Below are 242,159 nucleotides of genomic sequence, written 5' to 3'. Positions count from 1 at the left end.
AAACTTATTGGAAAACTCCCTCTTGGTCCTGTAATCGATGTATAATGCGTTCATGGGATGCCGTTTGAATCATTGCTGCCATGCCATGTGGAGAAGTGTGGCTCACGGTGTAGAGCAGGCAGACCCGGAAGCTGAGGTCAGACCCGGGACCAGGGTTCAATTCCCGACGCGGCAGGGTCTTGAGCTCAAATGTCCACGGACTCGATAATTCTCGCTTCGGTGCCTGCTCTAATCATGGGTTCTCACTCTGCAACTCTGGGCATTAAGCTTGCTTAATCTCCACAACGGCCCCCCTGCGGAGGGATGCCTGGCTTTCACCTTGGGGATGCCCTGTAGGGGCTATCTCACAGGGAAAAGCCAGGACGGGTTCCCAAGGCAAGCGCCGGGAAACCTCCGGGTAGCTGTGCGCTCAATAAATGCAATAATAATAATAATCCATTCTTCCTGCGTGGGAGGACTCAGTGATTGACAATGTTTTAGGATACAAGTTTTAGCTGTAGAAAGTGCAGTGTGCAGAAGATGACATTGGGGACGTGTAATGCCGGAAGACTCTTAAGATCATTCAATATAATGATGGAAGGGGTGAGGGGAAGACTAAGGGAAGGGATTATTCCCTGCAGAGAGTCCCTATATAAATCCAAAACCACGGCATGGTAGGACATTCACAAAGTATATGAGGTAGGTCACAATTGACTCCAGAGCACCTCCTTCATTTAGAGTGTGACAATAATCCTGCTTTTTGTAATTTCAGAGTTCTCCAGTTACAATCGTGTAGTTTTAAAAAGGCAGAATTTCAAACGAGCTTCTTGAGTACCTTTGTCAAGGGCTTCTAAAATATCCGACCAGACATCTTCAATAGTAATGTGTAGGCACTCTCGCCATTTCTCTTGAAGAACTTTAAGAAGTGGTTGTAAATATAAGTGATGAGTTAAAACACCATATAGACCTGACATCACTCCTTTATGTTGTCCCCAAATAAAGAGACAATCTAATATCAGTGAGGAATTTAATGCCCACGGAGGAGAGCCTAGACATCGTCTTAGACAGTGCTGTAGCTGCAAATGTTGCGAGGTCTGGTGTAATGGGAGAGCAAACTCTTCACGAAGCGAATCAAAGGATTTTAGCTCTCCATTTGATATGACCTGATCAAGTGTCTGAATGCCTCTTGATATCCATCTGGATCATTGGAGCACTTGACCATTTATTTGAATACTCTCATGACCCCTAAATGGAGCTTTATAGTGTAAACAGTAAGCAACTCTTATAAGGTGGTTTGCTCGTTGCCATGCTTAATATGTGGCTTGCATCACCAGGAGCGGAGGGAAAGAACGTGGATTTGGAGTTCCATAAAAAAAATCAAGGCCGTCATTTCGATTAAGTAGATAATGTCCTGATTTGAGCCACTGTGGAGGATCAGTTGTATCTGGAAGTAAATAAGCTAATTGTCAGAGGTGCAAGGCTAAAGAGTAGTGTTCTAAAGATGGTAAACCCAAATCACCATAGGAGCGGCAAGCCGTTAATTTGGTAGCAGCTAAACGAGGGCGTGTAGACCTCCAAACAAAAGACCGAATACAGGCATCCACCCGACGTAGTGTAGATAAAGGAACTACAATTGGAAGCATTCCAAGTACATAAGTAAAGCGGGGTAAGGTGACCATCCTAATGGCCTGTACCCTTCCTCACATGGAGAAACCTAAGAGAGACCATTTAGCAAAATCAGTTTCCATTTGTGTTGTAAGGGGTGAGAGGTTGTCTGAGACCATACTTGACAAACCTCTATTGACCAGAATTCCCAGCAGAAGTAATATCCGTCAATTGATGCTTTTGTGGTACCAGAAGAGTTCACTTTGTAACCGAATGGACTTCACAGCCATCAATAATTTCAAGTAAAGCTGGTAAAGAATGAGTAATGTCTTTCAACTTGAGGAGAATGCCATCAGTATATATATATTTTTTTAACACACTTTATTAAGGCTGGTGAATCAATCCACAGTAACAGAATACGAAGAAATGACATGTACGTATAAGTATCAGGTAGTACAATCAGCATGTAAAGCGGTACAGGTAGGCGTTAATTAGGATTGAACAACAGTGCGTTGTGTATGATGCAGTACTAACATTTTCTGATAAGGCAACTCATATGAAAAGCAAATAAACAAATAATACGAAAGGTAGAAAGTAAGATAAAGGAGACTGAAATCATCAATGTTGAATTGCAAGACTAGCATAGAAATTCAGCTGATGCGATGACAAGCATTTCTGTTGACAACAACCACCAAATAGCAAAACAGATAATTCTCTTGTGGCCCATCAGGGGTATGAACGATGAGTAGGAGCCCATGTGTAACAATGATGACGGAAAAAGGACCAAGGAATGCACCGAACGGTGCACAAGACCCATGCAAGGACAGGTGGGTGTCACCGTGCCAGGAGCACCAACGTTCAAACAGCTATCCGAAAACCCGATCCCAGCATCCACGGGGAGGAGATTTGCCCCAGAAGAACCAGCACTGTTGCTGGAGTAGGAGTGGACGTCCCATGGTCTAGCCCACCCCAGTAGGTGTGTGAGGGTGCAGGGACTGAGAGGGCGCCTCCTGTGCTTTCCCTGCAATGTATTGGTGATATGGCCCCCAGATATCAGTAGGGCGTGAGGTGGCCGGAAGCTGCTCAGAGTACTCCACACTATTCGTATTACAATATGCTACACTCCTGAGCCATGCCGCGACCGTAGGAGCGCGTCGCGAGCACCATAGTAGGGCAACCTCTCTCTTGGCCAGCAGGAAACTAATGGACGCCAGCTTACGGATCTTGCGGGGGAAGTCGGAAACATAGCCCAGCAGCGCAATCTCAGGCAGGACAGACAGGGACAGACCCAGAACCTCGCTCAGAGTGTTGTGCACCTCAACCCAGTAGGTATGCAATTTAGGGCAGGTCCAAGAAAGATGTGCAAAGTCGGCCTGGGGGGCATTGCATTTGGGGCAGGAGTGGGATCTGGTAGGGTCAATCCTGTGTGCAAAGGCTGGGGTGTGGTACAGCCGTCTAAGGAATTTAAAGTGAATGAGTTTGTGTCTGCTGTTCATGGAAACCTCTCTTGTCATGGCGCAGCACGCTTCCCATTGATCGTCTGTGATCTGTGTACCCAAGTCCCGCTCCCAAGCGGCGCGAACCGCCTCGTCAGAAGCTGGGAGCGAGGACAAGCACAACTTGTATAGTTTGGATACTACGTGGGCACCCGAGGAGTGCTGTATGGTGGTGGTAAGTGCCGGAGTGCCGTCGGGCGGAATGGGGAACATGGGAAACGTAGCCCGCATCAGCGCCCGCACCCTCAGTAGCACGAATGTATCCATGAAAGAGCAATCAGTGAAGCGGGGGTCTTCTGTAGTAATAAATGCATGGCCGTTAGGGAACAGATCGCCAATCGTATGCAATTGAAATTTTGAAAGGGTCCGGCGGATCACCATTTCACCCGTGATGGGGAGCCAGTGGGAATTTGGGAGTGGGAGGGACGGAAAGTACAAGGTGTCTATGTGTAGCAATCGTTTTAGCCTTCCCCAAGCCCAAGTCGTGGTGGAGAGTGGGAGTATATCATGTGGCTCGCGGAGAAGACCCTTGGGAAGAAATTCGACAAGTGGTACTGGAAGCGCCGCGTCCGCTTCAGGCTTCAAGTGTGGGATCCTGGCATCGGGATGATACCAAGAATGGGCATAAGAGCACTGAGCAACCAAGTAGTAGAGGTAAAAGTCCGGTACCCCAAAGCCGCCTTTCTCGTAAGGTAGTGTCAGAGTGCGCCAGGCCAGTCGCGGGCGTTTCCCTCCCCAAACCAATCTCACCAAAGCCATGCGCAGTTGTGTAAAAAAAACCTTGGTGAGAGGGATCGGTATGTTGTTGAAAAGGTACAAAAAACGGGGAAGGACCACCATCTTTATGATTGCGATGCGGCCAGCCATCGACGTGGGGAGCCGAAGCCACCTATCGGTGCTATCCTCTAGAAACTCAAGAGCAGGGCCATAGTTCAAGCGAATAATGGACACGGTGTCTAGGTGAATATGAATCCCCAGGTATTTAACTGAGTCCTCACACCATTCCAACGGAAGAGAGTAAGGCCACCGTACAGTGGCAGGGGTGAGTGGGAACAGCAGCGACTTATGCCAATTGACCTTGAGGTCCGAATACTCGCCAAATCTAGTAATTTCTGATAATAAGGGTTCCAGATTGGTCTCTGGGGTGCGGACATATAAAACCATGTCATCCGCATATAGGGAGACCAGGAGGGGACCGGTGCGGAATTGGAGCCCCCTGTGTAGATGTTTCTCCTGAAAGTGATGCACCAGGGGGTCCATCGCCAAAATAAAAAGCAAAGGGGATAGGGGGCATCCTTGACGGGTACCTCTGGAAAGTGTGAACCTTTCAGTGATGGTGCCATTTAGGCGGATGCGGGCTGTGGGTGCTGTGTACAGTAACTCCACAGTCGCGACAAACATTGTGGGCATGCCCATCCTCTGCATCACTTCCAAAAAAAAGGCCCATTCCAGAGTATCAAAAGCTTTTTCGGTGTCCAAAAAAACTGCGGCAGCCGGGGTGGAGGGATCTATTCTGTGGAGAACAGAAAAAAGAGTGTGAAGGTTCAAGGACGTGGATCTCTGAGGGACGAAGCCAGATTGTACCGGTGAAATAATGGTGTTAACTAGCAGCGCGAGCCGCATTGCCAGAACCTTGGCCAGAATCTTATAGTCCAGGTTCAAAAGTGACAGTGGGCGATAGGAGCTGCAGACAGTGGGATCACGTCCAGGTTTGGGTAGCAAAACTATGACCGCCTCGCGCAGCGTAGGTGGAAGGATACCAGACTCCAGGGCCTCGGAGTATACCTCGACAAGTACAGGGACCAGCTCCTCTTTGTACTCCTGGTAAAAGTCGTCCGTAAAGCCATCCAGACCGGGCGCCGAAGACCCCCTCAGGGAGTCAATAGCCTCCGCAATCAATTCCGGGGTGATGGGATGGGCTAGGTAGTCCTGCATATATTTCTCCAAAAACACCATTGCTATTTCGTTGATATATGGACCGGGATCCCGACACTCGTCCGGAAGGGCGGACGAGTAGAGCTGTCGGTAGTAGGTCAAAAAAGTGCTGCAGATTTCAGGAGTGGAAAAGTGATGCGTTCCCTGCGAGTCCGCCAGCTCTGTGACATATGCGGTCTGCCGAGGTGGACGCAACATCTGGGCCAGGAGCTTCCCGGGCCTGTCACCCTCCCCGTATTGTCGCGCCGTATGATACTTGCCCAGGAATTTCAATTCTTTGTCTGCTGCGTCCCTGAACTCAAGCAGAAGCTCAAGGCGACGCGCCTCATGAATCGGGGAAGGGTCAGTAGTGAGAACGGATTCGATAGCCGACAAGTCTGTTTCTAGGCGGGACAGGGTAGCACAGATGTCGCGCAGTGCACCCACATGTTTGGTAATGCATACCCCCCTGATAGTGGCCTTGAACCCCTCCCACAAGGTGGCCCAGGTTGTCACAGAGCCAGTGTTTATCTCAAAATATTCCTCTATTGCCGACCGAATCTCTTCAGTGAAGACAGGGTCCGCTAGTGCCCTCCCAGGGAACCGCCACTGTCGTTCATAACCGCCCAGCCTGGGAATCGCAAGCGCCAGGACCACCGGGGAATGATCAGAGAGGGTGCGGGGGAGAGTGCGATGATCCGTGACCCAACCCATCAAGCCCGAAGAAAGGAGCCAGTAGTCCATTCTGGTGCTCCTGTTGTGATAGCTGGAGTGATGAGTAAAGGCAGGGGTGGCAGGGTGTCGAGTGGCCTCTATATCTAGGAGCGCGAATTGGTAGCATATAGCCGCCACCTCCGCGTGACCCAATGGCTTACGGTCAGGGGAGGGGGATGTACTATCTCTGTTGGGGTTCATCAGCAGGTTAAAATCGCCCCCTAGTGCCAACAGGTCTTTGTCGGAGTGCAATAACGACAGGTATAAATCCTCAAAGCAGGCGGGAGAATCGATGTTGGGACCGTAGACCCTCACAAATGTAACCTTATGACCAAACAGCAGACCATTGATTATAGCATATTGTTGGACAGGCCTCGTGGCATGCCCGACCCCTCCCCGCATGGCGGGTCGCGGACCCCTGCTACTCCTGTTCCCCGGACAAGAACAACCCCTGCAACCCGCCGGGTCAACCCACGACCCTTCCCCGACGGAACCTTGGCTCCTGAACACCACAGTCTTGGCTGGCCCAGGTCCCTTCCAGAACCCCTGTCTCCGGCCCAGCCGCCATTTTGGACACTACACGACCAGGCCTCGTGGCCTCGGGTCGACCTCGGCCTCGGGCCCAGCCAGGCCCCGACATCGAGGCACCACCATCCACCCAGGGGGTAGAGAGACCACTTGGCAGGTCAATGGGGGAAGGAGTGTCGATGGCTCCCCTCCGCCAGGTTTCGATCGCCCCCAGCCTCCCTGAGGTGCTGGCTCCACCCCCCTGCTGGGTGTCTGGACTCCCTCATCCCGGACCTCCCGACCTCCAAGTGCGAGGGTCCGGACATCAAAGGGCGCCAGACCTATAACTGGGGCAGCTCCAGAGCAGGAAGGCAGTTGTATCCTGGAGTCGAGAGACACCGAGACGAACTCATCCTTGGAGGCCTGCTGGCGCTGCCGCGGCTCCTCTTCGTGAACCATCTTGAAGGCCTGCTGGCGCTGCCGCGGCTCATCCTCGTCGTGAACCATCTTCAAGGCCTGCTGGCGCTGCCGCGGCCCATCCTCGTCGGGAACCATCTTCAAGGCCTGCTGGCGCTGCCGCGGCCCATCCTCTTCGTGAACCATCTTGAAGGCCTGCTGGCGCTGCCGCGGCCCCTCCTTGCGAACCCTCCAGCTAGAGGATTGTGACCTCCACCCCTGCTACTCCCGTACCGAACCGGTACTCAGACTGTCCCGCTACCCCTTTCCCCACAGAGACTAGAATTGACGGGATCCTCGAATCCTGGTCCCCACTGTATCGTCAAGTTAACCTGCTTCCGAATACCTATAAAAGTATACGTAACCTATCTTGGTGTGGTGTCCGTCTGTGGGGGGGAAGTTACTTGTCCGTACGATTACCGGAGAGGGCCCTCGCCAGGAGGCCTCTCCCCCTTTACTCGGCCGACCCTCCGGGTCCCCGTCTAACACATATCTACCCTCCCCATCGGTTTTACTGCTCTTTAAGACAAAAGGAATCCGTTTGTGTATCAGAATCGCCACCCCGCGTGCATATCTACTGTAACATGAAAACACTCTGTGTGCACCCCAGCCCCTTGCAAAGGAAGTTGTGTCCGATTGAACCATGTGAGTCTCCTGGAGGACCAGCACATCAACCTTGTGTCTTTCAGCATAATGCAGAACTTGTTTCCGCTTACGGGTGGTATTCAATCCCCGGACATTCCACGTCATTAACGTTAGACCAGAGGGACCAGTCTGTAAACCTATCCGGGCCATATCGTCAAATCGCTAACTGTGAGCAGGAGGTGGTCGTACAACAAGCTGATAACATGAGTCTCGCAATCAAACCACACAAAAAAAAGGAAAAAGCCACAAAAAATACAAACATTCCCACCCCCACCCACCACCCAGCCTCCCCTCACCCCCAGAGAGGCAGAACCCCACCAAGTCCTGAGCAACAACGCAGATAGGTAACAGCCAAGAATGCACAGTGTCAAAACATGTCTGCCGATGCACATGGAACAAAACCCAAAAAACAAAGCGAAACATGCAGGCCCGCGCCATGGGGGGAAGCAACGCAAACCCCGAGCGGGCAACCCAGTAGTGCGAAAAAAGAGAGATCAGCAAGAAAGGAAAAAAGACCGGTCTTGCCGGGTCTGCAATATAGAATGATGAGCAACCAAGTTCAGAGAGGTGTGAATCCTCAGCCCTGGCCAGCGTCCACAAACAAGTCAGCGCTGGCTTGTGTGTCAGGCTGTTGTGGAGAGGAAGGTCTGGACCCAGAGGCCGAGCCCGGACCCTTTTTGTAAGTATGGCAAAAGTCTTGGGCCTCGGCCGGAGTGTCAAATATACGAAATCTGCTGTGAATGTCCACTTTCAGACGGGCAGGGTATAGCATACTATACTTGAGGCCAAGATTGCGAAGGGCCGCCTTGACACTGGTGTATTTCCTCCGCGCTCCCTGCACCATCAAGGTGTAGTCCTGGAAAAAAGACAGCTTGTTCCCTTGCCACTGCACTTCTCCCATCTCTCGTGCAGCCCGTAGAGCGGCGTCACGGTCTCGAAAGTTCATGATTCTGGCAATGATGGGTCTGGGCAGTTGTCCGGAGCGCGGTTTGGGACCCAAGGATCGGTGCGCACGCTCCACCACGAAGCCAGCCGTGAATGTGTCCTTGCCGAACATCTCAATTAGTAGCTTTTCCACGAAGGTGTCAAACCGGCCAGTGGCAGTAGTCTCCGCCACGCCAAGGATTCTGATGTTGTTCCGGCGGCTACGTGCTTCTAAATCCTTGTTCTTGATGGCAACATCCTTGAGAATCTTTTCGACCCGTTCCAGCCGCTTCAAGGCCTTGGAGGATCCATCTTCCAAATCAGATATTCTCGACTCGGTTAAGTCGAGGCGACGGTCGTGGGCTTGCACCGTGGAGCCTATGTCGGATAGTTTCTTCTCCAAACTATCGAAGCGAGTGTCAAGGGCCTTGAAGCCCGCACGCATCTCTCCCATCATGGCGGCCATCATGGCCGTAGCATCGCCGGCGTCCTGTAGGGGCTGGGCCCCCGAGGCCGCCCCAGGAGGGGGTCGGCAGCAGGGAGTGGTGGTTTGTCGAAGTTAAGCGTCCTCTGGGCTGGGTCCCTTTTCCCCATCGTGGAGGGCGTGCAGCGGGGTCGCAGCCGCAGCGACAGTGGCGGAGAGCAGGGATCAATGGTAAGCAGCCACAAGAGCCCGTGCGTTGTGGAAGGAGCGGCTGGCAGGAGAGCGGGAGACCGATCAAAGGAGCCAGATCAGGGATACGTTAGCCGGGCTCTGTCAGCGCAATGGGGTGACGCTGAGGCCTCTCCAAGCGAAGGCCGTCGCCATCTCAATCGTGGCGTAGTATGGAGGGACCGCTTGGCAACTGTGTGGGGAAAGCGGAACACGGTCGCACGGCGGGGCAGCTGTGCTATACCGGAGAACGCTCTCAGGTCGCACAGCAGCCGCGGGTCCCGCTCCCTCCGCCCCCAGCCGGGTTCCGCAGCCTCCTCCACAGATCCGCACAGGCCCGAAATCCAGCCCCCGGCTCCCCACGTGCGACCGGGCCGCGGGCCTCAGTAGCCGTCGAGAAACCGGGCAAACCGGAAAAAAACGGGCATCGCGCGGCAGTGGAGGCGAGCACACGTTTCCGGGGGTGGGGAAAACAGAAGGGTGCGGGTTCGCGGCCGCCAACCGCCAAGTAGGCAGAAGGAAGATGGCGTCGAGGTCCGGAGGCCTCAGATTCCCTCCGCCGTGTCCTCCGTGTCCGACAGTCCCCGCGGGTCGGAGATGCTTCTACGGCAGCCTGCGGTCATCTGGAGGCCGATCCCGGCATCCGGTGAGAGCAAGGATGGCGGATTACATCTCTTCTCGCCAAGTTCGGGCGCCCGCTCGGAGGAGCTTTACAGCGGAGCGGCCATTACGCTCGCCGCCGTAGCCACGCCCCCCAATGCCATCAGTATATTAGTATTATTCAGAATCACCTCCTGCTATGGGTATACCTTGAATTTGTGGTGAATGTCTAATAAGTGAGGTGTGAGGTTCTATTGCTAGTAAGAATAAAAGGGGGAAAGAGGGCAACCTTGGCAGGTGCCCCTACGGATTGGAAAAGGGTCTGAGAAAAATCCACCACAATTGACCTGAGCAATCGGGTTGTCATATTAAAGACGAACATTAGAAATAAACTGATCGTCTAAGCCAAAGAGTTTCATGGTTGCAAAAAGATATCTCCAGTCAATACGGTCGAAAGCTTTTTCTCCATCCAGTGAGAGGGCAACAGTGTCTTCCATAAACTCATTTGCAACATTTCTCCATCTTAAATTAAAGACGGCACATCGTCCCAGGCATGTTACTGTGCCTTCGTATTTAGTGACACGTGGGATTGTTAAATACTCACTTGACATTGCGAGGTTAGAGTTCACCTCTCTGTTGCTCTCCAGCTAGGTTGAGTTGTACAAATGCCACTGCATAAACTACATTAATGTACCGGGTTCACAGGTAGGATGTTACCCATCAAGATTAGAGTAGTGAGATTCTGAGATCTTCCCTTGGGGGGAAATAAAAAGTGTTGAATGTTCTTTGGAAGAAATTTTGTAAGAGGTTGGATGTGCAAACACTGCACGACAGGAAGGGATAGTGGATACGTGTTCTTATTAAGGTGATTCCATAGATAAAAAGCAAATATATTGAATAATCTAAAAAGAAGGCTAAACAAACAATTATGCACACCAAAATTGCGCCTGAGCAGGTTGGCAGGAATGGCAATGCCCTTTCCTTTGCAGGACGGCTGAGGAGCACTCCCTGGGGCTCCGGGAGGATCTGTGGTGTAAATCAACCTGCAGTTGGAAAATAGCCTCAAAGATTATTCCATCTTCAAAAGCTAAGACAAGAGTCACAACCATCACCTGGTTCTTTTAATATTCTGCAGGAGAGACCAGACACAAAATACATCTTGGACTCTGGGCCTGCTGCATCTCTTCCCACAGCGCACAGGTCCATGCTTGTGTGACCTGTATCTGGTTGTGTTTAGGGCTATTCCAGGGAATATTAGACATAAGTAACAAGGGTTGATGTTGTATTGGAACATAATCTTCTCCATAAAGCAATGAAGGGGTTACCATTGCTTTATAAGCTGTAATGACGTGTTCAAACGAGGGTCCTCCAAAATCTGTTTTAAATGTCTTCAGCCAACCTACCATGGAAACAAGCGGGTTTTCAGAGCTTCGAGACGCATCTTCCTCTGTAATTTATTATTAAATATTCTCCTTCATATTTGTAGGACGAGTACTCTAATACAGATATACCTCCTAATTTCCAATTAAACTGCTTCCATTCCTTAAGAAACACCAGGGCAGTTGTTTTTTCGAAATTGTGAGTTTGTTCTCCTGGCAATATTTATCAAAACTCTCTAATTTCTGTTGCAAACCCACCTGTGATACACCTGTCACCTCAAATAAAGTGTTGAGGCCGTTACAGAATAAATCTGGTGCATTGGATTTAATAATTTTAGGAGAAATTTAAGGTGTTCCACTGGCACGCTAACTATATGAATTAAATAACCCCAAACTCTTTATTGCATCTCAAATGGTGTTAGTGGAACATCAGACTGAGGTCTAATCTTAGTCTAATCTTAGTCTAAAAAGAATCCTTTTTGCTTTTCTGACTGTCGACTTAATTTCTTCTCAGCTTATTCAACCAGCCTTCCAGATGAATTAACTTCACACGTGACATATCCCGACTCCCACTGCCACAGCCCTGCCACAGCCCTGCCACCACCTGGTGTCCCCCATTTTGCTAGGAGATTGTTGATTCCCTGGACACTGGTTTGCCTCCCTTGTGTTTCCTCTAGTAAAAATACCGGCAGTGATTCTGAAACTATGCTTCTGCAGGACAGTGAGACTGGGTGAGACAAGAGGACAAAGAGTACAAGAGGTGCCTGTCTCCCGGTCTTATAAATAGATATTTTTCCTCATGACTTTACAAAAACACATCCCACCGGAAGTGGATAAGAAGATGGAAGAACAAACACTGTGTCCACTCATCTCTTGAATTTTTAGGTCCCATAATTTGGGCAATGAAGCGCTCTTGGCATGTGTTAATGTGTGAAGAACAAGTTACTTACCTTCGGTAACGCTCTTTCTGATAGAGACTCTAAGCACAGATTCCTCACCTTTTGAATATTCCCCAGGCATCCGACTGGATTCGGAATCTTTTTAGTAGTACCTATGTGTACTGGTAGGTGGTGTCATGCTGCTCCGCACTGACGCCTTTTTGCTCTGGAAATGATATGGGGAGCCTATATTGGCACCACGCTGACATCGTTGTTTTCAAGTCTCTCTGTGGCCCAGACACAGAGCCCCAATAACAAATTGATTGTGGCCAGTGTGCCGTTTTGTTAGACCTGGGATCTTATTACTAGATGAAGTCCAGCTCATAGAACAGAGAGGAGGGGGAGTGTCGGTGAGGAATATGGGGTTAGATCAAGGCACTACCAGCAAGAATATTACCGAAGGTATGTAACTTGTCCTTCTGATACACACTTCTAACCACATGTTACTCACCTTTTGAATAGGTAACAAAGCAAGGCCTATTTAAAGGTGGGTCTGTGAATTGACTCAAACCAAAAAGCCTTGAGAGCAGTTGAAATGCCCCTCACGTTGAAATTTGCTGAATAGACACTAATGCTTCATGAACGTATGGAGAGACGCCCACAAAGCCGCCTGGCTGATGTCCAAGACAGGAACTACGGCAGCGGCTTTGGCTCTAGTTGAATGAGCTGGCAGCCACATCTGAGCATATCCATCCATCTCTGGGACGTCACAGTGAAGTATACAAAAAAGTTCTGTTTTTTTTTTTTTTAAACCTTTATTTCAATAAAAGCAGTACAGTTGCAGGCCTACAACCACAGGGGCCAGCCGTTGCTAAAACGAAACGGAGAAACCAATAGTGCATCGTTACACAGCTATTTAGCCGACAACCCGAGGGTCCGGCAGCGATTTCACATATTATTCTGAGCAGTTCTGTGGTGGTAAGCAGGATAAATTAAAGGTTTCACATTTTATTTATATATGACAATAAAAAATAACTAAAATAACTAGTGAAGCAGAATGAAACTAAATGGTGGGTGTCTGTCCCGGGGGGGGGAAAGGCTGTGTTGGAAAATGATATATGCTATGTAAAGAGATGAAGTCTTGGGAAGGGGGGGGCCGGGAGAGGGTGGTCAAAGCATCAGCAAAAGTATTACCAAACAAGGAACGTGTGGTTACAGGGACAGAGTTATTTCAGGGACGTCCGCCAGAGGAGGAGTACAAATCTCCCCGCGGTATAGGTTCCATTGGTTCCATATTCTCCCCCACTTCTTGGGTCTACCACGAGCGATGTACACAGTTTTTTCACTAAACATTCACCAGTTCATGTTTTCTTTCCAAGCTGAAATCAGAGGTGCTCTTTGGGATGCCCATAGTTGAGCTATGTCCCTTTTGGCTACCATATTGCCAAGGGTAGCCCATTGCATCTGTGCCACATTATAATCGTTAGGTTCCCATACATTCAGTAAACAGCGTCTGGCTTCCGGCAAGAGCGAAACTCCCGTAACTTCTTCCATGACGGCATGCACACGATTCCAAAAGACCACAACATCCGGGCACTCCCAAATGATATGAAGGAAGGTAGCAATCAAACCACATCCACGCTTGCACAACCCATCCACAGAATAACCCATACGCTGCAGCCGCGGACCCATGACATAGATACGGTGCAGGATTTTTAATTGCACCAGCCGAAGACGGGCCGGAATCGCGACCTCTTTAGGAGAAGATATCGCAGCCTGCCAATCTTCATCGTCCAACTCCAGTCCATCGCCGGTCCAAGCAACCCGAAGCCGCGAGAGCAAATCCGATCGATCGTTTATAAGTTTTTTGTATATTAGGGAGATAGTGCTATCCGGGACGTGTCCATCAAGCACTCTATCCTCGAGAGGGGAAGACTCCGGGATTGCAATCCCGGCAGGGAAAGCCGGACCAAGCGCATGGTGAATCTGCATGTAACGAAAATGCTCCTTATAACTAAGCGCGTATTCCGTTTTAAGCTCGTCAAAAGTCTTGACCCTATTCTTGACCCATAGATCCCCAATCCTGCTGATACCAATAAGGTCCCACTTCTCGAAGCCTTTCGTGGTCCAAAGACTGCTCAATCTCTCCGAAGCATAGAGCGGAGACGCTCTAGTCAATATGCCCGACCACCCCATAGCTGCATTTGCGCTGCGCCACACCCGTACCGCGACCCCGGTGGGCCCAGTCAGTGTCCTCCCAGACGATTTAGAATGTAGCACTCTATTATAGTTCCCTCCTGGCAGCTGCCATTTGTCCATTTCAAATGCAGGATTAGGAACGGGACCGTACATTGCATGGTTAATTGCACTTAATTGGGATGCCCAGTAGTAACGTTTAATGTCAGGCAACGCGATGCCCCCATCATACCATGGCAAAGTCAGCTTCGCTAGGGCAATGCGAGGACGCCCCCCTCATATCAACTTCCTCTGTAGGCTCTCAATCTCGTGAAAGTAACTGGCAGGCACTAGATCAAGCGTATTTTGGACAGCATACAGGAATCGGGGAAGGGACATCATCTTGAAAAGAGCAGCCCTCCCAACCGGGGACAGCGGTAGACCGCACCAAGCCGTCACGTCGGATTTGAGCCGGAGAAGCGGGGGAAGCAGGTTCCGTTCATACCGAGCCGTGGGGTCCAGTGATATGAAGATCCCCAAATACCTAAAACCAATTTGTGAAATCGGTATCGGGCAGACCCGTGGCAAGGGGTGTACTTCTCCGGTCAGTGAATAAATACAGGACTTACCCCAATTGATCACCAGACCGGAGTTCTTCCCGAACGAGCGGAGTACATCAAACAGTCCCCCAAGTGACTTCCGAGGGGAAGTGAGATATAGCAGGATGCCGTCTGCGTATAGCAATATGCGGTCTTCGAAGTCCGGGGACCACCTAATGCCTATAAGTGACGGCTCCCACCGCAGCCAAGCAGCAAGGGGTTCTGAGGCAAGCGCGAAGAGCAATGGAGATAGAGGGTGTTGGACCTAGGGAACCCCCAAGTCACATAGGGTAGCTTGGCACTAAGTGGGCAGGCCTAACTCCAAGGAACATGTGCTAAGCTTGTGTCACACCCTTCAGTAACAAAACATCCAATCACTCAAAAATAAGGACACTACACAAATTTGGAAAAATATGAGCTGTTTTATAAAAATACTTTGTTAGCTTTTCTCTCTCCTCTGTAGTTCAACAATTTAATACACTGTACATTTTGACCCGTCCTTCCCACACATATCCTGGAACATCAGTAGAACTCAGTTCAGTAGCCTTTTAGCCTTTCGTCTTTTTACAGAGAGTTTACCTAGGATGCACTGTCTTAACGCTCAGAATTAGCACCTCCTACAACAATGGATTGCCCACACAAGAAGAGGTTTTCTGGTTACATAAAAGAACAATTTCAATCATTAAAACTTAACCCACTCCAGTCTAATACTATGGGAATATCCAGGCCACAGGACCCTGGAATGTTACCTTGATAACCACTGTGTGACACCTTTCCCACAGTAGGTGAGTAACCCCAGGTTTTCAGTTGTCAGGTGCAATGCTACAATCAGCTCCTTTATAGCTTGTTCATGTATTAGTACAGGGTGAAGTCACAGATTTTCCTCCCCTTCCACCTCTGTAAGAGAATTCAACATCAGACCTCAACCCCCATCTTTATTAGCCACAGTAGCTCAATTCTCTTCTCCAGCACTGTGGTGTCTCCCTTCTACACTTATTCCTCTGTACTTCTAACCCTGATGACGTTCAAACACGATCTTCCTCCACTTTGTCAGGGCTAGACTTAAAGGTATCCCCGGAATCAGGGGGCGTGAGAGAGCTCCTTTAGTTATCCCCAGAATCAGGGGGCGTGAGTGAGCTCCTTCAGTTAATCCCGGAATCAGGGGGCGTGAGAGTACTCCTTTCTGGCCTCACGGCTGATCCCCCAGTCACTCAACAATCTCCCCCCTTTCCTCCACCTTACTTGGGGCTGATCTGAGCAAGGTGCGGGAACAGTCCTCCAGCTCTCCTCTCCCGGCGGCTCCTCCCACGGAAATCAGGTCCAGCGCACTCACGCCAGCACCGAGGGGAGGCTGGTCTGGGGCTGCCGGTGATCCAGTCACTCGCGCTGTCTTCGTCCCTCCCTCGTTGTTCGTGCCACTGCACAGGCGCGGGAGAGCAGCGTCTCGGCAAAGCGCCGCCTCACCTGCGCTGTCAAACGCTCACCGCTCCTGGGCCTGCGCGGAGTTCAGCGCTTCCCCGCTCATGCGCCCAGCCCGGCACCACCTCCACAGACACTTGCCTCCGCTCCAGAGGCTCCTCGGGCAGTGCAGGGCGCTTCAACTCGCTCCGGTCTTCTCCTCTGGGAAACCGGTAAGGCGGACTAGAGAGGGGGGGGTTTCCCAGTCAGCAGCTAGGATCTAGGAAAGCAGGGCCAGAGGGTCTCAAGGGTGCCAACTGTAGTTACCGAGCCGACTCCCTGAGATGACGAAGTCCACCAAGAGGGCTTGGTCAGGGGCTAGGGAGGAAACGTCCTCACGAAGAGGCTGTCTATCTCTCTGATAAACTAACTACTTCTTGCGCGTCCACCTCCCCACACCACTGCCTCACTCCTCAAGCTCACTGGACTACACAAAATGGCTACCTTGCCCCTGTCATTTTATAGACTGACCACACAGGGTCCAGTAGGGTCCAGAAGATTCTGGAAGGTCTCTATGTTACCCTATGGGGCTTCCTCAGAGGTTGGCAGTTATGGCAGTTAATTGCCACCATTTTAGGTTCCCTCTAGTTTTTATTCAGGAAGGACACCTAGGCCTCAAGAAAAAGGACCATGAGGGCAAAGAGCACCTAACCCCTAGGACAACACCGTAAAAATAATCCAGTAGACACAAAAAGTTAAAAAAGGTATGAGGGGCATAAAGGGGACAAAAATTAAATAATAAATAGGAGGGACTACCCAAAGGCAGGCAGGTCTAACAGAGGGCAACCCTGTTGCGTACCCCTCCCAAGAACAAAGGATCCCTAGACTCTGCCGTTAACCACCACCTGAGCCAACGGTTCCTCGTATAGGAGTTTAACCCAACCGATAAACCCAGGGCCAAAACCGAATTTCACGAGGGCCGCCCATAAATATGGCCATTCCACCGTATCAAAGGCCATCGTGGCATCCAAGGAGACCAAGATGGCCGGCTCGCACAGTGACTCCACTCTCGCCAAGACGCCGTGAAGACGACGCAGGTTGAGCGCGGTGTTGCGGTGGGGGATAAACCCGGACTGATCTGGGTGTATCAGGTCGCCGATCACCTTAATCATCCGATTTGCCAGAAGTTTTGCCAAGATCTTAGGTTCGCCATTCAAGAGAGATATAGGCCTATACGATGTACATAGGTCCCGGGGTTTCCCTTCTTTATGAATAACAACAATGGACGCCAGTCTCTGAACTCGGGGAAGGGATCCGACATCTCGCGATTCTAGAAACATCTGACGAAGGTGCGGCGCCATTTTGTCGGGACACAACTTATACTGTTCGATGGGGATGCCATTCGGGTCCGTTGCTTTCCCCGAACGGATGTGGATAGCGAGCGCTATTTCATCGTTGGAAAATTCTGCCTCCATAAGCTCTTTGTCCGAATCAGACAAGCTGGGCAATGCGATATCTCTAAGCAACAAGTGCGAGTCCTCCTCCGGTCTGTCTGAGACCGGCGCATACACCTTTTGGAAGTGGCGTGCGAAACCCTCCACTATATCAACAGGGTCCACAACCCGCTCACCATCCGCTCCCTCAATAACAGGCACAACACGATTCAGTCTTTCCCTTTTATCCAACCAGGCGATCAGTTTCCCCGCTTTATCTCCAACATCATACAGACGCCCCTGTTGCTCACGACTCATAGCCTTGGCCGCATCAGTCACCAGTGCTCTATAATCAAGCTGTTTCAGGGCTAAAACGTGCAACCCCTCCTGCGTGACACCAGATTGCAACTCTTCTTCCAAACCAGCAATTTCAGTCTCCAGTCTTACAACCTCCTCATTCTTACTTTTTTTTGCACTAGCAATCAATGACAGAGTTTGGCCACGGATTACCGTCTTGAAGGCTTCCCATAATGAGATGGAGGAGGACACCGACCCAACATTGTCAGCGAAGTAATGTCCATAGACTGAACCACACCAGCTCTAGTTTTGGGATTGCGGAGGTGCCAGGGATTAATCGGAGCCACTCGACCCTCCGCTCCCAGCTGGATATCAATAGAGAGCCAAAGTGGGGAGTGGTCCGAGATACCCCTGGCTAGGTGTCTAATTTCTCTCACTGAAACAGCCTGCACGGCCGGTACCAGGACATAATCAAGCCTAGAAAGGCTTTGTGTGCGCCCGAATGAAATGTGTATTGCGCCTGTCCGGGGTGCAGCAGCCTCCAACAGTCCACCAGACCCAGTGTTTCCAGGAAGTTACCCAGCCAAGATTGCGATTTAGCCAGATCCCTGGGGGGGCTACTGTCCTCCCTACCACAGACAACAGAATTAAAGTCTCCACCCACTACCAAAATACCCTCGGGGAGCCCCAACACCACTTTTCCCAGATCAGAAAACGTCGTAGTTTGTAACCCTGGCGGGGGACATAAAGAGAAAGTGTGGAGATCGTCTTCCCCTCCCACCTGCCCGTAATAGCTGCATATCGCCCCCTATCGTTGAGTATAGTATCATCTATTTCCATGGGGAGGGAGTTCCTGACTAGAACGCCAGCCCCCCTTGACCCAGTAGTGAATCCAGAGTGCGCTACCAGACGATAGCCTCGCCTATTCATTGCGTGGCATGTGTTCCCTATCAAATGCGTTTCCTTTAACAATACTACATCAGGGGAAAGACGTTTCAAATACTGCAATACTATCCCCCGTTTTATCCTGTCCCCCAGACCGTTAACATTCCAACTTAGCACCCTCAACCCCTTACCCCCATCCCAGTAATGAAAACGGATTCCCTCCCATGACGAGACAGACACCAAAGTCAAAATATGCAGTAGAACGTAGCCTCGAAACAAATGGATGCAAAACAAAGTTCCCCCCACCACCCCCAAAGAAATTCCCCGAACACCTCCCCCCACCCTGCACCCCTGCGTTAGACCAAAAAGCCACCCCAACTTGCAGTGTGCCTGTCACCCCAGTGTGAAACTAATCTACAAAAAGAGAAAGAACCCCCAGGAGGAGGAAGAGTCCCGGTTCCCCACCCCCTTTGGGTATTTACCAATATACATACAATACAAAAAGTCATCGAACCACTGCTGCAATGTCTATAGAGCACGCACGCCGGTCAGCACTCACTCCTCCTGCTCCGATGGGCCTCCGTCAGCGCCACCGGACTGTTCCGGGTGGTCTTGATGCGTTGGTAGAGTATCAGGCCAGTCACTGACGACCTCGGGTCGGTCAAAGAAGAGCGCACGTTCCTTATATTCAATGCGTAGCCGGGCAGGGAAGAGCATAGCATATTTCAAGCCCATGTCCCTAAGGCGCCGTTTCACCCCCATGAATCCCATCCGCTGTTTTTGTACAGTCTGCGTGAAATCCGGGTAGAACCCGATGGTCGCATTCTCGAATTTCGTGGGGCCATTGGCCCGCGACGCCTGCAGGATAGCGTCCCTGTCCCTAGAATTGAAAATCCTGGCTATGATGGGCCGTGGAGGGGCGTCCGGTTTATGCTTCCCGCCTGGGACTCTGTGAGCGCGCTTCACTGCAAAAAAGTTACTGAGGCCCTTGGGGGCCAGATGGTTCAATATTAGGTCCTCTACAAGGAGATCCGTTGTTGATTCAGTGGGCTTCTCCGGAACCCCGATGATACGCACATTGTTGCGCCTAGCCCGACTTTTGAAGTCATCAAGCCGACGGGAAAACAAGTCATTAGAAGACCGCAGATTACGAACTTCTGTCTGGAGATCGGACACGTCGGTCGTAAAACTGGTGGTCATAATGTCTAGAGACTTGACCCGCTCGTTGGTCTTTGCCAAATCAGTCCTGATCAGGTTGACGTCGATAGCCACTGTGTCAATCTTTGAAGCCAATGTTTCATACTGCTGGCCCATGGAGGTCTTCATGCTTGCAATGGCGCCCATGACGTCTCGCAATGTCAATTCTTCAGTCGCTGGGGAGCCATCTCCAGTCTCGTCCAGAGTTTTACCAACACCACTGGGGGACCCTTTTGGATTGGTGTAGCGGTCCATATTGTTGGATTGGGTGGCACCTCTCGGTGTGTAACCTTGGTGGTCCGCTTCTCGCTGTCTGACTTTCTCGCCATATTGAGCGACGCGCCCCGGAGTGGCCTTTGGGACCTGGTTTGAATGGCTCCCCACAAGGCTGAATTGCAGAGTCCAGAGACGAGGGGCAGAGGGCAAGCGTGCGACTGGTGGTAGACCATGGGCCAACAAAGTCAAATTGCCGCAGGTTAAGATAGACAAAGACCAAAAACGAAACCGAAAGTAATTCAGGGGCACTGGTCGACGTCCACTGGCCGTTGTTGTTCAATTGCCACCTGGGTATCTCGGGGACTCAAGTCCCGGGCTGCTCATCGGTGTAGGCCGCAAAGTTTCGAAGTGGAGTAAGTCCGGTTCCCGGCAGCCGATTTAATTTCTGAAAAGAGCTTCTGTGTCAGCAGGGTGATATTAACAAGGACCCGTCGTCTGTATCAGGATCTGTGACAGGATAGATGCGGGAGGCGGCAGGGGTCTCTGGAGCTCTGTGCTCACGCGACCATCTTGGATGCGCGCTAAGCTCCTCCCCATGTTTGGAATTCTTGAATTCATCTTAGCCACTGGTAAATACTCTGGGTCACATCCCAGTCCATCGTTATTTTGCTCCCCAATTTGGACCCAGCTATTTGCAAATTAGTAATGATGCTGCTTCTATGGGAACCGCCCGCCTAAACAGTATGGCCAGGGCCTCCTTGAACTGGAACACATGCAACCCAGCACCGGCTTCGCCCTAGTTCGGGCTTATCAGTCGGATATAGCTTAGTTCCAGTGGCACAGTGTGCACGGGACCCACGTTTGGGCATACTAACTCCTCCACTGAAGATAATAAACATCTACAACCAATGTTTCCTCTAATGTTTTTTTCTCTGCGCGGCAGTGTAAGAACTATGTGCACTGCGGACAAGTCTATGTGCACCGAGGAAATGATCATGCAAGTGAGCGCTGGGCTCAGTTATATAAATCTGAGCTGTCACCATTCCAAACTTTAATTTACATAAACGGCAAAAACAGGTGCATTTCACACATACAGCTACCTTTAATAGGGACCCCTCCTTCTCCCCCTAGCGCCTTGAGACCCTCACGGGTGAGTAGCCGGGCTTTAAAAGTCCCTGATTGATTGATTAACAGTTGTGCAATGTAGATACACTCAGATGTGACAAGAATTGTTTACTTTAGCGGCACCTACACACCAGGTTTGAAAAAGGACCGGACTCCGAAGGTTGTAGCATTATAGGATTTTACTGAAGTGAAAGTGGTGACCTGGTGAATTCCTTGAGGGGTTAGAACTAGTTAATGCAGTCTTTACGGCCTTGGAAGAGGGGGTTTGGGTGGTGGTATTAGCTCTTCGAGTATGAAATAGCAAAACATACCACAAAGCGATCCTAATGGCGAACATGTCATGAGGCACTGACAATGAGGGGGCGCTTATCTTACCTGGAAGAGCGTGAGCCTCCTTTCCATGGAGTTGTGGATCATCAGTGTGATCATGGCCAGGTAGGAGTCCAGGTCTTGGCATGACATCTGATTTTTTTCTTCCATTTAACTTTCTGCCTCTCGCTTTGCTCCCCACAAGACTTGTCTCCCTTTCACACCTTAGCCCCTCTCCCAGGTTCTCCTCCTTCAAGGAATCGAGGACCTCAACGGGTGCTCGGTGGGTTGATCTTGAGCTCCACATTATCTAGTTTCTTATTAAATGTGTCCACCAACACCATTGGTGTCCGCATACTCCTGAAAAACCCGCTAAACCACTCTCCTCAATGGCATTTCTATCTCCTGATCCACCAGGAATCTGGGACTGCAGGTGACAGTATATTTCTCATCACACTGGTGAGTCCCCCATAGGGTAAACATGTCTGATTGTTCAACAATTTGTTATTGCTTTGCATGGCCTTTCAAAGTAGAGTTTAAACAGGTAGTGGTATCAGACGGTGGGATCATCGAGTGCTTTTGCATGGAATCATTGAAGCTAAATTATTGGGTGTTCCTAATTCACAATAAGCATACAACACAGCCTCTATTCGTGACTTGATTGTAGGGTCGAAATCTGCAAGAAGACGGGTGGGGGTATAATGGGGAATGCAGTGCGTAGGTAGTTAAGAGAAGTGTGTCATTTTATACCCTCACATTACAATTGACAAGTTTGCGTTCTGCTCCAATGCCTGCCCTCTTATTGAGGTTGGTTGGGAAATATGAGAAGAAGGAAATCGGGATGCTAGCACCCAACTACACAAATACAGTGTTAATTCTGTCACTTTTTACTCATTAAGCTGTATCACATAAACATAATTTAGTGTTGTACTTGTTACTCACACACGCACGTGTTGCTACCTAATGGAAAGTAGAGGATGTAAGAAAATGTCATTAGTACAAACCGCCCTAGCCATTGTATTTCAGTTGTGACATGGTCGATGCAGCATTTTCTATGCTCTGATTCTTTTTTTATGCTCGGATTTCTGCCCCCAAGCAAGCTCGGGCTTTAGGTGGTTGTTTTTAATGGGCCACAATGGAGCGCTCTGGAGTTGAGGCTGATGGAAGTGTGAGATTCGCACAACACCTGTCAGTGGGTCCAAATGTTGTTCAGAACACTGTGCATCCATTGTTGGTCCCTCTGCAGAGCGCACTGAGCGAGGTTGTTAGACCGGTCAGCCCTAGGGTGGTCTATCCCTATTTTTTTCGCCCTTGCCTCATTTTTTCCACCCTCTTTTTTCGTTGGCCTTAGGTCTCCGAGCTCCTTCCAATTGCTAACCAATGCTAAGGTGCAGGTGCTCTCCACCTCCAACTTGGCTGCCACAGGCCCCTGCTACTGTAGCGTGGTCTTTTTAGTAGCACCCTAGTTGCCAGGAGCGGGCTGGAACCCTTAAACATAGTTGCAACACCAGCCTGCCTCGCCTGCCCATAGCTAGAGTAGGGAAGCTCCTGAAACCTTCCAGAATAGGGGAGGGGTCTGCTTTTGCCGCCATAGAGTGTGGTCACCTGACCTGGGCAAATATAAAGAAAGGAGGGAAAGTTTTTAGTCAGTTGGGGCATCACTGACCTGGGGGATCCTACGCAGGAGACTTAGGCAGTAGGGCCTAGTCAGCAACCTATACCACTGGGGGCGACAGGGTTTAGGCGCTGCCCACCAAGCTGTGTGAGGAACACTGAACTAGCCCACTGATCTGGCCTGACGGGAGGGGAACACAGGGACCACCTGCAGTGACCTGCTGAGGAATCCTGTCAGCAGCCTTTAACTCAATCCCCCCCCACCTTCCAGCAACTGTCTACTAAGGGCGCAAGAACCACCAAGCGCCGAGAAGCCCACTTTTCTATGCCCCCAGGACCACTGGGGATCAACCAGGTACCAGCGCTGTATCCACTCTGAGTTCCCCTTTTCAACCTGTGCCCCCTGTGTGGCCCTGACCTGTTTTAACGGGACTGAGCTACCTTTTAAGCGCTCCCTACTTAGTGCTAGCACCCTGATCTGCCACTGTCGTGTGGCCTGGCCTGCCTAATTGCCCCTCAAGCGTTCTCTTGTGTGCCACCAGAGAAGCGTGGCCTCCCCAGAACTGACAAGCGCTACATTTCGCCCCCCAGGCACTGGACTGCCAAAGACTACTGTGCTGCTGAATTGCCCCCCCCCGCGCCTGAAGCGCTGTCTGCCTCTGAAGCACTGTGGCGCCCGAGACTGCTGGAGCCCCCGTGAAGCGCTGTACCTGTGAAGCGCTGGTCGGGTGGCTCGCCGCTGCGGCCCGGGCGTCCTCGGGGCTTCCCTGTCAACGCCGCGGCCCGGCGCCCCCTCATAGGAGCCAGCGCCGACAACTTTGCCCCCTCGGTGGCCCTCGGAGCCAGGAGATGGCCGCCGCCTCGAGTCCACTGGGCGGCACTAGGCCCGACGAAGCCATCCAGCTGGTCTCATGTGACGGGGGTGTCAGAAGAGACTCCGCCCCCGCTGCGCTCCGATTGGCCGCTGACGCTGCGCCCCCGCAGGCCGCGCGGCCATAGGCGGCTGCGGGAGCGCCCTCGCTCCCCATTGGTCCCTGGGCGCTGCCAGGTCAAGGGGGGCCCGGGACCGGACAAAACATCGGCGCGGGGGCTCGGAGCAAGCCTGGGGCCCCTGCCTACCACCACCGGCCCAGAGAGAGGGCCCAAGTCACCAGAGGGCTCTCTGAGAAGAGCGAGAGCCCCCTCCATTCCTGGAGACCGCCGGAAGGGGCCGAGGAGGCCCGAAGCCCAAGGTTACCCCCGGGGAGGAGGGCGGAAGGCCGGAGAAGGCCTGAGTTCACCCCTCCCCTGGCGCAAACTGTTGTGGGGCCCGTTGGGCCTAATTGGCCGATTAAAGTATTGGAACAGGGCCAGGGCCCTGAGAGATGGCTTTGGGGGCCCGAGCCTAACAGAGAGTTAACCCCGCGTTGGGGGTTTAGTTGTTCTTACCTGCCCCTAGGCTGGACCGGAAAGGTGATACTGGTATTGGGCTGTGTTAGTGGCCCCAAGGAAATGTTTTATATGCATAAGCAAAGGTTCCTATGCCTAAAGAGAAGTGTTCTATGCCTAGGCCAAGTTTTACATGCATAATGAAATGTTATTTCTCACCTGATTAAATGCCTATCTTTGCCAGATGAAAGGTTTTACTCTTGCCTAAGGAAATGTTTACTGCTGAGTAATGAAGCCTTTATTCCCCTAATGCAATGGTTATTGAGACCTGATATGGTGATTATTGAATTGCTCCCTTTGCTCTCCTGATGAAATGCTTTCATGAGTTAGAGCTCCCGTGATTATTGATTTGCTATAAACGATTTACCACTCGTGATCTTCATCTTAGATAAAGCTTATTGATTTTAATCAACCTTGCTGGTGTGGTGCCAGTCATTGCGTGCATTTATTGTCTCAGTGGATGTGTGTGCTGTATGGTCACTTAACACCTAAGCTTTCGGGTGCCTACCTACTCGTGCCAAGCTACCCCTCCCCCCCGAGGAACTGGTGACCCCAGTTCCTACAGAGGGTACCATTGTAACTGTGATTATATGCAAGAGTGTGTGATGGAGTTCCAAAACACCTCAAACAGCGAAGAGGGTGAAAGTAAAGGAAAAGGCATTTCTTACAGGTAAGGGGGTGATTGCACCACACTTCAACAAACCCCAGTAGCAGTTAGACTTCTGTTTACCTCGCCCCTTTTAAAGACTGTTTCCCATCCCACTTAAAGCCATGGTGACAAGGATGATTTCTTCTTTCGCTGGCAGCACACTTGAGAGGCCATAAAATAGCTGACACTGTGGGCAATGGAAGGGGATGAAACACAAATGAACTACTGGCTGCAGCCCCCAGACTAACAACTTAACAGGGAGAGATGAGCCAAGTGCCTGCTCTGGCTCTAACGTCCCGTTCACAAGCCGAGCCCTGAAAATATTTGACATCTAAATCCTGCAACAAACATCTTGTTAGAATATGATAAGTTGTCTTCAAAATAGCGTATATTTTTAACGCACTGAAGCGTTTCAACTAAGCATATCAGTTTATTTCAAAAGTATTTATTAAAAGTGGGAATTTTTTTAACATGAACTGAGAAACATTCCTGCCTTGTGCCTGATGACAGTACCATAAATGAACAAAGAGGCATCTCATGCATGCGTCATGCATGTAGAATATATGACCTAGATTCTTATTATAAATGGAGCAACTTTAAAAGCTATTTAATCAAACGCAAGAGAGGTTTTTTGTGCAGTGTACATCCTGAACTCAAGTATTTGTAGGTGCGCTCTTATGTTTTTGAAATTTGTTTATTAAGGTGTTCTTATATGTGATAACGAACAAAAAGGATGCTTAGTAAAATAATGTATTTACCAAGGATCAAACAGTTTGGCCAAGAAGGGATATTCTAGTTTCACCTATTCAGCCTTCAGAATGGTATTTATTTACGCCCTTAAAGGTTAATGCTTTATGCTTACTTAAAGGATGTGAATAGATTTTGGTGACAGCCAGAATCCTCATTTCATTTGTGCAATTGTACGCAGCACAAACTTTGGGCAGTTTTATCCTGCGCATTACAACAGACTCCATATATTAAGTCTTCTCGCTGTCATTGCCAACAATATATCCATTCTTGAATCCTGGCATGACCCCCCACCCGGCACTATTAGAGCAAGCAGCATGTGCAACAGCTGACTGCTCCGAGTTTTGTCATCTGTGGCAAAACACGTGCAGACAAGAGGAAGACTGCCTTTCACACAGATTCTGCTCCTCCACCCAGCCTTGTAAACTTGCTGTCATTGCACTTCACGGTGAAGAAAGTGACCAATTTACCGCTCTGCTCACAAATGGTCACATCGTTTCACTAGATGCAGTGAAGTGCCCGCTTGGTGAGAGTTTGTGCGCTTTGTGAGAGTTTGCACTCTTTGTAAGTGTGCTCTCTTTGTTGAAAGTATGTGCACACTGTTTTGCGAGATTATGGGCGCTCTTTGTGATAGTATTTGCGTGCTTTGTGAGAGTAGGTGCGCTCTTTGTGAGAGTATGTGCGTGCTTTGTGAGAGTATGTGCGTGCTTTGTGAGAGTATGCGCGCGCTTTGTGAGAGCATATGCATGCTGAGGGAAGGCAGTGTGCGTGTGCATGTTACAGGGAACAGTGCCTACAACCCTTGATACTCATCAAAATGTAATATAAAGGAGTTACCTGTGATAGAATCTAGACTACTTTAGAGTTCGAGGTCCAACCGCTCAGCAGCATTAACCATCTAAAGCTGGATCTCTCGATGAGCTACACTTGGTTACAAGTAAATGAAAAAGTAAACCACTGGTGTCTAAAACTAGATCAAAAGAAGTGTCTGCCTAATATTGTGGGTTACTGCCCACAGCACTGTGCTGCTTCCACCCACAATACCAGGAACCCTCCTGGTTTACACATTCTATCATATCACGGAATATTATAAAGAATACCAGGAAGAGCCAGCATGGTGGGTTAGACGATTAATAAATATTGCAAGAGAATCCATTTCCCTGATGAAGTATCCTTGAACAGCGAAACGTGTTAGCTGCAGGCTGTACCGTGCAAACAAAAGCAACTAATGGTTCCCGCTACATTGGCGGTTCTGTTCACATAAAAATGAATGATGCGCACATTCAGCATGAGTCGTACTTTCTGCAGATGAAGGACAATACAGGTCCACGCAGCAGACAAACAATGTAATTCGCAAACAGATTATATGACCGAATTGTGTGAAGCATAAACACAGTTGTACAATCAATCTTCATGATAGCACATGATTTATTGAGACATTGAATTTGAAGGAAAGTGCGAACTAGAACTTTACTGTTGTACGAGACATAGACATAATCTTGATATTTTCCAGTTCGTTGGGTGGAGGACTGACCATTCCAGCGTGCTTAAAAATGATCTGAAATTCTGCTTATTATACTTTTTAGCATCTAGGTGTGCCCAAAAGAACCATTATATTGATTTCTTAGACATCCTCACATCTATGTCCCATATCTGAGGTATAGGAGAACCGGGAAACGCCTGTGTCTGTTGGTCAGGGAGACATGTAATGTCAGTTGAAGGTTCTGTGATGAAGAGACACTTATCCCATGAGCTGAACCAGTCAGGTTGACTCCATGTGTCCGGAGGAAGTGCAAACCTAAGCGGGGTACGAACCAGAATGATGTTGGGAATAAAGTGGTCAATATTATGAGTCTTCAAGTCACTAATAATCTGAGGTCTGTTAGAAATGAGTCACATGATACAGGAGTTCTAGACTCCCATTACACTGCTTTGTTTCCTACCAGAGTCACTGAGAGCAGGGCTGAATGTGTGATAGAATAAATGTTGCCTGAAGTTTTAGTCAGAAGACTGTGGCTGGCGCCACTGAATCTCGGGGTGCTGAATACTAAAGCCATGTAGTCTGGATTCTATTACAGGACCGGAGGCTTCGGATTATGCTTCTCTATTCTTTACTGCAAAATCACAGCAGCCAATATAAAAACACAATTAGTTTAAATGAACTACATTGCCCATGATGCTTTCTCATAAGCCACGCCTCCAAAGCCCATAATAACCATCTGCACAGTCTCACAATCCTCTTTCTTTGCTGCTCATAGCAAGAGTTAAGTGCACCTTACCCTTTCTATAATATATGCTTGGTTTTGTGGCGATTTCGATTGTTGAATAAGAATATATGCTTTGTTTGACTATATTTATGGTTGAATACTATCAGCTTATGCGCAAGTGAATTCTATGTTGATTGATTCCTTTCGGAGCGGGAGATTTCCCTGTGTAGACTTGTTAGGGTTCTCTGTTGTCATTTGCTTGCGCGCGACTCCGATCACAGTCGCATATAGGTGAGCGGTCACTGACCTTGCATTCGCCACTCTCCGATCTTCACTGTTGAGCCAAATTGTTTCCTCGGCGGTTTGTCCCCCATTGTGGCGCTTCTTGCACTGGTGTTTGGGCTTCCCTTGTCGCCCTCTTACGCCGCATACGCTAAGTGGCTCTCGGCCGACGTGCGTCTCACAAGCACGCGCATTTGGGCTCCCTTTGGGCTTCTTTTGGGCGCTCGTTGGGCTACGCACGCCGGTGCCGATTTTGTAACCATTTCTCGCACGCACTTCATCGGAGTAACCGCTTCTGCTACACGATCGCCTAATTGGCTGTAATAACCATTGCCATATTGGAGTGAGCACACGCTCCTTATATTGTATGTTGATATTTGGCTTAGGTCGCTGACCTGTTGATTACAGCTTTGCTGAGGGGGTTTACAACTCTACTGAGTATCTCTGTTTGTGTTCAAGTGTGTAAGTGGGCTGACCCACCGTACTCCTCCTAGTGAGTAATTATATACTATTGATCCCTAACTTGTGGGCCATGGAAGATTGGGTTAGATACCCTAATGAGGATGAGGAGAGTGTTTATGACGGGCAGACTGAGACTGTCATGGAGGATCACCGGGTTGAGGCTCTGGATGCTTCTGTCCAATCCTCGGTTAACAAAGCCAATTGAGAATACGGTTCCTCAGACCGTTCATTAAGCATTGGCGGCTGCGCCAAGACCCATTAAGAGGCAGCTGGAGAGCTTCGCGAAGCGCCATGGTTACAGCTTGGAGATGCCAAAAGTGAGACCTGAAGCTTCAGCTTCTGATCAAGGCACAGATGAAGGGCAGCAATGGCCACATGCGCAAGCCCTGTCTGCACTGCCTAACAGCGCGGCGGGAGAACACTCTTATGCAGGTGGCAAGGCAAAGAGCAAGCAAAGGGTGCACGTGGACACTGACACCGCCTTTACGGACACTTCTGAGGAGCAAGCTCCTCCGCAGAAAAGAGCAAAAACATCTACCCCGTCGGTAACTGAACATCCCAATACACCGTTCACGTTTGATCCCACTGACATTATGCATCCCCGGTCCTCGGACTGGACTCCACCTCCTGAAGTTTCGGACTACCTGCTTGAAAATCTCAGGAAAAGTTTCTCTAAGGAGGTGCCTAACCGACTTCGGTCGGAATGCCCTCGACCGGACGTACCCGACAAAGTCTCGGAGACTCCTGAAATTGATGTGAGCCTTCTGACCTTTTTGAAGAAATTCACAAGGGACCCGAAGAGGGGCATAGACCGCGCTTGGCGCGGATGCCAAGACAAGCTACTGGACGCCGTGGGTCCTTTGGCGAAAATACTGGTGATGGCCCTTGTGGCCAAGGACACTTCTAACCCGGTTGACCCAGACATCCTTGCGGGCTGGACCCAACGGGCAATATGCCTTCTGGGGAATGCCAATTGCGCACTTTCGGATGAAAGGCGCAAGTCGCTCCTAATGCCAATGGATAACAACCTCACTGAGCTCGCTAACGCTGAACCTGGGCCCTTAGCCAACGGAAATCTGTTTGGAGATCGGTTTGTGAAAGACGTGTCTAAATATGTCGGAACATTTACGCCGCTTGAAAAGGCGCAATCCGGAATCAAATGAGTGTTCCAGTAAGGTGTTTTTAACAGGGCCGGACAAGGCAAGGGCTGCTCGTCAGGCCGTAACTTCAACTAAGGTTCCCAAAGAGTTGACTTTGGTCGCAGCAGAGGGGATTGGGATTCGACACGTGGAGGCACTTTCTACCCCTCTCATCGCAGGTTCAATCAATGTCTATTCCAGAGCGGAGGCAATAGAGCAGGCTTCCAAGCTCAACATTCTTCAGGTGAGTGTAGCGGACCAATCTCTTCTACCTTTGGGGGGGGTCGCACACAGCATTTTCTTCAGAACTGGCAGAAACTGACTCAGGATGCATGGGTGTTACAGTCAATCATGGGTTTTCACTTAGAGTTCCACTCCCAACCGTTTTAACGCGAGTTTCTCGCACAACTCAATTTTTCCCTACAAGAATGCAGTTTTATAGACAAAGAAATCGCAGACTTGCTACAAAAACACACAATAGCTCCATGCAACAAGGGACCTTGCGGTTTTTGCAGCAACATTTGTCTAGTACAGAAAAAGGGAGGTGGAAACAGGCTTGTCCAGAACCTGAGGGATTTCAACCGGTTTCTTACTTTCAATCACTTCAAGATGGAAGGGATCCATCTATTAGCAGACCGGTTGCAGGAAGGGGATTGGCTAGTCAGGTTAGACCTCAAAGACGTTTCTCTCTCCATACCGGTCTTTCCTCCTCACCGGCGATTCCTACATTTCCTGTGGAACGATCAGTGGTACGAATATTTGGCCCTTCCTTTCGGGCTCTCATCAGCTCCCTGGAGTTTCACCAAGGTGATGAAGCCGGTTGTAGCACACCTACGGGAACGAGGTGTGCGACTAATCATTTATCTAGACGACATTTTGCTTATGGATAAGAATCCGGATATCCTATTACAACACCTTCAGCTCACGATTGCATTGCTGCAGAGCTTGGGATTTGTAATCAATCATCCCAAATCAGTTCTTTCCCCGATGCGGACGATAGACTTCCTCGGCTTCACAATAGACTCACTGGCAGAACAGTTATGTCTGCCCATGACAAAGTTGAAGGATCTCAAGAGAGAGATACTAGCATTACTCGGCAAACAGATGGTCTCGCTCAGAGCAATTGGCAGGTTAGTGGGAATATTGGCCTCCTCGATTCAGGCCATATTTCCAGGCCCTCTTCACTACAGGGCCCTACAACGGCTAAAGATACAACATCTCCAGAAGGGGATGTCCTACACGGGCTCCTTTCCGTTGACTCAGGAAGTGAGGACCGAGCTTCAGTGGTGGCTGGGCCACGTGGATGCGTGGAACAGCAGGGCGATATTTGGATCGCAGCCAGAGCTAGTTAGCGAGCCCGACGCCAGCCGCTGGGGCTGGGAAGTGCGTTGCGGAGACATCTCCACAGGCAGAAGATGGTCCCCTCAAGAGTTGTCACTACACATCAATTGCCTGGAACTCCTTGCGGGCTCATTCGCGATTCGGATGCTATCCCCAAAGCAGTCTTCTTGCTGCATCCTACTCCGCATGGACAATGTGTCGGTGGTGAGGTATATCAACAAGTTCGGAGGCACAAGGTTGCCTCTTCTTGTCGAGATAGCCAAGGATTTTTGGCATTATTGCCTCAATCACCAGATCTCAGTGATTGCGGAGTACATCCCGGGCCAGTCCAATCAAGTAGCGGACTGGAATTCCAGACATCTCAGGGATTACAGCGAATGGAAGTTGCTCCCCAAAGTATTTCAGTGGCTTCAGAGCATTTGGGGCCCATTTCAGATAGACTTGTTCGCCTCCAGGCTCACTTGTCAAATTCCTCAGTTCTTCAGCTAGAGGCCAGATCTGATGGCAATGACGACCGATGCGTTCCTTCAGGATTGGTCGGGCGCACTTCAGTACGCTTTTCCCCCATTCTTCTTGATCCCCAGTGTGATGACACAGGTAATGAAGCAAAGGGCAGAGACAGTCCTAGTGACACCGTGGTGGACGTCTCAACGTTGGTTCCCAATGTTACTACTATGGAGTTGCGACCTTCCCAGGATGCTCCCCACTTCGACATTGTTGCTCCTGGGCCCTCTCAAGGAGCATTTTATCAATACATAAGGTAGCTGTGGGTCTCAAACAAGAAGTAAACTGTTGACTAACTAAATGACTGACCTGCAAAAGAATATTCAGATGTAAACATACATAAAGACAGAGTATATATATGTGGAAAGAATGTGACACTGAAGGTCACACAGGTACTTTCTGAATGTGAAAGATACCCATAAGCTGTCGACCGGGAACGCCCTTGTCATCATCTGGGCTCCTTCACACCAGGAAGGAGATGTTACCAACCATTGTCAAAGAAATTTTTTATTTAAACTGTGTGTGTACCCAGTGAGTCAGAAAATGTAAGGACATATGGTGACAACCGTTATGCAGTGCGTGAGTATAAGTGCAAGAGAAGTGTGATTTAAAATTGGAGAGAAAGGAAAAAGTTTTAATCGGTAACTTTCTTCTTACAAATCAATAAAACCAGTGCGACATAGTAGTTTAAATAAATGTCTACTATGTTTTTTAGGTCAACATGTTTCTGCAGACTTACTGGACCCTAGCAGGTGTCCGCTGCTTTCTACAGGACCGATGCCGCTACTGCTCGTTCAGTGAATAAATTAAATATAATAAAGAAGACTATATCACCTGGAAGTCCTAGGTGTGATCATTCTCCTAGCTGTTAATCCCCAAGGCAGGAGAAGTCAAAATAATGCAGGGCAGGTACATAGAAGGACAAACAGAATACAGACAGACATATATTAGCATTTGGAAAGGAATGTCTCACTATTTTTACAGCCAAATGTGGGATATCAGGCTATCAGTTATTCCCCAGTGTCCGATTTATGTACACTTTTATCACATGGTGATCTCCATCTCATGCTTACCTATGTGGTAGGAGAGGAAAGCTCCACCTCACCCGGCTACGGCTACGGCAAGGAGCAACATCCAATGATTCTGGCGGGACGCCTCACGCTGATGGCTTGGAGGCTTTCCGGCAACAGTGGCACATGCCAGGAGTTTCAGACAAAGCTTCAGAATTCATCAAGCAGGTTTGGGCCCCCTCAACTCGGAAACGTTACTCCTCGGCCTGGAAAAACTGGGTGGATTGGTGACAGGAACGGCATTTGGATCCCGTGGAGGCAGAGTTTCCCCAAGTGTTAAATGTTCTCTTGAATAAAGCTTCGGAGGGCCTTGCTTATCGCTCGGTCAATAATTTCAGATCGGCCATTTTAGCGGGTCATGGCCTTGTTGACGGGAAACCGGTTGGCATGCATCCGGTGGTATGCCAACTTCTTAAAGGCAAACGAGTCGCCAACCTGCCTAAGCCCAAGTATACGGGGGTGTGGGATGTATCCTTAGTCATTTCCTTATTCAATCACTGGCCTGCTAACAATCTCCTGCCTAGGAAACAGTTATCAGCCAAGCTGGCTGTGTTGTTATGCCTTTCTGCGTGTAGGCGTTCCTCGGGTGTAAGAGCTCTCGACATTACAGGTAGTGTATTTACTCCAGAGGGAGTTTGTTTTACTTTTACTGGACGCACTAACCGCCTGATTCATCAACGGGCCGTTTTGCGAGCCCCTAATAGCGAATCATAGCGATTCGCTATTAAGGACTCACAAAACGGCATTCATGTAGGAATCGCATAATAAAATGCAATTCCTACTGATTCCTTATTTGCGATTAGCAAATTGCTAATCGCAAATAAGGAATAACTCGCCATTCATTCCTATGGGCCAAAAGGCCCATAGGAATGAATGGGGAGTATTCCTTATTTGAGATTAGCAATTAGCTAATCGCAAATAAGATTGCGATTTGAAGGGTGCCAGGGGTGTCCACAGGACACCCTGTAGCACCCCTCAAATGAAATGTGACACAGGTGTTGCACACACACATGTCCAAAGGACATGTGTGTGTGTAACATGCAACTCAGAAAAATGCATTTAAATGCATTTTTCTGAGTTTTCGCAATTTACCGCGAGGTTTGACCTCGCGGTAAATTGCGTCCAAAAATAGCGAATTCGCAATTTTATATTGGGTCATGAATATCATTTAAGGAATCTCAAATTGAGATTCCTTAAATGTGATCGCAATTTCAAAAATCGCAATTTTTTGCGATTTCTCAATTTGCGAGTACATGACCCAATGTTGAATTTCTAATGCAATTTTTGCGGGCGCAAACGGCCGAATTCTGCGATTCGCACCGTTTGCGCCCGCAAAAATGCTTCATGAATCTGGCTGTAAGAATCTTTCAGATCATATTGACTACAATGCGTTTCCTGACGATGCTAAACTATGTGTGGTGCAATGTTTAAAAGTTTATGAGGAATGTACAAGTTCACCGAGGCCTCAGGGTTGTTCCCAGCTATTAATTGCCTCACAGAAACCATTTAAAACAGTGGCTGCAGCCCCTATTGCCAGATGGCGTCGATATATCATGCAAGAAGCAGGTTTTGACCTCCAAAGATTTGGAGCACATTCTGTCAGGGGCGCTATGGCCTCCAAGGCATATATGTTGGGTTCTAACATTCAAGATCTCATGCGTTGTGCTGATTGGTCTTCAGAGTCAGCATTCAAAACATTTTATTACAAGCCGGTGGGAGTTATTACATCAGTGGTTTTTGGCAAGCGTTAAACTAGCATAATCTGAAGCCTCCGTCCTGTTATAGAATCAAAAATTTGCTAGCATTCGCGCCATTAAGGACACGGAGGCGAGGATTATCCCACCCGGCTTTATGAGATTGTACTAAAGCTTACCCGCCCATAAATAATGTTCCGACATGGTTTTTGTTCTACAGTGGTTACGGGTTTTCATTTCCCTTTGTTTCAGGATCAGATAAGAAGTCTGATTAGAAGATGGATGCTCAGATGGAGTTTATGTTCAAAGGCTTCCTGGTTTTCTTCCACGTTGGAGGATGTAATGGACCTGTTCACGTTATTCTTTGACTTTTTTTCCCTGAAAAGAAAAAGGATTATGGGACAGTGCAGACGGCTCTTATGGGCTGTGGAGGTGTGGCTTATGAGAAAGCATCATGGGCAATGTAATCATGAGCACACGAGCACTGTGCCTCATGACGAGCTGAGCTCATCATGAGCACGGGGGTGCTGTGTGCGCCCACCCCTCAGCACAGCGGGGGAATTACCCCTGCTGCGAAGGAGTTAATAAAATTGAAAATTCTTGGTGCGAATCCTAGCAAATTTTTGATTACACATCATGCCTCTTTCATTCGCCACCCTATTCTCCATGCCGTCTATTTCACTCTTACAGATTCTCTTTTATATTTGCTTTCTCCTTTTGTCAATCAGTCAATTAAGACAAATCTTTATTCGACCTAAGTGGGTCATAAAAGAAGTATAAATACAGAAACAAATTACCAATACATAAAACACACAAATAATATGATGTACACAAAAAAGAATGCAAAAAATTGACCAGACGTGGGTCCCTTGCTCACTTTGCCACTGGATCAGCCTGGCTGATGAGTGGTGTTACCCAGAAATCGGTCCCAGGATGCTTGTTTCAGGTTCAGGAAAGACATGGCTTGGCAGTTCGGGCTGGACTGTTCCCATGAAGCACAGGGTCAGACTGATTTGAATATGGCCATGTCTGAACTGGGGTGGTGAAGTAAGTTAAAGAACAATGATGGATTCATCCCAAGTCTGTGACTGGGGGTTAGTGTCTGAAAAGTTTTAGCGCTCAGTCCATCATCTCCTTGTATTCATTAAAAAGAATGACAGCACATCATAAAAACTCTTTAAAAATAGGATAAAACTAGACTTAATTAAAACAATTCATATGTCGTGTCACAGTTTTCCTCCATTAGTTATTGTAGGTGCAGGACAATGAGAGAAAAAGGTATCCTAATCTCCCATCTACTGTTTTTCTAGTTCGTATCGCAGATTAATAAAAATAACTCACTAAAACAATTCGGGAGAGCTACAAATTTGTAAGTGGAACCGACGATACCCTAACTTTTATAACATGGGCTTCAGAAAGGGCTTTCTTAGAGTACTCAGAAAAAGCAGCTTTCACCTTTAACGTATCCTCTTAATTCATGTTTCTGGGGTCTGTAAACAAAGGGCAACCCCAAGGTGTCCAGTGTTTCATGGATTTAACTCATCCTGGAGAAGGGTTCGTCTATTCCGTGGCTGAGACAATCCGAAATAATGTCCCTGCATGCGATGCCGCCGGATTACTCCCTACACTGACCCACAACAGTAGGGGAGCCGAGTGCACCTTATCTGCGATATAACCTTGGTTGAGCCTTGAGTGCATGATGCAAGTAGACGGCAGTAGGTGCAGTAGCCGCCGGAGGATTCACTTTTCCTCCATTTGAAGAGAGGAAGTATCATGAAAGCCTCATATCCCTGCCGTGTGAGTAGTAGTAGTTACACACTGGATGTTATACACTTTCAATACGGGGGAAGACGGTCCCTTTACTTCTAGTTGTAGTGAGGCTGCATACTGCACCTGCTGATCGGCTGAGTTTAGGGCAGGATCTATTAGGGTGAGAGTGCCAAGACCCCGTTGAACTGGACGTTGCACCCAAATAACTGAACTCGCTGGTGCTGATCCGTGGCTGTCCTTTCATTGTAAGTCCAGTTACCCTAGATTTGACAGGCCCACACGTCATGATGTACGATTTTCCATAGCTCATCGTTGAATGAAAGATGCATATTGATCCACCAACAGCCTCCGCGCGTTGGGAGTGCGGGTAGGCGATCCGCATCGTCAACATGAAGTAACGCTGGCAGCAGCGTGTCTGCGATCCCCGGGGTGTCTACTGGGTTGGAAATCAGTTGAGTAGATGGTCCATTAAAAAAAGGATAAAAAGTAGGGACACCAATATGCACTCTTGTAGCACCCCTTGCTTTAAAGAGAATTCAGGGGACATTGCGCCATTAACACTCAAACATACTTTAGCTGTTGGATCTGCGTGTAAGGAGTGGAAAGATTCACCAAGGGGCGGTCCACTGCAGTGTGGTCCTGTTCTCTGAATCAAAAGCACTGGACAGGTCCATGAAAGCCAGATAGGTTGGAAAGCGCCTAGCATGAATATATTTTCCTACTAACAACCGCAAATTCAAGTCACTGCTCTGCCAAACTCATACTTGGGCTAAACCTACATTGAAAAGGCGAAAGAACATTGTTGTCTCGGGCCCAGATAATGAAACGATCGTAGACCACTCTCCCAATGATTTTAATCATGCTGTCTGTAAGTGAGATCGGTCGGTAGGTTTTGGGAGGCGAACAATCGCACTTACTATATATGGCAACAATAGAGCACGAGGTCCAAAAATGGTTAATATTGAAAGTTAAGTTACTATTGAAAACATTAGTAATCAAGGGTCCCCATAAATCGGGCATACTCTTTATAAGGTTAATTGGGACTCCACTGGGGCGTGGTGCTTGCTCTCCCCCTTCCTCTGCTGTACAGCCAGTTCAACTTCCTGAAGGGAACTGAGAAATGTCCGGGTCATCCTCAGTATAATATATGGCCGTGAAATGAGAGGCTCAATCAGATCTTAGAATGTTGCACTGCAGGAGGGGGTTTACTGAAGTGTTCCTGGATTGAATTTTCTATATTAAGTTCCAAAATGACTTACTATCCTTCCCTGCTGCTGCAGTTTCTAATAATTCCCAATCCCTTTTGTGTAACTCCTCTTTCCTAGATTTGAGGGTAGATTTATATTCTCGACGTGCCGGCTGAACCTCGGGCCATACCCTCGGGGTGGCAATCAGCGCCTTCCTCAATCTCTGGTTGGCCACTGACAAAGCCCGTCAAACCATTGCGGCATCTCTTTGTCAGGGCGAGTGGGCTTAAGCAAGGACTCTGAGACATTGTGTTAAACTATTAAAATGAGGTACTATCGTGTCATCTCAACTTTCAGCTAAACAACTAAGAAACGGTCCCTGATGCAACTTTAGTAACAATGCCAAGGTTTCAATTGGATTTTTAAGACGCCTTAGGCCATCTGGGAATGGTTGAGTAATCGGGATCGCGTTGGGTTTGCATTGGTGTCGTCTCAGTGTCAGTTGAGCTAAGACACAGAGGCAATACGATCGCCCCACTCAGTCGATAATGCCTCCCCTTTGGAGAACCATGACAGAAAGTTAGTGCTCACAAACATGTAATGAATGGTTGAGGCTTGGCCAATCCCTCTAAAATGATGATACACCCCCTCCAAGTATCTCCAATCCTAAACAGTGCGCCACAAGATGTCTATACACCTCTACCCCCTGGCATCGTGGGTGGTTCCACACCCTTCCAAAGGCTCTCCCCGTGCCCGAAGGCCCCCCTTCAGCTTGGCATTGACGTCGCCACACAACAATAGGACTGCGACTCTTTGTTTCCTTTTAGAATTTGTATTTTGGACAAAACAATTGACAAATGAGTAAAATGGATACAAACAATGTTAGCAAAATCATTAATATAAAATGAACAATTTGTCAGACTTATCACAGATTTCTAAAGTTAAAAAGCTGGTGATTCAGATTTGACGAGTGTTACATCTACGTGAAGACTTGGGCTGACTCAGGTTAAGAGACCACCCATAGCCCTGCCTCTGGTGGAGGGAGTAGCTAAAGTGGAGTAACAGGCGTCCCCGAGGATCAACATTGTAGTAACGGGCCAAGTTTCCTGCAGAACTATCATATCATGCTTGGAAACAAACACCCACCAGTCAGGGTTATCGATTGTCCCTCTAGGACCTGCTACATTCCAGCAAGTATGGAGAAGGAACCACCTTAAGTTTGATCTAAATGGGCAATCTTAGCTTGAGACCCATTATCATTCTTATCCATTATTGAAGCTTGATTGGCTGCTTCAGAAGTCTTGGTTCGTATTAGTGGACCTTTCCTTCAACACATAACAGAACTGTTGGCCACCTTCTCCACTGTCTGTGGGGGTACCTCTCGTGGTACCTCTTGTGGCAATAGGCAGTGCCTCTGGGATGCCTGTGCCGAGCACCACGTTTGGATTTTCCGGGTTGTGCAGATGTGCACCCATGGCTCTGTGGTAAGGTAGGACTGGCAGATATTGATTTCTCTGAAAGGTTTAGAATTTGGTTTGGTGAATCATCTAAATCAGCTCCACGTGACGTAGGAAATATGTCTGTAGGGGAAAAGGGGAAATAATTCAGGCTTGGACCCCCGCTTCCGCAATATTAAGGGAAAGTCTCCTCTGTGTAAGAGCGATCTCTGCTGAGGTCATTCACCACACGCTTTCTCATATGATCGATGGAAGTGGTTTTTACTGGAGGATTAGAGACCGAACCACAGCTGCTGATCTTCTTGCCCATGACCACTCTAGTTAGTTAAACCAGGCAAGCTTTTGATGTACTCCCTTGAGTCTGTTGGTGTCAATGCCAGTTTCCCTCTAACAGCCAGGCATTTCTAGTTAAACAGAGAAGAACTAAAGGATAATAAAAAAAACTGTACCTCTTACCGGTGTGCTGAAACTTGTCACTCGACAGCACTCTTCGTTGCACCCACAAACTTCCAAAAGAGGAAATCCAATCCTCGAAAATAATGAGTTGCAGAGCAACAACGGCCTGAGGCATACTTTTGTCATTTTGTTCTGTCTTTCTTGTCCTCCTTTCATCCTGTGTGTTTTTTTTCTTTCTCTGGGTCAAGTCTGATGATGAAAATGGTTCCCGAAATGAGTGCCGATAGGTCCTATTTGCAAGCACCGCCTCAAATATAACTCTGACACACACGACATTATGGAACAATCTGAACTCTATTTCGTCCTCTTATGGAAGTCACTCTGCTGATATTTCCGTGGATGGTTTCTGATATTCTCCCTTCTTTGAGGTGACCCATTTGCTGAATTTTGGCCCCAGAATATCTGTACTGCCAAAGAAATCCTTAACCCGTAGACAGAGGATATAGAAGAAAACACAGGTGTGCAGCAAAAGTTGCTCCAATAGCTGTGTTGGATGGTCGCATTCTGCATCCAAATGTGGTCATTACAGATGTCTCCAAAGCCGGGTTATCTTTTTGGTGTTCATATGGTTATCTCCCTGACTTACTGTGGGGGACTATTTCTCTCCATGTCAGAGTCTCAAGGTTTAAACCACTTGATAGCCCAAGTCTTTTTTCCCAGAGATATCTCCACCAGATATGATGGCAGGTGCGCCTCTCTGGATTGGGCAATAGATCCACCATTAATGGCTGAACTCTGGCTGACCAAATCTTGAGCAGAAGGTACCTCTGGTGAAATTTTGCCCATCAAAGGAATACCTGATCAGGCGTCTATTGAAAGTTTGGTGGATTTGCAGATACCGTCTTGATTTAATGCAGGCCTCTGTAAGTGAAATAAGACTGCGTCTGACTGCTTTCAGAAGTTTCTATTTCATTTATAAACTAGTTGAAATGTTGAGACTAAAGGAATGTGGGTGAGAAGAAAATGGTCATAATCATGGCTCATTGGCATTTCTTAGCCGAAGCAATGATACGGGGAATGTGAGTTTAAGAAGCATCTGCCTCCAGAAAGGCTTGGTTCTCCTCTAACCATTCCAGCCGACATCAGATTGTTCACAAGTGAACTTCCAGGTCCCAAAAGATCCCTATCAACTGCGGAATCTCCCAATATTCCATACAGTCTTCTATCACCGTCAACCTCTTAAAGGAGCAGCGTGTTGCTCTACTAACAGCATCAAGATTTACCAATATGTCGATGATATGCAGCCTTGTTTGAAAGTCTCTGCTTCAGAAATTCAATGCCTCAAGCACCGCCTACACCACATACGGACATGGGTGTCCAGTGCCCGCCTAAACCTCAACCCAACCAAGACAAAATGCTTGATATTTTCCAAGAACAAGCAAGAAATAGCACAAAAAAAAGCTTCGAACCTCAACTTTCGCCAATTGCCAAGTCACCTGGTTTTACTTTGGACACAAATCTCACCCTCAAGGAATGCTTTTCGAAAAAAACAATGACGGTCTGGTACCAGCTCTCTCTTCTAAATAACGTGAATGTGTTTCCTCCAAAAAACGACTTCCGAACTGACGTTCAAGTCCTCGTACCCTTGTACCTGGATGGTTCTAACACTCTGCTTCATAATCTCCTGGACTCCAAACTGGACCTTCTTTAACCCCTTGGCCGCAGCAGTGATTCCGCCACGGCGCTAGGGAGAGGGGGGGGGGGAGAGAAGGGGGAGCCGCGCGGCGCCGCCATGCTCGTGACTGAACCACTCTGTCACGAGCCACAGACGCGCTGTGCTTGTGGCGGAGTGGTTCCGTCACGGCCCCGCCCGCTCATTAAAACTGCTGCGCAGGCGCGGAATTCCTGCAGCGTTGGCGGGGCGGCCACTGTAGGAAGGTGGATATCCGACTATGGTTACCCCCAACTTTTTGCCTGGTGTTTTGCTGGTTTTTCGACTTAGTTGACCTGGGGACCTGCTATTCAGGACCCCAGGCCCACGTATTATGCCACCCCTGGCTGGCCATCCAAATCTGACACAACTGGCTGCACGACAGCTGGGGCAAGGTGGTGTAAACACCCTTTGCTTTAGATATAGTATTCCTATATCTAACCCTAAAATGGACACATGTATTCCTATCAGTCACTCCTATGGCAGGCCTTATCAATCCTGAAGGCAGAGTGCTTGGAATTATGTGAGATGGTGCTCTGGCAAAAGCTGAGCCCATTTGCAGCTTGCGGAACCAAGTCCTAATAGCTGTTCCATGATAACGCGTACCATATACTCTTAAGTGCATTATAATTAGGGCTCCCGGTTTTATGGTATCTATTTTTTTGCCATTTCCGTCTGTATTTATCCATATTTATTTTTTGGGCATTTTTTCTGTATTTATCCACATTTATTTTTGCCACCAGCAAAAGACGACACTTCAGCTAGTATTTTTCCACATTTATTTAAATTGACAATTTTATTCGTTTTCTAGTACAATATAGTCTAGTTGCATTTGCATAGCCAATAGGTCTCGCCTTTGGGACCTTATAAGTATTTAGTTATGCAGCACAATATCCTTGGTGCAACAACATCACCTGTTGCATGGATAAACACTTATAAGGTCCCAAAGGCGAGACCTATTGGCTATGCCAATGCTTGTTAAGGTTTATGGTTCGATAATGGGGCCACTTTTATGTTGGTGCCAAGATAGGAAGGAAGTGCACCTGAAAGCAGCTGAAACATGAATAAATGGGACTGTTCCAGCGCTGGCGTCAGGCTATCGTGCTGTGCCAGGCCTCGCTATCACTTACTAATTGTAACCGCTCAGTTATTTCAATGTGAATAAGCTAAGCACATACTTGCCTCAACTAATGTGGACCAGCTCATTCTTGCCAACAGCATTTGTGCCGACAGACCTGATTCAGGGGGGAGAATCCAGATTTTTCATGCCAAAAATGGCCCTCCTGCAATAGTCCCCAATTCAATACAAGTCAATGGGGAAAATAAATACCCCCTATTTCTTTTTAAAACTCTCTCTTCCCAAATGTTGGTATGTATGCAATAGACCCAATTCAGATGGGAGACTCCCAATTTTTTAAGCCCGAAGCTTAGCTTAGCATAGCTTAGCTTATTTTAGCTGCCTCCTACCTTAAATTACCTATTTTCCCATGAAAGTCAGTTTGGGAAATAAATTCTAATAATTTTGTTTTAAAAATCTACTGCTTTGCAGCTACAAAATGTTGGCATGTATGCAACTCTGTCACAGCGCTTGAATCATTTGAGCGATGCACAGCTTTCTGAGTGTGGCACAGCCACACCACAGGGGCCTTTCCCCAGCCTCAGAGTTAGTCAGACCTCCCTGGCGGGGAGCACGGAGGTGGTGGTTAGCAGCAGGTCTGCTGGCTCCCCTACCACCACCAGGTTGGCTGGCACACGTGAGGTGCAGGAGGCTCTGAGCACAGTGACGCATGCTCAAATTTCAACTGTGTCCAAAGTATTTAATTTCACACCATCCAAAGTTGGGTTTGATCACAAGGCCATCAATCTGTAGTGGCACAAGAAAGTACTACCACTGACGGCCCTGGAATAAAAATATTGGCCTGCGCTACAACCCTCTGCCCTCAGCTTAAAAGTTCCCGTCATGTGCCTCAGGTGCCAGTGATGGCCTCCTCTTTTGACCTTGTGGCCTGCGCAGAAAGCCCAGCCACCTGCAGTTGCATACATGAATTCAACAGTCACAGTCAATATATTTCCTTTTTTAATGTAATGCAGTTAGTTATTCAGACATTGTAAGTTCAACATATTTGTCTTGAATATAAATTAGATGTATTCTTCAAAATGTGTTACATCCTATGACATGTTTAGGGTATGCCCCCCCCCCGCCCCCAGCAAAGAAGGGGGCCATACACTAAACACCAGTGTGCTTCCTGGCAGGGAGCCACCACCGCAGTCAGCTCCCAGAGGTAGCTATTTACACTTATTATACAATATTGGCCGGAGCGGATTAGGCGCGAGTACCGTGGAAACGCCGACTGGGGATATCGAATGGGACCCCTACAGGTAACTACCTGAATGTGACTACCTCGCCAGAGTCGATTAGGGATCTACAAATCCGAACAAAGTGACAGTGAACAACACGAACCTTCCATACATTTCAAGGTTATTATCCAGCAATAAACTGCACAGCCCACTGTCACTAATGATGAAGAAATGAAAAATAAGAAACAATAGAAAAAATTGAAAAATCTGCAGGAAGGCTTTCACAAGGAGCATTCCTTTTGGAAGATACAAGGCAACTACCTTTCTGAAATTGACATCTGGTGACTTCATTTACTCACCGACATCCAGACATAGGATACAGATATTTACGGTTATTTTTGATCCCGGCTCAGAAAATCTCCACACTCGTCAACTACCATCACTGCCCTGAAGAAGTTCCGCTTGAGGGAACGGCTGGCTTTTCAATTGGAAAATTAACCTCATAGCTGCTATTAAACATTCCTCCCCAGTGCTGCGCTGTCCATTGGAACTAGTGCTGAATGGACGTCCAATGGTCGTGCGCAGCACTGGGGAGGTAGTGCTGCCGTCGGCCAATGCACCGAGGCAGCACTTAAGGGGTTAAAGGAACCCTGAACACTTGCTTGCAATTTTGGACTCAGCGTTCTCTTATTTGGATTATTTCTTTTCGAACATAGACTCCTTCACCGACACATGGTGTAAATTTGACTGTCGAAGTGGTGCATTTCGGAACTTGTTGTAAACATTGTGTTTCCCAAAGTTGTTGGGATATACTCTCCGGACAGGGAGTATTCTGAATACTGCACACGATCTGAAAGACAACTTAAATGTATATATTGGAAATAGTTGGATTGGTGCTTATAGGGTGTTAAAAGTGGTCCACTGTCCATATAGTGTTTTTGAAAAGTAGCTATTTACACTTGTGGGGTCCCGCAGCATGAGCCAGCAAAGGAGGGGGTCATACTCTAAACCACAGTGTTCTTCTTGGAAGGAATTCGCCGCCACAGTCAGGGCCAGGATGCGCCTATTTACTCGAGATAACAAAGCTGAGAAGCCTCACCCGAGTACTTAACAGGTCTTTAAAAAGACCATTCACATGTTAGCAAGGCTTTAATGTTTAAACAGGAACATTTGCGGTGCTGTTTGTGAAAGAAAAGAAACACAGCCCTGAGATGCCTGGTCTGAAAGGAAACGGGATGGGTGCTGTGAAGCCGGAGGACAGCAATGTAAACAACAACACTCGTCAGGGCGCCTGACTCCTGTATAAAATGTAAACGTGGCAAATGGCTAATGATTAAATGATTGGAGAGGCTGCGTGGGAGTCATTTAGGCTTTAATTGACAGAGTGACATGAACTTTCACAATGCATCGAGCGCAGCGTGTTTCTACTCAGTGCCCTGCTCTCCAAAGCCCTCGTCTTATCTTATCGTGCCTTATCTTCCATTCCAAGTTCCCTGTCGGTAGGAAAATACCTGAGGGCAGCGTGCCAAAATTTGCTAGTATTTTTCCGTTTATAAATATAAATACAGACAAAGGAAATATAGATTTCCGTCTGTATTTATATGTATAAATCCGTAAAAACGGAAAACCGGGAGCCCTAATTATAATCCTCGCGGTTATTTGCCAACTTTGGTATCGCTTTATCAAAACATGTCGAGTAAGGTGTCATACGAATTGGAATACTAACCCCTCGCCAATTCTGGCGACGGGGTTAGCATTCCACCCTTCTAGAGGGACACAACATGTATGTAACTGTGAACCCCGGTTAAAGCTAACTCGAGCCTCAGCATCACAAAATGGATGCTGCCACCACAGACACAAGTCTGACCTCCTGCTGCTGGGAGTCCTTCCAGCGAGGAGAGCTTGGACAAAGGGTTTCCTGTCAGGGGCGGTGCTAGCACCATCCCAGACAGGGTTTGGTGTATCCCAGGTAGGCAGAGCTGAGAGGAAGGTGACTGCAAGTGGCACCCCGGTGCTCACTGTGCATATGCCGGCTTGAACCAGTTCCAGGGGCCCACCAGCCCCTGAGCTGGGGAAAGTCCGGACAAGGGAGAGGGGTGGGCAGGACCTAGTCGCGTGCCAGCCCCTTTTTTTAGAATAAAGGTAGGAGCGGACCCCCTTCCCAGATTAGATCATTCTGAATCTTGACTACTTTCCACGAAAGGACTCTTGACTATTTCTGAAGACTCTCCCTTGTGGCTAAGGAGTAGCCACCCTGCACCAGCGGGTACCATCTAAGCGCTTGCGGTTTGCTGCAAGTCCATCCTCCGGATCAAAACTACCCAGCTCGACGAGACCCGGATTCCCTGGCATCTCTGACCTCTACCTGCATCATCAGCCCAGCTGAGATTCGTGGGTGTGACGAGACCTGAGGGACCGGCCATCTTCAAAACCTGCACGACGCTTATCCAGCACGACCGCCGAGGGATCCTCGAGTGAGTGCTTTGGGGTTTGAGAAGCCCTAACCCTGAGCAGCTCCAGCACCGAAGTCCAGCCCCCCAGCATCCACGAGATCTGCGTGGGGCCCTTCTGCTCTTTGCTGCTCACCGCGTTGTCCGGTCACTTGCCTGCTGGCTAGTGGCCCTACTGACGACGAACCACGACGATTACACCGCTGGTCTGGTTGCTCCAGACTGGCCCTTGCTCCCTTCCAAGAGAGGAGCACCCCGGACCCTCCTGGTCCACTCCAGATGCCATCTTGACTCCACCGCGTGGGCTTGACTTTGCCAAGGTTTGTTGCCCCAATCCTGGGTCCAGCATCGCCGACAGCAGACACCTTCGTGGGACAGCTCGCACCTCCAGCCTGGTCGCCGACAACGCCTCCTGGTCCGAGGGACAGCAGAGTCCAGCGTCGCCCACTCAGCTGGTCGAGGTGACTTCATCCGGTGCCATCCTGGTGCCCACCTAATCACTGGCTAGTGATTAAGAACTGAGTCCCCTCTGCTTTCAGGTCGTCTCCATCACCGATCCAGGCTTGGATCCCATCGAACATTTTCACTGGTCGCCTGCCAGCAACTTCTTCTTTCAGGCTCCATAGACTGTAACGAGGATTCCCGACGTCTTTTGAACCCTATGCAGCCGCAGTCCCTGGGCTAGGTAACCTGAGCATTTCGGTGCTCCAACGTAGGTTCACTATCTAAGTGTCCAGATCCTTTTTCGTTTTCAGCCTATCTAGTCGTATTCGTCCGATAACAGTAACTTTACGAATACTAGCACCCATAGACTTTGTCCCGCATCCCGCGTGAGAGTGCACACTCTGCACCCGATCTCCCTAGGCCTCCTGCTCCTAACCTTAGGGTTCAGTAGTGTAGTCCTAGCGATCCTGAAGCCTCTGGGTCTTGTTACTTACCTGCTAGTATTTCGCATTCCACTTTTAGAGTATATGGTTTTTCGTGCCCCTCGGGCATTTGTGTAAATTGTGCGACTTAAAGTATTTTCTTAAGAGTTTTGTTGTGCGCTTAGCTCCCTGACTCAAAAGAGATCAGGGTAGACTTGTTATAAATAAATATCCTTTTATTTTCATAACAACTTGTGTGGTGTCCTTTCACTTGGTGTTCAAGGGGTATAAGTGATGGTAAAACAGCTGGCTTAACACGCCCTCTAGAGTTTAGCCTAAAGACTGCTCTTGTCCATGCTACTAGGATAGCTGGTCTATAAGGTTGACTTACAACCAATCATCAATAAGGGTCGTTTGGAATGATACACAGTGATCACTAGAATAGTGAGCACTATATATCAGGCCAACTTCTCACAGCCACGCCGTGACGGAACCACTCCGTCACCAGCACAGCGCGTCCGTGGCTCGTGACGGAGTGGTTCTGTCACAAGCACGGAAGGGGTTAAGGCATTCTATACACTGCAACATACCTCAACCAGGACCGGAAAAAGTATGATTCCATCACCGCCATCTTGATGTAATTCCAACTGCCCTCACCATCTTCAAAACTAGCTGTGGCATTTACAAAGCCATTGCAAGCAGCACCCCTGCTTATCTTGCAGGCAACCTCACCATCTTCAGGGGCTGTTATCGCACCTGCAGCCAGGACAACATGACACCGGGCTTGTGTCTACTCAACACAACCATAAAGAAAAGACACATGTCCCACTGCAGCTTTGGTTCATCAAGGGTGAAGCAGTAAGGGGAATCATTTCATCGAGATCAGAGACTTTTTTATACCGTTGATACAAATCAATGGGCAGTTACATTAATATTCAACTTTTTACTGATTGTTTTCCAGCTAGATACACTTTTTAACTTTTCCTAATACTTCACCATCAGGAGACTCCACAATTATGGTAGTGAACTCCCCATGAAGTGTAAGGAACATTTTAAAGCATATTAAACTTTATAGAAAATTATTAAACATATTATACAAATGTAAAATGTTATCTATTGATTTTTAATGCACAGCAAAAAAGACAACAAATATTACAGCACTATTAACTTTATTTGGAATCAAATCTTTAATTGAGTATTTCGCCATAACCCTGGGTCTCACGGACACTTACCTATACATTCTGAAAGCAAAGCGTCCTCACAAGGACCTAAGGTTTGTGGTAGAGGATCAGCCCTGGCAGTTTAAAGTTCTGCCCTTTAGTCTGAAGTCGGCCCAACGGTCTGCATGAAAGTGATGTCTTCAGGGCTGGTCCACCTTCATCTCCGCGGGATTCCTGTCTCCCCCTATCTGACGACAGCGTACGACATGCAGAAGACCTGGAACAGATCCAGTAGTTTTCGAAACAGACTAGAGCAATCATCTCTTGTGTTGCCCTCTTACTGAACATTCCCGAGTGTTTGTTGTCCCCTTCCAGGCATCTGGGCTTAATTGGTGCTTGCTTTAGAACTGATCTGGGGAGTAGTTTTCTTCCAGAAAAGAGGATCTTCCATCTGCAGCGAATGGTTCCCGATCGTCTATTCAGAGGTTAGGTTCTTTCAAGGCTACGGTTGGCAGCGCGGGGTCACGTGGCAGTGACTGTACACACAGTCAGTTGTGTCCTCTTCTATGGCATCTCAACAGTCTCTGATCCACTTTGACATATTCAATAGACAAGATGGTTACTCTCTCCCCCAAAGGTCAGACACAGCCTTTTCTTTCTATAGGAATGATGATGCTCAGAGATCCCCCAGAAGTGCTAACTACGGATACAAGAAGTCTGGGTCGGGGTACAATACCGTTGACCAAGACCCGTCAGAGCAACTGGTCATTTCTGGAGAGTCGCACACGATCGATCTGGAGGAAGCCAATGCCAATCTCCCAAGCCTTGAAATATTCAACATTTACTGGGGAAGGATGTGTTAGTCAAGATGGACAACACAGTGAAAATCTCCTGTATGTATCATAAGGGGAGCACTTGTTCCAAGTCTCTCAGCCAAATTACAGTCCAGTTAGGTACTTGGGTGGAACAAAACCTGTCAAACTTGTCAGCTGTCCACATCACTGGAACAGTTTTTGTGTTAGCCGACAACCTCAGCAGGAAGTTTTCATCTGCCCAGGAGCTAACGTTATCCAGAATGATATTTCAAAGGATATGCAAATACAAAGACCTTATCTGGATCTGTTTGCAACAAAGAATAATACTTTGCAAATTCTGCTCCAGGTTTCTGGAGGAGGGAGCCTGAGGAGTTGGAAACATTGGCATTGAAATGACCAGATTGCCTTCTCTAAACAGTTCCTCCCTTCCCGTTGATAAAGAGGGGTCTCTTCAAGTTACAGGAGGAGAAGGGAGATCTGATTCTTGTGGTTTCTTCTGCTCAAGTCCAAAGGCTCTTCTTGAACGTTGGGTACTTCTGAAGTTTCCTTCTCCATTCAGACCTTCATCTTTTCCCTTTGACTTCAATTTACTCTGTTGGATTAGACTATTACTAACAAAGGCTCTATCCCGTCATTGCGTTTAAACCGGTTTATATCGCTACTGGAATGTCGAGTATGGGGGAATATGGATGTCATAGAAGCAGATCAGATTCCACAGGAGTCAGTTATGTCTGCTAACACTTTAAGATTTGTTTCTCCTGTAAGTAAACTCCTGTTTCCTGGAGCATCAAATGTCTTGGAGATATTTTCACTGGGACGGGGGGCCACAGAGAACCTTCACAGCAGACCTCAGCCACGCTCTGTCCCCTAACTGAGAGGAGCTCCAGGCACATAAGGCCTGAGGATTTCATTCACATTTAGTGTTAGGGCAAAGAGTGATGTTTTGGAATTCAAGGCAGAGTTTGGTAAAAACTCAGTTCACAGTATGTGAGACCGCCCCCACCCCCCAGCCGCAGCCTGGTGTGCGCAGAATCAACAGTTTAGGGCGGCTCTGGACACTGTCTAACTTCTCCGCTTAGGCGCTTTCGGGATTGCCAGATGGCTTCTGGGTCTTCTCAACAAGCGCTAAGAGACCTGCAGTTGATTATGCGCTATACAAATTGTAGTTACCATAACATAACAGGGATTCCAAACCATTCCATGGGTTTCAGCAGCTGTTCAGCCACAGACAGGGAGCCGTGCTCAGGAAACATCTGCTGGCTCAAGCAGCTCCCCACACCTCCGTCCAGCCACGTGTAAAGAAGCGTCCAGTGCTGAGGAAGCGACACCACCAATGCAAGCTGCACCGGGGGATCGCGTGTAACTGCACCCCAAGAAGATCCCAAAGGAGAACCCCAAGGAGAACCCAAAGGACAGCCCCAAAAATGTGACGTGTCATTGGTGGTTTGGGGATTAAAGTAACCAATGGAGTGTGTACTAAACTGGACGAAGACTTTGGACCCAAGTCAATACATTAAAGGAACAAGCATTTGCAATGCAATAGGTCTTGCATTTATGCAGTTTGAGCTATTGGCATTGTAAATGGCAGTGCCCTTTATTTATGTTTTTGTTTTAAAAACATAAATAAAAGTTGTCATTTACAATGCCAATTACTTAAACCCGAGTAAATGCGAGACCCACTGCATTGCAAATGCTTGTTCAACCTCACCACCTTTCCAGTTTCTGTACAGTGTCCGCACCTTATCGTCATCTTTGTTTGTGTGATTCTTTAAAGACGGGCTTCCTGCTGGAAGGAGGTGGGAAAATAGCACAGCACACAAGAACGGACCTGTCCGTGGCAGGTACATGAAAACAATTTATAACACCATGTGTGCTTGCCAGGTTATGCGGTGTCTATGAAGGCAGGACTGAACTACCGCACTCCACACAGGACTCCTAACAGCCGAAGTGTGTCTGCGGGTGAGTCTGCCCCATGGATGGGGAAAGGGAGTTAATATGTAATGATCATTGGAGAGCAGTAGGGTTTAGTGAGGGGCCGGAGTTGGGCCTAGGACTTGAGTATGTCAAGCTACAAATGTGGCGTTAGCTGAAATCTACCGGGAGGAGACACAGGTGCAATAGATGGCTAAGGCGGAAATATCACAAGCACCAACCACTTCCTCATCCATCACACCACCAACAGTTGCGTAACTGCACCTTGGTGGCCATCACACACGACATGGAAAGACATCACAAAGGATCAAAACAAAAGACAATACCTTCCAACCACACACCTTACACTCTGCAGCGCACTACCCATGTAAGCAGACACTTCAGTGCTCCACACAGAGTAAGTAAGCGCTATATAGATGTTACAATCCAATATTAAAGCTAGCCTGGTGAAAACTTCTACCGGGCAGAATATGGCATTAAAAGATGCCATGGAAGGACCAGAGACAGGCACCTCTTAGCGACTAGTCAAAGTCTTGCATTAGATGGCGTTTAATGGACACACATGTGATGCAGTGCCTCCCAGTGGCTGTGGGCGGCAGTGACACTCCGTGGCAGGCACAGCAAAGCACTGAGTGTCTGCGCACTGAGAAATAACTTCTGCCTTTTGGTCGCAAGGTGTATTAAGGACAACGAGCCATATTAATGTAGGAAATGGCCGAAATGGGCTACACATATGGGTAATATAATATAATGTAACCCAACATATGTATTTTGGTAGCGGCAAGTGTTGCACCTCTGTTCTTGAATCTGTGAGGGGCTGCAGAGGCACAGATACAAGGTTACCACAGCAGCTAATTTCCGTTAGACGCAACTCATAGAAGTAATACTAGTACTGTCGGGGCAGAGGTGCAGCCTGGGTGTGAGGCCCTCGTTCACCGCAAGAGATCACTTACGGTATTATGGACTGCCCCAGTCCTGGCATTCATAGCGAACAAACACAGTAGCAGCACTGTCTCTTCTAACCAGTCCCACGCAGCACGGCAAAGACATGCTGGCGGTGTTCAGCGCAACCCAGCTCCACTGAAGCGGCTACGGAGCCTCCCCGACGTGCAGCCCTGCTGACGAGCTTACCAAAGCCATTGCAGTCAATGGCTGTGACCGCGCGCCTTAGGAGACACGCGCTGTGAAAGTGAAAGTGTGGGAGAGCACGAGAAGAGACGCGCGCGTTCACATCGATTGTCTCCTAAAGCGCACGCGTTCACAGCGCGTCTCCTAAAGCGCGCGGTCACAGCCATTGACTGCAATGGTTTGGTAAGCTCGTGCACCTCTCCTGTCTTCACTTCGCGAGCTACACGGCGACAATAAGTCTCGCTATGCGAGCAGCGCAAGCGCTGCATCGGTAGTGAGACCTAAGAAAGGAATGGTGTACACTAACTTGCTTTGCCACCTTCGCTCATCGCTTCTTTTGTACAACAAAGTGGCAATGGGGATCACTTTGATTATTGTCATGTTAAGGCACGTTTGCTTTTGTTGTTCTATTTTGTTGGGTAAGTGTTAGACGGGACCTGGAGGGTCGGCCGAGGACAAGAGGAGAGGTCTCCGGGGAGAGCCGTCTCCAGCGATCGTACAGACAAGTAACTTCCCCCCCCCACAGATGGACACCACACAAAGATAAGGTTTAACGTTCTTTATAAGCAATTCTGAAGTACGGTAGAATGGTACAAGGGGGTCTGGACTCAGGGGTCCCCTCGATTCTAGTCTCTTGGAGGGAAAAGGGGGGTAGCGGGACAGTCTTGTTACCAATCTGGCAGTTGCGATGAGATGATGGGTAGCTCGCAATCCTCGAGCTCGGTGTTGTAGGCAGACGGGCCGCGGCAGCGCCAGCAGGTCCCGATGAGATAGAAGGTAGCAACGGTCCGCGGCAGCGCCAGCAGGTCCCGACGAGGATGGTAGTTACAACGAGCCGCGGCAGCGCCAGCAGGTCCCGACGAGGATGAAGGTTGCAGAAGGCCGCGGCAGCGCCAGCGGGCAGGACGACAGTTCACAAGGCAGGGCTGCGGCAGCGCCAGCAGTCCGTCAAGGATGAGTTCTTCACGGTGTCTCTCGACTCCAGGATACAACTGCCTTCCTGCTCTGGAGCTGCCCCAGTTATAGGTCTGGCGCCCTTTGATGTCCGGACCCTCGCACTTGGAGGTCGGGGGGTCCGGGATGAGAGAGTCCAGACACCCAGCAGGTGGGTGGAGCCAGCGCCCGGGGAGGCTGGGGGCGATCGGCACCTGGCGGGGGAGAGCCATCGACACTCCTCTCTCCCATTGACCTGCCAAGTGGTCCGATCACCTCCTGGGTGGATGGTGGTGTCGGGATGTCGGGGCCTGGCCAGGCCCAGGGTTAGGGTCGAGCTGAGGCCACGCGGCCTCGTGGTGCAGTGTCCAAGATGGCGGCTGGGCCCGGGCAATGGTGCTGGTGGATGCCCAGGCCGGTGATATGATGATGTTCGGGGGCAGGTGTCCCGTGTGGGACGGGTTACGGGTGGCTTGCGAGGGTGGCTTCTGTAGAGTCGGTGTCCTGGCTCTGTGGTGCGGGGAGGAAGCGAGCCCCCTTCTGGGGCCTGTCCAACATGCGTCCCCCCCAGCTGAAGGCGGGGAGAGTCACCCATCCTCTTGGGGACTCTCTCCGTCGAGGCGGAAAAAGCGTGACAGGCCATCCGCATTGGCATGATCTTGACCAGGGCGATGCTCCACAGTGAAGTCCATCCCTTGCAGGGAAATGGACCATTGCAGTAGTTTGGGATTCTCCCCCCGCATCTGCATTAACCACTGCAGGGTGCGATGGTCTGTTTGTACCCGGAAGTGAGTACCGAAGAGGTAGGGCCGGAGTTTCTTGAGGGCCCACACCACTGCGAAGGCCTCCCGCTCGATGGTACTCCAGCGCTGTTCTCGGGCCAGTAGGCGCCGGCTGATGAAGGCCACTGGCTGATCGACCCCTTCGGAGTTGAGCTGCGAGAGGACAGCCCCAATGCCATGGTCCGAGGCATCGGTCTGGACTATAAACTCACGGCTGTAGTCGGGGCCTGGAGCACCGGGGCGGTGCACATGGCGGCCTTCAGTTTCTCGAAGGCCGCTTGACAGTCGGGGGTCCAGTTGACCGTTTTGGGATGCTGTTTGGATGTGAGTTCCGTGAGGGGCCCCACAATGCTGCCGTAGTCCTTCACAAACCTCCGGTAGTACCCGGTGAGCCCCAAGAAGGCTCATACCTCAGTTTGGGTGACGGGGGGCTGCCAGGACTGGATGGCAGCGATCTTGAGTTGGAGAGGGGCCACCAGACCGCTCCCCACTTGGTGTCCAAGGTAGGTCACTGACCCTTGGCCGATTTGGCATTTGCTGGCCTTGATGGTGAGGCCAGCTCGCTGAAGGGCCTGTAGGACCGCTCGGAGGTGGCAGAGGTGGTCTGACCAGTGGCGGCTGTATACTGCGATATCGTCCAGGTAGGCAGCGCTGAAGTCTTCGAGGCCTGCCAATACCTGGTTCACAAGTCTTTGAAAAGTGGCTGGAGCGTTTTTCATGCCGAAGGGCATCACAGTGAACTGGTAGTGCCCATCCGGGGTGGAGAAAGCGGATCGTTCTTGGGCCCTGGGGGTGAGGCCGATCTGCCAGTAGCCCGCTGTCAGGTCGAAGATGCTTAGGTAGCGGGCAGCCCCCATGCGGTCGATCAGTTCATCTGCTCGGGGGATAGGATGAGCGTCGGTTCGGGTGACAGCGTTCAGACCCCGATAGTCAACGCAGAACCGGAGCTCGGGGGTGGTGCCCGGGGCGGCCGCCTTGGGTACCAGTACGACCGGGCTGGCCCAGGGGCTGTCTGAGGGCTCGATGACCCCGAGTGCGAGCATTTTTGTGACCTCTTCTTGGATGCAGGCTCGCACCCGGTCCGGGACTCGATAGGCCCAGTGACGGATAGGGGGACTGTCCCCAGTATCCACATCGTGAAGGCACCAGGGGGTGACCCCGGGGGTGAGGGAAAATAGGTCCGCAAATTGCAACAGGAGGGTCCGACAGCATTGGCGCTGCTCCGGGGTCAGGGCATTGGAGAGTCCGACCCCGTCCATGGATCCATCTCTCTCCCGGGTCCTCAGCAGGTCAGGGAGGGGCTCGGAGTCTTCTTCCGCCCCACTGTCTGTGGCCATCAGGAGGCTGTGTTCCGAGCGCACAAAGTGTGGTTTGAGTCGGTTGGCGTGGAGGACCCGGAGGGGGTTTCGGGGGGACTCCATGTCGATGAGATAGGTGACAGGGCCCTTGCGTTCGACCACCTTGAAGGGTCCTGTCCATTTATCTTGCAAGGCACAAGGTTCGGTGGGGGACATCACCCACACCTGCTGTCCAGGTTCGAACTCAATGGAGGAGGCATGTTGATCGTACCATTTCTTCATGTCCTCCTGACTGGCCTCTAGGTTGGCTTTAGCGATCTCCCTGAATCGCCTGGTCTGGTTGCGGAGGGTCAGGAGGTACTTGTAGACATCCGGAGGGGTTTTCAGGGGGGCCATCTCCCATTCTTCTTTCACTAGGCTGAGGGGCCCTCGGACAGGGTGCCCGTACAGGAGCTCGAAAGGGCTGAAGCCGAGGGACTTCTGGGGGACTTCTCGGTAGGCGAAGAGGAGGCACGGTAGTAGCATGTCCCACTGGCGGCGTAGGGGCTCCTCCAGCCCCATAATCATTCCCTTGAGGGTGCGGTTGAACCGCTCGACCAGTCCGTTTCCTTGCGGGTGATAGGGGGTTGTGAAACGGTAGGTGACCCCGCACTGCTGCCAGAGGGATTTCATATACTTTGAAATAAAGTTCGTGCCCCGGTCACTGACGACCTCCCGGGGGAAGCCCACTCGCGAGAAGATCCCCATCAAGGCCCGGCCTACTACCGGTGCTGTCACTGTTCGAAGGGGGATGGCCTCGGGATAACGGGTGGCGTGGTCCACCAGTACCAGGATGAAGCGGTGCCCTTGTGCTGTTCGGGGGTCCAGGGGCCCACAATGTCTATTCCCACCCGTTCGAACCGGGTGGTGACAACGGGGAATGGCTGCAGGGGGGCCTTGAGTTTTCGGCCGCTCTTGCCGCTGGCCTGGCAGGTGGGGCAGGCCCGGCAGTGGTTGGAAACGTCATTTCGCATCTTGGGCCAGTAAAAGTGTGTCACCAGGCGGTTGTAGGTTTTATCTTGCCCCAGGTGCCCAGCCAGGGGGACATCGTGGGCCAAGTTTAAGAGGAAGTCTCTGAAACGGAGGGGTACCACCAGTACCCGACTGGCCCCCAATTCTGCAATTCTCTGCTCGCTGTACAATAGGTCGTTGTCCCAGTAGATCCAGTGCGCCCCGGCGGTGTCTCCCGCGCTCTGGGCGAGGGCTTGCTGTCGGAGTCCCTCGAGGGAGGGACAGGTCTTTTGCTCCTGCCGAAATTGTTCTTGGGTGGGCCCCCCCCTCTTGACGCCACTGAGTCAGGTCTGGAAGGTCCTGAGGCTGAGCGGGCTCTTCCGGGGCTTGTTCTGGGGGGTCAGGGCGGCCGGCGTCTTCCTCTGGAGCGATCGGGGGAGGAGGTGCTGGCCATTCGGGTCTGGGGATGGCACGGGCAGCCATGGACCGGGTGGTTACGCACGCCCAGTCGGGTAGGCCCAGCATCCCCAGGTGTTCTCTTCTTTCAACGGCCGCCCACGGGGAACTCTCGAGATCGTTCCCCAGGAGGCAGTCCACAGGGGCATCATCGCGGACAGTCACTTTCAGCATGCCGGACACTCCTCCCCATTCGAAGGGGACACAGGCCATCCGACATAGGCTCTCGGAATTGTCAGCTGATCGGACAGGGCAAAGGACGTTTGGCAGGATTTGTTCCGGGGTCACCAGGTGACAGCGGACGGCCGTCACACTGGCCCCTGTGTCACGCAGGGCTTCGGCCTTGCGTCCATTTATGTTCACCCACTGGCTGTATTTTCTGGTGTTTGCGGGTAGGGGGACCCGCGGGACCATGTCTCTTCCCCCTAGGCAAGCCAGGACCAAGGCTGCAGGTTCCCACTCGGGCTGCTCTTGCTCGTATTCTTCATGTTCTTCGGAAGCTTGTTCTTCTCCTAGGGCGGCGGCCACGACCTGGCGGGGCCCGGGAGTCTGGTTCTTGGGGCAGTTCGGGTCGTTGGCATAGTGTCCGACCCGCTGGCACCGATGGCACGTGACATTGGCTCGGAACCCTGAGCGCATCGGAGTGTTCCCCTGCCCAGCCGGGGGCGGGGTGTTGTGGACGGGAGCTGTTGGGGCGGCATCTTTACCCCGGCCCTGGCCTCCTCCTCCTCCTCGGGGACGATGGTGACCTTGGTTGTTTCGGTTCTGCTCGGTTGGCCCACTCCGGGCCACGCGGGTGCTCTCCCAGCGGTCAGCCTCAGCGGCGAGCTGCCGAGGGTCAGTCAGTTTACTGTCGAGGAGGTGCTGCCTGAGCTCGACGAAGCAGTTGTTGGAGAGGTGCTCCCATACAATGAGATTGAAGAGTTGCTCGTAGGTGGTGACTCGGCTACCCTTGATCCACCCTTCGAAGGCTCTGCTAAAATAGTTCACATATTCCACCCAAGTTGTACCCGGGATCCGGGTGCAATCGCGGAACCTCTGGCGGTACATCTCTGGTGTGAGTCCATATCTAGTGAGGAGGGCGGCCTTCATGTGGTCATAGGACGTCATTTGATGGTCCGGGAGCTGTAGCAGGGCATCGCGGCCTTCATTGACGAACCTCCCCCACAGACCGGCTCCCCAGTCACTTCGATCGATCCGGTGGGAGGTCATGGCGATCTCATAGGCCTTGAACCACTGTTGTATGTCGTCGTTCCGATAATATTCTCGGACGACGTCCTTGGGAATGTGGACTTTTTGTTCCGTAGCGCCCGGGGTGCGCGGTTGCTCGGGCACCCCTAGTTCTTGGTTTTGTTTTCGTCGTTCGATTTCAGCTAGCTTGCGCTCGTGTTCGTACGCCAGTCTCTTTTCTTCGAGTTCTCTTTGTCTTTGCTTTTCTTCCCGCTCTTCTCGGAGCCGTAAGTGTTCTAAGTTCAGTTTTTGCTCCGCTAGTTTTAGCTCTCCGTCCAACTTGAGCCGTGCCAACTCTAATTCGTGGAGTCTGGTTTTGTCTCTTTCTTGGATCTCTTCCTGTGAGAGACCCGCTCTCCGTTCTTCGGGAGAAGTGGTGTTGGTTTCTGAGGTTTCGACGTTTTGGTCCTGGGGTCTGACAGCCCCGGTTTCCGCCCAAGACTCTATGGCGTGCTTGAAGTCGTCTTTCGTGCTCAGACCGGTGGTAGCAATGCCTAGTTCTATGCAGAACTGTTTTAACTCTCGATGGTTGTACTCCTCCAATTTATCCATCTGGAATTTCTCTGTGGATCCGCTCTCTTTAGTCGACATTGTGGTTTAGTCGTGGGGTGAGTTACTCTCTGTACGGTACGCGTTGATTCGGATCGCGCCGCTGGCCACCAATGTTAGACGGGACCTGGAGGGTCGGCCGAGGACAAAAGGAGAGGTCTCCGGGGAGAGCCGTCTCCAGCGATCGTACAGACAAGTAACTTCCCCCCCACAGATGGACACCACACAAAGATACGTTTTAACGTTCTTTATAAGCAATTCTGAAGTACGGTAGAATGGTACAAGGAGGTCTGGACTCAGGGGTCCCCTCGATTCTAGTCTCTTGGAGGGAAAAGGGGGTAGCGGGACAGTCTTGTTACCAATCTGGCAGTTGCGATGAGATGATGGGTAGCTCGCAATCCTCGAGCTCGGTGTTGTAGGCAGACGGGCCGCGGCAGCGCCAGCAGGTCCCGATGAGATCGAAGGTAGCAACGGTCCGCGGCAGTGCCAGCAGGTCCCGACGAGGATGGTAGTTACAACGAGCCGCGGCAGCGCCAGCAGGTCCCGACGAGGACGAAGGTTGCAGAAGGCCGCGGCAGCGGGCAGGACGACAGTTCACAAGGCAGGGCTGCGGCAGCGCCAGCAGTCCGTCAAGGATGAGTTCTTCACGGTGTCTCTCGACTCCAGGATACAACTGCCTTCCTGCTCTGGAGCTGCCCCAGTTATAGGTCTGGCGCCCTTTGATGTCCGGACCCTCGCAATTGGAGGTCGGGGGGTCCGGGATGAGAGAGTCCAGACACCCAGCAGGGGGGTGGAGCCAGCGCCCGGGGAGGCTGGGGGCGATCGGCACCTGGCGGGAGAGAGCCATCGACACTCCTCTCTCCCATTGACCCGCCAAGTGGTCCGATCACCTCCTGGGTGGATGGTGGTGCCGGGATGTCGGGGCCTGGCCAGGCCCAGGGTTAGGGTCGAGCTGAGGCCACGCGGCCTCGTGGTGCAGTGTCCAAGATGGCGGCTGGGCCCGGGCAATGGTGCTGGTGGATGCCCAGGCCGGTGATATGACGATGTTCGGGGGCAGGTGTCCCGTGTGGAACGGGTTACGGGGGTCTTGCGAGGGTGGCTTCTGTAGAGTCGGTGTCCTGGCTCTGTCGTGCGGGGAGGAAGCGAACCCCCTTCTGGGGCCTGTCCAACAGTAAGAAATATATTGACTTACAAACTTTTATATATTATTACCAAAGAAGAAAGCATGATGGAGTCAATATTACCTTCCCCTGTTTTTCACAAAGTCCTTGGGAGCTGCCAATGAAGTGGGACTATGGAAGCAGGCATTTGAAACCTATGGTCGGGGGAAGGATTAGTTTCAGAAATAAAAGTGTTGATGCTTAAGCATCATTTTGGTGTAGAGGGTTGGAGAAGATTGAATCATTTACGAAACAAGAGGTGATATTTCAGATGCTGACATAGAATTAGAACAGGAGAATGAGGATGAAGATGAGAGGCAACAAGGGGGTTTGAAGAAGATTATGGTGAGAGGTGAAATACTGTTGTAGAGAGATGCAGATTAGACGGAACAGAAGCAAAGCAACAGTGTTGAGCAGTGCATGCGGAGTCTTGAACCCCTCCTTTAGCATCTACAGCTGGGGCGTGGGGGGTTATTTATGGGCCTCAATTATCTCGCAACTAGGGACATAAAGGCTCATTATTAATCCTGGAAGGAAAAAAGAAGGATGGTTTGATAGAAAAGAGAAAAAATGATGGACGAGTGAATGGATGAGTGGGTGAAAGGATAGGGGATGAAAGAATGGATGGATCAGTGGTTTCTTGGTTTCATCAGGTCTTTGGTTCCAAGTGGGAGTATTTAATTTTCTGGATGCTCCCTGGTTCCCACCAATGGCCGCTTCCTGTACATTCGAAGATTTACATTAGTATAAACTAGTGAAGCGCCCAACGTCAAATTACAAGAAAAGTTATTAGGAATAAGAGCGCCTACACTAGATAAAGCAATGCGCACTGCTGCAAGAACTGAGAGCATCTAAAATATCTCTAGGAATGTATTCCTTCTGAGCGGAGAAGCAGGGGTAATGTTAAAGAAAAGGGTGACCGTGATACAAACATAAAGTCTGGTTTAAATAGACACAAAAGAACGGGTAGTGTTTTTGGTTGGAGTGATGAAAACAGAAGATGACAGTATTCCAGCAGCGTTAGTTAGTTTGAACAGTCGCCCGCCATACAAGTCCAGTGTGCAGCAGTAACAGCATCAGACACTTGTGCGTGTATCGAAACCCAGAAGAGGATCAGCAGCACCAGTGACCGGTCAGAAGAGTCCGAAGCCTAGGTGGACTCGCTGCAGCTTGTGCTCCCGCCTTTGGTTGATGGAAACACCTGTCTGCAGGGCTTCCTACATTGTTACTGATGCCTCAGAAGCTGCCCTCTAAGCCCTACATGCAATCAAGCACCGGCTTCAACTGCAGCATTATTCGGAAATATGTCACCCAGTCACAGTCGTTTCATAAGGGATAGCATGACCTTGGTGGACTGGCTGGCTGGCTTTGAGCCCATGTCACCTGGCTTTCCAGGACTCCTTCATCCTTCGAATGAGTTCGCGTTCTAAAGTGTACCCTAGTGCTCCTCATTCTACGTGTCCCGGTGATGATCAATCGATAAGACGGGTTCAAATACCGTCAACCCTTAGGTTTCAGACCAGCTGAACATTTAGTTACAGCCCAACATTTGTTTATTTGCCCTCTTTTACAAACACACACTACATTCTGGTTATTGTATTTGTGGCTGTGTGATCATGTCAGAGCACCCTTTCTACAGCTACAGGTGCACTTTACACCAACTAATGTCCTTAATTAAAGATCATTCTGTACGCTGTGATTCGACTACACTCTACATTGACTTGAGGAGAACACTAATTGTAAAGGGCTATTTACTGTTCCTATATGATACGGAGGTGACTAGTTGAAATTCATCCTAATAATTCCACAGTGAGCCTTTCATGCTTGCTCTGTCCTGCTCTGCTAGAACAGATACGGATCCCTCAAGACTCAAATCTAACAAACTCTAAATGCATTGCATCCCGCATTTCTCACAGGACTCACAGACTTCAGATATTGTCGCTACTCCAGGCCCATATCTACAAATACATAAGATCCTACATTTCTCTCAGACTTCAGATCTTCTTGCTACGCCAGGTCCATGCCTATGAATGCCTCAGATCCAACATTTCTCACAGGACTCACAAACTTCGGATCTTCTTGCTACGCCAGGTCCATGCCTATGAATGCCTCAGATCCAACATTTCTCACAGGACTCACAAACTTCGGATCTTCTCGTTACTCCAGGCCCATGTCTATGAATGCATCAGATCCTACATTTCTCACAGGACTCACCGACTTCAGATCTTCTTGCTACTCCAGGCCCATGCTTATGAATGCCTTAGATCCTACATTTCTCACAGGACTCACAAACTTCAGATCTTCTCGCTACTCCAGGCCCATGCCCACAAATGCCTTAGATCCAACATTTCTCACAGGACTCACAAACTTCAGATCTTCTCGCTACTCCAGGCCCATGCCCACAAATGCCTTAGATCCAACATTTCTCACAGGACTCACAGACTTCAGATCTTCTCGCTACTCCAGGCCCATGCCTATGAATGCCTTAGATCCAAGATTTCTCACAGGACTCACAAACTTCAGATATTTCTCGCTACTCCAGGCCCATGTCCACGAATGCATCAGATCCTACATTTCTCACAGACGTCAGATCTTCTCGCTACTCCAGGCCCATGCCTACGAATGCCTTAGATCCAACATTTCTCACAGGACTCAAAGACTTCAGATCTTCTTGCTACTCCAGGCCCATGCCTATGAATGCCTTAGATCCAACATTTCTCACAGGACTCACAAACTTCAGATGTTCTCGCTACTCCAGGCCCATGTCCACGAATGCATCAGATCCAACATTTCTCACAGGACTCACAAACTTCAGATCTTCTCGCTACTCCAGGCCCAGACCTATGAATGCCTTAGATCCAACATTTCTCACAGGACTCACAAACTTCGGATCTTCTCGCTACGCCAGGTCCATGCCTATGAATGCCTCAGATCCTACATTTCTCACAGGACTCACAAACTTCGGATCTTCTCGCTACTCCAGGCCCATGTCTGTGAATGCCTCAGATCCAACATTTCTCACAGGACTCACAAACTTCGGATCTTCTCGCTACTCCAGGCCCATGTCACGAATGCATCAGATCCTACATTTCTCACAGGACTCACAGACTTCAGATCTTCTCGCTACTCCAGGCCCATGCCTATGAATGCCTTAGATACAACATTTCTCACAGGACTCACAAACTTCGGATCTTCTCGCTACTCCAGGCCCATGTCACGAATGCATCAGATCCTACATTTCTCACAGGACTCACAAACTTCAGATCTTCTCGTTACTCCAGGCCCATGTCTATGAATGCATCAGATCCTACATTTCTCACAGGACTCACAGACTTCAGATCTTCTCGCTACTCCAGGCCCATGCTTATGAATGCCTTAGATCCTACATTTCTCACAGGACTCACAAACTTCAGATCTTCTCGCTACTCCAGGCCCATGTCTATGAATGCATCAGATCCTACATTTCTCACAGACTTCAGATGTTCTCGCTACTCCAGGCCCATGCCTACGAATGCCTTAGATCCAACATTTCTCACAGGACTCACAAACTTCAGATCTTCTCGTTACTCCAGGCCCATGTCTATGAATGCATCAGATCCTACATTTCTCACAGACTTCAGATCTTCTCGCTACTCCAGGCCCATGCCTACGAATGCCTTAGATCCAACATTTCTCACAGGACTCACAGACTTCAGATCTTCTCGCTACTCCAGGCCCATGCCTATGAATGCCTTAGATCCAACATTTCTCACAGGACTCACAAACTTCAGATCTTCTCGCTACTCCAGGCCCATGTCCACGAATGCATCAGATCCAACATTTCTCACAGGACTCACAAACTTCAGACCTTCTCGTTACTCCAGGCCCATGTCTATGAATGCATCAGATCCTACATTTCTCACAGACTTCAGATCTTCTCGCTACTCCAGGCCCATGCCTATGAATGCCTTAGATCCAACATTTCTCACAGGACTCACAAACTTCAGATCTTCTCGTTACTCCAGGCCCATTCCTATGAATGCCTTAGATCCAACATTTCTCACAGGACTCACAAACTTCAGATGTTCTCGCTACTCCAGGCCCATGTCCACGAATGCATCAGATCCAACATTTCTCACAGGACTCACAAACCTCGGATCTTCTCGTTACTCCAGGCCCATGTCCACAAATGCATCAGATCCAACATTTCTCACAGGACTCACAAACTTCAGATCTTCTCGTTACTCCAGCCCCATGTCTATGAATGCATCAGATCCTACATTTCTCATAGACTTCAGATGTTCTCGCTACTCCAGGCCCATGTCCACGAATGCATCAGATGCAACATTTCTCACAGGACTCACAGACTTCGGATCTTCTCGCTACTCCAGGTCCATGTCCACGTGTGAAGACAGATCCTTCAAAAACAGCTCTGCTGCTCCTAATACAATCCTGGTTTCTTTGAAAAAAAAATCATTTTCAGATTGCATCTTCTGGTATTTCCTCCCTCATGGAGTTAACTGCTTCATCCATAGTTCAGTAAAATGTGCAGACATAATTGGTCTTTCATCCTTAGACTGCACATCTCAGTTTCACAATCTTCCAAGTATTTCTATGCTGTCACCATGCATGTTTTCTGTAATCTGCAGTATGTTTTTCCTACCGGTCTCTTTTCTTTTTCTTTAGTTGAATTGTTTTCCTTTCGTTTTCTTTAACAATGCAAACCATTTAATGACGAGAGTGAACCATGTTTCTTAGGGCATACTATAGGGTTTGTGCCGTCACACGTTTTTTTTGTTCAGTGACATCTCCAATCCTACAGAGTTTGTAGGATTAGTCTTTTTCGGTGGCTGCTGCATTGGGCCTATAAAAGGTGCCTGCAGAGTCTTGAGATAAGCAGGAGTGTTAGTTGGTTTAAGTCTCAGCGGTGCTGCAACCACCTTGGGTCAACTACTCTCCGTTGAGTTTCTGATGTTGCTTCACGGGTGACAGCTCCATCGTGCTGACCGCACACGTTCCATCCTCTTGTATGGCTTCTCATGGTTGTGCAGAGCTGAAATATCAATGAAGGTTTTCTCACACCCTGTGTTGCGATGGAGAAGCCCTCTGCACGGTAATGGTAGTTTACCCCGCCCCCGGGTGCCCAACTGTACTGTTGTCTGGATCCCTAACACTGATTTTTATTTTCGTACTGAAACACGAATCATGGATGTTGTGCTGTGACATAGGCCTGTCTCCCAGATTGCGGTCATGTTGGACCATGAGGGGCCCCAAAGCGCTACACTCATTGTGGTGGAAGGTTACGACCTTCACCAGGAGTTAACCAGCACGAGTGCTGTGATGGCAGTGTACTGTGCAGTGATGAGTAGCAGTGTAAGGTCTTTTTTAGGTCTCGCCTGAGCCAGTGCGCATGCGTTGCTCTGCGAGGCCTTAAGTAAGGGCTTTTAAATGCGGAACACACGCATGTGCTTTTTTTTTTTAGATCCCACTATTGGCCTATGCGTGTGTCTAAGGCGGGTGCATGTCCTACCTTCTTTTTCCCTTGGCCTAGGGTGCTCAGGAGCGAGCATTAGCGTTGTGCAGGGCACGGAAAGCCTGTGTGGTGCCATTGCAGTGATCTTGTATGCCAGTACATAAGAAGGGCTGAACCTTGTGCAAGGAATCTCCCTATTCTGCCCCACACTGGTGTTGTGTGAGGAGGGGGAAGGGGAACTCACTCACTTGGCTGATGACCCCCCCCCCCCCCCAAGACTCTTGCAGTCAGAGTTCTTCCTCTTGCCCTAGCATGAAAAAGTTGTATGGGTATAGAGGGGTACTGGCACTGGGGCGCTCCTGTTTGTGCACCTCCTGGTTGGTTAATAGCACTTGGGGATGCTGGTCTTGAAAGCTCCCCTACCCGTTGGTTTTCTGTTTTGTATAGTACCTCTAAAAAGGCCCCTCAAAACTTTTAGCTGTTTCACAATTTTTTTTATTGATTTGTTGCAGGGCCTTATCAACAGTTGGTCCAAATAGATGTCCTCCAGTGAATGGGACGTTCATGGCAGATGATTGTACCTCTGTTTGAATTTTAAAACTCTGAGCCAGGTGTGCCATCCCAGTGTGGTCCCCGTACACGTCTGCCTACTTGCAGTGTCTGCTACAGAGGGGGCTGACTTCAGGCATGTGTTTACTATCATCTTGCCCTGTTGTGTGACTGTGATATTGTTCTGGGAGATGCATCAGATTTCCAGTCTCGTCTCACTGTTGATGGCTATATCGGTTGAGAAGATCTATTATTTGCAATCCTTCACAGATTGCAGTCTCCCTTGACATTTTTCAGCCTACCATCTCCAGCCTCTGCTTCTCCATTTCCCGGGAGTGGTCCTGTGGATGTAGGGTTCATATCTCTCTTCCTGGCTGTCATGATAATTATAGAGTCAGCCGCTGCGTTGTCTCCGATAAACAGTGGATCCTGTTACGAGTGTATTTCTTCTCAGCTCAAGAGGTGACAACCTTCGAGGAAACAGGCTCTCGAAATGCATCTTTCTCTGATCCAAACATCGGTAGACCGATTCCTCTTCTGGTTTGGCCTGGGGTCTACAGAAGGACTCCGCCTACTCCTCCTCAAGCTGGACTATTTACATGTCTGCAGCACAGTATGTCAAGGAGTTGAAGTCTGCAGGGTCATCCTGCAGTGAAGACCTCGAAGAGTATAGACCTCTACTGAGGTCAACAAATGCACAGACATAGTTTTAAAACTTTGATCGTAATACCCTTAAAAACAGCTTTGAGCATTAATGATTTATAACATTTATCATAACAGACTTTAAAACAATTTTAAAAAGCTCTTTAAGAATTTATACGATTGATAACAGGCAAATTCATCAGGTGGTGATTTACAGGGCTTAATTAGACCTTGTGTATAAGATACACTGTATCTGAGACAAATGGGCCTTAAATACCGCCACCAGGCTTCTACCAAGGTTGGATTAGGGCAAACTGTCAATACATGAGATAGATCTTGTGTTCCTCCCTTACAGTCGTCACAGAGCCCTGTTGTGTTTTCAGAGTTATTCCACTTTGCAATGTATACTTTCAAAGGGAGGATTTCCAACCTCCGTAGAAGAATACTATGCCGTACCCTGTGATCTAGTGAAACGTAAGTGCATTTCTCAGGGGATTTATATTCTTTATTTTTTGCATATTGTGTATAGTGTTTTAATTGAATACAGTGTTCTACATCCAGGCCGAAGCTTATTCTTGGTGTTTGGATTTTAAAAAATAGCTTCAAATGTGCCGGTGTCCTAGTTTGTAAAAGTGATACTGTGCAACGAGATAGGTTGAGAGCTATATTGAGATTCTTGGTAAAAGTGTATTGCGAAGACTCATCTCTGAAAGTTTCCAATTTTAAAATTTACCTTAAAGAGCCAGACTCGGCGTCTAAAAGGTGATATGCCCATCTTAATATATTCGAGATAGCCCTAGCATATTTACTAGCTAAGAAAAGCTCGAGGCGAAGTGCTTGAACCGGAACAGATAATTTCCTTTTACCAGTTTGCGTAGAAAAATCCCTTCTCTCGTTTTTACAAATTGGCAGGTTTTGATATGTATATACTCTAGGGCACACGTTAAAATGGGAGGGATTTTCATACGCTAAACCTCTAGCAAAGGTTGGAAATGCCTGTTTCTGGAAAAAGAGTTTAGCCTCAGCAGTGCCCCTACATGGGCATCTGCCTTTCGCCCTACGTGATGTAAATGGAAAGAGTTCTGTAAACTTTGGAGGGGGGGGGGGGGGGGGGGGGAATAAATAAATAAACCTAGGTAGGTGTATTCTTTGACGGACACAAATGGCTTTCCTCCCAATGTAAAATGTAAATTGATACTTGTATGGCGCACTACTCACCCGCAAGGGTCTCAAGGCGCTTGTACGAATACCGTTTTGGAACCCATCCTGGCTTTCCCTGTGAGGCGTCCACTCATGGGCACCCCCAAAGGTGTAGGCCAGGCATCCTTAGCGTTGTGGGGGCCGTTGTGGAGATTAAGCAAGCTATTGCTAAGAGTTGCAGAGTGGGACTACATGATTGGAATAGGCCCCGAGGCGAGAATTATCAGGTCCGTGGAATTTTGAGCCCAAGACCCGCCGAGGTGGGGAATTGAACCCTGGTCCCAGGCTAGACCTCTGCATCAGGGTCTGCCGCTCTAATCATTGAGCCACACTTCTTGTCCAATTGAAAGGTCAGAGTATGAATCAACAGCCTCCTCTGGAAACTCAGCATGGAGGTCCTGACTGCTCTCATTGTCGAAAGGCATGTCTTTGACAATGCCGTTACCGGCATAGAGATACTTTGTTTTTCCTCAATCCCTCTGGGATCTTGTCAACATTAAGGGACACAGAACTGTTTCAACAACCCGTCTAAGTCTTTCTTCTTTTGTCACTGAGCCACCATTTTGGCCTAGAGTTAAAGTTTCTTGTGCTGGACCTCGAGCGCCCGTTAATCGAAGTAGAGGGATTGACTTCTAATTTCTCTTCAATGTTGGATTTTCCTTCTCTTTCCCTCAATTTCTCTCACTCAATGTTGAAGTTGTTAGTGAGCCTAACCCCGTTCCTAACAGTAACAAAAGCCAAAATCACAAACTAACATATGGCCAAGAGATTATGCTGGAGACCAACCTTAACATACTGAACAAAATAACTACCAGAATCTTCAAGCGAGTATGGCACCTGCCAAAATCTGCAACCCAAGCCCAGGTAAGGCTCAAGTTTTGGCTACTAGATCATTGAGGCGTCAAGGCTAGCGCACACATCAAGCTGTGTAATAGATAGCGCAACTCCAGAGAAAGTAGTCCGGAGGCTAGGCTGTGGCAAGAAATATCAGCAGGCCAAATCAGCCAAAAACACTAACTTCACCTGGAACACTCCCTGCAACTACTAGATGTTGAGCAATACTGGGGATGAAACCCATCCTAGCAGGCTTTAAAGCTCTCCATCAAAAGAAGTGTTACACTCTAGTCCTTTCACTCAGATAGGCCACAATTGTCCAAAAGAAAACACACTGGTCAGTTATCTCGAATTTAAATCAGGGGCAGAGGCGCCCTATCTATCAAGCATATCATGGAAGAAAAGGTCCATGGCACGGGGGAATGGGCGAAAGGCCTTTCTTAAGACACCTACCAGAATGGTGCCGCTCAAGTGACCGCACCGAGTGCAGGGGGTGCGGCTATCACTCTCTCTGATCTTTTGACAGGTACAAGTTCCAAGCTTCGTGACTATATTTTTGTGAAAAGTTGTAGTGACACAATGGGCAAAATCTAAAGGAGGTATTCTCAATCTCCCCAAAGCAGTAGGTACCTGAATACACATTATCTGACCACGTGCTTGATTCTTTCAATAAAAACCTTTGATGGAAACTCAGTCACCACGATATTTCCTCTGGTTTTCTTCGGTGTCTCAAAATCTCTTATCTCCTTTCCTCACAGTTTCTCTCAATGATTCGTTGGTGCATTTTCTGAATACTGGCGCTCCTCATTTTTGCTTCTAAACTCAACAACGGAAAAAGGAATCTGAACTTGGAGACCATGCATTGGGGTTTCCAGGGCATACATCTGATGTCACAAGGGGAGGGACGTACCAAATTGTCCTTGACGTCCAAGAAGGGAAAAAAAGGACATACAGAAGAATTCCAGATCCAACCACTAGATGACAGAACAAAGCACAGCATGTGAATCCAAAAATATTCACCCTGCAAAACTAGTATATCTTGTTCATTTTCCCAACCTTTTGGTCAGTGTGCATTCGTGATCTGCCAACACGCGGAGCTCCTTCCTCAAGAACATCTCATGATGTAACTTTCACCACGCTGCAGAACTAACTCCAACTCTTTCTCTGGCTACAAACGGACCATCGCTGTAAGAAAATAATTATTGATGGCCAACTCCCTGCCTATGTCACTGGCCCAGAACAGATCTGTTGCAACAGTACTCTCCATCAGCCTCATGGATTGTAAATCCAAAACAGGACTCCGATTGCATCCGTAACGCTTGAGCCACCGACATGCTTAAATGGTGCAGAGAGCTCACTTAATTATTTCAATTAACTCCAGGAAATACAAGCACACTCAGTTGTGATTTCCAAAGACTTTAATTCTTCAGCTCACCTGCTGTTGCACAGCAACCACAAGTAGCCGGAATAAATGCGTCTGATCAGACGAGGCAATTTGTACAATTGAGATTCAATCAGTCAAACAACAACAAAGTTGGTTAGATCTCTCTAACTAGCAGTACAAAAGGGATTGTTATGATTTATGAAGGTACTGGGTTCCTGGACGTCCTTGTGCACGGCTGTATGTCGAAAGTGCTAAAAATGCTAAAACATGGCCCAATGAGAAACAGGAAACATAATAATGAATTGAATTACACTAAAAGTGTTCATATATTATTAAACTGAAGATAAAGCCATGTTGTCATGATTCCACGTGGTCTGTCTTCTTAGTGATGCGTATCTCCATTTTACACCGCTAAAAAAGAAAAGAAATGATTTCTGCATGTTACATGGTAATAAATATTAACATTACACATCATTTCTCTTCGACAGATTTTCACAATAAAACATTTACCACGTCCATAATGGAAATTCTACTTCTTTTTAATTTCTCCCTCAATACACATGTGGCTTGCACAATAGATTGGGTTTTTTAATAACTCATTTCATAATTCATCCACCTGCAGGAAATAACTCTTCAAGTAAATGCAAATGAAGTGTATCTAATAAGATCCTGCTACCTGCCCTTCAGATTTCATCACATCTCTTCATGGAATACCTTCCTCCTCAGTAAATTCTCAGACAGGTTGTTACTCGAAGCAGGCCTGGTCTGTATCCAGGCGCTGCACAAGAAGCGCCACTTGACAGGCAATCATTCTCGCCTGCGGAAGGCGCATCTCAAGCATGTGGGCTCCATGTGGCTGGTCTACGGCACTCAGCCCGTCACTGGCAGAGGCTTTCCTTAACTAACAACTATGGTAGCCTGTGATTGGTCAGCAGCCATTGTGTACTGCAAAACACCATACTGTGTTTGGTAAGTGGCCTTCATATTAGGAGTATTTCGGTGGCTTTTCTACTGTGCAAAATAGATAATAACCTTCCTGTTTCCATGAGAGGGAATGGAATGTGCAGGCGTGGTGGCCCTGTGGAAGTGGGAAAGACAGACCTACAGACCTGCAATGTGGGCGTTATAGGCCGTATATTGAGCTGCTGCGCAACACGTATTGGGAAAAACAAAAAAGTAAAATGCTACTTACCAGTATGCATCTGATTTTTGCATGTAGAGCTGCAGAGTCTCACACTGTGCATTAGATCGCCACCTGGTGTTGGGCTCGGATGATTGCAGGTTGTTGTCGTCTTGGAAGAAGTCTTTGTAGTCACGAGATAGGTGACTCCTCCCTTGGACGATAGTGCGCATGGGCATCAGCTCCATCCTTAGATTGTTTTTCGCCATGATGGGAAATGATGGAGTTAGTAGAGAGAAAAAAGGATGTCCATGCGTGTGCATCGAAGTAAGATGGAACTGGAACAGATACAGGTCCCGGGGAGGCGATGGGCATGTGAGACTCTGCAGCTCTACATGCCAAGAACAGATGCATACTGATAAGTAGCATTTTCGGTTCGAGGCATATGAGCTGCAGATCTGACACTGTGCATCATTATACAGCAGTGTCTCCCCTAGCGGTAGTCACCTGTATCTGTTGCTTGGCCTACTGCAGCTTGCTGCTTGGCTTGCACATCAACACAACAGTGTTTAGTGAAGGTGTGTATTGTAGACCATGTTGCTGCCTTGCAGATGTCATCCAGGGGAATGTTCTCTAGGAAAGCCATAGATGCTCCTAGTTTGCGTGTGGCGTGCGCCCTTGGAGGAATTGTTAATGTACGTTATGCTTTTTGATAGCATATTTGTATGCATTTTACAATCCACCTTGCAATTCCAGCTTTAGAAATGGGGTTGCCTTTATGTGGTGGTGAGAAAGATACAAACAATTGTTTTGTTTTTCGAAAGGATTCGGTCCTATCAATGTAATAGAGAAGAGCTCATTTTACGTCTAGTGTGTGTAGAGCTCTCTCTCTGCTACCGAGTCAAGGTTTTGAAAAAACACTGGCAATTCTACTGATTGGTTTAGATGAAATGGAGTAATGACTTTAGGAAGGACTTAGGGATTTGTTCTTAGGACCACTTTGTTATGGTGGATGCAAAAATGGTTCTTGTATAGTGAAAGCTTGAATCTCACTTACTCTCCTGAGAGAGGTAAAAGCAATAAGGAAAGCTGTTTTCCATGTGAGAAATTGCAGTTCACATTTGTGTAAAAAGTCCAAAAGGCGGTCCCATGAACCTGGTAGGATCAATGTTTAGGTTCCACTCTGGAGAGGGTGGTAACCTAGGAGGAATTATTCTTTTTAATCCTTCCATAAATGCTTTAATTGCAGGCACTCTGAATGATGACAGATGTTGTCTATTTTGTAGATATGGGGCAATGGCTGCAAGATGTAATCATATGGATGAATATGCTAGATTATTTCTTTGTAAGATCCTTTGCCTACCTTGGCCCCTCCCTGTGGAACTCTATGCCACAGGCTTTGCGCTCAGAGGTCAATCATATCAGTTTCAGAAAAGCCATTAAAACTTGGCTGTTTAACATCTAGTCAGTTGTCCAAACTTCCTCCTCTGAATCACAAGCGCCGGGAAACCCTTTGTTGGGTAGCTGTTTGCGCTATACAAACTAAACAAACTAAACTAAACTAAGTGTAGTAGGTAACATATGATTAGGCTGTGGGGTTTTAGGTTTAAACCTATAATAACTGATAAAACCCCACTGATAGAAAAAATAGCTCTCACCGGTGAAAACATATAAACACTGAAAAAACACCTGGACAACCACAAACTAAATGCCATTCCAAGAAAGGAAAAAGAGAGTGAAAGAGTCATTTTTTCTTCCTGAAGGGGTCAATACAATGTAACTTTGTTATACAAGCTAGCAGAAAGAAAGACTGGCTAACATTATTCTGCTTGAGTTTTGTTCTTTAGGGATGCCACTAAAGTATTGTTTCTTCTTCGTTTTACTTTTTCAGTTTTGTGGCCTTTGGTCTAAAGATGCAGGGTTTAGTTTCATGTTTTAGGTCTACTTTAATTATTTTATAAACTATAGAGAATCAGGAAATATCAAACTCATATTTGATATTTTGGCTGCATTTGATTCTTTCACTGATAGGTAAAATGGCTGGTTTTATAAACATCTATCCTAATATGTGTCATCACATTTACCCACAGAATGGGTAAAAACCCTTAATACATCAGACCATAATTTCTAGTGAGTCAGTATTGATAGTAGGTGAATTGCCAACACCTCAGGCTTTAAACATTCAATGCAAGGTATAGTGACAAGTATATATGGGATAGTGGTGAAAACATGACACCAGACTTGTGGAAAACATGGAACGCAGTGTCACTTGTAATGCTCTGCAAAAAAGGTTCTTTCCAAGTTCAACAAAGATTGAAGTTATATTGTTTGTATTTGCAGGGATTCAGCTACATATATAAAAAAGTTGTGTGATGACCTGTCAAAATTGATACCCGAGCTGAAGTTATTCCCCGTAGTAGATCCTTGCCACTTGTTAGATGGTATGCTGAAAGCATCTTTACAATCTTAAGAGTTAATGAGGGATGCTATTGACTTTTTAATCCATTCTGGTGCACTGTATGCACAGGAACTAAAATGCAAATATTAATCATTTCAAGCTTTATATGGCATCAAAGAAAGAGTCATCCCAACTATGTCCCCTAGCTGATGGTTCTCAGCCCAATTGGCTATGAATGCTGAGAGGGCCTTTTCACAGAAGGTTACATGGGAAGGAAAGAGCGAGCGCACATGACCCAAAGACACACTGAAGAAGTATTGTATGGTGTACTACAATAAGATTAATTTGCAAAAATCTATTTGGACCTCATATACACTATAAGTACACTGTCTATATACCATGTTCTTTCAGTGCAGAAAGCATTCAATAATAAAAGTAAAATGTTCCATAAACACCGGAAAACCCCTTTTTCTGTTGTTTTTAGTGGCGCGAAAATGTGTAACCACTGATAACAACTGTTTTTTAAGATATTGAAAACACTGAAAAAACCCCACCAGAATTTACCAAAAATAGAAACTGAAAACAGGAAAGCCTACATATGATGTTCTGGATGGAAGCATCCAGGGGATCGGCTTGATTATTGTTGCAGTAAATGGCAAATCTCTTCCATTTTGCTGCATAGCAAGCTCGAATAGAAGGTCTTCTGGCTTCTTTAATGATATTCATACAGTCTGGTGGCAGGTTAAGGTAACCAAACTCAAAGACTTCAGGAGCCAGATCGCTAGATTCAGTTGACTTGGATCTGGATGCCTGATGTCTCCATGGTTCTGCGTTAGCATGGATGGTGTCAGGCACAGTCTTTGGTGTGGAACTAGACAGAGTTCTAGTAGCGTTGTGAACCACAGTTGGCGTGCCCATGTGGGAGCTACTAGGATCATTTTGAGAGACTGTTGTTTTAGTTTGCGCACTACTAGTGGTATTAATGGGAGTGGCGGAAAAGCGTACGCAAATCTGCCAGACCAGTTCATCCATTTCGCACTGCCCTTGGACCTCTGGTTTGGAAACCTGGCGGCTAAGGTTGGGCATTTTGCGTTTTCGTGTGTGGCAAACAGATCTATGTCTGGGTGACCCCACTTGTGAAAGAATGGTTGAAGAACTTGTGGATGTAGTTTCCATTCGTGAATCTGTTGTGTCTGTGGACTTAATAGATCTGCAATCTGGTTGTGAACCCCTGGAAGTTTTTCTGCTAGCAGATATATGTTTTTTGGAATGGCCCATCTCCAAATGTTTTGTGCAAGCTGGGACAGTTGAGGAGAATGTGTGCCTCCTTGTTTTTTTTAATGTAGTACATGGCGGTCATGTTGCCCGTCCGGATTAAGACAGCTTTGTTCTGTACATGTACTTGGAAGGACTTGAGTGCAAGGAATATTGCTAGCAGCTCTAGGTGATTGATGTGGAGCACTTTTTGTTGAGTGGTCCATTTTCCTGGAGTTTTATGGTGTAGGAAATGGGATCTCCCCCATCCGGTCAGGGATGCATCTGTTGTAAGCGCTATTTGTGGAACTGGCTTGAGGAACTGCCGCCCAATGGATGAGTTTTTGGTGTTCCACCACTGCAGAGAGCGATGTGTGCAGCTGTCTACCAACACAAGGTCTGTAAGTTGTCCTTGAGCCTGGTTCCACTGTTGTGCTAGATATTCCCCCTTTCTGAGGTCTGGGATTGGTCTTAATGTCCCGTCCTTCTTGGGTATTAGGAAATACAGCGAACAAACCCCTGTCCCTTGGTGTTGTAATGGAACTATTTCTATTGCGTCTTTTTGAAGCAATGAGAGAACCTCTTGTTGGAGCAGCGTCAGATGTTCTGTGGACATTGGACGCTGTCTGGGTGGCATATGTGGAAGGGTAACTGTGAGTTCTAGGCAGTAGCCATGTTGGATAATCTGTCTTACAAACTTGTCTGTTGTGATGGAATTCCAGACCGGTAGGAACTGTGCTATTCTCCCCCTACCAGAGTGGAATGCGGTTGGGGGAGCGGAAGGAAGTCACTGCTTTGTGTTGAAGAGGTCCGATTGTTGTTATTACCTCTACCTCTGCCTTTGTTGTTATTGCCTCTGTAGCCTCCTCTAAAGTATCCTTTATTGGAGGATGATAGTGTATTGTTTTTAAAAGAAGCTGAGTTGTCTGCTCCAGCTTGTTTGGAGGCTCCTCTATAAAAGGAGCAACAAAATGAGCCTTTTGTTTGTGTGGACTGCAAAGCTCCCATAGATTTGGCAGTCTCAGTATCTTTTTTCATTTTTTCAAGTGCGGTGTCTACAGCTGAGCCAAAAAGCTGCTGCTGATTAAATGGTTGATTTAATATGGTAGTTTGTACCTCTTGCTTAAATCCTGCGATGCGTAGCCATGCATGTCATCTGAGGAGGACGCTAGTGTTTATTGCTCTAGACTCAGTGTCTGCTGCATCAAGTGCGCACTTGATGGAAGCATTTGAAATTAGCTTACCTTCTTGGATAAGGTCATTAGCTTGTGCTTTATATTGATCAGGTAGATGCTGTAGGAGAGTTTCTAGCTGATCACAATGAGCCCTGTCTTATCATGCGAGGAGGGCTTGTGTATTAGCTATGCGCCATGTGTTACCTGCTTGGGCAGCTACTCTCTTACCTGAAGCATCTATCATCTTTGACTCTTTATCAGGAGGTGGTGCATCACCTGATGTTCGTGAGTTTGCCCTTTTTCTAGCATTGGAAACGACCAGTGAGTCTAAAGGTAACTGTCCTTTAACGTATGCAGGATCCCCAGGAACAGGCCTATATTTCTTTTCTATTCTGGGGTTTATGATTCTAGCCAGTACAGGATCCTTAATCACTTCTGGTGCATGCTTAATTACTCCTTTGATCATAGGTAGAATTTGCACGGACCTCTGGGCTTGCTCAAAAGTGTCAAGTAGAAAATCCTCTTCTGCCTCATTCTAGTGCATTGTGGCCCCATGATGGATGGCAGCTCTATTGAGTAAGGGTCCAAACCCAATATTATCTTCAGGAGGAGAAGGTTTGGATGGGTATGCATATGGATGAGGAACATCTGGTGGGATTGGGTCCTCCCAGTCAGGTGGATCTGTTGGGTAGTTAAAAGGGTCATTTGGGTCATCCCCTTCCCCCATAATATCATCATCGTCATTATTATGAGGAGGTGTATGTTGTGGTGAGAAATGAGGTGGAAAATTGTGAGGTGGTGAAGGAAGACGAGGAGAGATAGATTGAGGTATAGGAGAAGAAGGGCACATAGGTGATGTAGCAGAGTCCTCCTTCTTTACAGGCACTGGTTGTGGCGGTGCTGTATCCAATTTCCTCTTTCTGTGTGGCCCAGTAGACACATATCCTGTGTCTGGGTCAATATAGATCTTTTTATGTCGAGGATCAGGGTGAAAAAGCTCCTCATCCTCAGGAACCGCTTTTGGTGCCGATTTTTTCGGTTTGGAGCGTGGTTGTGTCCTTTGTGTGTATTTAGCCTTAGGAGTTGTGGTAGAGTCCTTTGGCGAAGATCTTGGCTTTGGAGCCGAAGCTGGTTTAGTCGGCGTGGGAGCGTCGGAAACGGTCTTTTTTATATTCAGAGCCGATTTATCTTTCAGAGTCAACGGTTTCCGAGTTATTTTCGGAACCGGGACTTTTTAGTTTCGGTTCCAATGGAACTGGTGGTACCGGCCTTTGCGGTTTACTCGGTCCCAAGCTACCGGAAGGCTTTTGTATTTTCTTCGGAGCAGAGCTCGAAGGTTGGGCTTCTGAAGTAGTTTTTCGGTCGCGACTGGGCCCCGGAGACGGAGTGTTGACCTTTGCCTTCGATTTGGGTGTTGGGGATGGGGCAGGGCAGTAGTACTCACGTGTTGACCCGATGGTATGGAGTCATCGGAGTCGTCAGCCCCAGCTACAATTTCGAGATCTTCGGAATCCTCCTCGGGGACATCTGGACCTTCATCGAAGATGTTGTCTGGTTCCATAGCTGATCAATGCATGATATGTCGACGGGCCCTTCGATCTCGAATAGTCTTCTTGGATCGAAAAGATGCACAGGCCGGACAGCTGGACTCGTCGTGTTCTGGTGATAGACCCAGGTTACAGACCTTGTGATGGCCACTGTGTGGGAATTTTGCTCCACACTGGGGTAATTTCTTGAACGGTGTCCTTTCCATGAGATGTAGGCCTCACTGCGTGGATAGGCCCAACGGCCCACGTCGACGACCGGAATCAAGCTGATGAGATGTAGTCGATGTTCCTTTATGTCGAAAGTTGTTCAGCAGAGTTTGAAGTACGTTTTCTGACGTTTCGAAATACTTAGAAGTACTTTCGATCCGGAGCGGAAAAGTTGCATTGGTACCCAGTGGCGGAAAAAAACAATCTAAGGATGGAGCAGATGCCCATGCGCACTATCGTCCAAAGGAGGAATCACCTATCTCGTGACTACAAAGACTTCTGCCAAGACGACAATAACATGCAATCATCCGAGCCCAACACCAGGTGGCGATCTAATGCACTGTGTGAGATCTGCAGCTCATTCGAACATAGAATTGCATTCATATTAATTTCTCATGTCGACTTGAGCAAGAGTGCCATAGGAGGTACCTTCTGTGGTTGGAGCAAGAGTGCCGCAGGAGGTACCTGCTGCGGTTGAAGCAGGAGTGCCGTAGGAGGTACCTGCTGCTGTTGAAGCAGGAGTGCCGTAGGAGGTACCTGCTGCGGTTGAAGCAAGAGTGCCATAGGAGGTACCTTCTGTGGTTGGAGCAAGAGTGCCGCAGGAGGTACCTGCTGTGGTTGAAGCAGGAGTGCCACAGGAGGTACTTGCTGTGGTTGGAGCAAGAGTGCCACAGGAGGTACTTGCTGTGGTTGGAGCAAGAGTGCCGCAGGAGGTACCTGCTGTGGTTGAAGCAGGAGTGCCGTAGGAGGTACCTGCTGTGGTTGGAGCAAGAGTGCCGCAGGAGGTACCTGCTGTGGTTGGAGCAAGAGTGCCGTAGGAGGTACCTGCTGTGGTTGGAGCAAGAGTGCCGTAGGAGGTACCTGCTGTGGTTGGAGCAAGAGTGCCACAGGAGGTACCTGCTGTGGTTGGAGCAAGAGTGCCGCAGGAGGTACCTGCTGTGGTTGAAGCAGGAGTGCCGTAGGAGGTACCTGCTGTGGTTGGAGCAAGAGTGCCGTAGGAGGTACCTGCTGTGGTTGGAGCAAGAGTGCCGCAGGAGGTACCTGCTGTGGTTGAAGCAGGAGTGCCGTAGGAGGTACCTGCTGCGGTTGAAGCAGGAGTGCCATAGGAGGTACCTGCTGTGGTTGAAGCAGGAGTGCCTCAGAAGGTACCTGCTGCGGTTGAAGCAGGAGTGCCGTAGGAGGTACCTGCTGTGGTTGGAGCAAGAGTGCCGCAGGAAGTCTTGCGTCTGATAAGAGTGCAGTAGGAAACATCTGCTTTCAAGGATTAGTTACAGCGCTCCTTTACCCCCAAGGCATGGTCAGGCATCTTTCACAGATCCTGCACTTCAGCCTTTAGTGCTTCTGGGAAGGAGACCCTTAATCAGGGGTATTCGAAATGTGGAGTATTCAAACTGTGGGGCGTGACCCCCAGGGGGGCCGTGGAGTGATAAAAAGGGGGTCGCGCATTCCCTTCACACTTCTGCCCAGGCCCATATCTTCAGCTCCCCTCCTCCCCCGCCGTGTGTCTCAGCCCGGGCTGCTGCAGTGCAGTTGGAGCTGCTGGGGGTTCGGCTGGGCAGTGTCTGGAGTCTTATCTCCGGCACAGCCCGAGATTGTCACAGGTCATTAAAGACCATTAGCATATTTACGTACCTTTTGTAAACTGGTTACAGAGGCTTCAGGGTTCCACTCTGCCTATGCCATACATTTGTATTTTACATTTACTGGGGTAGTGTGAGAACGCATTTCGTGAAAAGGAATATAAAGTAGGGTTGCCAAAAGAAAATACCAGCCCTGAGTTGTTTAAAGAGCCTGCAAAGACGTCCTCTTGACACTAAATAGAGTTATAAATAAAAAAATATGTATTCATTTGTAATGTGACTTTTCTATCTTAGTTCCCTTTAATTATCAGTCATTGAGGCAGCCCTAGAACACAATTAAAAGTGCTTTCTATTCTTATTTGCTGTTCTAAGTATGTACAGATAAGTGCTGAAAATACAGCTTTAGGTGACTGCTTATTTTTGTACCATCTGGGCAATTAAAATAATGAGCTGGCAACTGTATTCATAGGACTGGGTGTGGGACAGCAGTGATAGGGGAAGAGAGGGAGTACTGGGTTGGGTGCCGAGTAGTGATTAATTTGTAATAAGACATGTGTCAGGGCCCTGACCAGTAGGCCACTGCAACTCTATTCACCCATCCATTGCCTTGCTTGACCGCCCAATGACCATACCTTTGCAACTACGAACCATAACACTTGTACAAGTGTGACTATTCAGACTATTTCAAGCCTCCAAAGCTATAAGAAAGGCATGGGTGTCAGGAGTTTACATTTTTAATGTATATCGAAATAATAAACAGCTGTTCTGCTCATCTCTAAATTACACAGATTAGACAGAGCCACCATGTGGCAGTCTCTCATAGTGCTAGTGTTCACAATTAGGTGCCAGTGCCAAGCACTGGAAACCACCTGCTCAAATTAGGCACTGGTGCCGAGGTAACAGGGGAGGGGGACGTTGGTTCAAGAAGGTGTGGAAGAACAACTTCGTGGAAGATGAATGGAGGACTGAACAGGTGTAAGATACAAATAGACAAAAATTTGAGTGTAAAGACTTGAGGTGAATGAGAAGTGCTGAGTGGCACGGGAGGTGATGGGGCCAGAGAGGCCATGCGATAAATGTGAGAGACTGTTAGCGATGAGGGAAGTGAAAAGACAGAATGGCAGAAGGTGGTTTAAGGTGAAGTGAGAGGTTGAATGGGGAGAGTTCAGAAATTGTAAAAAGGGGTGGTAGAAGTGGACTGTAAATTGAGAGGGGGATCCAGGATTAGGAGAGGAGAGGGGGATGGAAGGGAGGGGGGTGAGAGGAAAGCGGCATACATAAACTGCTTAACTCTGCACAAGACCGCCAGGGTTTTAAGGGACCCCTGCTGGTCCCGGCCAGGGGGGAGCGTGAGCTTCTAATGTGGCAGCACGTATTCCTGTGGAGTGGAAGGTCCATCACAAAGGTTAAATAGACAGCTTTATGATGTTAATTGCTGTATTTTGGTTTCAAACTGGTACTGATAGGGTGAAATCGTTTCTCAGTGTTAATGTGTGTGAAAATAATGTAGCAATGCTCACCCAAAATACGCGGCATCACATAACATTATTTAAATTTTCTTCCCACACAAATTGGTCAAGCAGGTCGTGTAATTTGGTCCTATCCTGCCTCATAATTCCTGTAGCCCTGCCTGCAGGTTTAGAAATTTTTGTCAGGAGGGGGTCCTTATGCCTGAAAATCTTGGAGGGGGGGGATGGGGGGGGGGGGGGGTTGGGGGGTCTTGGCATTCTAAACTTTGAAGACCTCTGCCCTAAAGTAAACTGAATGAATGAATGAATCAAGGATGACTTGTAATGCGCAGACTTAACCCCAAGGGCATCAAGGTGCAGGCAACATACAGACATTAACAGGCAGCTTATACCACAGAATTTAGTAAACCTGGGAGAAGAGCCAGGTCTTCAGAAGTTTACGGAAGATCGCAAGAGATGGTTGGCTGGAAAGTTCAGAGGGGAGAGAGTTCCATAATTTAGGTGCCAGGGTGGAGAAGGCTCTTCCTCCCCATCTCGCCCTTCTGAATCTAGGGACAGTGAGCAAATTTCTAGAGGACGAGCGAAGTGTTCTGTTGTGGGTATAGAGACTAATTAGGGACCTAATCCCTTCAGAGCCAGATCCAAAGACTGCCCTGACGCATAACTGGCACTACACCCCCGGCTAAATGGAAGCCTGAAGGGGACAATAGTTGTTGGCGCAAATGATACCACCTAGGAACGCTGATCCACCTTCTTTGGCATTGCCCTAAACTACATTTTAAATGCACTGGGCAGAGGTGTTGACAGACATTAATTAAAAGTATGTGACAGACCTACCCAAATTCTCTAGTTACAAACTGTTACGTCTACCCAATGCTCTGACTTATCCACTGCGTTCTGCGACAGGGAAGGCAATTTACCTTAGCACTCTGTACGGCCAAGCAGGTCATTATGCAAGAGCGGTACACAGACATCGACCCATGCTGATTGGCTACATAAGCTCTGGGCTTTATTAGGCATGGAAACATTAACAATGACCGTAGAACACAGGCTCACCCAATTCGATAACACATGGGGAGCATGTATACAGTTTCTTACTCAAGACTTCCCAGACTTGTCCTGCCTGGCATACCTATGAGTGCTTTAACCCACAAACGCAGAGAGCAGTACCGACTGACCTAGATAGAACGGGCCCTTGATGCCTGCAGCCACTCTGGGACCACCTCAGGACTATTTCTTGCTCACTGTAGCAGGAGTTCGAGCAGGACCCCTCTCCCTTTCTCCACTCCTCCAACCTACCCTAACATAGTTGGACCTGAGACAGCTCTACTCCCCCAGTCTACCTGCCTTCCCCCCGCCCCCTCACCTCACCGGCCAGTGGATGTAGGTGAGGATTAATGTAAAACAGATTAAAACCTCACAGCAGGGATTTTGTGTGCCTATAGACCGACGCCCAGGACATATTCTTTGGGGTCAAGCACAAAAAGATTTCATGTGTATTTTGTCTTTGGGACAAGTAGGCCCAACCCCCTGCAGCACAAATCTTTGGCTGCCAGTTTACAGTACCAGATTATGGATCAGGGAAGGGCGCTGTCTGCAGTTAAGGTAATGCGTGTGTCCATGTGTTAATGCTGATTGCACTTGCATTTATGGTTCACTGATGCAAAGCCTTTTTTATTAGGGTAAATGTAAGCGGCACTACTGACAGTGGTCCCAGTATAAAAATGTGTACACACATTTTCAAAGTTTGACAATATGAGGCTACGTATAATGCGGCCAGATTGATCCGCGTAGATGCAAATATTTGCACAAGCTTGAAGAGTCTTTGCTTTCAAAATAAAATGTTCACAAAACAAATCCAAGAAGGAAATACTGTGAAATTTGTTGGTTTAATTTCTTTAAAGCGTCATCTATTAAAATATGTTGATCCATGCTAGTATTCCTAAAAAATATTCAGAATAGAAAATCAATGCAACCAGTTTGGTGAACATTATGGGAAACATGAAAATAAACAAACATTGGCAAAATCAATAATTCTGCCATTGGTGGTCCACTTTTTCGTTTGTCAATGCATGTATTTTCTTTTTTTTAGGTCTCGGACTATCGTCGCACTGCGTAAGCAGTGGGCGGAGTCCGAGATTTTTTGTTTGCAGTATGGGGGCTTGAACCCGCCCCTCTTCTCCATTGGCTGGCTTCCTAAACGGAGGCCAGCCATTGGAGGAGAGGGGCATCACTCAGTTCAAACCCCGTCTTTTTGCGATTCGGGGGCGTGTTTTTTGCAGTTTTTAAGCTGTGACTTCATCCGTCACTCAACTGCTAAAAACACGCCCCCGAATCGCGAAAATGTCGGAGCTTTGCGGCAGCCATTTCAGGCCGACCGCCTCCGGAAGAAGTCATCCTCAGGTGAGTGCTTGTTTTAAATTTGGGATTGGCAAAGGCAGTCACATGTTTATTTTTGCATCGCGCTAAAGTGAAAGCGCGATGCAAATATAAACAAGCAGCTGCCTTTTTTGATAGTATTAAGCAGTGTGAGGGTTTCCGCGTCTGTAGCTAGGCAAGCGTCCATGGCCTAGAAGCTGTTCTTCGTTGTGCAGCGCCGAGTACACAGATTTTGCATAGCGCTGTGCGGCGTGCTCATGTGCAGCTATCCCCGTGTCGTCCTTGAGATGATGCCGATTCCCTGTTCACTGATTGCTGAATATAAAGGGAGGAGCCAAACAATCACCATGTAACCAGATCTGCTCCAAGACTGGCAGGGAGGTGGCTCTGTCTGTCCCTCTGTCGCAGCTACGCTTCCCAGCTACGGGGGCTGTGTTTAGCGCTCTCTCTTCCGCAGCCCTGCGTCCCTGCCACCCACACCATGCTCGTTTTTTACAGCACTTAGAGATGGCTGAAAACAAAGGCTATGAAAACAGCCAGGATTCCTTCAATCACCCCACTAAAGGTTTCCAGACAATCCTTACGTGGGGTGAATTTATTGTGTGTATGTTGCATGTAGAAATTCTTTCAATTTTAAATGAAAACGCAGAGAGATAGATTGTACTCATTTTGTCCAAAAACTAGATGCACCATTCTAGTCAGTCGCATGTTACTCGGTTGTCTTCGCTCATGCAGCTGTTTCTCACCCTCATTTCTTCCCTGATTCTCGCCTTTAGTTCTTTCCCAGGTTCTCACCCTTATTTCGTTCTCACCTTCTTCCTTCTTCCTTCTCCCCCTCCTGCTTCCCTCCTGTGCTGCTCACACAATAGCCTGTCATTCAGTGTCGAAATAGAATCCTGCCGGTGGGTTTGAGCTCTCGCGGGGCTGGTTGGGCACTGCACCAGGTCTCCCCTTGGCTATGGGTGGGTGTCGCCCGTCTCTCCCCCCTCCCCGCGGCACACGAAGACGGCTGTAATGCCAGAAACCGGTCCCCGGGAGCTTGTTTCCTTCCCAGTGTAAGAATTGGCTTTTGTAGTTTGGTTTGCCCTGTTCCCATCATGCACTGGGACAGGAACAGACTAATTTGCATACAGCCAGGTTTTGAAACTGGGATGGTGCAGTGAGCTAAAAAACGGTGTTGGATCTAGCCCTGATCTCTTGACTGGGTGAGAGCTTTCTGCTTAATTCAGAGACTCTGTCCCTCGCCACCCCATGTTGTAAATATTTTTGTCCACCCTAAGCGTGGAAGGGTATTCTCAGATGTGAGACCCTTGCTCATTGCACCATCAGGATTCAAGCAAACCGGGCCGAAGACGGCTGTAATGCCAGAAACCGGTCCCCGGGAGCTTGTTTCCTTCCCAGTGTAAGAATTGGCTTTTGTAGTTTGGTTTGCCCTGTTCACATCATGCACTGGGACAGGAACAGACTAATTTGCATACAGCCAGGTTCTGAAACTGGGATGGTGCAGTGAGCTAAAAAACGGTGTTGGATCTAGCCCTGATCTCTTGACTGGGTGAGAGCTTTCTGCTTAATTCAGAGACTCTGTCCCTCGCCACCCCATGTTGTAAATATTTTTGTCCACCCTAAGCGTGGAAGGGTATTCTCAGATGTGAGACCCTTGCTCATTGCACCATCAGGATTCAAGCAAACCGGGCCGAAGACGGCTGTAATGCCAGAAACCGGTCCCCGGGAGCTTGTTTCCTTCCCAGTGTAAGAATTGGCTTTTGTAGTTTGGTTTGCCCTGTTCCCATCATGCACTGGGACAGGAACAGACTAATTTGCATACAGCCAGGTTCTGAAACTGGGATGGTGCAGTGAGCTAAAAAACGGTGTTGGATCTAGCCCTGATCTCTTGACTGGGTGAGAGCTTTCTGCTTAATTCAGAGACTCTGTCCCTCGCCACCCCATGTTGTAAATATTTTTGTCCACCCTAAGCGTGGAAGGGTATTCTCAGATGTGAGACCCTTGCTCATTGCACCATCAGGATTCAAGCAAACCGGGCCGAAGACGGCTGTAATGCCAGAAACCGGTCCCCGGGAGCTTGTTTCCTTCCCAGTGTAAGAATTGGCTTTTGTAGTTTGGTTTGCCCTGTTCCCATCATGCACTGGGACAGGAACAGACTAATTTGCATACAGCCAGGTTCTGAAACTGGGATGGTGCAGTGAGCTAAAAAACGGTGTTGGATCTAGCCCTGATCTCTTGACTGGGTGAGAGCTTTCTGCTTAATTCAGAGACTCTGTCCCTCGCCACCCCATGTTGTAAATATTTTTGTCCACCCTAAGCGTGGAAGGGTATTCTCAGATGTGAGACCCTTGCTCATTGCACCATCAGGATTCAAGCAAACCGGGCCGAAGACGGCTGTAATGCCAGAAACCGGTCCCCGGGAGCTTGTTTCCTTCCCAGTGTAAGAATTGGCTTTTGTAGTTTGGTTTGCCCTGTTCACATCATGCACTGGGACAGGAACAGACTAATTTGCATACAGCCAGGTTCTGAAACTGGGATGGTGCAGTGAGCTAAAAAACGGTGTTGGATCTAGCCCTGATCTCTTGACTGGGTGAGAGCTTTCTGCTTAATTCAGAGACTCTGTCCCTCGCCACCCCATGTTGTAAATATTTTTGTCCACCCTAAGCGTGGAAGGGTATTCTCAGATGTGAGACCCTTGCTCATTGCACCATCAGGATTCAAGCAAACCGGGCCGAAGACGGCTGTAATGCCAGAAACCGGTCCCCGGGAGCTTGTTTCCTTCCCAGTGTAAGAATTGGCTTTTGTAGTTTGGTTTGCCCTGTTCCCATCATGCACTGGGACAGGAACAGACTAATTTGCATACAGCCAGGTTCTGAAACTGGGATGGTGCAGTGAGCTAAAAAACGGTGTTGGATCTAGCCCTGATCTCTTGACTGGGTGAGAGCTTTCTGCTTAATTCAGAGACTCTGCCCCTCGCCACCCCATGTTGTAAATATTTTTGTCCACCCTAAGCGTGGAAGGGTATTCTCAGATGTGAGACCCTTGCTCATTGCACCATCAGGATTCAAGCAAACCGGGCCGAAGACGGCTGTAATGCCAGAAACCGGTCCCCGGGAGCTTGTTTCCTTCCCAGTGTAAGAATTGGCTTTTGTAGTTTGGTTTGCCCTGTTCCCATCATGCACTGGGACAGGAACAGACTAATTTGCATACAGCCAGGTTCTGAAACTGGGATGGTGCAGTGAGCTAAAAAACGGTGTTGGATCTAGCCCTGATCTCTTGACTGGGTGAGAGCTTTCTGCTTAATTCAGAGACTCTGTCCCTCGCCACCCCATGTTGTAAATATTTTTGTCCACCCTAAGCGTGGAAGGGTATTCTCAGATGGGAGACCCTTGCTCATTGCACCATCAGGATTCAAGCAAACCGGGCCGAAGACGGCTGTAATGCCAGAAACCGGTCCCCGGGAGCTTGTTTCCTTCCCAGTGTAAGAATTGGCTTTTGTAGTTTGGTTTGCCCTGTTCCCATCATGCACTGGGACAGGAACAGACTAATTTGCATACAGCCAGGTTCTGAAACTGGGATGGTGCAGTGAGCTAAAAAACGGTGTTGGATCTAGCCCTGATCTCTTGACTGGGTGAGAGCTTTCTGCTTAATTCAGAGACTCTGTCCCTCGCCACCCCATGTTGTAAATATCCCCGCGGCACACAGCACTGCGGGTGCTATCGAGTTGCCTGCGAGACAGAGAGCGGGTGCCTGACAGGGGAGGCCTGCCTGCAGCTCCCGCCTGTACCCCGGTGCTGGATGTCTCCACTGGTAGAGAGTGGGTGCTTTGGGGGGAATGGCAGTTGCTGTCAGGGGGCAGGGGTGCTCGCTTCTCCTGTTTTCTCAAGAGCTCACAGCCCATAATTACAGGTAAGCAGGTACCGAGCACTCGAAGGACGGGCTCAGCTGTCAGCCAGGTAGGCGCTTCAATAGGCCTCCTAGCAACCAAGGAGCCTAATGAGCCCCGGCTCCGCGCGGCGCCCTCCTCCACAGCGTGTCAGGAACCACACGATTGTTACCATTTGGAACAAGCCTTTGTCTTGTACCTCAAAAAGAAGACCTAGAGTGGTTATCAAACCACAAATGGTCAATTGTTGGTATAATTTATAGTGTCAGTTGACCGTTGCAAGATGGCCGCCGCATTGGTACGATTGCGACTCCATTTTGTTTTACATTCACAGTCTAGTCTATTTAGATGACGCGCGCAGGTTCCACTGCGCACTTCAATTTAAATCTGTTTGAAGCAACACGTCGAGAACCGTCTCTCCGCCTATGTCTAGTGCCTGAGAGAGCGTTTCACGAATTTCCCAGTCAGCAGTAGCTGTTCTGTTTGAGAGGCTGAGCTAGTTTCACTTGGCTCTCTGAAATCCTGTAGTCTTCGTGAGAGTCTAAGTACGAGGGAGTCACCTTCAGAGTTCCAGAGTTCTTCATGCGCTGAGAAGTATCAGCGTGGACAATCTCCAAGGTTGAACTGTAAAATTAAGTGGTTGGGAACAGTCTTGTCTTCGCCACTTTTCAAGTAAGACTTTTCCATTGGTTGCTGCGCTGAACTAAATCTTCACTACAACGTCCTCTTTGAGCCCTGTCCTCCCTAGCGCTTTTCCTTATTTCTTCCTCCCCTCTCCTTTCTTCCCCGTTCCCCTTTTGCGCGCCAACTAAGGACCTTGTATGAACTTCATTGTCAAGTCATTCCTGGACTTTAGGAAAAGAGTCAGAGTTCCTCCTCAATGATTAAGATATCTCACAACATTATCCTCTTTCGAAAAAGAAGGTAAAGGTCTCAGTAGGTATCTGATAGTAGAAAGAAAGTCATACAATAATTGATTCTAAGATTGTTTTCTCATTTCAGCAATTCGCATTCCCTGCTAGTTCCATAGAGTTACACTACTACATCACAGAAGAGAGGCAATACTCCAACTAAGCACTGGTATAGTAGAAGAATATCAGAGTGTAGATAAATAGAGCTTGTGGTAGAGTTTTGGTGTTTAAGTCTCTTCCCATCTGTGCATTAGGTATCCCTTCAAGGAATAAGAGGACCAGTGGCAGTCTCTGAAGATTACTTGGAGATAGCAGTTGGAGTGTCTCTTCTTTCTCTTCCAATTCCCCTTTCCCTTCCGTTGGTGTAGTCGCTCTGTCAGAGGCGCGACGTCACTGGCAGTTGGGCATTGGGAAAAAGCGGCAATTTTGTTCCTGCGAAGATTCCGGGCTCTTGGCACAGCGCAAACAGATCCGTCCCGAATCAATGGAATTCCTCTTCTCCCATCCATTAGGAGCACTTCCGAGGAAGAGGAACGTGAAACTCACCGTGAGGAAAGTTCTTCAGGTAGGGGCATGGCGTCGCCCCACACCTCCAGGCATACACACTTTGCAGAGCACCCTATTCATACCAAGTCCTATGGATATGGTGACCCCTCACCGTAGTCTGCCTTGGAGTGGAGGAATCCTTTTGCGTTAGTTACGCCAGTGGAGTGGCATACGGCCTAGGCACAAGGCCTGCTCTCCAGGACCACCTGTGTTTGTGCTTCAGTCGCTCCGATGCCTCATTGAGGCATCAGATGTGCATGGATGTACCCTGCCAGTGTTACGCCGCCTTCTTTTATCTTTTGCTTTCATGTACACCCTCCTGTGCTCCTTCCCCCTCACTTTATTCTCATGCACTTTGTCTTTAGAAGTTTGTTTTCCAGTGTCTTCAATCTCCCTGTAGTGCACTCCTCGTGCCTGCTTTTAGCTTCTTTGGGTTCATCCGTTCACTTATCTTCCTTTTGTCTCCACGCCACTCCTTACATTTCTACCCTTCCCTATCTCCTTTTGTTCACTCTGTCATACACTTAAAATGAATCCTTCCCTCAATTGGTTCAGCCTGGGGTGGGGGTTACGTGTGGCTCTGTCTGTGTGTGTGTGTGTGTGGCTCTGTCTGTGTGTGGCTCTGTGTGTGTGTGTATGTGGCTCTGTCTGTGTGTGTGTGTGTGTGTGTGTGTGTGTGTGTGTGTGTGTGTGGCTCTGTCTGTGTGTGTGTGTGGCTCTGTCTGTGTGTGTGTGTGTGGCTCTGTCTGTGTGTGTGTGTGGCTCTGTCTGTGTGTGTGTGTGTGGCTCTGTCTGTGTGTGTGTGTGTGTGGCTCTGTCTCTGTGTGTGTGTGTGTGGGGGGGGGCTCTGTCTCTGTGTGTGTGTGTCTCTGTCTGTGTGTGTGTGTGTGGCTCTGTCTCTGTGTGTGTGTGTGGCTCTGTCTCTGTGTGTGTGTGTGGCTCTGTCTCTGTGTGTGTGTGTGTGGCTCTGTCTCTGTGTGTGTGTGTGTGTGTGGCTCTGTCTCTGTGTGTGTGTGTGGGGGGGGCTCTGTCTCTGTGTGTGTGTGTGTGTGTGGCTCAGTCTCTGTGTGTGTGTGGTGGCTCAGTCTCTGTGTGTGTGGCTCAGTCTCTGTGTGTGTGGCTCAGTCTATGTGTGTGTGGCTCAGTCTCTGTGTGTGTGTGTGTGGCTCAGTCTCTGTGTGTGTGTGTGGCTCAGTCTCTGTGTGTGTGTGTGTGGCTCAGTCTCTGTGTGTGTGTGTGTGTGGCTCAGTCTCTGTGTGTGTGTGTGTGTGGCTCAGTCTCTGTGTGTGGCTCAGTCTCTGTGTGTGTGGCTCAGTCTCTGTGTGTGTGGCTCAGTCTCTGTGTGTGTGTGTGTGTGGCTCAGTCTCTGTGTGTGTGTGTGTGGCTCAGTCTCTGTGTGTGGCTCAGTCTCTGTGTGTGTGGCTCAGTCTCTGTGTGTGTGTGTGTGGCTCAGTCTCTGTGTGTGTGGCTCAGTCTCTGTGTGTGTGTGTGTGTGGCTCAGTCTCTGTGTGTGTGGCTCTGTCTGCGTGTGTGTGGCTCTGTCTGCGTGTGTGTGGCTCTGTCTGCGTGTGTGTGGCTCTGTCTGCGTGTGTGTGGCTCTGACTGTGTGTGTGTGGGGGCGGGGCTCTCTGTGTGTGGGTGCAAATGCAATAGGTCTCTCATTTGCGAGAGATTAAGCTATTGGCATTGTAAATGACAATGCCATTTATTTATGTTTTAAAAACAAGGAGAGAGAGAGAGAGAGAGAGAGAGAGAGAGAGAGAGAGAGAGAGAGAGAGAGAGAGAGAGAGAGAGAGAGAGAGAGAGAGAGAGAGAGAGAGAGAGAGAGAGAGAGAGAGAGAGAGAGAGAGAGAGAGAGAGAGAGAGAGAGAGAGAGAGAGAGAGAGAGAGAGAGAGAGAGAGAGAGAGAGAGAGAGAGAGAGAGAGAGAGAGAGAGAGAGAGAGAGACACAGAGAGAGAGAGAGAGAGAGAGACAGAGAGAAGGAATGAATTTTTATAAAAACAAAAGGCCTTGGTTAACTCAAGACCGAATTAGGGGCCCAAATTGTAAATTAAGTCACACGAGTGCATTCATGGTACATCTTTGCATTAGTGCAGATTTACAGCTTTCATGAATTCACAACAATTTACAGTAGATGGCCAGGAAATCATACTCCTAGGAAATATTAGCAAACTGTATTTTAGCACAAGCAAATATGCATGTGTAGATTTACTCATGCAAAAATCTTTTGAACATTTACAAGTTGACTTTCACTCCAACCACTTTTTCCCCAACCCTGGAAGAAGTTTTACTTTTGCCTTTGCAAGGAGTAAATGTCCAACCTTTCTGAGTATGGGGAAATATTAGAGAAGAGCTGGTGAAAACCCCTAAAACATGCAAGTTAGTAGGTTTGCACAGACTCAAAAGCCTATTCCAACCCTGGAACTATTGTTCAACACGACCTCCAGCCCCAGTGTGTAGATCAGTGGAAAGGTGGCAAAGTAATAGAATTGCTAAAATGGAAACCCTACTATAGACAAGCCCTGGCAGAATCAGAGAATTTATTATCAGAGCCCCGATATGAGATTGCTGCCATCATTTGTCGCCGCACTACACGGTCTTAAAGGAACAAGTAGATTATTTTAGAGGACAAGTAGATTTATGAAGCAACCTGTCCCCTGGATAAGTAGATATTTTAATAAATTCCACAACCCTTTAAAAGGATACTTGTAACTGTCCCAGCGCCTTCACACACAGGTTGGAATATGCCAAAGTTTATGGCTATGAATGAAAATCACATGGTGCAGAGGAACGGTGAGCACCTGGTCACATTAGCATAGACCTTTCATCCAGGGGATTGTACTAGATCAAGGCATTTCCTTCAAGACGTAGGATGATGCAGCAGCTGGGTCTTGTTCTACCTGCCTGCTCATACAACAAAGTTCTACCATTCTGTGGAAGTATCATCATTCTCCCAATGTAGTCCTGTGTTTCTCTCCAGATTTGAACTTGACTTTAATAGCCTATAGTCTGGTCTACCGCTATATATGTCAACTATTCAAGCTCAAACCTCACTGCCACAAACCCTGTGCAGTATTGATCATGTAAAGGAGACAGGGAGAGACGTGCACTGGCTGGAGCAATGAGTGTAGTTCAGTTGTCGGTGTGTGCCCCACCCTCACCCAACAGTGCTTCCAAGACCGCTCTCTATGCTCAGAAGGAAAATGCTACTTACCAGTATGCATCTGTTCTTGGCATGTACAGCTGCAGAGTTACACACTGTGCATAGATGGCCACCTAGTGTTGGGCCCGGATGTTTGCAGTTTGTTTTTGTCCTAGTAAGTCTTTGGAAGTCAAGGGATAGGTGACTCCTCCTTTGGATCACACTGCACATGGGCATCGGCTCCATCCCCAGATTTTTTTTCGCCATTAGGGAAGTGATGGAGTTTTTACAAGAAAAGTAGTGATGTCCATGTAATTTGTATCTAATTAAGATAATACTGGAACAGATAAAGGTAGCCGGGTGAAGCGGGTGGGCGTGTGTAACTCTTCAGATCTACATGCCAAGAACAGATGCACACTGGTAAGTAGCATTTTTCGTTCGAGGCATATGAGCTGCAGATTACACACTATGCATAGATTGTATAGCAGTACCCACTTTTAGCGGCGACTACTAGTAGCTGTTGCAGTTGCTTGAAACAGAGTTTTGAGTACAGCCTGGCCCACAGTGGCTCGTTGTTTAGTTTGCACATCTACACAATAGTGTTTTGTGAATGTGTGCGGTGTAGACCGTGTAGCTGCTTTGCATATATCGTCTAGGGGCATGTTCCCTAAAAATCCCATTGAAGCCCTATTTTTCTTGAAGAATGGGCTTTAGGAGCAATAGATCGCGTACATTTAGCTTTGTGGTAACAAATTTGTATGCATTTGACAATCCACCTAGCTATCCCAGATTTTGATATGGGGTTACCTTTATGTGGTGGTGAAAAAGACACAAATAGTTGTTTAGTCTTACGAAAAGTTAGTGTCCTTTCAATGTAGTTAAGCAAGGCTCTTTTGACATCTAAGGTGTGAAGAGCTCTTTCTGCAACTGTTTGTGGCTGCGAGAAAAATACGAGCAGTTCAACAGACTGATTTAGATAGAAGGGTGAAATGACTTGGTAAGAATTTAGGATTAATACGGAGAACCACTTTATTATGGTGCATTTGCAGAAAAGGTTCTTGAAAGGTGAAAGCTTGTAGTTCACTAACTCTTCTGAGAAGTAATAGCTACTAGGAAAGCTACTTTCCAAGTTAGGAATTGCAATTCACATTTATGTAACAGTTCAAAGGGAGGTCCCATTAACCGTGAGAGAACAACTGGTGAAGGTGGTGTTCTGGGAGGGATTATTCTTTTGAGTACCTCCATAAAAGTCTTTATGGCAGGCACTCTAAAAAGAGACAGATGTTGTCTATTTTGTAAGTATGCTGCAATGGCAGCAAGGTGCAGTCTGATAGACGTGTAGGCTAAATGACACTTTTGCAGGTGTAATAGGTATCCTATGATGTGTTGAATAGACACGTCTAAAGGGTTGATGTGGTTGTTTTGACAGTATATTACAAACCGTTTCCACTTAGCTGCATAACACGCTCTAGTGGTGGGACGTCTAGCTTTTTTAATAACATTCATACAGTCTGGAGGGAGGTTAAGGTAACCAAACTCTAGGACTTCAGTAGCCAGATCGCTAGGTTGAGCTGAACTGGGTCCGGTTGTCTGATCTCTCCATGGTTCTGCGTTAATAATGTGGAGATACGCTTAGTTTCTGGTGTAGCACCACAGATAGTTGCAGCAGCGTGGTGTACCACAGTTGTCTGGCCCAAGTTGGAGCAGCTAGAATGAGTTTTAGGGAATGTTGCTGTAGTTTGCGTACCACTAACGGAAGTAGTGGGAGAGGAGGAAAAGCGTACGCAAATTTCCCGGACCAGGTCATCCATATCGCATTGCCTTTGGACAGTGGGTGTGGATATCTGGCGGCGAAGTTTGGGCATTTTGCATTTTCGTAGGTGGCAAAGAGGGCTATCTGAGGTTGTCCCCACAGCTGAAAGAACGGTTGAAGAACTTGCTGATGAAGTTCCCACTCGTAGATCTGCTGTGTCTGTCGACTTAGCAGATCTGCTATGGTGTTTTGTACTCCTGAAACATGTTGGGCTAAGAGGAAGATCTTTAGTGGTATAGCCCATCTCCATATCTGCTGCGCTAACAGAGAGCTGCAGAGAGTGTGTTCCACCTTGTTTGTTTATGTAGTACATGGCTGTCATATTGTCTGTGCGGACTAAGACAGCTTTGCCTGATACTTATTTTTGAAATGCTTTTAGGGCTAGAAATACAGCTAGTAACTCCAAGTGGTTGATATGGAGTAGTTTTTGTTGCGGTGTCCACCTGCCTTGCATGGTGTGACGCAGTAGGTGAGCTCCCCAGCGGGAGAGCGATGCGTCCGCTGTCATTACTATTTGAGGAACTGGCTCTAGAAACGGTCGGACTTTTGAAAGGTTTTTGGTGCTCCACCATTGCAGAGAGCGATGAGTCCAACTGTCTACCAACACTAGGTCTGTTAATTGACCGTGAGCCTGGTTCCATTGTCGTGTTAAGCACTCTTGAAGTGGACGGATTTGTAGTCATGCGTGAGGTACTATGAATATGCAAGATGCCATCATTCCTATGAGCTGCATGAACACTCGAGCTGGAAGAGAGTGTTGCAGTTTGAATTTTTTTAGGAGAGTTTGTACACTTGTTATCCTGGCTGGAGAAGGATAGGCTAGTGTTAATTCGATGTTTACTGAAGCGCCGATATATTGTTGTTAATGTGACGGGTGCAGATGTGACTTGATGTGATTTTGTGTGAATCCCAAGTCGTGGATAAGTTGAGTTGTGGCGTAAGTGTGTTGTACACACTGGCTGTGTGAGCTGGCTTTTATGAGTCAGTCATCTAGATATGGCAAGACGTGAATATGCTGTCTTCTCAAGTGTGCTGCCACCCTTGGTGCTGTTGTAACTGCGAATGGGAGCACTTTGAATTGATAGTGCTGAACGCCTAGTACAGATCGGAGATATTTTCTGTGCGCTGTGTGGATAGGAATGTGGAAGTCGGCGCCCTTGAGATCTAGAGTGACAAGGAAGTAGTTTTGTAGAAGGAGTAGAAGGACCTGCAGGAGTGTGACCATATGAAAGTGGTCTGATTGTATGTACAGCTTTAGGGGTCTGAGGTCTAGAATAGGCCTCAGAGATACGTTCTTCTTTGGAATTAGAAGAGGGAGTATGCTCCTTTGTTTTGCTGATGCTCTGGAACTATTTCTATTGCATTTTTCTGCAGGACGGATATAACCTCCTGTCTGAGCAGTATCAAATGTTCCTGTGACCTTAGACGCTGTTTGGGTGGTATGTTTGGGGGGTAGATGTTAGTTCGAGACAGTAACCTGACAATTATTTGTAGCACCCACCTGTCTGATGTGATGTTTTCCCAGGCTGGTAGGTATTGTTGTAGTCTTCCCCCGACAGGAGTGGAATGGGGCGGGGGAAGGGGAGGGAAGTCATTGGGTGTAGGCAGAGCGGGGGGTGTTGTTTTTACCTCTGCCCTTATTGTTGTTACCTCTGTAACCACCCCTTTGGTAGCCCCTACTATAGGTGGACTGTGTGGGGGCTTTGTAAGAGGTAGAGGATGTGTCTGAAGAGTATCCCCTGGTGCCGCCTCTGTAAGATGAGCGGCGAAATGAGCGTCTGGGAGCCTGTGACTGCAAGGCTCCCATTGCTTTTGCTGTATCGGTATCCTTTTTCATCTTTTCAAGGGATACGTCCACATTAGGTCCGAATAGGCGTTGCTCATCAAAGGGCTGGTTAAGTATGGTACTTTGGACTTCAGGTTTGAACCCTGAAATGCGTAGCCATGCTTGTCTACGCAACAGAACACTTGTATTAATGGCTCTGGAGGCAGTGCCTGCTGCATCTAGTGCACAATGAATAGAGGTGTTTGTAATATTTTTTCTCTTCTTGGATAAGCTCATTTGCTCCATCTTTATACTTATCGGGGAGGTGCTGCATTAATGATTCTAATTCATCATAATGTGCCCTGTCGTATCTTGCCAGTAATGCTTGGGTACTGGCAATACGCCACATGTTTGCTGCTTGAGACGCAGTTCTTTTACAGGATGCGTCAAGGAGCTTATACTCTTTATCTGGTGGGGGAGCCTCACCTGATGTTTGTGAATTTGCTCTCTTGCGTGCGTTGGAGACTACAAGAGTGTCCAGTTGTACTGGGCCTTTAATATATTCTGGATCTGAAGGGGCAGCTTCATATTTTTTCTCTATTCGTGGGTTGATGACCAGAGTTCTAAATGGGTCCTTGAAGACTTCAGGAGCATGCTTAATAACTCCTTTAAGCATTGGTAAAATTGACGAGGACGTTTGTGTTTTATCAAAGGTATCCATTAGGAAGTCTTCTCCTACAGGGTCAGTATGCATGTCAACCCCATGGTATTGTGCAGCCCTGTGTACTAGCTGATTAAATCCCATAGTGTCTTCTGGTGGCGAAGGCCTAGAGGGATATATGTTGTCTTGAGGGACGTTCGGGACGTCTGGGTTATTGTAATCATCGCGAGGGTTCGGTGAGCCCGGAGGAATAGAGTGATCTAGTGGCTCACTATGTGCACCATCCTCTGCGTCGTCAGAGATATCATCCCTGTTATCATCATCTGGTATGATAGAAGATGTAGGGGAATGCTGTGGTAGGGGTGGAGGTGGCGATGATATATGTGGAGGAGGAAGAGAAGGAATCCTTACAGGAGAGGTAGCAATGTCCTTCTTTGGATGAGGAGCCGGTGTAGGTGTATCCAGTGGTCGTTTCTTTGAACTAAGAGTTAGTCGACCAGTGGTTGGGTCCTTAACAAGAGTCTTTTGTGTAGGATCTGGATAAAATAAGTCCCCTGCATGAGGCAGATCTTTTGGTGCAGAGGGCTTTCTCGGCACCGAGCTGGGAGCTTCTTTTGGCTTCGGAGCTTGTTATTTGGCAGTGTCTTTAGCTGGAGAAGTATGAGCCTTCTTTGGCTCTGATGGTTTAGTCGGCTCCGATGATTTTTTCGGCTCCAATGGGTTTTTGGGATCCAGTGTTTTTTTCGGATCCAATGGTTTTTTCGGCTCCGGTGGCTTTTTCGGCTCCGATGGGTCTTTTAGGTCCGATGATTTTTTCGTCTCCGAAGCGGTTTTGCTTGAGTCCGATTTTGGTTTTGATGCTGAGGGGCTTCGGCCCCGATTGTTTCGATGCCGGCGTGGAGGCCGATGTCTTTTTCGGTGCCGGTCGGTTTGCGCCGGCACCGTGGGCAGGCAAACTCAAACCGGAGTCGCTGGAAGGCTTAGTAAGCTTTTTAGCCGAGCCCGAAGGCGGGGCAGTGGAAGCAGTTTCCCAGAATGCACCCTCGCCCTCGGGTGTGACCGAAGCCTTTTTGGAGGGTGTTGAGGAAGGGTTGGGGATAGACGGTCTTACTTACGACCCGCTGTGCTGGAGTGATGTCCTCGACTTCAGAATCTTCTGCCTCAGAGTCGCTGTCGACGCCATGATGTTGTTCTGGGACCGCGACGCCCTCTTGAAAGATGTCGTCTGGAATCGGAGCTGATGAACGAGACATTGTCCTTCAAGCCAGTCGGTCCCGGATCGTCTTCTTGGAGCGGAAAGAGGCACAAGCGGAACAGTCTCTGGTCTCGTGCTCCGGTGAGAGGCAAAGGTTACACACCTCATGTAGGTCTGTGTGGGGAAACTTCGACCCACATCGAGGACCTTTTTTAAATGGCGTCCTTTCCATGAGCTGGAAGTTGAGGCCTAGGTAGGCCTGAAGGCCTTCGTCGACGACTGGAAAAGAAGACTTTGAAGTTGAAGAGTAGCGTCGACTGTACACGCGTTTGAAACTATACCGTCAAAGCTGGTGAGGATTGCGCTCCGAAGGAAATCGGTTCCAACACGGAGTGCTGGAAACACATCAGAGCCCGGTGACAAAAAAAAACAATCTGGGGATGGAGCCGATGACCATGCTCAGTATGATCCAAAGGAGGAGTCACCTATCCCGTGACTTCCAAAGACTTTCTAGGACAGAAACAAACTGCAAACATCCCAACACTAGGTGGCCATCTATGCATAGTGTGTAATCTGCAGCTCATATGCCTCGAACAATCTTTTTCTTCTCAATTGATTTAGAGGGAACATACCACTACGGGTTCTTTTAGGTACATGGCCTCTATGTCCAGGGATAATCTCTTCTTAGAAGATCGGAAGAGGGAGGCAGAGTTGTACCGGCGCACACTGGAGGGAACACAAAGTGCACACAGGCGGCAAGAAATGCAGACAGAGCTGCCCTAGATATACCAGAAGGAAGACACAGAGCCCTTGGTGGATAAAAAAAATCCAGTTGGTGCCGCCCTCAGCAGGTGAGGAGGCAGTGGGCGAAATAGACAGAGCTAACTGTACACACTGTGAGGGAGACGCAGAGCAAAGGAGGAAGAGCAGAAAAATAGTCAGAGGTGCCGTCTGCATGCTGGAGTTAAGAAACCAAACATCTGAGGGACAGCAGGAGACCAGGCCAGACCAGCTCTTTGCTTAGGGGGTAGAAGAGATGCACAAAGGGGGTCTTGGGTGCAGGAGACTTAATGGTAACAAACACTGGGTTAGAAAAGCTGGGTTTCATATTACAGACAGACAAAGCTTCTGTAATTGTGGACAAAGCTGAGGAGTACAGGCTGACCCTTCAGGAATGACAATGGGTGTGCACCTTCAGTAATGAGATGGGGAATTAGGCCTACACCTTCAGTAGTGGTGGACAAGGAGCAGCCAGGAAGGGCGGCACCGAATGAGAGACAAAGGGGCTGGGAGGGCAGAGCTGCATCTTCAGTAGCGGCTCAAGAACTGCTCAGGGGGTAGGACTGCACCTTCAGTAACTGCAGTCTAAGGCTGCACACCAAGTAGCTGCAAACAAAGGGCCCCCGGGTAATAACAAATTACTTCTAGGTCCAGCCACTCTCAATATTGGACGACAAATGGCTGGGAAAGCATGCTTACACCTACACCTTCAACAACTAGAAGGACTGAGAGACAGAGACAGGCGGTGCAGCTTCATATTCTGTAATGATAGAAAGATAGGGAGGCGGGATGCAAAGGAATGCATGCATTGCCAGGGTTTGTTACCTATCGGGTGTGTCCTCGGGAGAACCTCTCTTTCTCTGCCTCTGTGATCAGCATACACAGAGCTGCTTCAGCACAATCCTCTCTGGCCTGGTTCCTGCTGTGCGCGCAGGCGGCCGGAAACCAGCGAGAGCCCACCTTGGTTTGAAAGATAAACCTAGAAAGGAAAGAAAATAAAGAAGAGTGGATTAGCATAATAGCTGCGACATGGATAGATCTGCTGGAGGCAGGGCCAATACACAGGATTCAGAGCATGGAGGTGGGGTCAATACATAGGATTCAGAGCATGGAGGCGGGGTCAATACACAGGATTCAGAGCATGGAGGCGGGGTCAATGCACAGGATTCAGAGCATGGTGGCGGGGCCAATACACAGGATTCAGAGCATGGAGGTGGGTCCAAACAACAGGATTCAGAGCATGGAGGCGGGGCCAATACACAGGATTCAGAGCATGGAGGTGGGGCCAATACACAGCATTCAGAGCATGGAGGTGGGGCCAAAGCACAGGATTCAGAGCATGGAGGCGGGGTCAATGCACAGGATTCAGAGCATGGAGGCGGGGTCAATGCACAGGATTCAGAGCATGGAGGTGGGTCCAAACAACAGGATTCAGAGCATGGAGGCGGGGCCAATACACAGGATTCAGAGCATGGAGGTGGGGCCAATACACAGCATTCAGAGCATGGAGGTGGGGCCAAAGCACAGGATTCAGAGCATAGAGGCGGGGTCAATACACAGGATTCAGAGCATGGAGGTGGGGCCATTACACAGGATTCAGAGCATGGAGGCGGGGCCAATACAAAGGATTCCCAGCGTGGAGGTTGGGCCAATACACAGGATTCAGAGCATGGAGGCGGGGCCAATACAAAGGATTCCCAGCGTGGAGGTTGGGCCAATACACAGGATTCAGAGCATGGAGGTGGGGCCAATACAAAGGATTCCCAGCGTGGAGGTTGGGCCAATACACAGGATTCAGAGCACGGAGGTTTGACCAATACACAGGATTTAGAGCATGGAGGTGGGGACAATACACAGTATTCAGAGCATGGAGGTGGGGCCAATACACAGGATTCAGAGCACGGAGGCGGGGTCAATGCACAGGATTCAGAGCACGGAGGTGGGGCCAGAGCACAGGATTCAGAGCATAGAGGCGGGGCCAATGCACAGGATTCAGAGCATGGAGGTGGGACCAATACACAGTATTCAGAGCATGGAGGTGGGGCCAATACACAGGATTCAGAGCATGGAGGCGGGGCCAATGCACAGGATTCAGAGCATGGAGGCGGGGCAAATGCACAGGATTCAGAGCATGGAGGCGGGGCCAATACACAGGATTCAGAGCATGGAGGTGGGACCAATAAACAGGATTCAGAGCATGGAGGTGGGGTCAATACATAGGATTCAGAGCATGGAGGCGGGGTCAATACACAGGATTCAGAGCATGGAGGCGGGGTCAATGCACAGGATTCAGAGCATGGTGGCGGGGCCAATACACAGGATTCAGAGCATGGAGGTGGGTCCAAACAACAGGATTCAGAGCATGGAGGCGGGGCCAATACACAGGATTCAGAGCATGGAGGTGGGGCCAATACACAGCATTCAGAGCATGGAGGTGGGGCCAAAGCACAGGATTCAGAGCATGGAGGCGGGGTCAATGCACAGGATTCAGAGCATGGAGGCGGGGTCAATGCACAGGATTCAGAGCATGGAGGTGGGTCCAAACAACAGGATTCAGAGCATGGAGGCGGGGCCAATACACAGGATTCAGAGCATGGAGGTGGGGCCAATACACAGCATTCAGAGCATGGAGGTGGGGCCAAAGCACAGGATTCAGAGCATAGAGGCGGGGTCAATACACAGGATTCAGAGCATGGAGGTGGGGCCATTACACAGGATTCAGAGCATGGAGGCGGGGCCAATACAAAGGATTCCCAGCGTGGAGGTTGGGCCAATACACAGGATTCAGAGCATGGAGGCGGGGCCAATACAAAGGATTCCCAGCGTGGAGGTTGGGCCAATACACAGGATTCAGAGCATGGAGGTGGGGCCAATACAAAGGATTCCCAGCGTGGAGGTTGGGCCAATACACAGGATTCAGAGCACGGAGGTTTGACCAATACACAGGATTTAGAGCATGGAGGTGGGGACAATACACAGTATTCAGAGCATGGAGGTGGGGCCAATACACAGGATTCAGAGCACGGAGGCGGGGTCAATGCACAGGATTCAGAGCACGGAGGTGGGGCCAGAGCACAGGATTCAGAGCATAGAGGCGGGGCCAATGCACAGGATTCAGAGCATGGAGGTGGGACCAATACACAGTATTCAGAGCATGGAGGTGGGGCCAATACACAGGATTCAGAGCATGGAGGCGGGGCCAATGCACAGGATTCAGAGCATGGAGGCGGGGCAAATGCACAGGATTCAGAGCATGGAGGCGGGGCCAATACACAGGATTCAGAGCATGGAGGTGGGACCAATAAACAGGATTCAGAGCATGGAGGTGGGGTCAATACACAGGATTCAGAGCATGGAGGCGGGGTCAATACACAGGATTCAGAGCATGGAGGCGGGGTCAATACACAGGATTCAGAGCATGGAGGCGGGGCCAATACAAAGGATTCCCAGCATGGAGGTGGGGCCAATACACAGGATTCAGAGCATGGAGGTGGGGCCAATACAAAGGATTCCCAGCGTGGAGGTTGGGCCAATACACAGGATTCAGAGCACGGAGGTTTGACCAATACACAGGATTTAGAGCATGGAGGTGGGGACAATACACAGTATTCAGAGCATGGAGGTGGGGCCAATACACAGGATTCAGAGCACGGAGGCGGGGTCAATGCACAGGATTCAGAGCACGGAGGTGGGGCCAGAGCACAGGATTCAGAGCATAGAGGCGGGGCCAATGCACAGGATTCAGAGCATGGAGGTGGGACCAATACACAGTATTCAGAGCATGGAGGTGGGGCCAATACACAGGATTCAGAGCATGGAGGCGGGGCCAATGCACAGGATTCAGAGCATGGAGGCGGGGCAAATGCACAGGATTCAGAGCATGGAGGCGGGGCCAATACACAGGATTCAGAGCATGGAGGTGGGACCAATAAACAGGATTCAGAGCATGGAGGTGGGGTCAATACACAGGATTCAGAGCATGGAGGCGGGGTCAATACACAGGATTCAGAGCATGGAGGCGGGGTCAATACACAGGATTCAGAGCATGGAGGCGGGGCCAATACACAGGATTCAGAGCGTGGAGGTGGGGCCAATAAACAGGATTCAGAGCATGGAGGTGGGGTCAATACACAGGATTCAGAGCATGGAGGCGGGGTCAATACACAGGATTCAGAGCATGGAGGCGGGGCAAATGCACAGGATTCAGAGCATGGAGGCGGGGCCAATACACAGGATTCAGAGCATGGAGGAGGGGCCAATGCACAGGATTCAGAGCATGGAGGCGGGGCAAATGCACAGGATTCAGAGCATGGAGGCGGGGCCAATAGACAGGATTCACAGCATGGAGGTTGGGACAATACACAGGATTCAGAGCATGGAGGCGGGGCCAATGCAAAGGGTTCCCAGCGTGGAGGTTGGGCCAATACACAGGATTCAGAGCATGGAGGTGGGACCAATACACAGGATTCAGAGCATGGAGGCGGGGCCAATACACAGGATTCAGAGCATGGAGGTGGGACCAAACAGGATTCAGAGCATGGAGGTGGGACCAATAAACAGGATTCAGAGCATGGAGGTGGGGTCAATACACAGGATTCAGAGCATGGAGGCGGGGTCAATACACAGAATTCAGAGCATGGAGGCGGGGCCAATGCAAAGGGTTCCCAGCGTGGAGGTGGGGCCAATAAACAGGATTCAGAGCATGGAGGTGGGGTCAATACACAGGATTCAGAGCATGGAGGCGGGGTCAATACACAGGATTCAGAGCATGGTGGCGGGGCCAATACACAGGATTCAGAGCATGGAGGTGGGGTCAATACACAGGATTCAGAGCATGGAGGTGGAGCCAATACACAGGATTCAGAGCATGGAGGCGGGGCCAATACACAGGATTCAGAGCATGGAGGTGGGACCAAACAGGATTCAGAGCATGGAGGTGGGACCAAACAGGATTCAGAGCATGGAGGTGGGACCAATAAACAGGATTCAGAGCATGGAGGTGGGGTCAATACACAGGATTCAGAGCATGGAGGCGGGGTCAATACACAGGATTCAGAGCATGGTGGCGGGGCCAATACACAGGATTCAGAGCATGGAGGTGGGGCCAATACACAGGATTCAGAGCGTGGAGGCGGGGCCAATACACAGGATTCAGAGCGTGGAGGTTGGGCCAATACACCGGATTCAGAGCATGGAGGTGGGGCCAAAGCACAGGATTCAGGCATGGAGGTGGGGCCAATACACAGGATTCAGAGCATGGAGGTGGGGCCAAAGCACAGGATTCAGGCATGGAGGCGGGGACAATACACAGGATTCAGAGCATGGAGGCGGGGCCCATAAACAGGATTCAGAGCATGGAGGCGGGGTCAATACACCGGATTCAGAGCATGGAGGTGGGGCCAATACACAGGATTCAGAGCATGGAGGCGGGGCCAATACAAATGATTCAGAGCATGGAGGCGGGGCCAATACACAGGATTCAGAGCGTGGAGGCGGGGCCAATACACAGGATTCAGAGCGTGGAGGCGGGGCCAATACACAGGATTCACAGCATGGAGGCGGGGCCAATACACAGGATTCACAGCATGAAGGTGGGGCCAATAAACAGGATTCAGAGCATGGAGGTGGGGCCAATACACAGGATTCAGAGCATGGAGGCGGGGCCAATACACAGGATTCAGAGCATGGAGGCGGAGCCAATACACAGGATTCAGAGCATGGAGGTGGGGCCAATACACAGGATTCAGAGCATGGAGGCGGGGCCAATACACAGGATTCACAGCATGGAGGTGGGGCCAATAAACAGGATTCACAGCATGGAGGCGGGGCCAATAAACAGGATTCAGAGCATGGAGGTGGGGCCAATACACCGGATTCAGAGCATGGAGGTGGGGCCAATACACAGGATTCAGAGCATGGAGGTGGGGCCAATACACAGGATTCAGAGCATGGAGGTGGGGCCAATACACAGGATTCAGAGCATGGAGGTGGGGCCAATACACAGGATTCAGAGCATGGAGGCGGGGCCAATACACAGGATTCACAGCATGGAGGCGGGGCCAATACACAGGATTCACAGTATGGAGGCGGGGCCAATACACAGGATTCACAGCATGGAGGCGGGGCCAATACACAGGATTCACAGCATAGAGGTGGGGCCAATAAACAGGATTCAGAGCATGGAGGCGGGGCCAATACACCGGATTCAGAGCATGGAGGCGGGGCCAATACACAGGATTCAGAGCATGGAGGCGGGGCCAAAGCACAGGATTCAGAGCATGGAGGCGGGGCCAAAGCACAGGATTCAGTGCATGGAGGTGGGGCCAATACACAGGATTCAGAGCATGGAGGCGGGGCCAATACACAGGATTCACAGCATGGAGGCGGGGCCAATACACAGGATTCACAGCATGGAGGTGGGGCCAATACACAGGATTCACAGCATGGAGGTGGGGCCAATAAACAGGATTCAGAGCATGGAGGTGGGGCCAATAGACCGGATTCAGAGCATGGAGGTGGGGCCAATACACAGGATTCAGAGCATGGAGGCGGGGCCAATACACAGGATTCAGAGCATGGAGGCAGGGCCAATACACAGGATTCACAGCATGGAGGTGGGGCCAAAGCACAGGATTCAGAGCATGGAGGTGGGGCCAATACACAGGATCAGAGCATGGAGGCGGGGCCAATACACAGGATTCAGAGCATGGAGGTTGGGCCAATACACCGGATTCAGAGCATGGAGGCGGGCCAATACACAGGATTCAGAGCGGGGCCAATACACAGGATTCACAGCATGGAGGCGGGGCCAATACACAGGATTCACAGCATGGAGGTGGGGCCAATAAACAGGATTCAGAGCATGGAGGTGGGGCCAATAGACCGGATTCAGAGCATGGAGGCGGGGTCAATACACAGGATTCAGAGCATGGAGACGGGGCCAATACACAGGATTCAGAGCATGAAGTTGGGGCCAATACACAGGATTCAGAGCATGAAGACGGGGTCAATACACAGGATTCAGAGCATGGAGGTGGGGTCAATACACAGGATTCAGAGCATGGAGGTGGGGCTAATACACAGGATTCCGAGCATGGAGGCGGGGCCAATACACAGGATTTAGAGCATGGAGGCGGGGCCAATACACAGGATTCAGAGCATGAAGGCGGGGCCAATACACAGGATTCAGAGCATGGAGGTGGGGCCAATACACCGGATTCAGAGCATGGAGGCGGGGCCAATACACAGGATTCAGAGCATGGAGGCGGAGCCAATAAACAGGATTCAGAGCATGGAGGCGGAGCCACTAAACAGGATTCAGAGCATGGAGGCGGGGCCAATACACAGGATTCAGAGCATGGAGGCGGGGCCAATACACAGGATTCAGAGCATGGAGGCGGAGCCACTAAACAGGATTCAGAGCATGGAGGCGGGGCCAATACACAGGATTCAGAGCATGGAGGCGGAGCCAATAAACAGGATTCAGAGCATGGAGGCGGAGCCAATACACAGGATTCAGAGAATGGAGGCGGAGCCAATAAACAGGATTCAGAGCATGGAGGCGGGCCCAATACACAGGATTCAGAGCATGGAGGCGGGGCCAATACACAGGATTCAGAGCATGGAGGCGGGGCCAATACACAGGATTCAGAGCAGGAAGACAGTCCACTCAATTTCGAATAATCAAAGAATATTCCGCAAGGCTAACCATTCTCATGTCAGTGTTTTTGCTTTACAAAAGTCTTTATTACGTGAGGAGCACACTACGTTTCCTTCATATATGGAAACTCTCTCACGATTAATCAAACAGTACAAGAAATAACATGATCAGAGAACAAGGACAAACGTAAGAATAATCTGAACGGTCTCAAAAGAGTCAGTCGGATCCCATACAGGGAGCCATCAATCGTCCATAAGATTTCCTAGGGCCAGTTCATTTAGTTCAAAGGTGCAGTATTGTCTCTTCTTTCATTCACAATATTCCTGTTCAAACAATCTCAGCTTCCTCCACCCCAGAGGTGACGACAGAGGACAACATATGGTGCCATGTGCCATGCTGGCATCAGTGGCTGTTTTTCTACACAGTGCCAATGTAAGTCAGGAACGTCACTTTGGTAGCTACAAGAGGAGCCCCTACCTGCTAAGCTGCCGACCCGTTAGCCTAGAGGAGCCCCTGCCTGCTAAGCTGCCGACCTGTTAGCATAGAAGAGCCCCTGCCTGCTAAGCTGCCGACCCGTTAGCCTAGAGGAGCCCCTGCCTGCTAAGCTCCCGACCCGTTAGCGTAGAGGAGTTCCTGCCTGCTCAGCTGCCGACCCGTTAGCGTAGAGGAGCCCCTACCTGCTAAGCTGCCGACCCGTTATCCTAGAGGAGCCCCTGCCTGCTAAGCTGCCGACCTGTTAGCATAGAAGAGCCCCTGCCTGCTAAGCTGCCGACCTGTTAGCATAGAAGAGCCCCTGCCTGCTAAGCTGCCGACCTGTTAGCATAGAAGAGCCCCTGCCTGCTAAGCTGCCGACCCGTTAGCCTAGAGGAGCCCCTGCCTGCTAAGCTCCCGACCCGTTAGCGTAGAGGAGCTCCTGCCTACCCAGCTGCCGACCCGTTAGCGTAGAGGAGCCCCTGCCTGCTCAGCTGCCGACCGGTTAGCGTAGAGGAGCCCCTGCCTGCTCAGCTGCCGACCAGTTAGCGTAGAGGAGCCCCTGCCTGCTAAGCTGCCGACGCGTTAGCCTAGAGGAGCCCCTGCCTGCTAAGCTGCAGACGCGTTAGCCTAGAGGATCCTCTGTCTGCTAAGCTGCAGACGCGTTAGCCTAGAGGATCCCCTGCCTGCTAAGCTGCCGACGCGTTAGCCTAGAGGATCCCCTGCCTGCTAAGCTGCCGACGCGTTAGCCTAGAGGAGCCCCTGCCTGCTAAGCTGCAGACGCGTTAGCCTAGAGGATCCCCTGTCTGCTAAGCTGCAGACGCGTTAGCCTAGAGGATCCCCGGTCTGCTAAGCTGCAGACGCGTTAGCCTAGAGGATCCCCTGTCTGCTAAGCTGCCGACGCGTTAGCCTAGAGGAGCCCCTGCCTGCTAAGCTCCCGACCCGTTAGCCTGGGGGAGCCCCTGCCTGCTAAGCTGCCACCTGTTAGCCTAAAGCAGAGGTCTTCAAACTGGGGGGCGGGCCCCCCTAGGGGGGCCTCGAGTGATCTCAGGGGGGGCGCAAGGCTCTGGCCAAAAGAAACATTATGCTTTGTTTTCAGCCTAAAAAACATGACCTGCAGTAAGCACGTCTGTAATGGGCCATCATTCACATCCTTTGTCATTTAAATCCCAGCTGGGAGAAGGTGTCAAAAGGGAAGGGACTTCAAATTTTCTCCAAGACCCACACTGCCATTTTGAATAACCACACTGGATCCTTTGCACATTAATAAGGCCTGCCTCACCGGAATAGTATGTTTGGATATCATGTATTTGTTTGCATTTCTAAAACAGTGACAGAACTTAGCTGCAATGTTTGAATAAGTCTAGACATATTTAAACATTGGCAGTTAAATAAAATAATTGTGAAATATTTTGAGGGGGGGGCCCGGCGAATTGTTTTTCTACACTGGGGGGGGGAGGGAGGAAGGGGGGGGGGGGGCGCGGAATAAAAAAGTTTGAAGACCACTGGCCTAGAGGATCCCCTGCCTGCTAAACTGCAGACGCGATACTCTAGTCTAGAGAAGCCCCTGCCTGCTAAGCTGCCGACACGTTAGCCTTGAGGATCCCCTGCCTGCTAAGCTCCCGACCTGTTAGCCTGGTGCAGCCCCTGCCTGCTAAGCTTCCAACCCGTTAGCCTGGGGGAGCCCCTGTCTGCTAAGCTCCCTACCCGTTAGCATAGAGGAGCCCCTGCCTGCTAAGCTCCCGACCCATTAGCATAGAGAAGCCCCTGCCTGCTAAGCTCCCGACCCGTTAGCATAGAGGAGCCCTTGCCTGCTAAGCTCCCGACCCGTTAGCCTGGGGGAGCCCCTGCCTGCTAAGCTCCCGACCCGTTAGCCTGGGGGAGCCCCTGCCTAATAAGCTGCCAACCTGTTAGCATAGAGGAGCCCCTGCCTGCTAAGCTCCCGACCCGTTAGCATAGAAGAGCCCCTGCCTGCTAAGCTCCCGACCCGTTAGCATAGAGGAGCCCCTGCCTGCTAAGCTCCCGACCCGTTAGCATAGAGGAGCCCCTGCCTGCTAAGCTCCCGACTCGTTAGCCTGGGGGAGCCCCTGCCTGCTAAGCTCCCGACCCGTTAGCCTGGGGAGCCCCTGCCTGCTAAGCTGCCAACCTGTTAGCATAGAGGAGCCCCTGCCTGCTAAGCTCCCGACCAGTTAGCCTGGGGGAACCCCTGCCTGCTAAGCTCTAGACCCGTTAGCATAGAGGAGCCCCTGCCTGCTAAGCTCACGACCCGTTAGCATAGAGGAGCCCCTGCCTTCTAAGCTCCCGACCCGTTAGCATAGAGGAGCCCCTACCTGCTAAGCTTCCAACCCGTTAGCATAGAGGAGCCCCTACCTGCTAAGCTCCCGACCCGTTAGCATAGAGGAGCCCCTGCCTGCTAAGCTCCCGACCTGTTAGCCTGGGGGAGCCCCTGCCTGCTAAGCTGCCAACCTGTTAGCATAGAGGAGCCCCTGCCTGCTAAGCTTCCAACCCGTTAGCCTGGGGGAGCCCGTGCCTGCTAAGCTCCCTACCAGTTAGCAGCTGCCTGCTAAGCTCCCGACCCGTTAGCATAGAGGAGCCCCTGCCTGCTAAGCTCCCGACCCGTTAGCATAGAGGAGCCCCTGCCTGCTAAGCTCCCGACCCGTTAGCCTGGGGGAGCCCCTGCCTGCTAAGCTGCCAACCCGTTAGCCTAGGGGAGCCCCGGCCTGCTAAGCTGCCGATCAGTTAGACTAGGGGAGCCCCTGCCTGGTAAGCTTCCAACCCGTTAGCATAGAGGAGCCCCTGCCTGCTAAGCTCCCGACCCGTTCGCATAGAGGAGCCCCTGCCTGCTAAGCTCCCGACCCGTTAGCCTGGGGGAGCCCCTGCCTGCTAAGCTGCCAACCCGTTAGCATAGAGGAGCCCCTGCCTGCTAAGCTCCCGACCCGTTCGCATAGAGGAGCCCCTGCCTGCTAAGCTCCCGACCCGTTAGCATAGAGGAGCCCCTGCCTGCTAAGCTTCCAACCCGTTAGCATAGAGGAGCCCCTGCCTGCTAAGCTCCCGACCCATTAGCATAGAGAAGCCCCTGCCTGCTAAGCTCCCGACCCGTTAGCATAGAGGAGCCCTTGCCTGCTAAGCTCCCGACCGGTTAGCCTGGGGGAGCCCCTGCCTGTTAAGCTTACAACCCGTTAGCATAGAGGAGCCCCTGCCTGCTAAGCTTCCAACCCATTAGCCTGGGGGAGCCCCTGCCTGCTAAGCTTCCAACCCATTAGCATAGAGGAGCCCCTGCCTGCTAAGCTCCCGACCCGTTCGCATAGAGGAGCCCCTGCCTGCTAAGCTCCCGACCCGTTAGCCTGGGGGAGCCCCTGCCTGCTAAGCTTCCAACCTGTTAGCATAGAGGAGCCCCTGCCTGCTAAGCTCCCGACCCGTTAGCATAGAGGAGCCCCTGCCTGCTAAGCTCCCGACCCGTTAGCCTGGTAGAGGAGCCCCTGCCTGCTAAGCTGCCGACCCGTTAGCCTGGGGGAGCCCCTGCCTGCTAAGCTGCCAACCCGTTAGCCTAGGGGAGCCCCGGCCTGCTAAGCTGCCGATCAGTTAGCCTAGGGGAGCCCCTGCCTGGTAAGCTTCCAACCCGTTAGCATAGAGGAGCCCCTGCCTGCTAAGCTCCCTACCCGTTAGCATAGAGGAGCCCCTGCCTGCTAAGCTCCCGACCCGTTAGCCTGGGGAAGCCCCTGCCTGCTAAGCTCCCGACCCGTTAGCATAGAGGAGCCCCTGCCTGCTAAGCTTACAACCCATTAGCATAGAGGAGCCCCTGCCTGCTAAGCTCCCGACCTGTTAGCATAGAGGAGCCCCTACCTGCTAAGCTCCCGACCCGTTAGCATAGAAGAGCCCCTGCCTGCTAAGCTCCCGACCCGTTAGCCTGGGGGAGCCCCTGCCTGCTAAGCTGCCAACCTGTTAGCATAGAGGAGCCCCTGCCTGCTAAGCTCCCGACCCGTTAGCCTGGGGGAGCCCCTGCCTGCTAAGCTGCCAACCTGTTAGCATAGAGGAGCCCCTGCCTGCTAAGCTCCCGATTCGTTAGCATAGAGGAGCCCCTGCCTGCTATGCTCCCGACCCGTTAGCCTGGTAGAGGAGCCCCTGCCTGCTAAGCTCCCGACCCGTTAGCCTGGGGGAGCGCCTGTCTGCTAAGCTGCCGACCCCTTAGCATAGAGGAGCCCCTGCCTGCTAAGCTCCCGACCCCTTAGCATAGAGGAGCCCCTGCCTGCTAAGCTCCCGACCCGTTAGCATAGAGGAGCCCCTGCCTGCTAAGCTCTCGACCCGTTAGCCTGGGGAAGCCCTGCCTGTTAAGCTGCCAACCCGTTAGCATAGAGGAGCCCCTGCCTGCTAAGCTCCCGACCCGTTAGCATAGAGGAGCCCCTGCCTGCTAAGCTCCCGACCCGTTAGCCTGGGGGAGCCCCTGCCTGCTAAGCTCCCGACCCGTTAGCATAGAGGAGCCCCTGCCTGCTAAGCTCCCGACCTGTTAGCATAGAGGAGCCCCTACCTGCTAAGCTCCCGACCCGTTAGCATAGAAGAGCCCCTGCCTGCTAAGCTCCCGACCCGTTAGCCTGGGGGAGCCCCTGCCTGCTAAGCTGCCAACCTGTTAGCATAGAGGAGCCCCTGCCTGCTAAGCTCCCGATTCGTTAGCATAGAGGAGCCCCTGCCTGCTAAGCTCCCGACCCGTTAGCCTGGTAGAGGAGCCCCTGCCTGCTAAGCTCCCGACCCGTTAGCCTGGGGGAGCGCCTGCCTGCTAAGCTGCCGACCCCTTAGCATAGAGGAGCCCCTGCCTGCTAAGCTCCCGACCCCTTAGCATAGAGGAGCCCCTGCCTGCTAAGCTCCCGACCCGTTAGCATAGAGGAGCCCCTGCCTGCTAAGCTCCCGACCCGTTAGCATAGAAGAGCCCCTGCCTGCTAAGCTCCCGACCCGTTAGCCTGGGGGAGCCCCTGCCTGCTAAGCTGCCGACCCCTTAGCATAGAGGAGCCCCTGCCTGCTAAGCTCCCGACCTGTTAGCATAGAGGAGCCCCTACCTGCTAAGCTCCCGACCCGTTAGCATAGAAGAGCCCCTGCCTGCTAAGCTCCCGACCCGTTAGCCTGGGGGAGCCCCTGCCTGCTAAGCTGCCAACCTGTTAGCATAGAGGAGCCCCTGCCTGCTAAGCTCCCGATTCGTTAGCATAGAGGAGCCCCTGCCTGCTAAGCTCCCGACCCGTTAGCCTGGTAGAGGAGCCCCTGCCTGCTAAGCTCCCGACCCGTTAGCCTGGGGGAGCGCCTGCCTGCTAAGCTGCCGACCCCTTAGCATAGAGGAGCCCCTGCCTGCTAAGCTCCCGACCCCTTAGCATAGAGGAGCCCCTGCCTGCTAAGCTCCCGACCCGTTAGCCTGGGGAAGCCCCTGCCTGTTAAGCTGCCAACCCGTTAGCATAGAGGAGCCCCCTGCCTGCTAAGCTTCCAACCCGCTAGCCTCTGGCGCTGTTCATAAACAGATATGGTGTCGAAGTCAGCACACAGAGCATTATAAAGATTCAGGCAGACATAGCACTCTGCCACAAACAGGACGGATGTTCCGTCCTCTCGATCACACGTGCATTAGAGTCCATGCCACTTTGTCTTTTTCTTGGAGTTTCCCATCTGAAACACAAAATAAGGCCCATATTTTGTGTGGCAGAAAGAAAGGTTCAGACCTCATTCAGGGAATAGCCCCTGGCACCCCAGAGGACAGACATTCACTTGAAAAGAGAAGGCTCAGGTTTGAACGCATCAGACACATCCAAGAGATTATTGATTCAGAGGATGATAACCGCCTTCCTCCACATCCTCGAGATGCTGCCTTTACATCGTCCCACAAAACGCTAGAGCTTTAAACTCATCCCATTCCCCTTCTGGAACTCCTTCTGATGAGGTGTGTTCTTTTCAGTTTCTAGTACAGAACGAAGCAGAACTGATGAATGTATGCATCAATGTTTTGCAGGAATTGTCACATTTAGTTACTTCGCCTCAAGACCTCAAAGGAAAGGACTTACTGATACCAGTGCTGCACAGGGTTTCATTATTTCTTTTTTAGAAGCAACGAAAGAGATCGATACACAAACTAATGCAACAAGCATTTACAATGCAATAGGTTTCGCATTTGTGAGAATTTGAGCCATTGGCCTTGTAAATGACAATGCCTTTTATTTATGTATTTGTTTTGAAGACATAGGTAAAAGGCATTGTCATTTACAATGTCAATGGCTTAAACTCGCATAAATGTGAGACCTATTGCATTGCAAACACTTGTTTAACCTATGGAAACTGACCAGACATTAAAACGGAAATCTTGCAACATTTTAGTTAAGGAAGACTTCACATTTTCTTTCAAAAGTTCCACTTCTCTGGAGAGGCAGTTTGATTTGCTTTTCATGAAATACGGTGCCGACATACCTGAAAAAATGATTTTTAAAAGGAAAGCGGAGGATTGGAACTTTTAATTTCAAAAACAATCGCAAGGGCTCCTGCCGACTGGGGAAATGCCCATGGATTAAAAGGTCAGTGTCGCCATGCTACCACAACAGTGCCCTGACAAGTTAAATGTGTTCATGTTAATTCATTTACTGTGAAAACGCCTCACCCTAAACATCGCTTAGGAGGCTAAATCCTTCCTCATGGCTAAATTCCTTGATTAACCCGTGCCACTAGCAGCGAGAGACTCATCACCTTTGTGATACCCTGTTCTATTGTATGACCCTTGATCACTGTGTTAACGTAAAGCAGCCCTGCACTCTCCTCCCTGACGTATAATCATTTATTCTGTAAAATGCTCCTTGTACCTTCCTTGTCCATCCCCCTTTGACTCCCTGCCTACCATAGGACCCTCATCGCTATTACCCCCATGACTTATTGCTATTCTCTCTGGATTAGTCCTTCAACCTGTAAAGCGCTCGGATACCCTCACGGGTCAAGTTCGCGCTCTATAACACTTTAAATAAATAAGTAAATAAATGGCAATTAGCCTCTTGTTGTAGCATCATTTAGTCAACAATACTACATAATTGGTTTTATCCTGCTGCATAATTACAGTGGCCTGATTCAATCCTGAAGGGGTGAAAGCAATGTATCATAGTAGCACACTCCAACCCCTCATCTTTCAATAAAATACCAGCAAACGCCCACACTATACATCTAGCACAACAACACAGCCACCAACATCGGCAAACCGAGCAGGACAAGTGCAAGACGGCGACAAACTACCATAAACGGCCGACTCTGAAGGGGCGACTCTTGTGAGCGGTAAAGATCTCCAATTTACGAGCAATAAAAACAACCAACTCTGGTTGGGGAATTTCATTTATTTGGACGAGGGAAGGAGAATATGAAGATAACAGCACCGCCACCTATGTACTTATCCTAATTGGGAAGAGACACGGCCTCCTCCGAAGGCAGCTGCCACGCCCCAAAAATCATCAAGCCACAGTATTGTGACAGGCTTCCCGAGTGACATCACTTTGAAGCCATTGTTGCCTTATCGTTCAATGAGGTAACCATCGAACAGAGTCGGATAAAAGGAGGAGCGGACAACACGCTGAAAGGGAACCACAGGAAAGCGAAAAAGCAATGTGAAAAAATGCTTAACACAATTGAGGTTTATAAAAAAAATTTATAAAAAGGTTTTACTTCGAACTCAAGAAGCGAGAAATAATTTGGATAAAAAAAGCTTTCCGTCAGTCTACACAGGTTCTCATGGCACTGTATCGATAGGGAGATATTCTTGTGTCAACAACCTGCGCAGGCAGCACAGTACAACCCATGCTGAGGTCATCTGGGCAGCCATTGAGGAAAGTATTAGGAACCCCTGTCTTGCTCGCACGGTCTTCTTGGGTCGATAGTGGCCGCGGTGAGCCGGTTTATGGCTGGGTTCCGGGGAGCAGGCCGTCCACAATGGCCCTTATGCTCATTCAAACACTGGCATGAGGTCTTGGCCTGCCCTTCGACATCAGTGACAGCAGGGGGGCCCTGGCCTCTAATTTAGCCACAAAAAAGAATCCCCTACATCTTGGTTGAGTAATAAAACACATCCATATATGGGGTGAGGTGGGCCCCGGTGCCACATCACCTGCTGCACTGAGAGGCAGGTCCCTATTGAACATGAATCAAAGCAAAGTCTCTTGGCCTCATCGATTTGCCCAGGACTGCATAACGTGATCGGATTATCGCTCGCACACTGGTCTCGCTGGATTCCACATTAGTCCAGTTCTACTCTGTGCGGTTTAAAACCTGTGTGATTTCAGCTTTCCCACGAGATAGCTCCCTGTCCGACACATTCATAATTCCTGGCCTCTGGGTTAATCGGACTAGCTATAACCCGATCTTGATTTCAACAGATAACCTAGGAATCCTACATTTCATCCCACAAAATACGAATCCAGCCACACAGTTTCAGTAAACACAAACAACGTGTCTTCGGGTGAAGGAATTCTGCCTACAAGCAACAACACCACTGTCGTGGTCTCGGTGCAGTTTCTCAAGGTGACGCTGGCCGCAGTTCCGCAAGTAATAAACAACCGTGGAGAAATGTCAAGTCGATCCACGTGTATCAGGCGCAGGTATTCAGCACCAGTCGTTCAAGTCGCAACGTGAGCATTTTATTAATTCTATGTCAGGAAGCGGAGGCGAGGATTTTGCGAGTCTTTTCTCCATTTATTGGACAGCACATTCAAAGATCTAATAAAAACATTTCATGAACTACCCAAACCAACATGGCAGCGGTAGTCATGGGAACGTATAGCCAATCACAGTCCACACATCAGCATATAGGGATCCCACGTCAGTAGTCCTTCCTCTTTCTTCGTTGCTGCCGCATCAGATAAGTCCCGATTTTTTCCTTCTCTGTGGCGTGGCAGTTCTTTGAATTATTGTGACAGCGCTTGTTTATTCTCGCTTTTGTCTTGACCCAACTTGCTTTTTAAAGCAGTTATTTGTTTAGGCTGACGCGGTAGGCTTTCTGCCCGAGCGTCTTAATTGCGCGCGTGCGCAGGTCTGGGGTGTCGGCTTTGACGCCGACCGGCTTTTCCCCACAGCGCTCTTCGCGCTTGTGGCAGACACGCGCTGAGGCACAGCGCTTCTATTTATAAACTTTTGCCTCTCTTCCCCACACTGACGCCGTTTATTACGGCAGGATTATTTTGTGACAGGAATTTATATTGTCACAGGAAAATATTGTTTTTATCCTTACTGTGGACTTTCTGTGGGTGCCTGTGGTGGGGAATAAACCCCTTTTATTTAGTTTGGGGTGTACTTTTAGTGTATGAGTGCCCATCCCTCTACAGAAATGCAATCTTGTCAAGACCATGATTATTTGGCAGAAAATTCTGAACAAACTTCTCAGCCTATATTGCGTCCTCCTGCAGAGGTGGACAGACTCCTGTCTTCGGCGATTGCCCAGGCGCTGGCCCCTCTGCAGGACAGCGTCAATAAGCGGTCTGCTCATGTATTTAAAGGTTCTCATATGTTCAGCGACAGCGGGGCTGGGCCCAGTGGGGTGCCTTCACAGCCATCACGCACGGCCAAAAAGCGTAGCACGGGGCACCTGGAAGGCTTCAATAAACTCGCAGAAGTTTTCCATAAGAGTGCGCGCACGCTCAGAAGCGCACCCTACCGGGGGGACGACTCGCCCGGAAATATTGGTGATGAGATCACCCAAGACCTTGACCCGGAGGAAGGGTTTCCCCTAGAGGGAGAGGATGATGAAGAGGGTTTCCAAGATGATGACGAGGATGAGTCCTCTGAAGACATGTCAGATGTTGGTAGGTCTTGGCGCCCTAAATCCAATATCTATGGGGATTGTGAACAGGTTTCATCTGACATGTTTGATCCCACCACTATTTATAGATCCCGTTCTTCGGAATGGATCCCAGAAAAGTCTACTTCTGATTATGTTGCCGCTAAATTACGTCAACCTCTTTCCCAAGATGTGCGCTTAAGGCTGCGTTCGGAGTGTCCAAGGCCTAATCTTCCAAATAGAGTGGCGGCTACACCCGAAATTGATCCTAAACTTTGCACCTTTTTCGCGAAGTACATTAAAGAACCTAAAAAGGGCATAGACCGGTCCTGGAAAGCTTGCCAGGACAAGCTGCTGGACGTTGTTGGACCTTTGACTAAAATTATAGAGCTGGCACAACGTTCTAAGGAGACAGGTATGCCTCTTCCTGTTGAAGAGGTAGCGGGTTGGGCGCAAAGAGCGATTTGCCTTCTGGGCAACGCTAATTGTGCTCTTTCCGCGGAACGTCGTCGTTCCCTTTTGTTAAAAATTGACCCCAAGTTGGGAGAGTTATCTTCCTCTGAAGCGGGTACAGTGGCGCAAGGTGCCTTATTTGGAGACCGCTTTGTCAAAGAGTTGGGGAAATTTGTAGCTACCTTCTCGGCTTTAGACAAGGCTCAAGCCTCAATGAAAAAAATGTTCCCCAAGAAGGTTTTTGGCGGGGCCGGCAGAGGCAGGGGTCGCTCTTCCGGCCGCCATTTCCAGCAAGGCTCCAACAGAGGACAAGCCAGAAGGAACAACGGCTGGAATGATGGACGACAGGGTTCCTTCTACCCCTCCCGAGGTGGCAGAGGCCAAAGCAGAGGACGTGGTGGCAACCAATCCAATTCCAAGGGATTTAACGGTGAGCTTTACCATCATTTCTCTAGTTCGTCTGGGGGGGGGGGGGGGGGGAGGATTGCCTTGTTTCTTCAGGCCTGGTCAGACATAACATCGGACTCTTGGGTTCTAGAAACAGTTTAAGGATTTCACATCGAGTTTTACGGTTCCCCTGTCCAAGAGTCTCGTCCTCGTACTCTGTCTTTTTCTCACGCAGAACAGGAACTCATAGATCTAGAGGTTCAGGATATGCTGATGAAAGGCGCAATAATTCCTGTGTCTCTACATCCGGACGGTTTTCTCAGCAACATCTTTTTAGTCGAGAAAAAAGGCAAAGGTTTCAGACCAGTCATCAACCTTCGTTCCTTCAACGAATGGTTAATTTACAGGCACTTCAAGATGGAGGGTATCCATCTTCTAAGAGACCTCTTACTTCAGAACGACTGGTTGGTTCGTCTGGACCTGAAGGATGCTTACCTTTCGCTCCCAGTCTTCCCTCCGCATTGTCGCTTCCTCCAGTTTTTTTGGAAGAATCAGATCTACGAATTTCGTACCCTTCCCTTCGGTCTGTCATCAGCACCATGGTGCTTTACCAAACTCCTCCGACCGGTTGTTGAACACCTCTGAACCATGGGGTTCCATCTAATAATTTACTTGGACGACATTCCTTAAACCCCTTCGCTGCTAGGTGTTTTCCCCTCCTGTGCTGAAGAATGCAGGATGCCAGTGTTTCATGACGAGCTCAGCTCGTCATCAGCACAGCTCAACCGTGCATCATGACGAGCTGAGCTCGTCATGAGCATGGAAAGGGTTATTGAATCAGTCCAAGGAGCTACTTCTACGACATCTTCAAGTGACCATATCGCTTCTTCAGTCTCTGGGGTTTATCATCAATTCCCAGAAGTCGGACTTGGTCCCCCATCAGGAAATTACTTTCCTCGGTTTTCTGATAAAAACGACGGACGCAGCGCTGCATCTTCCTTCGCAGAAGATTTCCAATATCAAGAAGGAGATTCGCAAGGTCCTCCGTCAAGACCTCATTTCCCTCCGTCAATTGGCCAGGATTGTGGGATTACTGTCTTCATCGATCCAGGCCATTTTTCCAGGCCCGCTTCATTACAGGGCTCTCCAGAGGCTAAAGGCATTTCATCTTCGCAAGGGCCTCACATACTCGGAACTCATTTCCTTGTCCACGGAGGCCAGGTCGGAACTCGCCTGGTGGTTAGACCACATGGATGCTTGGAACGGGAAGCCGATTTTTGGCTCCCGTCCGGATCTGGTGATCGAATCGGACGCCAGTCGCCAAGGTTGGAGAGCCCGGTGTGGTTCCCTCTCGGTGGGGGGCAGATGGACGGAGGAGGAACTTCACCTCCACATAAATTGTTTGGAACTCCTTGCGGGTTCGTTCGCCATCCGCTCATTCACCACGAACAAAGTCTCTAGTTGGGTTCTTCTACGGATGGACAATACCACTGCGGTTCGATACATCAATCGTTTGGGGGGCACTCATTCCAAAGTCCTAGCAGATCTCGCGAAGGATTTTTGGAACTATTGCCTTCTACGTCAGATTTCTGTCATGGCAGAGTACCTTCCCGGGAATCTGAACAGTGTGGCGGATTGGCATTACAGGAATTTCCGGGATGTCAGCGATTGGAGGCTGGATCCTTCACTTTTTCAGATGATTTTGAATCTTTGGGGTCTTCCAGTAATGGACTTGTTTGCGTCCAGGTGGAACCCCCAACTTCCCCGATTTTACAGCTGGAAGCCGGACCCGGGTGCGGAAGCAGTGGATGCCTTCCTGCAGGATTGGTCCCGGTTTCCAGCGTATGCATTTCCCCCGTTTATGTTCATTCAGAGAGTTGCAGCCCAGGTCCGCAGGCAGCAAGCCTCTCTGATCTTGATCACTCCGATCTGGAAGGCTCAATGTTGGTTTCCGTCCCTTCTGGAGTTATCCTGGGACAGACCTCTACGCTTGCCGTTTTTCCACAACATTCTAACTGATCCATTGGGTCATCCGCATCCCCTGGTTCTCCAAGGCCATCTACGTCTCATGGCCTGGAGGATTTCAGGGGACGTTGGTCGAACGACACTCTTTCGAGAGACGCTGAGCTCCTCATTCAGCGAGCCTGGGCTCCTAGTACCACTAAGCGATACAGATCAGCCTGGAACAGATGGGTTCGTTGGTGTGTGGCAAAACACCTGGATCCCGTGGGCTCCTCTGTTACAGAGGTAATTAATTTTCTGGCCGAACTTTACAACAAGAAGCATATTGTACCATCAATTCTTTCCGTTCAGCTATTTCTGCTGGTCATGCCCTTGTGGATGGCTCTCCTGTGGGAGATTAACAAAAAGTGAGCGACCCAAATAAACCCTTGAGGGCTTGGGTAATTAAACTGAAAAGGTAAAAGTGCCTTCAAGGGAATTTATTTTAGTATGTATTTTGTAATTTGTGATGGCTTTAACCCCTTGCGTGCGGGGCGTATTCCCCGCCTGTGCTGACTCCGCCTTGCGCGGGCGGAGTCATGACGGAACGGTTCCGTCATCAGCACACCTCAACCGACGCTGATGACGGAACCGTTCTGTCATCAGCACCCAAGGGGTTAAAAGGATGAATTCATAATCCTTAATGTGAACAAATCGAGTGCTATTAGACTAATTCAATGTAAACTCAATTTTAACAGGACACAACATATAAACAAAACACGAGGTGTATTAGAAAAATAGATTTTTATCAAAAGGAATTTTAAAGGATACACTTCATATACAGATAAGTAAACAAACAAAGAATAGGTCTGTGGGTACACACATAAATAAATCAATACATGACTCAACAGAACCTAAAAGACATCTATCCCCAGTCACATTGAATAAAACAAGATAGGGATAAGATGTAGGGTCGACGTTTCGGTTTCCTAAGAGTTATTTGTAGAAACCATCTTCAGGACTGCTGTCAATTGAAATCTGTACAGAGATATTGTAATCTATTCGACGTTTTCAGCACCCTCTTAGCATATAGAGCAGGTAGTGGACTTTGCTGTGCTATTGGCGGCGTTTTGAGGTATGCAATCGCCCGATGAGCTGTAAGTCATCAAAAAAGTGAATTAAATCACAACTCCAAGTTAGAAGATAAATCTTTCCATATGTAGGTGGTCAATTTCAGAGCAGATAATTCGACAACCATACGGTGGTAATCTATTTAAAGTAGCAAGCAAAGATTGTATTGTATCAACCTTTGGGACCAGTATAAATGCCGAGCCAGAAATTATCTTGCCGCATGCAGAAAATTAATTTCAAAGCGGAGATTCACCAAGTCATGGAGCGAGAAACTAGTAACAAGCAGAATGCCGCGCGACGTGCAGTCGATTCTGTGGGAGAGCATCCTTGGATCTGCAAACTCCTCAAGGGTATTCGTCTTTCACGTCCTCCAGAACCTCGTTATTCTGGTTTATGGGATGTAAATGTGGTGTTAAGTTTCCTAAGTTCCTGGCAGGATAATGAATATCTTTCACAGAAGGAGCTTTCAGCTAAGTTAGCTATCCTCCTCTGTCTAATATCTTGCAAAAGGGCTTCTGACGTTCACGCCCTTGATATTTCTGCAAGAGTCTTTACTCCAGATGGAGTTACTTTTACCGTATCCAGAAGAACTAAATGCAATACCAGGTCAGTATCTTATCCGGCCTTTCCAGATTCACCTAAATTATGTGTGGTTCGCTGCCTCAAGACTTATGAGGATGTAACTTTGGAAGTGTGCCTTCCGGGCGAAAGACAACTGCTGATTGCAATTAAGAAACCTTTCAAGGCGGTTTCTTCTCCCACCATTGCCAGATGGGTCAGGTGGATTATGTCTGAGGCTGGCATCAACATCTCAAACTTTGGGGCTCACTCCACTAGAGGCGCTATGGCGTCCGAGGCTGTACAGGTGGGTGGCAGATTGGAGGACATTATGAAAGCAGCGGATTGGTCTTCAGATTCAACTTTCAAAAAGTTTTATTTTAAGCCAATCCATGAAGCTGCTTCTTTGGTGGTGAGTAAGCTTTAAACAAGCAAAATCCTCGCCTCCGCTTTTTGACATAGAATGAGAAATTTCCTAGTTCACACAAAGGAAAGTTTCAATTCTATTAAGGACGCGGAGGCGAGGATTTTCCCACCCTGGCCTATCTGGCCTTCCCTCCCTGAATTGTGGATTCCAGTGTTTATTTCTTCATTTAAGGAGAGTAATCTTTTTTCTATACCTTGATATTTACATCGAATGATAAATGTTTACATGACATTCTTTGCCTTTTACTGCAATTGCATATGCTCTCTCCCACTGCAATGTGTTTTGATTGATTTCAACATTGTACTGGATGGGCTATTATTACTGTTTCTCTTCCCTAGGCTCCGATAAGAAGACGAACTAGTGGATAAGAGGACTTCTTTCCAGCAGCAGCAACGAAAAGAGGAAGGACTACCGACGTGGGATCCCTATATGCTGATGTGTGGACTGTGATTGGCTATACGTTCCCATGACTACTGCTGCCATGTTGGTTTGGGTAGTTCATGAAATGTTTTTATTATATCTTTGAATGTGCTGTCCAATAAATGGAGAAAGGACTAGCAAAATCCTCGCCTCCGCGTCGTAAATAGAATTGAAACTTTCCTTTGTGTGAACTAGGAAATTTCTCATTATACTCTTGTCATTTCAAAAGTCATACTTGCTCGCGCCTACCGTTTTTTAAAGTCAGCGCGAGGCATCTTCGCGCATCACGTCTTTCATTTCATTTCACGTGAAACCGAAACCACGGGTGTAGCGCAGCTGGACTCTCTCCTCGATGGTCGCTCCCTGCCTCACTTCCCCTACCACCTGGAAACACTCCTGCTAATTACTGCCAGACATCGTCTGCAGTTCTAGCGCCTCGACGCCGGACTAGCGCTCATTGCCTGTGTGGTATCGTTATTTAGGGCATATTACATTTTATTATATTTTATTATAATAGCGCTGCATTGCCTGCCCTGTGTAATTTCGTTTTACTGTACAGCATATTTTACTTACATAGCGCTGCATTCACTGGGTTTTAGCTGTCCCCTTCTGTGTGTCCGTGCCCCAGTTTCACTTTCCCTCCCTCCATTTGTTGTGCTTGTGGCCCGTGTCTCCTCCCAGCCTCCCACCTGACCCTCCCACGCTCCGCCCCCTCCACTCTCCATTTATGTCAGATGTCCCAACGCGCAGCGTCCACGCGCTTCGGACACGCCCAAGGTGCGCCAAAGGTAAGCCCGTCTACGCCCGTCCGCGCCTGGACCGCGCCCAGCGCCAGACCCCCTGCCCCTCGCGCTGCCCAGCCCCCCCGCGTTACCTACGATGCCGCCACCCTCCTAGCCCTGAACCCCGGTCGCGCCCCCAACTGCGTCCAAGCTGCTCCTGGACGCACCCATGGACCGTTCTCCTGCTTCTCCTGCAAATTTAGCGGCACCAACAACATCTCCGCTACGACCACACCACAGATTCCCGACCCCAACCACCTAGATTGCATCCTTCTCAACACCCGCTCGGTCCACAGACACGCCATTGACCTTTGGAACCTACTAGACACCATCTCTCCTGACGTCGCCTTCCTAACGGAAACATGGATGAACGCTTCCTCCGCCCCGGACATCGCCATCGCTATCCCTGATGACTATAAGATCACACGCAAGGACCGCACCGACCATACAGGAGGTGGAATCGCTATCGTCCATAAGAAAACAATCCGCATCTCAACCAGCTCTGATGCCAACCTCACCAACTCCGAACACCTTCACTTCCAGATCCACATCGACCCCAAGACCACACTCAGAGGCACCCTCCTCTACAGACCACCAGGACCACGCGCAAAATTCAGTGAAGACATCACGGACTTCATCACCCCACACGCGCTCCCCTCCAAAGACTACATCCTTCTGAGAGACCTCAACTTCCACCTTGAAAAGATCATCGACCGCAACACCGCCACCCTCTTAGACAACCTCGCCAACCTCGGACTTAAACAACTGGTCACTTCCCCCACCCACATCGCAGGTCACACTCTCGACCCCATCTTCACCTCCAGCAACCATGTCTCCTTCAGCCACACTACAGATCTCCTCTGGACTGACCACAGCTGCGTTCACTTCACCTACAACAAGCCGAAACCCATCATCCACCTCCAACCAACTCTACAAAGAAACTGGAACAAAATCACCACAGAGCAGATCTCCACATCACTCCTTCAAACCTCCCCAGCCCTCTCTTCTAACGCCAACGAAGCCGCCTCCAACCTCACCCTTTGGTTATCCAACACCGCCAACACCTTAGCACCACTGAAAAAACGTCAACACAAACATGGCAACAAGAAGGCCTCATGGTTCAACGATGATCTCAAGAAATCCAAGAAACTGTGCCGCTCCCTTGAAAAGGCCTGGAAAAAAGACCCATCCACCAGCAACAAGGACGCCTTCAAAAGCGCCATCCGTACTCACCACCAACTGATCCGAAAAGCCAAGAAAACAGCATTCAAAGATCGACTTGACAACAACGCCCACAACAGCAAGGAACTTTTCAACATCGTCAAGGAATTTTCCAACCCCTCGGCCAACTCCAACGACATCACCCCCTCTCAAACCCTCTGCGATTCCCTAGCCTCTTTTTTCCACAACAAGATTGCTGACATCCACAACAGCTTTGACAACCAACCCGGAGACCAACCCACCCTACCATCAACTGACCATCTTCCCCCCGTTAACACCCTTAACGCCTGGAACCCAATCTCCACTGAGGACACCATCCGCCTGATGAATTCCATCCACTCTGGATCCCCCACAGACCCATGCCCCCACCACATCTTCAACAAAGCTGACTCCGTCATAGCTCCGCACCTCCGAGACGTCATCAACTGCTCCCTCAACTCCGCTACCTTCCCAGAAGATTGGAAACACGCTGAACTCACCGCCCTTCTGAAAAAACCAACAGCAGACCCCACCGAACTCAAAAACTACCGCCCCATCTCGCTTCTTCCATTCCCGGCCAAAGTCATCGAAAAAGCTGTCAACAACCAGCTCGCCGCCTTCCTCGAAGCCAACAAATCACTCGACCCCTCACAATCCGGCTTCCGAGCCAAACACAGCACTGAGACCGCCCTCATCGCAGCAACAGACGACATTCGAACTCTACTGGACAATGGAGACACAGTCGCCCTCATCCTCCTCGACCTCTCTGCAGCCTTCGACACAGTCTGCCACAGCACCCTTTTACAACGCCTCAGAAACATCGGAATCCAAGGAAAGGCACTGGAATGGATCACCTCGTTCCTCACCGGAAGAACCCAGAGAGTCCGCCTCCCACCATTCAAGTCCGAGGCCTCTGAAATCATCTGCGGCGTACCACAAGGATCCTCACTCAGTCCCACCCTCTTCAACGTATACATGAGCCCCCTCGCGGCCATCGCCCGACAACACAACCTCAACATCATCTCTTACGCGGATGACACTCAACTGATCCTATCTCTCACCAAGGACCCCAGCACCGCTAAAACTAACCTACACGAAGGAATGAAAGAAGTCGCCGAATGGATGAAACAAAGCCGTCTGAAACTGAACTCAGACAAAACAGAAGTCCTCATCTTAGGTAAATCCCCCTCTGCATGGGACGACTCCTGGTGGCCGGAAGCCCTCGGAAATGCACCCATCCCGACAGACCACGCACGGAACCTTGGCGTCATCCTGGATTCTTCACTCTCAATGAGCAGACAAGTCAGCGCCGTATCCTCTTCCTGCTTTAACATTCTTCGCATGCTCAGAAAAACATTTCGCTGGATCCCCTCCGAAACAAGGAAAACAGTCACCCACGCTCTAGTCACGAGCCGACTGGACTACGGAAACACCCTCTACGCAGGTACCACCGCTAAACTCCAGAAGAAACTACAACGAATCCAAAACGCCTCAGCCAGGCTCATATTAGACATCCCACGCAACGAACACATCTCTGGTCACCTTAAAGACCTCCACTGGCTACCCGTCAATAAGAGGATCACTTTCCGACTGCTTACCCACGCACACAAATCACTCTACGACATCGGACCAGATTGCCTCAACTCTCGACTGTCCTTCTACACCCCCTCCCGCCAACTTCGCTCTTCCAGCCAAGCCTTCGCCACTGTACCTCGCATCAACAAGACCACCATGGGAGGCAAATCCTTCTCATACCTGGCTGCCAAAACATGGAACTCACTCCCCGCTTACCTTCGCCTCACCCAGAATCACCTAGCGTTCAGAAAGCAGCTTAAAACGTGGATATTTGACAAATAATCCAACTCCCCTTCCTAAGCGCCTTGAAACCCTCTGGGTATGTAGTGCGCTATACAAATGTTTTGACTTGACTTGACTTGACTTGAGATGCCGTCGCCGTGCTCGTGCACGCTGGCTGTGCCTGCGCAGGATGAGAAGACACGCCGAGCTGAGGTAGGGTGTGTGTGTGTGAGTGCCGGAGGGTGGGGGTTCTCTATGTATGTGTGTGTGTGTGTGTGCATGCGCGGTGGCGGGGCGGGGACGGGTGGGAGTTGAGGGGATCTATATTTGTGTGGGAGCAAGACCACTGACTCATTGTCAGTGAAATTGCTCTCCCACCCTCGCAGCTCCACCATTAAGTGAGGTGCCCCTGCCCCTGCACTCTTGAGTGTTGGTGATCAAGGCTCTCCTCCACCCGCAGGTTTCCCTGCGCCTCATCCCTGGTGGTCCAGTGGACCTCTGTCTCCTTTCTCTCCCTCTGCTCCTTTCACTCGTTTTTCCACCCTTTCTATCTTTCACCCTTCTGCACCTTTCTGCATCTCTGCTCTTTTGTGCCTTATTTCTGCCCATTTTCCCTTTCTCTCCCTCTGCTCCTTCACTCATTTTTCTACCCTTTCTATCTTTCACCTTTCTGCACCTCTGCTCTTTTTTTGCCTTATTTCTGCCCAATTTCCCTCCCTCTGCTCCTTCACTCGTCTTCACTCGTTTTTCTACCCCTTCCATCGTTCACCTTTCTGCCCTTTTCTGCATCTCTGCTCTTTTGTGCCTTATTTCTGCTTATTTTCCCTTTTTTCTTTATCCCTTCTTTCCTCCCTTTACCTTTCCCCACCGCTGCTGCCCCCATAGCCCCTCTCCCCCCCAGAGCGACCGGCCCAATCCAGCTCCTCTCCCTGCTCCCGCCTCCCAGCTGTCCAGCCCTCCCCGACCCCTACTTAATGGCGGCCACTGCGCAACCGCGGGCTGCGAGCGCGCCGCTGGTGCACCGAAGGCGCGTCAAAGGCAAGCACGTCTGCGCCCGTCCGCGACCTGTCCGCGACCAGCACCAGGAACCCTGGACCTCCGCCCCGCCAACGCTACGACCCAGCAGCACTCCACGCACTCAACCCAGGCTGCAACAACAACGGCAAGCTAGCATCACCAGCCGACACCCATGGACCCTTCAGCTGTCACCGCTGCCGGCACACCTGCAGCACCGCCACGAACACGGATCCAGCACAACCCGCCCACAAGAACACAACCGAACCGAAGACCCTGCAATGCATCGTCCTCAACGTCCGATCCCTCCACAAACACGCCACAGAAATCTGGGACCTCCTCGACAGCACCACCCCGGACGTAGCATTCTTCACCGAAACCTGGACCAACGCCATCTCAGGACCGGACATCGCCATCGCCATCCCCCAAGGATACAAGATCTACAGGAAGGACCGCCCCACCCACCCAGGAGGAGGAATCGCCATAGTCCACAAATCCAGCCTCCGCCTGAGCACACTCCCTGACGAGTCCACAGAACTGATGGAACACCTTCACTTCAAGATACTGGCCAGCCCCACTGCCGCCCTCCGAGGAACCCTCATCTATCGAACCCCTGGACCCCCGGACCCTTCGCCAACTCCATCACAGACATTATCTCCCCGCAGGCCATCGCATCCCCCAACTACACCCTGCTGGGAGACCTCAACTTCCACCTCGACAATCAACTGGACCCCAACACCACATGCCTCCTGGACAACCTCTACAACATTGGACTCTGCCAGATCGTGACCGAGCCCACGCACTCAGCAGGACACACCCTCGACCCCCTCTTCATTACAGGAAACTCCATCACCTTCAGCCACACCACCGAACTCCCATGGACCGACCATCGTTGCGTCCACTTCACCTTCAGAACACCCACCATCCACAGACACCAGCACCTGCTTCCACAAAGAAACTGGACCAAAATCACCGACGACCAGCTCATCTCCTCACTCAACAACTCCACCCCAACCATCGCGGAAAACGACGACCCCAACACCGCAGCCCGAACCCTGCATAGATGGATCTCGGACAGCACCAACACCATAGCCCCCCTCAAGAAAAACAACAATACCCGTGCCAAGAAAGCCAGATGGTTTACCACCGAACTTCGAGAGTCCAGGCGCACATGCCGCCGCCTCGAAAAGGCCTGGAGAAACACCAAATCCACAGAAGCCCACAACAACTTCAGAGCCGCCACCAACGCTCACCATCAACTCATCAGAGAAACGAGGAAAAAAGCGATTGAAGACAGAATCTCCACCCACGCACATAACAGCAAGGAACTCTTCAGCATCATCAAGGAGTTCACCCAAACCACCAGCGAGTCTACCGACATCCCTCCCTCACAAGACCTCTGCGACAAACTCAGCACCTTTTTCCACCACAAAATCAAGAGCATCTACGACAACTTCGACGAAGACAACCAACACACTGAACCCTCGCCAACCACCCCCAACACCCGGAAACCAACGATTGATGACTGGACAGCCCTCACCACCAAAGACACACTGAAGACAATGAAGTCAATCCACTCAGGGACCCCCACGGACCCCTGCCCCCACCACATCTTCAACAGAGCCGCTGACACCATCGCACCCATGCTCTGCCACACCATCAACCGCTCCCTGGCGACGGCCTCGTTCCCCGACGACTGGAAACACGCCGAGGTCAACCCCCTCCTGAAGAAACCCTCAGCGGACCCCACCGACCTCAAAAACTACAGACCCATCTCCCTGCTCCCTTTCCCAGCGAAAGTCATCGAGAAAGCCATCAACAGCCAACTCGCCACATTCATTGAAGAACACAACATCCTCGACTCCTCCCAATCCGGCTTCAGAAACAAGCATTGGAAATGCAATAGGTCTCGCAGCATTAGAGTTAGTGCTTTTAGAATTGTTTATGGGTTTTTTTGTAAATCTTTAGCATTTTTGTTTCCTGTAGCCAATGCTAAAGAATTAAAAAAAAAGCCATAAACATTTCTAAAAGCTCTAACTCAAATGCTCCGAGACCTATTGCACTGTGTGAGGGTGAGGGGTTGAGGGTGAGTGAGGGTGAGTGAGGGTGAGGGTGGGTGAGGGTGAGTGAGGGGTTGAGGGTGAGTGAGGGTGAGGGGTTGAGGGTGAGTGAGGGTGAGTGAGGGTGAGAGTGAGGGTGAGTGAGAGTTAGGGTGAGTGAGAGTGAGGGTGAGTGAGGGTGAGGGTGAGTGAGAGTGAGGGTGAGTGAGGGTGAGGGTGAGTGAGGGTGAGGGTGAGTGAGGGTGAGTGAGGGTGAGGGTGAGGGTGAGTGAGGGTGAGTGAGGGTGAGTGAGGGTGAGTGAGGGTGAGTGAGGGTGAGTGAGGGTGAGTGAGGGTGAGTGAGGGTGAGTGAGGGTGAGTGAGGGTGAGGGTGAGTGAGGGTGAGTGAGGGTGAGGGTGAGTGAGGGTGAGTGAGGGTGAGTGAGGGTGAGAGTGAGGGTGAGGGTGAGTGAGGGTGAGGGTGAGTGAGGGTGAGTGAGGGTGAGTGAGGGTGAGTGAGGGTGAGTGAGGGTGAGTGAGGGTGAGTGAGGGTGAGTGAGGGTGAGTGAGGGTGAGTGAGGGTGAGTGAGGGTGAGTGAGGGTGAGTGTGAGTGAGTGTGAGTGAGGGTGAGTGAGGGTGAGTGAGGGTGAGGGGTTGATGTTGAGGGTGAGGGGTTGAGGGTGAGTGAGGGTGAGTGAGGGGTTGAGGGTGAGTGAGGAGGAGTGAGAGTGCAAGAAAGTTGCAGTTTGGCTTTGAAACGGATCTGAGAGGTGTCTGCGTGATAAATGAATGATGCATAGGAATGGACAGAATGGGAATGTGTTTCGAGGACGTGCTCGGGGTGTGCATACTGGAAGCAGGGTGATGGATTCGAGGCTATGAGCGAGGGTGATGCCGAGCTCACCTCAAGGAGAGGGTGAGGGGCCAGGGCAGAAAGTAGGTGCAACAGAAGGAGCTGTGTAGCAAGAAACGCTGAGGAACGTGACACTGGTACTGCATAATGTGAAGTGTATTCCCCGCAGTGCTCAACGTTCACGGGATTTAATAAACCAAAATACACTGTCAGCAACAGCAGGGACTGGTTATTTGATGTTCCGACAAACATCGGTCTAGTCTGTGCTTAACCGCGATCAGCCGCCAGGGGGTAATGCAAGAAAATCTATCTGCAGGTTTGCTTTTCACTCCGTAAAACATGTTTATTGGAGCAAGTCCAGTGCTGTGCCTACCTGAAAGTCTTTTGTAATCTCTTTTAGATGTTCTAATGTGGCAAGTGCGGATATACACGAGGTGTTGTATTCCTGCTGATGCCACACTGTTAACTGGAGCGAGAGCTAGCTCCTAGGATCCTTATAACGAATAATTGGGGAATGGCTGAGGGAGAGGATGAAGCGTGGGTGCTTCTGCAGGAATAGCTCACAGCGATGCGTCATGTAACTGTCAAAAAAGTTGGAGAAAGGAACGTTTCAGGTGAGGATGGCCCTGCAAAAAGTCTGCAAAGTTATTGTTTGTGACGTCAGGGGGGAAGTAGGGATTTAAAAAAAAATGCGACACGGCGGGCAGGGGAGGGGGCGGAGCGGGTAAAATAAACAAACAAGACGGAGGGAAGAGAGGGGAGGGGGGAGGAGAAATGCGACACGGCGGGAAGGGGAGGGGGCGGAGCGGGTAAAATAAACAAACTAGACGGACGGAAGAGAGGGGAGGGGGGAGGAGAAATGCGACACGGCGGGAAGGGGAGGGGGCGGAGCGGGTAAAACAAGACAGACGTGCACGCGCTTTTAAGCTCAATGCGCATGCGCATTGAGCTTAAAAGTCACGGGCACTGCAAGGAATCGCCACGATTCCTTGCAGTGGATAAAGAGTGGATAAGCCCCCATAGTCTCGCTTGCTCGATGCGCATGCGCATCGACAGGCGAGACCTAAAAACCACAGTACGGAAACCGTCCTCCTCGCCGCAACAGACGACATCCGCACCCTACTGGACAAAGGAGAAACAGTCGGCCTCATCCCCCTAGACCTATCAGCGACGTTCGACACAGTCTCCCACCGCACCCTAATACGCAGACTCTACGATGCAGGAATCCAGGACAAGGCCCTCGACTGGATCTGCTCCTTCCTCTCCGGCAGGACGCAACGGGTCAGACTCCCCCCTTTCCTCTCAGACCCCACACCTACCACCTGCGGAGTCCCCCACGGCTCCTCCCTCAGCCCGACGCTCTTAAACGTCTACATGGCTCCACTTGCCCCCATCGTCAGAACCTACGGACTCAACATTGTGTCATACGCAGACGACACCCAGCTCATCCTCTCCCTATCCAACAAGCCCAACACCGCCAGACGCAACTTTCGAGAAGGCATGGAAGCCGTCGCCAAATGGATGAAAAACAGCTGCCTACAACTAAACACCAACAAAACAGAAGTACTCATCATGGGCCCAAACCCAGACGCCTGGAGCGACACCTGGTGGCCCACCGCCTTCTGAAACCCGCCAACCCCCACAGACCACGCACGCAACCTGGGAATCATCCTGGACTCCGAGCTCAAAATGGACCGCCAGATCAACTCTGTCTCATCTTCCTGCTTCCACACCCTCCGCCTCCTTCGCAAGACCTTCAAATGGATCCCCCTCGAACACCGAAAGACAGTCACTCACGCCCTGGTCACCAGCAGACTCGACTACGGCAACGCACTCTACGGCGGAATAAACAAAAACCTCATCCGCAAGCTACAGAACATCCAGAACGCCGCTGCAAGACTGGTCCTCAACCTGCCAAAACACTGCCACATCTCCCAGCACCTGCGCACACTCCACTGGCTCCCCGTCGAGGCGAGAATCACCTTTAAGATGCTCACCCACGCACACGAGGCCCTCCACGGCACCAGACCAGCATACCTGAACAGCCGGCTCAAATTCCACACACCCAAAAGGACCCTACGATCAGCCCAGCTCTCCTACGCCGAGGTCCCCTGCATCAGAAAGCCTAGATCGGGAGGCCGCTCCTTCTCCTTCCTCGCAGCCAAAGCATGGAACGCCCTTCCGCTCCACCTCAGACAGACAACATCGCTCCCCATCTTCGCAAGAAACCTCACAACCTGGCTCTTCGACAGTCCCCCTCCTTGATGGAATGGAACCTGCACCCCTCCCCTAGCGCCTGGAGACCCTTACGGGTGAGTAGTTGTGCTTTAACAAACTCCTGATCGATTGATTGTGTGTGACTGTGTGTATGCTCGGCGGTGGGGGTGGGGGGGGTCTGTATGTGTGTGTTTGAGTGCGTGTGTGTGACTGCTTCCAAGGAGCCGTGGGAGACAGGAAGCGCGCGCGACCTGATCCCAGTTTGGAAGGTTGCGCGTGCACATGACTTGTCTCCTGTCTCCCTTGACTCCTTGAAAGCTGAAACGATCACAATAGGTTTCGCTGCGACGATCGCTTCGCCATCGATTCGCAGGCAGCGAAACCTAATAAACGGCTTAGGATACTATATTTCATGAACCAGAAAACAAACAAAAAAGTACTTAGACATCAAGATAGGTCAAATTTCCCCCCAAACATGACTAAATCATTTTTTTAGGTGTACAATGTCCAATTTAATAAAATCTGTTGGATACACATCTAGCCATTGACACAGACTTTGCAGCCGAGGTATAAGAACTACCGGATACACAAAAAGAATTCTCGAAGTTGGATTGGAGTCCCATCATATTCAGTGTGGCATTCAGTTTTATACAGGATGTCTTCAAGTGAAGGCAGTATCTCAATAGGATTTAGAGCTCAGATACTGTAGAAACATATGTGAGGACCGACTGGCACCTGGGACATAACCCACCTGTACCAGTATAACAATACCATTTCAAGACTATCAGGTCTACTGTAAAAATCAAAAAGTAGCTGAAGTCGATAGAGTATATATGTTGACATGGTTGTGGTCCTTTGGATGCAGACCAGAGACACTGCCAATAATTCTTGATTGATCTCACAGGACTTTTGGAAATCCGCCCAGTAAAGACTACCGCCTCCACGCGCCACACCCAGAAAGAACACCGATAAAATTCGAACACCCATTTGCTCGGTCGTTGTTAGTAGCGAGGCAACGCCCTGAAAAGCAAAGTAAGAATAATCCTCTACATGCTACAACCAGAAAAAACATCGCAGTGAGGCAACGCCTTGAAAAACAAAGCAAAGATAATCTTGTCTATACAGCGTTCGTCAACATCAAGACAACGTTAAAGAAGTGAAGCGTGAATAATCGTGCTAGCGAGAGCTGGTCTTTTTATTGAGACGGGAACAAGACATACCGACGACCGAAATAACAGGGATAACGCGAGAAGTATTTAATTACTGTATATATCAACGGAATTAGATAATTAGGTGCAACTGAAAGTTCAAACTTTTTACCCATTGCGATTCATCATATCTCGTGGAGGCGGTGGCACATTGGTTGTTTTAAAATCAGGTTTATCGAGTTACCAAGCTAAAGCAATAATGCAGAATTTCGCTGACAATATTGCGTGATTCCTTAAATCATTTTAAAGAATCTAAATAGAATAAAGAATCATCAACTCCTTAAATCGTTTGTGAGCAGTTTACAGCTGTAGAAAAGTGTCTTCTGTCTTGATAAAGGCGCTGGACGCCGAAACGCGTTGACATACACCTAGACACACCATCTTTTCGTAATCCGTAAAAGAAAATATTATGTGTTTTTTATTGTAATCTCTTGTTTATGAATTGTAATTTTATTTTGTATTGAAATATATGCATTTTTACATTGTTTTGTTTAAAAATAAAATTTATTTAGTATATATAAAAATAGTACAATTTTTATTGGAAACTGCACTTTTTCCCATCTTTGTCCTGTAACCATTGTGGAGGCAATTTAAGATTTCCGCCTAGGTTGTTATTTTCCATTGTGTATTTCCCTGACCTAGGGGTATATGTTTTATTTGTGTAAACAGGGAGCCCTTGTTTGATGCAAGTGATCTCACAGGATAGCCAAAATGATCCCAATGTAGCCCACGGTATATTTTGCTTCCGAGATCCAAAGCTCTAGACACCGTACACCAAGATACGGGAGCATTAAAGATCCTAAGCTCTATGCACCGTACACCCAGATACTGGAGTTCTAAAGATCCTAAGCTCTATGCACCGTACACCCAGATACTGGAGTATTAAAGATCCAAAGCTCTATGCACCGTACACCCATATACTGGAGTATTAAAGATCCTAAGCTCTAGACACTGTACACCCAGATACTGGAGTATTAAAGATCCAAAGCTCTATGCAGAGTACACCAAGATACGGGAGCATTAAAGATCCTAAGTTCTATGCACCGTACACCCAGATAATGGAGTATTAACTCCTTTGCTGCGTCGAACGTTCAGCACCCAGTGCTGAACGTTCGAATAACGAGCGCTGGCCCGTCGGCCAACGGTCGTTCGCAGCACTGGGGAGGTAGCGTTGCCGTTGGCCGACGGCAGCGCTTCAGGGGTTAAAGATTCAAAGCTCTATGCACCGTACATCCAGATACTCTAGTTCTAAAGATCCTAAGCTCTAGGCACCGTACACCCAGATACTGGAGTATTAAAGATCCAAAGCTCTATGCACCGTACACCAAGATACGGGAGCATTAAAGATCCTAAGCTCTATGCACCGTACACCCATATACTGGAGTATTAAAGATCCTAAGCTCTAGACACTGTACACCCAGATACTGGAGTATTAAAGATCCAAAGCTCTATGCAGAGTACACCAAGATACGGGAGCATTAAAGATCCTAAGCTCTATGCACCGTACACCCAGATAATGGAGTATTAACTCCTTTGCTGCGTCGAACGTTCAGCACCCAGTGCTGAACGTTCGAATAACGAGCGCTGGCCCGTCGGCCAACGGTCGTTCGCAGCACTGGGGAGGTAGCGTTGCTGTCGGCCGTTGGCCGACGGCAGCGCTTCAGGGGTTAAAGATCCAAAGCTCTATGCACCGTACACCCAGATACTGGAGCTCTGAAGATACTACGCTCTATGCAATGTACACCCAGATACTGGAGAACTAATGATCCTAAACTTAGTCCACCTTACGCCCAGATACTGTAGCACTAATGATCCAAAGCTCTATGCACTTTACACCCAGGTACTGGAGCTCTAAAGATCCTAAGCTCTATGCACCGTACACCCATATATTAGAGCTCTAAATATCCTAGGCTCTATGCATTGTACACCTAGATACTGGAGTAGTAAAGATCCTAACCTCTTTGCACAGTACACCCAGATACTGGAGCAGTAAAAATACTAAGCTCCATGCAATATACACCCAGATACTGGAGCAGTAAAGATACTAGGATCTATCCACTGTACACCCAGATATTGGAGCTCTAAAGATCCAAAGCTCTATGCACCGTACACTCCAAATACTGGAGCTCTAAAGATCCTAACCTCTATGCATTTCACACCCAGATACTGGAGAAGTAAAGATCCTAAACTCTATGCACAGTACACCCAGATAGTGGAGCTCTAAAGATGCTAAGCTCCATCCACCGTACACCCAGAGAAGTGGAGAAGTGTGGCTCAGGGGTTAGAGGCGGCAGACCCAGAAGCTGAGATCGGCCCTGGACCAGGGTTCAATTCCCCGCCCCGACGGGGGTTGGGCTCAATAATTCCACGGACTCGATAATTCTCACTCCGGTGCCTACTCGACTCAAAGGTTCACACTCTGCGACTCTGGGCAATAGCTTGCTTAATCTCCACATCGGCCCCTCGCGGCGGGATGCCTGGCTTTCACCTTGTGGATACCCTGCCGGGGTATCTCACAGGGGAATACCAGGACGGGTTCCCTAAGCAAGCGCATAGATGCCTGCGATGTGGGCGATTTGCGCTATATAAATACATGTACATTTACATTTATCCAGATACAGGAGAGCTAAAGATCGTAAGCTCTATGCACCGTACACCCAGTTTCTTTAGCACTAATAATCCTACGCTCTATGCACTGTACACCCAGATACTGGAGCTCTGAAGATCCAAAGCTCTATTCACCGTACACCCAGATACTGGAGCTCTGAAGATCCAAAGCTCTATTCACCGTACACCCAGATACTGGAGCTCTAAAGATCCTAAGCTCTATGCACCGTACACCCATATACTGGAGTATTAAAGATCCAAAGCTCTATGCACCGTACACCCAGTTTCTTTAGCACTAATAATCCTAAGCTCTATACACCCAGATACTGGAGCTCTGAAGATCCAAAGCTCTATTCACCGTACACTCGGATACTTGAGCACGATTGAGCCTAAGCTCTATGCACCGTACACCCAGATACTGGAGTATGAATGACTCTAAGCTATATGCATCGTACAACCAGATATTGGAGCTCTGAAGATCCAAAGCTCTATTCACCGTACACTCGGATACTTGAGCGCGATTGAGCCTAAGCTCTTTGCACCGTAAACCCAGATTCTGGAGCTGTAAAGATGCTAATATCTATGCATTGTACACCCAGATACTGGAGCTCTAAAGATCCTAAGCTCTAAGAACAGTACAGAGAGATACCGGAGCTCTAAAGATCCTAACCTCTATGCATTTCACACCCAGATACTGGAGTAGTAAAGATCCTAAACTCTATGCACAGTACACCCAGATAGTGGAGCTCTAAAGATGCTAAGCTCCATCCACCGTACACCCAGATACAGGAGAGCTAAAGATCGTAAGCTCTATGCACCGTACACCCAGATACTGGAGTATGAATGACTAAGCTATATGCACCGTACAACCAGATATTGGAGCTCTAAAGATCCAAAGCTCTATGCACCATACACCCAGTTTCTTTAGCACTAATAATCCTAAACTTTATGCACTGTACACCCAGATACTGGAGCTCTGAAGAAGATCCTAAGCTCTATGCATTTGATCCGGTCACTCCACTACCGCACGGCCCTGAGTGCCCGGATTCTGCTGCTGTTGCCTGCTTGGCCCTCTTGCTGCCACCTCTCCTTAGGGCCCCTGCTCTCCAGGCTTGTCCAGGCTTGCCACCGCTCTCCAGGCTTGCCCTCGCTCTCCCCCGCTCCGCTTTCCTGCTCTTTCTAACCCCCCTCTGCTCCCCGCCGCTGCTCTCCTGCGGCCCGCCCCCTTCTCCTGTCTCTCGCTCTCCATTCGCCGCCCCACTCCCGCCTCCCAGCTGCTCCTCCCTCCCACTTCGCCATAAATGGTGGGGACCGCGCGTACGCGCAGCGGCCACGCGCAGCGGACGCGCTGATTGCGCGCCATAGGCAAGACCGTCTATGCCCGTCCACGCCTGGACCGCGCCCAGCGCCAGAACCCCTGGACATCACCAGAGCCAGCCAACCTGACTGAGCTACGACGCCGCCACCCTCCACACACTCAACACCGGCCGACATCCAGCCTGCTACCAAGCCACCCCGAAACGCACCCACGGAGCCTTCACCTGCCATGCCTGCTACTTCACCTGCACTCGGTCCTGCACCGCTCCAGCCAAAACAGCCGCCAACAACAACCACCTAAAGTGCATCCTGCTCAACACCCGCTACATCCACAGGCACTCCGTCGAACTATGGGACCTCCAGGACAAAACTGCACCAGACGTCGCCTTCTTCACAGAAACTTGGATGAACGCCTCCTTAGCCCCCGACATCGCCATTGCCATCCCAGACGGCTACAAGATCATCCGGAGGGACTGCGTCAACCAGACCGGAGGAGGCATCGCCATCGCCCACAGAAACACTATCCGCATCACGACCAACACCGACAACACGCTCGCCACCGCAGAGCACCTGCACTTCCAGATTCACACCGACCCCAAGACCACCCTCAGAGGAACCCTCATCGACAGACCCCCGGCACCACGCTCACACTTCAGCGAGGCCATCGCAGACTTCATCAGCCCGCTCGACCTTGCCTCCCCAGACTACATCCTCCTAGGAGACCTCAACTTGCACCTGGAGAACGACCAGGACAACAACACCACCACCGCCCTACTAGACAACCTCGCCAACCTCGGATTCAAGCAACTGGTCAACACTCCCACCCATTACGCTAGCCACACGCTCGACCCCGTCTTCTCCTCCAGCAACCACATCTCCACAGCTGCGTACACTTCAACTTCAGGAAAACAACGACCCACCACCGCCCTCAACAAACCCTCTGAAGATGCTGGAGCAAGATCACCACCAACCGACTCACCACCTCCTTGAGCCTAAACCCTCCCACCAACACCACGGACCCCAACGAAGGAGCACGCAACCTCACACAGTGGATCACCGACTGCGCCGACACCCTTGCTCCACTGAAAAACCCTCCCAGCAACCTGAACAGCAAGAAAGCAGCATGGTTCACCAACGATCTCAAAGACTCCAAGAAATCCTGCCGTGACCTCGAGAAAAATGGCGCCACAACCAGTCAACGGATAACATGTCAGCCCTCAAGAACTCCACCCGCAAACACCACCAGCTGAACCGCACCACCAAAAGGTCATCCTTCTGAGAACGACTGGGCAACAACACCCAAAATAGCAAGGAACTCTTCAGCGTCGTGAAAGAGCTCTCCAACCCCAACGCCAGCAACATTGATATCACGCCTTCTCAAGACCTCTGCAACTCTCTGGCCACCTTTTTTCACCGTAAGATCGTCGACATACACGACAGCTTCGGCGCTCAGAACTCGTACCCCACCACCGAACCTACACCCCCCACCACCACCCTTTGCGCCTGGACTCCGGTCAGCACGGAAGATACCACCCACACGATGAACACCATCCACTCGGGCTTCCCAGCCACACCACATCTTCAACAAAGCCGACTCCATCATCGCACCCAAACTTCGGGACATCATCAACAACTCCTTCATATCCGCCACCTTCCCGGAGAGCTGGAAGCACGCAGAGATCAGCGCCCTCCTGAAGAAACCCACCGCAGACCCCTCAGACCTCAAGAACTTCCGCATCATCTCGCTCCTCCCCTAGCCCTGCAAAAGTCATCGAGAAAACCATCAAACAGCTGACAGCCTTCCTGGAGACAAACGGCTCCCTCAACCATCGCAGTCCGGATTCCGAGCGAACCACAGCACCGAGACAGCCCTCGTCGCGGCCACCGACGACATCCGCACCATGCTGGACAACATAGAAACCGCCGCCCTCATCCTGCTCGACCTTTCGGCTGCGTTCGACACAGTCTGCCACCGCATCCTGACAACCCGCCTCTGCCCCGCCCGGATCCAAGGAAAGGCTCTGGAATGAATCACCTCCTTCCTCTCCGACAGAACCCAAAGAGTCCGTCTCCCGCCCTTCCTTGCAGAAGCCACCAAGTTCATCTGCGGCGTCCCTCAAGGCTCCTCGCTCAGCCCCACCCTCTTCAACATCTACATGAGCCCCTTCGCAGCCATTGCACGCAAGCACAACCTCAACATCATCTCCTACGCCGACGATACCAACTGATCCTCTCCCTCACCAACGACCCCTCTTCCGCCAGAGCCAGCTTCCAGGACGGAATGAAAGACATCGCAGACTGGATGAAGCTCAGCCGCCTGAAACTGAACTAAGACAAAACGGAAGTCCTCATCCTCGGCCCATCCATCTCTGCCTGGGACGACTCCTGGTGGCCCCCTGCTCTGGGCCCCCCACCCAAGCCCACGGACCACACACGCAACCTGGGCTTCATCCTGGACTCCTCCCTCACGATGGCCAGGCAAGTTAACGCCGTTACCACCTCCTGCTTCAACACACTCTGCATGGTCCGTAAGATCTTCCGCTGGATCCCCACTGGAACCAGGAAAACAGTCACCCAGGCCCTCGTCACCAGCCGTCTGGACTACGGGCACGCCCTCTACGCTGGGACCACCGCCAAACTACAGTAAAAGACTCCAGCACATCCAGAACGCCTCAGCACGACTCGTCTTGGACATCCCCCGACACAGCCACATTTTCGCCCACCTGAGGGACCTGCACTGGCTCCCGTCAGCAAGTGGATCACGTTCAGACTCCTCACTCACGCACAAAAGGCTCTCCATGACTTGGGCCTTTATACCTCAACAACCGCCTCATGTTCTACACGTCAACCCGCCAGCTCCACTCCGCAAGCCTCGCCCTCACCACCGTCCCACGGATCTGCAGAACCACCACCGGAGGAAGATCCTTCACCTACCTGGCGGCCAAGACCTGGAACACCCTCCCCACCCACCTACAACTCACCCAGGACCATCTCTCCTTCAGGAAGCAACTCAAGACCTGGCCTTTCGAGCAGTAGCAGCACCTCCCAGACCCCCCCCCCCGCCCTCCCCCCTCCCCCAGCGCCTTGAGACCCTAGCGGGTGAGTAGCGCGCTTTACAAATACTCTTGATTGATTGCATTGTACACCCAGATACTGGAGTTGTGAAGATCATAAGCTCTATGCACCGTACACCCAGATATTGGAGCACTAAAGATCCTAAGCTCTATGCATTGTACACCCAGATGCTGGAGTAGAAAAGATCCTACGCTCTATGGACCATACACCCAGATACTGGTGCCCTGAAGATCCTAAGCACTAGGCATTGTAAATGCAGATACTGGAGCGGTAAAGATACTAGGATCTATCCACAGTACACCCAGATACAGGAGCTCTAAAGATCCTAAGCTCTATGTGCCGTACACCCAGATACAGGAGCTCTAAAGATCCTAAGCTCTATGTGCCGCACACCCAGATACTTGAGCACTAATGATCCAAAGCTCTATGCACCGTACACTTAGGATCTATACAACTCCAGTATCTAAGCTCTATGCACAGTATACCCAGATACTTGAGCATGAATGATCCTAAGCTCTATGCACTGTACACCCAGATACTAGTGCACTAAATTCCAAAGCTCTATGCACCGTACACCCAGATACTGGAGCTCCAAGGATGCTAAGCTCTATGCATTGTACACCCAAATACTGGAACACTAAAGATCCTAAGCTCTTTGCATTGTACACCCAGATACTGGAGTAGTATAGATCCTAAGCTCTAGGCACCGTACACCCAGGTACTGGAGCACTAAAGATGCGAAACTCTTGGCACTGTAAACGCAGATACTGGAGTAGTAAAGATACTAAGCTCTATGCACCATACACCCAGATACTGGAGCTCTAAAGCTCTATGTACCATACACCCAGATACTTGAGCACTAATGATCCAAAGCTCTATGCACTTTACACCCAGATACTGGAGCTCTAAAGATACTAAGCTCTATCCACCGTACACCCAGATACAGGAGCGCTAAAGATTCTAAGTTCTATGCACCGTATACTCAGGATCTTTACTACTTAAGTACCTGAGTGTACAGTGTATAGAGCTTAGGAACTTTACTACTCCATCATCTAAGCTCTATGCACCGTATACCCAGATACTGGAGCTCTAAAGAACCTACGTTTATGCACCAAACATCCGGATACTGGAGCCTTAAAGATACAAAGCTCTATTCAACATACACCCAGATACTGGAGCACTACAGATCCTATGCACCGTACAGGCGCGCTAAAGATCCTAACTCCTATGCACCACACACCCAGATACTGCAGTGCTACAGATCCTAAGCTCTAGGCACACTTGGAATACTAAAGCCACATTTAAGTTTGTGGGGAAACTTCATAGTGTGCAGCTGGTGCTAACATCCATAAAATCTGTGGAGTTACCAGAGAGCGCGGAGCATCTTTTACCTGCTGCATCTATTACTCCTGGTATCATTACTTTAGGTTAAGCTGATAGCAAGTGGGGGCCATTATAGCCTCGACTAGAAACACAACGACGTTATGTCTTCCCATGTTGTATGGCTAATCCTAGCTCTTTGTGCTTGTAAAGTTTACTATCATGGTGCTATACGGCAAAGTATGCCCTTGCATCACAGCCTTCATACCATCGACGGTAAAGCTGAATGGAAATTAGGGGAAAGCAATACTTGGTATTAGTATCCCTCCCCAGCCACAGGATAATTTTATAATTTTTAAAATCTCCTGGGAAGATTAAAGAGCCTGGGAACAATGCCAGCCTCTCCTGTAGTGTCATATATAGTTCATTGTATTTATATAGTACTTACTACCCTTGATGAGGCCTTGAAATGCTTTGCGAGGAGTAGCACGCTACTCCAGAATAATCAATATTGCGACCATAAAGGAAACACAAGTCCATCAGCTGCAGTCCAGTCCGCAAGGTATTTACAAAGAGTTAGCAGAGCTGGAGGCCAGAGTGGACTGTGAAGTAACATACCAATATTTTTCCCTCATGGGAGTGAATAATTCATAGTCACTATGAGATATCGTACTTTCCTGGGCGTTAAGTATGGAATATTTGCCTCTATCCAGGACTGTTTGACCCATGCATCGAGGTCTTTGACATTAATGTTACTATTACAATATTGGAATCTTCCACTCTTTGCTAGGTTTGTTGCTTTTTACTGCTACCAACCTTTCTTTCCCTGCGCTTCCTACTCAGTAGCCCACCCAACCGCGGATGGTATTTTCTTACCCTTCCCAACAAGGGATCAGTTACAGTGCATCCATAGAACATTGTTAGCACATGGGCACTGACACCCCCTCAACTCCCTCCCATTAACTAAATTACTGGGTTTCAGATCTGGACATTTTAATACATTTGAATGCAAACAAATAAGATGAAGATAAAAGATTCTGTTGATTTGCAGGGGCATAGATGTCTAACTTAAGAATGCACATCAGCTGCCTGATACCAGTCATGAGTTTAAAACACCTTTAAACATGGCCGAGGTTTAGGGAATGAATGAAAGTCAGGCTCAGGAGCTTCAGGACTCTTAAGTTTTTAGGAAAAGAAAAAAGGTGGTATAGTTGATAGGGGATATCCACTAATGATTATTTATGTAACTGGCAATATTATTTGACGGTGCTAAAGGGTAGAGGAGAACCACCTGCCTCTCTAAACCTCTGATTTGAAAACCAACCGAACAGTGCAAAATTCGAAAACCCTAGCACACGTGAGAAATCAATACAATCTTATTCGGACAGAAGTAAAAACACAACACAATTGACGGATCGTATCAGTTCTTTTTCTCTTATTTAATCAGACTTCCCGAAGTTCGGGGTCCATGTTAGGGCGTGGCAGCCCCCGGCCCTCCAGGCATCAAATGGCCCTTCTTGTGTAGGACGAGGAAAGGCCGGGTTAAAGTTATAGGTGTAAAGGGAGATGGGAATGTCGCCAATCGCTCATCACCCGAGATCGAGTCCCATACCTTCAGGGTGGTGGCCGTGGGCGTACTAATGTACGCGTTCCTGGGTCTATCAACCATGGGCTTCTAGACCAGTCCCAGATCGTTCTCCCTGCCACACTCCTATTGATGTGTAGCCAATGTTTTTCGGACATCAGCTGGGACCACTCCACCAGGACACGAAGTTGCGCTGCCTTGTAATAGAGGTGCATGTCGCGGAGACCCACCCCTCCCACCTTTCTCGGGCGTCAGAGGGTTGCAAAGGAAAATCGCGCCCGACTACCTTGCCAGATGAAACGGAGCATCAGAGATTTAATAAGTCGGAAAAGGTCTGCTTCTAGCGGTATAGGCAATACCTGAAAAAGGTACAGAAGCTTGGGAAGTAGGGACATCTTGAGCGCGTGGATACGCCCCAGCCAGGATATAAACATAGGCTTCCAACGTGCCAGCTCGCTCTGAATCCCCGCAAGGAGAGGGGAGGGAAGTTGGCGGAATAGAGTTTCCCTATAGTGGGGGTGAAATGAACTCACTAATATAATATGGAGGAGAAGGACCAAGGCAAAGGCGACAGCGGCCGGAGGCAGTCAGCCTCAGCTAACGGGAGCGTGAGGTTAAGAATGTAGGACTTACTGTAATTGACCTTGAAACCAGCCACCCTCTCAAAGCGCGACAGGGCATCTTGGACATGGGGCAGAGAATGAGCAGGGTCTGAGAACGAAAGCAGGACATCGTCAGCGAAGAGGGAAATCTTATGCTGCTCCCCCGTGAAGGGCAAACCCCTTATGTCCGGATTTTCCCTCATGGCCAGAGCCAGGGGCTCAATGCTCAAGGGCAAATAGTAGGGGAGACAGAGGACAACCCTGCCTAGTGCCCCGTGAGTGTGGGAAAAACGCTGACAAGTGACCATTAACCATGACTCTAGACCAGGGGTTGCTATGGTTCGCCTTCACCATGGTTAGGAACTTGGCTGAGAAGCCAAATGCCTCCAGGGTCCGGAACAGGTAGTTCCAGTCAACTCGGTCGAAGGGCTTTTCGGCATCCAGGCCCACCAGGACCGCTGGGATCTTGAATTGGTTGGCCTTTTCAATGAGGTGGATCACTCTTCTGGTGTTATCATGAGTTTGACGCCCTTTAATAAAGCCAGATTGGTCCGGGTGGATGAGGGCCGGCATCAAGTCCTGGAGCCTATTCGCGATAATGGGGGGAGTACAACTTGGCGTCAACGTTAAGCAGGGCTAACGGTCTGTACGATGGGCATCGGGAGGGATCTTTCCCAGATTTAGGGATGACCGATATCACGGCTTCCACCATGGAGCATGAAGTCAATCCTTCATCTTCCATGCCATTGAACAATCGTACCAAGAAGTCACTCACCTCAGTGGCAAAGGTTTGGTAAAAGAGGGCGGTGAAGCCGTCTGGCCCAGGTGCTTTATGGGGCTTCAGCGCTCTAATGGCCTCCACCACCTCCTCTATGGTAAAAGGGGCCAAGAGCAGCTCGTTCCATTCCGCGGATACCAGGGGGAGTGGGCACGACCTCTGGTACGCCCCCTGTACCTCGGGGTCAAGAGCGTCCGCCGAGTACAGAGCCGCGTAGAAGTCCCCAAAGAGGCCCGCTTTGGCTTCGTCCTGGTGTGTCAAGGAGATCATCCGGTCTCATAACCCCCCTATATATTCCTTCTCCCTCTTGTCCCCAAGTTGGCGGGCCAGGTGTTTCCCCACCTTATTCCCCTGGGAATAGGAGAGGCGCCTCAGCTTCAGTAAGGTGAATTCCGCTCTGTTATTATAATGAGCTCGGAGTTTGCCCCCAATTGCCGTTAGTGGTCGTAACATTGTTCTCGAGGGGTTCTGCTTATGTGCCCATTCCAACTCTGAGAGTTCCTTCTCCAGGTCCTCCCTTTCAGCCCGCCGTTGTTTATTAAGGGCAGAGTTGAGAGTTATGCAAGTACCCCGTATGGTTGCTTTGAAGGCGTCCCATACAGTAAAAATTGAAGTGTCATCTTCGAGGTTGATTCAAAGTAGTCGCGAATGGCCGTACGTAGTTCCTTGCAGGACGGCTCGTCTCGGGTTAATGAGGCTGGGAAGGACCATTTGTGGTGAACGTTTGTACCCGGCGTCAAGTTTAGGCAGATCGCAAGTAAACTGTGATCCGAGACAGATAGAGGGAAAATTCTGCCCTCACGTAGGTCCCCGCTCAGCGACTGACTTAAGAAAATATGGTCTAGCCGGGAGTAAGAGTGGTGGACATGAGAGTAGAAGGTATAATCCTTAGAGTGGGGGTGAAGGACGCGCCACCCGTCTACAAGTCCTAGGTTCCCTATGGTGCGTTGTGCGTCCTCAGAAAAAAGTCCCGCTCCCGACCTTTGGTGATGCAAGCTATCCATGTCTCTGTCCCAGACTAAGTTAAAGTCTACCATGACAACTAGGGCACCCTCAACAAAGTACTCTACCCCTCGAAGCAAATCTTGCAGAAATGTATTCTGACCCACATTGGGGGCATATAGGACTATGAATGTAAACACCCTTCCATGCAGCCCGCCCTTGACCATGAGCCATCAGCCCGCCCTATCACTACGCACTCCCATAGGCTGGAAGTGGAGGGTCGAGCAGAACAAGAGAGCCACTCCTCTATGTTTCGTGGAGGCCGAGGATATATAAATAAGGGGGGAACTGCTAGTGTTTAGGCAGGTTTCGTCCTTCTGAGCTAGATGGGTCTCCTGAAGGCCCACCACATCCAAATGGTGATCGAGCACATATTTCCACACTTTCTGGCATTTCTGGGGGGAGTTCAGACCTTTTACAATCCACGTTCCTAAGGTGACAGGCATCTGGTAATGTGAACCCCCCTATGCTCAATCAGTAGAAGTAAGCTGGCAGGGATCCCGCCTCCCAGTTCTTCCCACCCGGCCCCCTCCAAATCCCCCCCGCATGTGAGTATGACATTGAAAAGAACATTCCCCGAATGGCACCATTTCTTGCAACAGAGACATAACCCTCCTAACCCCATTTCAAGTGCCCCCAGTGTAACGTACCAGAACCAGAAGCTCCATACGCAGTCATGCAGCCACATTCTCCAGCTACCACCACTACCCCCCCTCCCCTCTCCCCTTTCCCCAACCCTATCAAAAACTCAACAGAACATAATGAAGCAACAAAGAGTCTCATATAGAGGCCCAGAAGAAGGACCACAAGAATTGACAACCCCAGGATGTGGACGTCCGTAGAAACCCTCGGGGGACGGGGGTGGTGGTACCAGTTAGTGTACCCCCAAGTCTCCGGCCCGGGGTGTCTTCCCAAAAGTACAAAAGAACCCACGGTACCCGAGAGGGAGGCGTCCCTCCGACGCCAATCAACCTTCCTCCCTGGGCTCAGGCCGCCCCGGAGCTATCCTGAGACGACGCCTCCGTTACCGTTGGCACAGAGGCAACTGCTGCGCCTCTCTCCTGCAGGCTTACCGTGGGGTCCGGCCCCCCCCGAAGCAGCCGTCCGACCCACTCTTTGCCAGGACGGGGAACGCCGGCTCCGCCTCGTCGGGGAGCCTCCTCGAATCGGGGAAGGTGCAGCGTCGTCTATGCCCAGGAGGTTCTTGGCTTCTTGCAGGGATCTGACTTGAACCAACCTGTTCTGCCATCTGAAGATAAGGCGAAAGGGATGGCTCCAGGAGTAAGCCACGCTCCGGTCTCGCAGGAAGACTGTCACCGGCCGAAAGTCGCGTCTCTTCTGAAGCGTCGAGGCCGCTAGATCCTGGAAAAGCTGGGGACGATGGTCCCTAAATTGCAAGGAAAAAATCCCTTGAGCTTTCCGGAGTATATGTTCTTTCAGTTGGAATTCGTGAATGCAAACCAGGATATCGCGGCAGACCAACTCTGTGGACTCTGTCCATGCGAATCTCGCGAAGGTCGTCTTCTCCCAGGATTTGCAGGAAGAGGTCCTCTACATAGTCCCGTACGTTTCCAGCTTCCCCATCGCAGGGTACGGCTCGGATGTGAATGTTGTTCCGGCGGGACCTGTTTTCCAAGTCCTCCGCGTGGGTCTGGAGGTCCAGATTCTGCACCGTGAGTCGGATGACGTCCTGCTGGAGCTGGTGCACCTCTCCCACCATCCCCAAGTCATGGTCTTCCAATGTGGCCACTCGTTCCCCAATGCCATCTACATCCCTCCTCACCTCGCGGAGATCCGAAGCGAGCTGGGAGCGGAGCTCCGAAATGTCCTCCATTATAGCAGAGAAAAGTTTCAACATAAAGGCCTTAGTGGCTGGCGCATCATCGTCTTTCTGCTTGGGAGAGGCGCTGGCACCCGGCGACGCCGCTTGCTGGGCTCCCCTTGGCGGGGCCTCCTTGCCCGGTTTTTCTTTACGGGGCTTGGTGGACATCACGTCAGCTCCGTCTTCCCCCCAGCCAGACCGTGGGCCAGACCGGGTTCCCCGCCGCCGGCTCAAATCGCTCACAGCGATGCTGCAGCTCACACAGGCGGCTGTATGGAGCTAGCCTCGGGGGCAGGGGGGGCACCAAGGACCACACAGGGGCACCCAGCTGTTTCCTTCTTCAGCAGTCCGCCCTCTGGGTTTACAAGGGCCAGGCCGGGGAACCCTTGGGCAGAGTAGTGTGAAAATCCAGGTTCGTGACAAGGCCCGGACCTTGTCGGCCACCCCCCTCACGTGTCGCCGGGGCTCCCGCAATGGTCTCACCCACCGATGGATTCCACTTCCCTGCTGCGTCTTTGATTGGGTCCCGTCTTGGTACTGACTGGCACTCCAGATCCCTTCACGCAGTTGGAGGTGCCTCACCAGGCGTGGCGCCAAGGTCGTCCCTCGGGTAGGCCCCCGGGAAGTGGCTCGCTTAAGTCTGGGGGGGGGGGTTGGGGCAGTCTCGCGTCCCACTCCTTGCACTCAGCTGACTCCCAGGGACAACTCTCAGCGGGGGGGGGGAGGGGGGTTCCATCAGTGTTCAGCCCCGTTGCCCCTCTCCTTACAAGCCTCAAAACCTCGGGCTCAAGCGATAGGGCCAGGTCCCACACTGCAGATCAGGCACACAGACCAACCTCAAGCGCAGATCCCCCCGTGCACCAGGCAGTCGTTGAATTTCCACCGTCTGAGCGCCCTCCGGGTAGTGAACATCCCGAGCCAAGTTGGGACTCCCTAAAGCACACGATGTCCCTTCAGTTATCGGGTTCCGGCAGTGTCGTCTCCGCCGCTCTCCGCGACGGGCCCGGGGTCGCGGAACAATGGCAGGTGGCGTCAGGGGTATCCGCCAGGAAGGCCGCAAAGCACCGCCTCAATTTGCGGCCGCAGGTTCTCGAAGGTCGCCCAATCCCCACGTCACAGGTGGCTCGCGAGACCCGGCACCTGATGTTGCTGGCTGTTGCTGCACTGCGGGGGGGGAAGAGGGTAGTGGTGGTAGCTGGAGAATGTGGCTGCATGACTGCGTATGGAGCTTCTGGTACGTTACACTGGGGGCACTTGAAATGGGGTTAGGAGGGTTATGTCCCTGTTGCAAGAAATGGGGCTCCGGATGTCCGCACTTTGATGGCGCAGGTCAGGCGGGCTCGGGAGGCAGAAGCAGACCGGCCGGTCGGAAGCAATGGCGGCTGTCGAACCAGGCCTCCTCCCGCTATGCCGTAGATCGGCAGAATTCTCTCCCGGGAGGCCAAGAAAACACACCACTCAGTCCCGTAAGGCGTCCGGCGTCGGCTAGCACCAGATCAAGCCCGGTGGAGGTTTCAGGAGGCAGCTTTACAACGCTCTGCAAATCGTGGCGCCGGAGGGACACAGAGGGACGTCTCACTCAGTCGCCATCTGGTGGGGAAGGTGGCGATCTATGCACAGTGTGCAATCTGAAGCTCATATGCCTCGAACATATAATAACTAAAAGAATATTTTTATACAAAAACAATTGGTCTGAAGTTCAGTCTTAGTGTGTGAATTAATTTGCTGGTTGAGTGTGTACAGCAAATGCTTAATACTGTCCTCTTATACTGCCTTACTGCTTGACCACACTACCACAAATAGAGAGTAAGGTGCTATCTAACTTTACCTATGCCCACCTTTGGGGTTCCACTGGACACTGTGCACACTATACCTCACTGTCGTATAGTATATACAGAGCCATCTTCCTACAGTCCCATTCAACAGCATTAGCGTACTCCAAGAATCTGTTTCCAGATGGCTCTGGTCTGCATAGATTCATCACCAAAACACTGACTGAAACCAAGAGCACATTGCATAAAGGAAACAAGTATTGGCAAAGCCAATAGGTCTTGCCTATGAGGGAGCTATTGGCTTTGGCAATCAGGTGGGGGTGATAAACGGCTATCGGGTGGGTTTGGATAACAGGACTGGTAAAAAAAAACAACTTATGAAGCAGCCAGGGCTGGCTACTTCATAGTCCTTTTTTTTCCTTTTATTCTGTTGGGAGGGGGGCTTAGAAGAAACAGGAGTGGAATGAGAGGAGAAAACAGATGAAAGGGCCAGCAACAAAGAATTCACTCTGTAGAGGGAGTTAATCTCAGCGCCGGCTCAACATCCCGAGACTCTGGGCAAATCACTTCATCTTCCCATGCCTCCAATGTAACTGATGCTCACGTAAAGAGCTCCAATACCTTCGGCTTGACTCTGTGCTGAATAAAGAATGCAACACATTTTTAAATCAGAGGCGTACCAGAAGCATGACGTGGACAAAGCCATCTGGCCTCCCAACTCCTTTATTATGCCACCCTGCTTACTAGGTGTTATGTTGCCACAGGTCACCCACCACAATGGGAAGGAGGGGCAACACGAGGGAATAAGCAGACACAGAGTGGGAGGGAGCAGACGACAGATCAGCTACAAAAAGATTAACTCTGTAGAGTTATTTCAAAGAGCAAGGGTTGAGGCAAAACAAAACAGCACCTACTTTCACCTGTGACTTGAGAGTTATGGTGATGGTGCTTGTGACTCCAAGGAACACAACCCTGTCTGTTCCTTCAAGGGCAAACCCCAAAAATTACAAATGAACAATATGGAATCAGCACCCATCTAAGAAATGTTAATTGACAGTCTCTGTTGTTCTCAATAAAAGTTCAAGATCTTGTAATAAATAAGTCCGGACTGTTGCTAAGTTTTCTGATTCAAATCTTTATTGTGATAATCCAAGACAGGCAAAAATCCAAGAACATCTGGGGATTTCCCTTCTTAGCCAACGCGTTTCGTCTCAAACACTGAGACTTCTTCAGGGCTCAAACATCAGTTTTAGTTCAAAAGTTTATACAGCACACTGAGATTCCTTGGAAATAGCAGGTTAGTGATTCCTCTAGTTCATGAAGAAATGTAATTGAATGGCTTTCACAAAGAACAACTGTATATATTGTGCTTATTCAGGTTGTGCTGTATATATCGTACTTTGTCTTGTTAGGCAGAGATAGGCATGGTAGCCAAAAGGAGAACCACGTGTTAGTGTTTGATTGATTCAGATGCTCCGTCCATCACCACCCCCTTGTGTAGCTTTTGGCCGCCATAAGTGTGGCAGGGTATGCTCAGACGTGAGTCCCTTGCTCACTTTGCCACTGGATTCAAGCAAGCCGGGCTGAAGACGGCTGGAATGCCAGAAACCGGTCCTCGGAAGCTTGTTTCTGGTCCAAGGAAGACATGGCTTGGCAGTTCGGGCTGGACTGTTCCCATGAGGCACAGGGTCAGACTGATTTGCATATAGCCATGTCTGAACTGGGGTGGCAGAGTGGGCTAAAGAACGGTGATGGATTAAACCCAGATCTTTTGACTGGGTGTGAGTGTTTGATTGATTCAGATGCTCCGTCCATCACCACCCCCTTTTGTACCGCCAATATACTTCAAATGGCATTCGCATTCCAGGACATACACGCAGCATTCCGTTTTGCATGTGAGACGTTGTTTAATTTCTCTGGTAATACCAGAGAATGCTGTGCTGTAGGTTTTGGTATTAGTACCAAACTGACAGGCCCTACAAGTTAGACATATATAAAAACCCTTTCTGGAAGGCAGCCAGGTATCTTTCTTAAAACTCTCATGACTATTTCTCCCCAGCATATTGCCCATACTCATTGATCTATGGAAAGCAATAGCAGAATTCGGGGGCATTAGGTCACCAATCACAGGATCATCCTGGATACAGTGCCAGTTACGCCTTAGAATGCTCCTTATTTCCTTTTCCTGTTTGGAGTGTGTCAGGATCAGTCGGACCGGCTCTGCCTCATCATTTTCAACTCCCTGTTTGGTCTTAACTTTGTATTTAAGGAGTTCGTCTCTTGGCTTCAATTGAGATTTTTTTATGGCGGCCTCTACTACCCTACAGCTGTACCCTCTGTCTAAAAACCTGGCAAGGCTCTCCAATTGCTTCTCCTTCGCATCCAATGGGTTACTGCATATGCGTCGGATGCGAAGCATCTCCCCATAGGGGGATGTGCACTTGTTGCGTGTAGTAGCGTATTGCCCGCCGTAGGTTTTCTAAAAAGGGTAGTTGTTAAAACATTGTTTTGTATTAAAACCTGTACATCTAAAAATGTCACAGAGTACTTGCTGATGTTAAAAGTAAAATTGAGATTAAGATAATTTTGATTAATTTCCTCCATAAATTTCAACACGCTCTATCAGTACCAGGCCATACAATAAAAAGGTCATCGATAAAATATATATCCCTTTATATAACTCATGATTAAATTGCATACATTTATAATCTAAGGCCCTTGGATCCAAAGAGATTTTGATTTAAGTGCAGGTATTAGACTAGTATACTCACATCTGCTTAATCACGGAAAAGACTTACCGAGGATTGCTCTGTGATCCTGACACCTCGACGAGTTTGAATTCAGCGGAACAGCCTTTGGCACGGGCATACTCCTGAACGCCCTTCATAGGATCCTTTTGGAGATACCTCATCAGCTCTTCAACACTACATGGTCTGGAAGCTTTGGTATTACCAGTGTTAAGTTTAGCAGAAGAAAATACTTCCTTTGTAGGAGCTTGTATTTTTGGTGCCTATAGAAACAGGGAGCAAGCGATACAGATTTAGGGGTAGGAGCTAGCACTACCATTGTTTCCTTATGATCAGTACGCTGCAGACTGCAGAGGGCAAAGGGTGACGTAAATGCAAACAGAGAACACACACAGATGTAGGAAAACTTGTGGGTAAATGGAATGGTTACAGCATACATGAGGGAGTGGTCACAAGCTCATCTACCAGATGAATGTAGACTGTGGATGAAACTAGGAACATAGATAAAGCATAGGGAATCACAACCAGCATGAACAGAAACCACAGCGACAGCGTCTGTGCCACAACAAACAGGATGAACAGAAACCACAGAGACAGCGTCTGTGTCACAACCAGCATGATGAACAGAAACCACGGCGACAGCATCTGTGCCACAAACAGCATGAGGAACGCAAACCACAGCCACAGCATCTGTGCCTAAACCAACAGGATGAACAGAAACCACGGAGACAGCGTCTGTCACAACCAGCATGATGAACAGAAACCATTGGGACAACATCTGTGCCACAACTAGCATGAGGAATAGTAATCAAGGCAACAGCGTCTGTGCCACAACTAGCATGATGAACAGAAACCATTGGGACAGCGTCTGTGTCACAACCAGCATGACGAACAGACCACTGCGACAGCATCTGTGCCACAACTAGCATAAGGAACCGAAACCACGGCGACAGCATCTGTGCCACAACCAGCATGAGGAGCAGAAACCACAGCAACAGCATCCGTGCCACAACCAGCATGAGGAGCAGAAACCACAGCATCTGTGCCACAACCAGCATGAGGAGCAGAAACCACAGCGACAGCATCTGTGCCACAACCAGCATGAGGAGCAGAAACCACAGCAACAGCATCCGTGCCACAACCAGCATGAGGAGCAGAAACCACAGCATCTGTGCCACAACCAGCATGAGGAGCAGAAACCACAGCATCTGTGCCACAACCAGCATGAGGAGCAGAAACCACAGCGACAGCATCTGTGCCACAACCAGCATGAGGAGCAGAAACCGCGGAGACAGCATCTGTGCCACAACCAGCATGAGGAGCAGAAACCACAGCGACAGCATCTGTGCCACAACCAGAATGAGGAGCAGAAACCACGGCGACAGCATCTGTGCCACAACCAGCATGAGGAGCAGAAACCACAGCAACAGCATCCGTGCCACAACCAGCATGAGGAGCAGAAACCACAGCATCTGTGCCACAACCAGCATGAGGAGCAGAAACCACAGCGACAGCATCTGTGCCACAACCAGCATGAGGAGCAGAAACCACAGCAACAGCATCCGTGCCACAACCAGCATGAGGAGCAGAAACCACAGCATCTGTGCCACAACCAGCATGAGGAGCAGAAACCACAGCGACAGCATCTGTGCCACAACCAGCATGAGGAGCAGAAACCACAGCAACAGCATCCGTGCCACAACCAGCATGAGGAGCAGAAACCACAGCATCTGTGCCACAACCAGCATGAGGAGCAGAAACCACAGCATCTGTGCCACAACCAGCATGAGGAGCAGAAACCACAGCGACAGCATCTGTGCCACAACCAGCATGAGGAGCAGAAACCGCGGAGACAGCATCTGTGCCACAACCAGCATGAGGAGCAGAAACCACAGCGACAGCATCTGTGCCACAACCAGAATGAGGAGCAGAAACCACGGCAACAGCATCTGTGCCACAACCAGCATGAGGAGCAGAAACCACAGCGACAGCATCTGTGCCACAACCAGAATGAGGAGCAGAAACCACGGCGACAGCATCTGTGCCACAACCAGAATGAGGAGCAGAAACCACAGCATCTGTGCCACAACCAGCATGAGGAGCAGAAACCACAGCGACAGCATCTGTGCCACAACCAGAATGAGGAGCAGAAACCACGGCGACAGCATCTGTGCCACAACCAGCATAATGAGCAGAAACCGCGGAGACAGCGTCTGTGCCACAACCAGCATGAGGAGCAGAAACCACAGCGACATCATCTGTGCCACAACCAGCATGAGGAGCAGAAACCGCGGAGACAGCGTCTGTGCCACAACCAGCATGAGGAGCAGAAACCACAGCGACAGCATCTGTGCCACAACCAGCATGAGGAGCAGAAACCACAGCGACAGCATCTGTGCCACAACCAGCATGAGGAGCAGAAACCACAGCAACAGCATCTGTGCCACAACCAGCATGTGGAGCAGAAACCACGGCGACAGCATCTGTGCCACAACCAGCATGAGGAGCAGAAACCACAGCGACAGCATCTGTGCTACAACCACCATGAGGAACAGAAACCACGGAGACAGCGCCTGTGCCACAACCAGCATGAGGAGCAGAAACCACAGCAACAGCATCTGTGCCACAACCAGCATGAGGAACCGAAACCACGAAGACAGCGTGTCTGTGCCACAACCAGAATGAGGAGCAGAAACCACAGCGACAGCATCTGTGCCACAACCAGCATGAGGAGCAGAAACCACAGCATCTGTGCCACAACCAGCATGAGGAGCAGAAACCACAGCATCTGTGCCACAACCAGAATGAGGAGCAGAAACCACAGCATCTGTGCCACAACCAGCATGAGGAACCGAAACCACGAAGACAGCGTGTCTGTGCCACAACCAGAATGAGGAGCAGAAACCACAGCGACAGCATCTGTGCCACAACCAGCATGAGGAGCAGAAACCACAGCATCTGTGCCACAACCAGCATGAGGAACCGAAACCACGAAGACAGCGTGTCTGTGCCACAACCAGAATGAGGAGCAGAAACCACAGCGACAGCATCTGTGCCACAACCAGCATGAGGAGCAGAAACCACAACGACAGCATCTGTGCCACAACCAGCATGAGGAGCAGAAACCACAACGACAGCATCTGTGCCACAACCAGCATGAGGAGCAGAAACCACAACGACAGCATCCGTGCCACAACCAGCAGGAGGAGCAGAAACCACAGCGACAGCATCTGTGCCACAACCAGCATGAGGAACAGAAACCACGGAGACAGCGTCTGTGCCACAACCAGCATGAGGAGCAGAAACCACAACGACAGCATCTGTGCCACAACCAGCAGGAGGAGCAGAAACCACAGCGACAGCATCTGTGCCACAACCAGCATGAGGAGCAGAAACCACGAAGACAGCGTGTCTGTGCCACAACCAGCATGAGGAGCAGAAACCACAGCGACAGCATCTGTGCCACAACCAGAATGAGGAGCAGAAACCACGGCGACAGCATCTGTGCCACAACCAGCATGAGAAACAGAAACCACAGCGACAGCATCTGTGCCACAACCAGCATGAGGAGCAGAAACCACGGCGACAGCATCTGTGCCACAACCAGCATGAGGAGCAGAAACCACAGCGACAGCATCTGTGCTACAACCAGCAGGAGGAGCAGAAACCACGGCGACAGCATCTGTGCCACAACCAGCATGAGAAACAGAAACCACAGCGACAGCATCTGTGCCACAACCAGCATGAGGAACCGAAACCAGGGCAACACAGAAACCATGCACAGAACCTCATTTAAAAGAAACAACAAATGGAAACTATCAGGAGAGTATGATTACATAAAAACAGCACGCAAGAAGAAACCTAGGAAAGAGGGTTACCATATACGGAATCCAGAAAACACACATGGGTATAACAGACAGCAAGCGGAAATTTGGCAAGACGATTACCACAAACAGCATGCACAAGGTATGGCGAGAGGATGTTATCACAAACAACTAGCAAGAACCTTTCGATTGCTACCACAAGCACCAGGCAGAAAGCATGTTGAAGAGAGGTTGGTAACAATGAACAGGAAGCAGAAACAACAGATAGAGGCGAGTTACCACATACAGTATATAGAGAGCACCGTTAGAAAGACTAGCAGCACTACAAGTAGCATTCAGAAAGCATGGACTCAACATAGCTATAACAAGCAGCAAGCTGAATCCACAGAACGAGAATGTTACCACAAAATACATGCAGAAACAATGTTGTGAAAATACAAATAGCAAGCAGAACTGTCAGAGTGTAATTCCTACCAATACGAGGCATGAACATAGGTACCACAATCAGCAAGCAGAAATTACAGTGGCAACAAGAGTACCTAAACATCACACCAAACCCATCAAGTGGGAATAGATACAGGCAAGCAGAACTATGGAAGGGGAAGAGTTACAGCAAGTAGAAAGAAAATTGCGGTTACTATATATAGTCATACTATATAACAGAAACCACGCTCAAAGGACTGCTAACTAGATAATCAGAATCTGTTGAAAGCAGGATTACAGCATGTGAAAATTATGGAGACAAGAAGGGGATCACAACAAAAGAAGCAGAGCATGTAAAGAAAGGAATATGCTACTTACCAGTATGCATCTGTTCTTGGCATGTCGAGCTGCAGAGTCGTATACTGTGCATTAGATCGCCACCTGGTGGTGGGCTCGGATGATTGCAGGTTGTCGTCTTCTTGGAAGTCTTTGTAGTCACAAGATAGGTGACTCCTCCCTTGGACAATACTGCGCATGGTCATCGACTCCATCCTCAGATTGTTTTCCGCCATGATGGGAAATGATGGAGTTAGTAGAAGTAAAGATAAAGAAAGGATGTCCATGCATGCGCATCTAATTAAGATGATAACTGGAACGGATACAAGCCCCGGGTAGGGGGGAGGGCGTATACGACTCTGCAGCTCTAAATGCCAAGAACAGATGCATACTGGTAAGTAGCATATTCCGTTCGAGGCATATGAGCTGCAGATCAGATACTGTGCATCGATTGTGCCGCAGTGTCTCCCCTAGCGGTGGTCGCTTGTATCCGTTGCAGTCTTCTGAAAAAGTGTTCTAAGGACAGCTTTGTCAACTGCAGCTTGCTGCTTGGCTTGCACATCAACACAATAGTGTTTAGTGAAGGTGTGTAGTGTAGACCATGTGGCTGCCTTGCATATGTCCTCTAGTGGTATATTTCCTAAGAAAGCCATAGAGGCTCCGAGTTTGTGAGTAGAGTGTGCTCTAGGAGGAACTGTTAGTGTACGTTTAGCCTTTTGATAGCATATTTGTATACACTTTACAATCTGCCTGGCAATCCCCCCCTTAGAGATGGGGTTGCCTTTGTGTGGAGGAGAGAAAGATACAAATAATGGTTTTGTTTTTCTGAAGGTTTTAGTCCTATCTGTGTAGTATAACAGGGCTCTTCTAACATCTAAGGTGTGTAAAGCCCTTTCTGCAACAGAGTCCGGGTTTTGAAAAAACACTGGTAGCTCTACTGATTGGTTTAGGTGAAAAGGAGTAATAACCTTTGGCAGGAATTTTGGATGAGGCCTAAGAACCACTTTGTTAGAGTGTATCTGAAAAAATGGTTCTTGTATTGTGAATGCTTGTATTTCGCCAACTCTTCTGTGAGAGGTGATGGCAACAAGAAAAGCAGTTTTCCATGTTAGGAACTGTAATTCACACTTATGTAAAGGCTCGAAAGGGGGTCCCATTAGTCTAGTCAGGACCACGTTTAGGTTCCATACTGGAGCAGGTGGTAACCTAGGTGGGATTATACGTTTTAATCCTTCGATAAAAGCTTTGATAGCAGGTACTCTGAATAGAGATAGATGTTGTCCATTCTGTAAATAGGCTGCTATTGCTGCCAGATGCAGTCGTATGGAAGAACAAGCTAAATTGGACCTTTGTAGGTGTAGAAGGTAGCAAATGATATTTTGGATGGAAACATCCAGCGGATCAATCAATCAATCAATCAGTGACACTTATAAAGCGCGCTACATACCCGTAGGGTCTCAAGGCGCTGGGGGCGGGGGGGGGGGGGGGGGGGGCAGCCGCTACTGCTTGAACAGCCAGGTCTTCAGCTTCTTCCTGAAGGAGAGGTGGTCTTGGGTCAGGCGCAGGTCGGGAGGGAGGGAGTTCCAGGTCTTGGCGGCCAGGTAGGAGAAGGACCTTCCTCCTGTAGTCGCTCTTCGGATGCGGGGGACGGCGGCGAGGGCGTGGTTGGCTGATCGGAGGTGGCGTTTGGGAGCGTAGAAGTTGACTCGGCTGTTGAGGTAGCTCGGTCCTTGGTCGTGTAGGGCTTTGTGTGCGTGGGTGAGGAGGCGGAAGGTGATTCTTTTGTTGACGGGGAGCCAGTGAAGGTCTCTCAGATGTCCGGAGATGTGGCTGGTTCGTGGGATGTCGAGGATGAGTCTGGCTGAGGCGTTCTGGATCCGCTGGAGTCTCTTCTGGAGCTTGGCGGTGGTACCGGCGTAGAGGGCGTTGCCGTAGTCCAGTCGGCTGGTGACGAGGGCCTGGGTGACGGTCTTCCTGGTCTCGGTGGGGATCCACCAGAAGATCTTTCGTAGCATGCGTAGGATGTTGAAGCACGCCGAGGAGACGTTGTTGACTTGCCTGGTCATGGAGAGGGAGGAGTCCAGGATGAAGCCCAGGTTGCGTGCATGGTCTGTCGGTTTGGGTGCGGTGCCCAGGGCGGGAGGCCACCAGGAGTCGTCCCAGGCGGAGGGTGAGGAGCCCAGGATGAGGACCTCCGTCTTGTCCGAGTTCAGTTTCAGGCGGCTGGTCGTCATCCACTCGGCTACCTCTTTCATCCCTTCGTGCAGGTTGGCTCTGGCGGCGGCGGGGTCGTTGGTCAGGGAGAGGATCAGCTGGGTGTCGTCGGCGTAGGAGATTATGCTGAGGTTGTGTTTGCGTACGATGGCCGCGAGGGGGCTCATGTAGACGTTGAAGAGGGTGGGGCTCAGAGATGATCCTTGAGGGACGCCGCAGATGACTTCAGAGGCCTCTGACTTGTACGGTGGTAGGCGGACTCTCTGTGTTCTTCCGTCGAGGAAGGAGATGATCCATTCCAGCGCCTTGTCCTGGATTCCGATGTTGCTGAGGCGCCGTACTAGGGTGCGGTGGCAGACCGTGTCGAATGCCGCGGAGAGGTCTAGGAGGATGAGGGCCGCTGTTTCTCCATTGTCCATCAGGGCTCGGATGTCATCGGTGGCGGCGATGAGGGCGGTCTCGGTGCTGTGATTGGCTCGGAAGCCGGACTGTGAGGGGTCGAGGGATCCGTTCGTCTCGAGGAAGGCGGCCATCTGCTTGTTGACGGTCTTCTCGATGACTTTGGCTGGAAACGGGAGGAGCGAGATGGGGCGGTAGTTCTTGAGGTCGGTGGGGTCCGCTGTTGGTTTCTTGAGTAGAGCGCTGAGTTCGGCGTGTTTCCATCTCTCAGGGAAGATGGTGGTGTCGAAGGATGTGTTGATGATGTCTCGCAAGTGGGGTGCGATGACAGCGTCGGCCTTGTTGAAGACGTGGTGAGGGCAGGGGTCGGTCGGTGATCCGGAGTGGATGGAGTTCATCGTGCGGATGGTGTCTTCGGTGCTGATCGGGGTCCAGGCGTGGAGGGTGGTGGTGGGGGGTGGTTGTTCGGTCATGGGGTGCGTTGGTTGGTTGTTGAAGCTGTTGTGTATGTCCGCAATCTTGTTGTGGAAGTATGAAGCGAGGGAGTTGCAGAGGTCTTGCGATGGGGTGATGTCGTTGTTTCCTGCGCTGGGGTTGGAAAGCTCTTTCACGATGTTGAAGAGTTCCTTGCAGTTGTGTGCGTTGTTGTCCAACCGGTCCTTGAATGCTGTTTTCTTGGCGGCGCGGATCAGCTGGTGGTGTTTCCGGGTGGCAAGTTTGAAGGAGGTCCTGTTGTCCGGTGATTATTGTTGCAATATATTGCAAATCTTTTCCACTTAGCGGCATAACACGCTCTGGTAGTGGGTTTTCTAGCCTCTTTAATTATATTCATACAGTCTGGTGGTAGGTTTAAGTAACCAAACTAAGACTTCAGGAGCCAGATTGCCAAATTCAGTTGGCTTGGTTCTGGGTGTCTTATTTCTCCATGGTTCGGTGTTAACAGGGAGGGCGTAAGCTTTAATTTTTGATGTGGAACTAGTGAGAGATCCAGCAGTGTGGTGAACCACAGCTGGCCTGCCCATGTGGGCGCTACTAGTATCAGTTTGACAGACTGTTGTCTGAGTTTGCGCACTACGAGTGGAACGAGTGGGAGAGGCGGAAAAGCGTACGCAAATCTGCCTGACCAGTTCATCCATATTGCATTCCCCTCCGACCTTGGGTGTGGAAACCTGGCGGCGAAGGTTGGGCATTTTCTGTTCTCGTGTGTGGCAAACAGATCTATCTGTGGATGCCCCCACATTTGGAAGAATGGCTGAAGAACTTGTGGATGTATCTCCCATTCGTGAATCTGTTGTGACTGTCGACTCAACAGATCTGCTATCTGATTGTGAATTCCTGGAAGGTGCTCTACTGTCAGATCTATGTTTTCAGGAATGGCCCATCTCCAAATGTTCTGTGCAAGCTGGGACAGTTGCAGAGTGTGTGTCCCCTCTTGTTTTTGTATATAGTACATGGCTGTCATATTGTCCGTCTGGATCAAGACAGTTTTGTTGTGTACTTGTACTTGAAATGTTTTGAGTGCTAGGAAAATTGCTAGCAGCTCTAGATGGTTGATATGGAACAGTTTTTGTTGGTTGTTCCATTGGCCTTGTGTGGTATAGTGTAGGAGATGGGCTCCCCATCCTGTGAGGGATGCGTCGGTTGTGAGCACTATCTGTGGAACAGGCTCTAGGAACGGCCATCCCTTTGTCAAATGGTTGGTGTTCCACCATTGCAGAGAGCGATATGTACGGCTGTCCTCCAACACCAGGTCTGTGAGCTGACCTTGAGCCTGATTCCATTGTTGTGCTAGACATTCTTGTAACTGTCGCATTTGCAGTCTTGCATGTGGAACTATAAAGATGCAAGACGCCATCATTCTTATTAGTCTCATGAACATTTTGGCTTGGAGAGACTGCTGGTGTTGAAAAATGGAGACTAAGGTCTGAATGCGCTGTATCCTGGCTGGACTGGGATACGCTAGAGCTACAGAGGTGTTTATAGTAGCTCCTAGATATTGATGAACGTGCGAAGGCTCTAGGTGCGACTTGGTGTAGTTTATCGTAAACCTTAAGTCGTGCAATGTTTGAATTGTTTGTTTTGTGTGTTATACACACTGGTTGTACGATCTTGCTTTTATGAGCCAGTCGTCTAGATATGGGAAGACATGTATCTGTTGTCTTCTGAGATGTGCCGCTACTACTGCTAAGCACTTTGTGAACACTCGTGGTGCTGTTGTGACCCTGAATGGAAGGACTTTGAATTGATAGTGCTGGCCTTGTATGACAAACCTTAGATACTTCCTGTGAGCAGGATGTATAGGATTGTGAAAGTAGGCGTCCTTTAGGTCTAGTGTTGAAAGAAAATCGCCATGTTGTTGTAGTGGGAGTACTTGCTGCAGAGTGATCATGTGGAAATGATCTGACTGTATGTAATGGTTGAGGGGCCTGAGGTCGAGAATTGGCCTTAGTGTCCCGTCCTTTTTGGGAATTAGGAAGTACCAGGAGTAAACTCCTGTTCCTCTAAAGGAACTACTTGTATAGCATCCTTTTGTAGAAGTGCTAGAACTTTTTGTTGAAGTAAAGTAATATGGTCTGTGGACATTCGATGCTGCCTGGGTGGTCTGTTTATGGGGGTTGCTGTGAGTTCTAGGCAGTAGCCATGTTGGATAATCTGTCTTACCCACTTGTCTGTTGTGATGGAATTCCAGACAGGTAGGTACTGCGATAATCTGCCCCCCACAGGGGTGAAATGCTGTGGGGGAGGCAGAGGGAAGTCACTGTTTGGGAGTGGAAGAGGAGCGGTTGTTATTACCTCTACCTCTTCCCTTATTATTGTTGCCTCTGTAGCCTCCTCTGAAGTAGCTTTTGTTAGAAGAGGTCTGTGTATTTGTTTTAGAAGATGACGTATCTGCGCCGGTTTGCTTAGAGCCTCCTCTATAAAAAGAACGGCGAAAAGAACTTCTAGTCTCTGTGGATTGTAATGCACCCATAGACTTAGCTGTGTCTGAGTCTTTTTTCATCTTTTCTAGTGGGTTGTCTACTTCCGGCCGAACAATTGGTTTTGATTGAAGGGCTGGTTCAGGATTGGAGTTTGTACCTCTGTTTTAAAACCGGAAATGCGTCACCACGCATGTCGTCTGAGTAAGACACTAGTATTGACTGCTCTGGATGCTGTGTCAGCTACATCTAGTGCACATTTAATTGAGGCATTGGATATTAACTTGCCTTCCTGTATGAGCTCTGTTGCCTGATCTGTGTACTGATCTGGGAGGTGCTCCATTAGCTTTTCTAGTAGGTCGTAGTGCGCCCTATCATAGCGTGAGAGCAGTGCTTGTGTATTTGCTATTCGCCATATGTTTGTTGCTTGCGCAGCAATCAGTTTCCCTGACGCATCAATAACTTTAGATTCTTTGTCAGGCGGGGGAGTGTCACCAGAAGGCTGGGAATTGGCTCTTTTACGTGCATTAGACACTACCAAAGAGTCTAGTGGCAGATGTCCCTTAATATAGACTGGATCAGCTGGTGCTGGTCTATACTTCTTTTCTATTCTTGGATTTAACACCCTACATCGTACCGGGTCTTTAAATATTTCTGGAGCATGTTTAATGACTCCTTTGATCATGGGTAGTGTATTTGTGTAGACCTTTGTGACTGCTCAAATGTATCCAGTAAAAAGTCCTCATCAATGGCACCAGAGTCCATTGAAACCCTGTGGTAAAGGGCTGCCCTATTCAATAAATGATTAAACCCAATACTATCCTCTGGAGGGGAAGGTTTTGTTGGGTAGTACTGAGGCTCAGGAATGTCTGGCACATTGGGAGGTGGAAAACCATGCATGTCGTCATCCTTAGGATATTCTGAATTGACATCTCCATCTAAAGGGTATGTGTGTGGCTCCGGTACGTCATTCCCCCCACCTAGATCAAACTCCTCGTCAGTGTGGTGTGATGATGCAGGAGATTGAACAGGAGAAACTGTAGGTTCAATGTAAGGAGGGATAGGGGAGGAAGAAGGTGAAGGAGAGGAAGGGTGCATTGGAGAAGTTGCACAGTCCTTTTTGGCAGGAACCACAGGTAGAAGTGGTGTTTCTGCTGGTCTCTTCTTATAAGGAATAGCCTCTACATGTCCAGTCTTTGGATTGATATAGACTTTCTTTTGTTTAGGATCTGGCCTAAACCATTCTTCCTCCTCTGCAACCTTCTTTGACGTCGATTTTTTCGGTGTCGATAGGGGTGTGTTTTGCTTTAGGAGGCGTTCTGGATTCCTGTGGCAAAGTTTTCGGTGCCGAAGGTGGTTTCGGCTTGGTAGGAGTTTTTGGTACCGAGGTTGGAGATTTGGGAGTGGAGACAGGTCTTGTTGGCCTTGCGTCGTCGGACTCTGGCTTCCCATCCTTATTTTTGGAACCGGAAGGGTTCGGGTCGGAGCTTTTTTTGGATCCGTTATAGTCTTAGGCTTCGTCACCGATGAGTCTTTTGGTTTGGGCACCGAAGGGCGTTACGGCTTCGGCGTCGAGGAATCCTTCGGTACCGAAGGATGTGTGTGCTTCGGTGCCAATGGAAGAGGTGGAATTGGCACGTGTGGTCTTGTCGGTGCCGAGGCACCGGAAGGCGTAGTTGTTTTCCTCGGAGCCGAGCCCGAAGGCGGGGCGTCGGAGGGGGTATTTTGGTCCCGACTGGGCCCCATGGGCGGACTGCTGACCGTTGCCTTTGGTTTGTGTAGTGTCTGTTGTGCAGGGGCAGAGGTACTCACGGGTTGTCGAGATGGAATCGAATCGTCTGAGTCCTCTGCCCCTGATATGTTCTGGAGATCAGGCGAGTTTTCCTCGGCGACGAGTGGAGCCTCGTCCTCTGAGATATGAGTGGATCCTCGTCCTCGGAGATGTCTTCTTAGACGATCTCCTCCTCAAAGATGGCCTCCGGTGCTGATCTCATCTCGTATCGACGCGCCCTCCGATTCCGAATGGTCTTCTCCGATTGGAAGGACGCACAAGCTGTGCAGGTCGACTCGTCGTGTTCCGGCGATAGACAGAGGTTGCAGACATCGTGATGGGCGCTATGAGGGAACTTTGCTCGACATACCGGGTTTCTCTTGAATGGAGTACTGTCCATGAGTCGTAGGCCGTACAGCGCCGATAGGCCCAACAGCCCGCGACAACGCACCGGAATGTAGTTGATGTCCAAAGTGGCTTATTTGATGTCGATGATGTGGTTATAAAGTTGTTTGCGCTTCGAAGTTGCAGAAAAGTCTTTTCTAGCCGGAGCGGAAAACTTTCATCCGAACCCAGTGGCGGAAAAAAACAATCTAAGGATGGAGTCGGTGACCATGCGCAGTATTGTCCAAGGGAGGAGTCACCTATCTCGTGACTACAAAGACTTCTTCCAAGAAGACAACAACCTGCAATCATCCGAGCCCAACACCAGGTGGTGCACAGTATACAATCTGCAGCTCACATGCCTTGAACATATGGTTATTACTAACAGCAAGAAATAAAAAGAAATACAAGGAGAAACCAATGACAGCACAGTTGCGACTAGGAAAAACATGGAGAAAGTATAGGTAAGCAAGCAGAAACCATGTCAAGACGAACATTATCCCAAACTGCAAGCGGTCTGTACCTTTTCTGGAATGAGTGACCCGCCTGGTTCTTTTTCCAGCTCCTTCAGTGCTGCCTCGGCGGCCATTTGCTTTGCTAACTTTGTGCTGTTGGCAGAAACTGCTGGAAAGATCCGGTCACCAAATGTTACACAGAAGCTGAACCTACAAAGAGTGGAGAGATGATCATCAGGCCCCTTTCAAAAATAAATAGTGGACCCAGTCCATGTACAGAAACTACTTTACCAGCAGAACCGTACAGAATCACAAGGAGTAATTATGCCTTGCACGAGGTATGAGGGTGTCTGGAGCCTTCGAAATTTACTCACCCCATAACAATATCTACTCAACATTCAGGTCATCTATCTGGCTTGTGAATCCATAGAATGTTAAAATGTGCATCCCTAACTTGAACCTTCAGAATGCAAAGTTGTGCGGCCCTAACAGGATTTGTCATAGTATACAAGGCACCATTAGTGCTTCTGCTACTTTCACTGAAGCTTCAATACATTGGGCAACGTCAGAGCAGGTGCATTAGTACTAATGAAGAAGGAAAGCAGACGTCTGAACTGACACTTATACCCTGTACACACCCATTACACACAAACGAGGATGTGGTGGTGGATGTGGTGGTGGTGGTGGTGGTGGTGGACGTGGTGGTGGTGGTGACCGTGGTGGTGATGGAAGAGGTGTTGGATGTGGTGGTGGTGGTGGAGGGGGTGGATGTGGTGGACGTGGTGGTGGACATGGTGGTGGACTTGGTGGAGCGGACATCGTGGTCTTGGGACGTGGTGGTGGACCTGGTGGTGGTGAACATGGTGATGGTGGACGTGGTGATGGTGGTGGACGTGGTGATCGTGGTGATGGTGGTGGATGGGGTGGTGGATGGGGTGGTGGTGGTTGACGTGGTGGTGGTTGACGTGGTGGTGGTGGACGTGGTGGTGATGGACATGGACGTGGTGGTGGTGGCAGTGGACATGGTGGACGAGGTGGTGGTGGTGGACGTGTAGAGTGGGGAGGAAGTATATACTCTACCATCCTCTAGGTAATATATAAGCTTTCCAAAGACTTCCAAGGGGTCTCTGACACTTCAATGTTTTAATGGACAATTCCTAGTGAGGTAAATAACTTTGGCATACATACTAACCACTTTCTTCCCAAAGCTGCGCATTTACTGCAGCATTCGAAAATAACCACACAACAAATCCTCTTACACAACAGAATATGTGCCTTTAGCCTCTTTGCCAGAGGCCTGAAAAGGGTAGTGAAATGATTTCTCATAATCAGTCATTATGATAAGATAATACAGCATCTGATAATGAAGCGCTGAAATCATGGAAGACCGGCGCCCTAAGAAATATAAAAGCACATTAGCATAACCGTGTCTGCAAGGTACATAGAGACCCGTTATATGTGTCGATGTGCATTTGCATTTAACATTCTATTTTAGCAAGGGGCCTTTCCCAATAATCTGTTATGGCGAACACAGGACACAAAACAGGGTTTAAATGACAAAGGCTTCCCCTGGGATCTCTGACACTTCAATGTTTTGATGGACAATTCCTAGTGAGGTAAATAACTTTGGCATGCATATTAACTGTTCGCAGTGAAAACAGCAGTCATGAATGCATAGCAAGTAACAAATGTCAGAACGCAGGTAAAACACAGAATAACCCAGACAAAATTGAGGGTAAAGAAATAGATACAGCTGAGGTGGGGAGACAAGCGCTGGTCACACGCCGCTCCCGGCACCCCAAGTGCGGCGATCGCACTAACAATCGCGCACAGGAGACCTAACAAGCCCGGGAGTTCAGCATGCGTGCGTGCGCAGGCTTCACTTTTTAAGCACTGCACTCGTGCTTGTGGCACGCAGCGCGAGTGTGTGCTTGAAAATGAGCAGAGCGACGGAACAGCTGCTCTCTAATCTGTAGCGCTGACAACCGACCAGGAATATGGATTAATTTGTATGCTGAACATCCTTTGTCTTACTTATGGGTTCTTGAATACCCTAGTGGGCATTTCATCTAATTGGATGCACCTAGTGTTATACTCCACATATTTGCGTACTATTCGCCCAAGGGAATAGTGACCTGGCATGCCCATCCCTGGCACCAGAATTAGGTTGCCTCACACTTTCCCTCTGTCCTGAAGAAGACCCGCAAGCGGAGGTTTAAAGTTACCCTGTACGCATAAGCCTGGCCGAAACATTGACGCATACCCCCAAGCAAGGGCCTGTACCACACCTCATTACCCTGCCTTATTATAGGATGTTGCATCCATGCACCTACAAAATGACAAATATGTTGTAAGAATTATGTTGTGGACAGGCCTTACTTTACTGGTTTTTGTTGTACTTAATAACCAGCATCAATCTCAAACGAAAATTACTTTGACACGCTACAGCCTGTAATCTTACCCTCTTCTTATTTCTAACAAGCACTTCTCCCTACACTTTTGCCCTTGAGCAACCTGCTTATCTCTTAACATATGTGGCAATGTCTTTACTGTTTCTCTTCATTTCTTTGGAAATATAAAAAGTGAATATATTTAACAGAAAACTGTGGGTGTATTCTCTCTTTTTTCTCTAATGGTTTGAATTATAATTTGTGATCTGTAAGTATTGATTACTAGCTGTTGATTATCCAAGCAGCCCTTACATAAGAAGTTTCTCTTTCTTTGCATTTTTTCAAATCATTCTAGGACCATCTGTTTTTCATATTATACCATAACTAGGTCTGTTGACTATTGACTGATTGGGATTCCCCATTAGTTTGTAACGAGTAAGCGAGAAGGCAGACAAATGACTAGGCAACATATTATTCCACGAGGCGTAGCTTCCTAGGGTAAGAGCTCTGGAGCCAATTCAAATACAGTGGGAGTCACCAAATTTATTTATTTATAAAGTTTTATATAGCGCGAACTTGAACCACAAGGGCACCAGAGCGCTTTACAATACACAGTTATTAAACATTAGATGGGTGAGGTAGTAACATACATTCAGTATTCGCCATTCCGTACAATAGAGGTAGATAGTAGTGTATGGATAGCATAGGTGACTAGTAGTCAACAAAGAATGATCCACGAGGGAATCAGACCGCGTCACAATACACAGTTATTAAACATTAGGTGGTTGAAGTATTAAACATACATTCGGTGTTCACCTTCTATACAAAAGTCGGCAATAATATATGGTGACTAGAGGTCACAATCGAATGAAAGTCTTAGGATGTGAATTTGTTCATTAATACAGGATAACTCCATAATCAAGGCAATGGGTGAAAAATTTGCAACATATGGCAATATGTAACTTCATATTAAGTGATAAAGCTGCTGGTTGGGCCTGTTAGGTCCTGGAAAGGACAAAAGCTCCCGCACAGTATGCTGCGGCACAACAGAAGTTCTCATCTTCAATGCTATGAGCATCATAGACACGTCTCAACATACAATCTAATGCATACACACACGTCACAAATGGGTACCCAAGCCATGGGCATTGAACTCACATAACCTCAGCCTGCTGACTATCTCACACAGCCAACACATTTAGTACTGCTCATTCTTCCACAGTTCACACAGCTGGCAGCTAATTTCATCACCATTAGGCAACTCTGATGGTATCTTTCTAACAGAGACATGTGTCTGCCCTCAGAGAGACTTCGGATGTCCTGGTTTTATAAAACAAATCAGCCAAGCTCAGCCATTGGACAAATCCAACAGGAACAGGCACTACGATTGGCCATCGATTCACATGACCCTGCGCAAGACATCCGCTGCCAATCTTGAACGGATAGAAGCTTCTAGTTAGCATGGGACTCAATTTAACACAACAGAAAGCAGACTGGACAGCTTTGAGATCGAAAGGTTTAGTATAGTAAATCTTCACACTCAGTAACTTTCTTTCAATAAAACAGACAGTTCTCACAAGGAGTCCTCGCGTCTCTTCCATGTGGTCCAGTGGGCCACAAGGTTTCCCCTACCACCAGCGGAGCGCATCCCTCAGAAAACAACCAGGTTCATGTTAATATAGAAATAAATATAAAAAACTTCAATAGTCTTGGTCTTTCATTTGACACATTCTTTTGTGTCTTAATTTTTTATTGGAGTTCAAAGATAGGCAATTTCATAGGTTACAAAACAATATAATAAATATAAATCAGTATGTGACAAATTATTACCTATCCTGAGTATCATTCACTCCTCGTACCTCCCCTTTATTTTCTTTCCTGATCCTTGTTTTTTTCTCATACCTGTGCCTGGTAATCTCCCTAATTCCTGGTCATTGTCACTTTCTGGCTCTCTGTTCCAGAGATCCGAGATACTATCTATGAATCTTAAGGTTGGATCATTCCATGAATGGTCTTTCCTTTCAGGTATCCAACAAGTAAAATAAAATGAAACATAGGAAGGCTAACTACAGAACATGAAAAAGAGTTGTTCTTCTGTGCCCAATAAGCAAATTCTTATTTTCTCACCCTCCCTCACCTAGCAAAGGTTCGATGTAGCCTGGGATCATGGTGGGTGCTGCACCGGTGGGAGGGTGGGGGCCATCACTACTCTGTCCAGGACTCTTCCTCCTCCTCATCTTCCTCCTTGTCTGGAGACTCTCTGGGCTGCAGTAGAGGGTGTGTACTTCTCTGTGGCACATGCAGGGTTCGGTTAAGCATCCGTTTGGAGTTCTTCTGCCACTCCCTATTACTAGTTTCTTTCTCAGAATCTGCTTCCTGTGGGTTTTTTCTTCTTTCTGTCAAGAGTCTGTAAGTCCTTTCTCTCTCTTTATATATGTCTGCTCTCATCTGGTTTCCTTGTCTAGCCATTCTTTCCTGTACATTTTATACCTGCCTAGTTTTTTATCTCGGTTTACTGTGTCTTGACTTGGTTTTTCCACATTCCCCATAGGGCTGTTTGGGGCCTGATTGTGAAGCATTTCCCTTGCAGGTAAGTCTATCCCATTACACTTCTCTTCTAACATTTCCACTGTCGGCCGGACAGGCCATCGTGTTACACCAAATTTAGCGATTAACCAATAAACATCCTAGCCTTCCCCGTGGAGTTATCCAGCATCATCACTGCAGCCTCCGCCAGCGACTGGAGAACAGCTCTCCTTGGTGTTGTCAAATATAGACACTTGTTCCCCCTGCGGTTCTCCACCCGCGTCACTCGGCTCTTCCTGCTAGCTACCCTTCGCGAGGGGAATGGTCGGTATGATCCCTAAGCAGAAACAGGACCTGGTACCGGACTCAAGGCAGTTGTACCACAGGATGTTTTTTACAATATTTTAATCCAGTGAAAGGGAGGATGGCCCCACAGTTAATGGTTGATGATGACAAGCCTCTGTAGGTACTAGAATGTCTTCTCTGGCTTGCTTACAAGGGCAAAAGGTTAAAATAAATAAAATAATGGCACGGCTTTTAAAGTTGCCAAGGCAGTGGCGGCACCTACCCGCAGAAGCTTTAGTAACCATGGTTGTAAGGTTATGTGCCATCATGCATCCATTAAGTAAACAAAAACCGATGGCCGAGCAGGTTGAATTTTAAATAGTACACTACCTAGTCAGACAAATTACTAGGTTGAACAACCATTTAGTTGAATGAATTGGTACTTTATAAAACAATTTTTTCAAAATATTTTTCTTATGTCATCAAAAACAAACAAAATATTTAACAAATACATACATACATTCAATAAAGTGCAACGAACATATCAAACAATTATGTATCACAAAGTAATTGTCACATAGAATCACATAGACAACTGTATAATGCCTCTGGTGTTGTAATTATGAGGCACCAGTCCTAAATAAAAATACAGACAAACAAGTGGACAAGCTGATAATTACATCCGCCTACTTGTCAACACTAACCCAAGATATATATTATAATTCAGAATAGGGTGCTAATTGTAGGGATTGCACACAATGGACTAAGCAATTAAAAATGCATTATTTAGTCCCTTTAAAGCCCCATATATTTTATATCTTGGATGGAAAGTCAACGCGTTTCGAACCCAATCTGATTCTGCGGGTTCTCCGGAGGACACGGACTGGGGGGTCGCTGTCACTTTTTCGTAATGCGTGAGAGTTCGAGAATTGTTAACCGTCCCCCTACTTCAGGAATTAACTCTATGGGTAGAAGAAACTTCAACAATCCCGTTTAACCAAACCGGCTTCAGGAAAAACATGGAGACATCTACCAATATCCTAGCCCGGTCACTACTGATCGACTCAGCGCAAGAGGGAAACTATCCCTTGTACCTGTGTTTCATAGACAATATCGCTGCATTCGACCGGGTAGACAGAAACCTGTTGTGGAAAAAACTGAAAAGAATGAACATCCCAGACGATCTACTTAATCAGCTAATTCTCCTGCACAGCGACACGTGGGTCCAGGTCAAACTAGGCCCTGGAGAGTTCTTAACTAAAAAAATTCAAACCTACACAGGAGTAAAACAAGGCTGTGTGTTAGCGCCAACCCTATTCAACCTCTTTATGGCAGAACTTTCCACAAAATTAAACGCAAATAACTCACATGCCCCAAAATTAGGGGGCAAACAGCTTTCTTGCCTATTTTACGCCGATGACCTGGTGCTGATCAGTCGGACCCAGATTGGGCTACAACGGCTCCTCGACATCACTGCGGAATACTCCAAAGCTAACAAACTCTGTATCAACTACAGTAAAACAAAAATCATGCCCCTTAATTATCGCAAGCAAAAATCACCACTTAGATGGTACTTGGACTCGAACAAACTGGAAACCACAAACAAATATTGCTACCTGGGAGTGATTATAGACGAAAGGGGTAGCTTTAAACCACAACTGGAGGAGATTAAGAGGAGAGGCCTAATGATAGCAACATCACTTAGGAACCTCAAAAATAAAATCGTTGGCTTAAACCTTGCTCCCCTCCTACAAGTGATCCAAGCCAAGCTGATTCCATCTATCACATATGGAAGTGAAGCAATGAGAGGGAGGGACACGGGAACTCTGAACAGAGTAGTCTCAAAAGCAATGCGGATCATGTTCGGTCTTCCGAAATACATCTCACCGGCGCAGATCCGCCTAGAATTTGGGTTGGCCAAAGAAGAACTTGCACGAAAGAGAACTTACCTTAAGACCTGGCACAAAATAAGCAGAGGAGAGGAAAACACCCTTAACGCACTCCTCTGGAAAGATCTACAAAGTAAAAGAGACTGTCCAGCAAGACATTTCCTGGAGGATGCCATCAATCACCTTGGGGCAAGGCAGCTATGGGACCTCCAAGAGAGCCCGTCAGGTTTCAAAAATACCATAAACAAAATCGTCAAGAAAGAATCCCTCCTGCAAGACAAAGCTTCATTAGCTAAGAGAGCACATGGCTGGCTGACTGTGCAAGCATACAACAAACTTACTCCACAAGCGTACCTGGTGAACAGTTTCTCCAAAACAACAAAAGAATCGTTTTTAAAACTACGACTTGGAGTGCTACCAGCAGCGGGCCACATGGCCCCGTGGCTGCGACCATCAAAACCAGCAAAATGCCGCCTGTGCGGAATGCACGAGGAAAACATCACACACCTCATAACTATCTGCAAAGAGCTGCAGCAAGACCGGAAGAACTTACTGAGACCCTTATTTTTAAACAAAGGAATCAGGTCCTGCAGAGAAGCAGTTTTGAGTTGCTTTAGAGGAGACGACATGCAAACGGCCTGCCGACTGGTAAAATACCTCGGAGTGGCAGAATCCAGGCTCAAAACGACGAGAGCACAAGCGGACCCCGACAACCCCTATACAACATCATCTGCCTCCAGTCCTCAGACCGGGCAAGAGACGATTTGAATGTCAGCAGCCCTACATGCCAAGAACAGGTGCATACTGGTAAGTAGCATATTCCGTTCGAGGCATGTGGGCTTCTGAATTCATATCTGTGCATAGAATGTATAGCAGTCTCCCCCATAGCGGTGGTTGCCCGTGCCAGCTGCAGCAGTCTGAAAAAGAGTCTTGAGAACAGCCTGTCCTACAGCTGCTTGCTGTTTGGAGTGTACATCTACGCAGTAGCGTTTGGTAAATGTGTGTATGGTAGACCATGTGGCTGCTCTACATATTTCTTCTAGAGGAATGTTTCCTAGGAAAGCCATGGATGCCCCTAGCTTGCGTGTTGAATGCGCTCTTGGGGGAACTGTTAATGTGCGTTTAGCTTTCTGATAACAAATCTGTATGCACTTAACAATCCATCTGGCTAAACCTGATTTAGAAATGGGGTTGCCTTTGTGCTGCGGTGAAAAGGCAACAAACAGTTGCTTAGTTTTTCTGAAATGTTTTGTCCTGTCTATATGGTACAGGAGCGCTCTCTTAACGTCTAGTGTGTGTAGAGCTCTTTCTGCCACTGAATCTGGATTTGGGAAGAACACTGGCAGTTCTATTGTTTGATTGATGTGAAACTGGGATACCACCTTAGGCATAAATTTAGGGTTTGTACGTAGCACTACCCTATTTGTGTGAATTTGGATGAATGGCTCCTGAATAGTTAGGGCTTGCAGCTCACTAACTCTTCTAAGTGATGTAATTGACACTAAAAAAGCCACTTTCCACGTTAGGAATTGTATTTCACACGAGTGTAGAGGTTCAAAAGGTGGTCCCATTAGTCTGGTTAGAACCACGTTTAGGTTCCAGACAGGTGAAGGTGGGTGTCTAGGAGGAATTGAGTCCCTCCATGAAAGCTTTAATAGCAGGCACTCTGAAGAGTGAAAGGTGCTGCCTGTTCTGAAGATAAGCTGCCACCGCAGCTAAATGTATACGTATGGAACTGTAGGCTAGATTGCATCTGTGTAAATGTAACAGATAACATATGATGTTTTGAGTTGATGCATCTAGTGGATTTATGTCATTATTGTTACAATAAATGACAAATCGTTTCCACTTTGCCGCATAGCATGCTCTGGTGGTAGGTCTTCTTGCCTCCTTGATAGTATTCAGACAGTCAGGAGGTAAGTTCAGGTAACCAAACTCTATGACCTCAGGAGCCAGATCGCAAGGTTCAACTGTTGCGGATCTGGGTGCTGAATATCTCCATGGCTCTGCGTTAAAAGACTGGGTGTTAGTCGCAGCCTTTGAGGAGGCACCACGGAAAGTTCTAGGAACGCGGTGTACCATGGTTGCCTCGCCCAGGTTGGAGCAACTAGGATGAGTGTCATTGAGTTTTGTCGCAGTTTGCGTGCCACTAGTGGTATGAGCGGGGCTGGGGGAAAAGCGTACGCAAACCTGCCTGACCAGTTCATCCATATCGCATTGCCCTGAGACTGCGGGTGTGGGAACCTGGCGGCGAAGGTTTGGCATTTTGCGTTTTCCCTTGTGGCGAACAGGTCTATCTCTGGGTGACCCCACTGCTGGAAGTACAGTTGCAGCACCGAGGGATGTTTCTCCCACTCGTGCATCTGGTGGCTGTGTCTGATGAGCAGATCCGCCATCTGGTTGTTCCTGCCTGGGAGGTGTTCCGCCATGAGGAATATGTTTCTCTGAATGGCCCACTTCCACATGCTTTGCGCTAGATGTGACAACTGTCGAGAGTGTGTTCCTCCCTGCTTCTGTATGTAGTACATGGCATTCATGTTGTCTGTTCGCATCAACACTACTTTGTTGCATAAATGTACCTTGAACGCCTTCATTGCCATAAAGATTGCCATCAGTTCCAGCAGGTTGATGTGCATCTTCTTTTGCTGTGTCGTCCAAAGTCTCTGCACTGTGTAATGGAGGACATGCGCTCCCCATCATAGGAGAGATGTGTCCGTCGTCAGCACTATTTGTGGTACAGGCTCTTGGAACGGTCGTCCCCTGCAAAGGTTTTGTGGGTTCCACCAATGCAGAGAGTTTTATGCGCGACCGGTCACCAACACTAGGACTTTTAATTGTCCTTGAGCTTGGGTCCACTGTTGTGCTAAGCACTCCTGAAGCGGACGAATGTGCAGTCTCGCGTGAGGGACTATGAAGATGCAAGAGGCTATCATGCCTATCAACTGCATAAAACACCCATGCTGGGAGCGAGTGTTGAGGTCTGAATTTCTGAATCAGTAATTGAATGCTGTTGATTCTTGCTGAGTTTGGCTGTGCCTTTGCAGCCAGAGTGTCTATTATCGCTCCCAGGTACTGTCGTACGTGGGCGGGTTGAAGATGAGACTTTGGGTAGTTTAATGAGAATCTGAGGCTGTGTAGGAGGTGAATAGTGCGGGACATGTGGCTGGCACATTGCTAGGCTGACTTTGCTTGGATAAGCCAGTCGTCCAGATAGGGGTAGACGTGAATATGCTGTCTCCGTAGGTGCGCAGCTACTGTTGCTAGGCACTTGGTAAACACCCTGGGGGCTGTTGTCACCCGGAAAGGCAGGACCTTGAACTGGTAGTGCTGATTCTGTATGGTAAACCTGAGATATTTCCTGTGTGCCGGATGTATCAGTATGTGGAAATATGCGTCTTTTAGGTCTAGTGTTGTGAGGAAATCTCCCTGACTGAGTAATGGTAGAACCTGCTGTAATGTGAGCATGTGAAAATGTTCTGACAAGATGTATTGGTTTAGGGGCCTGAGGTCCAGTATTGGCCTGAGAGACCCGTCTTTTTTGGGAATTAAGAAGTACAGCGAATATACCCCTGTACCCTGTTGTTCTATAGGTACGAGTTCTATGGCCCCTTTTTGCAGCATGCTGATGACCTCTTGCTGCAATAAGTGTATGTGCTTTGCGGACCAAGGACGGTGTCTTGGGGGTATGTTGGGTGGAGTGGAGGTTAGCTCTAGACAATAGCCGTACTGGATAAGTTGTCTCACCCACCTGTCTGTGATAATGCTTTCCCAGACTGGCAGGAACTGCTGTAATCGTCCCCCGACCGGTGTTACATCGTCTGGGGGCAGTGACAAGACGTCACGGTTTAGTATTGGCGGAGGATCTGGTGTTGTTATTCCCTCGTCCTCTGCCTTTGTTGCTGTTGCCACGGTATCCACATCTATTGTTTTTATTATTGGTGGTTTGCGTGCTCCCTTTATTGTATGGAGTCTGCTGAGATACCCGGTCTCGTGTAGCTCATCTGTTACCGGAGCGACAAAAGGAGCCTCCTCTGAATTGTTGTGACTGCAAGGCACCCATAAACTTGGCTGTCTCTGTGTCCTTTTTAATTTTTTCTAATATTGTGTCCACATCAGGACCAAATAAATAATCAGGGTTCACAGGCTGATTTAATAATGTGGTTTGAATCTCAGGTTTGAACCCAGAGATGCGTAACCACGCATGTCTCCTGAGCATGACACTTGTATTGATGGCCCTGGCTGCGGTGTCTGCTGCGTCTAGCGCACATTTAATGGATGCGTTAGATATGCCTTTTCCCTCTTGTATCAGTGTTTCTGCTCCCTCCTTGTAGACATCAGGCAAATGTTGTAGCAGTTGCTCTAGTGTGTCATAATGAGCCCTATCATATCTGGCTAATAGGGCTTGCATATTAGAAACTCTCCATATATTAGCTGCTTGAGCAGCCACCTTTTTTCCAGAAGCTTCCAATATTTTAGACTCCTTGTCTGGAGGAGGAGCATCACCAGTGGTTTGTGAGTTGGCACGCTTACGAGCATTAGATACCACCAAAGAGTCCAATGGCAGCTGTCCCTTTATATATGCAGGGTCCACAGGTGCCGGTCTGTATTTTCTTTCGATTCTAGGGTTAACAACCCTTGCGGTTTCCATGAAAATGTCTCCTGCGTGTTTAAGGACACCTTTCAACATTGGCAATGTCTTGACTGATTTCTCTGATTTCTCTGAAGTGGAGAAAGTGTCAAATAGGAAGTCTTCTTCAATTGGGTCAGCATGCATCTCCACATCATGATTGTTTGCTGACCTTTCTATTAATGCGTTAAACACAGCTGTATCCTCTGTTGGCGAAGTCTTGATAAGAATGAGTGTCAGGAATAGTCTGACTCCCCCGGGTCTACAGGGTCTGTCCAGGCTTGAGTCTGGTCATCCTGATCCGTGTCCACAGGATAATTAAATTCCTCATTGTAGTTATACCCCACATCCTCATCAGTGCGTGTGGGTGAGTATGCGAAAGTGTCCTGGCCATGGGACCTTACAGTCTCAAAAAGAAAAGATGATGTGGAAGAATCCCTTTTCTTCTTGAGTGGAATTTTGTATGTTTCAAGAGGATTTTCGGGCCTGATCTTCCTCTGATAAATAGTAAGTTTGCCAGAGTTTGAGTCGATATGTAACTTTGACTGCTCATCATAGGAGGGCTCTTGGTACACAATGTCCTCTTCTAGAGAATGACTCCTTTTCCCCATCAACACCTTCTTGGACGTTTCGATCACCATTTTTGGTTCGAACGCCTTAGGCCGTGCAGTCGGGGGCAGTCAGAATTTTATCGGTGGCATAGTCTTTGTAGACTGACTGACCTTCTTTGGGGCCGGCGTCACCATTGGTCCGACCGACTTTGTCTTTTTGCCAATACGTTGTTGGCCTTACGTTGACTTCAGTGCCTGTTGCGCTGGAGGCGCACTCTTCTGCCTCGACTCGACGTGCTCCTTCGAGCCGCTCTTGGTGTTCGGCTCGAGGCCTTTGACGAACTGTGACCTGTCGACTCATTGCTTTGGATCGAGAATCTTCCGAGACTCGAGTCCCTTATTTGTGTTGATGTCCGTCTACGTCGACCTCGTGTGTTCGACGTGCTTGACTTTAGTCATGGACTTCAGTGTACCGATCTTCGGTTCGACACCCTTCTTTTTCGTCGAATCAGAGGGATCCGAACTCTTCGATCCGAAGGCTGTCTCCAGCAGTTTTGGTTTCGTTTTCGGCTCCATGGCTTTCGGTTTCGATTTAACCAGTGACTGGTAGTGTTTGACCGATGGCTCGTGTGATATATTCTTAGCCGGGCTGAGACGCGGGGCTCTAGAATGTTCGTCATGATCTTGGCTAAGGCCTTCCGGCGATGCCTCGACCTGAGCCCCTGGAAGTCTTTCAGTGTCTGTACCGGGCCCCGTACTCACGGTTGGGCCTGGTTCATCGCTCGAGTCGTCATCGATGGCTCCGATGGCTAGTGCGTCGTCCCCTACCTCGTCGACATTTTCATCCTCGACAATTTGTTAGACGTCTTCAGAATAGTTGGAGTAATGCTCCGAACCGGGATCAGATTGCTGTTCTGGATCCTCAGTCTCGATGACCTCATCGTCTTTTTCATCGAATATATTTACCGGGTCGGGCGCTTGCTTCGTCATCGTCTGCCTCACTGCGCGTCGAACTCGAAGCATCTTCTTCGACCTGAATTGAGCACAAGCTAGACAGTTGGCCTCATTGTGCTCCGGAGATAGGCACTTGTTGCACACCGGTGTGCATCGATGTGTGGGTACTTAGAATTACAAAGTGGGCATCGTTTGAACGGGCTCCGTTCCATCGACGATCGGGCCTCTGGTGTCGAAAAGGCCACGTGGCCCTCCTCGACGTCCTGCTCGAAAAGAACTGGAACAAAGCACTCAGCACCGACCGAAATGACAATACCGACGACCCCGAAGGCCTTTAGGCCTTGTAAAAAAGTTTTTCTATCGATTCCTAACTTGAGTAAAGAAAGTACATCCGAACCCAATGGCGGAAAAAAAACAATCTGAGGATGGAAAGGATGCCCATGCGCACTGTAGTCCAGGGGAGGAGCCACCTATCTCGTGATACTTCGAAGACTCTTCCAGGACAACAATGTGCAATCATACGGACCCAACACTAGGCGGCGATCTATGCACAGATATGAATTCAGCAGCCCACATGCCTCGAACACCAATTTACAAGGGACGAACATGCATTCTCGGTATGGTACAAATAAAGTGTGAGTGCTCTCCTAATATCAGCAATGACCAGGGACTGCAGTGCTTTGGAAGATGGCTAGAGAAGAAAGCTGAAAACAGCTTCTGAATTCAAGACACAATACAAGACAACTTTATCAGGAAGAATGCCATGGTCTAAAGCACTGTTCTTAAACTCCTATCAGCCAACCCACTGCAACCAAATATGCACTCTTCCATGTCTGCAGTTTAGTCAACTCTATTTGTGGGTATTTAAGACTGAGGGAATATTACCACTGCAAGGCCACTTTGGTGCTAAACGTTCCCACAACATCAAGAGTGATCAACTTAAGTGAATACTCAGGGATTTTTCCAACCGGAATATTTGGCTATACCTCAGAGTCGAGATGGGTCGGGCTACTGCTGAACAAGTTACTTACCTTCGTTAAAGCCTTATCTGGTAGAGGCAGTCTAGCCACAGATTCCTTACCTTAGAATTCTCTCCAGGTGCCAGACTGGATCCAGAATTTTTTCAGCAGTACCCCTGCACGGCGGTAGAGGGCGCTGTGTGACTCCGTACCAATGTCACCCACATATGCAACGTCGCCGGAGTCTATTAAACCCTTCCCTGAAGCGCTGACGCCAGTTCCTTCTGTGACTATTTACCACACCAAAAACATAGAGCCATCACAGAAACTGGCAGTGGAAACAGTGTACCATAGGATATAAATATCTCTTTGAATTAACAATTACGAAGTCAAAATGCACGGTTTACGAATACAAAGAAAGGGATATTTTAGAAAAAATGTGAACAGTTCACAGAACAGGTAGGACGGGTGGGTTGGTAAGGAATCTGCAGCTAGACTATGTCTCTACCAGATAAGCCGTCACAGAAGGAAAAGCAGAAGAAAAGAGTTACCTATGGCAGAGGAAAGAAATGTGTCTGTAGATAATAATCAATTTAAATACAATACTAGGTTGCTTCAAAGGTAGGATCCGACACATGGTTTGCTGTGACTTGGGAACCTTTATGTCAGTCAAATGTACTACGCAATAAAAAACAGAAAATGGGCCTAAGAACTGAACCCATGGGCAGCTGGGACTTATAGGGCCAGAGGCAATAGCAAATGTATTAGAGGCAACCCTGTGTTGAGAGACCCCGAGAAAGGAACCTTAGAATAGATTCATTGTGGAGGAGCATGGATTAATACAACCACTGAAAAAACTGAGAAGACAAGAACAACACGTATTGACAAGCGAGACGCTTGTGTGTAAGAAATAAGTCCCAGGAACAGAAAGACACAGATGTGATCATTCAACACGTAGAACCCATAGAGGTGGGCAGACGAGCTGGTGCATACATAGCGTCTAAGTGAAGACGAGACTGCAAGATAAGAATGAAGAGTACATCTATGTAAGCTATATATAGGCCCTCATTAGAAAATGTAGCATAACACATATATAAAGATATACACAAAATATATGCATACACAGAGTCAATAACTTCCATACATATAAATACAGCGATGATAGAAGAAGCTATCACCTCGCTGAAGCTGAGAAACATAAGTAGTATGGGCTGAGTAATCAGCAACATAGTACAAACCATAAAATGGAGAGAGAGAGAGAGAGAGAGAGAGAGAGAGAGAGAGAGAGAGTGGGAGAAGGAGAGAGAGAGAGAGAGAGAGGGAGAGAAGGAGTGAGAGAATGAGAGAAAGAGGGGGAGAGATGGAGTGAGAAGGAGAGGGGGAGAGGGAGAGAGGGAGTGAGAAGGAGAGAGGGAGAAAGAGGGGGAGGGAGGGAAGGAGTGAGAGAAAGAGGGGGAGGGAGGGAGAGAAAAGGAGAAGGAGAGAGGGAGAGAGAGAGAAGCAGAGGGAAAGAGGCAGAGAGAGAGGGAGATGGAAAAGGCCAGGGGGAAGGAGAGAGAGAGAGGCAGAGAGAGAGGTGCAGAAAGAGAGGTGAAGGGTAGAGGCAGAGGGGGAGAGGGGGGAGAGGGAGAGGCATATTGAGAGAGGGTGAGGCAGAGAGAGGGATATGGGCAGAGGGAAGGAGAGAGAGAGAGGCAGAGAGAGGTGCAGAGGGAGAAGGAGAGAGGGAGAAGGGTAGAGACGGAGAGGGGGAGAGACTTATTGAGAGAGGGTGAGGCAGAGGGAGGGAGAAGGGCAGGGGGAAGGGGAGGGAAAGGGAGGGAAAGGGAGGGAAGGGGAGGGAAGGCGTGAGAAATACTGGAATAATCTCTTGGGCATAGAGCCCACAGTCAGAGAAACAGACCACCTATGCAACAGGTGTTAAACCGGTCATCAACAGTGTAAAAAGGATAAGAATAATGCATGCAGGAAGCAGGAATACCACACTGGGTGTGACCAGTAGATAGGATAGACAACCATGGACACCGCCATGGAATACTCAATCGAGAAAGAAATGAAGAACCAACATCCCCCATACTAACTGGATGTGACGAGCCAGATCACCAGGAGCCGGATGGTGTCTGAGATATAGATCGATCGACCAGGACCCTTGATCTGGTTTAGCCCAGCTCCCAACAAAATGTCATAGGGCATCTCAATAGGGAAGCACCGGCTCCACCCCAGGTTGGCCCTGCAGAAAACGCCAATTACGAGATCAGTAGCTTTTTGTGCAGAAGAAAGAGTTAAATCCAAAATCAGAGCAACTTCCTTTAGCATATCAGCTAAAGAGGCACCAGCCTCTGTAGCAAGACCAGAAGGGGAAAGAAGGCTTGAGGCTGGGGAAGACCCTAATCCACTAGCTTCACCCAGTTCCATTAGCCAGCTGTCCACAGGAGGCTGAGCAGCATCAGAAATGGGGTGCAGAAACCTCTGCTCATTCCCATCACCTCCTAAACAGTGTTCCTCAGAAGAAAAAACAATGGCGGGCTCCGCAGAAAGCAGAAGAAGGGTGTCAAAGATAGGCAGCACCGTTTGCTCGGCACTCGACGCTGGAATCGGCTGATAAGATAGAAGCTCTGAAGGTGAGAACCCCAAAGGGCTGTGCACCAGTGCTGAGACAGAGTCGACCATCAAACCTGAGGGGAAGGGGGAAACTCAAAGATGGCACGCAGAGAGCAATAATGTGCACGTATTTGGGTCACTTGCCCCAGCTCCAGGGCAGAGCGATCTAGTGCACAGAGTCCTCAACCGGCAAGCAGGAGGAGGCGTGGAAGTTGGAATCTTTGCGCGGTGTAGTCAGGGGATGCTGCATCTTCAACTGCCTGCATCAAGACTTACTGTGAGATGACGGTGGAGAGTGATGACCACAGGAACACCCCCCACCCCTGAACCGGGACGGAGAACGGACCGTGCAGTAACGTTGATCGCTGCACCAACAGGAACTTGATCCAACTTTCCCACAGCACCTTCGGTCACAGTAGACGACAGGAATTGCACTCCTCAGTCATGGTGCTCCCCCAAACACCACATACAAATGGAGTGAGGGTCGGCGGACGAAGTTTGATGTCCACAAGACCCACAAGGTTTGAACAGAAAAGGCACACTGGTTCGACTATGAAAACGTTGAAGTAGGCCATAAAGAGCCCGAGGTAAACGCATTCAAGGATTCGCGTTGTAAGAGCGGAAAAGAAGAAACTGATGTCAGCGTGTCGGCGAGGAGCTATATGGGCTCCGGTGCCGTTGCATACGTGGGCGATGTCAGTACAGAATCGCAAAGGGGTACTGCTGAAAAAATGTCAGTATCCACTGTGGCGACAGAGAATTCCAAGGTAAGGAATTTGCAGCGTGATGTCTCCAGCAGCTAAGGAAAACAACATGGTATGTCCCACAACAGGCATGGACAGACAAGCAGGGAAGATATAAAGCACAGACACAGATAGAAAGACACAAAATCTCTGTTTGGTGTATATAGTACCCACAGTACACTCCACCTCTCTGTAGGCACCGGGATCTCTACTGATACCGTTGTTGGTGGGGGGTGCTTATATTACTCAGAGACTTCAACTTCGTCTTGAAAGAGGAGGCGGGTAGAAGAATCCCACTGAGAAAGGATGACAGATGGTTCTCTTGTCAGATTCCTTGATGCAATAGGTTCGACTCAAGTGCGGCAAGCACATTTACCCATTAGGTAGACAATACACCTGCCATTGTAACGCACACAACTTCTCATTGATAGACTATGTTCTCACTCATAACACACACACAAATGTAGATTCAGAGGCGCAAGACTCCTTGCTCGAGGGATCTTGGATCATTCTCTCTTGATAATAGGGGTCAAAAGAATGAAAAGAGAACAAGCAGAGGCAGCTACACTTAGAATGGAATCTGAATTCTTATCAAAAGGGAACAAACTACATAGTCATCAGCTGCGTATTAACCCTTTCGATGCTCATGACGAGCTCAGCTCGTCATGATGCACAGTTGAGCTGTGCTGATGACGAGCTGAGCTCGTCATGACACCAGCAAAATGGCAATTTCCAGCACAGGAGGGGGAAAACACCTAGCAGCCAAGGTGTTAAGCTGCAAGAGTACAGAGAACTAGCAACAGCACTAGCCTCCCATAGGATGTTGTACGCAGTAGGAACTAAGGCAGGAAGCTATCGGCATGGCTAGGATGGAAGAAGAGCAACACAAATCGGAACAGGCACGAGGACGGAAGCTCCAGGGACTCCTTCGATCGATGGGACATTTGTTAAACACTATCAAAGCATATTAAATCCATGAGCTCGAAATCCTCTGAAGAAGTACGTGCCTGCCTAAGACATGAAACTACATAGACTCTTGAGATAATGCAGACAAGATCTGGATGCACATACAGTTGGAGGAGATGGCTAAGGCGATCCGGCTCCTACAGATGATCAAGGTGCAAAGGCCTGTTGTAAGAGCTTTGTAAAAGCATGGCAAGTATGTTATCCTCACATTCTACAGATGCTTCTAAAAGCCGACAAGCAAGGACAGCTGCCACATGACCAACGCCTCTCCATAAAGAATAGTGGCAGTATTGAATGATGGATTGGAATCCGTACAGGCCGACATCTTTGCTTAATGCAGAAGTTAAAATTCTGATGAAAGGACCATCAACTAGACAAAGGAAAGCAGTCAATATGGGGCTCAGATTCATTTGTAGGAGACTTTACAGATGGGGATACACAGAGGGAGTGGTGGAGCCAGCAGTGCTGTTGTCCTAAGACTGCACTACAGGGTTCAACAACTCTGGGTGGCCCTTAATGTTTGGGGTCCCAGAGAGTATGGGATAGAAACAATATACAGGCAGTGGATCAAAAGATTGCCCCAGAAAGCAATGCGAGGATGAGGATGATGAATGGAACTCAGTCGCGGCCATTTCAGCTTGAGATGAGAAGTAGAGCCGGATGCTCGCTTTCTCCATGAAATATGTTGTGGCCTTGGAACCTCTGGCAGGTTGGATCAAGTAACATCCATTGGTGAGGAGGTTATGTGGGATAAAAGAATCTCGTTATACGAGGATAACATACTCTGTATTATGACTATGACTAGTCTCCTGCACAAGTTCCAAATATTTGGCAAATACTCCGGATACAAGATTAATTGGGAGAAATCTCTTTTATATCCATGACGGGAAGGTGTCTGAAGTTAATCTTCCTCCTGGAGGTTTCAGACATCTGAGCATAAACGTCACAGGAGAGGACGAGGAATTCTTTGGTTGTAACCTACATTGAGTGCTAGGCAAGTCCAAGAGTGAGGTAAAACACTGGAGGGCACTGCCTTTATTTTTAGGTCAAGTGGTAATGTCATTGTTCCCAAACTTCTCAATATTCCCCAAAATACACCATTTGAGATGCCTCCTGACTTTTTCAGGTTGTTAGAGGTGGAGATCAGGCTGTTCCTTTAGAACAGGAACACGCCACGTATTGCCCTTGACAATTTGACGAGAGGGGTTTACGAGGGGGAATGAGCTTCCAGAAGTAAAAAATACTACTGGGCGGTGCAACATTTGTCCCACCGGAGAAAATAGCCCTGAAGATCGACAGACTATGGGGACAAGAGACTATCTGACTGCTTTGAATGAAGTCAGCCATGGACACATAACGAAACTGTACATACACTTTACAGAAAAGTGATGAGGTATCTAGGATATGAGAGAGAGTACTACGAATGAAACACCATTATGGACAGTGATGCACCCAGAGGTAAGTAAACCTCAGGGGTTCCTCAAGTAGCATCACATGGAGATCAGCAAGCTGGATAACACATGGAAGGGTGGGCTACAGTGCTCCTAGAGGCGTTCCAACGAGAGCACAAGTTAGTTGGCAAGGAGGACTACAGATACATGCAAGTTAGGCATGCATTAGCAGCTATTATAAAGGACTCGCTCATAGAGGACTCATCCCCGTTAGAGGAAAAGGTCCTCTAAACAAGGGTCACCGACAATAAAGAAAAAAGGTCAACAACTCCCTGAACCCCACGGAGAAGTTGAAGAGAGAGTGGGAGAGAGCTATAGATGAGATGGAGGAAGAAAAGGACGTGGCGGAGCATGACTTCAACTCATACAATTCCGAATCCTTCCAAGATCATACTACACAAGAGGTATACTGCAGAATATGGGGACAAATGATAAAGACAAATGCATAAGAGGCTGCAACCAAACGGCACCTTTACTCACATACTATGGTCTTGCCCACAGATAGACAATTCAACTAAGTTAATCCAACTTCATGTCGGCGGAGGGGGCACCGAAATACACAAAACTATTTGTGGTCCTCAGTCTAACAGCAGCAAGGAGGAACAGAGAGCGAGAGGGGCAGAGAGCGAGAGGGGCCGAGAGCGGCAGAGAGAGCAAGAGCGGCAGAGAGAGCAAGAGCGGCAGAGAGAGCAAGAGCGGCAGAGAGAGCAAGAGCGGCAGAGAGAGCGGGAGAGGCAGAGAGAGCGGGAGAGGCAGAGAGCGGGAGAGCAACAGAGCAACAGAGAGAGAGCGAGAGGCGCAGAAAGAGCGGGCGAGCGAGAGAGAGAGGGGCAGAAAGAAGCAGAGAGACAGAGAGAGGCAGAGAGAGCGATAGAGGCAAAGAGAGCGAGAGAGGCAGAGAGAGAGAGCGAGAGAGGCAGAGAGAGAGAGAGCGAGAGAGGCAGAGAGAGCGAGCGAGATAGAGAGAGAGGGAGAGAGAGCGAGATTGTGAACACAACTGGGTTTGTTACTGTCATTACGTGGCCGATGTTCCCTTCATAGGGATTGTTAGAAATCCAAAAACAATAACTATTTCAATAAAAATTGAGTACTGCGTTCAGCAGGGCTAAAATAATCTGCCTTTCACATTCAGTGCCGAGGGACCAAACTGAATTCACCCATGGGTGGGAAAGCAATCCTTGTGGAACTACGTCAAAGTCTTAGCGTAAGCAACAATAGTATTTTACAAATCGGACATTAACATTAACGCCTTAACTGCAGCCGTTTTTCGGCGGGGCTGAGTCGGCTGTTGAACGTTCGCAGCACCAGCCAGGCAGTGCTCAGAACGTTCAGCGGCTGACGGCAGCACTGATAGGGTTAAAGAGCATTTTTAATTACAAATAAAATGGGTGGAATTATTATTTCTCCTAGCAGTTCTAAACTGAACTTAGCGGTACTTAATAAAAGTAATAAGGTAAAATAGTGTTACAATATGGGAGGCCGGCCTTTCCATATTGATAACTCGAACATATGCATATCGTACTTTTTAAATCCCATGCATCCTACCCTCTGAGCCTTTAGGGCCTACTTTAGGGGCGACTTATCTTCTAAGTATCAGATGTAGGCTTGGAAAAGGGTTTCTTTTGCAAGGTCAAAATGGCAGTATTAGTCTTGTTGAAACATATATGAATATGGGCAATTCAAACCATTATCTTTGCCCGAACCCCTCCAAAAAGGATGCCCAGCAATGGTTAGAGTAATAAAGCAAGGCCAAGTAGTCAACATCATGTCAAGGACATCAACTAACAATAGAAACCATGAAGCATGTTTAGACAACAAAATACTAGAGAACACTACAAGATGAGAGCGTTAAGGAAACAGGACTACACATACTGGTGTTCGTGGAGTGGGCCATCGTGAGACACCAACTGGACTTTGCAGGCTACTCCTCGCTTTTGTGCAACCTCCATTAGAACGCTGATCGGACTCTTTACAGGAAGAGCGGAAGTCGACGATGACGGCAGCGGCTGTGGAATAACAAAGAGCTGGTAATCAGACATACATAGAACTGGGGAGCTTAGAACAGACATGCACTGCTCTCGTGTGCAGCTGTGGAATAACAAAGAGCTGGTAATCAGACATACATAGAACTGGGGAGCTTAGAAACAGACATGCCCTGCTCTAGTGTGCAGCAGAGGGAATAGCAAAGTGCTGGTAATCAGACATATGTAGAACTGGGGAGCTTAGAAACAGACATGCACTGCTCTCATGTGCAGCTAAGGGAATAACAAAGAGCTGGTAATCAGACATACATAGAACTGGGGAGCTTAGAAACAGACATGCCCTGCTCTAGTGTGCAGCTGAGGGAATAACAAAGTGCTGGTAATCAGACATACATAGAACTGGGGAGCTTAGAAACAGACTTGCACTGCTCTCATGTGCAGCTGAGGGAATAACAAAGTGCTGGTAATCAGACATACATAGAACTGGGGAGCTTAGAAACAGACTTGCACTGCTCTCATGTGCAGCTGAGGGAATAACAAAGTGCTGGTAATCAGACATACATAGAACTGGGGAGCTTAAAAACAGACATGCCCTGCTCTAGTGTGCAGCAGAGGGAATAGTAAAGTGCTAGTAATCAGACATAGATAGAACTTGAAAGGTTACAGACAGACTTGCACTGCTCTCATGTGCAGCTAAGGGAATAACAAAGAGCTGGTAATCAGACATACGTAGAACTGGGGAGCTTAGAAACAGACATGCACTGCTCTCATGTGCAGCTAAGGGAATAACAAAGAGCTCGTAATCAGACATACATAGAACTGGGGAGCTTAGAAACAGACATGCCCTGCTCTCATGTGCAGCTGAGGGAATAACAAAGTGCTGGTAATCAGACATACATAGAACTGGGGAGCTTAGAAACAGACATGCACTGCTCTCATGTGCAGCTAAGGGAATAACAAAGAGCTGGTAATCAGACATACATAGAACTGGGGAGCTTAGAAACAGACATGCCCTGCTCATCAAGTACAGTTGTATGCTTTTGTAGTGATAAGGTTAGGCAGTTCAATGCAATAGATAGAACTACAGTGCAATCTTTGGGGGAAAACAATGTTAAACAATTTGCAGGTAAGTACTATTCTTACCTCCCCAGACTTTGGATGTTTAGGACAACACAGGGCAAGGTACAAGACCAGGTAGGTACTGCACCACCAGCGGCACTAGGGCGGCCAAGTGCAGACGTCGCTGGGCCCAATGTTATCCAAAAGACCTGGGGGCGAAGGGAAGGGGTAACCTCGAAGGGGCACAGTTTGCAGGTAGGTACCCGCAATCTTACGGCAAATGCCCTGGGGGTTGAAGTGACATTGGGGGCACAAAGCAGCACCAAAGCTACACCACCAGTGGCACAGGGCCTGCTGGGTGCAAATCAGCAAAGGGCGCACAATACTTGCTAATAGAGGTCATCTATTTCGGAAAGAGGCTGCAGGCTTTCAACAGGTGTCTGGACGAAGGTGACCAACGACTGGTCAGATAAGATATATAGCGGGAGGACACCTGGGTACTGTCAGCCGGGCTCCCCAAAGTCGGGGAGGAGGATGCAGGGGTGCCTTTTAGGGTTAGATTTCCTCAGCGGGTTCCGGTCGGAGGGGTTGAATACTATATCTAAGGGAGTGACTGAGATCGGGAGCATACTGTCTCCTAGGGTGACTACACCCTTCTAGGTGCCACCTCCCTTTGGGGGGAGGGGCACAGTACTGTCCATATTGGCCTAATTCTCTAATTTGAGATGAAGTATTTTTCAGAGAGGGGTTCACCTCTGTGCATTGGCACAGGAGGGGTTTGCCGGGTCAAGGGGGTTACACCTTTGCCAACCAATTTTCCCGCCGGTCCTGCCACCTAAAGTGGGGCCTGAAAGGAGGGGGCTGGGGGCGAGCATCTCCACTAGTTGGAGCTGCCCACATCAGCATATCACAAGGTGAGAGCCTTTGAGGCTCACCACCAAATGTTGTTGTTCCTGTCAGCTGGTGGTGTGAAGCAACGCCACCCAGAGCAGGCTTTGTTTCGGACCTCAGAGCGCACAAAAGCTCTCAACCCACGAGGATACAAACCTGTCTGGTGGTTGTTCTGTGGCAGGAACTAGTCAGCCAATACACGAGGGAGCATCTGTAAGATGCCCTCTAAGTGCATTTTATAATAAAAGCAACACTGGCTTCAGTGTGGGTTTATTAAGCGGAGACGTTTGGTACCAGATTTCTCAGCCTTCAGTGAAGCCATCTTGGAGCTGTGGAGTTTGAGTTAAACTCCCAGTCCATATCCTCAAAATGGCGTCATGGCACTTACAATGCCTGCGAATGCACAGACACTGGAGCGGCAGATTGCTCATGCGGCTATGCCCTCACCTGTGGTATGGTGCACCCTGCCGTTAGGGCCTTAAAGCCAGCTATATAGGTGACTTACCCATGCCACAGGCAGTGGACGTGGGCATGGCACAAAGAAATGGCTGCCATGTCGACTCTTTAGTTTAGTCTGCACCAAAACATGCAGCCTGCAAAGGCAGTGTGTGGGTGTTAAGGTGAGGAGTCTCTGAGGGTAACATAATACATGCCGCAGCCCTCAAAGGCCCCCTCTGGTCACAAGGTCCTGGTAACGGTAACTTTAACAAGGGACTTACATGTGACCTAGAGGGGTTCCAATTGTGGATACAAATGTGCAATTTTGGGAAAGAACACAGGCCCCGGAACCTGATTGGCAGGGGCCTAGGGCACACCCACTCAAGTTGGCATTGGGTGTCTGGCAAAAAAGTTAGGGGGCAACCATGCAAAAATGGGCCACCTTCCTACAGGAAGAAAGTCTGCATACTATAGATGGTATGACATGCTTTAGAGAGAGCAACTGTGGAGTCCCCAGCTCACTCTACACCCTTGAAACTTTAGGGCAGGGACCCAAGAAAGAAGTCCAGGAAGATACCCTTCTTTACTCAGGGACAGACAACAACCTGAAGGCGAGCCAGAATTTTGTAATGCCTCCCACAACATCATTCAATCTGTACATAATGAGAGGAAGGGATTGAGGACCCCAGCTATGGATGGGGAAGGGTAGAACATCGGTTTTCCAGTTATACAGTTACAAAGGCTCAAGTCCCTTACACCTGAGACCTGCAGGAGGACATTTTCCATCCAGGGTGCAGGTACAATGGCCTGTGTCCTGTTGTGTGGAGTTTGGGGTCACAGTGGCACATCATGCATGGTTCAGATAAAAGAATTTGCATCCTGTTACACGTGGGGCCCGTGGTGGGCCATCTGCCATCCAGTGGAGGTCCAGGTAAAAAGGTCTGCATCCTCTTACACTAGTGGTCCACAGTGGCACATCAGACACAGGGTGCAGGTACAAAAGGCCGGTGTCATGTTGCATTGGAGGCACATGATTGAACATCCGTGCTCCAGGGTGGTGGTACAAAGGGCCCAGTCTTGTCACATGGAGGCCCACGGTGGGGCATCTGCCGTCTGAGGTACAGGTACAAATGACCTAGTCCTGTCACATGGAGGCCCATGGTGGGACAGCGGCCATCTGATGTACAAAGGGCCCAGTCCGGTCACATCGAAGCCCACGGTGGGGCATCTGCCGTCTGAGGTACAAAGGGTCCAGTCCGGTCACATGAGGTACAAAGGGCCCAGTCTTGTCACATGGAGGCCCACGGTGGGACATCTGCCATCTGAGGTACAAAGGGTCCAGTCCGGTCACATGGAGGCCCACGGTGGGACATCTGCCATCTGAGGTACAAAGGGCCCAGTCTTGTCACATGGAGGCCCACGGTGGGACATCTGCCGTCTGAGGTACAAAGGGTCCAGTCCGGTCACATGGAGGCCCACGGTGGGACATCTGCCGTCTGAGGTACAAAGGGTCCAGTCCGGTCACATGGAGGCCCACGGTGGGACATCTGCCGTCTGAGGTACAAAGGGTCCAGTCCGGTCACATGGAGGCCCACGGTGGGACATCTGCCATCTGAGGTACAAAGGGCCCAGTCTTGTCACATGGAGGCCCACGGTGGGACATCTGCCGTCTGAGGTACAAAGGGTCCAGTCCGGTCACATGGAGGCCCACGGTGGGACATCTGCCGTCTGAGGTACAAAGGGTCCAGTCCGGTCACATGGAGGCCCACGGTGGGACATCTGCCGTCTGAGGTACAAAGGGTCCAGTCCGGTCACATGGAGGCCCACGGTGGGACATCTGCCGTCTGATGTACAGGTACAAATGACCCAGTCCTGTCACATGGAGGCCCACGGTGGGGCATCTGCCGTCTGAAGTACAGGTACAAAGGCCCATGTCCCGGAACTAGAGGGAGCGGACACCACACTTTAGTCAACAAGTAGGTTGATTTAGGGGGAACAGTAGTCATCCTTAAATAAAGGCAGAGAGTTGAGCCTCATCTGTTGGCTCTCATCATAAGATATGGATCTCAGTCAGAGGGCCATAGATGGTTGAATACACTAAAAAGACACGGCAAGAGAAGCATGACTTTCGTATTTAGGAAAAGACACATGCCCCTATGTGTACTACTCTGACAAGTGTTTCTGCAAGATCGGCTTCGCTCAACCACCTTAAACCTTCTATGTGATAGACTGATGCGTCGCCCTCAGGAAACACGGGAGAAACCACATGTAGGTTCATCCTTTCCGTGTCTTGGAATAGGACTTTAAGCCCAAAGTGCTCTGTATGTTTTAGGAGATGTAGCAACTGGATACAGTTAAAGAGAAAGAATCTGCCCGCGACCCCTTCTTTAATAAAGACAGAAAAGAATCAGCACAGGACCTCTTGCGTCTCACCTGGGTCTCTGCCTCTCGAGTCACCCTCGCTGGAGCCTCCTCCGGCACTTCTCCACCCTGTAACTCATACAGCAGGGTCCTCAGAGCAGCACCGGCTGCCTCCTTCTTTGCCACCTTTTTACTGGAGGCTTCGACAGCTGGAAATTGCCGCCCATCTATCATCACCTGCATTGTAAATCTTCACCAAAAGAGAGAATAAAGAAAAGACAAAGATTAAATAAAAAATATTCTACTACTGCTTATGTCAACACTGGTCATACCTGAACACAGGCCCTCGCCATCCCAGACCAAGCTCTGAAGACAAGGCCCAGCACGAAACATCTCTCATGTCAAAGGTAATGAAGTGCCCAGGCAGAACTAGTTGACAACCAGGCAAAAAGAGATGCCAGCATACCAAGGCCAAACTGCAGGCAGAATGACAGCCACACCACAGGCAAAGCTGCAAGCAGGGCAAGGCAGCCAGATTAACCAAGGCCAAACTGCAGACAGACTAAGGAAACATACACCAGCACATTACATAGCTAAACAGCAGACATAATAAAACAGCCCAAGCACAGCAGGCAGCTAAAGAGCAGCCATAACAACAAGCATTGGAAATGCAATAGGTCTCGCATTAGAAAAGTTGGAGCTATTGGTCTTGTAAATGACAAATATTTTATTTATTTGTTGGTTTTTAAAATAGCTAAATTGATAGCTTTGTCATTTACAACGCCAATAGTTATAACTTTCGCGAATGTGACACCTATAGCATTTGGAATGCAACATGTTTTGTATTTAACAGCCTGATTCATCAAAGACCCGTTTTGCGAGTCTATAATAGCGATTCATAAGGAATCGCTATTACAGACTCGCAAAACGGGATTCATGTAGGAATCGCAAAAAGAATTGCGATTCCTACACATTCCTTATTTGCGATTAGCAAATTGCTAATCGCAAATAAGATAGCGATTTTAAGGGTGCCAGGGGTGTCCAAAAGGACACCCTGTAGCACCCCTTAAATGCAAATTGAAACAGGTGTTGCGCACACACATGTCCAAAGGACATGTGTGTGTGCAACATGCAACTTAGAAAAATGCTTTTAAAAGCATTTTTCTAAGTTTTCGCTATTTACCACGAGGTTTGACCTCGCGGTAAATAGCGGGCCGAAATTGCGAATTCGCAATTTGTAAATGGTTGATGAATTGCATTTAAGGAATCTCAAATAGAGATTCCTTAAATGTAATTCATCGCAAAATGCTTTTAAAAGCATTTTTCTAAGTTTTCGCTATTTACCACGAGGTTTGACCTCGCGGTAAATAGCGGGCCGAAATTGCGAATTCGCAATTTGTAAATGGTTGATGAATTGCATTTAAGGAATCTCAAATAGAGATTCCTTAAATGTAATTCATCGCAAAATAGCAAAATCGCTATTACCGATTTTTGCATTTGGGATGATGAATCCCAAATGCAAAAATAGCGCTCGCGAAGGGCCAGATTCTCAGAATCTGGCCCTTTGCGAACTGATCTCGGCTTGATGAATCAGGCTGTAAGTGACTTAGATGGCAGCTCTGGTCATTAGGCCACATCTCTAGAGAGAAGAAGAGTGCAGCAGGGGAGAGAAGCACAGCAATGCAATAGGTCTCGCATTAGGAAAGTTTGAGCTATTGGTATTGTAAAGGACACATTTTTTATTTATGTGCTTGTTTTGAAATAGCGAAATTAATAGCTTTGTTATTTACAATGCCAATAGTTTTATCTTTTGCAGAACGTGACACCTATTGTAAAACAATATGTGTTGTAGCACTGAGTGGTGTGGGGTGTGAGGGTGAGTGAGGGTGAGGGGGTGAGGGTGTGTGAGGGTGAGTGAGTGTGAGTGAGGGTGTGGGTTAGGGGGTGTGAGGGGGTGTGAGGGTGAGGGGGTGTGAGGGTGAGGAGGGTGATGGTGAGAGGGTGCGAGGGTGAGGGTGTGTGAGGGTGTGAGGCTGAGTGAGAGTGAGAGGGTTGTGAGGGGGGTGAGGATGTGAGGGTGAGTGAGGGTGTGTGAGGATGAGGGGGTGAGGATGAGTGGGTGGGTGAGGATGTGCGAGGGTGAGGGTGTGTGAAGGTGAGGGTGTGAGGCTGAGTAAGGGTGAGAGGGTTGTGAGGGGGGGTGAGGGTTTCCTTTCATTTGCCTCTTTTGTGAAGGCAAGACCTAAAAAGGGGCTAAAAAAGCTGGTGTATCTCCAAATACCAGTTTGCTTACATATTTGTTCAGTTAATCAAGAAATATGTTCTTACCTATTTGGTTGTACTTTAAATATCAACCCTGAGAAAGCTAAAGGGCAAGAGACGAAGTTTTTATTTACCTATGTATAGGAGATGCTGTGGTTATTAAAGTTGTTATTTAACTAACCAAAGATGTAAAATGTCAATGCTTACCATATATAATATTTTCAAATGCCGGAAAAAAGATTAATTGATGTGAATCCGGTCAAGATCTGAAAACAAGCCTACTTTATCTGTAAATTCAAAGGTTGTTATAAATCAAAAGCTAATTGATGAAATTATCATATGCAGAAATATACGTGCTATTTCTTGAAATTATATGTAAAAAATAATTCGATATTCGACATTTTAGATTCCGTTCAAAAACGGGATAGGAAAGCTTTCCCTCTGCAAAGACTTTGATGTAAAAATCCACTATTTCAATATAAATACCTGAGGTATAGCTAGTCCACGTTGTAGTTCCTTATGCTGATAAAATCTGCGTCAATGTATCACGCGGTAGGTTAATGAAATATAAAAGCGTCTTCAAGTTCTGAAAGAATCCTACAGTGTATATTGTATGATTAGTTACCCTATAATATATGGCATATATGCAAGCTAATTTAAAGCACGTTCAGTTGTCATATACCTGAATCAGAAATAGCCGAAAAAGCCAATTGTCATCGTCGTGCGCATTTCCGATGTAGAGGGTCGGAAAATGTACTTCAGCCGGGTTGAAACTCTGCCTGTTGTGCGTATGCTGTTAAAAAACTTTTATATTTTTATACACATATTGCACGAGTGCTAACTGGCTTGTTTTAATAGCCTGAGTCTGTCCACATTTCTATGAAAGAGCATGAGGACAACCTTCCTAACTAACGTATCCTCGCTGGCATGAACTAGCAAAGCGATAAATTGTTTTACCTGCAGGTGCGTATTGAACAGCTGTTTCTATTTAGCGGAGCAGAAATGGGTTGGAAGTTCAAAGCTCTCCGTACTGGATAGAGAAGAGTTAAATTGCCTGTAATCTAGGAACTAGGAAAAAAGGTGAGAGGTAGTGTTGGGCAGTGTTACAGGCTTCACTTTCATAGGCGTACAAAAGATGAAACCTCGTTTACCTTAAAGCACACGTGAAACAGACTTCTACTTTTCACGGAGCAGGGAATGATTAATCAAGGTAAAAACTGTGAACAAGGAAGGAGACACGGCCGGCAGTCGTGAAACTGAAAGTACGGCCGGCCGGCCGTGAATAATTAGGGAATGAGCGCACGCTGATAAGCTTGTGGGAGGGGTGCTGGGCTGCCTTTGATGTGGTAATGCGAGGCAGGCAGGCAGGCGGCTGGTGGCTTTGTGCACGCGCTTTTTAGGGCTTGCGCTTGAGGATAGACTGGCCAGAGAGACCAGTAAACCGAGTATGGCCTTATTTCTGAACACTGAGTATGGCCATCTAACTAAACCGATGGGCCGGTGGGAGCGTGGCCTCCTTATTCGTTTAAGGGCCGGTACTGTCAAGTACTCATTCTGTTTCCCCTTGGGTTTCCGAATTAACCTTGCTCTCACTCCCTGTCCACATGATGGCAGTTCAAGCCAAACCCAATTACAACTTACTTTTTTTGCAAGTTTTATATGCAATACACAAGATTGTTCTTGCTTCCTTATTTTAAGAGCTGTTTCTATGTATATTATAGAGAAGCATACAGGACCCTTCTTAAATTGTAGGAGGACGGGCTAATAACTTGTGTGGGGGTCTTTCTGAAAACGGCTGTTAGAGCTCATAACTCGAACACCGTATGATTGTATTTTATTAGCTCGCATAGTACTGGATTTTTATGTGTTCTTTTTAAAATATACTTTTGTATGTTTTTAATATTGCAATCAGTTTGTTCTTTTATGGATATGTTTGTATCCTAATAAAGTTAATCAAAAGTGGATAGGACACTTGTAACCACTTATACTCAAAATTCTCTGGAGACTGCCACGAAAAAACCAGAGATCGCCTCGGGTGAGGCTGGCAAGACACAAATTGTTAAACCCAATGATTGTTGCCATAACGTTTGTGTGGGGCGGACAATAAGATATACCGCTTCTCGTTATACACAACGTTTATGAGGGTTTTCCAATACTTCTCTTGGTATAAGTGGTTACAAGTGTCCTATCCACTTTTGATTAACTGTATCTAGTTCTGGGGAACAGATAGGACAGCTATTCCTCTTCCCTCATATTGATGAACCTGTATCCTAATAAAGTCATGAAGTGATATGAACACAAATGTTTACTACTCAAGGACAGACCACACGCAATAGTGTCTGTGTGTGCGCAACTCTTACACCACAGTGTGTTTTTTGGAAACTGCAGTACAATTCATCCACAGTACGATGAAGAGCCCTGGCAGCTCATCCAGGCCAATTATCCTGCTATGGCGACTACCTGCACTGACTGCTCACCCCGGGTAAGGCTACTGCTGGGTGTTGGGGAGAGCAACATGCCCCGAAGTTCATCCAAGGTTATCACTGCCACCAGCCAGCTTTCAAGAAATATAGAAATATCTTCCATATCCCTCAACAAGCAGTGGCAAAGCCAATAGATGACACCTTTATAATACAATTGCTGAGGTGGTGGCTTTCCCAAAGTTTGTCTGTAAGGCGTTGTTTAAAAAGTAAAAGAGGGGAGGAAAAGAAAACATTTTATGGAATCTCAAAACTGTACTTGAAATTCAAGGTTTTCAAATACTTTTTCCTCAGGAAACTCTTGACAGAATAAGGAAGTGTCAGAATGAAGCGGTAAACGCCTGCCAAGGCCTAATTTACTTTCCACATGATTAAGCATTTGGCCCCAGAGAGCAGATTTATGAACCTCCAGGAGATGTAAACACCTCTGGCTCAGGCACGAGCTGAGCGAGTGCGGCCGAGGCCCCGCCCACAGCACCATAAAAGCCTCAGTGCCATACCAGAACCAGGATGGACCCACCTGTAAGCAGTATTCAGCTTCACCTATGTATACTGCACTGTATCACACACTGACCACACTGCTAGGGCTGAAGCATCTCGTTTCAGGCAGACCTCACCGAACCACAATTTACAGCTCTAACAATATCTTCACCGCTGTATCACTCTCTGTCCATGCTGGTAGGGAAGTAGGAAATAAATCACACAAACAGCGAAGCTGATGGGAGCCATCTTCACACAATCCTGGGTTATAGGATCTAGAGGTGCAGATCATGGCTTCCTGTTCAGAATATAGACTGACAATTCTTGGCCAAAGCACAGAATGGGTATCTTGGGAGTCCACTCCCTTCTCTAAACATGATAACATACCTTGGATCATGGGATGGCCCCATCTCCTGCACGAGCTCAATCTCGCAGTGCTGAGACATGAACTGAGTGTACTCAATCAGGCCGCAGACCGGGTTCTTCTCAATGCACTGCAACAGCTTCTCCAGTGGCGACACATATGGCACAAGGTCAACGGGTGCATCGGCATCACACGCCTCGGATCTGTTGGCCATCCATTGAAACTCGGGGTGACTGCTCAATGCGTTTGGCCACTCTGGGCTATCATCTGTAGTACGACTGTCATTGAAGCGGTGTGGGCTCCCCTTTACCCGCTTCCTTGGGGGTTCATGTGAAGATCCATCAGAACTGAAAGGATCTGAGCGCTGCCCACTCTGGTGCCAGGCAGCGGACGGCCTCCCGCCTGGAGCCTGCTTACCATGGAAATCCATACGGTGTCCTCTCTGAAAAGCCATGTATGGGATTTTAAAACCTTCCGAAACGAATTCCTAAGGAATGAAAAGAAAAAAAGAACTATGACTTTATCTGCTGCAACTGTATCACAGTTGAAAACGCTCACCCCCTTTCCAGCGTACGCGTATCTATTTCACAACAATGAAGGAGCACACATCTGGCAATGAATCGATGAGTGAAAGGGTGAATGGATGGATAATGAGAGAATGGATGGATGAGTGAGTGGAAGAATGAAGAAATCTGCAGAGAAAGCCCCTTTGTGACTTCCGCCAGTTAGTGCAACTTTCTGTGAAGCCCCCATAAACAAAGTCAGATTCCATATTTTAAGTTCCACTTGCAGGAACACCCATAATACATTCCCTCTAGTGGGTTTGTCACAGCAATCCGACCTTTAGTTCACCTATGTGTGCCGCTTTACATCTCACAATGGCGCTCTGATATGAGATGCTTATAACAAAGTCTATCCAAGCAGATCTTCCCGACCACTTCTCTCACCAAACATGCCTGCTCAGGACCATGAATTGTAAACAAAAATCAGACTGAACAACCCCGCGCAATAACCATATAAATAGATTATCATAAGAAATACCACAAAAAGACCTGCATAGTTGCTCAAAGCTGCACGCATGCCGAAAAAAACAGGAAGTGAACGATTGTCTCAACCTCATATAAACTTATTTTAACTTGTTCTCAAGTGGTTGTCTATTTACTCTCTTATATAGTATTGTGCAACCTCATCTGATGTGTCTGTAAAACTTTCCTTATGTCCCAAAGTTTTGTCATGACTTTTGACCCTCTGTACAGAATTTTTACACTCACAATCCTGAATGTTCCCCCATTCTAGTTGGTCACCCTACAGACAGTCTGTGATTTTAACCTACTCGTTTGACTTCTTTTCCATCCCCCATTTCCTTTAGTCTCCTCTCTCTCTTCCCCCTTCTCTCTCTACTTCTGATAAGCAGCCCTGCCAAGTACCACACTTCAGGCGTTAGACCAACACATTTCAGTGCAATGGTCCACATCACTGCAATGAAATGCGTTGTCACACATGCAGAGCGCCTTGGCTGTCTGCCGGAGCGCTGCTAGTTAGCACCTCCACTGACTGCCAAAGCTCTTAGATGAACTGTTACTGTTGCGTCAGGCTTGGGAGTTGCTTCGTTTGTGGCTGGCTACAATGTTTTATCATACACTGCGGCAAAGGCGGACGTCCGGTCGCGAGACTTCAGTGTAATGATTTAATTGGCCAACAGCGTAGGCGGCTCAACTGCATATTTTTAAGGTTGTTTGGCAACTCCTAGTCACTGCCTGCCCCGCCGGCATAATCATTTGGACCGGACGGTGACTGCAGCTGGACAGTGGTGCCCACGGCTGCACGACTGCCTCAAGAGCTGCCCTGAAGTCCAGTGCAACCAATGCCGCTGCAGCGTGAGTTGGTCAGAGTGTCCAACCTGGACCGGGCAGCCGTCACCGCTGGCCCGTACCGTCAATCGTACTAGCAGCTGACAGAGTAAGTCAAGACTCTGTTCCAGTCTTCTTCTACTTAGCTTCCTACAGCCCTAGCTGCATGTGCCAGCCTTTTGCACTGCCAGGAAGCCTTAAAGAGGCCCAGGTTTACACCTGCGTCTCTGGGAAGACCCCCTTCCCTTCTGCCCCCTCCTTACCTACTGTGCCCACCCACCACCACCTCTGGGGATATCCATGACCATTTTGCTTCCCCCAAATGGAGTACCCAAAAAAGCCACAGTCCGCTCTGTAAGTTCTTGAAATATCCAGACACCCCGAGGCCCGTCTACGGTGCCTCATGCAGCCTCTTGTAGCACCGCTATAATCTGTCTAATTGTGCGGCTCTGATCCTCACGTGAAAGGCAGTGCTGATGAGAGAGAGGGATAATAAGGGCTGAAAGAGCCAGAGCCAGAAGACAATGTGATGTGAATGGGGTGTGACTGTGAAAGAAGCCGGAGGGGTCAAAGTAGGGGACTCCAGTGCTGAAACGGAGTCAGCGGGAGGGGCAGTCAAGGTGGGAAAATTGAAACAGGAGAAGAGGGCAGCGGACACTGAGATATGGCACTGCCGAGATCAGGCTGCATGATTTCAAGGATGTGCACAAGTCACAGGCTGGTCGGCCTATTAAAGAGGTAACACATGGAGCAGATGTTAATAGGGATTTTTTCAAGTATTGTGTTTGTTTATGTAGGACATTCTGTATGATAGGTTTAAGGCACTTTTAAACTTGGAGTACGTAGGCGACCCTTCATCAATTATATAGCGCTTATGCTTACAACGAGGTTTCTTTGGGTGCATGGTTGATAGGGTATTGGTTATAGTACTTTGGATGTGTCATTAGGGTCGATTGATGCTCTTTACTAAACTTCGGACTGTTTCCAATATTCAATGATTAGCCCCTTCGCTGGAGGGGTAATTCCCCCACGGTGTGGGCGGGGTTGGGGGGGCATGGCGCCGCGGTGCTCATGATGAGCCTAGCTCATCACGAGTCACAGTGGAGCTGTGCGCATGACGAGCTGGGCTCGTCACGACCCCGCCCACTGATTATTTCGCCCGCACATGCGGGGAATCAATCGTCTGTGGGTGGCGCGGAGTCGTTATGACGAGCCCATCTTGTCATGAGCACAGATCCACTGTGCCTCATGACAAGCTGGGCTCGTCATGAGCACCGAAGAGGTTAATAGTACCAGCTGAGCTCCATGCTGGCGCCTCTCAGCTGATAGGTCGGGTGGGCAGTTTTGTTTTCAGCAGAACCCTTTAGTTTATATCTATGTGGAAGGAACTTCAGGGTTTTTCTGGCGATCAAATTACGCAACTAGGGACATTTTACGAGAAGGCTATTTCAGGTAGAGCAAACGTAGGGACACAAGCTTGTCTTTGTTACATCTTCATGTATTTGTCATCTGGGACACGTTCAGGAGTTGGTTCGTATGGCAAGGTTTTCCGTTTGGTTGGACTTGACTGTTTCACTGGTTAACTACAGAAGCTGAGTTTTTACATTGCATAATCAAAAGTTAACAGAGAAGCAATAAAATACTAGCTACCGCTTTGATTAACCTGAGAAAATGTGTCACTCATTTGGCAGTATGTCACTTATACACACACTGAAAGCACCAAAATGTCATGCAATCAGTCTGAAAACTTTTTTTGTGGAGTTTTATATAGCGTGAACTAGACCCGAAGGTATCCGAGCGCAATACATGAGCACCAGTTATGTTACAGATGGACACACTCATTTTGATAGGCGCGGGGAGATAAAGTGATTTGTCCAGAATATTGAGTGGCATTGCCAAGACTCAAACCCGGTTCCCCAGCTCTGAGGTCTACCGCCCTAGCCGTTAGTCCACATTCTCTCTCCTAAAAACTTGCCATCCATGAGTGGTCAGGGTGATATAAGAATTAAACACACTCCCAGCAATGTTTGATTATTGTCTGTCCAGCAACGCGCTGCCCGCTACTGAATAAGTGTCACTAGTACCTTTTCCAATCCATATTTAATTTACTTTTGCGTCATGATCATGAGCCTAATTCAACTGAGCACTAGGTTAGTGCCCTTCTATTACTGGTGCTTTGTATCAGTTTGAAAATATTCTTAGAGTTTCTTGCTCCTCAAGTGGGTATAATATCTGATATTTATTTATGGTTCCCTCGTCTTCATTGCACGGGAGAAAGTGTCACTCATAGTTGTTGAAAAGTCAGTCATAATTACACTGAACTATGAAAATGTCACACATGCACCGTGGCAGCTATGGATAAGAAGTTTGAGATGAGAGAGTCCCACTCTACAGCAGTGAGAACTGCATACATGAAGCAGCCCCGCTACATACATGAAACAGTCTCCCCTGCATACATGAAGCAGACTCCCCTACATACATGAAACAGACTCCCCTACATACATGAAACAGACTCCCCTACATACATGAAGCAGGGACCCACATGCATATGGGAAGCAGGCCCCCTGCATACATGAAACAAACCCCCCTGCATTCAGGACCCCCCCCCATACATATGTAGCAGGGACCCTTCTGCATACATGAAACAGACCCCCTGAATACGTGAAGCAGGGACCCCCCTGCATACATGAAGCAGGCCCCTCTGCATACATGAAGCAGGGACCCGCAGCATACGTGAAGCAGGGGCCCTCCTGCATAAAATGATGCATGCACCATCCTGCATACCTGAAACAAACCCCATGCATACATGAAGCAGGGACTCCCTGCATACAGGAGGCAGGGACCCCTCATGCATACAGGAGGCAGGGACCCCCCATGCATACAGGAGGCAGGGACCCCTCATGCATACAGGAGGCAGGGACCCCCCATGCATACAGGAGGCAGGGACCCCCCATCATACAGGAGGCAGGGACCCCCCATCATCCAGGAGGCAGGGACCCCCCTGCATCCAGGAGGCAGGCACCCCCCTGCATCCAGGAGGCAGGGACCCCCCTGCATACAGGAGGCAGGGACCCCCTGCATACGTTAAGCAGGGACCCCCTGCATACGTGAAGCAGGGACCCCCTGCATACGTGAAGCAGGAACCTTCTGCATACGTGAAGCAGGGACCTTCTGCATACGTGAAGCAGAAACCCCCTGCATACAGGAGGCAGAGACCCCCCCCCTGCATACAGGAGGCAGAGACCCCCTGCATACGTTAAGCAGGGACCCCCTGCATACGTGAAGCAGGGAACCCCTGTATACATGAAGCAGAGAACCCCCTGCATACAGGAGGCAGGGACCCCTCATGCATACAGGAGGCAGGGACCCCCCATGCATACAGGAGGCAGGGACCCCCCATCATACAGGAGGCAGGGACCCCCCATCATCCAGGAGGCAGGGACCCCCCTGCATCCAGGAGGCAGGCACCCCCCTGCATCCAGGAGGCAGGGACCCCCCTGCATACAGGAGGCAGGGACCCCCTGCATACGTTAAGCAGGGACCCCCTGCATACGTGAAGCAGGGACCCCCTGCATACGTGAAGCAGGAACCTTCTGCATACGTGAAGCAGGGACCTTCTGCATACGTGAAGCAGAAACCCCCTGCATACAGGAGGCAGAGACCCCCCCCCTGCATACAGGAGGCAGAGACCCCCTGCATACGTTAAGCAGGGACCCCCTGCATACGTGAAGCAGGGCCCTCCTGCATGAATTGATGCAGGCACCATCCTGCGTACATGAAGCAGGGACCCCCTGCATACATGAAGCAGAAACCCCCTGCATACAGGAGGCAGAGACCCCCCCTGCATACAGGAGGCAGAGACCCCCCCCTGCATACAGGAGGCAGAGACCCCCCTCTCTGCATACATGAAGCAGGGACCCCCGCAATACATGAAGCAGTGACCACCCCCCCATTCATGAGGCAGGGACCTCCCTTGCATATAGGCAGCCCGGCTAGCGACCCCAGAAGCTCCTGAACACCCCGCCCTCCCTGCCCCGGGGGTGGGGCTCTCTCACCGGCGGTGTGGGGGGCGCAGCGTCCTCCCGTGGCCGGGGCTGGATCTGGAGACAAAACTGCGACCTCTTCCGGCTAAACAACTGCCCTGCGACGATGGAGACCTCTGCGCATGCGCAGGACATGGCATTCTGAACGGAAACGCAAGCGCGGACAGGACAGTGAACTGCGCATGCCCAGAACAGAAATACTGAGTTGAAACGCATGCGTATATGCGAGCATTGAGCTGCGCAGGCCGAGAACGTGAGATACTACTCACGAGCGCACGGCAAGACGCATCCTGTACCACGCATGATCCGCGCTCCGTATGAACGTCAACGCGCATACGCAGAAGCCCGTTGGCGCATGCGCAGAAGATGCGTGGCGGCACGGGGGATGTTCATGAGACGTGCGGAGCTAGATGGCGCCGAGCCGGCCGCACCGAGAGCGGCGGGGTCGCCTCCGAGCACTGCAGCCCCCGCTGCGGTGTGCTGCACGGACCCCGGGGATGTCTGGAGCCGACATCATTCGACGACCTCTCACCCCGGCCAAGGGCGAGGCCTTCCGGTCTAGGCTCTGCTTCCGGGTCATCAGCTGTGAAGCAACAGTGAAGCTTCGGGCGGCCATGCGTGGGGGTTGAATACCACAACCCCCTGCGTCCCTCATTCAACAATGCTCAATATGTTGCGTCCGTGTGGCCCCCTGCAGACACCGTGGTACCGCTCATGCGTCCCTGAGGACACCGCATCGCTCTTGGCCTCGCCAGCGGTCGGGTGGTATGTGAGGCCGCGGCTGTTCGGAGCTGTGTCGGCGAATATAATAAAGAACTTACTCGCCATCAACATCTATTGTACTTCAGTCCTTTACACTATCCCAGCGCTATGAAAGTGCGGCTCCGCGGCAGGGTGGGGGCATCTCAGGGGGGCGTGGAGAGAGCACCCTTCGGCCCCTTCCACTGCAGTCATATGTTGCACTCTTACGGCCGTGAGCGAGGACCTGGCTGGTAACATCCCCGCACCGACCTTTCGCAGGACGTGTGTCTATGGGCAGGTGCCGCGGAGCCCGTAGTTGACACCCGTTCGGCTGACACAGAGGCTGAAACCTGTTAATAAAACACATCGTTTAGGTCATGTGATCCAGTGCACGTCACCATATGACCTATTTGTTCTTAGTATTTTAAACCGGCCAGAGGTACTCTCAGAATAAACAATACTTTGAGTATACTCTAGGTGTATTCTATATCCCAGCCTAGCCCCAAAGAAGCTGGCCTCTGTGTATTGTCCTGAGCATAGATGTGTTGAGTCTGCTGAGTTGGCATCGTTCCTACCCCGGTGTGAAAAGCCGTCAAATGATGGCGCATGGCTCGATTAATCGGGGGTGAGACAACCTCTCAAAAATGTTGACGGCCCAGAGAAGCCTAAAAAATGAAATAGGGATTACTTGGCTCTAAACATCCCCAAGTCCCTTCTTGTGTTTGTATACCTTTTGGAGAATAGACTTGAGACTACTGCTGGACTCGTCCTCTAATTTTCTTTTTTTTTTTGCAGGTATTTTTATAGCGCGATCTCGTCCCGAAGGTATCAGATCGCTTTATATAAGTACTAAATGCATTCCAGACAGACACATTCATTTCTAGGCACCGGGAGATTAAGTCATTTTCCCAGAATCATAGGATATTTGAGCCTCCCGCCAGAGTCTAATCTGCTCCCCCAGCTTCAAAGTCTGCTGCCCTAGCCGTTAAGCCACATCCTCTCCCTATTATCTCCCTATAAATGTTCCAGCATATACTAGTTACCAGCCTCGCCGTTGAGGACTGGCCTTCACAGACACCCCCATGCCCATCCTTCACAGGTCAGGTGACTACCAATGAAAGAGCCCAAGTGCACGTGCTCAAGGCCAGTTCAGTAACCACACACACTGTGTCGTTGTGACTCATTTACTAGTGTGTGGGCCTAGGGCCAAGGACAATACAATGGCGACAGGGGGATTGTCATGCGTGCTGCACAGCCTTAACTCATGCTGAGGTAGGAAAGCAGCAACCATGCCGCTGTAGCCCGCCCGGGTTAGTGGGTACATCACCCCTAGAAGAGGTGAAACCATCTCCTCGCCGTGGAAGAGGAGGGAGAAGAGATGGTTCATCTCTTACACCTTGTTGCTCCGGCTTCCACCTGCCTGACAAATGTATGATATGGCGGGCACCAGAAACCTAGCGATTTACCTGGGAGCATTTCCGGAGGAGGTTGCAGCGTTCATCTTGCCCTCTGCCCTTGGGTCCTACTGTTGCCGCCGCAGCTCGCCGCACCCGCTCCGCGGCTTTCAGTGAGGGGCGCTGCTGCTGAGGCGCTAGAAACCGGGAGGAGCAGAAAAACACCAACGGCGCGTGCAGCAGGGACTCAGAAGTCCAGGAGTCCCTGCGTTCCACAGGTGCGCACGGACACGCCCACTGCCAGACACGCCCCCCGCCTGCAACGTCCCTATTTCACGATCTGCACGACGCTCAGCGGGACGCCGAGCGAAGCCCGAGCAAAGGGCGGGCAGTCTGTGGCAGTCAGGGGCAGACAGAGGCTGGGCTGGGCCACGTCTCTTCCATCCAGCCCTGGGCCCTGGTGGGTTGCGTGTGATTTCCTAAGGTGTACCTCTTACCATGTCAACCCGTTCTGGTAAATTACTCAGGAGTGAGGGCGAAAGGGGAGCTGCTGTTGGGAGCCCAGTGATTGGAACTATGGACCGTTTCATAACCAGAGTGGCGGCGGTCATTGAAAAGGAGATCGCCATGTCCGAACGCCGTCTCTCCGAGGTCTATCTCCCTTCTAGACGCTCCTCACTGGGGGTTGTAGCCCAGGCCTTGTCACCGGCCTGTGAGCGGGTCCAATCTGCTCCCCATGTTGTCCCGGACGGCCCTGTAGACCCCCCTCAGATGGTAGAAATAGGGAAAAATATAGATAGGTTGGAACATTTGGCTGCGCTTCTTCCTAGTGGCGTTGTGGAAGAGGGTGGCACAAGTACATCACATCCACCTGAACCCCCAAATAAAGGTACAACTCAAATATTATTGCCAACTCCACCTGTACCCAACACAGTAAACCTAGCTGGGGCGCCATCTGTGTATGACTCAAGTGGGCAGAGTAAAAGGGCCAAAAACAAAAAGGCAGCCAGCTCTAGTAAGGGTAGGCTGGTGAGACAGGCCGCGCTCTACAAGTGACCAAGAAAGTCTTATGGGTAGGGCGGGAAAGACGCAAAGGGGCCGGTCCCAGAGGATAAGGCTGGGGTGGAGGGGGGTTCTGTGGACACACCCACGGTTTATAATCACTGTCCGTCCCCTAGTTGTAGTGCTGTTAATGTCCCCACATTTATTGACCCCAAGACTATTGACAGCATTATGGAGAGGGTAAACAGTCTCTTGATGCCCCTGTTGACCCCGGTTAAGGGTTTGGGGGCTAGAATAGATAAACTAGAGCAATCTACCCTCGACGTCTTTTTCTCACTTAAATCTACAATCAAACAGCATAAAAGAGTGAGTGAGAACCAGGCCATGGGACTAAAGGGGAGTGTGCCCCCAGTAGCTTCCTTGCCACTACAGGCGGACTCTAATCCTCCAAATAGGACAAATAAGGCTGATACTAGCAGAGTGCAAGCTCCAGTACCTATAATTCCTCCCCCACCAAAAGTAGGGCCCCAACATAAGGGAACAGTAACATCCTCTGAGGTTGCCAAAATTACACCAAAACTAACACCACAATTGCAGTCCCAGGCAAGCAGAGGGATGGTTAAAGTTAGCCAAGCACCTGGTACACAAGACAAAGGCAAGGGAGCAGCGACAGAAACGGTCGCCAAAACTGCCCCTCAACCTGTAGTCCCAGTTGTTACCACAGTGGCCCCCCGCAAATTCCCACGGCGGATCCCCCCCATAAATCTCCCACCAGATTGCCACCCTTTTGTTGCCGTACTAGTAAACGTTCCTCCACTGAAGGAAGACCAGTTGGAGAATAAGAATAAGTGTATCCACTGGCTTAAGTCAAATAAGCCAATCCCGACTGGTGTGGATGGGCTAATTTTAAGTGTCCGCAGAGTAGGGTGGGTAGGCCAAGGAAAAAAAACACAGGAGGGGGATTGTGTAATAATAAACTTTCAAGATCCCAGAGTAGTGAGCACCATCTGTGGCCCTATAAAAAGCATGGATGCGGTAGGGGTTAAATTAGTGGATTTAACCTTTTTTTACCCCAGGCCAATTGCTATGTCGCCTTGGGCGGGCCCTAGTACATCTGGCTTAGGCCAAAACTGGGACCCACGCTGGGCTGGGGGTCTTGGGTACAACGGGCTGAACCCCCCGTGGGGGCCAGGGAGTTGTTGACTGGAGGGGGGCGATACGAGGGAAATCGCCGTTACAGATATGGTAATTGGCAATAGAATAGGCTCAATGACAGCACCACCACCCCGAATAGTCTCACCCTTAACTACAAGCGACAGTGGGTTGGCAGACTCTCTGCCCATTCCTTTGGATTGTAACTCGCATGTTCCTCCTGCGAGGTCTGCGGACAGTAGTGTTCTCGCGGTCAGCGACACACCAGCTGTGACGGACCGTGTCTTCAAGGTTTTCAGATGGAATGTCGCAGGGATCGCGAGAAAGTTGGCCCTCCCAGACTGGAATGCTTTGGTTGATGAGCACGCCATATGCATCTTCCAGGAGACCTGGAGTTTGGAGTCGGTACATAGGGTGGGATTCTCCTCCTACTTTGTGCCTGCACTAATCTCGGAATCAGGGAGAGGACGCCCCTCGGGTGGCCTGCTCATATGGGTAGCAGCTTCCCTAGACTGCAGAATAGAGGAGTCTCAGACAGGCTGTCCAGATATTCAAAATATTATTCTAAGAGATCCCAGGGGCCGAACAATACTGAATATTTATAACGTGTACGCCAGAGGGACTAAGGGCGGGAGGAAGTCCACTGTATTATCTCTTCTGGAGAGCCTTTTGAGCACAACTTCACACAAGTCGTGTATCCTGGTCGCGGGAGACATGAACTGCACGTTCAAGCCTTTGGGCTCGGATGTTGCCCTAGACCAGGATGAGGAGGACGCTAAGTTGACCATTGTTTGTGGTGTAGCCAAATTTTTAAAGCATTTTTGGTTGATTCGATGCAAGAGATTGTCAATAGCGGTTTAATTCGTTTTAGCTAATTTATTCTGGCATTACATGTCTTTTTATCTCTCTTAAATGTACATTCAATATTGCTTCTTAAAAATGTTTTTTCTAGTTTTGTAAATGCTGTATTCTGTGTACGCTTACAAGATATTTTGCATATCGAATAAAAGCTTTAACCAGATATGGCGGGCAGAACAAAGTAATGGTAGCGCAACCCGCAGTATGCTGATGCCCAAGGTGCCCTGGCACCTGAAAGGGTGATGGATCCTGCACCATATTAAGCTCCCATGTAAAAAGCACCAATAAGCAAAACCTGTCCTCGTAGGAGAAGGGGATACTGCAGTGAGAGAGAAGCACACCACCTGATGCCTCTCTGCTTACACTGCAGCCAGTGCACAGACAGTAGTCTGCCTCCTAAGGTGCAACTGCAGTGCACTGGTGAGAGCCGCACCAGCAGCTGACCGCGGCTCCCTGCCAGCAGGGGAGACTATTGAAACAGCTCGCTAAACACAAACAAAGCCCCTTATGGGCACGAGGAGTGCTACAGCCAGCACAGTGCTCCTCAAACTCAAGAGCCACCCGGAACATTCAGTAAAAAGGAAAGATTCCCTCGAGCAAAGTATTAAATTTATAAACTTAGTGCACAAAACCAATAACACAATTCATATATAAAGCAAAAAAGTGGACAATAGCACCACTTTGCACAAGTAAAAATGATTGAAAACAATGGAGAAATTAAATAAAAAAACAAGGGTATTCGAGTTAAGAATTCTCCAGTATAATTCTTAACTCGAATACCCTTGTTGATACATTATACTATTGTGCACATAACATGGGTGTCAGATAGAGTTTGAATATACGCCCAGTACTGTACGAGTCTATGTCTTACTGTTGTCTGTCTTTTTGTATCAATTTTGCTGGTCAATATTGAATCCTATGTGTTTTTAATTTAATTTCTCCATTGTTTTCAATTGTTTTTACTTGTGCAAAGTGGTGCTATTGTCCACTTTTTTAAAATTATTGTGTGACTAATAAATTGTGGCCTTTTGCTTTATATATGAATTGTGTTCTTGGTTTTGTGCACTAAGTTTATAAATTTAATACTTTGCTCAAGGGAATCTTTCCTTTTTACTGGTTGGTTAACCCTACTTCCCTTGATCCTTGTTAAGGGGTACCTCTCATTATTTCTTACTTGAATTGCACCACCCTGAACATTGCCAGTCCCTATGAAGCCTGCATCCAGCTCTACACCTCCCTTGCTGCACATGAGCTGTGCAAAGGCCCTGAGAGGTGTGTCAGCTGCCTGCTGAGGCCCCACCTGAAGGTGCGTGGATCAGCCCGCAGCTGCTTCCATTCGGGAGCTTCACTCCTGCAGCTATTGGTCCAGAGTCCACACAAAAAGACACGGCTGCAACACTTAAAACGTTGCTGGGGGCCATGTTTAAAGCTGAGGAAGCAATGTGTGCTTTGCAGGGAAAGATTGCTGTGGCCTGAGAGCAGAGTTAGCTGCAGTGCATTGAATTACACTACGTTTTGTAAAGACAAAGCCGCACAACCGCCTGCACAACACATAAGCAGCTGCAGTGCCTCCGCATACCTTCAACTGTATTCGACAGCCACCCAGCTTCCCTCTCAGTATTGGGGTCTGCAATGAGAAGCCAAGAACCCGCATGGAGTGCTCTGCATGCTCCTAGGGGCTGTTGGCTGCCACCGCATGGAGAGAAGAGCAAGACTACTTTGAAAAACAGCTGTCACTACATTCTGCTATGCAGCAAGTGAGGAAATCATTACCTGAGCGCCTCCCCAGTGGTCATATGCTGCCACAGCATGTGAAGAGTTGTTTGTCCCAGCGGCACACCGCCAGGGTCCTATGCCCCAGCTGGGGAAGCAGTAAGAAGCACTGAGGGCAGGCTCACATGCCCAGTGCAGGAGAACAAACCAAACCCCAACAGCAAGCTTACGAGCTGCAAAGAGGGAGGGTGTTCATACCCTGACCTCCGGGCAACAAAGGAGTGGAGGCTCCGCAAGAGGACATCCCGAGCACAAGGTGTAACCTACCCTGCGCCACCCATTACAGATCATGCACGCGCACCTGAAGAGACCATACATTAGCACCACCAGTGCTTCCTCAGTACATGAGGGGGGAAAGGCCTAGTGTTGCCCGAATGCAGGAAGGAGATTGGATATACTCTAACTGCACTAGCACTGCCCCACAGTGGGCCAAAGACTGTATAGAGTGTCCTCCTCAAGATTACCTTAAGAGAGAGTCGCCAGTAGCCCATTACAGGCAAGAGTAGAGGTATACACTCTGGCAAGATGCCACCAACCCGAAGAGAAGATGTCCACTCTTACAGCCAGGACAGGACCAGCGAGAGGTCCATGCAAATAGAACTGGCGCCACGTGGCCTGATGCCACCACAGAATGTGAAGACATGCGACATTTGGTCAGATGTTACATCACACAGTAAGCAAGCAGAAGAGAGCATGGCACAATCCTACATCATGAAGAAGAAATTAAAAGGAGAGAAGAGAAATGAGTGTGACAATCCCGTCACACTGTAGAACCTGACGCGCACAGGAGAAATAAACAATGGGGCAATACAGAGGACTTCTACCACTGAATGAAAGTGCACGTACCAACACAGGCCTGATCTTCGCAGTGCAGCGACGTCGCTAGAAACAGCTCACTGGGAGAACCTGCATGCATGAACCTACCTACCCCATATCATATCTACCCCATGCTTCACAGTGTGACTATCCAGCCATCTGTCACTGGCTGCTTGAATCAAATGGCATCCCTGCTAGCAACAGCACATGCCGAAGAAGAACTGCACGAAATGACAGCCCACCACACCTTGGTCCTGTTGGGAAGCACACCAACCATGAGTCATTCACCCTTACGGTGGCGCAAATGACTTGCCCGTGGTTTCTGTCCGCGATCCTGCAGGGGCCCTCAGGTGTGGCCCACGCACAGCCTTGCACAGTCCACGAGGTCATAAGCAAACCATTGGAACGGGCCTCAAGGGAGTCCCAGCACTAATGTTTGTCTGGAAGCTGCTCCACCGAGAAGCTACCCAGAGGCACGGGGCTTCAGAGGAAGATGTCTCAAGCATCATCAATGCCATCCCAGTCCTGACAAGGCTTACTTTCACAGAGTCAGGGCACCCCCAACAGAAACCTCCACCGATGCTCCTGTTTCACCAATTGTGAACTGTTTGACACCAACCGCATCATGTGAGACCACGCAGGACCGACCACAAGTGCGTGAGTGGCTACTGGCTCAACTGACATGCTGTCAAAGGACCCAGACTCCATATACACAGTGTTTGTGCCCAGTGGTAGCTGGTTACATCATGGATGAATGCAGAGATGCCTTGTGTTCCCAGCTGTACCTGTCTACTGCTGTCCTTCCTCGAGGCTGAGAGACTATGTTGGTGTTTATTGGATTTGTTTTAATTTTCTTTTTTTTTTATTTCAAAAGTTTTTTTATTGGTTGTTTCAGCATAGACATATATAAAGCAAATCCATTAGCGTAATATGAGTCATAAATTTACGAATCAAAATTACTGTACGCTACAATACATCATAGTAAATGTCAGTACAAAAGTACATGGCTGGCATCTAGCCTAGAACAGTAGAGCACGTATCACAAACTCAACAACAATTCAGTAACAGACATTGTATTTCAACAGCGTTTTACTCATTCATTAAGGACAATTATCTACGGTGGCTAGGAGTGCAATGAAGGCAGTCGGGGAGCATATGTTGGTGGGTCGTGGACGGTGTGTGGGCCAATCTAAGGTGGCTTACGTGTCGAGAAGTAGTTATCAAGAGTCGACCATAGTTTTCTCGTGGGAGGGCGCCACGGTGTCTAAAGGAGTGTAATATTGTCTGCTCCACGTAAGCTGATTATCCAATTCAGCCACCCTGCGTAGTTGGCCTTGCTGGTATCCTTCCAGTTGCTGAGGACTGTCTTAACCGCAGCCGAGAGGAGGAGGTCAAGTAATGCCCTATCATCTGCATCAAGGGATGGGTTGTCCAGCTCGACACATTCTAGTGTTCAAGAATATACTAGTTACCAGCCACTTCGTTGAGGGCGGGCCTTTACAGCCACCCCACACTCACCCACACAGACGTCACCAGTCAGATGACCCTAACAATAAAAGAGCCAATTCAGTAACTATAGCCCAACTCATTTACTAATATGTGGGCCTTAGGACCCGGGACATTACACTGGCCAGGGTGCAAACTAGTGGGACTACTGGTGTACCCGCACCCGTGCATCCCTCGCAAAGCCCTGCTTACATCACTGCAGGATACTGGTCTGACAAGCTCAAACTATCAGGGGGCACCTGACCATCACAGCCTGCCGGAGCACTGCTGCTACACCCCGGCATTGAAAAAGGAACAACTTATGGCAAAATCCATTTCCGGAGACGCGACCAGACTATGGAGCTCCCCCCTCTGGACTTATGCACCCCCACTTCCATCGCTGCCTTTAAAACTAAACTGAAGCCCTTCTCTTGCAAAAACATTTGAGCTAATCCTCCCCCCCCCCCAGTTTCAATCTACAATTGTACCTCAGATACTTATTGTTCTACTTCACTTGAAATAGACTCCAACACACATTTAGTTCATGTAGAATTCCAATACTTCATTACTATTACCATGCTTGGTGCCTAATGTAACCATAAGTCCCCTGTAATGATAATTATGCACCTTCTGTAATATTCCATTTCTATTGCAGTGCCCTCTAACACCTTTAGGTAATGGCCGCACTACATCAAAATGCAGAACAAATGTGCTCTAAGAGCACAGGGGCCTTTCAAAGACTTCCTGGTACGGCACCTCTGACAGCGCACAAGCACTTCCGGTGCAGCAACGTTCACACACCAGCTTCTTGGCCTGCCTTTGTGATGGCGATGCTCTCTGCACTGCACAGGCACAGACTGTGAGGCACTTATCTCAAGCACAAAAGCGACCTGCCCTCGCAGTGTGCATGTAGAGTGTGTTTGTTGTGTTCAAATGGCTGCAGCAGGAGGGTTGTTTATCACAGAAACACAAATGGAAACCAGCAGTTTAAAGTGACTCAAGCGGAGTGGTCTGTGTGAGTGTGAAGGCATCAGTTTGTCCGCTGCTCGGATTTCAGTTTGCTATGTTTCCCATTTTGATGCTCTCATGACATTTCTGTGCCTTAGACACAACCCTTTTAGTGACACATCCCTGTAATGAGAGACACTGTCCACTTCTCTGCACTTCTTGGTTTAGAAACATCACTAACAGATCTGTAAAGCTCTTGAAGTGCTTATTACCTCCCTGTCCGTCTTCCTCGCCACAGTCATTACCAGTTAGCTGTGCTCCTTTGGACACCATATCCAAAGTTAAAATAAACACACTTTGATACAAATTGACCTTCCTTCCTGGATGCTCGACTTCCTGTTCCTGCAGCATTACATAAAAAGTAACTCGATCCTTTTCACTCCTGTTTTTAGTTTCTGTGCTGAGTTGTGCCTCAAAGCACTATCATCCTTTGTAGTTGCTGGGGGATGATAGCTTGACTGTGTTAGCATCATGGCCCATCTCTTTGCAACCACAGGAAGCAGCACTTCCCTTTCTGTGTTCAAGCTTGTTTAAGCAGCAATGCATTCTTGTAGCAAAGAGGAGGGTGCAGCTGAAACAGCTAAAGTCCACTGTGTGTCTCTGCCATCCAAAAGAAGCTCCGGGTGGCAGTTGAAGCAGACCAGAAAGAGACCTCCTTCCCCTGATACAGAATGATGGTTCCTGAGGAGCTGGATCAGCTGTCAGGGCACCTAGTGTGAGCAGTTGTAATGAGATTGCCCACTTTCTCTCTGATAAAATCTCATCGATATATGCATCTTTTTCTGAAACTGCTAAGAATTACGGGCTTCTTTGTTTAATTAGGAATTCCGATCCCTGCCAGAGGGCGAGTTTAAGATCAAGAGCATCTCAGTGGAAAGCCTATGCTCCGTGGAGGCTAAAATTAAATCTGGCTCCCCGCTAGACCCTGTGCCTCCGGCTATCTTCAAACTGGGGCCTACTGTCCTTGCTCCAAGATTATTTTCCGTGTTTAATCTGTCTTTTGAAGCCGGTTTATTCCCTGCTGAGTGGAAACACGCAATGGTGATTCCTCTCCTCAAAAAACATCTCTTGATTCTTCTAAACCAGAAAGTTTTTGCACTTTCTCCCTGCTTCCGTTCTTGGCAAAACTGGCTGAAAAGCCTGTCAATTCTCAACTGACAGAGTTCATTACAGAGAACAAGCTCCTTCTTGAGACTCAGCCGGGTTTTAGGCCGCAGTATAGTACGGAATCTGCCTGGCTTCTGTCCTCGGAGATGCTAAGCAGGGTGACCGACGAACGGAAAAGTGGAGCTCTCATCATGGTACTAGAACAACTGTGGTCACACGGCATTAATGGAAGAGCTTTTGACTGGATCGCAGCCACCCTCCGTAAGCGCTCTTTCCAGGTTATTCAGAAGCCCTATACCTGACACTATCCCCTTGCAGCGGGGAGTGTCTCAGGGATCGGCCCGGAGTCCTTCTCTTTTTAACTTACATCTCCGCCCATTGGCTGACGTTATCGAGGGCCATGGATTGAGAATGGTGTCATATGCTGATGACACTCAACTAGTTATCACACTAACAATGACAGGGCTGCAGCAAATTCCAAATCTTGTTTTGGCGACATGGATGCAGGATAGCTGCCTGAAGTAAGATTCAGACAAAACAGAGGTGTTGGTGGTGGGGACACAGCCCTCAATGCGGTTTCTGCATGGTGGCCTGCTGATTTGGGCCCCACCTCTATTTCAAAACTTAAAGTGAGAAGTATCGGCATCCTCGTTGACGCTCAGCTATCATTTGAAAGTCAGATCAAGGCCACAGTGGGCACCTGTTTCGGAGTGCTGAGACTGTTAAGGAAGATTTTGAGGCTAATACCGGACTCCGCAGACAGAACAGTAACCCAGGCCCTGCGGCTTGACTTCTGCAATGTGCTCTACTTAGAGGTCTCCAAAGGCAGACTGGCAATGCTTCAAACAGTACAAAATGCAGCAGCCTGGATGCTATTAAAAACTCCAAAATGGATTACCATAGAATCTCATACAAAGCATTCTGTTTTACGCACAGGATACTGAATCGTAGGGGTCCTTGCTGTCTTTTCCCCTTGATCAATGCTTACACCCCTTCCAGGGTACTTAGATGGGGGAAGCAGCTCTGGCAGTGTTTCCTAGAGTGCATCGATGACGACGGGGGGATACTCCTTTGGTCCCCATGTGGGACTCAATGCCACTCAAACTGAGACCTGAACCTTCGGAGACAAGCTTCCGTAAAAACCTGAAGACCTGGCTCTTTAGACAGAGTTAGTAGGAGAAGGACCTTATTTCTGACCTTGATATGTGGCTACTGCTTAGCGCGGGGACACTCCGTTGGAGTAACCAGGCGCTCTATAAATTCTAAATACATACATACAATACAGGGGTAGGAAGATTTAAGAGGAAGATTTGTGCAAGGCTCACATAATGTATAATTTGGCCTTCCCAGAAACATTTAATTCGGAGGAAAGTGACAATTTCTTCTTTTAGTATCAGAAGAAGCCCGATCATTTGTTCCTGTGTTCATCTATCAGAAGGGTGATGGAATGGAAGGAGATGAACAATAACCAGTCTCCAAGGTTCCTTTCACAAAGGTACCCTACTCAGATTGTCAGGGAACTTTCTTATTCTTTAGTTAAGGAGGATTCACTGCCTCCCAAGGTACTATAATCTCAGAGCACGCCTCTCCATCTGACCATGTAGACAACAGAGTCGACACAGCAGTAAAATGCACCTTGGCAGGTGCCAATTTCGCTATCAGCGGCTGCCTACTCTTCCTATATGTTAGACCGGACTGCCTTAATGTGGTCTTCCCCCAACCTTTTGCCTGCCTCCCTACATTTTTTGTACTTGTTTTTGCTGGCTTTACCACTGCTAACCTTTGCTACATTTCTTGTTCTCTTCCCCTAAACATGGTAACGTTGGCTCATACCCAATTGGCATATTTAATTTACATAATTCCCTAGTACAGTGCACTATATGTGCCCAGGGCCTATAAATTAAATGCTACTAGTGGGCCTGCAGCACTGGTTTTGCCACCCACATAAGTAGCCCCTTCACCATATCTCAGGCCGCCATTGCTGGGCGTGTGTGCGTAGTTTACGGCCTCTTCGACTTGCTAAGCCTTAAAATCCACGATTATTTCACATAAGTCACCCCTAGGTAAGGCCCTTGGGAACCCAACGGGAAGGGTGCCATAGTAGTGACAAACAGCTACATTTGTTTCTACTGCTGTGAGGCCGACTCCTTGCATAGGCTAGTGATGAATTTCTTAAAAAACCTTTAAGCTGTAATTTGTAATCAGAAAGGAGTAGCTTGTTCATATCTTTGGGATTGTAACAGTAGATCCTCTTTCATAGTAAAGTCGGATTTAGCCCTTTCGATGCTCATGACGGAACGGTTCCGTCATGAGCATCGGTCGAGCTGTGCTCATTTATTTATTTATTTAAAATATTTATAAAGCGCGACTGTCACCTGGCAGGTATCCTGGCGCTGGTAGCTACTCTTGTGGTTTATTGAGGGGGGTGAACTGAGGCTGGCCGATTTTTATAGGGGTGGAGGAAAGAGCCATGTTTTGATGCGTTTCCTGAATGGGAGGAGATGAGGGATGTGGCGAATGTCGACAGGTAGACTGTTCCATAGCTTGGCTGCAGCTACTCTGAACGATCTTCCTCCCATCCTGGCTTTCTTACATCTGGGCACTCTCGCAAGGCAGGCAGTTGTGGACCTAAGTGTTCTGGAGGGGGTGTACCAGGAGAACAGACGTTGAAGAGGTCTGGGTCCTATTCCATGTAGTGCCTTGAAGACCAGGCAGATGGCCTTGAAGGCAATGCGTTGCCTCAAAGGCAGCCAATGCAACTCGGCCAGTGCGGCAGTGGCCGAGGATCTCCTGGTCCATCCGAGAGCCAGTTTGGCTGCTGCCGACTGGACTCGTTGGAGTCTGTCCAGTAGTGTCGCAGGAGATTCAAGCAGCAGGGCGTTGCAGTAGTCAAGGCGACTAAGAATAGTACACCTGACTACTAGTGCTCTGGCGGAGGGTGGGAGTAGAGGCAAGACTTTGCGCAGTGAGCGCATAAGGCCAGAGCAAGTAGCGACTGTTCTTGAGACCTGTGTTTCCATGCTCAATTGATGGTTTAGCATGACGCCCAGGTTGCGAACGGTGGTGACTGGTGGGGGGTTGTTGGAGTTTTCCGGGGGCCAGAACTCAGCGGGCAGAGGGCGGGGTATGCGACTCGCAGGGCAGTACATCACCTCGGTTTTCGAGGAGTTGAACTGAAGTGAGTTCCGGTGCAACCAGCTTGCCGTGTCTCGTAGACAGTCATGGAAGGCTTGCAAGGGGATGGAGTCTTCGCCTTCCCACGAGAGAAGGAGCTGGGTATCGTCCGCATAGTTTACTGTGGTCATGTTATGTGACTTGATTAACGTGACCAGAGGTTTTAAGTAAACATTAAAAAGAATCGGACTGATAGAGGAACCCTGGGGAACACCGTGAGGGACCGGGGAGAAAACCGATTGGAAAGGGGGGAGGGAAACAGCCTGTTTTCTGTCACTAAGGTAGGAGTGAAACCAGATCAGGGTCGTGCCGTCGATCCCTGCCTCTCTCAACCGCTCGAGCAGGATCCTATGATTGACAGTATCGAATGCGGCAGACAAGTCAAGTAAAATCAGGGCCACGGCTTGGCCCCTGTCTGCGCGCATTCGAAGCTCCTCCATGGCCGTGAGCACCGCGGTTTCAGTGCCATGGACAGGGCGAAACCCAAATTGGAATTCGTCCAGAAAATGGTGCTGCTCGAGATGGGTTGAGAGGCATTTACTGACCCAGCGTTCGAGCACCTTCACCGGGAAAGGCAGGAGTGATATGGGTGGAAATTGGACAGACAATCTGGGTTTAGCGTGGGTTTCTTTAGCAGCGGGGTTATAAGCGCTTGCTTCCAGGAGCGGGGAACGACGCCGCAGCTCAGGGATTGATTACAAATCATCCGGAGAGTGTGAAACAGTTCGTGCCCACAGGTTTTCCATATTTTCGGCGGCACAGAACCGTTCCGTCATGACCACGCCCGTTTTCATTAGGGCCCAGCACCAGCGGTAAATCGGGGCAGCACGGATGAGGTTAACATGAACATTTTAGAAATGCCACTTTTAGAAATATTTCTCTGCTCTTACTGCTCTGTGTGTCTTACAGCCTGTTTCTAATACACCTCTGGGCTCGGTGACAGTTCCCTTTGTGCATTCCTTCTAGACAGACACAGGAAGGGATCGTTGTGATTTAGCACCCATCTGCATTCATCTGCACTCCGATGGGTCTCCCTGGGCAGAGGGGAGGAAGGAGTTCACCCGTACACTTAAAAGGTAGTGACCTGATCCCGCACAAAGGACTCATCGCCCCCCCCAGTGGTAGTCTGGAGCGAGGGCCGGGTAGAAAGGGATGCTGGTGCACTTCCCCTTTGAAGTTTCCCTCTTATCACAGACACATTTAGGTAGGAGTGCTGGGTCTCTGACCGCATCAAGGGAGACAGTCCCGGATCTTGAACTGACACTGTCAGCGCACTGCCCTGCTACTCAAAGGACTCAACTGGACTGCTTTTCTAGAAGGATTGTTCTCCTGCTTGTTGCCCTGCGGCTCCCTGACTTTGCTGAAGAAGAGCTGGACTTTCCCTTTTCTCCAAAGTGATTTCCAGGGGGTTGCTAGCTCGCCTCTTGTTTCTGGTGGATACAATTCAGAATTCTAGAAGACCTGCCACTTTGAAAGCTTATACTTAACATGGCATCATTTGACAAGTAATGTTTCTCACATGATTTGTTAGTACCATCCTGTCCTTTTGTTGAATCTGTGGGTCTCAACTGATGGCCGTCTGAGAATCCTGGTACCTTGTATGGTCCCACTGTCCCTGAGATTCAGGAACCTCTGCATGAAGCCTGCAGTGGACCGAGTTTCACTCCCCTGGGACTGCCTTCCCTCATGCTCCTGGGCTTTTAGCTGCTGCTTGTTGCTCTTCAACTACCAGTTCTAACATTGCAGTCACTTGCCTGAGTGTTTGCAGCAGCTTTTTGAAGCTGCTCCACAGCTAGTTCGGTTCACGTTTTCGTGCTTGATCCTTTTCCATCAAGGCTATTTCTTCTGCGATTTATTTCTGGTTTCCCCAGTCCTTTGTCTTTCCTGTTGTGTGATGTTTGATGCTATTACATTTTCCTGTTCTTCTAAAGTCTTCGTCCAACAAGGAGGCTTTTTACTTCTTTGAGATGTTTCTTCTGCAAATGTGGCAGCTTCTCAATGGTACTTGTGTACCACGGGGCAGATTTACAACTTCTGGCGCATCTCTGCTAATCAGCCGGGATGCGCCAGAAAAGTTGTGACACGACAAACCACCCGTGTGCTGGCGGCGCATTGCTGGAGTCGCATCGCAAGCGCAACGCGGCTCCAGCAAGGCTCGGGGGTGCCCTATGCTTAACATGCTGCGTCAATCCTTATGCCTGCTTCAAGCAGGCACAGGGTTTTGAAGCAGCATGGCCTTAAAAGGGACTCCGTGAAATCTTGTAGATTTCACTGCGTCACTTTTACGAGGCGTACCCGTGAGGGAACGCCCACCCTGCGCAGGAACACCCACATGAAACCTGACGCAGGTTTCATGTGGCGCAGGGGTTTACGTGACATATATTCCTAGATGCGTCACGTTGTAAATACGGTACAACATGGCGCATGGTTTACGCCGCCGCTGCTTCACAGAAGTGACGCAATGGCAGCGTAAATGTGGGGCAAGGGGCTTGTAAATCTGCCCCCACATATTCTGGTCTGTGTTGACATTATGGCATCAGGAAACCAGTCACCCGTACACCAGAAGGCCATGATCGGATAGCAGGTTGGCGTCCAGACCTCAACACCTTTCACTTCAGTTTTAACAATTTTCGGCACAGGTGTTGAACTGAATGTATCTCTTTTCAATTTAAAGTATTTATGAGACCTCAGAATTACATTGATTCCTTAGTGGCAAGCCTATGTCTACCTCCTTTATTTAGATTTGTGGTGATGTGGTGATGTTTAAACCAGATACTTTATTTATTACAGAGAACAATTCCTCTTAACATTTACCACAACCGATGATTCTTCCTGCTTTCCTCAACACCTTCATAGAAACAGTGTGCCCTGCACACAATGGATGTTTAAAAGTCCTAGTTTATCTTGATAGGCCAAGTCGGATCATGTTTGTGGCTTTTGGTCAAGCAGGAAGAGGAGGGAAAGCAGCAGATCTTACATTAAGCGGATGTATAAAGGACCAGACCAAGCAAGCTAATCAGAGTATCTCTGGTCAGGATTCCTACAGGGTGGATCCGCAAGAGGCAGGGGTATTGTGGGCAAAATTTCAGCGTGTATCTATCCATGAGATCTGTAGGGCAGCAACTTGGTCTTTGGACAATCCTTCTGTGAGATTACATAATACATAATGTGGTTAGTAGCCAAACAAACTTCGGTGTTGGGGTCTTAATTCAGTAATATATTAGACGATAGGCAATTATTATTCCATGTTATCTTTATTGAGTATCAAGTTTGAGCATTAACATTTTAAGGTGTGATCAAGAACAAACTACAGCCAGGCAGAATATGAGGTTATACACCACAGGGTCACCCAGCTCTGACCTTCAAACGCCCTTGCCTGCAGCAGTCTAACCGAGCTCAGCGTGCTCCGAGCTCTGCTGTGTCCTTCTGTGCTGTGGGGTCTACCATGCCAGTAGTGACCGTGTGAAGCACGTTTGTGGTCTAAAGTACATAGAAGACACGTATGCTAACTAACGTCACTCACCTGTCAATGGTTATGGTATATCAAAGCAAACACAAGGAGATGATGGATGGAACACTGAAACCTTTCAGACACTCACCCCCAGTCACAGACCTGGGTTGAATCCAAGTTGGCAGGCTATGCTCAGACATGGGTCCGTTGCTCACTTTGCCACTGGATTCAAGCTAGCCTGGCTGATGAAGGGTGTTACCCCCAAAACCGCTCCCAGGATGCTTGTTTCCGGTTCCGGAAAGACCCGGCTTGGCAGTTCGGGCTGGACTGTTCCCATGAGGCACAGGGTCAAGACTGATTTGCACATGGCTGTGTCTAAACTGGGGTGGCATGGTGAGCAAAAGAACAATGGATTTAACCCAGATCTGTTCTTGGGGGTGAGCGTATGAAAAGTTTCAGCGATCCGTCCATCATCTCCTGCTCGAAGAGTCAGGTCTTGAGGAGTCTTCTGTAGGTGAGTAGGTCTTGGGTCTGCCGTAAGTGGGTGGGGACGGTGTTCCATGTCTTGGCGGCGAGGAAGGAGAAGGATCTGCCGTCTGAGGTTGCTCAGTGGATGCGGGGAGGCTGCAAGGGCGAGGCCGGCGGAGCGGAGCTGGCGATGTAGAAGGTTAGTCGTCTGTTGAGGTATGCTGGACCGGTGTTGTGGAGTGCCTTGTGTGCGTGGGTGAGGAGCTTGAAGGTGATCCTCTTGTTGATGGGGAGCCAGTGCAGGTCTCTTAGGTGGGGGGTGATGTGGCTGCAGCGGGGGACGTCCAGGATTAGACGTGCTGAGGCGTTCTGGATACGTTGTAGCCGCTTTAGTAGTTTTGCTGGAATTCCTGTGTAGAGTGCGTTGCTGTATTCCAGCCTGCTATTGACGAGGGCCTGGGTGACCGTTCTACTCGTTTCGGTGGTGATCCACTTGTAGATCCTTCGGAGCATGCGGAGGGTGTTGAAGCAGGAGGAGAAGACAGCGTTGACCTGTTTGGAGAGGGTGGAGTTGAGGAGGATTCCTAGGTTGCGTGCATGGTCGGTGGGTGTAGGTGCTGCTCCCAGTGTGGTTGGCCACCAGGTGTCGTCCCATGCTGAGGGGTTGGAACCGAGGATGAAGACCTCCGTCTTGTCTGAGTTCAGCTTCAGTCGGCTATCTCTCATCCATTCGGCGACGGCCTTCATTCCTTCGTGGAGGCTGATTTTGGCGGTCTGAGGGTCCTTGGTGAGGGAGAGGATCAGCTGGGTGTCATCGGCATAGGAGGTGATGTTGAGGTAGTGTTGTCGAGCGACGTGGGCTACAGGAGCCATGTAGACGTTGAACAGCGTCGGGCTGAGGGATGATCCCTGGGGTATGCCGCAGATGATCTTGGTGGCTTCAGAGCAGAAGGGCGGGAGGCGGACGCTCTGCGTTCTGCCAGAGAGGAAGGATGTGGTCCAGTCCAGGGCCTTCTCTTGGATCCCGGCTTCGTGGAGGCGTGTTCAGAGTGTGTGGTGGCAGACCGCGTCGAAGGCAGCTGACAGGTCCAGGAAGATGAGGGCAGCTGTTTCTCTGTTGTCCAGTATGGTCCTGATGTCATCGGTGGCGGTGATGAGGGCGGTCTCAGTGCTGTGGTTGCTGCGGAAACCGGACTGGGACGGGTCCAAAATGTTGTTCTCCTCGAGGTAGCAAGTCAGTTGCTTGTTGACGTCTTTCTCGATGACTTTCGCCGGGAATGGGAGCAGGGAGATTTGCCGGAAGTTCTTGAGGTCCCTGGGGTTTGCCTTCGGCTTCTTGAGCAGGGCGTTGATCTCGGCGTACTTCCAGCTTTCCGGGAAGGTTTCTGTCTCACAGGAGATGTTGATGACTTTCTGGAGTTGGGGTGCAATGGCTGTGTCGGCTTTATTGAAGATGTGATGCAGGCATGGGCCTGACGGAGATCCAGATTGGGTGGAGTTCATGATCCTGCATGTGTCATCGTCGCCGTGGAGATGAGGGCATGGGTGCTGACGAGGTCGGCGATGGAGTTGCTGAACTGCGGTCAGGGTCCGGGGGGATCTGTAAATGAGGGTTCCTCTGAGGGTTGTGTTGGGCTCGGTGTGGATCTGGAAGTGCAGGTGCTCGGCGGTGATGGGGGTGTCGTATGAGTGGGTGGAGACCTTGAGGGTGGACTTGTGGATGATGGCGATTCCTCCTCCCACTTAATTGGTGCGGTCTCTCTGGGCGATCTTGTAGCCGTCCGGGATGGCTATGGCAATGTCGGGTGCTGAGGAGTCGTTCCACCAAGTCTCTGTCAGGAAGGCAACGTCTGGGGTGGAGGAGTCAAGCAAGTCCCAGAGCTCGACGGCGTGTTTGAAAGTGGAGCGGTGTTTAGGAGTATGCAGCGGAGGTGGTTGGATCCGGTTCTTGGTGGTTTGGCGGCTCTGTTGTATTTGCAACATGAAAAGGGTCCATGGGTGCGCTTTGGGGCGGCCTGGAAGCAGGTGTGGTCTCAGCCGGTCTTGAGAGCATGGAGGGTGCTGGCCTTGTAGCAGAGTGTGGTGACGTGGCGTTCGCGGGGCCTTGGGTTCTGGTGCTGGGCGCGGTCAAGGCGCGGACAGGCGGAGACGGGCTTGCCTTTGGCGGCCAGTGGTGCACCAGCGGCGCACCCGCTGCGCGCGGCCACTGTGCGGCCTCCATAAGAGGGGAAGAGGGAGGGAGGAGCAGATGGGAGGCGGGAGCAGGGCGCCGAATGGGAGTGCGGGGGGGCGGGGCCGCAGGGATGCTACGACGGGAAAAAACGGGGATGAGCAGCAGCTAGACACCGAGGATACCTAAAGTGGAAGAAAATAATAATTAGTGAGAGACAAGTTTGGGCACAGAAAAGGTGAGCACAATAGTAATCAAGAGCCAAAAGACACAAGGGAAACAACAGGCAGAGCCGTGCAGTAGCGTGGGGAGCGATCTGCCTGCAAGCAGGGTCAGAGGTCACTCAGGGTCAAGAATGATTTGCATATAGCAGGATCTGAACTGAGGTGGCGAAGTGAGCTAAAGAGCGATGATAGATTCAACCCAGATCTGTGACTGGGGGTGTCGCCTCATGAACTCAATCCACTCTGGCTCGCCCTCTGACCCCTGTCCCCACCACATCTTCAACAAAGCTGACTCCATCATCGCACCCCAACTCCGCGATGTCATCAACTGCTCTTTCAACTCTGCCACCTTTCCAGAAAGCTGGAAACACGCCGAACTCAGCGCCCTCCTGAAGAAACCCACAGCAGACCCCTCAGAACTGAAAAACTACCGACCCATATCCCTCCTCCCTTTCCCGGCCAAAGTCATCGAGAAAGCCATCAACAGCCAGCTCGCCGCCTTCCTTGATTCCAACAACTCCCTTGATCCATCTCAATCCGGGTTCCGAGCCAAACACAGCACCGAAACCGCCCTCATTGCAGTGACCGACGACATCCGAGCACTCCTGGACAACGGAGAAACAGTGGCCCTCATCCTACTCGACCTCTCCGCCGCTTTCGACACAGTCTGCCGCAGCACCCTTTTACATCGCCTCAGTAACATCGGCATACAAGGAAAAGCCTTGGACTGGATCATCTCATTTCTCGCTGGGAGAACTCAAACAGTCCGACTTCCCCCATTCCACTCAGAGACCACCGAAGTCATCTGCGGCGTACCTCAAGGATCCTCACTCAGTCCCACCCTCTTCAACGTCTACACGAGTCCTCTCGCCTCCATCGCACGTCAACACAACCTCAACATCATCTCTTACGCCGACGACACCCAGCTAATCCTTTCCCTCACCAAAGACCCCAACACCGCCAAAACAAATCTTCACGAAGGCATGAAAGTAGTTGCCGAATGGATGAAACAGAGCCGCCTAAAACTCAACTCAGACAAAACGGAGGTGCTCATCCTAGGATCTTCCTCCTCAGCCTGGGACGACTCTTGGTGGCCCTCTGCTCTGGGCACAGCACCCACACCCACAGACCATGCACGCAACTTTGGCTTCATCCTAGACTCCTCTCTCTCGATGTCCAGACAAGTCAACGCCGTCTCGTCCTCCTGCTTCAACGTACTTCACATTCTCAAAAAGATCTTCCGCTGGATCCCCCTCGAAACAAGAAAAACTGTCACCCACGCACTGGTCACGAGTCGGCTGGATTATGGTAACACACTTTACGCCGGAATCACAACAAAATTACAGAAAAAACTCCAGCGCATCCAAAACGCATCAGCGAGACTCATATTAGACATCCCACGCCAAGATCACATCACCGGACATCTAAAAGACCTCCACTGGCTTCCCGTCAACAAAAGAATTACTTTCCGCCTTCTTACCCACGCACACAAGGCCCTCTACAATCTAGGACCCGAATGCCTCAACCAGGGGTGTGGAATTTTTTGAATAATCTACTTGGCCAAGGGACAAAATGGTACTGAGATCTACATGTCCTGTAAAATCCACTTGTCCCACCTACTCTATAAATCAATTATAAGGGCTGACCGAGAAACAACTGTCTAGTTTATGAGAAAATACGTAGTTTTCTCACTGCTCGCCATATACGCAGGATGATATCACAGTCCGCTATGTGAGGGCAGAATTAATGATGGATACATTTTCTCCAGGAACCAACAGCCTCTCCTAAAATATGTAGACCAGGAATCGGCCCGCCACCTTTAAACTGGGCTCAGAAACCAGCACCCCTAGGCCATTCAACTCCTAAGCTGAGCATATGCACCAGTGCCTCCTTAATTTTGTCCCTCGAGCCAGAGCCCTCTAGAGCACACCCAGGGGTCTTCAGCCGCCTCTAGAGCACGCACAGGAGTCTCCAGTCTATTGACAAGGCCCAGGAGTCTCCATCCCTGCAACAAAGTTGAGCCTTTACTCCCTAAACCAGATGCAGAAGCCAGCATCAGCACCCAACCTCCCTCCCAAACCAGGCCACAAGTCAGCACCCCATTCGCACCCAAATAACTCAGGCCTACAAGCCACCATACCTACAGTCAAACAAGGCCAATAAGACAGTTTCGCCAGCCCTCTAAAACAGGCTGATCTGCCACTGTATTACTCCTCTAAAACACAAGGTCAAGAAGCAAGCGTCCCCCCCTCCCCCCCTCCGAAACAAGGCCCAGGAGCAAGAATTTGCTCTAAACTAGTCACAGAGGGAGCGATGTGCATAAATAATTTACAGATGGACCGTCTGCGTTGTGCACATGTCCACAGACGAGGAAGCAGGCAAGCATACTGTACCGAGAACTCACCGATGATTACAGAAAAGAGAGCTGAAATCTGCTACTCCAGTGCACAGGGGACTGGAGCCAAAAAGGTAATTTCTGCAGGAGGGAGGGGCGCTAGAGGGCGCACACGCTAATGGCCGCACTTTAGTGAGGCTCTGGCCGCCTGGTCAGCTTTCTCCTCAATTTATCCTGTTTGCCTGCAGATCTGCGCCTGGAACTTTCACCGAGTGTTAGCCTTCCTACCCTGCAGCTCCGGTCCGAGTTTGGAGACGAACCGAGTGTCGGCGCCGAAGTTAGCCGCCTGAAGTTTTTTGCCGGGACGCAGCGCTGGAGAGGGGAGACGCGAGAACCTGCGTGCGGCGCCACGCGAGGTCGGGGCTTACCACGAGGCAGGTAGGCCTCGGAATTGGAGAGGTCGGCCCGGGGGGTGCGGGACCTGCCGGACCTCGGAGGTTAGAGGCGGCGGTGAGTCTTCCCCCTCCTTTGGCCGCGGCGCCGTGCGGTGGTGCTGGTTGGCGGATCTGTGCCCTGCTGGTGGAGTGGAGGGTATCGTGGGCTGCCGCCTGAGCTGAGGAGTGCTTTACCGGGACCCCGGCCTCTGACTGTACATTACCGGTGGTGCACCTAATCCTGCTTGGGTCTCGCTGCCCCTGGGCACTGGGGGGTCAGGGAGTGTCATGGAGCCTGTGGGGGCCACGAACTGAGAACGAACTGTGGGCGGTGCTGGCCGGGGGAGACGCACTGGGCCTTCCTCCCCCCCCCCCACCATCCTCCCAGGGCATCTTGAGGGAGGACATTGCTGGCTCCTTGCCGGCGTGACACTGTCTGACGCCCACACAACGTGGCCAGCTGGAGTTCCGATCCCCCCCCACGTAAACTACGACGACTGGCCCTGGTCGTCGGAGCTGGGACACATCGAAGTGGGGGAGACATTCTGGCGTTGCTGCCCTACTCCTCGCGCTGAAGACGCTGCCCGCGACGAGACCGCTGCACGGGGGGCGCGAATGCGCGGAGGATTGGCGAGGGGCAGTGAGCGACACACTGATTGCCTCTCGTTGGGCACCCTGGGCCCCCACAGGCGGAGCGCAATGGGGAAGAACGATAATAAACAGCCTAAACTCTCTTTTGAGCCTGCGCCACCCAAGAAACCACCGCGTGGTACGACTGGCACTGGCGGTGCCCACGACCCGCCGGGCGCTGAGCCCCCCTCCACGTCCATGGCCCCTGAGATGCGCATAATGCTGGAGGAGATGAGACAGGGCTTCGCCACGATAGTGGACAAGGTGGACCGCCTGTCCTCCAGGATGGATGGGGTCGTACAGAAGCTGGAGGTTCATGAAGAACGCTTGACGGAAGCGGAGAGACGCATTTCTGCCACGGAAGACTCGACTGCTTCTCACGACGTGCGCCTCTCCAGAATGGACAACATACTGAGGGTAATAGCGGCAAAGAACGAGGAGTTGGAGGCGAGAAGTAGGCGCAATAACATTCGCGTAACAGGTGTGCCGGAATCCACCAACACTGGGCGCATGGAGGAATACGTGGAGAAAATCCTGGTTGCTGCGGTGGGCAGAGAGGCCTTCTCTGGTCAATTCATCGTCGAGAGGGCGCACCGCTCCCTGGGTCCAGTGCCCAAGCCGGGGGCACAGCCGCGGCCTATCATCGCCCGGTTGCTCAACTACCGTGACCGCGACGCAGCGCTGCGAGCAGCGCGGACGAACCACAACTTGTCTTGCGATGGAGTGCCCTTCTCGGTGTACCCGGACTTTACGCCGTTGGTGCAGGAGCAGCGGAAAAAGTTTCTAGACGTGAAGAAAAAGTTGAGAGACATGCAGGTGGATTATGCCCTCCTATACCCGGCACGGCTTAGGGTGACCCATCAGGGCAAACAACATTTTTTCATCAATCCGCAGCAGGTGGAGGACTACATCAGGAAACTCCGAGCTACCAGGAGGGACAGACAAAACGCGGAAAACGGGGATGCGGACGTAGACCCAGAGGAGCAAGCTGCAGATTGAGGTTGCCACTTTGTTGCTGGTTGGCTGGCCTCCTGTTGTTGAACTGGCATTCGCCTTGGATCCTCCGACCTGTCTTGGCCCTGGTTGCTCTGACCTGGATTACGAAACTGGACTGCAGTATCATCCTTGGGAGAACTGGCTGTGGAATGGCGGACAGGTCGTATGTTGTACTCACGAGTTGAGTTTTGTATCGGAATGTCCAGGATGGGGGTAATGTTGGGGAAGTTATACGCAGCGGCGGATGCTCAGATGGCTCACCTGGCCAGCTTGGCATCTTCTCCAACAGGGGGGGATGCCGCGAGAGACGGTGTTATGTTGGACAGGCTAGGTCCTGCAGGGGTGATATATACCAGGCACCACCCCCCCTTCTCTGACTGTTCCCGTATGATCTGTGCGGGGCGGGAGGAGATGGTAGGGGTGTGTTGTTGTGTACCTCGGATGCCCCCAGGAGGGAATTCCCCACACAGTTTTTCTAGGGTTGTTGTGAGCGGGGATCGGGGTGGGGAGGGAGGATGTGATACTGGCATGTTTGGGTTGCTTCAGTGGGAGGGGGGAGGTCTTGTTGAGCGGGAGTTGGGGTGCTGCACGAATGGGATGGGGGGGTGTATGATTGGGGTGGTGTTCGTTGTTGGCCCTAGGGGCTTGTTTGCGGAAGATGTTCATGGCGTGTGTGCAGAGTGCAATGACGGAGTGTGCTCGAGCATCAGTGGTTGGGTAATGCGTAGATTCCAATCAGCAAAGAGACTGGGCATTGGTACGTTCCGGGCGGGGGACGGTGTATTGACCATGGGTTCTTTTCAGGGATGTGACGATGAGCATGGGTGATGTCAACTTGAGTAACGTCTCAATTGTGTCCTGGAATGTTCGGGGCCTCAATGACCCCCGGAAATGCAGGAATGTGCTTGCTTACTTGGATAGGCATCATGTCCAGATCGCAATGCTTCAGGAAACCCACCTACACCCACGTACCGTTCCTAAGTTTGCAAGCAGATGGGCTGTTGTGAGGGAGTTTTCCTCGTATTCCACTTACTCGAGGGGGACGACTATTCTGATTAATAAAGGGCTTCCTTTCCAGAAGCTGGGCGCGAGGGTGGACACTGAGGGGAGGTTTGTGATCCTTTGGGGCAGGTTGGGCACTGATGTGGTCATGCTTGTTAATTGTTATGCACCCAATATAGACACGCCCGGTTTCTTCCTCTCATTGTGGGGTCATGTACTGGAGGTGGAAGCTACACACTTGATCTGGGGGGGGGACTTCAACCTTTCCTTGAACCCTGGGGCAGATAGGTCAGATGGTAGTGGACAATACAACGTGAAAGCTCGGGATGCTCTTCAGGGTATATTGTCGGAGGCGGGACTGGTGGATAGCTGGAGGCACATACACCCAGTGACCAGGGAGGGCACACATTTCACGACGCACGCACGCTCATGGGCGAGGATTGACTACTGTTTCATCTCGCGTGGACTTGCTGGGGGTGTAGTTCGGGTGCAACATCTGCCTCGTACTTACTCAGACCACTGCCCTGTACTGGCAGTGTTAGAAGTGCCTGGATATGCCAGAGTACGACCGCCGTGGCGGCTCTTCCCCTCTGCACTGCTTGATCCTATTTTTAAACACGAGCTTGGTGAGGAGATCGAGGCTTTTTTCCCTAGAAACAAGGGGACGGTCGACAAGGTAGAAACGATCTGGGAAGCCTTTAAAGTGACTGTTAGGGGCGTCACGATCTCCAAAAGCTGTGGCATCCTCAGGACCATAGTGCGCACGCTGACTGACCTCGAATTGGAACTTAAAGCGCTGGAGGCGGAGATGGTCAGAGATCCTCGCCCTGACCTGGCGGAGGAATTCAGGGCCAAGCTTTCGTCCTTTGAGGAGGAGGCAGCTAGAGAGGTGAAGTTCCGTGGCAAGTATTGGACGGCCAGGCGCTATTGTGAGGGGGACCGGCCAGGAAAGGTACTCGCGGCACTCACTAGACACCAACGCCATGCCACCCACATATTAGAAATCACTGATGGCAACGGCGGGTCCTATCGGGACACTAAGAGTATCCAGGACACCTTCCTGCAGCACTATCGGCGGTTGTATTCCACACAGCAGGAAAGCGAGGTGGACTTCGGGACCTTCCTAGATGACATAGCACTCTGCTGGCTGAGTGACGGCGATAGGGCATTCCTAGGGTGTCCTTTTGAACTGGATGAGATCAGGGAAGCGATTATGTCCCTCAGCAATGGCAAAGCTGCAGGGCTGGACGGCCTTCCAGCCGAATTCTATAAGTGCTACATCGATATCATGGCGCCGGTGCTGAAGGAAGTCTTTGAAGAATCTCTGGAGGTGGGGATACTGCCGGGCTCAATGAGGGAGGTAGCGATAACCTCGCTCCTGAAACCAGGAAAAAACCCGGTCGAACCTGACGCCTATAGGCCCCTCTCGCTGCTCAATTGCGACGCAAAAATACTTGCTAAAGTGCTGGCGACCAGGCTGTCCCTGCTCATGACTACACTGGTGCTGCCGGATCAATCTGGGTTCGTTCCGGGGCGTGCCACGTCACATAACCTTCGTACGCTATTCTCCCTTATTCCCACCATAGCGCCTACGCTGCCGGTCGCAGCTGTGTTCCTGGACGCCACCAAGGCGTTCGACTCTGTTGAGTGGGGCTACCTCATGACTATCTTAGGCAGAATGGGGTTCCCGCGGATATTTATTGCCTGGGTGAAACTACTCTACACCTCTCCAGTCGCTAGGGTTGTCATTAATGGGGTGTTATCTGCTCAAATGCCAATCACGAGAGGTACCAGGCAGGGTTGCCCCCTGTCGCCCCTACTTTTCGCCTTGGCAATCGAGCCACTGGCTTGTAGGATCCGGCAGTTACACAAGGCCAGCGCCTTCAACTGTAACCTACGGCAGATAGGCATCTCCCTTTATGCGGATGATGTTACATTGTACGTGCGGCACCCACAACAACACCTTAACCCACTTCTCCGAGAGTTTATAGTGTTTGGCGGCATATCTGGAGTGCACATTAATTGGCAGAAGTCGCAGTTCTTCCCCCTCACGGCCGCAGTTGCCCGTTTTCCATTGGATTACCCATTGGAGTGGTGTGGTTCTGACCTGAGATACCTAGGCATTGAGGTTTCACTTAATAAAGAAGACACGATTCGACTGAATTACGGAGTGGCTATCTCGCAATTGACTGACAATGTGACTCGCTGGATGGCCCTCCCGTTGTCAATGGCAGGCAGAGCCTCACTGATAAAAATGGTAATCCTGCCGCGTTTCCTGTACCTATTCCAGAACGTCCCCTACTACCCGGGAACCTATTTTTTTAAGAGGCTCCGAACCGAGTTGCTTCGCCTCTTCTGGGGCGGCAAACAACCGCGCCTTAGCTGGAATGTCCTGACGCAACCATACGACAGGGGCGGATTCGATGTCCCTGATTTGGAGGTGTATTATCTCAGTGCTCAGGCACAGCATGCGTTTCACTGGGTTAGCCCCGCCCCCTTCATGCCGCAGGTTGCCGCCGAGGATTGGATAGTGCATCCACTCCCGCTCAAGGGCATGCTACTAGGCCAGGTTGGCGATGTCGAGACGCCTGCTACCACTGTTACCTGCACTGTTGACTCTTGGAGACGAGTGACTAAACTGCTTGAGGCGCCCATGCTTTATTCACCGGCCATGCCTCTTGCTTACCACCCTAAGTTGTCACTCTTGTTGGAAACTGGGTTTCGTTCCATGTGCAAACGAGTACACATTACTACGTGGGGTGACTTGTTCCAGGATGGTCTATTCCGCACCAAAGATCAGGTGTTCCGTACCGGTCCCCCGACACCGATGGAGGTGTTCTATTATATCAGGCTACGTCAGGGTATGCGGGACATACTCCCCAGTTTCCCGGATGAGCCGGAAACGGTTCTGCCTTTGCATGTGCTGCTGGTGTCGGATGGCAGACACCTAGTGTCCAAACTGTATGCTGCCATCCGCGGGCAGCGGCCGCCGGCTCAGTCGAGGGCACGGATTGCCTGGGACTCTGAGCTGCCTGTAGCCCTCACTGACGAGCAGTGGAAATATTGCTGCTCGGTCACGGCTGACATATCCTCCAGCTGCCGATTGAAAATTATTCATTACAAGTTTGTACAGAGGTACTACTACACTCCGGTTCGTAAGCTGCGTTTTCATCTTTCAGAGGACGACAGGTGTGCGCGTTGCCGTGCGGAAGGTGCGGGTTTCCTCCATTTGGCGTGGGAATGTGGAGCGATACAGGAGTACTGGGCGCAGGTGCATACTGCTCTCCAAGTCATGATTGCTGGCTCCCTCCCTTTAGACCCGTTGGTGATGTTGATGGGGTTTACCAAGGATGTGCCCAAGGCGGACCGGAGGTTTGTTAATATTGCTTTGCTGCTAGCTAAGAGGAGAGTCGCCTGCAGGTGGGGGAGGGGCAGGGCACCGAAGTTTAAGGACTGGCTGGATGACCTAATATACTGCCAAGACCAGCATGGCATCTATGCGGAATTGCTTCCCGCCCGCTGTAGACCCACTGATTTTTGGTCCCCATTACAGGTTTACTTGTTGTCCCTGATGACTCACAGTGACTCCTCTGGGGATGATGATCCGATGCCTGCCCCCTGAGCGTGTGGCCGTTGCATAGTACACTCATCATATTGCATGACAACTGTGGGGTGGGGACTCGGGCCCCCTGCTCAGACTATGGTGGTAGGTTTACGGCTAGAGGGTTACTGGGGACCCTGGGGTGCTTGTAAGTCAGGTGCTGTTCGTCACGATACACGCCTTCCTGGCCCTCCCGATCTCCTAGAACAACAGATCAGCGGGGGGTACACATACCCATTGACTCCGGTGCCTGCACATTGGTAGAAATGATGCATGCATGAGTGAACACTGGGCTCCGCTCTTTGACATGATACACCTCTATTGCTTGTGAGCTACATGACCCCTGGAGTGATGGGAGTGGCCACCTCTCCTTTGGCACAATCGAGACATACTTATACGCATAGAGAAGTGGCTGCCTGACCGGTAGGAACTGCGATAGTCGTGGGCTGGGAGGGGTTTCGTGGCACCTATCCTCATTGATTGGGAAATATGTCTTTATGCGTGGATGCTGAGGGAACCCCGTACCCTATGCTCATGAGTGGGTGAGGGGTGGGATATGCCGTGGATGTCCTCACATTATTGATCGTTATGGTGTGCATGTTGGGCACTGGCCTGTGCGAAATGTACCGAACCGTGGCGGGGCACTGCTCCTCTGCCGGATGTACTGTACCTGTTATGCTATAATTAATTGTTGATGCTGTAACTGTCATGAATCTCTGTTGACCGCACTTAATGATAATAAAAAGGTTTAAAAAAAAAAAAAAACTTCTGCAGGAGGGAAAAGCAGCCAAGAGCATAAACTGCCTACTTGCACACAATCGGAAGAATATATACATTACAACCATGATGGGAATTAATTTTCAATCTAGCAACTTTGGAAGGATTAAAAGCATAAACCACACATCAACTCCCCCTTATTTGTGTGTGTTGTCCCTCTTGACATCACTGTAATTCCACATTAAAAAAGCTGAAAACTTACAAGACTCCAACAGCATCCCGCAAACGCAGAAGTCGCCCTTTATTGGGGGGGAGGGGGGGGGGGGGGCAACAACTACATGTGATACTATAAGCAAGGGGTGTAAATAAAGTGAATGAGTATAGAGAACTGGAGAACAGAGCCCATCCAATTAGAGACAGGTAAAAGCGGACAACCAACAACCTGCACAAAGGAGAAAAGTTTGAGAGATATGAGGTAAGGGACAGTCCACCCCCTGCACCCAGAAGTGGGAATATGCAGCGCACACTGAGCAGGTCGAACCCTTCTCCATGCAACCATCCGGATCAGTGGGGTCAATGGGACAGACACAAAGCTTGCGAACCTGCACTGAGGTGAATGTGATGTGTACAGAGAGGCAAGGGGGAGGGGACCATTTCCCTGACTCCTAGAGAGGGGTTAGTATATGAGGTGTGTACAGAGAGTAAGGGAAGACCTACTCTCTCCACCCAAAAGACAGGCGCATTAAGGAGCCCATCCTGCCCGAATGGGATACACAGGTTAGAGAAAGACGCACAAAGACTGTACATCACTGAGGGTATAATCATTTTAAGCATGATTAAATTATGTACTGGGAAGAACAGATCCAACAAGCCCTTGCACGAATTGCAGGAGAGGAGAGGCAGACTGGGAAGCATCTTTCAAAAAGCGAGGAATTCTGCTGTGAGACGTTTGAAGAAGTTAGTGCTAGGAAAGGCCCCTGTTATGGCTGGATAAATAGCACAGTCTTTGAAACTGATTAAGGTAGCTGGTAACAGAGACAGGTTTCAGGTAGGGGCTGGAGTTGGTTCTTTGGTTAGGGCTGGTAAAAGGGAAGAGTCGTTAAACGGGGGACAGGCCAATCCCCCCCGAGGATAAGGGGAGATCGCAAGACTGAGGTGCGAGTGGAGGGTCATGGAGGGCAGGTCGGTGCCAAGTGAAGATGGTCTGTGAAAGGAGGTGTGGCCTATGCCCCCACTCCTACAGCCGCATGACATACTGCAGGTTAAGGGTGATCCTAGCACTGGTAATGTATCTGCTCCACAGCTGCATCCCTGGAAGTCCCTTAACTGCAGCCTCTTCTCTATGCTCAGTGGCAGGGCCAGAGCAGCAGTGCTTAATTTGTGCTGGTGCTAATAGCAGGGCCGGGTCTACACACGCTGGTGCACGTAATTGATGTACAGTAATTTCTATGCTTGGCTATTGCTACAGGACTTGGCAGTGGCACAGTGTTACTGTTGAACTCAAGTGTTCAACAACTACTCGTCTGGAGACACTGTCTGCCAATATGACTTCCTTCACTTCTTAGAGACACCCACTCATTCTCAAGGGCTGAGGTTTTAATCCCCTGCTACACAAAATACCCTTCATGCTCCCTAAGGGGCGTGCCAACCCTCTTTAGACGGCTGAGCGCCGGGTGCTGGTGGTTCAAAGAACAGACAGGGGCAGACACCTGTTCAGAGAGAAATAGAGGCACGCAAGGAAGGTGCAGGGTCTCGGGCAATGTAAGGAACGGAAGAACCATGTGGGAGGGAAAGGGTGGACCTCCGGACCCTCCTCTTGACACGGGAACATCTGGACAAAGAAGCACGCAGTTTTTTTGTTTTTTTTACAGCATGCAAACATTAACCTGGAAACGCATACCACACTCATACAGGCAGACACACAGATACATAGATGCCCACACCCCAGACACAAATACTTCCATGCACAGTCCTAAAAAGTCCCACCCAAACTTAAATACTCGAGCACAGACAAAGACACTATAGGCAGACACACACTCAAAGACATATTGATAGAACCACGCACACGTACATACACTGGAGCCAAAGACAAGTAGGAGTGCCTCCACAAAGATTTGAGCACCTGCACTTCAAATTTTACAAATTAAGCACTGCAGAGCGGCTGCCTCGGTGTCTCTCTCCTGTCCCACGTTGCCGGTTCTCCTCCTCTGGTGGCTGCCCCTTTCTCCCTCCCCAGTGTCAGCCCTCCCGGAGGCCGCCCTGACAGGGAGCCACACCTATCCCTGTTCACAGGCTGCTCTCTGCCGAGCCCGTCTGGTCTGTAATTCCCGGAGCTGCCTCTTTTTCTGCACCCAGTTCTGACCCTCGGATAATTTCTTCCAGGCCTTCCCTCTGAGCAGCCTGCCCACTGCTCCGATCATAGCTACTGTGAGCCTGTCTCTGTCTCAGCCCCCGTGGCCAGCCTCTTTCTCCCGCAGCCCCAGGCAGACAGCCTCTTCTTCCTCCCACCATCCTAAATACACCAGACAGTGTCTGTCCTCTAGGCAGCCTCAGGCCTGGTCCTCCTCTCTCGGGGGTCTGGCTCTGAGCCCCCTACCCTGCCACTGTCTTCCAGTGCACTGCGGGCTTGTGTCTTCTGCCTCTCGGGCCTCTCTCACTGGCCTGGTCCATGTCTCCAGCCCCCTCCACTCTTGGGGCCCCTTTGCCCGTCCATCTGCTCCTGCGCACACTGGACTCTACCTGCCAGCAGCTGTAGAGACAGTGCAGATCTCTGCCTATCTCTGTGTCAGCCCAGCAGCTCCACTTCTGGGGCAGCGGCATTGCGCTTCCAGATCACAGAGCCAGGGAGCTGGAGTGCAGAGACCCGTGTTTAGTGATTTAATGTCTTCTTGTCCGTCGGACAAAATAGACATTAAATCTTCTTGCCCATTATAAAAATCTACATGGATCGGGCGTCGGGCGATATGATTCCCCCACCCCTGCTCAACACTCGACTGTCCTTCTACAAACCCACCCGCCAACTAAGATCGTCCAATCAAGCCCTCGCCGCAGTCCCGCGCATCCGGAAATCCACCATGGGTGGCAGATCCTTCTCCTTCCTGGCTGCCAAGACATGGAACTCACTCCCCACCCACCTCCGCCTTACTCAGAACCACATCTCCTTCAGAAAAGAACTGAAAACCTGACTATTCGACAAATAATATACCCCTTCCCCTAGCACCTTGAGACCCTCTGGGTGAGCAGTGCGCTATACAAATGTCTGAACTTGAACTATCTCCTGATGTTTGCACTGGTTATAGAATCACAATCTTGTAATCTAGGGAGGGACATTTCATAAAGTGAGAACATCTCTACAGCATCTTACATGCTCTTTCTCATCGGACTGGAACAAACAGCCTGCTCTGATGCGTTGATTCATCATCAACGGAGTTGGCTTTCTTTTAATCATAGAAGGGTGTGTCTTCCATCAACATGTCTGTGACTCCTTTTGTGGGTTAAGTTTCCGACAGCTGTGGCCGCAGTCTCTACAGACTGTCCAGTGTGCAATGTCATTGAATTCAAGCTTCAGGCAACAAGTGTTGCTCATTCTTCCCTTTAACTCTGAGATCTAACCCCTTCATTGGATTCCTGGTGAAGGAGGGACTTCCAGGCAGGATTTATGACCAGTCTGGGAGCTCCACAGTCACCTTGATGTGTGAAGGCAGCCAGTCAACCTCTGCCCTGGTGGTAGACGCCAGCGATGACCCCCTCCATGCCCACCTCGCAAGGAGGTAGCCACACTCCAAACATATTCGGATTTACTAGGAACAACATCAGAATATTAGGTCTGAAACAATACCCTGTCCTAAATTAACTGCCCCTTACCTAGTCACATTCCACAGAAACTGGCAAAGCAAAATCACTCCGCTTATCTCGTAGTTATTTTTGCAGGAAGTCCCTTTGACACTAACTCACTTACCTTGCTGCAGCTGCACAGTTCTGAATACATTTAAAAAATGAGGTTTTCCACCCAGTTCATACATGTAACAATCCAAACATTGTCATATTTTCATGCACATCAAAATAAAAGACGTAACCACTGCAGTTGGATTATACCAGAAACAAAAAGGATTTTTATGTGTACATTGAAATCAGATGCAACATCAATGGACCCAGTGAACACCCAACGATGTTACTAAAAGCACAAACATTTAAGTGATAACAAAGATATAATTTTATAAAGTATACTGAGGCAGAGACTGACTTATGTGTTCCAAAATACTGATTATCATCTATTTTGTCCTAAAACGCGCCCCCATTGTTCTCATTTATACCTACTTGGCCTGGTTGTATGTGTAAATACTGATCCACAGGCAACTGTATCACAGATGAATGATCGTCTTGCATCAATTCACTGAAGCTTGTTTCGCTTACAGGGCTGATCTCTACTCTACCCTCTGTGTTTATTTCACCAGCACAATTCTTCGACCTTCCTTGAATCACACACCGACGCAGCTGTGCACCAGGATACTGTTCACAACTACGAGTGTCCCAGCAAGCACTCGTCTCTGCACCCTGCCGAGGGTGGATCTGTTCCTGATGTTATTTGCCACTCTGGGGTAGTCTTCGTGTAACTGGGGCTCTGTTGCACTGCCATAGTGGCTTTTATGTAAGTGTGTGGGGAAACAATGTATGGGATTCAGATGGGTACGATCTGGCTATAAAGCAATAGAGTGCTGTGGAGAGAGAGAGAGAAGTACAGAAACTGAGCAGGATGACAGAGCGAACACAGGCAGGGGTAGGGACATTGAGATTGGCATTAACCCTTTCGGTGCATCGGATGTCCCCTGGCCATCCGACGACACGGTGGGCGTGTGCGGAGAACGGCTGGGGGCCGTCCGAACCACGGCCACCCTTTATTTCACCCGCACCGCAGTGAAATTTGTGCCGCAGTAAACGGTTTAATAGATGTGACACTGCTTCAATAAGTAATAAACCATATAGCACGTCTTAAATGTGTCATTGTGTTTACCAGATCAACCAGCCTAAACAAATGCTCTACCCATGTTTCAAAAGCCTGGCATGACTCACTAGGTCTGCCTGATAAATATGTACCTAAATTACACTGGCAGGGGGAGGGGGGGGGGAGTGTTATCAGAGCAGAGGATGTGCATGTCTGGTTTAAAAAAAAAATACTGTAGCTATTTTTAACTGACTTCTGGAAGAAATGTCTGTATAATAATATTTTGTACAATTATCAATGGGGGATTCTGTTACAATCAAATACACTGAAGGGCCTCTGGTAATGAACTGCTCACTCAGAACGCATCTATGAAACGAAAAGGTTACTTACCTGCAAAATTAATTTTGGAGTTTGCAGAGTTTTCTGGATTCACATGCTGTGCGTTATTCCTCAGTCTAGTGACTGGGTACAAATTACTTCCCCTAGTCCTTTTTTCTCTCTTTTTTTGTTTGCTGATTTTCATCTGTTTCTATGTCAGTTCCCTTGTGATGTCAGACATGCGCTCCGGAAGCTTTGCGAGGTCACCATGTTCAGGTTAATTTTTCTCCTTGGCAACTTGCTTTGTTGTTGTCGGGTTCCTAGTGTTTTTGCTCAGTATCTCTGTGTAGTTCTCGTTTGTTTTGTTGTACCTCATTACTCAAAGAGGTGGGCGGGTGACATGTGAACTCGGAAAGTTCTTCAAGCTGCAAAACAATTCCTTTCGGTAGGTAACCATTTTTTTTTGCACTGTGAATCTTTCTGAATTTACATGCTGTGCATGGACTTTGTAGCGGTATCTTTATTTACTTCTGAAGGTTAGGCTGAAAGACCTTGTACTTGCAAACATATGCGTCCGTACTCACCCACCTGCGACTCTTTGTAATGATTTGTAAATGGGTGACCAAGCGGCTGCCATACAAATGTTGTTTGTTGGTACTGCTGCCAGAAAAGGTAACATGGCTCCATTTTTTCTTGTGGAATGTGCTCTAGGTCTTGCCTTTTGTTGCACATCCGCCCTCTTGTGGATTGTGTGAACTATACATCATGCAATGCTGCCCTTTGTAACCGGCGAGCCCTTGTCTGTATATGCAAAGGATACATAGAACTGTTCTAAGTAGCAGATGACTGCCCTACGCACATCCAGGGTATGAAGGGCTTTTTCTGCTTCATTTATGGGTGCTGGAAGAATCCTGGTAACTAAACGGTCGGATTCACGTGTAACTGTGATATGACTCTTGGTAGGAAACACTGTTGGTTTGTGTAGTAAACATATGCTCCTCCCAACATGGCCACCTGCTGTCCTTACACCTTCCTCTATGTTCCTTCCTACTAGCCTCCCAGAATGCCTGTTTACATTATATATGGTACTTAAATGTTCCACACTTGTCGGTTGATGGTCAGGTCAGCTGGTGAGGTGTGTTGCTCTGCTGTAACTTAATAAACCTATCCTGAAACTACTAAGAAGTGTCCTGCTGCCTACTTCAACTTATTTACAATAGTTTGCATGATCACCCTATACTTGTGTATTTGCAGGTACGGTTCCTGGGTAGTTTGAGCTTGCAGTTCGATTACCCTGCGTGTTGATGTGGTGGCCATTCAGAAGGGGGTCTTTATGGTTAAGACCCCGAGTTCTGATTTGTGATGCAATTCAAAGGGATCCTTCATTATCTAGCTCAGAATCAGGTTGAGGTTCTTCATGGAGATCGGTGCAGATGAGGCTGGAGGTCCTCTTTTTGCTTCCACTAGCAACCTTTTTAATCACTGGTGTCATGAGCAAGCGTCTCCTCATAAGCCCTCTCATGTAGGCTACTATTGGTGCCAGGTGAGCCATCAATGGCCTTCGCCGGGTTATCTTTATTTGTTGCAGTGTGTTGCCCACTGCCAACCCGAACAGATGTTCTTTAAAGGGTGTTGGCCTGCCGCTCACTTCTGAAGTCTGACACCTGCAGCCATGCGTGTCTCCTCAGGTTTGTCCATGTGGCCACCTGTCTGCTTGCTGCACCTGTGGCGTCTAGGGCAGAGTTTAGGCAGCTATTGGCGATAGATTCTCCCTCTTTCTATGAGTGAAGCTGCCCCTCTCTGGAACTGCTTGGAGGTTTTCCATCAGTTTGCCCACTTCCTCCCTTTTTTGGTGGGCTTACCAATTCAGCGGGGAGTTGTAGTACGCCACAGAGTTCCTGCTCCTCGATTCACTTTTCACCCTACAATCTCTTCACTTGCTTTCCTTATCAGGTGGTGGCCCGGAGGATGTTGGGATATTAGCTCTTTTTCTTGCAGTGGTCACTATGATTAAATCTACCAATGTATCGCCCCTGATGTATAGGGGGTCATTGGATGAATGCTCCCCTGGAGTCCTGGGCTTGCAGCCCACCGGCTCCTTGAATGGCTTCTTTTCCCTGATCAAGAATGCTTGGTAGCAGAGGGAGGACCTGACATTTGCTCTGTGAGGGTAGCAGAGTCTCTGTCAGAAAGAAAGCTTGCACCTTCTTTTCCTCAAGTTAGAACCCGTAATTGTCAGTAACAGCCCTCTGGACCACCCCATTGAACCAGGCAATGTCACCCGGTAGATATTGTCTCAGTGGGTATGAGCAGACTCTCTCCTTCAGTGAGTCTTCTTCGAGGTCTGGCCACTGGGGGCTCCAGATCTACGTCGAAGATCATCTCCTTTTCTTATTCTCGTTGCCAGAGCATAGTAGGTGCTTCAAGTTCATTCCGCTGTTTCACCACACACCCCGGCTCCTCGGAGGGATGCATCGGAACCCTTCCTCTTCTTGGATATTGCCCCCTTGAGGTGTCTCGTCTTACACTTAACCTTAGGTGAGCTTTCATGCTAATTGAGTGCAGTTGGCGGCCTTTTCTTCGGGGTCGGGGCATCGATGCCCAATTCGTTCGTCTTCTCTAGATCATCTTTTGACGTTGAGTGTTTCTGCAACGGATGTTCTCCACTTTTGTCGGGGCCTATGGAGCTCCTTCTGTTTCAACTTCCTTTCGGTGGATGAGGTTTTTTGGCCCAGAGTCAGTCTTGTGTATCTTAGGATCCAATGGTTTCAGCTCAGCTTGCCAGCAACTGTTTTTTCTTTAGGTGTTTCCCCCTCCTGGTGCCTGCCTCTGCTGCTCTCTGGTTGTCAGTAAGAATGTGGCACAAACTCTGAAGCCCTCTAGGATGAGGTCTCGTGAAAAGCCCACCTGATGTTTGTCTCTTTAGGCGCATTTAGGATGACACTTGGGGAAGAACTTAAGGAGTATTTTTCAAAATGGCTCAGGCGCACCCCCCCCCCCCCCCAACCCCAACGTCCGTTGATGTGATGGCCATTTAGAAGGGGGTCTTCATTTTCCGACACCTACTTCCTCAGTCCTCTTTGGTTGAGCTCTTCAGCGCTTTCCTCTACGGATTTTCTCTGTAGGCTGTCTTTCCTCAAATTTGCTCGATGAGCCGCCAAACTCCGTCGTCTTCTTTTTTGGCATCTGGAGAGCTTCAGCTTTTTTTGCTCTTAGGCTCGGAGGCGGAAAAAGGTATCTGCAGATGGCGACCACGCACAGGAGCTTCTGAGACGCACACCTGATGCCAGAAGGGAACGGATGCTGCTCCAAATGGAAACAGAGGATTCCCAGCAACAACAAAACAAGCATTTGCAATGCAATAGGTCTCGCAGCATTCAAGTTTGAGTTATTGGCATTGTATATGACAATGTGTTGCATGAATTCTTTTGCAAACTCTGTATTGGCTGGTGGTGTTTGTGCCCGGTGAAAGCGTGCACTGACGGATGGTGGTGTTTGTGCCCGGTGAAAGCGTGCACGAACAACTTATGGTGTCTGTGCCTGGTGAAAGCGTGCACTGACGGATGGTGGTGTTTGTGCCCGGTGAAAGCGTGCACGAACAACTTATGGTGTCTGTGCCTGGTGAAAGTGTGCACTGACGGCTGGTGGTGTTTGTGCCTGGTGAAAGGGTGCACTGGTGGCTGGTGGTGTTTGTGCCCGGTGAAAGCGTGCACTGACTGCTGTTGGTGTTTGTGCCTGGTGAAAGGGTGCACTGGCGGCTGGTGGTGTTTGTGCCCGGTGAAAGCGTGCACTGACGGCTGGTGGTGTTTGTGCCTGGTGAAAGCGTGCACTGATGACTTATGGTGTCTGTGCCTGTTGAAAGTGTGTACCGACGGCTGGTGGTGTGTATGCCTGATGAAACCATGTACTGATGGCTAGTGGTGTGTGTGTGCCTGTTGAAAGTGTGCACTGATGGCTGATGGTGTGTGTGCATGGTGGAAAAGCGTGCACTGACATGTTTAGAAGTAAAGTGCGCCATACTGCGATTGCTACAATAGTTAATTGTGGATGTGCTAACCATTGATGCGTGCACTGATGGCTGGTGGTGTGTGTGTGCTTGTAGAAAATGTGCACTGATGGCTAATGGTGTGTGTGTGCCTGGTGGAAGTGTGCACTGCCAGCTAGTGGCGTGTGTGCCCGGTGAAAGCGTGCATTGACGGCTGATGGGGTGTGCCTGGTGAAAGTGTGCACTGACGGTTGGTGGTGTGTGTGTGCGCCTGGTGAAAGCGTGCACCGACGTCTGGTTCTGTGTGCGTGTGGTGGAAGCGTGCATTGATCGCTGGTGTTGTTTAAATAGCAACATACTTGGGTCCAGCATAAAGAGCACTCTTTTTAAACAGGCATTAAGAGTGAGACAGCACACAATGATCCAATGGTAATTACTAGTTGAAGGCAAATCGCATATAGAACATTAGGAACACTGCAATTCTTTACATTCATTCAGACGGTCCTTGCTGCATTCAGGACATTATCAAAAATCAGTCTGTTTCGTGAGAAGTAATACCTTACATCTTAAGCAGCTGTTTTAACAGAATGTTCCCGACTTTAAAAAGAGAGATGCCTAAAACATTGGCAGGGAGGCAGCATCCTGAATTTAGGTTGTATGAATGTCACTTTATTGTTTAACTGAAAGAAAAAAGCTCAACTATAATCGACTCTTAGCCAACGCTGCAACACCATTCTGCCAGCTAAGCAAGCCGAGTAAGAAGGGATGTGCGGACTTTACCCGAAGGTGTCACAGCGAATTCACAATAGGAACAGAACTGATACATGAGAACATTACTAGATAACAAAATACAAAAGCAAACGTTACATTACATGAGGCAAAAGTGACAATGATAACAAAACGTGCCTTACACCGTGTGTAAGGCACTTTTTGTTATCTTAGTCTAAGCCCGCCTGATTCTATGAAATGGCGGCGGGCCGCGGGACAGGCCTTTATCCTTTCACTTTCCGTTCCGCACTTCCGCCGCCGCGTATGCGCGTGCCGCGTGCGTGGGGGGCGTGGGCAGCAGGGCTGGCTGCTGCTGAGTGGTGGTGAGCAATGCCAGGCAGCCCCAGGGCACGCACAACATCATGCGGGCCAATAAGCGGTAAGCCCCTGTGCGTGGCATATGGGGCGCGGCAGGCGGCGCGCATAGCCAAAGAAGAAGACAAGAGAAGAACAACGAAAACTGCGAACTTAACTGCCTTCCAAGTCCAAGACAAAGCAGCAAGGCGGCCAGCCCCGCCCACGCTGAGCTGCCCTGTCCGATTTCCGAATCAGAGTCCGAAAGACCAAAGTAAGTCACTCAGAGTCTGTCACTCCGTCTCCGTCACCGACCGGCGGGGCAGAGCTGCTGCTGGCTGCCTGCCTCCAGGCCTGCTGCGTGCACTAGTTAGTTGCTTTCCGGTCGCGCATTTGCCTGCTTCTTATTTATGTCCCCACTTGTCACTCGTGTTTGTCCCTCCTATAGAACATGCTTTCTCGCTTCTGTACTTCTTTGCTCCCGGGGCCGCACTCAGTGTTG

At 49.5% G+C, this 242,159-nt stretch overlaps 2 protein-coding genes across 2 annotated transcripts; one reads left to right on the top strand and one right to left on the bottom strand.

Annotated features, from left to right (window-relative positions):
* Window positions 1-69,168: 69,168 nt before the first annotated feature.
* On the bottom strand, window positions 69,169-201,138 carry LOC147700504 (double-stranded RNA-specific adenosine deaminase-like). The gene is made up of 8 exons (XM_086929652.1): window positions 200,825-201,138; window positions 194,943-195,406; window positions 189,406-189,583; window positions 184,475-184,608; window positions 162,729-162,870; window positions 149,988-150,199; window positions 97,807-97,960; window positions 69,169-69,560 (listed from the first exon to the last, which is right to left on the bottom strand). The coding sequence occupies exons 1-7, from the start codon at window positions 201,026-201,028 to the stop codon at window positions 97,807-97,809; spliced, it is 1,488 nt and encodes a 495-aa protein (XP_086785778.1). The 5' UTR covers window positions 201,029-201,138; the 3' UTR covers window positions 69,169-69,560.
* Window positions 114,354-134,349, top strand: LOC147700505 (uncharacterized). The gene is made up of 2 exons (XM_086928373.1): window positions 114,354-115,764; window positions 134,240-134,349. Exons 1-2 carry the CDS (start codon window positions 114,408-114,410, stop codon window positions 134,347-134,349), a joined length of 1,467 nt encoding a protein of 488 aa, XP_086784499.1. The 5' UTR covers window positions 114,354-114,407.
* Window positions 201,139-242,159: the final 41,021 nt, after the last annotated feature.

Source organism: Lissotriton vulgaris, chromosome 7 (genome assembly GCF_964263255.1).
Source record: "Lissotriton vulgaris chromosome 7, aLisVul1.2, whole genome shotgun sequence".
In the NCBI taxonomy this organism is placed as follows: Eukaryota; Metazoa; Chordata; class Amphibia; order Caudata; family Salamandridae; genus Lissotriton; species Lissotriton vulgaris.
The sequence above is the reverse complement of the archived record's forward strand: the minus strand, read 5'-3'. Positions and strand labels throughout refer to the sequence as shown.

Coding starts and splice junctions, on each gene's coding strand:
- LOC147700504 (XM_086929652.1), bottom strand. CDS start 201,028: ATGCGTTTCAACTCAGTATTTCTGTTCTGGGCATGCGCAGTTCACTGT. Junction 184,609..189,405: donor CTCGAGAGGCAGAGACCCAG/GTGAGACGCAAG, acceptor GTTATTCCACAG/CCGCTGCCGTCATCGTCGAC. Junction 97,961..149,987: donor GGATCACAGAGCAATCCTCG/GTAAGTCTTTTC, acceptor TTTCCTTTCTAG/GTTTATCTTTCAAACCAAGG.
- LOC147700505 (XM_086928373.1), top strand. CDS start 114,408: ATGAGTGCCCATCCCTCTACAGAAATGCAATCTTGTCAAGACCATGAT. Junction 115,765..134,239: donor CAATTCCAAGGGATTTAACG/GTGAGCTTTACC, acceptor CTATACACCCAG/ATACTGGAGCTCTGAAGATC.